At 53.6% G+C, this 212,610-nt stretch overlaps 4 protein-coding genes and 1 pseudogene across 8 annotated transcripts; 2 read left to right on the top strand and 3 right to left on the bottom strand.

Annotated features, from left to right (window-relative positions):
• Positions 1-66,938: 66,938 nt before the first annotated feature.
• Positions 66,939-79,932, bottom strand: LOC137154365 (WD repeat-containing protein 62-like; annotated as a pseudogene).
• Positions 79,933-83,469: 3,537 nt separating this feature from the next.
• Positions 83,470-108,944, bottom strand: LOC137154364 (uncharacterized). The gene is made up of 9 exons (XM_067549951.1): positions 108,781-108,944; positions 97,669-97,721; positions 96,593-96,678; positions 95,864-96,081; positions 93,861-93,973; positions 92,457-92,537; positions 91,912-92,000; positions 91,091-91,217; positions 83,470-84,619 (listed from the first exon to the last, which is right to left on the bottom strand). Exons 1-9 carry the CDS (start codon positions 108,942-108,944, stop codon positions 84,510-84,512), a joined length of 1,041 nt encoding a protein of 346 aa, XP_067406052.1. The 3' UTR covers positions 83,470-84,509.
• DDX54 (DEAD-box helicase 54) lies at positions 97,092-119,789 on the top strand. 2 transcript variants are annotated; one of them, XM_067550268.1, is made up of 20 exons: positions 97,092-97,281; positions 98,143-98,269; positions 98,702-98,772; positions 100,004-100,192; positions 100,828-100,877; positions 107,917-107,958; positions 108,839-108,934; positions 109,511-109,632; positions 110,155-110,216; positions 111,030-111,161; positions 111,987-112,197; positions 112,987-113,121; positions 114,653-114,874; positions 115,188-115,261; positions 115,668-115,853; positions 116,214-116,350; positions 116,444-116,557; positions 116,933-117,037; positions 117,482-117,579; positions 117,875-119,789. In XM_067550268.1, the coding sequence occupies exons 1-20, from the start codon at positions 97,189-97,191 to the stop codon at positions 118,114-118,116; spliced, it is 2,508 nt and encodes an 835-aa protein (XP_067406369.1). In that variant the 5' UTR covers positions 97,092-97,188; the 3' UTR covers positions 118,117-119,789. The 2 variants fall into 2 exon arrangements, with proteins under 2 accessions (XP_067406369.1, XP_067406368.1); XM_067550267.1 differs by having other exon boundaries at positions 98,140-98,269.
• Positions 119,790-122,591: 2,802 nt separating this feature from the next.
• LOC137154588 (coiled-coil domain-containing protein 42 like-2-like) lies at positions 122,592-135,960 on the bottom strand. Of its 4 annotated transcripts, none has more exons than XM_067550317.1 (7): positions 132,692-135,960; positions 128,683-128,788; positions 127,007-127,111; positions 126,135-126,335; positions 124,954-125,175; positions 123,116-123,274; positions 122,592-122,746 (listed from the first exon to the last, which is right to left on the bottom strand). In XM_067550317.1, exons 1-7 carry the CDS (start codon positions 132,748-132,750, stop codon positions 122,648-122,650), a joined length of 951 nt encoding a protein of 316 aa, XP_067406418.1. In that variant the 5' UTR covers positions 132,751-135,960; the 3' UTR covers positions 122,592-122,647. The 4 variants fall into 4 exon arrangements, with proteins under 4 accessions (XP_067406418.1, XP_067406419.1, XP_067406417.1 ...); XM_067550316.1 differs by lacking the exon at positions 122,592-122,746 and having other exon boundaries at positions 122,772-123,274; positions 132,692-134,194; positions 134,747-135,960; XM_067550318.1 differs by lacking the exon at positions 123,116-123,274.
• A 1,638-nt stretch (positions 135,961-137,598) lies between these two features.
• On the top strand, positions 137,599-208,071 carry RASAL1 (RAS protein activator like 1). Its single transcript, XM_067550266.1, has 21 exons — positions 137,599-138,082; positions 154,739-154,795; positions 156,780-156,893; positions 161,238-161,299; positions 161,949-162,078; positions 172,521-172,602; positions 174,995-175,144; positions 176,609-176,697; positions 177,419-177,536; positions 179,817-179,970; positions 182,707-182,771; positions 185,237-185,349; positions 189,457-189,649; positions 191,486-191,623; positions 196,644-196,788; positions 199,931-200,103; positions 200,577-200,714; positions 201,678-201,813; positions 202,438-202,558; positions 204,252-204,328; positions 205,723-208,071. The coding sequence occupies exons 1-21, from the start codon at positions 138,018-138,020 to the stop codon at positions 205,860-205,862; spliced, it is 2,460 nt and encodes an 819-aa protein (XP_067406367.1). The 5' UTR covers positions 137,599-138,017; the 3' UTR covers positions 205,863-208,071.
• The last annotated feature ends 4,539 nt before the right edge of the window (positions 208,072-212,610 follow it).

Raw genomic sequence — 212,610 nt, 5'->3', positions numbered from 1 at the left:
TTTGACCTAGTAGCCCAATCAAATCTAAACAATCTAATTTCAAATGGCAAACATGTTGAGAGAATTTCTCAGAGACAGGCTACAGACTGAGAGTCTGATTCTCCTCTCACTCATCCTGGTGTAAATCAGGAGTAACTCTACTGGAGTAAATGGAGCTGATTCTGACCATGAAGCAAATCAGAAGACCCACCCCTAAAGTCAGTATTTTCCATGCAGCCTTTTCTGCTATGTACATGGAAGAAGGAGACATGTTTTTAAAGTATAACTTGTTATTTTAAGTTATGGTTCTCTTTTGGATTTCTCTGGGGAAAAATAAGATCAACGTGTAATACATATTGCCTTGTTTGGAAATAGACACTCAGCAATGTTTAGTTGAACAGTGCTGAAGCTGCTGAGTTTCCAGATGATGTCTCTAAAATTGAGAGAACTCTGCCCACCAGCTTGAGCTTGATAACAAAGTCTGAATCTAGCCCTATTGGTTGAATGGTCTAGTAAATTGTAGGGGAAAGCTCTAATCTGATTTGGCCTCTGGCCTCTGGGGAATCACAGAAGGGAGGGGAAAAATAAAACCATGAAACTTTAAGAAGCTGTGTCAGAGATCCGTCATCAACTTATTTTATTGTATTTTTATCTCCAGAAGCCACAGGACTAGGTGAAGAGGCATTTCTCCATCATCTGTAGCTGTCCACCAGCAGGGTGAAGGAACCAATAACATCAGAAACTTCAGATAATTTCCACAGGCTGACAAAAGAGTTAGCGGAGCAGAGACAATCACCATCAACAGCCAACAATATTCAAGACGTGTCATAAAATTCACGAAGTTTGAAGGATTTTTAAGTATGTAACTTTTCTCCTTTTCAATGTCTGCCATCAGGGCTACATGCTAACGTGAACTATGCTAATATGCATATTTAACAGCGAAGTATTGGGTATAGGCAGTATGAGTGTGAATGAGTTTCACTGCGCCTGGTTGAATCCACATGACAATGGCTCCCAAATGAGTAGCTTGTAAGACATTTTAAAACTGCCTTAAATTAAATAATTTGCTGCCTTAGGGTGATAACATAGATTTGTAGATTAATAGATGATAATGCCAGAGGGGACCTTGAGATCATCTCACCTGACCTTATGCAAAATGCCAGCTATAGAATTTCACCCAGTTACCCTGTATTGAGCCCAACAATTTATGTTAGACTAAAGGATATCTTCCAGACAGTTATCCAGTCTTGATAAAAAGACATGAAGAGATAAAGAATCCAATCTCTCTTGGTAGTTTATTCAATGGTTACTCTCCCTCACTGTTAAAAATCTGCACCTTATTTTCTAAGGTGAAGTTGCTTGTTTTTATGTCCAGTCATTGGTTCTTGTTATACCTTTCTCTGCTAGATGAAAGAGCAAGAAGTAGCTGGTATTTTTGTCTTCTATACACCACAATGACTTAATGGCATCACAGAGACTTGGTGGAATAAATTTCCTGACTGGAATAATGATATAGAGGGGTATAGCTTGATCAGAAACGACAGGCAGGGGGAAAAAAGGAGGTTTTGCATTATATATCAAGAGCATATACACTTGTTCTGAGGTCCAGCAGGAGAGCAGAGGTTGATGGTCTCTGAGTAAAGCTAAAAGGTTATAAAAAACGCAAGGATGATGTCCTGGCCTACTAAACACCACCAAATCAGGAAGAGGAATTAGATGAGGCATTTCTAGAACAATTAACAAAAATGTCCAAACCACAAGACCTAATAGTAATGGGAGACTTTAATTACTCAGACTTCTTTGTAAAAGTAATATGACAAAATACAAAATATTTGGTATATTTTTGGAACATGCAGGGGAAAAGTGTTTTTTTTTTTCAGAAGGTGGAGGAAATAACCAGCGGGGAATCATTTTAGATTTGATCCAGGCTAAGAGGAAGGAATTGGTTGAGCATCTGAAGGCAATTTGAGTAAAAGTGATCATGAAATAATAAATGTAATGATTCTAAGGAAAGGAAGGAATGAAAACAGCAGAATAAGGACAATGAAATTTTTAAAAAAACAGACTAAGAAACCCAGAGAACTGACAAGTAAGGTCCCATGAGAAGAAAATCTAAGGGGAAAATGAGTTCATGAGAGCTGGCAGTTTCTCAAAGATACAATATTAAAGGCGCAACAGCAAACTATTCCTCTGTGAAGGAAAGATAGGAAGCATAGTAAGAGACCAATATGGTTCAAAGAGGAGAGCTTTAATGTCCTGAAAATAAAAAAGGAATCCCCAAAAGTGGAAACATAGACAGATTGCTAATGTACAAAGGGCACTAAGAAAAGGTTCTTTAATATGACGTTAGGAGCAAGAGAAGGATGAAGGAAAGAATAATGCATCTACTGAGTGGGAAAGGAAAGCCAATAAAGGGTAATATCAAGAAGGCTGAGGTATTTAATGCCAAATCAATCTAATTTCCTTGTTTGACAGGGTTGCTGACCTAGTGGATGGGGGAAGCTATAGATGTGATGTATTTTGAATGTTTCACATGATATTCTCATAAGCAAAATAGGGAAATGTGGTCTAGATGAAATTACTATAAGGTAGGTATAAAACTGAAAAACTTTACTCAAAGAGTCATTACCAATGGTTGCCATCAAGATGGGGGGATATATCTCGTGAGATCCTAAAGGGGTCTGCTCTCATCTAGTATTATTCAGTATTTTAATTAATGACTTGGTTAATAGAGTGGAGAGTATGCTTATAAAATTTGTGAATAACACCAAGCTGGGTGAGGTTTACAAGCACTTTGGAGGACAGGACTAGAATTCAAAGGGATGTTGAGAAGTTGAAGACTTGGTCTGAAATCAACAAGATGAAATTCGGTAAAGAAAAGTGAAAAGTAGTGCACTGAGGAATTTTAAAAAAGCACAACTATAAAATGGGAAACAACTGGCTATGTGGTGGAATTCCTGAAAAGAATCTGGGGCTTACAGTGGATCACAAATTGAATATGAATGAACAATGTGACACAATTGTGTAAAAGGCCAATGTTCTGGGATATCCTAGCAGGAGTATTATCTGTAAGATACGGGAGATGATTGTTCTGCTTTACTTGTCATTGTTGAGGCCTCAGCTGTAGTACGCTGTCAGTTTTGGGCACCACACTTTAAGAAAGATGTGGACAATGTGGGCAAAGATGAGTCCAGAAGAGAGCAACAAAAACAATATAAGGTTTAGAAAACTTGACCTATGAAGAAAATTTTTAAAACTGGGCATATTTAGTCTTGAGAAAAAAGACTGGAGGGTGGGGGACACCTGAAAACAGTCTTCAGATATGTTAAGAGGTGTTATAAAGAAGACAGAGATCAATTGTTCTCCATGTACAGTGAATATAGGACAGGAAGAAACTGGCTTAATTTGCAGACGAGGTGATATAGGTTAGATAGCAGGTGAAAGTTTCTATCTAGAGGGATAGTTAAGCACTGGAATATGATCTGAAGGGAGGCTCTGGAATTTCTGTCATTGGAGGTTTTATAAGAACAAGTTATACAAACATGTGTCAGGGATGATCTAGGTGTACTTGGTGCTCTCTCTGCTCAGGAGGATCGACTAACTAACCTTTCCATGTGTCTTCAAAGGTAATTAACCTCCTTATTCAAAGATATCCATTTGAAATGAATGTCTTAATAGCACTGAAAGAAAATAATTGTTTGCTTGACCACAGTTACTCCATTTTGTTGTTTTTTAGTGTTCTGCTTTCTGTTGAAATCACCCACCCCCTCCTCTCCAATATGTCTATGGTGCTTATCTCTGCCAAGGTCAGAGAGAAAGATTAACAGGAGAAATGAGGAGTCAGCTATAAGTAGTTTTTGCTTTCTCTTCAGTCTTGAGAAATAGACTAGACAATGTTGATAGATAAGTTGAAATCTTCTGCTCTTATCTTTTATGTTATGCATATGTTTATAGTTAGAAGAGGTAGAAAGTGTAACGTTAATAGCAATAATAATAATAATCTGAGTGTACCAATAAGCATTAAGAATTTATGCATATGTAATTTCTTTGTTTGTGTTTGTATAAATATGCAAGAGAGCATGCCTTCGGGGTCTCACACTGACCACTTGCTGGGAAGTGTCTGACCTCTGCAGAAATAAAACTTGGAGACTGCCCAACTACCTGCTTAGATCTCTTTTTTATCTGGTGCAGGGTAAACGAACCTCATTTGGAATCTTTTTCAAACAGCACTAACATCCTTCAAGAGTATAAGGACAGATTGGGCTGGCGGGAGGACTTGGAAAAGGGCTGAAATGGAGAAAAAAAGGAATGAAAGAAGACTTTCAAAGGTTTCCCTCCAAAAAAAGAATCTACGGTACACGGTAGAGACTGAAAATTGCTAGCTCAGTCAGTTCAATAGATGATGAACCCCACTGAAAATCCCAGCATCAATAATCTAGTGTGAGGCAGAATTAACACTTAACTGGAACCAGAGAAACAGAGACATCTCTGCATCTTCCTACGATTCTCTGAACATCTTCAGGTGTTGCCCTAGATGCCAGTGACAAGATCCCAGCTGCCATTCATCTGATGGAAGAGAAGCATGTCTATGGAGGCAATCTGAGAATACCCTTATAGTTTTAAGCCTAGTACAGTTGAAAAGAAATATCCACTTAACAAGGGAATTACTCTGTCAATAAGCTACTACACAATGTGAGCAATGGTGACAGAATCTGACGCTAAATGTCAGTATCCAACTTCTGTTGCAGTATCTTTCAGTTAAAATAAAATCCCATGTCCTCACATTCTTACTAAAACTTTACTCCTTCCTTCCTCAGAAAAACTCCCTTTGAGTTTACCTTTATAAGGACAGAGTATATTTTCTATAAAGGTAAAAGCTCACAAGTGGAACTCTTAAAATCTCACAGGAGAAGATATAATCATTGCAATAATAGAAATCTAGGGCTGGAAGAGACCTTGAGAAGTCATTTAGCTTATCCCCCAGCGTTGAGGCAGGACAAAATGAACCTAGAACATCCCTGACCGGTGCTTGTCCCATTGGTTTTTTAAAACCTTCTATGACAGGGATTCCGCAGCCTCCCTTGGAAGCCTGTCTCAGAGTTTAACAATCCACATAGTTAGAAAGATTTTCCTAATGTCTAGCCTCACTCTCCCTGGCTGCGGATTAAACCCTTTACTTCTTGTCCTGTCTTCAGTGGACATGGAGAACAATTAATCACACTTCTCTATAGAACAGCCCTTTACCTCACTGAAGGCTCCCAGGCTTCTTTTCTCAAGACTAAACATGCCCAGTTCTTTTAATTTTTCCTCATAGACCAGGTTTTCTAAACCTTTTATTTCTTTTCTTGCTGTCCTTGGGATTCTTTTCAATTTTTCCGCATTTTTTCTGAAGTACAGTGTGCCCTGGTTGCCAAGAAGGCTAATGGCATATTGGGCTGCATTAGTAGGAGCATTGCCAGCAGATAGAGGCAAGTGATCATTCCCCTCTATTCGTCACTGGTGAGGCCACATTTGGAGTATTGTGTCCAGTTTTGGGGCCCCATTACAGGAAGGATGTGGACAAATTGGAGAGAGTCTAGTGGAGGGCAACAAAAATGATTAGGAGTCTGGGGCACATGACTTATGAGGAGAGGCTAAGGGAACTGGGCTTGTTTAGTCTGCAAAAGAGAAGAGTGAGGGGCCCACTTGAGAGTGAACTTCAACTACCTGAAAGGGGGTTCCAGGGAAGATGGAGCTAGGTTGTTCTCAATGGTAGTAGATGACAGAACAAGGAGCAATGGTCTCAAGTTGCAGTAGGGGAGATCTAGGTTGGATATTAGGAAAACATTTTTCACTAGGAAGGTGGTGAAGCACTGGAATGGGTTACCTAGGGAGGTGGTGGAATCTCCATCCTTAGAGGTTTTTAAGGCACGGGTTGACAAAGCCCTGGCTGGGATGATTTAGTTGGGGTTGGTCCTGTTTGAGAAGGGGGTTGGATTAGATACTTCCTGAGGTCCCTTCCAACCCTCATCTTCTATGATTCTATGCCCCCATTCCACTCTATGGGATGGACTCTCTGAGCTGTTTAAATCTTCCACATTGTACTATGGCCACAAAGTCTTATGATATACACCCTTCCCCCCCACACAGAGAAGAAAATAGTGCATCAAGGGAGATGTAGTCCAGCCAGAGAGCACAGCCTACAGAAGAGAATGGGAGCAGAAGAAACCTGAACTGCAACCCCCTGAAACATTGCAGGTCCAGCCATAGCCACTTGACCCAAGGAGTATGCTGATAAAAATAATACTGAGAATAACATAACGACTGAGAATTTCAAAGGCCCCTAACGTCCCACTGAAAGTTAATTGGAGCTGAACATTTACTTTTATTATAGACCTTTCAGAATCTTAGCCAATGTCAAAAGTGTCCTTCTCTTGCATACAGCATTTCCACTGTAATCACCCGACCTCTGAAAAGATGTAGCTGAAATAGCAGAAGCCCATAGGTATGTGAAATCAACTAATAGAGCCAAGGAAAGATTTCCATGTGAGGAGAAATTGAAATGTGCAGGCCTGTTTAGTATAGAAAGGAGATTATTAAACGGGGGTATGACATAAAATAAACGTTACATAAAATAATGAATGATCTACACAAGGCAAACTGGATGCACTTTTTTACCATTTAATAGAATTCAGGGGAACAAGTAGTGAAATTGAAAGTAAACTGATATATAAAATAATAGAAAAGGAAATATTTCCTTACACAACTCATAATACACCTATTAAACCATTGCCCCAAAGTGGAATTGGCCAAGAACTCAGCTGGTTTCTAAAAAGCATGGTAGATTTATATGGCTGAGAAATTCCTCTGTTATGTTAAATAAGGTGCAAGTAAATACATAAGAGAGATAAACCCTCATGCTTCTAAGCATAAGGGGGGTTCTTCCAAAGCTGTCTGAGGGAGTTAGGTACCCAAATGTTGATGTTAAAGGGTTGTGAGTTCCTAACTCACTTAGGCTAAGCATCTCAACCTAAATGAATGAGGTGGAGATGATCATCTACCCCTTAGAGGCATATAATTGTTCACTTTGTATTCATCAATACAGGATTTCTTGCACTTTCCTCTGAGGCACCGTCTTGTGAGGCATCCTTTAGGATATTAAACTACGTGGACCGCTAGTCTGAAAGGTGTGACAATCATAGAATCATAGACTCATAGGGCTGTAAGGAACCTTGAGAGGTCATCTAGTCCAGTCCCCTGCATTCATGGCAGGACTAAGTAATATCTAGACCATCCCTGACAGGTGTTTGTCTAACCTGCTCTTAAAAATCTCCAATGATGGAGATTCCACAACCACCTTAGGAAATTTATTCCAGTGATTAACCATCCTGATAGTTAGGAAGTTTTTCCTAATGTCCAATCTAAACCTCCTTTGCTGCAGTTTAAGCCCATTGCTTCTTGTCCTGTCCTCAGAGGTTAAGAAGAACAATTTTTTCTCCCTCCTCCTTGTCACAACCTCTTACGTACTTGAAAGCTGTTCTCATGTCCCCTCTCTGTCTTCTCGTCTTCCGACTAAACAAACCCAGTTCTTTCAGTCTTGCCTCATAGGTCCTGTTTTCTAGACCTTCAATCACTTTTATTGCTCTTCTCTGGACTTTCTCCAATTTGTCCACATCTTTCCTGAAATGTGGTGCTCAGAACTGGACACAATACTCCAGTTGAGGCCTAAACAGCACTGAGTAGAGTGGAAGAATTACATCTTGTGTCTTACTTACAACACTCCTGCTAATACATCCCAGAATCATGTTTGCTTTTTTTTGCAACAGCATTACACTGTTGACATATATTTAACTTGTGGTCCACTATGACCCCCAGATCCCTTTTCGCAACACTCCTTCCTAGGCAGTCATTTCCCATTTTGTACATGTGCAACTGATTGCTCCTTTCTAAGTGGAGTACTTTGCATTTGTCCTTATTGAATTTCATCCTATTTACCTCAGACCAATTCTCCAGTGCGTCCCGATCATTCTGAATTATAATCCTATCTTCCAAGGCCCTTGCAACCTGTCCCAGCTTGGTATTGTCCGCAAACTTAATAAGTGTGCTCTCTATGCCATTATCTAAATAATTGGTGAAAATATTGAACAGAACAGGACCAAGAACTGATCCCTGCAGAACTCCACTCGTTATGCCCTGCCAGCATGACTGTGAACCATTGATAACTACTCTCTGGGAACAATTTTTCAACCAGTTTTGCACACACCTTATAGTAGCTCCATATAGGTTGTATTTCCCTAGTTTGTTTAAGAGAAGCTCATGTGGGACAATATCTAAAGCCTTACTAAAGTCAAGATATACCACATTACCGCCTCCCCCATCCACAAGGCTTGTTACCCTGTCAAAGAAAGCTATCAGGTTGGTTTGACGTGATTTGTTCTTGATAAATCCATGCTGACTGTTACTTATTACCTTAATTATCTTCTAGATGTTTGCAAATTGATTGCTTAATTATTTGCTCCATTATCTTTCCAGGTACAGAAATTAAGCTGATTGGTCTGTAATTCCCTGGGTTATCCTTATTTCCCTTTTTGTAGATGGGCAATATAGTTGCCCTTTTCCAGTTTTCTGGAATCTCTCCTGCCTTCCAAGACTTTTGAAAGATAATTGCTAGTGGCTCAGATATCTCCTCAGTCAGCTCCTTGAGTATTACAGCTACAAGCGATAAAATGTTTTCACAGATTTCCTGCCCTCAAACTAAAGAGGCAAAGATAAACGGGGCCCAAAATTAAGGGTTTGTAAAAATATGCTTTCAGAAACCAATAAAACCTTAAATTACGTTTTGTTCTAATGAAAATAGTTTAATAGATAAATCTTCACCTGCAGCATTTCCAAACTGAATATTACAGGAACATCTCCTGGTGGGGCTACTGCTGCTTTGGGGAGCCCCTTCTGTTGCTGCTCCCTTGGCTTTTGGGGACCCCACTAGCCTTCCTACCTCCCCTGGCCAGCCAGGGGGGAGTGGGTGTGTGGGGGACCTCCCTACCACCACCCCCACCGGCTACAGAAAGGCGCCTTTTCCTGGCTTGCTGTTTCCTCCTGCTATTGCTGCTGCCGTGAGCACCCCCCCTGCTGCCCCTCTACCCCCCTAATCCCTGTGCTTGGGGGTCCACCTGCCCTTCCCCTCTTTGCCTCCCCTTCCCTGTAGCTGCCTCTGCCATCCCCCCTTCCTTTCACTGCCCTTCCCCCCCATTGTTTGTTACCTGCTTTGTTTGCCTGTGTTGGTTTGTTTGCCCCACCTTCCTTGCTTTGGTCCCCTTCTGGTTTGTTTGTTTGTTCCCTGCCCTGCCCCTGAGTTGGTTTGTTCCCTGCCCCGTCTGGCTTCGGGGGTTGCCCCCGAGCCTCCCTAGCCCTGCTCCTGCCCCAATCGCCACCCGTTCCCTTGCCAGCAGCGGTTTCCCTATTGCCCCTTCTCCTCTGGCCCTTGTGCTCCTGCCCCCCCCAGTGCTCATGGCTTCCCTTTAATTGACCCCCCCGCCCCTTTGAGTTGGCCCCCCTGCACACTGCACTCCCCTCGGTTGATTTAGCCCCTGCCCTCCCGTGCAGCCAGAGGAGCCGGTTTCCATCTGCGGGCTGGTGAGTGCCTTGCCCCTGTACCCCTGCCTGGCTTAGGCCCCCTGTTCTCCCTTGTGCTGGTGCCTCCTCCCCTGCTTTCGGCCTAGCAGGGGAGAGCGGTTGTCGTGCCTTCCCTCTCCATCTCCCCCCCCCCCCCTCCCTTCCCTCTCTACCTCCTTCTTCCTTCTCCGCCCCTTCCCCCCCCACGGACCCGTCCCTACCCTCTCCCAAGAGGGCGGGTGTGCCTGGGGCAGGGACCCCCTCCCTGGATGCTCCCGCCCCTCCCCCTCGTCCCAACGCTTCGTCCCCATCCGTGGCGACCGGCCTCCCTGCCCCTACTGGGCCAACAGGCGTTGGTCCCGTGGCCCCGGCGGTTGCCACCTCTAGGGGGGACTCCAGGGACTCTGTCGTTGCCAGGGCTACCGCCCCCCCCGTCCGGGGGGCGCGCCCTCGGCCGGGAAGAAGGGCCAGGGGGAGAAGAAAGGAGCAAGAGCTCTGCCCAGACGGCACTGATGCTGCCCGTGTTGGGGCCCCATCCCTGCCCTGTTTTCCCCTCCCCCGCCGTCCCATCCACCAGCTCTGGAGGCGGTGCTGCTCCCAGGGCATATGCCCAGGTGGCCGCGGGCCCCCCGCTTGCTGCCTCATCACCTGCCCCGACCGCCGCCTCCAGCACCATCCCTGGCGGGCGGGGCCCCTTTCTCACCCTCACTAGAAAGCACGGGGTGCGGTGCCTCTTGGTGCCCACCTTGCCCCACAGGGAGACCTACGTGCAGGCGCCGGTGCAGGTGGTGGGGCCCGCAGCCGTGGTGGCGGCCTCGAAGATGTACGGGAAGGCGGTGTTCTTCCTGGCATCCAAGGCTGCCACCCAGGAGGCGGTGGAGATGGCCCCGTGGAGCCCCTGGAGGACCTGGGCGTATGGGTGGTCCTCTCGTCTGTCCCGCCCTTCCTCCCCAATGCCGCCCTTCTGCCTTTCCTTTCCGCCCTGGGGAATCCCCTCTCCATCATCAGCTGCTTCCCCTCGGCTGCAAGGACCCCGCCCTCTGCCACGTCCTCTCCTTCCACTGACAGATGCAGATGCAGGTGCAGCTGCCGCCTGCAGTGCGTGGCTGGGAGGTGCTCGAGGGGTCATTTCTGGTGCCCCATCAAGGGGCCCAGTACCGGGTCCATTACTCGACGGGGGAGGCCCGGTCTCCCTCCTGGAGTCCCTCCTCGAGGGGTCCCCGTCCGGCAGCCTTCCCATCCCCTTCCCCTCCAAACCCCCCGCGGGTGCCGAGGTCGCTGCTTCTTCGGCTCCCACGGGGGAGGACCTTGTGGTGGCAGGAGGCGACTTCTCCTCCCTTATGGAGGAGATTGAGGCCCTGGGCCTGACCCCGGCCTGCCTGGGGGGGCGGACGGCCCTCCCCACCCGGAGGACTCTGCTGAGGATGACCCTCAGACACCTCTCCCTCTCCCGTCCCAGGTTTCTGGCCCTGCTCCCATGCCCCGGGCCCCCCCACCGGGCCTCTGTCCAGCTGGCTGGCAACAGCACCCCTGTTGATGCCGCCGCAGCCCTTGAGGTGAAGGCTGGGGCCGCACGGCCAGGCCCCGGGCCTCCAGACGCCCCCTCCCCTGCTGAGGACCGACCACCCCTCCTCCCCGCTGAGGTTGCCAGCCCAGCTGCCCCTTGCTGAGGGCCCGGAGCCGCGGACGGTGCGGCTCCCGAGCCCAGCCCCATGGAAGTCACCCCCACCCCACCCGTTTTTCCAGCTCCCGGCCCCGATCAGGGGGCACCACACCCTGCTGGCCAGGTTGCCGTGGACCCCACACCCGAACTTGGCCCTAACCCCTCTCCCATTCCTTGCACTGACCCTTCCCTTGCCTCAGCCCCTCCCTCGCTCCCTGTTCCCCAATCCCTTCCAACTCCCACCCCCAAACACTCTTCTCCCCCCTCCACTACCTGTGTCTCTGCCGCCCCTGGAGTCGTCTCCTTTCCCCTTGAGGTCTCCCAGGGAGCGGCCTTTGTTTTCGCCTCTCCCAGTCCGCTCGGGGCTGCTGTCTTCCCTCTGCCACCGCCCCCAGCACCCGTCCCATCCGGCCACGGGGCAGCCGCAGGGGCCGGGCTGGAGGACGAGCCCCCCGAGGCGCTGCGTGAAGAGCTGCGCACCTTCCTCTGCGACACAGGTGGTGCCCGGAATCGGGTGCAGCTCACACTGCAGCACTGGGGGGACTTCCACCGCGTCCTCCGGGTTGTGAGGGCCACAATGAAGGAGGTGAAAGGGACCGGGTGGCAGGATGCCGCGGCCCAGCAGCGGGCCCGCAGCTTGCGTGACACCCTGATGGCCTTCGGGACTGGCCACGGGTTGCTGCAAAGCCCAGCAGGGCCCACCAGGGCTCCTGCCAGCGAGGATCCCCCCCAGCCTCCCTCCTCATATGTATCCAGTTTGCCACCTTAAACACCGGGGCTGCAGAACGGGTCTCCATAGGTGCCAGGTGCTCTCCTTCCTTCGGGAGGAGGGATACTCCGTGGCATTCCTGCAGGAGACCCATACAGACCCAGCTGCCAAGGCCAGCTGGTGGCTGGAATGGGGGGTCGAGATGCACCTGAGTCATCTCTCCGCCCGCGTGGGCGGAGTGGCCTCCATGTTCTCCCCCGACCTGCAGCCCGAGGTGCTGGGGGTCACCGAGGTTGTGCTGGGCCGCCTGCTGCACCTCCAGGTCCGCATGGAGGGGCTGGCGTTGAACCTGGTCAACGTCTATGCCCCGAATGCGGGCCCGAAGCGGATGCATTTCTTCCAGCAGGCGTCCGCCTTCCTCGGTACCCTGTATCCTCGCATGTGCCAGGCGCTGGGCGGGGAGTTTAACACCACCCTTGAGGAGCGGGACCGCACGGGGACCGAGCATTGCCAGGCCGCCGCAGACATCCTCCGGGAGATCGTAGACCATCACTCCCTGGTGGACGTCTGGCGCAACCACCACCTGGACGACGCAGTCACCTTCACCTTTGTCCGGGTGGGGGAAGACCCGTCGAGCCACTCCCGGTTGGACAGCATTTACATCTCCCGTCACCATCGCTTACGGGCCCACTCCTTCAGCGTATGGCCGGCCCCGTTCTCAGATCACCACCTGATGACCGTGACTGCCTCTCTCATGGCAGAGAGGCTGGGGACAGTCTACTGGCACTTTAACAGCCTGCTGGAGGATGTAGGCTTCCTGGCGTCCTTCCGGGAGTTCTGGCTGGCCTGGCGGGGGCAGAGGCGTGCCTTTCCTTCGGTGCAGCGCTGGTGGGACATAGGGAAGGTGCGCACCCGGCTCTTCCGCCACGACTACACTCGGGGGGCCAGCTGGCAGAGGGATGCGGGGATAGAGCAGCTGGATCGGGAGGTTTTAGCGCTGGAGAGGCGTCTGGCCGCCAGTCCCAAGGATCCGTCCCTCTGCGGAGTGTCCCGGGAGAAGCGGGAGGAGCTCCGGGCCCTCGAAGACCTTCAGGTTAGGGTTAGGGTTAGGGTTAGGGTTAGGGTTAGGGGGTTAGGGTTAGGGTTAGGGTTAGGGTTAGGGTTAGGGGGTTAGGGTTAGGGTTAGGGTTAGGGTTAGGGTTAGGGGGTTAGGGTTAGGGTTAGGGTTAGGGTTAGGGGGTTAGGGTTAGGGTTAGGGTTAGGGGGTTAGGGGGTTAGGGTTAGGCTTAGGGTTAGGGTTAGGGTTAGGGTTAGGGGTTAGGGTTAGGGTTAGGGTTAGGGTTAGGGTTAGGGGGTTAGGGGGTTAGGGTTAGGGTTAGGGGGTTAGGGTTAGGGTTAGGGTTAGGGGTTGGGGTTAGGGTTAGGGTTAGGGTTAGGGGTTAGGGTTAGGGGTTAGGGGTTAGGGTTAGGGTTAGGGTTAGGGTTGGGGTTAGGGGTTAGGGCTAAGGTTAGGGTTAGGGTTAGGGGTTAGGGTTAGGGTTAGGTCCCCCGGATTTGGAGGGTTAGGGTTTGGGTCTCGGTCCCCTGGGTTTGGAGGTTTAGGGTTTGGGCATCGTTCCACCGGGTTTTTGTTTGCAGGGTTACGGTTTGGGCCTCTGTGCCCCGGGTTTGTGTTTGCAGGGTTAGGGTTTGGGGCTCGGTGCCCCTGGTTTGCAGGGTTAGCGTTTGGGCCTCGGTTCCCCGGGTTTGGGTTTGCAGGGTTAGGGTTTGGGCCTCGGTCCCCCGGGTCTGGGTTTGCAGGGTTAGGGTTTTGGCCCCGGTCCCCAGGGTTTGGGTTTGCAGGGTTAGGGTTTGGGCCTCTATCCCCCGCTTTGGGTTTGCAGGGTTAGAGTTTGGGCCTCGGTCCCCCGGGTCTGGGTTTGCAGAGTTAGGGTTTGGTTTTCGGTCCCCCGGGTTTGCAGGGTTAGGGTTTGGGTCTCGGTCCCCTGGGTTTGGGTTTGCAGGGTTAGCATTTGGGCCTCGGACCCCCGGGTCTGGGTTTGCAGGGTTAGCATTTGGGCCTCGGACCCCCGGGTCTGGGTTTGCAGGGTTAGGGTTTGGTCCTCGGTACCCCGTTTTTGGGTTTGCAGGGTTAGGGTTTGGGCCTCGGTCCCCCGGGTTTGCAGGTTTAGCGTTTCGGCCTCGGTCCCCCGGGTTTGCAGGGTTAGCGTTTCGGCCTCGGTCCCCTGGGTTTGCAGGGTTAGCGTTTGGGTCTTGGTCCCCAGGGTTTGCAGTGTTAGGGTTTGGGTCTCGGTCCCCAGGGTTTGCAGGGTTAGGGTTTGGGTCTGGGTCCCCCTTTCTTTGGAGGGTTAGGGTTTGGGTCTCGTTCCCCTGGGTTTACAGAGTTTGGGTTTGGGGTTTGGTCCCCAAGGTTTGCAGGGTTAGGGTTTGGGCCTCGGTGCCTCAGCTTTCGGTTTCCTGGGTTAGGGTTTGGGCCTCAGTCCCCAGGGTTTGCAGGGTTAGGGTTTGGGCCTCTGTCCCCCGATATGGGTTTTCAGGGTAAGTGTTTGGGTCTCGGTCCCCCGGGTTTGCAGCGTTAGGGTTTGGGCCTCGGTTCCCCGGGTTTGTGTTTGCAGGGTTAGGGTTTGGGTCTCAGTCCCCAGGGTTTGCATGGTTAGGGTTTGGGTCTCGGTCTCCAGGGTTTGCAGGGTTAGGGTTTGGGTCTCGGTCTCCAGGGTTTCCAGGTTTAGGGTTTGGGCCTCGGTCCCCGGGTCTGGGTTTGCAGGGTTAGGGTTTGGGCCTCGGTCCCCCGGGTTTGCAGGTTTAGCGTTTAGGTCTCGGTCCCCTGGGTTTGGGTTTGCAGGGTTAGGGTTCGGGCCTCGGTCCCCTGGGTTTGGGTTTGCAGGGTTAGCATTTGGGCCTCGGACCCCCGGGTCTGGGTTTGCAGGGTTAGGGTTTGGTCCTCGGTACCCCGTTTTTGGGTTTGCAGGGTTAGGGTTTGGGCCTCGGTCCCCCGGGTTTGCAGGGTTAGCGTTTCGGCCTCGGTCCCCCGGGTTTGCAGGGTTAGCGTTTGGGCCTCGGTCCCCTGGGTTTGCAGGGTTAGCGTTTGGGTCTTGGTCCCCAGGGTTTGCAGTGTTAGGGTTTGGGTCTCGGTCCCCAGGGTTTGCAGGGTTAGGGTTTGGGTCTGGGTCCCCCTTTCTTTGGAGGGTTAGGGTTTGGGTCTCGTTCCCCTGGGTTTACAGAGTTTGGGTTTGGGGTTTGGTCCCCAAGGTTTGCAGGGTTAGGGTTTGGGCCTCGGTGCCTCAGCTTTCGGTTTCCTGGGTTAGGGTTTGGGCCTCAGTCCCCAGGGTTTGCAGGGTTAGGGTTTGGGCCTCTGTCCCCCGATATGGGTTTTCAGGGTAAGTGTTTGGGTCTCGGTCCCCCGGGTTTGCAGCGTTAGGGTTTGGGCCTTGGTTCCCCGGGTTTGTGTTTGCAGGGTTAGGGTTTGGGTCTCAGTCCCCAGGGTTTGCATGGTTAGGGTTTGGGTCTCGGTCTCCAGGGTTTCCAGGTTTAGGGTTTGGGCCTCGGTCCCCGGGTCTGGGTTTGCAGGGTTAGGGTTTGGGCCTCGGTCCCCCGCGTTTGCAGGTTTAGCGTTTCGGCCTTGGTCCCCCGGGTTTGCAGGGTTAGTTTTTGGGCCTCGGTCCCCAGGGTTTGCAGGGTTAGCGTTTGGGTCTCGGTCCCCCGGATTTGGAGGGTTAGGGTTTGGGTTACGGTCCCCAGGGTTTGCAGGGTTAGTGTTTGGGTCTGGGTCCCCCTTTCTTTGGAGGGTTAGGGTTTGGGCCTCGGTGCCCCGGATTTGGGTTTGCTGGGTTAGGGTTTGGGCCTCGGGGCCCCTGGTTTGGGTTTCCAGGGTTAGGGTTTGGGCCTTGGTTCCCCGTGTCTGGGTTTGCAGGGTTAGGATTTGGGCCTCGGACCCCCGGGTCTGGGTTTGCAGGGTTAGGGTTTGGGTATCGGACCCCCGGGTTTGGGTTTGCAGGGTTATGGTGTGGGCCTCGGTCCCCTGTGTTTGGGTTTGCAGGGATAGCATTTGGGCCTCGGACCCCCGGGTCTGGGTTTGCAGGGTTAGGGTTGGGCCTTGGTATCCTGAGTTTGGATTTGCAGGATTAGGGTTTGGGTCTCGGTCCTCTGGGTTTGGTTTTGCAGGGTTAGGGTTTGGGCCTCGGTCCCCCGGGTCTGGGTTTGCAGAGTTAGGGTTTGGTTTTCGGTCCCCCGGGTTTGCAGGGTTAGGGTTTGGGCCTCGGTCCCCTGGGTTTGGGTTTGCAGGGTTAGCATTTGGGCCTCGGACCCCCGGGTCTGGGTTTGCAGGGTTAGGGTTTGGTCCTCGGTACCCCGTTTTTGGGTTTGCAGGGTTAGGGTTTGGGGCTCGGTCCCCCGGGTTTGCAGGGTTAGCGTTTGGGCCTCGGTCCCCTGGGTTTGCAGGGTTAGCATTTGGGTCTTGGTCCCCAGGGTTTGCAGGGTTAGGGTTTGGGTCTCGGTCCCCAGGGTTTGCAGGGTTAGGGTTTGGGTCTCGGTCCCCCGGATTTGGAGGGTTAGGGTTTGGGTCTCGTTCCCCTGGGTTTACAGAGTTTGGGTTTGGGGTTTGGTCCCCAAGGTTTGCAGGGTTAGGGTTTGGGCCTCGGTGCCTCAGCTTTCGGTTTGCTGGGTTAGGGTTTGGGCCTTGGTTCCCCGGGTTTGGGTTTGCAGGGTTAGGGTTTGGGGCTCGGTCCCCCGGGTTTGCAGGGTTAGCGTTTGGGCCTCGGTTCCCCGGGTTTGGGTTTACAGGGTTAGGGTTTGGGCCTCGGTCCCCGGGTCTGGGTTTGCAGGGTTAGGGTTTGGGCCTCCGTCCCCCGCTTTGGGTTTGCAGGGTTAGAGTTTGGGCCTCCGTCCCCCGGGTCTGGGTTTGCAGGGTTAGGGTTTGGTTTTCGGTCCCCCGGGTTTGCTGGGTTAGGGTTTGGGCCTCGGTCCCTCGGGTCTTGGTTTGCAGGGTTAGGGTTTGGCTTTCGGTCCCCCGGGTTTGCAGGGTTGGGGTTTGCGTCTCGGTCCCCCGGGTTTGCAGGGTTGGGGTTTGGGTCTCGGTCCCCCGGGTTTGCAGGGTTAGCGTTTGGGTCTCGGTTCCCCGTGGCTGGGTTTGCAGGGTTAGGATTTAGGCCTCGGACCTCCGGGTCTGGGTTTTCAGGGTTAGGATTTGGGCCTCGGTCCCCCGCGTTTGGGTTTGCAGGGTTAGGGTTTGGGCCTCGTTCCCCCGGTTTTGGGTTGGCAGGATTAGGGTTTGGGTTTCGGTCCCCAGGGTTTGCAGGGTTAGGGTTTATGTCTCGGTCCCCCGGGTTTGGAGGGTTAGGGTTTGGGCCTCGGTCCCCCGGGTTTGGGTTTGCAGGGTTAGGGTTTGGGCCTCGGTTCCCCGGGTTTGCAGGGTAGCGTTTGGGCCTCGGTCCCCAGGGTTTCCTCGGTTAGCGTTTGGGCCTCGGTCCCCAAGGTTTGTAGGGTTAGCGTTTGGGTCTCGGTCCCCAGGGTTTGCAGGGTTAGGGTTTGGGCCTCGGTCCCCCGGGTCTGGGTTTGCAGGGTTAGGGTTTGGGCCTCGTTCCCCCGGTTTTGGGTTGGCAGGATTAGGGTTTGGGTTTCGGTCCCCAGGGTTTGCAGGGTTAGGGTTTATGTCTCGGTCCCCCGGGTTTGGAGGGTTAGGGTTTGGGCCTCGGTCCCCCGGGTTTGGGTTTGCAGGGTTAGGGTTTGGGCCTCGGTTCCCCGGGTTTGCAGGGTAGCGTTTGGGCCTCGGTCCCCAGGGTTTCCTCGGTTAGCGTTTGGGCCTCGGTCCCCAAGGTTTGTAGGGTTAGCGTTTGGGTCTCGGTCCCCAGGGTTTGCAGGGTTAGGGTTTGGGCCTCGGTCCCCCGGGTCTGGGTTTGCAGGGTTAGGGTTTGGGCCTCGTTCCCCCGGTTTTGGGTTGGCAGGATTAGGGTTTGGGTTTCGGTCCCCAGGGTTTGCAGGGTTAGGGTTTATGTCTCGGTCCCCCGGGTTTGGAGGGTTAGGGTTTGGGCCTCGGTCCCCGGGTCTGGGTTTGCAGGGTTAGGGTTTGGGCCTCGGTCCCCCGGGTTTGCAGGTTTAGCGTTTGGGTCTCGGTCCCCTGGGTTTGGGTTTGCAGGGTTAGGGTTCGGGCCTCGGTCCCCTGGGTTTTGGTTTGCAGGGTTAGCATTTGGGCCTCGGACCCCCGGGTCTGGGTTTGCAGGGTTAGGGTTTGGTCCTCGGTACCCCGTTTTTGGGTTTGCAGGGTTAGGGTTTGGGGCTCGGTCCCCCGGGTTTGCAGGTTTAGCGTTTCGGCCTCGGTCCCCCGGGTTTGCAGGGTTAGCGTTTCGGCCTCGGTCCCCCGGGTTTGCAGGGTTAGCGTTTGGGCCTCGGTCCCCTGGGTTTGCAGGGTTAGCGTTTGGGTCTTGGTCCCCAGGGTTTGCAGTGTTAGGGTTTGGGTCTCGGTCCCCAGGGTTTGCAGGGTTAGGGTTTGGGTCTGGGTCCCCCTTTCTTTGGAGGGTTAGGGTTTGGGTCTCGTTCCCCTGGGTTTACAGAGTTTGGGTTTGGGGTTTGGTCCCCAAGGTTTGCAGGGTTAGGGTTTGGGCCTCGGTGCCTCAGCTTTCGGTTTTCAGGGTAAGTGTTTGGGTCTCGGTCCCCCGGGTTTGCAGCGTTAGGGTTTGGGCCTCGGTTCCCCGGGTTTGTGTTTGCAGGGTTAGGGTTTGGGTCTCAGTCCCCAGGGTTTGCATGGTTAGGGTTTGGGTCTCGGTCTCCAGGGTTTGCAGGGTTAGGGTTTGGGTCTCGGTCTCCAGGGTTTCCAGGTTTAGGGTTTGGGCCTCGGTCCCCGGGTCTGGGTTTGCAGGGTTAGGGTTTGGGCCTCGGTCCCCGCGTTTGCAGGTTTAGCGTTTCGGCCTTGGTCCCCCGGGTTTGCAGGGTTAGTTTTTGGGACTCGGTCCCCAGGGTTTGCAGGGTTAGCGTTTGGGTCTCGGTCCCCCGGATTTGGAGGGTTAGGGTTTGGGTTTCGGTCCCCAGGGTTTGCAGGGTTAGTGTTTGGGTCTGGGTCCCCCTTTCTTTGGAGGGTTAGGGTTTGGGCCTCGGTGCCCCGGATTTGGGTTTGCTGGGTTAGGGTTTGGGCCTCGGGGCCCCTGGTTTGGGTTTCCAGGGTTAGGGTTTGGGCCTTGGTTCCCCGTGTCTGGGTTTGCAGGGTTAGGGTTGGGCCTCGGTATCCTGAGTTTGGATTTGCAGGATTAGGGTTTGGGTCTCGGTCCTCTGGGTTTGGTTTTGCAGGGTTAGGTTTTGGGCCTCGGTCCCCCGGGTCTGGGTTTGCAGAGTTAGGGTTTGGTTTTCGGTCCCCCGGGTTTGCAGGGTTAGGGTTTGGGCCTCGGTCCCCTGGGTTTGGGTTTGCAGGGTTAGGGTTCGGACCTCGGTCCCCTGGGTTTGGGTTTGCAGGGTTAGCATTTGGGCCTCGGACCCCCGGGTCTGGGTTTGCAGGGTTAGGGTTTGGTCCTCGGTACCCCGGGTCTGGGTTTGCAGAGTTAGGGTTTGGTTTTCGGTCCCCCGGGTTTGCAGGGTTAGGGTTTGGGCCTCGGTCCCCTGGGTTTGGGTTTGCAGGGTTAGGGTTCGGGCCTCGGTCCCCTGGGTTTGGGTTTGCAGGGTTAGCATTTGGGCCTCGGACCCCCAGGTCTGGGTTTGCAGGGTTAGGGTTTGGTCCTCGGTACCCCGTTTTTGGGTTTGCAGGGTTAGGGTTTGGGCCTCGGTCCCCGGGTTTGCAGGTTTAGCGTTTCGGCCTCGGTCCCCCGGGTTTGCAGGGTTAGCGTTTCGGCCTCGGTCCCCTGGGTTTGCAGGGTTAGCGTTTGGGTCTTGGTCCCCAGGGTTTGCAGTGTTAGGGTTTGGGTCTCGGTCCCCAGGGTTTGCAGGGTTAGGGTTTGGGTCTGGGTCCCCCTTTCTTTGGAGGGTTAGGGTTTGGGTCTCGTTCCCCTGGGTTTACAGAGTTTGGGTTTGGGGTTTGGTCCCCAAGGTTTGCAGGGTTAGGGTTTGGGCCTCGGTGCCTCAGCTTTCGGTTTCCTGGGTTAGGGTTTGGGCCTCAGTCGCCAGGGTTTGCAGGGTTAGGGTTTGGGCCTCTGTCCCCCGATATGGGTTTTCAGGGTAAGTGTTTGGGTCTCGGTCCCCCGGGTTTGCAGCGTTAGGGTTTGGGCCTCGGTTCCCCGGGTTTGTGTTTGCAGGGTTAGGGTTTGGGTCTCAGTCCCCAGGGTTTGCATGGTTAGGGTTTGGGTCTCGGTCTCCAGAGTTTGCAGGGTTAGGGTTTGGGTCTCGGTCTCCAGGGTTTCCAGGTTTAGGGTTTGGGCCTCGGTCCCCGGGTCTGGGTTTGCAGGGTTAGGGTTTGGGCCTCGGTCCCCCGGGTTTGCAGGTTTAGCGTTTAGGTCTCGGTCCCCTGGGTTTGGGTTTGCAGGGTTAGGGTTCGGGCCTCGGTCCCCTGGGTTTGGGTTTGCAGGGTTAGCATTTGGGCCTCGGACCCCCGGGTCTGGGTTTGCAGGGTTAGGGTTTGGTCCTCGGTACCCCGTTTTTGGGTTTGCAGGGTTAGGGTTTGGGCCTCGGTCCCCCGGGTTTGCAGGGTTAGCGTTTCGGCCTCGGTCCCCCGGGTTTGCAGGGTTAGCGTTTGGGCCTCGGTCCCCTGGGTTTGCAGGGTTAGCGTTTGGGTCTTGGTCCCCAGGGTTTGCAGTGTTAGGGTTTGGGTCTCGGTCCCCAGGGTTTGCAGGGTTAGGGTTTGGGTCTGGGTCCCCCTTTCTTTGGAGGGTTAGGGTTTGGGTCTCGTTCCCCTGGGTTTACAGAGTTTGGGTTTGGGGTTTGGTCCCCAAGGTTTGCAGGGTTAGGGTTTGGGCCTCGGTGCCTCAGCTTTCGGTTTCCTGGGTTAGGGTTTGGGCCTCAGTCCCCAGGGTTTGCAGGGTTAGGGTTTGGGCCTCTGTCCCCCGATATGGGTTTTCAGGGTAAGTGTTTGGGTCTCGGTCCCCCGGGTTTGCAGCGTTAGGGTTTGGGCCTTGGTTCCCCGGGTTTGTGTTTGCAGGGTTAGGGTTTGGGTCTCAGTCCCCAGGGTTTGCATGGTTAGGGTTTGGGTCTCGGTCTCCAGGGTTTCCAGGTTTAGGGTTTGGGCCTCGGTCCCCGGGTCTGGGTTTGCAGGGTTAGGGTTTGGGCCTCGGTCCCCCGCGTTTGCAGGTTTAGCGTTTCGGCCTTGGTCCCCCGGGTTTGCAGGGTTAGTTTTTGGGCCTCGGTCCCCAGGGTTTGCAGGGTTAGCGTTTGGGTCTCGGTCCCCCGGATTTGGAGGGTTAGGGTTTGGGTTACGGTCCCCAGGGTTTGCAGGGTTAGTGTTTGGGTCTGGGTCCCCCTTTCTTTGGAGGGTTAGGGTTTGGGCCTCGGTGCCCCGGATTTGGGTTTGCTGGGTTAGGGTTTGGGCCTCGGGGCCCCTGGTTTGGGTTTCCAGGGTTAGGGTTTGGGCCTTGGTTCCCCGTGTCTGGGTTTGCAGGGTTAGGATTTGGGCCTCGGACCCCCGGGTCTGGGTTTGCAGGGTTAGGGTTTGGGTATCGGACCCCCGGGTTTGGGTTTGCAGGGTTATGGTGTGGGCCTCGGTCCCCTGTGTTTGGGTTTGCAGGGATAGCATTTGGGCCTCGGACCCCCGGGTCTGGGTTTGCAGGGTTAGGGTTGGGCCTTGGTATCCTGAGTTTGGATTTGCAGGATTAGGGTTTGGGTCTCGGTCCTCTGGGTTTGGTTTTGCAGGGTTAGGGTTTGGGCCTCGGTCCCCCGGGTCTGGGTTTGCAGAGTTAGGGTTTGGTTTTCGGTCCCCCGGGTTTGCAGGGTTAGGGTTTGGGCCTCGGTCCCCTGGGTTTGGGTTTGCAGGGTTAGCATTTGGGCCTCGGACCCCCGGGTCTGGGTTTGCAGGGTTAGGGTTTGGTCCTCGGTACCCCGTTTTTGGGTTTGCAGGGTTAGGGTTTGGGGCTCGGTCCCCCGGGTTTGCAGGGTTAGCGTTTGGGCCTCGGTCCCCTGGGTTTGCAGGGTTAGCATTTGGGTCTTGGTCCCCAGGGTTTGCAGGGTTAGGGTTTGGGTCTCGTCCCCAGGGTTTGCAGGGTTAGGGTTTGGGTCTCGGTCCCCCGGATTTGGAGGGTTAGGGTTTGGGTCTCGTTCCCTGGGTTTACAGAGTTTGGGTTTGGGGTTTGGTCCCCAAGGTTTGCAGGGTTAGGGTTTGGGCCTCGGTGCCTCAGCTTTCGGTTTGCTGGGTTAGGGTTTGGGCCTTGGTGCCCCGGGTTTGGGTTTGCAGGGTTAGGGTTTGGGGCTCGGTCCCCCGGGTTTGCAGGGTTAGCGTTTGGGCCTCGGTTCCCCGGGTTTGGGTTTACAGGGTTAGGGTTTGGGCCTCGGTCCCCCGGGTCTGGGTTTGCAGGGTTAGGGTTTGGGCCTCCGTCCCCCGCTTTGAGTTTGCAGGGTTAGAGTTTGGGCCTCCGTCCCCCGGGTCTGGGTTTGCAGGGTTAGGGTTTGGTTTTCGGTCCCCCGGGTTTGCTGGGTTAGGGTTTGGGCCTCGGTCCCTCGGGTCTTGGTTTGCAGGGTTAGGGTTTGGCTTTCGGTCCCCCGGGTTTGCAGGGTTGGGGTTTGCGTCTCGGTCCCCCGGGTTTGCAGGGTTGGGGTTTGGGTCTCGGTCCCCCGGGTTTGCAGGGTTAGCGTTTGGGTCTCGGTTCCCCGTGGCTGGGTTTGCAGGGTTAGGATTTAGGCCTCGGACCTCCGGGTCTGGGTTTTCAGGGTTAGGATTTGGGCCTCGGTCCCCCGCGTTTGGGTTTGCAGGGTTAGGGTTTGGGCCTCGTTCCCCCGGTTTTGGGTTGGCAGGATTAGGGTTTGGGTTTCGGTCCCCAGGGTTTGCAGGGTTAGGGTTTATGTCTCGGTCCCCCGGGTTTGGAGGGTTAGGGTTTGGGCCTCGGTCCCCCGGGTTTGGGTTTGCAGGGTTAGGGTTTGGGCCTCGGTTCCCCGGGTTTGCAGGGTAGCGTTTGGGCCTCGGTCCCCAGGGTTTCCTCGGTTAGCGTTTGGGCCTCGGTCCCCAAGGTTTGTAGGGTTAGCGTTTGGGTCTCGGTCCCCAGGGTTTGCAGGGTTAGGGTTTGGGCCTCGGTCCCCGGGTCTGGGTTTGCAGGGTTAGGGTTTGGGCCTCGTTCCCCCGGTTTTGGGTTGGCAGGATTAGGGTTTGGGTTTCGGTCCCCAGGGTTTGCAGGGTTAGGGTTTATGTCTCGGTCCCCCGGGTTTGGAGGGTTAGGGTTTGGGCCTCGGTCCCCCGGGTTTGGGTTTGCAGGGTTAGGGTTTGGGCCTCGGTTCCCCGGGTTTGCAGGGTAGCGTTTGGGCCTCGGTCCCCAGGGTTTCCTCGGTTAGCGTTTGGGCCTCGGTCCCCAAGGTTTGTAGGGTTAGCGTTTGGGTCTCGGTCCCCAGGGTTTGCAGGGTTAGGGTTTGGGCCTCGGTCCCCCGGGTCTGGGTTTGCAGGGTTAGGGTTTGGGCCTCGTTCCCCCGGTTTTGGGTTGGCAGGATTAGGGTTTGGGTTTCGGTCCCCAGGGTTTGCAGGGTTAGGGTTTATGTCTCGGTCCCCCGGGTTTGGAGGGTTAGGGTTTGGGCCTCGGTCCCCGGGTCTGGGTTTGCAGGGTTAGGGTTTGGGCCTCGGTCCCCCGGGTTTGCAGGTTTAGCGTTTGGGTCTCGGTCCCCTGGGTTTGGGTTTGCAGGGTTAGGGTTCGGGCCTCGGTCCCCTGGGTTTTGGTTTGCAGGGTTAGCATTTGGGCCTCGGACCCCCGGGTCTGGGTTTGCAGGGTTAGGGTTTGGTCCTCGGTACCCCGTTTTTGGGTTTGCAGGGTTAGGGTTTGGGGCTCGGTCCCCCGGGTTTGCAGGTTTAGCGTTTCGGCCTCGGTCCCCCGGGTTTGCAGGGTTAGCGTTTCGGCCTCGGTCCCCCGGGTTTGCAGGGTTAGCGTTTGGGCCTCGGTCCCCTGGGTTTGCAGGGTTAGCGTTTGGGTCTTGGTCCCCAGGGTTTGCAGTGTTAGGGTTTGGGTCTCGGTCCCCAGGGTTTGCAGGGTTAGGGTTTGGGTCTGGGTCCCCCTTTCTTTGGAGGGTTAGGGTTTGGGTCTCGTTCCCCTGGGTTTACAGAGTTTGGGTTTGGGGTTTGGTCCCCAAGGTTTGCAGGGTTAGGGTTTGGGCCTCGGTGCCTCAGCTTTCGGTTTTCAGGGTAAGTGTTTGGGTCTCGGTCCCCCGGGTTTGCAGCGTTAGGGTTTGGGCCTCGGTTCCCCGGGTTTGGGTTTGCAGGGTTAGGGTTTGGGTCTCAGTCCCCAGGGTTTGCATGGTTAGGGTTTGGGTCTCGGTCTCCAGGGTTTGCAGGGTTAGGGTTTGGGTCTCGGTCTCCAGGGTTTCCAGGTTTAGGGTTTGGGCCTCGGTCCCCGGGTCTGGGTTTGCAGGGTTAGGGTTTGGGCCTCGGTCCCCCGGGTTTGCAGGTTTAGCGTTTAGGTCTCGGTCCCCTGGGTTTGGGTTTGCAGGGTTAGGGTTCGGGCCTCGGTCCCTGGGTTTGGGTTTGCAGGGTTAGCATTTGGGCCTCGGACCCCCGGGTCAGGGTTTGCAGGGTTAGGGTTTGAACCTCGGTTCCCCTGTTTTGGGTTTGCAGGGTTAGTGTTTGGGCCTCGGTCCCCCGGGTTTGCAGGGTTAGCGTTTCGGCCTCGGTCCCCGGGTTGCAGGGTTAGCGTTTGGGCCTCGGTCCCCTGGGTTTGCAGGGTTAGCGTTTGGGTCTTGGTCCCCAGGGTTTGCAGTGTTAGGGTTTGGGTCTCGGTCCCCAGGGTTTGCAGGGTTAGGGTTTGGGTCTGGGTCCCCCTTTCTTTGGAGGTTAGGGTTTGGGTCTCGTTCCCCTGGGTTTACAGAGTTTGGGTTTGGGGTTTGGTCCCCAAGGTTTGCAGGGTTAGGGTTTGGGCCTCGGTGCCTCAGCTTTCGGTTTCCTGGGTTAGGGTTTGGGCCTCAGTCCCCAGGGTTTGCAGGGTTAGGGTTTGGGCCTCTGTCCCCCGATATGGGTTTTCAGGGTAAGTGTTTGGGTCTCGGTCCCCCGGGTTTGCAGCGTTAGGGTTTGGGCCTTGGTTCCCCGGGTTTGTGTTTGCAGGGTTAGGGTTTGGGTCTCAGTCCCCAGGGTTTGCATGGTTAGGGTTTGGGTCTCGGTCTCCAGGGTTTCCAGGTTTAGGGTTTGGGCCTCGGTCCCGGGTCTGGGTTTGCAGGGTTAGGGTTTGGGCCTCGGTCCCCCGCGTTTGCAGGTTTAGCGTTTCGGCCTTGGTCCCCCGGGTTTGCAGGGTTAGTTTTGGGCCTCGGTCCCCAGGGTTTGCAGGGTTAGCGTTTGGGTCTCGGTCCCCCGGATTTGGAGGGTTAGGGTTTGGGTTACGGTCCCCAGGGTTTGCAGGGTTAGTGTTTGGGTCTGGGTCCCCCTTTCTTTGGAGGGTTAGGGTTTGGGCCTCGGTGCCCCGGATTTGGGTTTGCTGGGTTAGGGTTTGGGCCTCGGGGCCCCTGGTTTGGGTTTCCAGGGTTAGGGTTTGGGCCTTGGTTCCCCGTGTCTGGGTTTGCAGGGTTAGGATTTGGGCCTCGGACCCCCGGGTCTGGGTTTGCAGGGTTAGGGTTTGGGTATCGGACCCCGGGTTTGTGTTTGGAGGTTTATGGTGTGGGCGTGGGTCCCGTTTTTTTGGGTTTGCAGGGATAGCTTTTGGGCCTCGGACCCCCGGGTCTGGTTTTGCAGGGTTAGGGTTGGGCCTTGGTATCCTGAGTTTGGATTTGCAGGATTAGGGTTTGGGTCTCGGTCCTCTGGGTTTGGTTTTGCAGGGTTAGGGTTTGGGCCTCGGTCCCCCGGGTCTGGGTTTGCAGAGTTAGGGTTTGGTTTTCGGTCCCCGGGTTTGCAGGGTTAGGGTTTGGGCCTCGGTCCCCTGGGTTTGGGTTTGCAGGGTTAGCATTTGGGCCTCGGACCCCCGGGTCTGGGTTTGCAGGGTTAGGGTTTGGTCCTCGGTACCCCGTTTTGGGTTTGCAGGGTTAGGGTTGGGGGCTCGGTCCCCCGGGTTGGCAGGGTTAGCGTTTGGGCCTCGGTCCCCTGGGTTTGCAGGGTTAGCATTTGGGTCTTGGTCCCCAGGGTTTGCAGGGTTAGGGTTTGGGTCTCGGTCCCCAGGGTTTGCAGGGTTAGGGTTTGGGTCTCGGTCCCCCGGATTTGGAGGGTTAGGGTTTGGGTCTCGTTCCCCTGGGTTTACAGAGTTTGGGTTTGGGGTTTGGTCCCAAGGTTTGCAGGGTTAGGGTTTGGGCCTGGTGCCTCAGCTTTCGGTTTGCTGGGTTAGGGTTTGGGCCTTGGTGCCCCGGGTTTGGGTTTGCAGGGTTAGGGTTTGGGGCTCGGTCCCCGGGTTTGGGGTTAGCGTTTGGGCCTCGGTTCCCCGGGTTTGGGTTTACAGGGTTAGGGTTTGGGCCTCGGTCCCCGGGTCTGGGTTTGCAGGGTTAGGGTTTGGGCCTCCGTCCCCCGCTTTGAGTTTGCAGGGTTAGAGTTTGGGCCTCCGTCCCCCGGGTCTGGGTTTGCAGGGTTAGGGTTTGGTTTTCGGTCCCCCGGGTTTGCTGGGTTAGGGTTTGGGCCTCGGTCCCTCGGGTCTTGGTTTGCAGGGTTAGGGTTTGGCTTTCGGTCCCCCGGGTTTGCAGGGTTGGGGTTTGCGTCTCGGACCCCCGGGTTTGCAGGGTTGGGGTTTGGGTCTCGGTCCCCCGGGTTGCAGGGTTAGCGTTTGGGTCTCGGTTCCCCGTGGCTGGGTTTGCAGGGTTAGGATTTAGGCCTCGGACCTCCGGGTCTGGGTTTTCAGGGTTAGGATTTGGGCCTCGGTCCCCGCGTTTGGGTTTGCAGGGTTAGGGTTTGGGCCTCGTTCCCCCGGTTTTGGGTTGGCAGGATTAGGGTTTGGGTTTCGGTCCCCAGGGTTTGCAGGGTTAGGGTTTATGTCTCGGTCCCCCGGGTTTGGAGGGTTAGGGTTTGGGCCTCGGTCCCCCGGGTTTGGGTTTGCAGGGTTAGGGTTTGGGCCTCGGTTCCCCGGGTTTGCAGGGTAGCGTTTGGGCCTCGGTCCCAGGGTTTCCTCGGTTAGCGTTTGGGCCTCGGTCCCCAAGGTTTGTAGGGTTAGCGTTTGGGTCTCGGTCCCCAGGGTTTGCAGGGTTAGGGTTTGGGCCTCGGTCCCCCGGGTCTGGGTTTGCAGGGTTAGGGTTTGGGCCTCGTTCCCCCGGTTTTGGGTTGGCAGGATTAGGGTTTGGGTTTCGGTCCCCAGGGTTTGCAGGGTTAGGGTTTATGTCTCGGTCCCCCGGGTTTGGAGGGTTAGGGTTTGGGCGTCGGTACCCCGGGTTTCGGTTTGCAGGGTTAGTGTTTGGGCCTCGGTTCCCCGGGTCTGGGTTTTCAGGGTTAGGGTTTGGGCCTCGGTCCCCCGGGTTTACAGACTTAGCGTTTGGGTCTCGGTCCCCAAAGATTGCAGGGTTAGCGTTTGGGTCTCGGTCCCCAGGGTTTCTAGGGTTATGGTTTGGGCCTTGGTCTCCCGGGTCTGTGTTTGCAGGATTAGGGTTTGGGCCTCGGTCCCCCGTGTTTGGGTTTCCACGGTTAGGGTTTGTGCCTCGGTCCGCCGGGTTTGCAGTGTTAGGGTTTGGGTCTCGGTCCCCCGGGTTGGAGGGTTAGGGTTTGGGCCTCGGTCCCCGGGTCTGGGTTTGCAGGGTTAGGGTTTGGGCCTCGGTCCCCCGGGTTTGCAGGTTTAGCGTTTGGGTCTCGGTCCCCTGGGTTTGGGTTTGCAGGGTTAGGGTTCGGGCCTCGGTCCCCTGGGTTTTGGTTTGCAGGGTTAGCATTTGGGCCTCGGACCCCCGGGTCTGGGTTTGCAGGGTTAGGGTTTGGTCCTCGGTACCCCGTTTTTGGGTTTGCAGGGTTAGGGTTTGGGGCTCGGTCCCCCGGGTTTGCAGGTTTAGCGTTTCGGCCTCGGTCCCCCGGGTTTGCAGGGTTAGCGTTTCGGCCTCGGTCCCCCGGGTTTGCAGGGTTAGCGTTTGGGCCTCGGTCCCCTGGGTTTGCAGGGTTAGCGTTTGGGTCTTGGTCCCCAGGGTTTGCAGTGTTAGGGTTTGGGTCTCGGTCCCCAGGGTTTGCAGGGTTAGGGTTTGGGTCTGGGTCCCCCTTTCTTTGGAGGGTTAGGGTTTGGGTCTCGTTCCCCTGGGTTTACAGAGTTTGGGTTTGGGGTTTGGTCCCCAAGGTTTGCAGGGTTAGGGTTTGGGCCTCGGTGCCTCAGCTTTCGGTTTTCAGGGTAAGTGTTTGGGTCTCGGTCCCCCGGGTTGCAGCGTTAGGGTTTGGGCCTCGGTTCCCCGGGTTTGTGTTTGCAGGGTTAGGGTTTGGGTCTCAGTCCCCAGGGTTTGCATGGTTAGGGTTTGGGTCTCGGTCTCCAGGGTTTGCAGGGTTAGGGTTTGGGTCTCGGTCTCCAGGGTTTCCAGGTTTAGGGTTTGGGCCTCGGTCCCCGGGTCTGGGTTTGCAGGGTTAGGGTTTGGGCCTCGGTCCCCCGCGTTTGCAGGTTTAGCGTTTCGGCCTTGGTCCCCCGGGTTTGCAGGGTTAGTTTTTGGGCCTCGGTCCCCAGGGTTTGCAGGGTTAGCGTTTGGGTCTCGGTCCCCCGGATTTGGAGGGTTAGGGTTTGGGTTTCGGTCCCCAGGGTTTGCAGGGTTAGTGTTTGGGTCTGGGTCCCCCTTTCTTTGGAGGGTTAGGGTTTGGGCCTCGGTGCCCCGGATTTGGGTTTGCTGGGTTAGGGTTTGGGCCTCGGGGCCCCTGGTTTGGGTTTCCAGGGTTAGGGTTTGGGCCTTGGTTCCCCGTGTCTGGGTTTGCAGGGTTAGGGTTTGGGCCTCGGTCCCCTGGGTTTGGGTTTGCAGGGTTAGCATTTGGGCCTCGGACCCCCGGGTCTGGGTTTGCAGGGTTAGGGTTTGGTCCTCGGTACCCCGTTTTTGGGTTTGCAGGGTTTGGGCTTTGGGCTCGGTCCCCCGGGTTTGCAGTTTTAGCGTTTGGGCCTCGGTCCCCTGGGTTTGCAGGGTTAGCATTTGGGTCTTGGTCCCCAGGGTTTGCAGGGTTAGGGTTTGGGTCTCGGTCCCCAGGGTTTGCAGGGTTAGAGTTTGGGCCTCCGTCCCCCGGGTCTGGGTTTGCAGGGTTAGGGTTTGGTTTTCGGTCCCCCGGGTTTGCTGGGTTAGGGTTTGGGCCTCGGTCCCTCGGGTCTTGGTTTGCAGGGTTAGGGTTTGGCTTTCGGTCCCCCGGGTTTGCAGGGTTGGGGTTTGCGTCTCGGACCCCCGGGTTGGCAGGGTTGGGGTTTGGGTCTCGGTCCCCCGGGTTTGCAGGGTTAGCGTTTGGGTCTCGGTTCCCCGTGGCTGGGTTTGCAGGGTTAGGATTTGGGCCTCGGACCTCCGGGTCGGGTTTTCAGGGTTAGGATTTGGGCCTCGGTCCCCCGGTTTTGGGTTTGCAGGGTTAGGGTTTGGGCCTCGGTCCCCCGGGTTTGGGTTTGCAGGGTTAGGGTTTGGGCCTCGGACCCCCGGGTCTGGGTTTGCAGGGTTAGGGTTTGGGCCTCGTTCCCCCGGTTTTGGGTTGGCAGGATTAGGGTTTGGGTTTCGGTCCCCAGGGTTTGCAGGGTTAGGGTTTATGTCTCGGTCCCCCGGGTTTGGAGGGTTAGGGTTTGGGCCTCGTCCCCCGGGTTTGGGTGGGTTTGTAGGGTTAGGGTTTGGGCCTCGGTTCCCGGGTTTGCAGGGTAGTGTTTGGGCCTCGGTCCCCAGGGTTTCCTCGGTTAGCGTTTGGGCCTCGGTCCCCAAGGTTTGTAGGGTTAGCGTTTGGGTCTCGGTCCCCCGGGTTTGCAGGGTTAGCGTTTGGGTCTCGGTTCCCCGTGGCTGGGTTTGCAGGGTTAGGGTTTGGGCCTCGTTCCCCCGGTTTTGGGTTGGCAGGATTAGGGTTTGGGTTTCGGTCCCCAGGGTTTGCAGGGTTAGGGTTTATGTCTCGGTCCCCCGGGTTTGGAGGGTTAGGGTTTGGGCCTCGGTCCCCCGGGTTTGGGTTTGCAGGGTTAGGGTTTGGGCCTCGGTTCCCCGGGTTTGCAGGGTAGCGTTTGGGCCTCGGTCCCCAGGGTTTCCTCGGTTAGCGTTTGGGCCTCGGTCCCCAAGGTTTGTAGGGTTAGCGTTTGGGTCTCGGTCCCCAGGGTTTGCAGGGTTAGGGTTTGGGCCTCGGTCCCCCGGGTTTGGGTTTGCAGGGTTAGGGTTTGGGCCTCGGACCTCCGGGTCTGGGTTTGCAGGGTTAGGGTTTGGGTCTCGGTCCCCAGGGTTTGCAGGGTTAGCGTTTGGGTCTCGGTCCCCAGGGTTTGCGCGGTTGGGGTTTGGGTCTCGGTACCCAGGGTTTGCAGGGTTAGGGTTTGGGTCTCGGTCCCCGGATTTGGAGGGTTAGGGTTTGGGTCTCATTCCCCGGGGTTTGCAGAGTTAGGGTTTGGGTTTCGGTCCCCAAGGTTTGCAGGGTTAGGGTTTGGGCCTCGGTGCCTCAGGTTTGGGTTTGCAGGGTTAGGGTTTGGGCCTTGGTCCCCCGGGTTTGGGTTTGCAGGGTTAGGGTTTGGGCCTCGGTCCCCCGGGTTTGGGTTTGCAGGGTTAGGGTTTGGGCCTCGGTCCCCCGGGTCTGGGTTTGCAGGGTTAGGGTTTGGGCCTCTATCCCCCGCTTTGGGTTTGCAGGGTTAGGGTTTGGGCCTCGGTCCCTCGGGTCTTGGTTTGCAGGGTTAGGGTTTGGGTTTCGGTCCCCCGGTCCCCCGGTCCCCCGGGTTTGTAGGGTTGGGGTTTGGGCCTCGGTCCCCCGGGTTTGCAGGGTTAGCGTTTGGGTCTCGGTTCCCCGTGTCTGTGTTTGCAGGGTTAGGATTTGGGCCTCGGACCCTCGGGTCTGGGTTTGCAGGGTTAGGGTTTGGGCCTCGGTCCCCCGGGTCTGGGTTTGCAGGGTTAGGGTTTGGGTCTCGGTCCCCAGGGTTTGCAGGGTATGCGTTTGGGTCTCGGTCCCCCGGGTTTGGAGGGTTAGGGTTAGGGTTTCGGTCCCCAGGGTTTGCAGGGTTAGGGTTTAGGTCTCGGTCCCCCGGGTTTGGAGGGTTAGGGTTTGGGCCTCGTTCCCCCGGTTTGGGTTTGCAGGGTTAGGGTTTGGGCCTCGGTCCCCCGGGTTTCCAGGGTTAGCGTTTGTGCCTCGGTCCCCAGGGTTTCCAGGGTTAGCGTTTGGGCTTCGGTCCCCAGGGTTTGCAGGGTTAGTGTTTGGGCCTCGGTCCCCAGGGTTTGCAGGGTTAGCGTTTGGGTGTCGGTCCCCAGGGTTTGCAGGATTAGGGTTTGGGCCTCAGTCCCCCGGGTCTGGGTTTGCAGGGTTATTGTTTGGGCCTCGGTCCCCCGGGTTTGGGTTTGCAGGGTTAGGGTTTTGGCCCCGGTCCCCAGGGTTTGGGTTTGCAGGGTTAGGATTTGGGCCTCGGTCCCCCGGGTCTATGTGCAGGGTTAGTGTTTGGGCCTCGGTCCCCCGGTTTTTCAAGGTTAGCTTTTGGGCCTCGGTCCCCAGGTTTTGCAGGTTAAAAGACGAAAAACAAGGTGAATAGACAAGTAAACATGAAAAGAAAGCTAATAGACTAAAAATAAAGCAAATAGACCAAAAAACCGAAAAACATATCTAATCCACCAGAAACAACGAAAATGGAGCTTAAAATGCAAAAAACAAGGCGAAGAGACTAAGAATAAAACAGAGACTAAATCGAGAGAAAAAGCATTATAGACGAAGAAAATAGCAAAACGAGCTGAAAAAATGCCAAAACTAGTGGAATAGATGATAAGCATGCTTAACAGACCCAACTCTAACACCACGTCCCCTACCCATTGGAACGAAAACGAAGAGCAGGGACCCCTACCCGTAGAAACCCTAACCGTAGAACAAAGTACGATACCCATAGGAACCCTAAATTTAGGGAATGGAAACCTGCGCAGAGGAACCCTAAACCTATCTCCAAGTCCCTTACATAAAAGAACACTAAACCTTCTTCCAATTTCCCTACCCATTGGAACCCTGATCCCAGCTCCAAGTCCGCTACCCATAAGAACCGTAACCCTAACTCCAAGTCCTCTACCCATAGGAACCCTCACCCTAGCTCTAAGCTCTCTACCAAGAGTAACCCAAACTCATTTGTCAAGTCCTCTAAAGATAGGAACCCTAATGCTAGCTTGAAGTCCCTTACCCGTAGGAACCCTAACCCTATCTCAGAGTACCCTACCCAAAAAATCGTAACCTTAGCAGCAAGTCCCCTTCCCATAGGAACCTTAACACTAGCTCCAAATCCTCTATATATAGGAACCCTATCCCTAGCTCCAAGTCCCCTCCTCACGAAAGTCTAACTCGTGCTGAATCCCCTACCCATAAGAACACTAACCCTACCACCAACTCCACTACCCCTCAGGGCTGACAGATAGAACACCTATGGATGCCCATGATGTGTCAGGCAGCACTGTGGATGCTTCTGTGGAGGCTGACCGTGTGTTCAGTGGAGAGAGGGCACAGAGACGCGTTCATAGAGGGTTTACTCAACCCACTTCTAGATGGTTCAGTTCCAGACCCAACCTCAGGGCTGACAGTTAGAACCCCCATACACTCCCATGATGTGTCAGTCAGCACTCTGGAAGCTTCTGTGGAAGGTGAAAGTGTGTTCAATGGAGAGAGGGCACAGAGACGAGTTCATAGAGGGGTTACTCAACCCACTTCTGAATGGATCATTTCCTGACCCCCCCCCCCTTCCCCAGGGATGACAATTGGAACCCCCCATAGACAATCCTCCTGGGACTTGTTCAACCTGGGGCTTAGATTTTAGGAACAGACCCCTGGGGGTTGTGGGTGGAAATTGCCCTGCTTATGGGACTGGAAACACCCCTTGGACAGGGCTGGGGAAATTACCAGACTGCCAGTGCTGCAGCCTGAACCTATTAGCCAGAGGCTGCTATGAGATATGAAGGGGGCACCCACCAGTGACACTTAGGGGAGATGCCCCCTCCCCTCACATGCAGTGGCTGGCAATGATGAGAGTGTTGGGATTCCCACCAGGGAGCTGTTCCTGGACACTGCTCAGAGCTCCGTGTCTTATATCAGCCTCTGGCTAGTAGGTGTCTGAGGAATGAGAATAGCCTTCCCCCTCTGTCTGCTGGGAGGGATGAGGGGCTCTCTTTCTCCCCTCATCCTGATACATCCTGGCTGCTCTGCAGTGGGGTGCGGATAGGATTCTGCTGACTGTGAGCCCCCTCGAGCATCCATTGGATTGGCCCTGCTCCCCTGTGAATAGTGGGTTGGACTGGGGCAGCAGGTGCTGAGTGTTGGTTTCTTGCTCTTTCAGGGGCCAGTGACCTTCGCGGAGGTGGCTGTGTATTTCACCCGGGAAGAGTGGGCTCTGCTGGACCCTGCCCAGAGAGACCTCTACTGGGACGTCATGCGGGAGACCTATGAGAATGTGATCTCGCAGGGTAAGGATTCCTGTCCCTTGGTTATGAGAAGGGGAAATGAAGAGCTAGCGTTGGGAACAGAGCACGGGAGCAGTTTAGCACAGAGTCTAACATCTTCTGTTTGCTAAGGCAATACTTAGGTTTAGTTCTGGCATAAAGAACAGAAGTTGCCTACACTTGGCCAGTACTCAAGTGCTGAGCCTACTCCACGCAAACCGTCTCAGACTTGAAAATATTTCCACCCCTTATTCTCCCCCACACTGCCCACTGAGGATTACTTCTGAATTATAGCCTTCACTTACCTATCACTGAGCCCTGGAGACAATTGTCATGTATCCCAGCACAGTGCTGATAATCCCCATGGCAGAGCACGTCCTTGTGCACGTTTACTGACCCAACTTACACCACGCAGCATTGAAATGAGGCACACTTGGTCATTCAAGCTTCATATGCACTTCTCGTCATATCATAGCTCTGCCAAGCTGTTCCACCTCATCCCTCCACCATCCAATTACAGGCACAGTGCACAGCTGGAGTGCATGCGGATCAGTGCTGGTATTCCAAGCTGTCGAACACAACACACACAAGGGCAAGTTCTTAGTTTTTCCTCATAGGTAAAATAGTCATAGATTTAAAGGCCAGGAGTGACTATTAGGTCATTTAGTCGAACCTCTTTTACGGGCCATTGGAGGTGGATCTAGGAAACCTCCTTTACCACCTTTGGAGGTGGATCTAGGGAATACAAACTTCTGTAGAAGCACTTTGGTTTTGTCTCACATGAATGAATTCCTTCTGGACAACAACCTTTGTTCTTAGCTACTAGGAGAAACCACCAGATGTGTCAAATAGTGTACTGCCAGTAGACATGATAAATAATCCTGAGGCACCAGGACCTGACAAAAGGCTTGACCATATTTCCAGTCAAATGATGCAGTGTATAGCTCTGGGACGGAACTGCTGACTACATGCAGCGAAGTACTGCCTCAGTCTCTTCAGTGGTGATAAGGTTACATGGTGTAGAAATGTTTACTTGTTAATCAGGGTTGGGACTAAATGGCCTGAGTCTTGAACTCACCTGGAAACGGTTCAGAAACCAGTGCCTCGAACACAGCTGTGTTAGCTTTACTTTGACATGAGTGGTAAGACTGGGAGTGGAAGAATCAATACTACAAAAGCAATTTGCCACAGCACACCTGTCTATGTCGTGTGGACAGTGGGCACCTCGTGAGGTGTCTGAATATGAAGGTGCACAGACATACTGCACACTAACTGACGTGTGTGGACCCTGCTGGTATATGCTAAAATGTCCCTAGTATTTGTTAATGAGTACTGTTTCAACAGCACTACATTCACACACTAGGGAACTTTTAGTATGCATTTTATCAGGGTCCACACAGGCCAGTTGATGCACATCAGATTCCACGTTTCTCTGGTGTGCATTATGGCATCCTGTAGACAAGCCCCTTGCTATCTATTCCTACTGTTCAGCCATGCCCCCTTGAACTGGAATAAACTTTAAACATGAATGGGTGTGATTCAATAGCATTGTTTCAATAAAAGGATATTGATGCTCTGGCTAGACTGTTAGTAGGCTAGCTTGGTTGGTTTGTTATACCACTTAAATTTTTTCCGTTACAGAATGTTAGCGTTTTCAGATAACTTACACTAGTTAATCTCTGCAGGAAAATCTGTTAAAAATGGCTATTTAACTTCTAATAGCACAGTTCTAGACAGTGTAGTATAAAATTGAAAGAGCCCCGCTAAAATTTGTTGAGAGAAGAAGTGAATGTTACACTTAATGGATAGAAGAAAATCTCTGTCTTTCAATACAAATGAGGGTGAAGTAACTTTCAAACTTCTGCCCTGTTTTCTCAGCTGGCGTATTTTTGTTTGTCTGCGTGAAAATAATTTTATATTGAAGCACTGCAATGAGGCTTGGGTATAAGAAGAAAAAAGCCACTTGGAAAATTGCCAGGCTTTTTAGTCACCTGGAAAGAGCTACTTTGTTCTTTTTTTGGTAATCATAACTGTTACTGTCCCCAGCACACTGTAGGTGCAGTAAGTGCAAACTCAAATTTCAGCTTGAAACTTGAACCTCTCAATAGTTACCCTGTCTTTTTTTTAAACAAAACCAAACCAAAGCTTTAGTGTTCACATGTTTAAAATCCAATATTTAAGACAAAATTGCATTACGGAGGCATCAGTTGCAGTTCAAAAGTTACAGTTGAGTTGACTCTGGTACTTGAAGCAGGAAGTCAGCTGCTTAGGTACCGAGTACAACATATTGTACCACCATATTACAGCGTTTTAAGGATAAACTCAGAATTTCCTGAGGTTTTAGAAATAGCAAAGCTTCAGTTTTCCTATAAGAAATAGAGCACGCTAACACACGCTTTTGTTTATCCCAAATAATTCTGAGGGCATTACAGACACAGCATACTTAGGCTGATATTCTAGCTCAGTCTCATGCTGGCTTCACTTGCAGATTTTAAGGATTAGTAGTCATGTTCTACAGTTCTTCATGACTGAAAGCTTATCCTTGAGCAGGGACTGACAAATATTACCCTTCAGTGAGCTTTGGCTTACAAAATGGCTGCCTTCATAGTCTTAAATACAGGATTCCCTTCTTTCCTACTTTAGTGCACTCTCCATCACAATGGTCCCAACACGAATTGAGATCATGGAGCATGGTCATAAAATAGAACATTACCAATAAGTTAATGAAAATACTTTCTTCCAAAAAGATGACCACTTCTCGTTGTTTGAACGGCAGGAGTGAAGCCAAACTGCATTTAAGGCATGTGAGGGCCTGGCATAACTCCCCTGTAAGGATAACATCAGGAAACTTTATTTTAAAAAACCAATGTAAACTCAGGTTTATAACCACCGTGAAGCACTAAAGGTACTTGATTGTTGGTGGCTGTCACCACAGGACAGAAAAGAGTCTGTTAAAAATGCCTTATCTGCTTGAAATTAAACCATAACTCTGGATTTCCTGAGTTTGTAACAACTGATTTGGGGGCTAATTAGACTCTGCTAATTAGTACCTTTTGAGTACTGATGTGTGTTCACAGTCCAAACTCCATTTCAGTGTCATTCGTTGTCTGACTTTAGCAGTATTAAGCATTGCTTTTATCAAAGTTGGGAGGCTGACGTTTTGAAATCTTGTACAGCAGGGCTGTCCCACACCTTGTGTAAAGGGCAAGATTAGTTTTTCAGTTAGGGACATGGAGCACAAACGTATGGCCACTGTCCCCTCCGTTCCCAATGAAAGTTGCCTTGATGTCAGTGACAGGCTTTTACATAACTATTTGGGGTACAATACAGTGCCGTGATGCATAGTAAGTGTGAAGTTCTCATTACCTTACTTTTGCATTCAGTGTCGCATATTACTCCTCAGAACAATTGGCTTTTTTTCTTGCCCTTTTTCCTTTTCCTCATTCTTTGTTTTCTTTCTTGCAGCAACTCTCAGTTCCTCCCCTTTGTATCCAGTTTGTTTGCTAACATGAGCAATTAAACAATTGGGACAGAAATGTAGTGATTGGGCTTCAGGGCAGCCACTCACTCTCCGTGGGATGAGTAAGGATAACAATAGTTGATGTTCTGAGTCCAGACTTTGTGTGAGCTACAGATTTGACACCACAAGAGCTTGAATTAACATTGCTAATGTTCAGTCATTTTGAATACTCGTGCATGTTAAACCTTCCTTGTGAAATAGTATCAGGAAAAAGTAAGAGTAAGTCTTTGTGTAGAAGAGACATAGCAGATTGCATAAAATACATTACCATATTTTTGTTAACAGCTAGCAGCACCCTTAAGAGCCTAGATCCATTAGGAGTGCTTGCTTATTTTGAAACGTCATAACCATTGCTGACGCAGATACAGAACTTGAAAGTTGGTGCTGCTGGTGTACTGGATCGCAGATCTGACTTGAAGCCTTACATATTTGTCCTCAGTTTGATTTGATAACTTTAATACAGCTGTGCTCTGCCATTAACTTATAGGATGCTCGATTACTTTAAATAGCTGAAGCTCAGCTATTGACTGTACTGAAGTGTACATACAAGTGCCGAACATTGGAAAAAATCAAACTGCTGATACTTCCACTGTAAATGCTGCACTTAAAACTACTTTCAGTATTCTAGGTACAGTGACACAAGAAATTTGGCATGGCCCTTGAGGATGAGCTCTGTCTTAATTTCTAAAATTCCTTGTGCTTGGTCTCGAACACTAGATGAAGTTGCAAGTGTTGTAGAATTGTATTAATAAAAGCAGTAACCACCCAAGAAGTTAATTTGCAAAAGGATGGATTGGGACTAAGTGCTGCAGAAGAAAGAGGATGAGGGGTGAAAGGAGAACAGACTCTAGCTGAGGTAAGACATTAACAGTTGTAATTGGCTATGGCAGTGATTCTCACCCGTGGGCTGCAAGCGGCCCAATCTGCGACTGTGTGCTGCCCATGTGACATCCTGCGGGCTATACAGGTAGTGTGTGTGTGTGTGTGTGTGTGTGTGTGTGTGTATATTGTGTGGATGCAGCCCACATAGCATATAGAGAGCTGCATATGTGGCCCACCATGGTAAAAAGATTGAGAACCACTGGGCCATTGCCTTATAGGAGCATCCCTGAACACTAAAACAAGATAGGAGGTAGAGGAAAGAGTGTCTTTGTGGTGGGTGACAAAGATTCAATACCTGACTTTGCCACAGACTTATTGTGTGATATTGGATGTTGTCTATCCATACCTTGATGATCATCTGTCTGTTCAAGGGCCACTTTTACAGCAAAGTTGGCTCTACAGTATAGTATAGTGCAGCTGTGTTCCTTTTCCACCCATAAGGAGTTCAGTTAAAACTAAAAAAAAAAAAAAAATTAACTTTGACCCCATTGTAACCCACTTCATAGGGCTTCTCTGGGTGCCATAACAGCCAAAGTTTACCATCCCAGGTATAGATTTGACCCTAACAAACCACGCTTAAAAATACAAATAAGTCCAAAGACGGTCAAAAAATGGTCTAGTAATGCTAAGACATGTGGCAGCTTGCTACTTGGCATGTTGCATCACTAAGGTGCATTATATCATCACTGCTTCCAGGGATGGCACAAAACAAATGCAGTCTAGACAAGATAGCATCTGTCCTTTATTGGGTATTTGGTTAACACGGTGGAAGGACCCGTCCAAAGTATGTGCAGGAGTTCTCTTCACCCAACCTCCTGCCATCATGATAACTTCAGATAATTCTTCATGGGGTGGGAGCACATATAAGGGGGGGAACACCACTCAGGGCAAATGGTGTGCCCAGGACTTGCTTCCACATCAACTTCCTGGAATTAAGAGCAATCAAGAATGCCTGCATACACCTTATTCCCTTCCTTAGAAACCATTCTGTCATGGTCATGATAGACCACATAATCTTGTTTTTACATACCTCATCAAGCTAGGAGCGAGATGCTGTGCTGAGCATTTCTCTTGGTTGAATTAGTGAAGTGACAGAACTGATGTACAATGAGTCACATGCTCATCTCAGCCTTTTACCTTCCAGGTATACAAAACACCAGAGCCAGCTACCTGAGCAGGCACTTCTCCTAGGGTTGCAGGTGGGAGTGCTGCACTCAGACTAGGGTATGTTTTCCTAATCTGATTCTTGGAAGTGGACCTCTTTGCAACCGCTATGAACGGTATGAGAAATTTCGCTTGGGGTGCAGTGGGTGGAGGAAGGAGGTCATCAGTCTCTAGGAGGCAAATTTCTCCCATGTTGGACAAAGGGCCTACTCTTTGCATATCCATTGACTGCTGACCCTGAATATGCTGAACAAGATCAAGCAGGCCAAAGCCAGGGTTGTCCTAATGGCACAGTAGGCCAGTGGCACGGTCCGGCCGAGGCGGCGCGACGCTTCCTCGGGCCCAGGCTCTGAGGAAGGCCCCAGCACCTCCCTTAAGGGGGAATAATCAGTGCCTGTTCACTAGTCTTTAGCACTGGCCTCCGGGGAGGTGGGATGACAAGCCGTCTATGGCCTCCGGCCCTCAGGCAGGGAAGTAGTTTAATTGACGCAGAGGATAGCACTCCTTCCTGGGGTGGGTATGGAAGAGGGGGATGCAGGCCCACCTGTCTCCACTGTGTCCCAGCCCAGGACCCTATCAGTGGCACAGCCGTTGCCACTGAATCAGCAGGTCACAAGATGAGCCATCCAGAAGTGGGTCGAGTGACCCCTCTACGAACTCGTCTCAATGCCCTCTCCCCATTGAACACAGGTGGTGAGCAGCCGCCCTGCTGCAGGAGCAAGTGGTATTGGGCAGGTGGGTGTGACCTGTCCGTGCCCAGGGTACCCAACTGATAATGCAAAAGTCAGGGCAGGCTATAACAGGAGAGCAGGTTCTCCCAGCGCTGGTGAGTGGCACTGAAGCCAGGCTTCCCAACCAGCCACAAACTGCGCTTCTGAATCCCGACAGAAGCCAGTACACAAATGCACACAGCCCTCTTTAGTCCATTTCAGCTCCAGGCTCCCAAATCAGCACTAGGTCCAGTAAAGAGACCAGTTGTTTAAACTCTCTGCTCTTTACTAAAAAGAGGTTCCCTCTGACCCCAAGGGGTCAGCCACAGTACCAGTTCAATGTAAGTTTGGATCTTACCTAAAATACCACGCTGGCAGCCAATTCTTCAGTAACTAGAACTAAAGGTTTATTGTAAAAGAGAGAAATAAACCATGAGAAATGTTAAGATTAGAGCAATCACAGATATACAAATGATTAAAAGTCCATATACATCAGGTTTCTGGAAGAAATGTGGAGTTGCAGGCTTGTGCAGTTCCTGTGGTTCACATCCAGTACCTGGATGGGTTTAAGTCCTTCGGTTCAGCTGCAAGATGAATTGATCCAGAGGTAGGTGTGTGTCTGCAGCTGGACAGGAATATAGGCAAAATGGATCCTGTGGTTTGATCTTATAAACCCCACCCCTGGCCATGAGGCCTGTGGACAGTCACAAGACCCAAACTGGAGTCCAGAGTCACATGGGCTGATCCTGATGACTCTTCAGGTGTGCTTGGGCCCCTCCCATCTGTGAGTGTCTTGACGGGCCATTAAGCAGGCTATTGTCTTGCTGCCTCTGTCTGGGGTGTGTCCCAGCCAGCCCAAATTGACATACAGAAATATCTATACATCCATAACTTTAATTTTACATACAATACATGAACGCAAGTATTAGTATCTTACTCAGCACAATATATCCTTTCTAATGGTACCTGACATGATGTGTATCACACGCATTTTCATGACTCTGACATACTAATGTCAAACAATATAAATGCCCCGTGTAGCCAGGCGCTGTGGCCTTCCTCAGAGCCTGGGCCTGTGGAAGGGTCACGTGGCCCCTGCAGGCCCAGCCACCCGGAAGCAGAGGGGTGGAGCCAGGCCTAGGGCTGACAGTATAAAAGACAGACCCAGCAGCTCAGTGGAGAGAGAGCTGCTACCGGAGGCAGATGTGCCCTCCCGCCAGCTGCAGCCAAGGCCTGAACCAGACTGGGCCTCCGCCCCAAGCGAACATCCCAGCAGCAGAGGCCCGGGGACAGCCCAAGCAGCCAACCCCTAATAATTGGATAGGGCCTCCGGGCCCCCTAGACTGGCCTAAGCCTACAGGCCCCAAGGACTGGGCCAGGCCCCTGGACCCCAGTGACTGGACCGAGTCTCTTGAGTGTTGGGAGATCTCTCTTCCTCTTCACCACTCCCCCCCCAAAGGCCAGACCCGACCTGGAAGAGCTGCCTGAGGCCAAGCCATCCCCCGAGCCCTGTGACCTGGAGGAGCTGCCCCTCGCAGAGGAGATCCCTACCTTGCCCCCTGTGGATGAAGGAGGGACTGGCTGGTCTACCCTGGGCCATGTACCCCAGCGACCGAGGACCCAGCGGAAATAGGTACCTGGGGATATGGGGAGGAAGTGGTCCAGGGGTAGCCGTAACCGTGGGGAGCTGCCAAGCTGCAGTAGCAGGTGGCGTTGAGGAGGAGGTAGGGAGCTGCCAAGCTGCGGTAGCAGTTTTACCCTCTCTTCACATACCCACAGAGTTTGATGAGTTGAAGAAACAGAATGGGGAAACATGGACAGGAATATGTAGGTCAATGGCTGAGAGCGTTGCCCTAAAAAAGAATAAGAGTAAGAAGTGTAGAGTACTCCAAATCATGGCCATGGCGCTGAGATGGTTAAGGCAGCATGCTATTAAAGTATCAGAGCTAGCAACAAATACAATGAAAGAGTTAAATCAGATGACAAACGGCTGAACATCGGAAAACTTAGGCTCTGCTAGCAGCGCATCAAGCCGTTCAGACACATGATATGCTCGAGCAATTAAAACAGGAAAACCAACACCTAGAAACAGCTGTAGAAAACTTACAAAAAAGAGAAGTGCCGTCCCCCATAATAAATTTGAGGACAACAGCAGAGTATGAGGGGACAGACATGGAAAAAAGTGGCTTTAGCAAAACTAAAATCAGGAACTTGGGACCATTGGGATGGAGATATATGGAATGACCCAGACCAATTGCCACTCAAAGAACCGTATGCAGGGGCCACTGCACCGAAACCACCACCTTATGTTGAGAACCAGGTTTTGGTGACACCTACACCAAAACCTAGAACCATTCCTGTTAGAGCTGGAGAGCTAGGTGACTATACTGGCGAAAATGGGGAGGGCTACCGTGAAGTAGAATGTCCAAGGCTGGAACCAACTCCGTTTAAAAGAGCGTATGGACAGCTGGATCAGCAGACTGCTGAATTAGAAGGGGCGATAGATGCAATGCATCGTCGTTTAACAGGAGATTTTGATAAAAGCAAGAAGAGTAGGTATAGGACCCCAAGATACAATAGCTTCTGGGGGCATAGATAGCAAAGAGGGTCGACCTAGACCAAGCGGGCTGCCACCTCGCACAGGGGCACTGAAAATAAGGAGTTAACCGCTCTGGTAGGAGCTGTGGGATCCCCGCCAACAGACAGCTTCAATCGTTTCATGAGGTGGTTAAGTAAATGCTCTCAGCTAGTGCAAACTGTGGGAATAATGTTAAAGGAAGAGCCGCTACTATTCAAAACTCTGCTAGGCTCTTTGAGTGCACTCACTGTTGGATTTGATGACGGAATTGAGCAACTGATTAAACATGTAGTACAAAAACATTTTAAGTTACCATCACAATTTGCAACGCTGAGAGCAATAGGCAGAATACCAGGAGAAGCCCCAGCACTGTTAGCCGAAAGAATTCAGGCATATTTTGAGTTAACCGAGGATACATTAGATCAGCCAAGCTTAAAAGCGATCATCTTACAGGCATTCCCAACAGGAGTAGCTGAATGGATGAAAGCTTGGTGCAAAGAGGAGGGGGCACACATACCCATGCCAGAATGGTTAGACAATGTGAGGGAACTCCGGTAAGTGAATTACGAACACAGTTAGGGCAGAGGAGAACGGAAGGACCAGGGTATTTTCCCTGTGGTCGAGGCCGTGGTTGGAGAGGCCAAGGAACAGAGAAAAATAGAGAAATAAGAAGAGAAGGGGAATGGAAATCCACAGGACAATTAGTGCAGGAAAACCGAGAGTTAAAAGATGAAATTGATAAATTATAGGCACAGTTACAAGTATGTAAAATCAGTAATGAAAGCAGACAGGGAGATGAGGAAAAACAGCAAGGAACATCTGTTGCGTTCGTCTCTGGATTAAATGAGCCAGTGGACATGGAATATAAAGTATAGGCCAGCCCACCCCAAGACTCGGAATATATTTTTCAGCAACTCACGACTTTAGACGTCTGGGGGCGCCCCCATTTAGACATCTGAGTCGGGGACGGGCTTGTTAACTTTTTATTGGATACGGGGGCAGGGATCACTACAGTAAAAGACATGTACCAATATTATCCCGTCTTAGAGACAACATGCATACAGGGAATATCAGGAAAATCTCAAAATTATAAAGTTAAAGAATTACTCCTTCAGTTTGGAACACACACTATTCAAAAAAAATGTGCAATGGATGGAAATGAAAATTTAATTGGAGCAACTACAATTGGGCAATTAGAAATAATTATAGATTTCTCAAACGTGCATTTGGCAAACCCGCAATGTAACCACAGGGAGAGAAAATATTACTCTTGTCCCTATGGGGTTAGCCACGCAGACTGTTAAATCAATAAAGTCCAAAGATCCACCCACGGCATCCGTGGGTTGGGAGACCTGGTGGCTGGAACTGAAAAATGTATGGGCTAAAGATTCCTTAGATGCTGGAAAAATAGAAACGGAAGTCAAACTGGAGGGAGAAATCCCCCTTTACATTAAGCAAAATTAAAAAAATGAACCAAGGACCACCACATTGCAACCATCACCATACGATAAAAGCCAAGTTTTGGTAAAACTTAAATCAAAACCTAGACTGGGAGAAGTAAGTGCACAGGAGGAAAGAGTAGCAAACAATACTTTCACTGGATTGGTAAATCAGATAAAGGAAAAAATGGAACGGTTCACAGAGCACATTAGAGGACAGAAAATGCAACTTGATTGCAGGGAATAGATAGAAAAGAATTTCAAAGTGAAAAACTAGAGTAGGGAATTTAACATCTAAAATGAATGCATTAACACATGGAGTTGCCCAGAAACAGTTAACTACTGCAGGCAAGGGCACTCCTGCAATCCATTTGGCAAGCACAGAAAAGCAACAGACGCTGGGGGAACAAATTCAAGTTTTACAAAAGCGGGTAACAACCCCCACTCTCCTCTCAGAGCCAGGATAAAAACCAGGGGTGCGAGTTCCCAGCTGCTTTAACCCATGCCTCATTTAGAGCTAAAACCTTCTTCTTAAATATTTTTACATACCAGTTAAATTTTCCTTTATATCGTCTCTGTTTGCTAACATCTCTGTTGCTGCCTGTACTTTTAGATACCTAGATAGAGTTACTCTCTCTCGGCTCAAGTCTTCCTCCCTTTGGAGACTGCTTTTCTCCCACTCTCCCACCTCTGCTCACTTGTGTTCGCTCTTTGTTTTGTAAAAGAATTAAAGGATGTGGTTGTTGCAGAGGCCACCATTCCTAAAAAGATGAAGCAACTGAAAACCGAACAGAACAGAACAAAAACAGGTAAAAAACTTTACTTTCAGAGAGTTAGGAATGTTTCCAGGGAATGCCCAGGAACTCTTGAAAATACGGTTACCAGGCAACAGAAATTCCTGCTGCATTTCCAGTCCTAGCCACTCAATATTTAAAACATGGGCATTCCTTATTCCATATCATAAAGTTTTAAAATAAAGTGAGTGGTGGAGAGGAAGTTCATATCATGTTATTTATCAATTAATACAACAAATTTGATGGCTGGCTTGATGTGAATTTTTTTAATCAATTCTTATAAAAAATTTTAAACAAAAAAGGTAATAACTTACTTAAGTGTTTAATTCTTTGGTTTACCTGTTTATTTTCTAATACCTATTGCCTTAATAATTTAGCTCTTAATATCTTGTAAATTAACTGGCGCCATTTGTTTTTAATTGTAAATTTGTCCTGTATGTCATGTATGTTGTCCTGTGTTCTCTGTGTGTCATGTAATTTTTTTTGTTGCAACAAGTTAATTTTATACTTCTTTTAATATAAGTGGTACCACATTTTAATGTTAGGATTGGGGTATAACCATCATAATATCAATTTTTTAGCAAACTTCAAAAAGGCCTTATTTATAAATATATGTACATATATATTTTTGCCTCAATAAATAATGCAATTGCAAACAAAAATTTGGGGTTTTTTTTAAATTAGTTATAATTTTTTGTTCAAAGAAAAAATGTAAGGGGGAAATCTCAGCAGTAATGTAAAGGTAATATTGGCAAATATTGGTTTTTTGTTTGGGTGTTTATAAACTTGTTTTCTCCTTTATTAAATATTGAAATATAATAAGAATGTTATAGCAAAAATGATAAAATGTATAACAATATATATTATGTCTGGTTCTATTATGGGGATGTTGGAGCTAACCAAACAAACTAAACATTATAAAAGTTTAATACCCTCAAAGTATTTGCATAGACCTGACGTAACATTTAATTTAACTTATCTAATTTTAATTTTAATTGAATTTAAATTTCAATTTAACTTTTCTTTTATGCTATGTTGAAGGGCAGTAATGGTTATGACAATCGGTGCCTCTAAACAGTTAACAAAAGAGGAATTGGTATTACAATCACAGTAACTCTAAAAACCTTGGGTAAATATTCTGTTACTAACTCTTTTGCTCAAATAGAGACTATAAGCAAGAAGAGGCATAAGGTGGAAAAAGACCCAGACAGGAGTGAAAGGGTGAACTGCTGGAAGCACTGCCCTTAGGAATCAGCAGCTTTAAAAAAACAAAACAAAACAAAAAAAAAACCTCATTTGTATTGTTTTACAGGTTACAAACCCAAGCTTGATATGAGGACTATTGCTTGCAGTAGTACTAACCCAAGAAGTAATCGAGTTGTCGGACACCAAGAATTCGAACCTGATACACCTTGTGGTAAGGAATCTCTGAACAGAGATTTCTAACAACCCCCCTGACTGCAAGAAGACAAAGTCAGCCATATAAAACTGTTGTAAAACTGGTATGCCAATCAGAAGGAAGGCAACGAACAGGACACACCATCACAGTTTCACCATTTCTCATAAAGATGGCATGGGGATGGACTATAGCAGGAATAAGCCAGACTGAACATGTCAGTGTGGAGAAAGTTGATAAGAACCGGCAACAAATTGAAAAGACATTAACATTAACCAAAGACACAGAGGGGGAATATGCTTGTTGTTGGAAAATGGAGAAGGTTATTAACTGTGATCAAGTTGTTGTTCTTGCTGTTTCTTCCAGCACTAATTCCAGTTACATACATCAGATTGAGACACCACCAGTCTATCTTAGTCTCCAAGTCCCCACATACATGCAACCTATGGCAGTACTGTCAGCAGATACTATATGGTAGAAAAATGTCGGTTGGATATACGTACCCCTGAAGTTAAATGTTACTGGTATGACCATGCCAAAACAATGCCCTCCACAGTATAAAGATTGGTTTAATTTAGAATTGGAAATGCAAATACAATTTTGGAAAGGGTCACAAAATGCCTTATGGGAACAGCAAAGGAAAGAAAAAAGAAGAATAATTGCAGAAACTATACTGGGAGGCTCAGGTCTTGGCATGTCCATATGGAATTCAGCAGATATTGAAAATCTTAATTAAAAAAAAAAAAAAAAGTATTGAGGGAGTTAAAACAGGAGGACGTATCAGTAGCCTACTGTTGGACCCACATGCAATCACTATTGATAATATGCATCTTATAGCCCAAGGGTTTCAACATCTTAATGCAACTATACTTACAATAATTAATAGCATAGAACAAAATGATGCATCCCTGGCCATGGCTTGTGTGGCTTATGGAAATTGTGTGCTAGAAATAATTCAGCAAAGTCCATTACAACTAAAATTGCAGGAATGGCCACGATTACTAAGCCCACAACCAATTCTAAAACAAATACAGAAGCAAGGAGTGGACCACATCAATCCAGTATTTTTACAGTTTGCTAAATTTGATAGAGTAACAACTCGGGATCACGAGGATAGGAAAACCCTGAGCATCATGATGGCCATCCCAAGATGGATGCAGGCCCCAGTCAAGGTATATTACGCCAACAGTGTGGGAACATTGATAAACAGTACATATATACAATATTACCCTACTGTAAGATTGGTAACCGACACAGGTATAGAAATTAAACCAGGCCTGTTGTACCAAACATAATGGCTGGTGGCTCTGTGAATGTTATGCCACAATTGACACCAGCAACACCAAAAAAGGCTGGATCCAATTGGTACAAAAGGAATTGGTTACTGAAGTAGTGCGAATACATGATGTGGTATGTGCTTTGGGGTACTCCAATTTCACTATACATGGGTACTCGTGCCCTGGAAAGGAGACAGGATTCTGTGTGCCAATAACCAGCACTATCCAAATTGGAACTCATGCTTTTTGGTGCACTAGCAGTGTGAACACTCTCACTGAAATTGTTCCTCCTCCTGGACATATCCAAAGCTTATTAATTGAAATGTTCCCTCCAATAGAACATTTGAAATTAGATATATATAATTTGATGGCAAGAAGTAAGGATCTCTAATACCAATAGCCAATCTCATTCAACAACCGATCGATGAGATAGATAGTGTACAGAACGCATTACAAACACCTTGGTGGGCAATCCCAGAAGACATTACCCTACACCCAATAGTCCGAACACTCAGTGTATTATTGATGGTAATACAGGGATTAACAGGGATTGCTTTGATGGGCATGTGTTGCTATATGCGACACCAAACAAGAGCCGCCATCCTCCAAAATCATGTGGAAAGAGGTATGGAACTCGCTATCAACACTGCCGTAACAACACTAGCATATCAAATGCAATAAGGTTTGTCATCATATATGTGAGGCCCGGCGCTGTGCGCCCGGCTCACATGCATCCAAATGGCTGCTTGTTGAGTAGAACAATAGAATGTGTTGCAGCTGAGTGTAACGGATGAGAGATGTGTGAACGTCACCCTCTTAGCGCGCGTCTTCAGGTAAGTTTTGTTTCCTTGCATAGAGTTTAGCATAAATGGGGGAAATTAAGCAAATATCTTATTTAGACTAGCAAAGTAAGCCAGATGAGCAGCCTATCACCAAACCAATATGCTAAGTGCACCAAGAGAAGCCAATTGTTGGTTCCAACCACCAAGTGCCAGTCTAATTAGACCAAAATTCTAACCAACCAGTAACACCAAGCATTGGCTCGACTAAGGTCCACATCAGATAAAAGACAGTGTCCAACAGGTCAGGAGTGTGGTGTGTTCAGATGCAATTAGCACAGCAGAGGCTGATAGCCAACATATCCCCCTTCTCGACCCCTTGACTTCTGGACTTCGCCCGGAAGAGAAACAGCTTGAAGCAGAGCAGAACAGAGCGAGAGAATCAAAAACTCATTAAGACAGAATCAAAGATTGAGTAAGTATATTGCAATTGAGTATGGTGATTAGGTATTAGGCCTAGTAGGAGTGGCCTTCCTGAACAAAGGGCTCTTGGCCGAGCAGCATAGCCATTCGTGGAAGTAGGGAACCTCTGATATTTTTAGACAAGTAACAGAAGATTAGGTTAAGATTGCTTCAAGGGGAAAAGTCTTTCGCTCAGAGACTAGGGGAGACTGAAACATCCTGAGGACATGGTTAAAGGTTACCGTGAGGCTGGGGTTATGCGCAGGAAGCAGGCATAGCAGGCCTAAGACACGAGAAGCATAGTTAGGGACTGTTACTGGTCGCTGTTGAACACGGCAAGTGAGGTAACAGAGGACCAGCTATTGTAGCGGTCTCGCTTGGAGCCACGATCGGGGTACTGAGGTACTATCGGGGGACTCGCAACAATCAGACATATCATTCATATATATTCAATATATTTACTAGAGGTATATTTTATAATACAAAGTATCAGCACTATAACAACGGCGTGAACTACCGAACCCCACTAAATAAAAATGGTCTCGGACCTAACATTCCCAGGCCCACCATAAGGGACCAAAAACAACTGGGAATAAAATCTGTCCATCAGTCGTACAAGGGAATGTGCAGACTAAGGGACAAATGGGACATGAATGTATGGATAGCAGCAAAAGTGACCACATAAATGTTTAGCCCACTGGATTATCTTTAAGTCCATGCGTTATGCTTTTCTGGGACGATGGGTAAATATCCTCCCTGTAGGAAGGCGCTGTGGACACCCCCCCCCCCCGGAGACAGAGCCCGAGGGAGGACCCCAGCAACCGGCTCAGAGAGGGCAGCCCGGTGACACGTGGTGGAGAATGCAGGCAACCTACCTTGACGCATAGGGACCCTGTGAGTACTGACCCTCCAGCGACTAGCGGACCTCTATAGACCCAACCATGGAGGCAGAGAAGCTGATTACATGGTGGGCTGAAGCCCAACAGCAACAACAAGCTGCCCAGCTGCAACAGCAGCAGCAACTGTTGCAGACTCTGGACACACAACAGCAACAGCTAATCCGGCACCTGGGGGCCCAGCAGTAGGAATTTCAGAGGCAATTTGTGCAGCAGCTGGGTGGCCGCTCAGGGCCAACAACCCCGGGCCCTGAGGAAGCCCCGGGCCGGACCCGGACGGCAGCTGGGCCCCAGCCGAGCCTGACGAAGTTAGGGCTGGCCACTGACCCCGAGGCTTATCTGGTGACCGTCGAGCGCGTCGCAGCCACTGCTGGCTGGGACCCGACCCTTTGGGAGTCACTCCTCACCCCCTACTTTATGGGGGCTCCCCAGGTGGCCTATCGGGCCTTGGGGGACGAGGAGGCCCGGGACTACTCAACCGTAAAGGCCGCCATCCTGGACTCACTAGACATTTGCCCTGTGATGTTCTGCCGGCGGTTTTGGGAAAAGACGTACCCTCCTGGGGCCTGCCCATGGGCTGTAGCCCAAGAGCTCCGGGACACCGGTTGGCGTTGGCTCCAGCTGGATCAAAACACTGGCGGCCGTGGCAAAACAAGTGATACTCGAACAATTCATCCAGATCCTGCCAGCCCATGGGAGGACATGGGCACTGCAGCACCACCCCACTACCTTGGCCGGGGCCATCCGCTTGATGGAGGACTTTCTGGCCGCCGAAAGGCCCATCAGGCCCGCACAGGCCATTGCTGGACAAGGCGGGTCGGCGGGACCCGCACCACGACCTCAGAATCACCCGACCCCAAGGGAGCTCAGGCCCGGGTAGTAATCGGACCCCGACAAGGGCCACCTACGGGCCCACCAGTGAGACGCGGCCCCGAGATCCTGCCGGACGAAGCAGCCCCCGCCCAGGACCCAGGGGCCCAGGCCCCTGCTTTGCTTGTGGCCAGCTGGGGCACCTCTGACGGCAGTGTCCGGCCCTGTTGTGCACATATGGCACCGTCTATGCTAGCAAGGGGCAGGCCTGGAGCTGCTCCGGCCCCGCCGTGACAATCACCGTTGGACTCGCTGGATGACAGCACAAGGCCTTACTAGACTCAGGGTGCGGGCAGACCTTGGTCCTGCGGGGTCTTGTCCCGGAGGACGGGAGGACCCTAGGAAAGGTGGGCCTCCGCTGTATCCACAGGGACCTCAAATTTTATCCAACCTTGGCAGTCCCCCTGACGGTTCGGTCAGAGACCCGAGTTCTGACAGTGGGCTTGGTCCCCCCAGCTACCATACCCAGTGATCCTCGGCTGGGACTGGCCAAACCTGGCTGGAATCCTCCAGCGGACTGACCAGACCTTGACCCCGGGGAGAGAGCCCCAGAGGACCAAGACCCACCGGGGGACCAGGACCCATGGGAAGCCCCCTCTGACCCAGCCCCGCAGATGGAGGATCCCGAGAGCCAGGCTCCGCCGACCGAGGGGGATGGCCCCAACCCTGATGGGGCCCTGGCCGATTTTTGCCGGGACCAACGAGAGGACCCCACCCTCAGCCGGGCCTATGAGCATCTAGCCGCTGTGGATGGGGTGGTGATCGACCCCCAACGGACTGCGCAGTGGCCCCGCTTTGAGCTCAAAAGGGACTGGCTCTACCACCTAGAATGGGACCCCCAGACTCAGGAGTCCCACACCCAACTCGTGGTTCCCCAGCTGCACCGGAGGGTGGTCATGAAACTGCCCCATGACATCGCAGCTGCCGGCCACCTTGGCACGGATAAGACCCTCACCAGAGTTCTCTCCCAGTTCTATTGGCCAGGAGTGCACCGAGAAAGCCGTGACTATTGCGCCTCCTGTCCAGAGTGCCAACGGATGGCCCCTGCCGGCATTCCACATGCGTCCCTGGTACTCCTCCTGGTGGTTGGGAACCCATTTGATCGACTGGCCATAGACTTGCTTGGACCACTAGAAAGAAATGTGGCCGGTTTCCAGTACCTTCTCGTCATGGTGGACTATGCAACCCATTTCCCTGAGGCCATACCCCTAAAGAACGCCACCGCCCGCACAGTGGCAGGCGAGCTAGTTAAGGTGTTCGCTCGGGTCAGCCTACCCCAGGAGTTACTGACGGACCAAGGCACCAACTTCACCTCGTGGCTAATGAGGAAAGTTTGTACTATCCTCAGGATTAAACAACTCCGGACCTCGGTGTACCACCCGCAAATGGATGGCCTCATTGAGCGCTTCAAATCGGACCCTGAAGCATATGTTACAGAAATTCCCTCCGGAGGAACTGCGGCAATGGGACCAGTTAATCCCGCCCTTGCTCCTGGCCATCCGGGACGTCCTGCAGGCCTCCACACAATTCTTGCCCTTCGAGTTGCTGTACTGACGGCAACCCCAGGGGATCCTAGACCTGATGAGGGAACAATGGGAGCAGGCTTCCTCTCCCTCAAAGGGGGTGCTCCAGTACGTCCTCAAGCTACAAGACCGCCTGTGGCGGGCAGGGACCCTGGCTCAGGACCATCTGCAGACTGCCCAAAAGACCCAGGCCTGGACCTACAACCAGGGCACCAGGGCCCGTTCCTTCGAACCCAGGGATCGGGTCTTGGTATTACTACCATCGAACGAATCCAAGCTCTGGGCTAAATGGCAGAGACCATATGAGGTCCTGTGTCCAGTGGGGCCTGTGAATTACGAAATGCGCCAGCCTGACTGAAGGAGGAAGAGCCAAATTTACCACGTGAACCTGCTGAAACCCTGGCAGGAGCGGGAGGGTTATCAATCAACCCCCACCCCACAGACCCCAAATTGGGCCCAGGGATCCCTGACCCAGAAGAAGGGGGGACACCCCAGGTCGGAGAGGGCTTGATGGACATCCAGCAGCGGCAAGCCTGGCACCTCATTGACTCTTTCACTGCCACTTTCACCACGGACCCCAAGGAAACCACCAAAGTCTATCATGTGATAGACACTCCACTGGAGGAGGTAGTGTGAACAGGTGCCCGCTCACCACTCCGCCACTTACAAGCGGCCGTAGAGGAGGAAGTCCACCAGGCCATGCTACAAGTGGGCGTAATCAAGCCCTCAACAAGCAAATGGGGAAGCCCAGTCGTGCTCGTTCCCAAGCCCGATGGATCACGTTGATTCTGTATCAACTTTCGAAGGGTTAACATCTCAACATTCGATGCCTACCCCATTACCCTGCTGTGGAAACGGAGAGAAAAACTCTGATAGGTTCGGTTTGGGATACAGGGGGTTAAGCGAGACAGTGATGATTCTAGGGGTTTGCTTAACCAATAAACCCTTTATTTTATAATAAACAATTCTATCCTTATAATAAACAGTTCTATTCCTACAATAAACAGTTTCACAGCAAGCAATTGCACAGCAAACAGTGATAGCAAAGGGCAGGAGAACTCCGTGCACGAAAGGACAAAATGTGCCACCCAAGACTTTAGCGTTTTGTGATCTCTCTTGGATCAACGCATGGCTGCCAGCATGGGACACTAGGGTGCCCGGTTTTGGAGTTCCCCAAAGAAGTTACAAGACAAACACAACAGAAAACAGTTAATCCATACTCACAAACATTATATACAGGTATACTATGCTGGCCAAATTCAGTTGCCGTTTGCTTTAGATACTGCAGACGGGAGAGAGCCACTGTGAGTGATCAGTTCACAGTGAAGCGGGCTAGTGAAGATGCGTCAGCCCGCCGAGCCGACAAGACCAAGAGATACAGGGGTGCCGGGTAGATTCAATTCCTCTCTGCCTTCTGCTACCTGGGTTTGAATTTTTATAGTTCTATCTTCGAGTGATTGCTCATATCCATTCCAATGTAGGTGTGTGCACGCCCAGTGCACAGATTCCCGGAACCTTTTTCCCTAGCAAGCCCCGCAGGGCCAGCTCAGGCGCCCCTGGAGTGCCGCGCTCATATCGCGGTATAAAGGGCGCTGCTGGCCCCACGGGTCCCCAGTTCCTTCTTTCCGCCTGTGACGGTTACTGGAACTATCGCCTCTTGCTGTGTGCAAGTAGCTCATACCCTAGCTGTTGTTACTGTTCCTTGGAGTTTAGTGTTGAGTAGTTGTGTTAGTGTTAGATAGTTAGTTAGAGATAAGTACCCCGGAGGGTTTTTTTTTCTTGGAGTCATGCTGGGCTCTTCAGGCTTTAAAAACTGTGACTTGTGTGCTAAAGCCTTCCCGGTCAGCGACCCACACGACCGTTGCCTCCGGTGCCTTGGTGAACAACACCGACGAGACAAGTGCCGAATTTGTAAGTCCTTTAAGCCTCAGACTCAAAAAGAAAGAGACGCGAGGCTGAAGGCGATTTTAATGGAGTCAGCGCTCCGACCAGCGTCCGAGCCTTCTCGGTCACCGTCGGCACCGAGTGTGTCGTCGGTGCGGAGCGCCCCCCCACCGGCACCGTCCTCGGCACCGGTGCAGGCTTCGAAGGGGCCGAAGAAGACGGCACGGCCCCTGGCCGCACCTAAAGACTCCTCCCGGCTACCGCAGAGCAGAGGGAGTAAGGAGACACCCCAGCCATGGGCCGTGGAGATCACTCCGGCCCCGGTGTCTCCACGTGGGTTGCCTCCCCCGACTCCTGGGGGTGGGGGAGTGCACCTGCAAGGGCCGTCGACGCCGGAGGCATTTACCGCGGCACGAGCCCTCATGGCCATGCCTACGCCTCCGTCCCCCCCTCGGCCGAGGGACAAGGGACCTGCGTCTCGAGGCAAACCCGCGCTGGGTGGTCCCGGTGGTTGGAGACGTTCTCAATCCAGGTCTCCATCCAGACGGTCACGGAGGGTGGAGAGCGTTGGCTCCCCTCCGAGCTCCGACTCTATGTCGTCGAGCGACTCGGCACCGCGGCACCGTGGGCGGTCCCGAGTCCATCGCCGAAGCCGCCGTCGGTCCAGCTCCGACCCTGCCGCATTTCGGGCTCGCGGACTCCGGTACGGAGCCCGTCCCGGCACCGATCCAGGTCACTGTCCGTTACACCAAGGGACAGTAGCCCACGTCCAGCGGCACCGGTAGCCCGAGAGCCCCTGTCCGTGCTGGCCCCGGACATTACGTCGACGCCAATGGACCCGGCACCGATGGGCCCGGCACTGATGGCTGGGAGGACTGAGTCTCCTCAGCATCGCCGCCGTCGGCACCGCTCATGCTCCTGAGGGGGTAAGCGGCACCGCAAGTCATCTCGCCGCAGGGGCAGGTCCTCCACCTCGTCGTCTTCCCCGGTCTCCTCTTATCGCCAGTACTGCAGACGTCGGCACCGGTCTACATCATCCTCATCATCTGGCCGTTCTCCACGTCGACGGAGCAAGCGGCGCATGGGAAGCTCGGGAGACAAAAGAGCCGCGAGACAGCAGCCACCCCCCTTGCAAGCCCCTGGTTGGAACCAGGTGCCTTGGCAGTGGCCATATTGGGGACCCTGGAATGCTCCTATGCCCCAGGGTTCAATATCTACGCAGTCAGCAGCGGCCCCTCCACTGCCCCCACTCCCCAAGGCTCAAGGGCAGGTCTCGGAGGAGGATTCTGACCCAGGGGAGGGACCCTCCACAGGACCCTTACCCCCATCCTCCTCCTCATCACCTGATGATGCGGCGGCCAGAGATCACAGGGCTCCCCTGTTCGATTTCTGTGCCCACCAGGACCTTTTGAAAAGGGCAGCTGAGAACTTGGGCATGGAGTTCAAACTCATGTCCGAGGAGGAGGACCCTCTCTTTGGGTTCTGTTGGGCCATCACGGGCAACCCTGCCGGTTCATGACAGGGTCATGAAGATCGCCAGGAATCTCTGGCAGACCCCTTCCTCTCTACCTTCCACATCCAAGGGGGTGGAGAGGAAATACTACGTTCCCAAAGAACCTTTCGAGTTTCTCTATAACCACCCCGCGCCAAGCTCTTTGGTGGTCGATGCAGCCAATCAAAGAGACCGCCAGGGGAACCAGGGGAATACTCCCAAGGACAAGGAAGGCCGAAAGCTAGACTTGTTTGGGAGGAAGATCTACTCTACTGCAGCACTGCAGTTTAGAGTAGCAAACCACCAGGCCCTCTTGGGCAAGTACAACCTAAACTTATGGGCCTCTATGCAAAGGTTTGCAAATACATTACCTCCTGACCAAGCGGCGGATTTCGCCATGGTACTCCAGGAGGGGGATGCGGTAGCAACCGCTGCACTGCAGTCTGCTAGCGATGCGGCGGACACCGCTAGTAGGGCAATGGCCTCTACAGTCGTTATGCGCCGCTGCTCTTGGCTGCAGGCGTCTGGCCTATCCCAGGAGGTTCAACAGGCCATACAAGACCTGCCTTTCGATGGCTTAGGTCTCTTTTCAGAAAAGACAGACGACAAGTTGCATGCACTTAAGGACTCTCGGGCTACCCTGAAGTCTCTCGGGTTGTATACCCTCCAGGCCTCAAGACGGCAGTCCAGGCCACAAGCCCAGAGGCAACCGCCGCCCCCGCCTAGGCAGGCTCCTCGACCCGCCCAGCAGAGGAGAGGTCGCGAGCGCTACAGTGGTCCCAGCAGAGGAGGCCGGCAAGGGTCCTCTGAGGGGGGCCAACAAGGGCCTTCTAAAGGGGGTAATGTTAATAAACTTTTTTGACCCTGTGCAGGAGGGTAGTACTCTTCCTTCTCCCCGGGATCTCAATCGACCATTTGCAGACAGGCTCCGCCCCTTCCTTACGGAATGGGAAGCCATTACTACGGACCGGTGGGTCCTAGAGATGATTGCCAAGGGGTATACCCTCCAACTCACGGCCTTCCCCCCCGACGCTCCTCCTAGGATGTCCCCCATCGGGGACCCTGCCCACGTTCAACTCCTGATGCAGGAGATTGAGTCGCTCCTGACGTTGGGGGCGGTGGAGGAAGTCCCAGTGGCCGAGGAAGGTCGGGGCTTTTACTCTAGATATTTTTTAATCCCCAAGGCGAAAGGAGGCCTTAGGCCCATTCTGGACCTACGTCGTCTGAATAAGTATATCAGACGTATTAAGTTCCGTATGGTTTCCCTCGCCATGATTATTCCAGTCCTGGACTCGCGGGATTGGTATGCTGCCCTAGACTTGAAGGACGCATACTTCCACATCTCCATATTGCCTGCCCACAGGAGGTTCTTAAGGTTTATGGTAGCTGGGCGACACTACCAGTTTCGGGCCTTACCTTTTGGGCTTTCCTCAGTACCCAGAGTTTTTACTAAATGCATGGCTGTGGTGGTAGCCCACCTGCGCCGCAGCGGAGTTCAAATCTTCCCTTACTTAGATGATTGGCTAATCAGGGGAAAATCGAGAACTCATGTGAGAAATAGCTTGCTCCTCACCCGCGAGACATGCACCAGACTTGGGTTACTTATTAATGAGCAAAAGTCCACACTCACTCCAGTACAATGTATAGAGTTTATTGGAGCTACGTTGGATGCGATACAGGCCAGAGCCTTCCTCCCTCAGACGAGGTTTGAGGCAATGGGGGCTATTATATCCAGTCTCCACCGGTCTCCCACGACGACAGCCAGGCATTGCCTGCAGCTGTTGGGACATATGGCAGCTTCTACGTATGTAGTGAAGCTGGCCCGCCTGAGGCTTAGACCTCTCCAGGCGTGGTTAGCTTCGGTGTATGTACCGAACAGACATTCTCTAACTAGAGTGGTCATGGTTCCCCCACAGGTGCTGTCATCTCTCAATTGGTGGAGGGACCCGAGGGAAGTGATGATGGGCATTCCGTTCAGAGAGTTTACCCCATCTGTGACGCTCATCACAGATGCATCCGATATGGGATGGGGAGCCCACATCTGTCACAACCGGGGCACCCAGGGGCTTTGGTCACCGGAGGAGAGAGCTCTGCACATCAATGTACGCGAGCTCAGAGCGATCCAGTTGGCTTGCAAGGCCTTCCTTCAGTTCCTGAAGGGCAGGGTGGTCCAAGTCCTCACGGACAATACGGCAGCTATGTTCTATGTGAACAGGCGGGGGGGGGGCACGTTCCTCGGCTCTCTGCCAGGAAGCTATCCGGCTGTGGGATTTCGCGGTGAGGCACGATTTTCACTTATCTGCCTCTCACCTCCCTGGGGTCCGGAACAGCGAGGCGGACCACCTCAGCAGATCATTCTCACTCCGCCACGAATGGTCCTTACACCAGGACATAGTGACTTTAATCTTCCAAAGGTGGGGTGTTCCCCGTCTAGACCTGTTCGCTTCAGCCTGGAACAGGAAATGCCTGAGGTTTTGCTCACTCAGGGGTCGCGAGCCGGGCTCACTGTCCGATGCCTTCTTGATAGACTGGACAGGGGACCTGATGTACGCATTCCCCCCCATCCCGCTCCTGCCCCAAGTCCTTCTCAAGATCAAGAGGGACAGGGCAAACATCATCCTGATCGCCCCAGCGTGGCCGAGACAGCATTGGTACAGCATGCTGCTCGACCGCTCCATCACCGAGCCGATTCCGCTACCCAGACGATGCGACCTGATCTCCCAGGACCACGGGAGATTGTTGCACCCCGACCTGGACTCCCTCCACCTCACTGCCTGGAGACTCTGTGGCTGACGGAGGGAGAGAGGGCCTGTTCCATACAGGTTCAACAGGTCCTTCTGGGCAGCAGGAAACCATCCACGCAAGTAACGTATAGAGCTAAGTGGAGGAGGTTCTCGGGGTGGGCAGAATCAAGAGGGTTACATCCGAGCTTCTCACCCATACAGGCTATCTTAGAGTACCTGCTGCAGCTTAAGCTGCAGGGCCTGGCCCTGGCTTCCCTCAAGGTACACCTGGCAGCCATTTCGGCTTTCCACCAGCCAATGGAGGGGCAGTCCCTGTTCTCTCACCCCATGTCGGTTAGGTTCCTTAAGGGGGTGGAGAGGACTTTCCCTCAGGTACGGGACCCAGTGCCACCCTGGGACCTCAACTTGGTCCTTAACATGCTAATGGGTCACCCCTTTGAGCCCATGGCCACATGCTCCCTTCTCCTTTTATCGTGGAAGGTAGCCTTCCTGGTGGCCATCACCTCGGCCAGGAGGGTCTCCGACCTAAGGGCGTTGACCTCGGAGCCCCCCTACACAGTTTTTTACAAGGATAAGGTCCGGCTGAGACCTCACCCGGCTTTTATGCCTAAGGTGGTGTCTCAGTTCCACTGTAATCAGGACATTTTCCTTCCTGTGTTCTTTCCAAAACCCCACGGTTCGGAGGAGGAAAGGAGGGGACATTCGCTGGATGTCAGGCGAGCCTTGGCCTACTATATCGAGCAGACCAAGCCCGTTCGGAAGTCGACACAGCTGTGCGTGGCTGTGGCTGACAGGATGAAAGGCTCCCCTGTCTCCACCCAGCGAATCTCCAACTGGATTACTGCCTGTATCAGAGCATGTTACGAGCAGGCAGGGGTGCCCCTTCCAGGTGCGGTAAGAGCACACTCTACTAGGGCCCAGGCCTCTTCCGCAGCCTTCCTGGAGCGGGTTCCCCTGCAGGACATCTGCAGAGCAGCGACCTGGTCATCGGTCCATACGTTCACGTCGCACTACGCCACCGTGCAGCAGGCCAGGGAGGATGCGGGGTTCGGCAAAGCCATGCTGTCAAGAGCAGGTCACCCATAACTCCTACCCACCTCCAAGGTATGGCTAATTAATCACCTATATTGGAATGCACATGAGCAATCACTCGAAGATAGAAAACAAGGTTACTTACCAGTAACTGTTGTTCTTCGAGATGTGTTGCTCATATCCACTCCAAACCCACCCCCGTCCCCACTGTCGGAGTCGGCAGAAAGAAGGAACTGGGGACCCGCGGGGCCAGCAGCGCCCTTTATACCGCGATATGAGCGCGGCCCTCCAGGGGGCGCCTGAGCTGGCCCTGCGAGGCTTGCTAGGGAAAAAAGTTCCGGGAATCTGTGCACGGGCGCGCACACACCTATATTGGAATGGATATGAGCAACACATCTGGAAGAACAACAGTTACTGGTAAGTAACCTTGTTTTTCCCCTGGTCAGCAGAGGCTAAGCCCCATTGGTTGCTATTTGCTGCATGACCTTCTAAGGTCATGGCTCAGAGTTTAGCCAACCAGGTGCTCCTGATTTCCCGGGCAGGTATGAACCAGCCAACCAGGTGATTACAATTATCCTGGGCAGTTGCTGACCATGCACCAGCAGGTGGGGTCACTTCATTTCCTTAAAAGGAGACAGGTACATGCAGCTTGTGCTGCTGAGTCAACCCTCCCCAGGCTGCCTCTTTATCCACGTGGGGGGGGGCAGTGCATGTGGTGCTGCAGACGCCACTATGCAATTCAGTCTCCACACCTGCATTGAGGAGCTGCTGGATGGGCTTGGGGAGGCACGTTACTTTTCCACCCTGGATCTCACAAAGGGATATTGGCAGATCCCCCTGGATGCTCGCTCCCGGGAGAAAACGGCCTTCACCACCCCCAGCGGTCTTCATCAGTTCGTGTGTACGCCGTTTGGCCTGCACGGAGCCCCCGCAACCTTCCAACGCCTCATGGACCAGCTCCTGGCACCCCACTTACACTACGCCACTGCCTATCTTGTCATTTACAACCGGGAGTGAGATGACCATCTCGACCAGGTGGCGGTGGTGTTGCGGATGCTCCGAGATGCAGGGCTCACAGCCAACCCTCGAAAGTGCCCCATTGGCTGGCGAGAAACAAACTTATCTGGGGTACACTTTGGGCCACGGGACCCTTTGGCCCCTGATCGGCCAAGTACAGGCTCTGCAAGAGTACCCATGACCAGCCACCAAGAAGCAGGTACGGCAGTTTCTGGGGCTGGCAGGGTACTATCGCCGGTTTGTCCCGAGCTTCGCCACGCTTGCTGCCCTGCTGATGGACACCTTGCGAAAGGACCAGCCCCTCCACGGTCAGTGGACTCCAGAGCGAGCCCAGGCATTCCGGACTCTGCAGAAAGCCCTCTGCCAAGAGGGCCTGTCCTGTACAGCCCAGACTTCAGCCGGCCCTTCGTAGTCTAGAAGGATGCCTCGGCTATTTGACTAGGGGCTGTGTTGACCCAGGTCCTCGATGGAGAGAAACACCCGATTCTCTACCTCAGCCATAGGCTGTTTCCCCGTGAGGAATGATATGCAACGTTGGAGAAGGAAGCGCTGGCCGTAAAGTGGGCCCTGGAGGCATTACGGTACTACCTCCTAGGAAGTCCCTTTACTGTCATCACCGACCACGCACCCCCTCCGCTGGCTCCAGACTATGAAGGACACCAATGCCCGGATCATGTGGTGGTACCTTGCCCTACAGCCGTTTGCTTTTACCATCCAGCCCCATGCAGGGCGCAACCATGCAAATGCTGACACCCTGTCCCGGATTGAGGGAGAGCGGCCCGCCGGCCCCGGAGCCGGACTTAAGGGCGGGGGGGGGGGGGGGGGGGGGTAGGAAGGCACTGTGGCCTCCCCCGAAGACAGAGCCCAGGGGAGGGTGCGAGCAGCCAGAATGGACCCAATCAGGCCCAGCAGCTAGGTCTGCCTGGCAAAAAGGGAACCGGGTTGGGATAGGACCGCTCAGCCAGCCCAATTGGCAGCAGCAGGGTGGAGCCTCCACAGGAAGAGGCAGTATAAAAGTCCAGCCCCAGAGCTCAGTCAGGGAGAGACTGCCGCCAGAGACAGACGTGCTGCCCCGCCGGCAGAGGCCTAGGCCAGAGCAGAGCCGCCAACCAACCCCGGCCCCACCCAGGCCTGGGGATTGGATAGGGCCTTCCCAGAGCTGGACCAGGCAACCCAGCCAGAGAGCCTGGGCCGAGGTATCCAGACCACGGCAGTGGACCGAGTCACCGGAGCCCTGGGACTGGCCAGAGGCCCCACAGCAACCCAGGTGGAGGATACCCCCTGAGGTAGGACAGGAGCTGCCAGAAGCCAGGCCCCTCCCTGCGCCAAATGACCTAGAAGAGCTCCCCGCATTACCGCACGTAGATTAGGTACTACGGGCCAACCCCAGCCGGAATACCCCTGCAATCCCCATGAGACAGGTACTGGGGCCAGCAGGGAGGAAGTACCCCAGGGACAGCCATAGCTTGTGGCTGAGTCTGAGGCCTAGTTGGTGTGTTTTGGTAGGAGCCCTGCCGATACAGTAGCAACCGCTTTTGCCACTGCTAGGGCCCTGGGCTGGGATGCAGTTGAGATGGGTGGGCCTGAGTCTCCCTCCCTTCCCCCTTTTCCTAGCCCCCCCCTCCCCCCCCGAAGAAAGCCTCCTGCTCCAGAGAGAGCAAACCCACTGCTGACTTGCTCGTTCGCCCTGCCTGAGGGCCGGACCGCTAGACTGCTTGCTCGCTGAGAGCAAGTTATTTCCTCGGTGTAGGAAGCTGCTGTGGCCTCTCCCAGAGGCAGAGCCCGAGGGAGGACCCAGCAACCAGGCCAGAGGGCAGCCCGGTGACCCTCCCCCCTCAAAAAAAAAAAAAAAACCACCCACACACACCACGAACAAGCGGGGGAATGTAGTAAGTATAAAGATCTGTCAAAAGGCCTGTAAAAACAGGCTAAGGCCGAAGTGGAAAAAGCCAAGCTAAGTGAAATTGGCACAGGAAAATGCTGATACTGTAAGTATATAGACTGCCAAAATATTACTAAAATGCAAATTATGTAGCAGGTATCACTGAGATATCCAAGAGCTGGGACAGCATCTACACAGGGACACATGCACGCAGCCTACACGGCTAGACATCGGAGACCAGCACACCATACCAGCGCTTGATGGATGGACTCCTGGCACCCCACATACGCTACGCCATGGCCTACCTCGACCATGTGGTGGTCTATAGTCGACACTGGGAGGAGCACCTGAATGAAGTGGCTGCTGTCCTGACGCTACGGGAGGCCGGGTTAACAGTGAACCCCCCAAAATGTCATATGGGGTGGCAGGAGACCACATACCAGGGTACATGGTGGGTTGGGGGACCCTACGCCCCTTGATCAGGAAGGTACAGGCGCTCTGAGAATACCCCCTGCCTACAATCAAGAGACAATTCCTGGGGTTGACCGGTTACTATCGGCAGTTCATACCCTGCTATGCTACCCTCGCCGTGCCACTAACAGACCTGCTCCGGAAGGATGAGCCGGTCCACGTCTGGTGGACCCCGATATGTGACCGAGCCTTCAACATCCTGAAGGACATGCTGTGCCACAAGCCCGTCCTTTACAGCCCTGATTTTAACCGCATCTTCCTGGTGCAGTCCGATGCCTCGGCCGCAGGACTGGGGGCCCTGCTCGCCCAAGACATCGACAGGGAGGAACACCCCATACTGTATATTAGTTGCAAGCTCTTCCCCCGGGAGCAAAAGTACGCGACCATTGAGAAGGAGGCACTAGCAGTCAAATGGACCCTGGAGGCCCTCCGGTATTACCTCCTCAGCAGGCTGTTCCTGGTAATCACGGACCACGCCATCTGTGCTGGACCCACCAGATGAAGGAAATGAATGCGAGGATCATGTGCTGGTACTTTGCCCTGCAACCCTTCACCGTCCAACATTGGTCCAGTAAGGACTACGCAAATGCAGACACGTTGTCCTGCTTAGGGGAAGAGGCACAGGCGAGCCCCGGAGACCGGGAGCTGGACTTGAGGGGGGAGGTGTAGCCAAGTGTAGCCAGGTGCGGCGGTGGCGAGGAGGGGAAAGATCCGCCAAGCTGCAGTAGCAGCCGGCGGCAGCGAGGAGGAGGCCTGCCCAAGCAGTCCACCACCTGGGACCTGGAGGAAGGCCTGCCCTAGCCGCCTGGGGCCTAGAGGGAAGCCTGTCTGAGCAGTCCACCACCTGGGACCTGGAGAACCTGCCGGCGCTACCCACTGCCTGGGGGCCGGAGGACTTGGAGGAACTACCGTCCGCTGAAGAGCCCATGCAGTTTCTGGAGCTGCCGCCAGTTGATGGGGAAGGCCTCATAGGACTCCTGCACCCCTCCAAACCCAGCAACCCAGATGAAAGCGATATAGCTCAGGTATTTTAAGTATAAGACAGGAGGCTGGAGCCCTGCTGACCCAGTGATGGGTCACCCTGTCACTGACTGGGCCCTGGGCTGGGATGCAGTGGAGAGGGGTGGGCCTGCATCCCCCTCCCCTCACCCTGAGCTAGGGTGGATAGCAGCTACCGCTGGGATCTACCCCACCTTGCCTGCCCTGCTCTGCTTAAGGGTTGGCCCCAGACCACTGCTCACCCTGCTATGGGCTTGAGCTTTTTTGTGAGCTTCCCCCGGCCTTCCCAAGCCGACGACCCCTATACTATTCACTTCCCCGGTGTCGTGGAAAAGAATCACACTGCTACATTTTAGAGTTGGATCGGGTGCAGCTTTAATTGTGACACACACAATCACATAACCATAGCTATGGGGAACACTATAGCCAGGGGGAAAACCCAGGTGGCTATAGGGAAGTCAAGAAGCATGTCTGGATGCTGGGCAAATGTACTTCACCTGGCTACCAGATACAAAAGACTTATATAGGGGCTGCTTAGGTTCATTTACATGTTGATCGTATAGTGGAATTTGATTAACAGTTTATACTTAACAGGAAAGACAATCACAATGCACAGTGGGGCACCCCAGATGCCCTCCCAGGAACGCCCAATGAGTCACTTGATTATACAATCAGGTTTTCAGGGATCCTGGTTAACTCCCGAAGATGGGTGGTGACACAATACCTGTTCAAATGCTAATTTGTATGGAGTGAGTTTCTATGGGGCCAGTAAGACAAAGGGGGCAGGTACTGGTACTTATCAAAACAGGTGAAGTCTGTTCAGACTTCAATTAAGGCTCATAACAGAGACTTGCCTCTTGGGTGTGGTTCAAAGACCTCTTGTGGGATTTTAACATCTTTATCTTAATTTCAGTTGAGGCATTCTATTAATGGTTTAGCCTGGGGCTTCTATTTCAGTTTCAGGCTACAACTTCAGGCCAGGCCTTCTATGACCAGTTTCAGACCAGGCATTCTATTAATCAATTTTATGATTAATTCTTTGATTCCACACCGGCTAAAGACTAGAGTCGGCTGGCCCTCGGCCCTGCCAGAGGGCCAGGTCATAGCCTACCGCTCGCTCTAGCTACGGATCAAGCCCACGTGCAGTTCCCTACCTGGCCCGGCCAAAAGGCCAGGCCATAGACTGCTGCTCGTCCTACCGAGGGATTGAGCCTACCTTGAAGCGTGCATACCGACCACCCCCCCCGCCCCCACAAGGGCTAAGTGAGAGACTGCCTCCTCACCCCATCAGAGGCCTTGAGACTACTTCCCAGCGCAGGCCCGTCCCCGGCAGGGGGCCAGACTCCAGACAGATAGGCTGCCCTAACCATAGAGACTACTCCCCAGAGCTGTGGGTAGCCGGGATGGGTGGCCTCCCTCTGAGTGTGACCCACAGGGAGAGCCCCCGGCGCTGCCCCCTACAAGGGGGCACATTACACTTCCTTAACGCAGTCTGTTGCAGCTTCGCTTTGCTCCTCTGTTCACTGCTCTATCTTCAAGGCAACACTACCTCCAAAGTAGTGGCAGATCTTGACTGAGCCTTGTGAGGGTGGTAAGTGTTCCCATTTCATAGATCTGGACACTGCTGTACAGGAAAGTAAAAAACAGTTTACCAGTCTTGTTCTTTCATCACTAAATCCCTCTTTCAAAAAAGCCATGTCTTATCTGAACTGATAATGTGCATTGGAACTGCTCCTACAGGCAGGAATAAGATACCCAGGAACTCTAGGCTCTTCAGATCATTGTAAAACCTCTGAACATGTTAAATCAAATTAAAGCTATTAGGTATCTAGCTTTTATTTTAAAGTTGGAAATAACTGGTTTTGAGTCAGACAAACGTGTGTGAAAGAGATGACTGCTAAGAGCGAGGTACTGAACTAGTATGCCCTCATCCCTTTCCAGCCAACAGCACTCACTTTCAACTGTGCTGTCTTCCAATGTCCCAGGAAGAGAGAGATTCTCATTTCCACCACTACAGTTTTCCCTCCCTCAACACACTTAAGGGCTCATCTGCCAGGCTTTAACTGGGGTAAGCCACATGTGAATTTGGCCCCATTATTCTAAGGCTGTGTGTAGCGGTTAAAAAACAAAACCGCCACAGTGCTTGCATTACTGTAAATATTCCTCTGAAACATAGGTCTAGTGCTGCTTTCCACATTCCTGACTCATATGGTGTTATCTGATGAACAGGTCAGAGAAGATCCTGGAGGTAAACAGGATCTGTGATCCTCAAACTCAGGATAAATCTACATATTTCCACAACATAAAACGGAGGTGGGGGGGGGGGCCCCCAAACGGAGAGAGGAGAGATGCACATTAGAATATAAACTAAGAACAAGGTGGGAAACCAAGAGCTTAAGTGACAGCAGAAGTTTCTCCCATTATCCTCTTAAATCTTGAGAGATTTTCATCATCATGTGGCGTTTTTACTAGGTGAAACTGACAAATAAAAAGGAGAACTGGAAACCTTTGTCCAAATGGGGTGGGGTTGTGTGTTTCTTTTAATAGAATTCCCCTAACTCAGGTAAATGGGTTCTATTAGCCTCTTTTTTGTGCCTAGAGGTCCCAATCCCCATGCTTTCAGGCACAGTCTTTACCCAAAGCAGCTTACGATCGAAGTACAAGATTACAACAGGTGGATACAACAGACAGAGAAGCACAATGGAACAAGTGTAACCAACATGAGTCAGGGTGATCTGCTGTCTCACCGTCCCTCTCCACTGCCTTGTCAAAGAGCTCCCTCCACACCTGATCCTTTGTCACAGCCCCAGGTGGGAGAGGACAGCCTTTGTATTAGTTCCTATTCTAGAGGAACTGATGAGCCATTTCTGGGTTGGTGAAATTTAACGGGTAGGTGTTCTACCCCCTACAAAATAATTAGCCTGAAAATAAGTGCCCAAGTTTGCTTTGCATTTAGGAATCAGCTATTTCCCATCGCTCGACATCTCAGGGCTGGACGCTGTCAACACGAAGCCTAGGTATAAACACAATACAGGTGTATTTGTGAAATGTCACTGGACCGCTGCAGCAACTATTAAAGCACAAGTCACTTGTGTAGCTGATGTGGTAAAAAGGGACAAAAGACAGACAACTTCGATCACAGTTGTGGGGGCTATTAAAGCAGAGCTACTGGAGCTGATTAGAGCAGATTCTGATGTTCAACAGAAAACAGAACTAAAGATTAAGTCTGCTGTTCCCCATTCTTTGTTCTACCTCAAGCTACAGTACTATAAAGCAGCTTGATAATACGGTCTGGCTAGAGGAAAGCCTTTATTAACGAGTTACTATTCGGCTAAGGAAATAGAAAAGGTGGGGTTTTTTTACTATTCTCCTAAGTGGGTGAAGCTAGTAAAGAAGCTTATAAGTCATAGGAATGGCCATACTGGGTCAGACCAATGGTCTATCCTGTCTGACAAGTCATTTCTATTCCCCATCACAAGCCCTGTTTCATGGCGATACTCTCCATAATCCCTTTGGAAATCATAAGCAGTGCTCCTACTGATGACTAAAGATAATAGCCCTAAGGCGAGATCCTTCCCATCAGGACTAAGCACTACCAAGCGCCCGGATTTTGAGCCCAAAGGTTCTGACCTTTGTGCTGCGCAGCCACTATACCCTCCCCAATGGGGACAAAATGCAATCTATTTCTAGCACATCAACTGCATCTTACCTCAATGTTCCATACAAAGGAACTATCGAAGAGGTCTGACCGCACTTTGTTGGCTCTCTTGTGTGAGCAAAGACCACAGTATATACATCTGGGATGTTAAAGACACAAAGTTGGCAATTGCATTGGTTGAAGGCTAAGGCAATGGTGTCTGGGTAAACAAAATCCAGTCATCTTAAGAAAGAGAAAGAAGAATTATTATTTAGTTGCATTGAAAGACAACATAAAATGCAAGCTAAAAGCATGGTGTATACACACCACATCTGAAATTCACTAATCTTCCAGCCTACCAAACATCTGAAACCCAGATAGATTTTAAGAGCATGTGCCTCATCTCAAGTGTCCACAGTAGGTGCAATTCAAGATTTAATGGTGCATAATATTATTCTTGGGTTTTTACCCTTTTCCATCCAGAGATTTCACAGATACAGAAGTCTATAAGTCTACAAAAGTCCTGGATACAGCCCAATAGACTGTTTTGATAATGCACAGCTCTGAAAAGCCACTTAGCTGTGGAAAATAGTCATGCCAGTTAATTGCTCTGAAAGAAAATCAAGTTTAATGATACCTACCCCATCTGTAAAGTGCGTTTTGAGATCTTCAGATTAAAAGCTTGATACAAGAGCTAAGTTTTGGGGTTTTTTTTTTTTTTATTTTTTTTTTTATTAAAACAGGCAAAGAAGCTGTCAAAACCTTACAATGTTACATGCAAAGTATGAGGCTTTATGTTCTTCAAAGCTCTTTCAGAAATTCATTTTAATGGTATTAATATTGGATAACAGACCTCTGAAAGATGCCCGATTTCAGGTCAGTTTAATCGTACATATCCATTTTCTTCTGTTCTTAAATGCAAGATGGAAACACACAAGCTTTCAGGATCAAGTTTTCAGAAATGCTTATCTCCCATTCATAATAAGGGTCACTGGGCAATTCTGAAAATCTGGCCTTTGATATTTAGCCACTATCTTTAAAAGCTGCATCAAGTATTTAAGATCTACAAAGAAAGCCACTTTTTCCTTCAAGCCAAATCAAACTCTATTTCACGTCAAAGCTTTGTACCTTGGTTCAAACTCTTTGGCTACAACACCCCCCAAACAGTGAGGTTTTGGTAAATCAGTGAGAATGCACGTTGTGGGAATGAAAGATCCTCATGGCTCCATTTGCACAGCCACAAAAAATGAACTCTTCACTAACACAGATGCAATTTGCTAGCGATACCTGACGGAAAAAGTCCACATGCATAGTTATTTTTTTTATAATAGAGAAGGTATTTCTAGAGAATTATTACAGCAACATATGATGGGAGCATAGGTCTCTGAAACAAAAACAGAACTGTTCTACAGTAATTAGATAAAAAGGCCTTTTACTTTCAGATCAATCCATTTCTCCAGCATTCTCCTCGTTAAACTGACAGAAGTCCAGAATAAGGAACATGGAAAGTGTTGCCCAACATTTTCCCTTGCTCGCATGCTACACCACAAAAAAAAAAAAAAAGAGGTTATTGTGAAGTTCTCCCAGAAGTCCAGAGTGAGCAACCAATGGAACAGTCTCTTTAATCTGTAATTAACACAATAGTTACATTACTGAGGATCCAAAGAAGGACACACAATATCCCTATGAGATAAGCAAGTTCCTCCTTTTTACAGATGGGAAACAGGATTGTCACATATACTGATTCATGTTTTCTGGAATCCTGCAAGTATGCAATAGCTCTGTCAAAGAACTGAAACATCCTGGCAAATAGGTTTTAAACATTTAGCAATTTCTTGCCCCCTCATCCTTGTGCTCTGTTGTGAAGGTGATTTTTGAAGACTACTGCCAGAAAGCTAGATTCAAAACACACCCAGAACTGCCTGGCCGTAGGTCACTCCTGAATCAGGACAGGAAGTTAGGATATGACAGACTTTGAATGTAGGACATGAAAAGTCTTACTGCTCTTTGGCTCCACCCACCAAAAAGAATCTCAGTCTGCTGCAGTGACAGACATGGGACAAACATCTCTTCACTTGTCTGACTATCCTGAGCCCCTTTTTCAAAAGCTCATTTACTCCCACATCCAACTGGTACAGCATACAAGAAAGATTTACCTTAGCTTCCCTCAATACATCCAAGAACCAGAATTTAACATGGCGGTGGCCAACAGTAACAAAGTAGCTGTCCTCAGAGAAGGATATTGCCGTAACCTTTGATTTGATGCTACTAGCATATCTTTCTGTAAAGAGACCAAAATGAACACCCAATAATTTGTACATGACAGATACAGAGCACAAAAGACATGGAAGTTCAGACTAATTTCCAGTTCTACTACAAGGCCAATTTGGACATCTCCCAACATCATCCTCATTATCATAACTTAGTAATTCATATGAACATGGACATGAAATACAATTTAGCACAGTTCATCTGCCAGAAAAGATTGTTTTTCTAACTATTTGGACAAGGTGTTTTTGTGAAACGATGATTCTCCTGAGTGCAAGAGTGCTGGAAACTCCCTAGAAGTGGAGGGGGGGGAGGGGGCCCATCAAGGTCTTGTTCCTGCCCCCCACTGGCTCCTCTCCACCCCCCTCTCCTCATCACTGTTGGAAAAAGATTCCAAGTGAGGATCGTTACCCTGCACCGATAAGAGACCCACACAGGATTTCAGTCAGGACTGTCTTCAACAGACTGTGTTCTGCAGAAGGTCAATTCCCAAGCCCTGAACAAAGGATTACAGTTTTATACCTTATTGCTACTTAAACATTCATGACAAGTCCATACATATCCCCCTTACAAGGGCCTAAACCTATTCCCTCATTCACTATTGGTCTATATTATCTCTATTTCTACTTAGAAAGGTATACATTATTCATAAGGTGTTTTTGCTGATGCTTTACAGTTAGCTACCTCTTATCTATCAAGGCTACATAGCTTTCTTAATCTGGCCGAGGCTTATCCCCTTCTGCATTCCTCTCCTTCTGCATTCCAGCAAGCTTTCCATGATCCTTGCACAGAGTGGAATGGCCTGGCCTGTCTCTAAAAACAAAGGGGCTAGCTAAAATAGAGTAACTGTGGTCAAGCAACTAAAAAAAAAAAAAAAGTCAGCTTACATCACTCACCTTTCATGCAGATAAAAAGTGATGGGGCCATAGCCCTCTGCCTCCCCCCCATTCCCATCCCGCCAGGGGTGCTGGGAGAAGGAAAAAAGTGTTCTGACTTCTTGAAAAATTCTAATTCTTCCTTCACTCTCCACCCACATCTCCTCAAACTCAAAGGCAGCTTGACCGAGAAGCGCCATGTATATACGACTGAGCTGGTTTAATCCTTCACTGGATTCCTCTTTTGGGGGGCAAACATACTACAGAAGTCCTTTAGGATATGGATGTGATCCTGCAGGCATTATAATGTATTACTTTCCAAGCGCCACACAAATATGTGATCTACATCTGCTCAAGATGACAGCCCTAGGTACTCATATTATAATGAGTGTGACAGGTAATAGAGTGAGGAGGAGAGAAAAGAGTGTGATTAGAGTGTTAATCTGGAAGCTGGAGGCAGGATAGACAAGCAAGTGAAGAGGACAGATCAGATAACAGGCACAGACAAAGCCAGAAGGGACTATTGCGATAATCTAGTCTGACCTTCTGTCTAACACAGGCGATAGGAACCAACTCGGAGAAATTCTGTTTGAACTAGAGCACCTCTTTTAGGGGGGAAAGATCCATTCCTGATTCCAAAGTTTCCAGTGATGGAGAATCTACTACAACCCTTGGTAAGTTGTTTCTAATGGTTAATTATGCTCTCTGTTAAAGCGCACATTTTTAGTCATCAGTAAGAGGGAGGCAGGATATTCTCAGCAAAGTCTTCAGCTCTGAAACTTGCCCTTGATCCAAGAATGCTAGAGTTCCATAATCTTGTAGGTACATAGCAAAGTTCAACTATTCTCCCTGAGTGAGATTGGTGTTATGGTTTGAATGAGAGAGGGCACTTTGATTGCATTAGTTATCATACAGATTATATTTTATTGTAAATGCATCAGTAAATTCATTGCTTTTCAGTGAGAAATGATAGAGGCTATTTGTCTCTTACCTTCCAGTCCCACATATTGACAATCATGTCATGCTGATTGCCTGCTGATACAATATACTTCATGTTGGGAGAAAAAGCCACACAAGCTACTCCATGTTTATGGCCATGCAGTTCAAATACTTGTGTCTTCTCCTCAACGTCCCACACTCGTACAGCTGGTCTGTGTCCATTCTGCAAGAGTCGTTTGCCTACAGGTGGTCATTTGAATCTTCTACAAAAAACCCAGGAATTGCCATCCCAGATCAGACCAATGGTCCATCTAGTCTAGTATCCTAGTGCAGCCAATTCACAGTTCAGCCACTTGAAACAGTAAAGATGAGCATTTAGTCTGTAGTTCAATTCCAAATTAATACTATCTGATCAACTGGCCAGAACTGAACCAATTGTGGCAAGGTGAGCCTGTTTGGTCCTGCGCTCCCTACGGCTATGCTGATGGTGTGGCTGGGTGGGAGCAGGGGGCGGGGCCTGGTCCCACTCTCTACCCCAGGCCCCGACCCTGTGAGGAGTAGCCTCAAACAGCTTAGTCCAGGGGCTACCACCTTCCCTGGGTCACTCATCTGTAGCTCCCCCCCCGGCTTGTGGTCCCCCTTCAGGCTCTTTGGGGCCAGTGCTCTCTGGTCTTGCCTGGACAGGCTCCTTACCTCCCGTGGCTGGGTGCTCTCACCACACCCACACTAGCTCCTCCACCGGCTCCACACCTTGCAACAGCTCTGCTCCACTCTGCTCCTCCACTCAACTCCCTCAGCTGCACCCATCTGCCTGACAGGGAGGCTTTTAACTGCTGGGGCAAGCTCCTTGATTGGACTCAGCTGGCCTATAGCTTTATTTTGATTAAGTTTGTATTTTGCTATATTTGTATTTATTGCTAGAATTGACTTTGTTGTTTTTGTATTAATTAAACATTTATAATTTATATTTTTTATTGTTATGGTTATATATGGGTTTTTTTTTTTTTATAATATATAGGTATATTTAAATAATACAAATTATTATTACATGTATTTTTAGTATTTTGGAGCTTGAGGGTTTTTTTAAATGTTATTGTGAATAAAAGTATTTTTGGTTAGGCATAATTGGCTGCCCGCCAGAGGGAGGTGGTGGAGGAGGTGGGGGTACCCCTTGCTGGTATGATGAGCTGTATGGAGCTGGCATGGCAGTGTAGGCATTAGCTTTTGAAGCTGGGCGAGTTGGACAATTTTGCTTAAAATGTTTTGGCAGTTTGCACTAAAAACATACTGGCGTTTTTTTTGTATTTGCAGCTTGTTTTTTTCCCCTCTTCCTCTTGCTTTGCTTTTGTTTTTGTTTTTAAGGAAATTTTTTTTTTTGGGGGGGGGGGGGGGGGTCAACATTGCATTTTGCATGGTTACAGCTAACAGCGTGAGCTTATTTTGTTTTTGTTTTTTTTTTTTTTTTTTTTTTTATTTTTTGTTTTTTAAACACATGTGGCAATTTTTTTTATTTTTGTTATGCTTTTTTGTTTTATTTTAGACAAGATTTGTGAAAATAATTTTGTATATTATTAGCTGACTGATTTATAAATGCTGCAGCAATAGTTTTACAATCCTTTGCATCATTAGGGTTAAGCTGGGCATATTGAGTTGCTTTTTTATAAAGCCGCACATAAAAGGCATTTGGGTTTTTATTAGGGGCTTGAATAATTTTATGGAATTTTTTTTAATTTATGGGTTTTTGTTTTATTTTTTTTATAGTTTTAAATAATGTTTTATGAGTATGGACAAATAAATTCCAGTTGGCATTATTATTATAATTTTATTTAGGGTTTGTTTTTGGCTAATTGGCATTGTTTGTATTGTTGTTTTTTTTTAAGCTTAATAGTTTTATTTACAATAGTTGTTTGCTTGTTAGCGGTAAATAAGGCTTTTATTAATTGTTTTATGTTTGTTTAGGACGGATTATGTGTTAGGACAATAGTTTGGAATTTTTTGATAATTGTAACAGGGTCTTGCCGAAAGGAGGGGGTGGTTTTTTTGCTAAATAATTAGATTTTTAGGGGAAAAAGGGGTGTGTACTTTTAGAGAGCGCTGTGTGTGCCCATCGGGTATATATTGCAGGCGCAATGGGGCAACGGTGGCGGTGGTGGTGGTGGTGGTGTGCTTTTTAGATTTTTTAGCTTTGAATTTGTATTTTGTGCGGGTATAGCTGGGGCTTGGCAGTGGAGGGGAGTTATTTTTTTTATTATTATTTTTTTTTTTTTTTTTTTTTTTTTAATTTTTATTGATATTGCTGCAGCTGCTGTCGTTTTTATTTAAATCTCGCTTTTTTTTTTACGGCCGCTTTCCTTGCCTAAGTTTTTACACTTGTTTGTTTGAAGCAGAGCGGAGACAAAAAGGGAGGGGGTGGCTGTCCCTCCTGCGGCAGGTCTGCTATTTTGTGAGGCAGAGGTTGGTTGAACTATAGCTGGTAGGGAGGCATTAGGGGGTAAAAGGGGATACAAAGGCTTAGGTGGTTTTTCTTGTCGGCTTTTTAATAACAAAGAGCTTGGAATATAAGGGTGGAGTTTTTTTTTTTTACTGCAGGCATTGTTGTTACAGGGCAAGCTCCAGTAGAGAGATGTGTCCAGCAATACTAATAATTTATTTGCTTTGGGGCTTTTTTTTTTAGCTTATGTCTTAGTTGTTGTAGCTTGCAATAATTAAAGGTACCATAGGTGGGCCAAATTTGGGCATCCTTGTAGTAATATTTTTGCTATTTTATATTTAGTTTTAGGACTCGAGTTTTTTTTATTTTTTTTAGTATTGGTAAATTATTTGCAGCTCATGCTGCTAACATTGTTTTTAAGGGACTGTTTTTGGGGATTTTACTTTTTTTGAGCTTTATTTTTTGTTTACAACACTATTACTCTACACATACACACAAACTACACACACTTTGTGTCAACACAGCCTCGGCTTTTGTTTTTTTAAGGACAGGTCAGTGAACTTGATTTGAGCCCTTATCCTAGTACTTAAACTAGCACTTATTTTTTTTGTTTATATTTTGTGGATGACCTGTGCACAGAACAATTGGGGATGCGCTTATCTTTTTAAAAAAAAAAAAACACACACCTCCGGAGGATTTTGCAAAAACAAAGTGACAGAATAAAATAAGCTATGGTCTCTTTGCAGGAAAAGAAAACACCACATAGCGTTTCTGGCCTTAGAACTAGCTGGACTGCCTGCAGATAGGTCAGCCTGTGTGCCCAGTATCCAGAGAGACCAGAGAGGGACCCAATAATTGGTCCTAGACAAAACAGATAGAAAAACTGAGGAGATTCCATGCACAAAAAACCTTGTGCCACCCAAAACTTCCGCGCTTAATAGCCCTTAGGCCCAGCGCATGGCCACTGTCAAGGACAGTGCTAGGGTGCCCGTTTTGGAATTTCCTAAGAAAACCTGACAGACAACAAAAAACATACAGGTACCTGAATCCCTTGGAGACTGTGAGACTGCAAAGGGTCTCAACTGCTTTACAGCCTTTTTTTGAGTTCCAAACCCAGTCCAAAAGCCCTCTGGGTGAACTCACCCTATTGCCGGCTGAGGCGTTGGCTGGCACTGGACCTTAGGGTTGGTTTGCAAGGCTGTCCCATCTGGGTCGCCAGAATTGTTGGAAAAATATTTTAAATGAGGTTTATTTTGCACTAGATAAAAAAAAAAAAAAAAAAAAAAAAAAGATCTAAGCAGGTATTTGGGCAGTTTTTAAGTTTTATTTTTGTAGAGGTTGGACACTTTTTAACAAGTGGTCAGTGTGAGACTTCGAAGGCATGCTCTCTTGCATATTTATACAAATACAAATAAAAAAAAGCATGCCTTCAAAATCTCACACTAACCACTTATTAAAAAATATCCAACCTCTACAAAAATAAAACTTAAAAACTGCCCAAATACCTGCTTAAATCTCTTTTTTATCTAATACAAAATAAACAAACCTCATTTAAAATATTTTTCCAACACCTGACAGGGAGGCTTTTAACTGCTGGGGCAAGCTCCTTGATTGGACTCAGCTGGCCTAATTGGCCTAGAGTAGCCCCAGCTGGATCACCCAGGGAACAGGGATTTGCTAAGCCTGGGACTGATATATATGCCTTCCAGCACCCTCCTATAGCTGTCAGGGCTGGCCCCCTCACACAATGTACTAAGGCTGAAAAGCTGGCATCAAAACAGATGGCACTAAGTGGTCATTCCTTCTAGTCTTATTATGGCAGTTTTTTCAGGCATACAGGCATTTGCCTTGATTGAGAAATCAGATATCCTATTCCAAGTGTACACACCATAATACATCAGCTGAGCTCATCTCAACAGTAACAAATTTTCCATCAGGTGAGAGAAAGAGCACTCAACATTTTCCTGAAAGAAAGATATAGCTTTTGTTTTCCCTCAGATAAAGTTCAGACAGCGCTCATTACAATGAACATTATGTTAAGGAAAAAAGGTTTTAAAGTTATGCAGCATAGGGTTATTCAAAACTCCATGTACAGTAGCTTATCTACTTAGACCATAAGCTCTTTGGGGCAGGGACTGTCTTGTTCTGTGTTTGTAGAGCACCTGCCACAATGGGGTTCTGGTCCATCACAAGGGCAACTAGGTTCTCCTATAATATTATCTTCCCAATCCCATTTAGCCAAGCCAACAACAGCCGTGCACAGTACCAGCAGTTACACTTCGCTCAGCTCAGAGTCACGTTCTTTTCCCAGCAACCCAAATCCCCAAAAATCAAGTCTGGAATAAAGATTACTCTCCACCTAGATAGTGTTAGGTAAGGATTTACAATACCTGGAGGTATTCAAGATGTGTCTTTGTCTAGTCTTGCTGGGATTTAAAACTACAACCACACACCTGAAAAGAGAGCGAGAGATTTACATTAATAAAGGTTTCACCTGGTATGTGGGATGGTGGGATGTTAAGAGGATGGCAATCTTCAGAGTTTGGAAGACTTCCCAGAAAAGCAGAAGTGTTGCAGAGAAAAGCACATCCTTTTTATAATTTAAGAATTCTGGCTCATTACAACTGAAAATCGATAGTCTTTTTGTTCTGTGTTTATACAGCTCGCACAAGGGGGTTCTGGGCCATGACTGGGGAAGCTACATGCCACAGCAGTACAAATAAATAATTGGTAAAATAGATAAGAATGTTTCTTAAAAATTCTTAACATGACTGATTCTTTCCCTCTATTTCAGTTGGACCCCATAAAGCAAGCAAAATATTAAGAAGTTTGTGTTTAAAAAATTCAAATTTTGTTCTGAATAATCCCTCAAGCATTTTTTTTAAATTGGCTATAATCTATCAATTCTCTAACTGAACAAGCAAGTTTTTAACCGTGCTGTTATAACTTTCAGTGGGTTAGCTACTGATGAATCAGGTCCCTTAATTTGCTTACTGTTCTATGTTTACAGCACACAAAGTTACATAAAACAAATAGTCTTGGTGGAAGGTTGCAGGACAACACGACTTGTTGGAAGGTTGCAGGACAACACGACTGTTTCTCAAATCTGAAAGACAGAAGAACCCTCAACTCAAAAACCGAAAGAGAAATCAAGCTGCTCCCTAAGGCAGCAAGGCACATCTCACCCCATCTTGCTTTATGACGGCTCTTTTCAGAATGACAGACTGCATGGTTTGCTACAGACCCTCCTACTCTGCAACCCAAACCAAGAAACCACCTACATTCTTCACATGAAAACTTGCAATTCCAACATAGTCCTCAATACCCTACGCTTAACACCTTTCATAAAGCAAGCCAGCCCAACTGGTAACAATTATACCCAGTAGTGTCATGCAGGAATCAGAGGTCTCTTGTTCGGTCACCTTCTTGGCTCTCAGCACCAAGGACTGAGTCTGACCCTGAAAGTGGTAAGGTCAATAAGAGGAAAAAAAACTGTTTGCTGATTGGGCCGCACATTGGACAACCACTGCATTAGCCTCTGCTTATGTAAAGCCTACCTGAGTGACCACGGGCTGTAAGATGGGGCCTCAAAGTTATAGCGAAACAACATTACTGCATACACACAGTTGGCAAGACAACCAGGTCCTGTATCCATTTTTTCCTCTGTAAATTGCAGTGGTTTCTATAATCATGCAGGTAGACACAACAGAAACTTACACTTACTAAATGTGAAAAAGTGTGACGCAATAGCATATCCTACAGGGTATCTGCCCGGTGTTTGGGTCACAAACTAAGCCACTACTGATTTGGGTAGTTATTCCAAACACTTTCAAGCATAACCTGCCCCCAAAAGAGGGGAAACAACGTTAAAGTTTACTGCAATCAGAACTATGTAAGAGCTAAATTATAAACACCCAATTATTAGATTCTTGAAGCAGTTCCAGCAACGTGGAAGGCAATATTTCCCACATCAGGAAGAGGGAACCAATGAAAATTCAAGCAAACAATGAGGCACAATATATAGGCTTAACATTGAACTTTATTTACAAATGGAAACATTGTTTAATAGCCCAAATCATAAGAGACTATATGTCCAAGCTTTAAAACGGTGGCTGGAAATGATTTTTCCCTATACTTTGATCTCTGGTTTTGGAAGTAAGTATCAGACTGTCTATACTAGTCTATGCTGGCATATTTCCTTAAGGTAGATGCAGCCTACACTGACAGAAGGACTTTTTCTGCCCGTGTAGGAGCATCACCTTCCCTATAGACGTAGCACTCTTCAGTCAGCTTGGCCATGTCTACACAGAAGGTTTGTCAGCATACTTGTGTTGGTGGGTTTTTCCCCACACCCTTGACCAACATAGCTATGACGCTGTAAGTTTTATGTGCAGGGTCTATCAAGCCCCTCCCCCCCATTACCATAGTATCTGAACATCTCAATCTTTAAGCATTTATCCTCAACACCCCTGTGAGGTAGGTAGGGCAGCATTATATCCCCATTTTATAGATGAGGAACTGAGGCACAGGCTCATGTCTTCAAAAGGTATTTAAGTGCCCAACTCCCATTGAGAACCTTTGAGGATCTGAGCCAGAGCGTCAAAGGCCTGGTCTACACTTAAAAATTAGATTGACCTAGCCACGTCACTCAGAGCAGTGAAAAATCTCCTCTCCTGAGTGTTGAAGTTCGGGCGACCTAACCAGCAGTGTAGCTACAGCTAGCTCACTGGAAGAGCTCTAGAACCTAGCCACTACCTCTCGGAAAAATGGATTAACTAAACTGATGGAAAAGTATGTAGGAAGTATTTGCATGACACTGTTACAGCAGCACAGCTGTAGGCACACACCATAGCTGTGCCGCTGTAGCACAGACATGGCCTAAGTGACTTGCTCAAGGTCATACTGAAAATCTATGGCACCGCAGGAAGACCATAGGAATACAGCTCTCTGCAAAGGCTTAGAGGTCAGTGATACAAACTGCTTGAAGGGGAAACAGAATTGTGACTGCAGGTTTTGGTAGTTTAAATGTTTTATTCAAAGGTTCCAAACTGTTACTTTTGAAAGGATGCTGTCAGAATAAGTTTGGTTTTGTTTTTAAAATGTAGGCTTTGTAGCAATCAATCAGTTTCCATGATTTTCAAAATACTGTATAAGATGTTTAATAAAATTAACAGTTCCTGCAGTGCTTCTAACCCATACGCTGAAGCGGTTCACTGGGACATGAGACCCTGAATGAGCTATAACAAGAAAAACAGACCAATCCAAAAAAAAAGATTAGAATGTCACTGTAAAAAGACGTTTATGTCAAGACAACAAACTAGCTGCAAAATCCTAGTGGAGACAAGGCTCTGTGGTTTTTATTTCAGCATAGCTAGTTGAGATCATAGCTAGTTGAGGGAATAGTTTTAGCCTTATGATAACTAACACATGAGATATCCCAAGGCAAAAGCAGTGAAGATAAGTGTTTTAATTTTACCATGAGATCAGGCTGACCTCAGCAAATCGACCTCGCAGTAAAACTGAGGTCTCTTGTCTTCACTGTGCTTTTACATCTGAGTAACTCACACATTAGTTACTCCCAAGCAAAAGACACACCTGTTTCGGCAGTGAACATAGGGACTATAAAGCTGACCTCGTTGAGATAAAAAAACTCCCCATGGCATGTCTCCACTAGGATTTTACATCAAGGTAGCTACCTGGCTGCGGGAGTTGAAGACAGTGAAGAGAAATCCCCAAAGTGCAAGACGCAAACAAACAGTCCGACTGGCACGACAGACTGTACGAGCCCTGCTGCAGCAGCCAGGGAGTATTTGTAACTCGGATGTGCCTAACCCTCACCGAGCGCCCTGCTGTCACGGAGACCCACCCCCTCCTCAAACACACGGACAGCCGCACCCCCATTCCGCAAAGTAGTTCGACGCACCAGGACCCACAGTCCATGCTAGGAGCTAGGGGCTGCGTTCTCCAGCCAAGGGGGGCTGAGAGGGAAACCCACAGGAGGGTCTCAAGTCACTGTCCCCCTGACCCAAAAGACATTCCCCCGCCCCCACTTAGTCCAACCTCCCACCTTGCCCCACAAGTGTCCCAGGCCCAACTCCCCAAGCCCCGCCCCTCATGTCACCTCACCCCCCATGCTGTCCACACAAGCCCCGCCCCGCCCCGCCCCGCTTGTCCATCCCCGTGTTTCCCCTCAGCCCCGGGTCCCGCCCCTCTCGCGGATCGTTCGAGCCCCCAAGCCCTGCCCTCCACTGCCTCAGTCTCCCGCCCTGTCATCATCAGCCCAGCCCTGCCCTGCCCTGCCCTCACCGCATCCTCCGGCCGCTGCTGCCTCGAGCGACTCCTCCGGCTAAAGAGCGGAGGCGAGCTGGCGCCGGACCCCCGCTTTGGGTGTAAAAGCCGCCGCCGCCGCCAGACCCCGCCATAGCTGCAGGATCCACTGCCCGGGCCAGGTCTCTCAGGCGACGCCGCCTCAGCAACCGCGTCTCTGGCTGTAGCCGCATGAGCGGCCACTCCGAACTTCGCGCTAAAAAACGGCTCCACCGCCCCCATTGGCCGCCGTGCACGCCCATCATCTCCGCTCGTAGCCAATGGCGGCAGCTCTTCCATAAAATCCCGCCCCCATAGTGCCTCACTAGATGATGAGTACACCCATCACATCCATGCTCAGCCAATAGTTGCGGCGTTACCTTAAAATCCCGCCCCCATCTCCTCCACTAGGGACCGGCACCGGAAAGGCCTGTAGGATGAAGGTTCGAATCCCAGCCTGCCCCAATGCCTTAATTATTTTTAAAAAAATAGTAAATTAACACCAATATTAGAAGCCATTAAACAATTAGTCTGGGAGGAGAAAACTGGAGCACAATTGGCTAAGCCTTCTCCATACAGACACTGCCATTGAAACCAATGATTTTTCTGCACCATGAGGGGCCTCTTGGAACATGCCTAATATTTACACCCCAGGAGGCAAAGGATTAATATAAGGGGGGCAGGGGAGGGCATATGTTTCATAGTTTCTTTATGCTGCTGAGCTGATTGCACACGGTAGTGGTTCCTTGCAGCCCTCTATTTTTCCACACATGCAGAAATGGCACTGTGCATGCCCTTTCCCCACTCAACGGGGTCCTGCATTTTCTCCCCTATGGTAGGGGCTTTGTGCATGCCTCCTATTTCCCCCAGCCTCTTCCCTAGTTAGGCAATTTAAGAACAGCAATACCGGTTCACACCATTGGTAAATTTAGCCCAGTATCCTGTCTTCCAACATGGGCCAGTGCCAGGTGCTTTAGAGGGAACGAATGAAACAGGCCATCATCGAGTGATCCATCCCGTCATTCACTCCCAATTTCTGGCAGTCAGAGAGTAGGGACACCCGGAATGTGGTTTTGCATCCCTGATTATCTTGGCTATTAGCCATTGATGGCCCTATTCTCTCACTCATCTAGTTCTTTTTTTAACCCAATTATAGATTTGTCCTTCACAACTTCCCCTGGAAAGGAGTTCCACAGGTTGACTGTGCATTGTGTGAAGAAATACTTCCTTGTGTTTGTTTTAAACCTGTTGCCTATTAATTTAACTGAGTGACCCCTTGGTCTTGCGTTCTGTGAAGGGGTAAACAACACTTTCTTATTCACATTCTCCACACCAGTAACAAATTTATAGACCTCTATCATATCCCCTCTTAGTCATCTCTTTTCCCAGCTGAAAAAAGTCTATCCTTGTTGTCATGCTGGGTAGATGGGGAGGAGAGTGTTTGTTATATTGTTTGACATCAGTGTGTCAAAATCATAATAATTCATGTGAGATATACGATGTCAGGTACTATTAGAAAGGTTATAATGTGCTAAGTCAGATGATGATTCTTATGTTCATGTGTAATATGTGAAATGGAAGTTATAGATATATTTGAGATATCTGTATTTCAAATTGTGCTGCCTGGGCAACACCCCAGATAGGATGGCGGCAGAACAATAGCCTGCTTAATGGCCCATTAAGACACTCAGAGATGCAAGGGGCCCAGGAAGAAACTAAAGGCATATCTGAAGAGTTACCAGGATTGGCTCATGTGACTCTGGACTCCATTTTAGTTCTTGTAACATTCCACAAGGGCACATGGCCAGGGACAGAGGGTATATAAGATCAAACCACAGAAACCATTTTGTCTACTATCCTGAGCTTCAGCCACCTACTTACCTCTGGATCAAGTCATCTGCAACTGAAGCTGTGTAACAAAGGACTGAGACCCATCCAGGTACTGGATATATACCAGAGGGGACTATACAAGCTTGCAACTCCACATCTCTTCTAGAAACCTGATGTATATGGACTTTCAATCATTTGTATGTATCTGATTTGCTTTGACCCTTTAACATTTCTCTCATGGTTTATTTCTTTCTTTTTACAATAAACCTTTAGTTTTAGTTACTAAAGGGTTGGCTGGCAGCGTGGTATTTTAGGTAAGATTCAAACTCATATTGAACTGGTACTGTGGCTGACCCCTTGTGGTCAGAGGGAACTTTTTTAGTAAAGAGCATAGAGTTTAAATAACTGGTCTCTTTACTGGACCTAGTGCTGATTTGGGAGCCAGAAGCTGTAATGCAGTAAAGGTGGGCTGTGTGTATTTGTGTACTGGCTTCTGTGGGGATTCAGAAGCGCAGTTTGTGGCTGGTTGGGAAGTCTGGCTTCAGTGCCACCCACCGGTGCTGGGAGACTCTGCTCTCCTTTTACAGCCTGCCCTGACCTTGGCATTATCAGGTGGCTGCCCTGGGCACAGGACGTGTCACACTTGTATGGAATTTACCTCCCAGACATAAAGATGACATTTAGGGTGTTGTCAGCATGCTAAATTCTATTGAGAAGATGAGCAGAGATGAGGTAGGGTATTACCACTTGTCTGATCAATAGACAGTTGCAGTGGTGCTTAGTGGCACTTGAATAATTTTTATAAGGGGCGTGCTGAAAGCCCTTGAACTATCAACTATGATGGAAACCACTTCAAGCCAGGAAACCACTTCAAGCCAGGACCAGGAGGCGCTGCCACTCCCTGTACTCCTAGTTCTATCAGCCCTGTTGTTACCTGAAGCTGCGACTGTGCTAACCAGATGGTGGGAACATGATATGTCCACTACCCTCCTCCCCGATTATGCCCATCCTATGACAGCTCTGCACTGAATTATCTGCCTAGTGGATGGTGGATCAGGTGACCAGGCTGTGACATATCTGGGGGATGTATCTGTGTCAATTTATGAATTCCTTTTTGGTTGTGTGGATGCCACGTTATATTTCAGCCTCTCTTCTGAATGCAATGGACTTGGAGCTTTCACTGTTGTAGTAGGTGCTTTGTGGAGAAACTACATCTGGGAACCTGTGACAGAGCAATCAAGTACCATCAGCATTGAATGGTTCTACCTCAGTGGAACGACAGGTTTGCTGCCAGCATTGACTTTGAGCCGCTCTCAGCCCAGAACCCTACTGGAAGGGTTGGTGCCTGGTAATTCTGCAGAAGGGTGGGGGCAAAAAAGAAGCTGTTTTTAAAAAAGATGAATCCTGTCTAAGGGTATATCTACACTGCAAGCACAGGTGTGATTGCAGTACATGTAGACATACCCATAGATCTGTAACAGGGAAACCAGAGCTCCCACAGTCAGGACGACTCAGCAGGGTGGGGGGAAAACGGGGCGGGAAGAGGTAGAATCTATGAAGTACTTAGGTGCTGCCACACTCAGCCTAAGAGTGGAATTGCGAATGTTGTGCTTTCAGCCAGCCTGGCTGGCTACACTAGTATCAGTGTAGCTGTGGTCCCCATGGTACATTACAACTGTGGCTTTTTCTATAGAATCAGAGGTAACAGGACTGCAGTGGCCTGCACTGCCTGGAAATCTTGCTCAAAGACCAATGCAGAAATGCTGTATAAGGACCTGTTCCAGTCTCCTGAGGACATGATACAATGAATGGCCACAGCCCATCTTTCAAGATGTTACTGTGCCTTCACAAATGGTGCATTATTGTATATAGCACTTGCTGAAGGAAATGCTGGTGGTGAGGAGTGTTAAATTCTATGTAAAATAATGACAATTCAGCATAGACATTAAATAGAACTACTGCAAAATGCATCCATTTTTATGGATCCTACTGCAGCAACAATGCAAGTTTCTTTTAAGAATAATATAATCATTTGCAACAACAATGCAAGCTATGGCAAATTTTGAGCATGGAACTAGGCAATATAAACTGTGCCTCAACAATCCAAATGTATCAGACAATCATTCATTTGGAAAATGGAGCATTTTGGTGGCTTGTTTTTATAACCTTCCGAGTGGTAGCTGAGAGAGCATATTATAACGGGATGGTGATTTTATTTTAGTGGAGCATCTATGCTATATCTCAGAGTAACCGTTCCCATGTTAACAGGTTATGTTGTTTTCTAAATGGGTAATGGTGACAGAGTTTTCATGAATTTTCATTCATGAAAGAATCAAGGAGAAATGTTAGACAAACAGGCTGCCTCCAAGTTAAAAGTGATTTTTGTTAATAAAAGCTATCTTCCATTTTGACCATTGGGATTATTTAAAATCAAGGGCTTATCTGTGAATAAAGAATTTCTTATGTGAAGGTGAGGGTCACTATAATTTGAAATATTTTAAAATTCAGAGTGCTCGTTTTTCAAAATAAGGAGAGGAAACGAGGCTGTTACATCCAAGTTCCAAAAGGTTACATGTTGCACCAGAGAAACAAACATCACTGCTACAAAAATCACTGTTGCAACAGAGAAATAAAGTGCACATCTAAAATCAGCATAAAGGATTCATTTTGATAACATTCTCAAGATTTTAAACTTTCTTTGTATTTTAAAGAAGAATTTTGTTTGATCAATTTTGTAATTTCCTCTCTTAGTTATAAATAAAGGTCCGATCTGAGTTGGGGTCTCTAGGTCCTACTGTACTATAATTTCCCTTCTCTTTATTCTGTCCTATCCTTGTACATTCTGTTTCTTTTGGAATTTCCAGCAAATCCTTAAACATATTCTAGCGAAAGCTCAACCTGCTAACAGCGTATTCATTGAGAGAGTAAAGCAAGATGATAAAAGTGCAGCGTGTTCCCTGTGCTGCTTACAATCGGTGTGATGTCAAGTTTTATTCCTCCTCAACAGGTGGCTTCAAAATGTAGTCATGCAAGAGGGTAGTAAAGAATAAAAACAGCTCCATGCGGGCCGCCAGACCTTCTCCTGGGCAAGCTTGTTTCCCTATGGCAGAGAAAAGCATCAGGGTGGTCAGTAATATGTACACTCTATAGCTTGTCAGTTTTTTCCTGTTATTCACACAGGTCTTTAACAGAGACAGACCTTCTGCTGGTGTAAATCAGTGTGGATCCACTGACCTCAGTGGAGCTGTGCTGATTTATACCATATGAGCAGCTGACCCAATTCACTCCAATGGAGCTATGCAGATTTACACCAGCTGGCATTCTGGTCCATGGCTTCAAACACAAGAGAGACAAAACTCTATAAAAATAAGAAAAGTGTCTGTAAAACCACAAATTTTGGCCAACGGACTGAGAGAAAAAGATACGGGCCAGAGCCTGGGACAATTTTTAGCTCTCCCCCTCCTCCCCCCCCCCCCTTTTTTTTTTTTGGATTGACTAGGTTTCAAGTAGATGGCACCTCTTAAATTATGTTGTTTTTTAATTGCTGTAAAATTCCTGGGCCCTGATTCTCCGAGACTCCATGCCTGTGCTTGGTCTATGGACAAGTCTGGGTATAAGGGGGAACGTAAGGAAGCTTTAGGCCATCTGTACACTCCCCATTATCCAGAGACACATAGGGGTCTTCTCTGGGCCCTCCAATATCAATTACAAAAGACTCAGAGGCCCTGTGCATGGGGGAGATTCTTAAGGGGCTGTTTGCTCCTGCTGTAAGGCCCCTTTATGCTGCCAGAGCAGGGCAAAAGGGTTTTAGCTTATCTAAGCATCAGCTCTCTGAAGTGTTGGCCAGGTGCTGAAAGAGGGCAGGCTTCGCCAAAGCCTGAGTGACTAAGACCATAGCCACACTAAAAAATTAAGTCAACCTAACTTATGTCGGCATACAGCTACCACAGTAATTCCATCGCTTTCGTGTGTTTACATTTTGCTTCTGGTGTTGGCAGTGCACGTCCTCACCAGAAGCATTTATATTGATTGTACTGTCAGCGTCAAGACATTGTGGGAAGGCTCCTGAAAGCCACTAACAGTCGACATGAGCAACACATTGTCTTCACTGATGCTGTGGTGACCTAACTCTATTAAGGCCTGGTTCACACTGGGGACTTAGTTCGATTTAAAGTCCCTTAATTTGAATTAATTACTCCTGCATTTACACTGGCGCCACTGTTAATTCGAATTAAGGTGCCTGTAAAATCGAATTAATAAGACCATCTCTGCAAATGGCGTAGCACCAAATTCGAATTTGTTAATGCGAATTAGTGTCAGTGAGAACATAATGGAGCTTCATTCGAATTAATTGCCCTCCGGAATGTATCCCATTATGCCCCATTTTCACCTCTCTGGCCAATCGCTCTGTGGTCACAATAGCAGGTAAAGTCCCCTCCCCTCAAGCTCCGGGAAGATTTGAATTTTCATTTCCTGTGCTTGCTGCCAGCGTGGAGAGAGGTTTGCACTGTTCTCAGCATGGCTACTGTAAGGCCCAAACACACTCCAGCATGGACTCGACCAGAGATCTTAGACCTCATCGGGCTATGGAGCAAGGAGTCAGTTCTGGCTCAGGTCAGAGCCAGCAGAAGGATTCTGGACATTTATGGGAAGATATCCCAGAGCATGCTGGAGGAGGGACACAGGACAGCACTAATGATCCCGGGGAAGGCACATCTGGTGAATTTCTTTCTTTCTTTCTCCACGCCCCCCGCTTTTCCTATCTGTGAGGGTTTGGAATGCAAGCAGAGATTCTACCTCCCACCCACCCTCAGTTCATGTCTGTGTGGGTTTGTGATGCCTTCCGATAGCCCCTACCGCACCAGGCGGTCTGCAGTAGCTCGCTGTAAGGGTTTGGAATGCAACCACAGAGAGAAAGTCACTTGCTACATTTTATCAAGGAATAATTATGGAAACTGAAACATATGTTCTTCCTCAATACACAAATTGAGGCAACATTGTATCAAGCCATCATTGTTGACATTGATACATATGTATTTTCTTCCTAACTTTAAAAACTGTGGCTACATTTTATCAAGGCATCATTATTTGAAACTGTTACATATGTATCTTGTTCTTCACTAATCTAGCTGTTGCTATCTTGTTATTTTTCTTTCATTCTGTAGACACTTCGCCAGTGGCCTGACCATTAAGCAGTGCTGCTGACCGACTGTCTCAGATTAGGAAAAGGAAAAAACTAAACAAAGATGACGTTTTTGGAGCTCATGAGCGCCTTGGCAGCCGCAGAGACAGATCAAGGAGCGTGGAGGATGACCTTGTCCAAGAACATGGGCCAAATGCAGGAACATGATCGCAGCACCATGCAGGAGATGTTGAGACTACTGCGGGACCAAGCAAACTTGCTTCGGCTTATTGTGGACAGAATCCCAATGCTGCACTCCCCCTCCCACATCTCAAACAGGTCTTGGAGGAGACTGTCCAGTATGCGGCACCTGCTCTCCTCTACCCTGGTGGAGGGGAGGAGAAAGCTGCGGTGGCCACGCTGACAGTGGCCAGCAAGCTAACACCCTACCCCGGGAGCCAGTGGAGGAACCTCCCCACCCCTTCACTCAAGACATGACTGTTCAAAAATACATTTTTGCATCTTTCCAAAACGTTTCTTTATTAAATAAAATCTTGTTCATGAGGGAATTGTCCGGCACAGATCTCGAAGGGCAGTGGGGGGTGTGGGTATCAACAAAGGCAAACAACATACAGGAACTGAAATCAGTCCTGCATCAAAGGCAAGCAATATACTGGGGGGTAGGGGGATGAGAAAGGGCAAGCAACATACAGGGGGGTGGGTGGTTGGTGGGGGATAATCAAAGGGAAACAACATACAGGAACAGAAATCCCTCATGCATCGCTCATTGCCTGCAGCAATCGGGAATTGTTCTGCTGGATGTCATGAAGCAGGGCAGCCTCGGTGGCATAGATCTAGTATCTGCTTCACCTTCTTGCTCTATTTCTCAAGTACTCCATGATAAGTCGTGATGTATTTGTCACGATCACAATTACAGTGCAGAGTAGAGCTGGCTCCATGTCTCTGAAGCAATGGCAATCGCAGGGAGCAAAAAAACGGCATGAAAATCCTTTTCCTGTTTGGGTGGGGGGAAAGGGTGGGGGAAGCAGAGATGCATCATGGGATGATGACACTTGTCCCAACAGCCTCCATGGCTAGTTGCACTGTGGGATAGCTACCCACATTGCACTGCTTTCTAATTCAAATTAAGGCTGGCCATTGTGAACACAAGAGACCAGCGCAAACAGCATAGTGTGAACATGCTGCTGCTGCTGCAATTTCTTTAAATTGGCTGCTGAAAGTCGAATTAAGCTAATTCAAATTAGTGCTGCAGTGTGAACATGGCCTATATTGACCTTGATTCTATGCTGCTTGTGGAGGTGGAGTTATTACGTCGGTGGGAGTGAAATTTAACTGTAGACACTTCCATAGTTTGGTCAATGTAAGCATTGACCTACCTCTGTTCTGTAGACCAGGCCTTAGGAAAACACAAATCTAACTGAAAGTCACTTGGAGGCGGAGTGAAGTAGGAAAATCACTTGGGCAACAAAGGTGAGGTTATACTACAGGCTTCTGCCCGTCAGGGAACTGCACCTCTTCACATCCTGGACCAACAGAGCAGGGTCAACAGTCCTAGAAAAAGTGGAAACGAGGTCAAATTACAAAGGATGAATATAAACAAACCACACACACATGTAGCAACAAAGCTAGAAAAGCCAACACAGAAAATGAGATTCAATTAGCTAGAGGCATTCAGGGTAACAAGAAAACATTCTACAAAGACATTAGAAGCAAGAGGAAGACCAAGGACAGGGTAGGCCCTTATTCAATGGGGGCGGGGGAACAATAACGGTGAATGTGGAAATGGTGCTAAATGACTTTTTTGTTTCAGTTTTCAACAAAAAGGTTGGTAGCAATTGGATTTCTAACACAGTGAATGCCAGTGAAAAATGAGATAAGATATGAGGCCAAAATAGGGAAAGAACAAGCTATTTAGACAAGTTAGATGTCTTCAAGTCACCAGGGCCTGATCAAATACATCCTAAAATACTGAAGGAGCCAATTAGCTATCTGCGCTATTAGCGATTACCTCTGAAAAGTAATGGAAGATGGGAGAGATTCCAGAGGACTGGAAAAGAGCAAATATCATATCAATCTATAAAAAGGGAAAAAAGGACAACCCAGGGAATTACAGACCAGTTATTTGAACTTCAGTACCCAGAAAGATAATGGAGCAAATAATTAAGCAATCAATTTGCAAACACCTAGAAGAAAATAAGGTGGTAAGTAAGAGTCAGCATGGATTCGTGAAGAACAATTGTGTCAAACCAACCTGATATCTTTCTTTGACAGGGTAACAAGACTTACTGATAGGTGGAAAGTGGTATATCTTGACTTTAATAAAGCTTTTTTTAATCTCACCTGACCTCATAAACAAACTAGGAAAATTCATCCTAGATGGAGCTACATAAGGGGAGTGCATAACTGGTTGGAAAACCGTTCCCAGATATCAGTGATTTGCAGTCAAGTTGGAAAGGCATATTGAGTGGGGTCCCGCAGGGATCAATTTTGGGTCCAGTTCTGTTCAGTATCTTCACCAATGATTTCAATAATGGCATAGAGAGTGTACACTTATAAAGTCGGCGGATGATACCAAGCTGAGAGGGGTTGCAAGTGCTATGGAGGATAGAATTAAAATCCAAAATGATCAGGACAAACTGGAGAAATGGTCTGAAACAGGCTGAAATTCAAGAAGAACAAATGCAAAGTACTCCACCTGGAAGGAACAATCAGTTGCACAAATACAAAATGGGAAATGACTCCCTAGGAAAAAGTACCGGCACTACACAAAGAGATCTGGGCATCTTCAACAAAGAGTATGTCTGAATTCTAAGGCCCAGAACACTGGTCCTTGACCAATAAGTAACCCTATGCAAGAATTTTATCTATTATATTATATTTTAACCATGTTGGGTTCCTTCATGTCTATACCATAATGGATATTTATTGAAACCATCTCCTTAACATACATATTTATTACATCCTGACATAAGCATATATAGACTTGGGAAACTAACAAGGGATGATTGTTACAGTAGATGTTTCCTGTTGGATAATCAACAGGGAAGGATGATTGCGCGGTAAGAAGGAACCACTGAGAGATTTTATCGTGAAGAATTGTTAGTCCTTCCAGCTGTAACTAATCATGCCTTCACATATAAATCAGACAAACTGAGAATGTATGGAAATGACATCACAACATATGTTTCTGGGAGAATATTCTTGGTAACAAGGTTTCCTTTATCCAAAACCCTATGTAATGATACTGATCTGTGAATTAAGCTGAGGGAATGAAAACTGCATGTCCCTTCCAGATCCAAGAGAGGCATAGATCCAGCTCTTAGTCTGACAACAAAGTGTGGTAATGTATTTATTACTTTCTGTATTCTGTATAGTGCTATACTAATCTCTGATTGTCAAAAGAACAGGCTCAATTGGAATTATTTAAATTAAGATTTTCAATCTTGAGTCGTTAACTCAGACACGCAACAGCTGCCTCATGCCTTTCACCACATGCACAGTGCCTAAACAAACCTCTGACAAGCAGGAAATGAAGAGCTGAAGTCCACAACAGCTCTGCAACAAGTCCCTAAACCCAGAGATGGCAATAGCCACTGGGAACACTTCCAAAAGGGTGCTGCAAAGGTAAAGAGACTATCAAGGGAAGTGGAGGATTCTCCATCTCCTGAAGTCCTTCAGGCAAGACTGGGTGCCTTTCTGGAAGACGATTGAGTCAAAAACAAGGTATTCAGCTCAACCCAGCAGTAACTGGATGAAATTTTATGTCCCGTAAAGGAGGTTCGACTAGATGACCTAATAGTTACTCCTGGCCTTTAAATCTATGACTCTATTTTACCTATGAGAAAAAACTAAGAACTTGCCCTTGTGTGTGTTGTGTTCGACAGCTTGGAATACCAGCACTGATCCGCATGCACTCCAGCTGTGCACTGTGCCTGTAATTGGATGGTGGAGGGATGCGGTGGAACAGCTTGGCAGAGCTATGATATGACGAGAAGTGCATATGAAACTTGAATGACCAAGTGTGCCTCATTTCAATGCTGCGTGGTGTAAGTTGGGTCAGTAAACGTGCACAAGGACGTGCTCTGCCATGGGGATTAGCAGCACTGTGCTGGGATACATGACAATTGTCTCCAGGGCTCAGTGATAGGTAAGTGAAGGCTATAATTCAGAAGTAATCCTCAGTGGGCAGTGTGGGGGAGAATAAGGGGTGGAAATATTTTCAAGTCTGAGACGGTTTGTGTGGAGTAGGCTCAGCACTTGAGTACTGGCCAAGTGTAGGCAACTTCTGTTCCTTATGCCAGAACTAAACCTAAGTATTGCCTTAGCAAACAGAAGATGTTAGACTCTGTGCTAAACTGCTCCCGTGCTCTGTTCCCAACGCTAGCTCTTCATTTCCCCTTCTCATAACCAAGGGACAGGAATCCTTACCCTGCGAGATCACATTCTCATAGGTCTCCCGCATGACGTCCCAGTAGAGGTCTCTCTGGGCAGGGTCCAGCAGAGCCCACTCTTCCCGGGTGAAATACACAGCCACCTCCGCGAAGGTCACTGGCCCCTGAAAGAGCAAGAAACCAACGCTCAGCACCTGCTGCCCCAGTCCAACCCACTATTCACAGGGGAGCAGGGCCAATCCAATGGATGCTCGAGGGGGCTCACAGTCAGCAGAATCCCATCCGCACCCCACTGCAGAGCAGCCAGGATGTATCAGGATGAGGGGAGAAAGAGAGCCCCTCATCCCTCCCAGCAGACAGAGGGGGGAAGGCTATTCTCATTCCTCAGACACCTACTAGCCAGAGGCTGATATAAGACACGGAGCTCTGAGCAGTGTCCAGGAACAGCTCCCTGGTGGGAATCCCAACACTCTCATCATTGCCAGCCGCTGCATGTGAGGGGCGTGGGCATCTCCCCTAAGTGTCACTGGTGGGTGCCCCCTTCATATCTCATAGCAGCCTCTGGCTAATAGGTTCAGGCGGCAGCACTGGCAGTCTGGTAATTTCCCCAGCCCTGTCCAAGGGGTGTTTCCAGTCCCATAAGTAGGGCAATTTCCACCCACAACCCCCAGGGGTCTGTTCCTAGAATCTAAGCCCCAGGTTGAACAAGTCCCAGAAGGATTGTCACACCTTGTCCCCCTCCTTTTCCTGCCCCCTCCCACATCCAGACTCAACTCCCCAGAAGCTCCCACCTTCTATCTCTTTACTGCCCCTCTCAGTCCAGAGGGAACCCACTAGCAACTCTCTCATAATCCCTACCTGAGCCAGCTTCATTGCACCCATTTCCCTTCTCTGTCCCCTGGGAGCCTGGGACAATCTGGAGTGAAACATGGATGTTATTCTTCCACCTGTCAGGGTATGAAGGGTGATTGGAGAGGTTTCACAGCCAACTTTAGTTAATGTAACATCACCTTTCCCCCAGGCCCTTTCCCTGCAGAGAAATGCTCTAGGCTCTCATACTGGCAAAACATTAAGTCACTTTATTGCAGTGCAGACCTAACCCTTCCCACTGTGAGCCTTTAAAACCTGACACAGTCCCCAAGGGCAGCACGTTTCCCCAGCAGGCTGGGATCTAGCTAGAGGTAGGGATTGGACAAAATCTGCCCAGTCCTGAGACAGTAACTGGATCTGAGCAGGTCTGGGAGCTTGTGACCTCTCTCCCCACTTCTTTCTCCTCAGTTTCTCTCTCCCCTCCCTCTGGCTGAGGGACTTCCTTACTGTCCATTCATGGAGGCCTTCCCTAGCTACAAGTGCTAATGTCATTTTGGAGCCAATCTTTGTGCTTCACCCTCATCTCTACTCACCACTGACGGGGTTCAGGCTGTCTGCTTGCAATACACACATAGCAATGGAAGGGTCACTGTGCACAGCTGCAAGCTGGGATTCTGAGGGACAGAAAAGCTTTTTGAAATGTGGGTTTTATGGGAATGAATTGTTCCTTGACTCAGTCCAGATCTGGTCTAACTGCTAACTGCTCATTCCATATAGGTCCATATACAAAATAGTAGGTCCATATACAAAATAATGCCCTCTTCCCATTTCTAGCCAATAGGGATAGAAGAAAATGAATGCTCTAGTCGGCTGTTTCTCAAGCAGTGGTTTGCAACCCCAAGTGACTCATGACAGGCAATAAGATGGGTCTTGAGAGATCAGTTTTGTTATGATCTAAAGCAAAGGAAGTCACATTCTCTCCCTTCCTGACACTTTTATCCTTCAAGGTCACTATTCTCTGTCAGCCACTTGAAACACACACATCGGAGTCATAAAGGCTCATCCTTGATACACGTTTCGTTCCTTCTTTCACAGTAAATGTAAGGGGATCGCCCCCAAAAAGCTGACTTCAAATAAGGAGTCACCAATGTGAAAAGTGTGAGATACACTGACACGCTCGATATCAGCTCCCTTCTCGTTCACAATGATCCGAAATACACACTAGTGCTCTCTTCCCCTTCATAGCCAGCCTGTACACAGGATCCCAGCCCTGTTTCTCCTTCATGGTCAGTCTCTACTCAGGCTACCACTGGGATCCAACCCCATCCTCACTCCTGAGGCTCTGCTGTCCCCATGTGGCCATGTTCAGTCACTCATTAAAGCTGTCAGACTAATCAGTGTATGGATGTTTCATTCTTGTCTCACCCATTTCACACTATTTTGGATGTTGTTCCTTTTCCCAAAGGAAACATGCCCCTGAGAGCAGGATTCGCTCTGAATCCTCATCAGACGTCACAGCAGCAGTGAATCGGTCTGTCACAGGCCCACCCTGCTTCGCAGTGTTCCACCACTACCAGCCACACACGGGGGTTGGAGGCCGTGATCCCGTCGCTAACATGATTGTTGGTCTGAAATCCCCCCATGGCCCGTCAGAGACAGGCACGTGCCTGCGTCGCTCCCCAGCTCCAGGTACAAAGTCTCTAGGGAAGGAGAGGACAAGAGGTGAGAATTCAGGCCTTTGCACTCATGGGGTTGTTCCTACTGATTATGAATGTAGCTGCTGTTAACTCTGAGATGGTAACACAGACTGAGGCCGATGACGCAGTTGCTGCAGACAGAGCCAGCCTCACTGAGGTACTCCCATGGGGAAGGGCGACTCACTGAGCTGGGCTGTGAAATGGGGCTCAGGCTCTGTGACATCACTAGAGCTCCTGACTGTTCCCCAGGGTGAGGGTCGTTCTAGCTACAGGAGACACCAACCCGAGACGCCAATTCACCTTTGGATCCCAGCAGCGCCTCCTGCAGGATGGCACTTTTCAGAGAGAAATCACCGAGTCTCTTCTCCAGCTCCATAAACACCAGCTCTGGCTTCTCCAGTGTCCTGTCCTCCCTGCTAGGGAAAGGAGGAGGGGTGAGAAATGGGTCTGATCCCCAACCCCTAGCCTAAGGTGATCACGGTTATGATGAGTCACCTGCATTCAGCCCTGTGTGCTCCATGGGCCCAGACAGATGGGACATGAGGAAAGGAGACATGTCCAGGAGCTTTCTCTGGGCCACTGTGGTTCTCTGGGGTGCTGAGCCATCCCCGACGCTGGGTTACTCCAATAATAAGGGGCACTGGCACCGGGAACACGGGGAAGGCAAGGAGTCATGGACCAAAGAGTGGGCATCTCACATTCTCACTGTGGACCCAGACAGAGCTCAGATGTTCATCAAGGAATGACCTGGGCCCTTCAATGCCAAAAGCCCTGAGCCCTTCAGCTGAAGCCATAACCCTGGGGGGGCCCAATCCATTTGGTGGAAAGGGCCGTATTCCACTTTCTGTTACGCTCAGTGAGCCAGGGTGTCAATTTAGGGCTCCGTACAGTGCTATGCATAGCAGGACAGCCACTGCTCTCAGTGGGACACCCAGGCACAGATACCAAGGGGAGAGGCTGCCCTTCAAGGAAATAATAAATACAAGTAACTAAAAGTTTAAGTCCTTTATTGTCAGAATCAGTGTCACTCAGTGGGAAAACAGCCCACTCCTGGACCCGCCACCTCCTGCTATTTCTACTCTTTGTTTGCCTTTGTTCCACCCTCTCTCCATTCCTCTCCCTCTTCATTGTCTTTGTGTATCTCCTCTGCTCTTCCCTCCCTACAGAAACTCTCTATTCCCACCCCGCAAGGGCTACACTCCCCCTCTTCCCATTCCACCTGCTCAAGGGATCAGCCACGGAACGCTGAATGTTGACATTAAAGTCTCATCGTTTCAGCTGATGCACCAGTGGGCTGAGCAGAGGACAGGGGAGTTCACAGCTCTCGGAGCCATGGCTTCAGGCCATTGGCAGACTCGGAAAGACAACAATGTCTCCGTCCACGTTTGGGAGGGTTTCTTCGCAGCCCTGAGACCTAGAAACTTCTTCTAAAATTGAAAGCTGAGATTCTGCGCACTGTGAATATGTGATGTGGCCACACAAGTACCTGACAGGCCAGGACTGGCCCATCTGTCTGACAGCCCTAGTGTGACCTCACTAGCTGTCAAAGAGTAACAGACTCTTTCGCTTGCTGAGGCAGCTGCTAGGGGATACGTAATCACAGACACCAAGCCAGCGTGTCACACTCCTTTGGCCGGGACAAGTTCCATACGTAGTGCAGTTTCCAAGCATAAATGGGCATGAGGGGCAGTGAAATGGAGCCAGGAACTTACCTTCCCCCAGTGCTTCCAGCACCCTGGAGAGGGAGAGAAAGAAGAGGCAAGTCGGGGATGTCTCAGTCTGGGGAGGCCTCCTGCTCTGCAGGGCAGCTCCCTCAGAAGTCTTGGGAGTTTGGGGAATTTCAGACACTCAGATTCATATTCAGAGAGCTGCCAAACCCCCCTCACAAGGAATCCCTGCTTGGCTGGCACTATCGGGGAAAGTTTCTGCCCAGGCACTTTACAGGAAGAAAATATTTAGCTGCCTAGGGAGTGAAATTCCCACTAACGCTGAGAGACCCACAAGGTCCCGCTCTGTTAAACCATTAACCTGGGGTGATGTGGGGTCTCAGGCTTGGTTTGGGACCTCGGGATGGCAGGGAGGGGATGTCAAGCTCCAGCCATTTACAGGGCATTTCCTGTGTGACCTTGGCAGGGCTCTGCCCCTCCTTTGCTTTACTTTCCCCATTGGTAAAATAGGGATGTTGCCCTGACCCTAACCCTCGCCCCTCCTTTGTAAAGGGTTTAGGTTTTTGGAGGGTTAGGGCTGATATTCAGTATTTCTATAGGAGAGTATTAGCATTGCAATAACATGGTCTGACCTACAGGGATCGGCTCAGCAGCTGCTGCCCCTTCTGTCCTGCCATCTCACTGAGCAGGGAAATCTCCCGACACAGTTTGGAGAGGCCCTCATCCCTTCTCTTGACAATGGCTCTCTCCAGCTCTTCCAGCCAGGACAGAAGGAGCTGCTCCTGCTTCTCCAGAAAACCCCACAGTTCCTTCCACTCCCAGATGATCTTCTGTCTCTCGGCTTCTGTCTGTTTCTGTAATCACAGGGAGAGGGCAGATCGGTAATGGGGGAAAATCATAAATGTGCCTCCTGGCAGATGGGGGAACTGTTTACCAGGTCACAGGATCTCTGGCAGTCAGGGATGGGAAGTTAGTTTCGGCCAGGAAGGGTGGAGGGATCATGGCAGGGGTGAGCTGTACCTCACTAACAGGAGGGACTTTTCTCCCCAAAACTTCATCAAACTGCCCTGGGCCCAACTCCCCGGGCCACATTTTGTCTCCTTCCTCCCCATTGCCTCGGTGCTACAAAGGAAGGCTGGTCACTCTAATGTCCACACAGCCGGGCCGGGTCTCTGGCTAGCACACAGACTGACGCTCCGGCACAGCAGCCTTTTGCACCCTAAGGACATCATGTTACCTGTCCGTGTCTGACCCTGCGCTCTCCCGGGGCGCCAGTGGCGATGGTTTCCTGGCTGCACTAAATCTGTCACTCAGGGCACTCTGATCCCGGGCAAAGCGGAGGGGCAGCGGGCTCTGGGCACCTACCAGCAGCTCCTCGCTTTGCGGCTCCTCTTTGGCTTTGGCTGCTTCTCTCTCTTTCCGCAGAGGGGCCGGATGCTCTGGTGGAGCTCCTGGAAGAAGCAGGGCAGCGGGTTACAAACTGGTGCACAAGGCCTCCAGCGGACAGATGTCAGAGCGGCACATCGAACTCCGCCCGGCGCTGGAGAGGTAACGGTCTCCGGAGCAGACGTACCGCAGCCCGTCCGTCATCCGTACAGCCAGCGGCTCACACGGACATCCCCCAGCGCACGCGGGGCTCAGGCTGCGCACAGGGACAGCCCGGCTGGCAGAGCCCGGAGCGGGGCGCACAGTGGCGGGGTGTCAGAGCTCTCCCCAGCCGGCGGGCTCCACCTTCGCTGCGCTTCCAGCGCTGGACCCGCCCTTCAGAGCCGCGCGGCGGCATCTTCCTCCCTCCTTCCCGGCCCCGCCCCCGGAGGTGGCGCTGCGCGGCTCGGGCCGCCCGGTCCTGGGGTGGTGGGCGGAGCCACATGGCGCTCGGACACGTGACGGGCCAGTGACGTAGTGGGTCGCGTGGGACCGGGCAGGCCTGTGCCCGGCGCTGCCGCGTGCCCGACCCGGCCATGGCTCCACGGCGCCGCCGGCACCTGCCGGGCCGCGACCCGCAGCAGGGCGAGCTCTGCCTGGGGCTCGCGGAGGGGAGCGCGGAGCGGCCGGTGAGCTGAGCCGAGCTGAGCCGGGCCGGGCCGGGCCGGTGCCCGCATGATCGCGCCCGGCCTCTCGGCTGCGGCCGCCCTGGGAGGAGGCGCCGGGCTGGCGGCGGGAGGGTGTCCCCGGCCTGCGGTGCGAGCGCGGCCGGCCGGAGCGGGGCAGCGGCGGCTCCGGTTGAGGACGCGGCGCTGTGGCTCTGGCTCTGGCTGTGCTAGCCAGGCCGGCCGCGGCCTTCCCCGTGGAGTCAGCTCGCAGGGGCAGGCGTGTAACGGGCCGATCCGCAGTCCCTGGGCCATTGCATTCCCTCCCCTCCCCTCCCGGTCCGGCTCCCGGCAGCTCCTCCCCAGGGCGAGCCTGACTTGTGGGGGAAGGTGATAACGAAGATTACAAACCATCCGCTGCTTTGCTGAGCACTAAGGCTTGGATCCAAATCCCCCCGGCGGCTCTGGGTCAGGCCTTAAGGGCAGACAATGCCTGTCTCAAGATGACTCCGATTATAAATGCTTTGGGGCAGGGGGGCTTTTATCCCCTGAGCAGAGTGCCAGCCACAGTGGGGTGCTGCCAGGACTGGGTCACCTGCAGCACAAATAATAAGTTCACGTTCAAAGGCTAGAGATGGTGAGGACAAGGCATTTAGCATGCTATGCAGGGAACCAGCTGTCCTTGGCTGGGGGCTGGTCTCCCAAGGTAGGACTAGAAGCCTCCTTTCTAGAGAGTTCTCAAATCAGATTGGACAAAGAGTGGAAAATAGGCTGTAAGGACCAGTTCTGCTCTGATTGGGCTGGATGATCTAAGAGCTCTCTTCCATCTATCCCTGACCTGAAATGATGTTTTTTGCCTGTGTTCCTTTTCCCCCTCATCAGCAGACATCCAGTAAGATCCTACCAGCCTTTCCAGCACCTGATTACTCCTCTGACATGGAGCCAGACACTAGAGAGATGGTACGAGCACAGAACAAAAAGAAGATGAAATCTGGGGGCTTCCAGTCTATGGGTGAGTGAAATGAGTTGTCACAAATCTGAGGGCAGAAATTGTGTTTTGATTAATATGGGGTGCTCAAACTTTGCTCAGCTCATGGCCACAACAAAGCCTGAGTGCCAGGCAGTGGAGTACTTTGTAAGTGCACTCAGAAGAAATCACAGGTACTAGCATGCATTGAGACCTGTGCTTAGATCAAAATTGGGGTTCTTTTTATTTGCCTTCTGGAATTTGAACTTTTTAAGTCATGTTTTTTAGCTTTTTATCTGCAACTTTTAGGACAAGAAACTTTTTAAATGAAAGTTGAGGTTATTCTCTAATCACATGACTCCAGAAGCTGCGGTTTTAAGTAAAATAAACATTGTGAGGCTTGTAGTAAAAGAGTTGGCAACACTGAATCATCCAAGGGCCATTTAATATCTTGATTATATTTGTCTTCTCTTGTAGGCTTAAGTTATCCTGTATTCAAAGGGGTCATGAAGAAAGGCTACAAAGTGCCTACGCCCATCCAGCGAAGGGTAATGGATAGGCTCTTGTTGCATCCATTGTAACTTTTATGGGGTGTATGTTTGGGAGGGGAGGTCTCAGTAGCTAACCAGGGGTCAGTCCTGGGGCCGGTTTTGTTCAACATCTTTATTAATGATCTGGAGGATGGGGTAGATTGCACCCTCAGCAAGTTTGCGGACGACACTAAGCTGGGGGGAGTGGTAGATACCCTGGAGGGTAGGGATAGGATACAGAGTGACCTAAACAAACTGGAGGATTGGGCCAAAAGAAATCTAATGAGGTTCAACAAGGACAAGTGTAGAGTCCTCCACTTAGGAAGGAAGAATCCCATGCACAGCTATAGACTGGGGACCGACGAGCTGGGCAGCAGCTCTGCAGAAAAGGACCTGGGGGTAACGGTGGATAAAAAGCTGGATATGAGTCAGCAGTGTGCCCTGGTTGTCAAGAAGGCTAATGGCATATTGGGCTGCATTAGGAGGGGCATTGCCAGCAGGTCACGGGAAGTGATTATTCCCCTCTATTCGGCATTGGTGAGGCCGCATTTAGAATATTGTGTCCAGTTTTGGGCTCCCCACTACAAAAAGGATGTGGACAAGTTGGAGAGAGTGCAGCGGAGGGCAACCAAAATGATTAGGGGCTGGAGCACAGGACTTATGAGGAGAGGCTGAGGGAACTGGGCTTGTTTAGTCTGCAAAAGAGAAGAGTGAGGGGGATTTGATAGCGGCCTTTAACTACCTGAAAGGGGGTTCCAGGGAGGATGGGGCTAGGCTGTTCTCGGTGGTGGCAGATGACCGAACAAGGAGCAACGGTCTCAAGTTGCAGGGCGGGAGGTCTAAGTTGGACATTAGGAAAAAGTTTTTTACTAGGAGGGTGATGAAGCACTGGAATGGGTTACCTAGGGAGGTGGTGGAATCTCCATCCTTAGAGGTTTTTAAGGTGAGGCTTGACAAAGCCCTGGTTGGGATGATATAGCTGAGGTTAGTCCTGCTTTGAGCAGGGATTTGGACTAGATGACCTCCTGAGGTCCCTTCCAACTCTAATATTCTATGATTCTAATTTCTGCAATGCTTTGTGGGATAGAAGTGGTGAATCGGAGAGGTGAATCTTACTGTGTGCTGACTAGTCTTGGCCAGTTCTGGCATGTGGATTTCACAAGATCCAGTGTTAGCAAAGGTTACCCAGCACCCCTGCAATTGTGATTCCTCCAGATGGATTAGAGTGGCATCACTTGTTGTCTTGCAGACCATCCCTGTGATCCTGGACGGGAAAGACGTGGTGGCCATGGCAAGGACTGGCAGTGGGAAGACAGCTTGTTTCCTCATCCCCATGTTTGAGAAGCTGAAGGCACACAGCGCCCAGATGGGGGCACGAGCCCTCATCCTCTCGCCAACCCGGGAGCTTGCCTTACAGACTATGAAATTCACAAAGGAGGTATGGAGTAGGAAAAGCAGCATCAGCTGATCAAGGAGTCACAGGGACTGGAGTAGCTGGGAGCTCACAGATGGGACTTGAGAGCATGGTACATGGAGCTTGTGGTGATATGGAGAGGCAATATAGTTCAGTAATTGTTAAGGGACAATTTCTTGCATGACATAACTAGCCTGTGGAACTCATTGCCACAAGACATCATTGAAGCAAAGAATGTAGCAGGGTTCCAGAAAAATCTGGATGTTTATATGTACTCCTGTGGTTTAGCTCACAAGGACAGCCTTCAAACAGAGCTATGGTCTATTTGGGTACTTTCCGTAATGCTGCAAGTTAAATAGGTAGCAGCAGCCACTGCACCCCTGTGCAATGATGGCTGGGTCCGTCTGGGTTCTGCTGCTCCCAAGGAGAGCCCCCGCATCAGTGGTATTGTGGGATTAAACCAGACAGAGGCAGGTTGTACAAAGGAAGAAGCAGCCTAATCCAAAGTCTTAGAAGGAGTGTGTTCATCCCTCCTGAGACAGCCGTGCTTCAGGTAATTGAAGTGAAGAGTCCCATGGATGGGGATGGGGAGAGGGGGAAGTGAGAAGTTGGAGGCGAGATCAGGATTGACACTAGATTGGGTGTTTCTTGTCCTGCAGCTGGGGAAGTTCACAGGCCTGAAGACTGCATTGATTCTGGGAGGAGACAGGTAAGCCGATTTCAGTCTAACAAACAGCAATTCCTCTGCCCCCAAAGCGCTGGCAACTGCAGCTGGTTGAAAACAGGAATACTTGGGAACATTTATCAAATGTATTTTTCCTAAAATGGGTCAGTTTCAAGAGGAGCATCAATGGGTTCTGTTACTTCTACATGAATTCTTTAAAAAGTGTATTGGTCCCTTTCAGCATATCCCCTGCATTGGGACCTAGTCCCAGCATTCAACCCAGCTACTTGAATATACGTGTGCACGCAGTGGGTCAGTGGTTACATAAGTTGTCAGGTGTTGGCTGCATGTGTATGTTCGTTCAGTGTGCTGCTCCCATTCTGTGCAGGTAGTGGACACAACAGACCTTGATCAAGCTGCCCCAAAAAATCCACAGACCCAGATTCAGTAGCGAAGGCACCAGGCCAGGTTTATTGTCGACGAAGTACAGTAAAAAGCGCCCTATACTTGCTACAAGTACACTTAATACATGTATATCCGTGACACTGGACACCACTCAGTGAATGGGCGGGATCTTCCATTCCCCCTAGGCTGTCCAAAGACACTCCCTTTGAGATCCTCTGATGCCATTTGTTGCCACCCTGTGATGTGGTTAATCACCACCCTTTACCTTGTACAAGGTGATTAATGTATGTACATGCTCGATCAAAAACTGGCATCCTGATGAGGGGTCGACATGTTCTCCTTATCTTTGGAGAGTGTGTTTGTACCATACTTGATATTGGGGGTTCTGGTATCACCTGTCCGCAATGTGCGTGTGTGAGTGTCCTGTGCCTGGTGCTCAGGAATGGGTGTTTGCCAGATTCTGTCAAGCAGACTCCCAGCCTGACTCTAGCTAACTCAGCTTTATAGCAGCAGGGCCTGGCTACTATAGTTCAGGCTTCATAGCGGGCCTGTTATACTAGGCCTCATCTCTCAGGCTCTCTCTTTCTGCTACATTCCTCCACCTTTTGTCTTTTTATGGAAAGGATGTTTACCCATCATCCCGGAAAAGCATAATGCATGGACTAAAGGTGACCCAGTGGGCTAAACACTGTTATATGGCCACCTTTTTTACCATCCACACATTTATGCCTCGTCTGTCCTTTGGTCTACACATTCCCACGTACAACTGATGGACAGATTTTATTTTCAATTATTTCTAGTCCCTTGTGGTGCGCCTGGGAATGTTAGGCCCGGAACTGTGATTGAGGAATGTAATTTTATGATTGAGCCTTGGGGGCACTCCCAAATAATTAGTATTAGAATACTATAGGTACGGTGTGTATATATGCGTGTGTGTATATGTGTAGTACGTATGTGTACATATGATACCATCTTGTATTTAATCGTTACAATCCTTTTCCAATCTGTTATTGTAGTCTGGCCCTTCACTGTGGTACTGCAGATAGCGGGTTTGAAATACTGGGATAGGTATTATTAAAGTGTGTCCCACAGTGCTATGTATATAAGAAATGAAACAAATTTGGAGTAGTGACATTACAAATGAGACTTTTATATATAAATTTCTTGTGTTTAGTTACTACACAATACTGTTCATCCATGTTATGAGTTACCTTTACTGTTGGTTGTCACCCTCTGGTAAGCTTTGCTGGGCAGGAAATCGGGACAACTGTTCCATTGGTTGCATTGCTCTGTGAGACACCAGTAGTTGATGTAGATTCAGTTGTTTGTTATAGATGCTGTCTTCCAGATAGCCTACTGAATGGCCAGTAACCGATTTATTATTATGTGTCAGAATTCAGTAGTGGTACCCAGACACTGAACAGATGACATGTATCTCACTTAGGGTGCAGTGTCACTGACCCCAGACTGTGACTAGTACCAACAGGGGATTGGTTTACACAATTTGTAGTTCTTAAGTAATTTAATAATTGCTTTACCAATTTGTTTTTTCCGTGCCTTCATGTTGTTTGCTGCCAGGGAGGATGGAGCTAGGCTGTTCTCAGTGGTGGTAGATGACAGAACAAGGAGCAATGTTCTCAAGTTGCAGTGGGGGAGGTCTAGGTTGGATATTAGGAAAAAGTTTTTCACTAGGAGGGTGGTGAAGCACTGAAATGGGTTACCTAGGGAGGTGGTGGAATCTCCATCCTTAGAGGTTTTTAATCTGACAAAGCCCTGGCTGGGATGATTTAGCTGAGGTTAGTCCTGCTTTGAGCAGGGGGTTGGACTAGATACCTCCTGAGGTCCCTTCCCACTCTGATTCTGTGATTAGTTTGTTTCCTGTGTGTTGGTGAAACAGTTTAGCAATATTATGCACATTGTAAATGGTGCATAGCAATAATACAGCTGTTTTTAAATAGTAGCCAAATTCAAATTAAATGACAGTTCAACCTGGTGCAGCGGGTGGTTTTTAGCTGATTTGCCAATTTAATTGTCCATATATGATAGAATAAGGTGTAGTTGACCAGTTTGTTGTTCATAAAGCACTTCATTTTTCTTTTCTTGATGCACAGGGGTTTCTTCATTGCGTACTGATATCTTCTGATGTGTTTGGGGTGTGATATCTTCTGGTGCCTTTGGTCTGTGGGATGCAACCTTGAACAGCTTAAGTTAGTTAACATAATAACACTACATTTCTCTTGTTTCCAATCACTAAAACTTATTACACAGATTAACTTAGTTTGTTACAATGTAATAGGGACCAAGTCTTTTATAACTCAAGCTTTACTTTGAAATTGTATAGACATTTATTTTCACTTGAGGTACATTACTAATATTTTATACTAAATATAATGCTTAACTGCTAAAATAGATGTTCACAATCGTCTATGTGAATGTGTACTGCTGTCCCCTGCTGAGTATTCTGCTTTATTAAAAAGAGTTAGTAACAGCATTTTTCCCCAAGCTTTTTAGAGTTAATTTGCTTGTAATACCAACCCCACTTTTGTTAAAGTTTGTTCTTCTAAACAGTTAATAAACACTACTTTCCTTTAACAAAACAAACTAAAAGAGTATAAAAATTAAACCAAAATGAATTTTAAATACAGGTCTATGCAAATACTTTGAGGGTATTAAACTTTTATAACACTTAATAGTACTTGGGGAGACAAAGTAGGAAACCTGTTGAAATTGGTTAGCTTTAACATTTTGCATATATAGCACTTTTGCTATAATATTCTTAAAACTATATTTCAATATTTAGTAAAGATGCAAACAAGTTTATAAAAACCCAAACAAGCAATTGACATTTTGCTAATATTATCTTTGCATTACTGTTGAGATTTGCCCTTACCTTTTTTCCTTTGAATAAAAAAACTGATTAATAAAAAAATTGTTTTGTTTGCAATTGCATTATTTGTTGAGGCAAAAATATATCTACCTATGTTTATAAATGAGGCCTTTTCGAGATTCACACACCAAAAAAAATTGGTGGTATGATGGTTACACCCCAACCATAATATTAAAATAGTGTGCTTCCACTTATATTTAAAAAAAAAAAAAAAAAAAGTGTAAAATTGACATTTGCTGCTACAACAACAACAAAAAGTCATGTAACACACAAGTCATAGAACACAGGACAAAATACGTGACGTACAAAACAAACGTACAATTAAAGATGAATGGCACAAATTATATTTATAACTATACAAGAAAAAGTATTAAAAGCTTAGTAGTCAAAGCAATGTAGTTTTAAAACAGTTTAGCATTTAAATAAGCAACTAATTACCTTTTTATTTAAAAATTATAATAATTTTGTAATCAATTCTTATTTGCCAAATTTGTTGTATTAATTAGTAACTTAAGGCATTTTGTATTACTTTATATTACTTTATTTTAAAACGTTGTTCTTTGGAAATAAGGAAAGCCCATGTTTGAAATAGTAGTAGTTGGGATTAGAAGCTGTCTGCATTTCTATTGCTTGCAACCATATCTTCAGAAAAGTTAGGAATATTTCCAGCTGCTGCATTACGGAAGGGATAAAATAATTAAGTCGCTGGATTTATTTAAAGTAAAGTTTTTACCTTGTTTTATCTTTGTTTTTATTCTGTTTTGTTTTCAGTTGCTTAGTCTTTTTTTTAAGCAAAGGAGGCTTCTGCAATAACACTGACTTTTAACTTTTTAAAACAAAGAGTGAGCATAAGTGGGGTGGGAGGGTAAAGAGCAACCTAGGAAAGGCGGAAGACCTGAGCCAAGAAAGAGATTAACTCTTTCAAGTTGTACAGGCAGCAGTGAGTTTAGCAAACTGAGAGAGGATGTTAAGGAAAACTTAAGCAATATGTAAAAATATTTGAGAAAGAAGGTTATATCATTGGCTCTGAGTGAGGAGTGTTCCCAGGGGTTAAAGCAGTTGGGAACCCACACTCCTGGTCTTTATCCTGGCTCTGAGAGGAGAGTGGAGGTCATTCCTTGCTTTTGTAAAAGCAGAATTTGTTCCCCCAGTGTCTGTTGCTTTTGTTTGCATGCCAAATGGATTGCAGGAGTGCCCTTGCCTGCTGTAGTTAACCATTTCTGGGCATCTACATGTGTTAATGTATCAATTCTATGTGTTAAGCCACTCACTCTTGATTTTTTTACTTTGAAATTCTTTTCTATTCACTTCCCTGTGATTAAGTTGCAGCTCCTGTCTTCTTACGTGCTCTGTGAACTGTTCTGTTTTTTCCTTCATCTGATTTACCCATCCAGTGAAAGTATTGTTTGCTGTTTCTCCCTCCTGTGCACTTACTTCTCCTGTTCTGACAGGCACCAGTCTAGGACTCGGTTTAGGTTTTACCGAAATGTGGCACACATTATACGTTGCGGAGCCCTCTGTTTCATATTTTAAATTTTGCTCAGGCCACCTTTTTCCTGTTCTGGAGCTTGCCGTTGACCACAAATATTTATAACAGGGGGACAGCACGTCTTTTTTGCAGATTTTTTACAGCTGTTTCCAATGTTTTATTCTGTTTCTGTGCTTGCTGTACTGTATGTCTATGGACTGTTTGTTGCGCTGCTAAGAGAGCGGGAGCATTCCTGGGCTCTGCTACTTCTCTAACCCTTTGTTTCTGTTAGTTGCCCTGCCAGTTTTGTGGCGTGTTGTGTACATTGTTTAATATTATTTTGTAAGGCTCCATTGTGTGTCCATGCCTTACAGATTCATTCTATGTTTCTTCCCCGCTATCTTTTTAAAATTTATATGGACCTTCTTTGCTGGCAATCCAGCACGTCCATACATCATGAAACTGTGTGGGGAGTTGCAGGAAAGAGTTAGGGTGATAACCCACCTTGTAGTTTTCTGCCATTTTAGATGGCGATTCCTACAGGGGTCAGCTTGCTTATGTACCAGATCAGCGGTTGGGGTCACCAGTGTAGTCAGGTATTGGCTGCATGTGTATGTTGGTTCTGTGTGCTGCTCCCACTCTGCGCAGATAGAGGACACAACGGACCTTGATTGAACTGCCCAATAAATCCAGACGCAGATTCAGTAGCGAAGGCACCTGGCCAGGTTTATTGTTGACGAAGCATGGTAAAAAGCTCTTTATATGTGCTACAAATACACTTACTACACGTGTGCCCATGACCATGGACACAGCTCAGTAAATGGCGGGACCGTCCATTCCCCCTTGGCTGTCCAAAGACACTCCCTTTGAGATCCTCTTTTATACACTGCTACCAATAAGTTACATATTGCCCTTCTGGTGGGGTTAGTTGCCACCCTCTGACATGGTTATGGTTAATCACCACCTTGTACATACTAGCTCCATCAGAACATGTCTATCCGTCCCCCTGTCATCTTGACCTTTTGGAGCAGTCAGCGTGCTCTCGTTCTCTTTGGGGAATGTCTTTGTACCATACGTGACAGCGGGGTTCTCATACCACCTGTCTGGAATGTGCTTGTCTGATGGAGTCCCACAGGAACCGTGTCTGGAACCACTCGGGGTGAAGCCAGACAGGACTGGAGTGGAGTAGGTCTCCCCTCAGGGCCCCTCTGGCTTCAGAATGTTTGGCATGCCATGAGTTTCCCGCAGTTAGTCCCCCTGGATGGGGCGTCTGGGGAGCCCTCACATGCCCCCAAAGGGGCCAGGCACCCCGCCTTGCAGTCAGAAGGATTCACAGCCAGCGTGGAAATCAGAAGGGTTTATTAGCTCTCAGGATCACAGCACAGAACAGAACTTTTTTAACAGATGAATCAGAAAGTTACAGCAACAACCGTCTGAGGAAGTTCCATAGCCCCATGCTTGGGCTCTGCTCCTGGGGATCCCCCACAGGGGTCTGGCCCTTTCCACCACCAGCCTCAGACATGCCCCTTGGCCCTCCCCAGTCTTTTGTCTCTTTCCTGGGCAACGTGGTCACCTCTTCTTGTCTCTACCTGTTGCAGCCTGTCACAACCGGTTGGCGCAAGGAGGGTCCCTGGCCATTGTCTGTGCCCATGCAGCTAGAGGAAGGCCCACCTGCCCTCTGGTGGTCTTTGCAATGATACGCATCCTAGTCCCATCCCCAAGTACATGAGGGAAAACTGAGGCGCATGCAGCCTATTCTGAGATGACATTAAGAATATCCCCACTTTGTCACGTCTTGCGTGAGTGTCCGTGCCTACTGCTCAGGAATGGGTGTTTGCCAGTTTCTGTCAACTTACAAGCAGGTTCACAGCCTGACTCCTGCTAACTCTGCTTTATAATAGCAGGGCCTGACTACTTTAGCTCAGGCCTCATACCCGGCCTGTTATATTATGCCACATGTCTCACGCCCTTATTGCAACATACGGGCACGCAGGCAGCGGGACAGTGCGCGTCGGGCTCAGGAAGGGTTGCAGAAGCATGGTACGTGCTCTTGCTCTTTGGGGCAGATGGAGGACCCCATTGGGCAGCTTGCTGCTCTCTGGCCAGCTTGTTCCTTTAGAGCGATTCCTGGGAAGCTGGGCTCCAGGCTCAGCACGCTCAGGCCTCAGCATGAGGTGCTTGGCATAATGCATGTGGCCCAGTGATCAGCCTTGGAGCTCCCTGCTGGGCTGGATGGAGCCCCATGCTGTCTCTAGGGCTGTGGTATGCCCCCTCTCTCCCGCTGGTCATTATTACCACCGCCTCAGACTCTCTTTCTCCCCTAGGATGGAAGACCAGTTTGCAGCTCTGCATGAGAACCCAGACATGTGAGTCCTAATGCTGAGGGGCCGGGACTGTGTCCTCCAGATGTAGGAGGCATGTCGTAGCATGGGGTGAGGCTCATGGGTGGGTTTTTTCCCCTTCCTTTGGAGCATTGAGAAGGCCATTAAGACCCAGAAGACACCTCCCGCCCAGTCCATCTTCTAGAACTGCCAGGATATTTGCTCATCCCTGTTGCTTTGTTCCCTTTTGTAACTGACCTGGAGTTTGTGATTGGGAGAGTCCTGTTAGGGTGTCATGACTTTCCTTTCCCATGCCCCAGGCAGGGTTTCCCAACAGCATAGGCTCACCGGTTTTATTTGTATTTTGGGAGTACGTAGGAGCCCTCATCAAAGATCAGGCTAGGCACTGTATGCACAATAACAAGCTCTTAGGTGCTGCATGCAGTGGTCTGATTCGGTGCTCCCGGTGTGAATGGGGCGTGACGCCACTGGACCTGACAGAGTCACAGCCTGAAAACCCTGTGCTGAGTAGAATCAGGCCCAGAGACTCCATGTGCTTCAGTGAGCATCAAGAATAGCATCCGTTGGGGGCTGCCTGCTACTCAGTGCCTCTTAAGAGCATCTTCCCATGTGTACTTCTGGGGGGGCAGCCCAGACAGGAGATGGATCTGTCATCTGAATCCCCCTCTTGCCTTGGCAGATGTGGGCTGAGGAGGGAAGAGGGAAGGCGGCAGGGGAGTTGGTTGGAGAGAGCTGGCTTGTGTCCTGTTTTCACCACAGTGATGTCCTATGGTAAGAGACCCCTGCAGCTTTTACAGCTCCGTCTCTCTCCACTGGGACAAGCGGGTATTTGGGTGTGGGTAGCACCGTGTCGCTCGCATGGAGTTGTGCCTGCTGTGCTCATTGGGCATGTCTGTCATTCCAGAATCATCGGCACCCCCGGGCGCCTGATGCACGTGGCTGTGGAAATGAACCTGAAGCTGCACGGCGTGGAGTATGTGGTGTTTGATGAAGCTGACAGGTCGGTTCATGACGTTGCAGTAGCCGAGATTTCACCGTGGGGCATTCGTCAGCCTCTCTGTTCCCAGGGGCTCCCTCCATCAGCCAGGCGTGACCGCTGCACCATAAGAGAGCAGATGGGCATTGGTGCCATGGCTGCGTCCCATGGACACGTGTCGGGAGGGAGCGTGATTTCCCAGTGCCGCAGATGGGAGAGCGCTCGGCTATGGCAGGCGCCTAGCGCCTGATGAGTGAGTCGTGCAGCCAGTGGGGAAACAGCGACTAAGCCAAGGATTTGGGGAGACAACAACTAGTGCAGTGATGCTCTTTCTAGTTGGCTGATGCTGGGTTCGATCTTCACTTGCAGGCCCAGTGCAGTGCTGGCATGTGCCATTCTAGGGGCAGGGGGAAGAGGAGGTCCCAGGTGTTGGATTTAAGGGCTTGTCCAGGGAGGAAGTAGCTTGTCCCTGTGTATCAGGGTGTGCAGTCCCCATGCAAACACTCCAGTGCTTTTGTGGGTGTGAGTGGCATGGCGGGTGCCAGCTGTGGGGGTGGGGGCGTTGTGTGGCTGCTGACCTTTGTGGTGTTGGCCCTTTAGGCTGTTTGAGATGGGGTTTGCGGAGCAGCTGCAGGAGATCCTTGCCCGGCTCCCCGAGAGCCGCCAGACTGTGCTGTTCTCTGCCACGCTCCCCAAGCTGCTTGTGGAGTTTGCTCGAGCCGGTAAGGAATATCCCGCAAAGAGCCCCACAGGGGAGATGGGAGCTGCCCGGGGGGAGGGGGGGTAAATGAAGAGGGGTACCAGGCTGAATGGCAGGTAAGCGAAGAGTAGTTTTACCTGTGCTGATCTGCCCTTTTGAGGGAGGGCAAGGGTTACCCACCTGCTGATGCCCCCTTGGCCCCAGGCCAGGTGGATCCCTGCTACTTGTGTCCCACCCACTTCTTTCCTCTTCAGTTCAGGGAACCTCGCCCAGTGAATTTTAGTGCCTGTGAAAACAGGTGGCTAATTAAAATCGGGCACGGTGCAGGCAGGGCTCCAGCTCTTCTCCTTCCGCTCCCGCGGCAACCCCATTCCTGCAGTGCCGCTGCTGGGCCAGTCCAACGTGCCTTTCAGAAGCTGGGGTGGCCCTGCCATAGGTGTCTAACAATGCGTCTGCTTCTTTGGCCTCTTCTATCCAGTGTGAACTCAGGCGCCCCAGCCCCCTTGCCCTGGGAATCACGTTCTCCTCCCTCTCGCCCGCACAGGTCTCACTGAGCCGGTCTTGATCCGGCTGGATGTGGAGACCAAGCTCAGTGAGCAGCTCAAGGTGAGATGGGTGTGCTTGGGATCTACAAGGCAATTGAGTTTGGAGGGCTGGGGTGGGGGAGATCCCTTGGAGGAGACCATGGGACCGTCTCTTGGTTCTGCACAGCACCTAGTACCATGGGGTCCTGGTCTCCTGGGCAATACAAATCAGAACTCCCCAGCACCAGGAACCTATTTGTCTGAGCTCATCCCAGCAGAGAGCTAGAACTCCCAAGGACGCTGCTGTTGGCTAGCGTTGCCGAAGGAGGTGGAGGCCCAGCAGAATGGCCCGTCCTCCCCAGCCACTGCTGGGAGCCCCAGCGTGCAAGCCCCTGCCTTTCTCTGGCCTGCTGCGTTGCACAGCTGCAGGCAGCATCCAGCCCCTCCTAGTGACCGACACTTGGGTGGGTGACGTGAGCCCAGTCCCACCAGCCGCCTCGGTGAAGTGTGACCCTGATGGCATCAGTTGCTGTTGGTGCCTGCAGCGATCTCGCCCGTAGGCAGGATGACGGAGAACCTGTGCCTGGGGGAGGCAGATGGGGGTGGTTCCCCAAGGCTCTAGGGAACCAGTTTGGATGGAGGGCAGGGGAAACCTAGCTGGGTGCTTTCCAGGCAAACGGCGGGGGCTGGGCTGCAGCACAGGGCTCTGTGATTTCACTGGTGGCATCTAGAAGCCTCAGTGATGGAGCAGGACACGGTGGAGCGAGGTGCTGGGCAGGCGGCTCCAGCCAGGCCCTCCTCACGTGATGAGGAAGCACAGCCTGCGTGTTAGCCCCCTGTCCTGGCTTGTGTAGCTCCCTGCGGGGCTCCGACCTCACCCTCTCTCCGCCGGCAGCTAGCCTTCCTCCACGTGCGTGCGGACGACAAGCCGGCTGTGCTGCTGCACCTGCTGAGGAGCGTGGTGAGGCCTCAGGACCAGACAGTCGTCTTCGTGGCCACCAAGCACCACACAGAGTACCTCAAGGAGGCAAGTCGGGTCTGCGGAGCGAGAGCCAGCGCACCATGGGCCCGATGCTGGCTGTGCCGTGAAGGGGGCTGGGGCTGGGCCAGGCCTGGTGGACCCGTGCAGAGAGATCTGGCAGCTGGATGGGAATACATGCAGTTCTTGCACCCAGGCAAAAGGGGGAGCTCTCACCGCACCCAGGAGGAGAAGGGGGACCTGCTGGGGGGCTGTTTCCCCGAGGCAAGGGGGAGGGCAGCTGTGGTCCCTCCCCTTACTTGAACCCCTGGTGGCTGCTGCAGGCCTCTGGCTGAGCAGCTGTCTAAGCAGCATGCAGCATGGTTGGGTGCTGGGGGCCCTCCTGCCCTGTGCATGCACTGGATGGCGGGGAGAGCATGGGGGGCTAGTTCTCTGTGGGCGGGCCGAGGCGAGCCCACGTTTCCTTCCCAAGAAGGGCCGCTGCCTGAGCTTCCCCTGAACGATGCCGGTAGCCAGTGGATGCCAGGGTGCTCCCTGTAGCCAGAGCGAGCCTGCTGTGAGGGGGAGCCAGAGGCTGGTGCTGGGCTGCCAGGCGAAGGCAGGGCATTGCCGATGGACGTGACAGCTCTCCTGGCGGGGTCAGCGAGGATCTAGCTGCTGCTCTTTGGCCAGCCTAGTCCATGGCAGGGATGCTGCTGCGGGGAGGGGGAGGGGGTATTGCAGTCGATCCTGACACCACTAGATGGAATCTATCCTGCCTTCTGCTCTGAGGCGTGGCTCTGCCTTATGTTGGGGTTCCCTGGGTCTTTGGGGTGGTTCTCCCCTGCTGGGCGCCAGGTGCTGACCTCTGATCCACCCTCCCCCTCCCTCCAGTTGCTGACAGCGCAGGGCGTGAACTGCACCCATATCTACAGCTCCCTGGACCAGGCGGCCCGGAAAATCAACATCGCCAAGTTCGTGCATGGCAAATGTGCGGTGCTGCTCGTTACCGACGTGGCTGCCCGTGGCATCGACATCCCCATGTTGGACAACGTCATCAACTACAGCTTCCCTGCCAAGGCCAAGCTGTTCCTGCATCGCGTTGGTGGGTCGCTGGGGCTGGCTGGGCTGCAGAAGGGGCTGGGTGCTAGGGCCCAGCTGTCCATCCTGGCTGAGCAGCTGCTTCCTCCCATCCTGGTCACGGCATCACCAGGCCGGTAAACACCATGGAGGAGGGGAACCTCACTGCCCCTAAATACCTTCCCCACTGCCTGCTTGAATGGGCCCTGCGTAGCAGCCATTGCTGCAGGGTGCTCCAGAGTCCATCGGGTGTCACGAACACCTGTCCCAGCCTGGACTTCCCGCTGCTGGATGTGTCTGGGCTGCAGCCCTCATCCCAGCTCTGCTGGGCTGTCAGGGGCTCGGCGGGGCTGTGCCCAGCGGAGTACATTGGGGGAACCCAGCATTTCGGGGAGGGCCACAGTAAAGTCTCCGATCTCAGTCTGGGGGGCAAGGCTCAGGTAGCCAGCTAGGCCAGGCTTGGCGGGGGGGGGGGCGTGTGCCGTGTGGGGGCCGTTCTGGAAGCCCTGAGAACATGGAGCATATGCTGAGATTCACCCTCTGCAGCAGGCAGGGCAAGATGAGATCACAGTGCCCTTGCCCAGCCCTCCCCTGGGTGAGCACCGGGGGTGGCAGCGCAGTCCTGGCTCGGAGCAGGGTCCAAGATTGGCATCTTGCCTCTGGTCCCCTGAGTAGTTCCCCTGCCCCTGACCAGAACAGGCACCTCAGCCAACCCCCACGTCCGTGGCTGTGGTTCCTAAGAGACGTGCCACGGGCCAGGGCCCAGCAGCCCCGCAGTTAACACAGGGCTATGGTGCCTGGCTTTCCCTCCCAGGCCGTGTGGCCCGCGCTGGTCGCAGTGGCACTGCCTACTCCTTGGTGGCGCCGGAGGAGACCCCCTACGTCTTTGACTTGCATCTGTTCCTGGGACGTCCACTCACCCTTGCCAGCCCCCACGAGAAGCCCTCAGGTAAGGTCTGTCTGGGCACCGGCCCCTCGTCCCCAGGGGTACAGAGCTGGAGGGGGTGTCTTGCACTTGCCATTCCTGCTGTGGCTGGGCCTTGCGCGGGGAGAGCCACGTTGTGGTTATGGTGAGGATGTGGCCAGCCTCACAGGAGGCCTGGGTCTGATGGGGCCACATCTTGCTCCCCGGCTTGGGGGTGGCTGGGGCAGCATGCCCAGCTGTGGGCTGAGGGCACACCTTGTCTCTTCCAGGCCCAGAAGTCTGTGATTCAGGGGGGCTCAGGGCTGGTTAACACGGGGGTGACGGGGAGATCCTGGGGGCCCTGGCAGAGACGCTGCATGGCAGTGATAGTGACTCGCGCTGCCGGAGGCCCTGTGATACACCACCCTGGCGCAGCACAGCCGTGTGCACGCTGTCACCAGGGCTTCGCTCTCTGCAACCCTGAGCAGTGCTGACATCTGGTAGCCCCAGGCCTCAGCATGGCTTAGGGTCCTGTTAAGGTCCCTTCTGCACCATGCAGTGAATCCTTACAACTGCCATCCCACCGGAGCCTCCCTCCCCATCCGGCCTCTCTGAGGTCACATTGGGATCCCTTTGTGCCTCCCGCGCACCGGCTGGTGGCCATGCGCTACGCTGCAGGCAGTCGGGCTCAGGCTGCGTCTGCTCTAGAGCAGCTCGTCAGAGGCAGAGTGGGGAGCGAAGCTTGAGGCTGGTGCCGCGTTGGAGTGGGGAGCATGGGCAGCGGATGCTGTGGGTGGAGGCAGGGTGCGGGCTAGAGATCAGCTGTGGATGTCTTTAAAGATACCGATCGCTCCCCCCTCCTTAGCCTGTGCTGCCCCTTGCCTGCCCCCTGTGGCCAGCACCCATTGCAGACTGCTGCTGTAAAGGCCACTCTGCAGGTCCCATGGGGACTCATAGACTGTAAGGTCAGAAGGGACCAATATGATGATCTAGTCTGACCTCCTGCACATCGCAGGCCACAGAACCTCCCCCACCCACTCCTGGGACAGACCCTGACCTACGACTGAGTCACTGCAGTCCTCAAATCATGGTTTAAAGACTTCAAGGTACAGAGAATCCACCAGCAAGTGAGCGTGCCCCATGCTGCAGAGGAAGGCGAAAAACCTCCAGGGCCTTTGCCAATCTGCCCTGGGGGAAAATTCTTTCCTGGCCGCAGATACGGCGATCAGCTAAACCCTGAGCATGTGCGCAAGACTCACCAGGCAGATACCCAGAAAGAATTCTCTGTAGTAACTCAGAACCCGCCATCTAACATCCCTGCACAGGCCGTTGGCATATCTACCACCAGGAGTCAAAGATCAGCCAATTGCCAGGCTGGGCTGTGCCATCCGACCATCCCCTCCATAAATGTATCCAGCTCAGTCTTGAAGCCAGCTAGGTTTTTTGTCCCCACTGCTCCCCTTGGGAGGCTGTTCCAGAACTTCACTCCCCCGATGGTTAGAAACCTGGATTGGGCTGAGGTTATGGGACCCCTGGGGAGAAGCTGTGGGTCCCAACCCCTTCTGTCCCATTGCAGACAGGGACGGGGTGTTTGGCAGAGTCCCCCAGAGCGTTGTTGACGATGAGGAGTGCCTGCTGCTCACTGACCACGAGAGCTCGTTGGACCTGCAGAGCCTGCGCCGGGTGTCGGAGAACGCGCACAAGCAGTACCTGAAGTCCCGGCCTGGCCCCTCGCCCGAGTCAGTCAAGAGAGTGAAGGAGCTGGACTTCTCCCTGCTGGGCATCCACCCGCTCTTCAGTGAGTGCCCTTCCAGGGATGGCGGGAGCTGCAGGTTCCACCCACGGCTGGGCTCGTGCAGCGGGGCCCTTTGGGTGAGCCCCGGGCAGGAGCTGCTCCCCCAGCCAGGGCTCCTCAAGCGTTGCCTACAGCACCCCATGCTGAGGGATATTGGGCCTGGAACAGCTGAGAGCTTTCTGCCTTCGGCCAGGGCTACTTTAGCCCCGTGGTATTTCCTGCAGGGACTGGGAGCTTGCTTCTGTGTGTTGTGTCCTGGGCCGTGCGCACTCACCACTCTGTCCCTTTCCTCCCTCTCTGGGCTCCTGGCTCCAAGGTTCCTGCTTTGAGGAGGATGAGTTGGAGAGACTGAAGTTCGTGGACAGCATTAAAACCTACAGATCCAAAGCAGTGAGTCCGAGCCGTGATCTGCCACTGGGCCCCTGCTTCTGTTTGGGGGAGGGAGGCTCACACGGAGGCTGGCAGCAGCATGGCCTCGGGTCAGAGCAAGGCGGCTGGCCGGGAGCGCTCCACCAGGTGCGGTGACCCAACTGCCGAGTCTTGTCCATCCGCCCCGTCAGCCCAGAGACTCAGGCTGGGGGGTGGGTAGCATCAACCCTCGCAGCACCTCTCAGGCTCTGGGAAGATCCCTCCCACTGCCTGCAGCAGGGCTGCTGGGCCAGCTCCCTGACTGTGTTACTGGTGCTGAATGACAGCCAGGTCCAGCTCCGAGCCCAGCTGACCCCTTCGCTGCCCTCCAGGGATAGCAGGGGGGTTCCTGGGCAAGCAGCACTCATGGTGCCATCTCTTGGCCCAGACCATCTTCGAGATCAATGCCACCAACAAGACCCTGGCCAGCGACGTGATGCGAGCCAAGCGGAGTCGTGACTGCAGCCTCATCGACAAGTACCAGAGGGGGCAGCAGGAGAGACGGGCTGTGGCTGCGCTGAGAGGCCAGGGCCCAGCAGCCCCCGGCCCTGAGGAGGAGGAAGCAAACCTCCAGGTATGCACTTGGAGGACATGGGTATTGCCAGCTTCCCCACCCACGTCCAGGCCAGGGCCTGCTTGGGAACTCTGGGAAGCAGCGTGCCTGGCCGGCCCCGAGCCCTGCCCGGGGGAGTGTCACCTGCGGCTGGGGGCATCAAAGGGTTGGTTCATGTCCTGGTGCAGCGTGGGACTGGTGCGATGGTGCCAGAGGCAGGGAGCAATTTGCATCCTGGGTGGCATTGCACAGCAGCATGGGTGGGGTGGGCATCTGCCTCCGAGGCCCCAGCTGGGTAAGCTGGCTCTGTGACTCCTGCCTGGAAAGGAGGGCAGGGGTTGGCTGTGCACCCGGCCCCTCTGTCTGACCCACATGTCCCAGGAGGTGTTCTCCGCCGTGGTGGGCAGGAAGCGGGGCCGTGCAGGAGGGGCCGTCGGAAAGAGGACGCAGCATGAGACGCAGCAGGACAAGGAGTTCTACATCCCCTACCGGCCCAAGGACTTAGAGAGCGAACAGGGGTGAGTTCCTTTGGCAAGTCACCCAGTGGCGGGATCCCCTGCTTCTCCCGGCTCCCCAAGCCCCTCTGAGCTCTGCCTTTCCCCCGTGTCCAGGCTGAGCGTGGGCAGCAAAGGGAGCACCTTTGAGCAGCAGGCTTCTGGCGCCGTGCTCGACCTCCTGGGGGACGAGACCCACGACATGAGCAAGAACAAGCAGCTGCTCAAGTGGTAAGTGCCTGAGCTGTCGGGGCAGCAGCGCTCCTGAGAGGCAAGGCTCCTACTGTGGCGGGGGCCCTGGGGACGGCTGCCCTCACAGCGCACTCCCCACCTGGCATGGGCCCTTTGATCCCCAGCAAGCAGTGCCAGGCAGGGGACTTGGCCCTGTCACCCTCCTTGCTCAGTTGAGGGACTATGGGGGTGAGTGCCACAGTGCCCACAGACGATGGGATGCTCCCCACCCCCTAGCTGGATGGCTTGCTCCCCGGGACTCAGGGAGAGCGCTCCGTGTTCCGGGGGGGTTGATCTAACCCAGCATGGTGCAGATGAGCTCCCATCCCCCTCCCTGCAACGCCATTCCACCCACTGACCTGCCCCCTGCTCCAGGGACCGCAAGAGGAAGCGGTTTGTGGGGAAAACCGGCCAGGAGGACAAGAAGAAAATCTGCACGGAGAGTGGCAGGTACATCAGCAACTCCTACAAGAGCAACCTGTATCCTTCTTGCCTAGAGAGAGGCGGCTAGGCTGGGGCGCCCCCAACGTGCCAGGGCACCAGATCTGCACAGGGCCAGGGCAGGGCAGGGAGTGACATGTATCCAGCCATGCCCAAAGGTCTCTCCTGCGCTTGACTCCAGCCCATCCCCCTGACCGCAGGGTACCGCAGAGCTGGCAGGGAGCGGCTGGTCCCAGCAGCAAGGGACTGGGCGCCTCTGTGTCTGCACCAGAGGGGCAGAGGCAATTCTGGTTTGCAATAGCGGGGTGGGGCAGCTGCCCTGCATCTCCCCCTGCTGGCCATTGCGGAGCTTCCTCCGCAACACCTTGAAGAGGGGCCACGAGCTTGAAGGGGGGACTTGCTGGGGGGAGGCTGGAATGAAGGCGAGGGGAGAAGTTGCGGGGGGCTCGGACCCCCCGTCGTTCCCTTAACTCGCTGCCCCAGCTACGAGAAGTGGAAGAAGAAATACAAAATCGAGGAGCGGGACTCAGAGGAGGAGGGGGGCAGCGAGCCGAGAGGCGGGAAGCAGCGCGGGGGCAGAGGTGAGTGCTTGGTGGTGGGGGTGGGGGGCACAGGCCAAATATAACTACCCTTTGCAGACATCAGTGCTTGGGGGGCCAGGCAGGGGGGCTGAGATGCAGGATCGCGGCAGCCTCGCGCATGCCCTGTTGGGAATGTGCTGCATGGAGGGCCGCTCCCACTCTGGGACCTCCCCCTAGAGTCTATTCCACGTGGCGTCTGCCCCCTGGGCTGGGCTCTGTAGCTCAGTCCCTGACCGGCCTGGCACCAGGACTCAATGCACATGGGGAGATCCCAAGTAACTCATTCCCCCCGCAGGAGGCAGGCGGCTGGCCCCCTCCCCGGGGAAGCACGGCCCCCAGCAGGGGAAGGTGCACTCGGAGCTGAAGAGCAAGCAGCAGATCCTGAAGCAGAGGAAGAGGGTGGCCAAGCAGAACTTTCTGCAGAAGGGCGGCCTGAAACGGCTGAAAGCCAAGAACCGGCAGCGGGGGCAGGAGCTGCGCAGGACAGCCTTCGGCCGGGGCGCCACCAAGAAGGGCAAAATGAGGAAGAGGATGTAAGGGATGGACCCCGGGGGGCAGCCCCAGGCCTGACCCAAGGAAGGGGCCGATTCCGAGCCATCGCTCCCTTCCGGGGTGGTGAACTGCCCCCTCAGTCGCGTGCCCTGTGCAGACTGGGCTGGGGAAAGAAATGTTCAGTGATGTCATGGTTGGTTTTCAGTTTCTATTGGATGTTTCTCGAATGCAGGGTGGGAGAGGGAGAGGCTGGCCCCGGCCAGGGCTGCATGTGAGCAGGGGAAGGATGTGATGGCCTGTCACTCTGTTCTATACTGCCTGAAACTTCCTTGACACACTGCGCGAGGTTGCTTTGAAAAGCAGTTTCTGATCACAGCTCCCCACCCACCCACCCGCCCGCCTTCTATGGGCTGCAGCAACTCTTGCTGCTCCTTGATTTCATTTGTTTCTGCAGAGCCACTCTGCAGACAGTGTAAGCTAGACCATGCATGAATTTGACCTCAAACCCCCTTGTGAAGAAAGGTAACAGCAGAGAAGGTTTCAGGGAAGATCACGCGCTTCCTACACCCGGCTCCAGTTGGGGTTTATGAAATAGCAGTAAAGCTCCGAGTGCATTACAAAGGAGGTCAGTATTGTCCCCATTTTACAGATGGGGAAACTGAGACACTAAGGGGAGTGATTTGCCCAAAGTCACCCGGCAGGCCAGTGGCAGAGCCAGGAATAGAGCCCAGTCTGAGTCCCAATCCTGTGCCCTGTCTCATCAGTGTTGTCCAGCTGTATTCACCTTGTCATTCCATTTCTCTGCCTGTATCCAGTCAGATTTGTAGTCTCAGGTCCCCTGCCTCTTCAGTTATGTGAGCCCTGCTGGCAGCAGTAGACGTGTGAAGTGCCATCTGAGCTCCGTGTGGGCTGTCACACACCGTCCCTTCCCAAACATGGCAGTTGTGTGGGAGGTGAAGCTCCCAGAAAGAGAAGCTAATTCTAGATCAACAGATCAAAAAACACCTGCCAGCAAATCCACCTTTTAATAAAGAGCCCACACACATGCGCTCTACAGTGAAGCAGTGGGGTGTTTTTCTCTAAGATACCATCTGTGCAAGCGCCTCTGCTCCTGGCGCATATGAAGATAGATGTTGCAAAAGGAAGAAAGGGGCAATGGGCAGCAAAAACAGCCAGCACAAACAAATCCTGCTGCAATCCAGTGTCCCCTAGACCAGAGCAGGCTGCACGAGGCAGCATGTGCAGTGAGACATTCATTTGCCTGACATCTTAAAAGCTGCTTGAGGCCCATCACCTGTTCTCTCCTGGTCAGTGCTGGGGGCAACATGCACGGTGGGGAAATTTTGAGCATAGTTTGACTTGCTTTTAAGAAGTGTTCTTACCTTTTTTCAGCTTAAATTGAACTAAGCTTTCTATCAAAAGTCAATGTAAATAAGGACCCAGAGTTTTTTATAACTCTATCAATAAACTATTTTATATTGGCTTTCAACCTCTCTGCTGTATGTGCAATCCAGACACAACCTCCAGCAGGCTAAGGGGACAGCTGGCTGGAAAAACTGACCAAGGCTAGTTTGTTGGGCCCAGTTGCAAATGCACAGTTTGGCTGTTGGAGCCTTGTTTTGCGAAATCAAGGAGGTGACAGTGAGGCAGATGAAGAAGTGTTGTTTCTAGACTGGGTCAGGCAGCTGCTGCTTTAACCCCTGCATTGCCCCGGCATAGAGCAGCTCTGTACAGCATGAAGTATTTGCCCCAGGGGGGCTGGCATTCTGCATGGGTGCTGATGTTACAGAAGAAGGTTGGAAGTCTCCAGATCTCGGGGGGTTAATGGTTCATCAGTTGGCAGAGGTGATGGCTGGAAATACCTGAAGATCACAGAGATGCCTGTCCCATGCCCTTCAAGCGTCTGCTCAGCCCCTCACAGGCGACAATGTCCTGCTGCTTGGGGCTGGCTGGGGATTGTGTCTGTAGGAGGGAGCGCCGCATGGGCCGAAGCTGCAGGTGGTGTGCCTCCAGGGGCAGCAGGAGAGGGAGCTGTCCAGAGGCCTGGTTGATGTTGGCCTAAGGCCCCAGTCCAGCTGCCCTGGAGCCTGGACCAGACACACGGATGACGTATTGCAGGGGAAGCGGCCAAAAGCTCTGCCCTGCCACGTGCAGGCAAGCGTAGCTGGCTTAGCCCTTTCTACCATACAAAGAAGTGTTAAACCAGCTGGGCTAGGTTCTTTTTGTGAGAGCGCAGGGCTAGGGTAAGGCCCAGACTTTAGTAGCAGCTACACAAAGAGCGTTATCGGGCCACAGGCAGGATCCACACAAGGTAGAAGAGGCTGTAACCCAGGGGCAGGGTGTGTCACGAGTCCCTCTCTGTGCCTGATCCATGAGTCCTGCAGCCCCAGCGAGAGACCCTTGGCCCATTAGTTTGCTGTGTAGCCCCTGCTGCATTCTGCACCCGAGGTTCCCGGTTCAGGCAGGAGATGGTGGCCATCACACGGGCATGGCTGCGTCATTTTTCTAATGCAGGCTTTGTCCATGGTGGATTTTGAGGGCACTTCCCACCCTTCCAGTAGCACCCGGGTGGTGCTGGCAGGTGGGGCTCAGTCACAGCCTGCAGCCCAGCTGAGTGGCAGCTTGTGTAATGCTACGAGCCTTCCCAAAAATGGCTGGTGCCCACAGGGCCGCAGCCCAGGCTCGGTGCGCTCTGCAGGGCCGTGCTCCCTGTGCTGCATGGGGTAAGCTGAGGCTGGAAGTGAAGGGTTTCTAACCATCAGAGGAGGGAGGTTCTGAAACAGCCCCCAGAGGAGCAGGGAGGCAAACAATTGCCCTGGCTTGAAGCTGGCACTCAGGAAGTTGTGAATGGGCTGAGAGGTGCAGCTGCAGCACTAGCAGGGCCTGGGCTCCGTGCTCCAGGCCCTCCCTTCCAGCCCCGGGGTAACATGGGGAAAGGTGGCAGCTCACAGCCCTGGCTGACAGGACAGTCCAGCAGGTGCTGTCAAACAAGGGGATAGCCAGGAGCCATGCCCCAGGCTGAGCTCCTGCCCCGTGTCCCTCAGCCTCAGCAGCTCTGGGCGTGGGGCTGGAGGAAGGAGCGGGGAGGTGTTAAATTCAGGCATGACATCCCAGCATCTCCCTGCCAGCCGGGCCAGCCTGGAAAGCAGCTGGTGGGTGGTACCTCCAGGAGCAAAGGTCACCTCAGGCATTTAATGGGTCATTTGTGAGGGGTCTGCCCAGCTCTCCAGTGCTTCCCTCTGCCCCTGCACCTGTTGGCCCAGCTAATGCTGATCATGGTGGTCCTTGGCCAGAATGGCCAAGGCGTGTCTGCTGAGCCTGGCAGATGTAAGCAGGGGCTGCATGCGCTCTCCCCTGCCCAGCTAGAGCCGGGGGCGGGGGCCAGCCTGTATTTGCAGGAGCACCCCCCGTTTAGATGCTCAGCATGATGGCAGTGCTTTGCCCACCTGACTGCAGGGGCTGGCGTTGGGTCACACACCATCTCAGTGTTAAATGCAGGGGTGATGAACCGTCCTTCCCCCTATTGTATGAGCAAAGGCAGCAGATCTGTGCTTCCTGGCCTGAGGGAAGGGTCACTAGCTTCTGAACCAAGCCGGCCAAGCAAGGGGCGTGGATGCCAGAGCAGAGCCCTGTGAAGGGGGAATGGAGGGTGGGGGACAGGTATTTCTGCCTGGATGGGTGGGCTCTGCCTGAGTCCCAGGCATGATTTAAACCCCCCCACCTCGTCAGAGAGAGCTCATTAAGATTCTATTAGGAGTCTTTTGTGAAGTGCTCTCTGGCGCCGAACTCATCTGCTGTAGGGCGGCGCTGAGCGCTCCTGCTCCTGGCCAACTTCCGCCCTGGGCTCATCTCCTAAGAGCTGAGATCGCAGAGAGAGACTCAGAGCTGGGTGGAACCTCCCGAGAGCAATGCAGAGCGGTCACAGTGGAGCAGCAGGTGATGGGGTGGAGCGGAGGGGCCGGCAGCGTGGCTGGCAGGCGCCTGGCCAGCAGAACAGCAGGCACTGCGGCCCGTGGAAGGGCGCGCAGGGCACTGATGACAGGCAGCAGGGCAAGCAACGTGCCTTTGGCTCTCCCTTCCCCAGCCCCCGTGAGAGGTGAATTCACTCACATGCATGCCTGAACTGCGGGGCATCGCTGCGCACGGACCCCTACTGAACGGGTGTGGTGGAGAAAGGAGAGAGGCAAAGGGAGACTGGCCGGCATACTGGGCTGGGGATTTGGCTCATGGTTCTATGTTTATGACGAGAAGGGAAGTAGCACCTCTCGGAGCCCCCCAGGGGGTGGTGTACAATTTCCCAGGTGAGGGGGGGTGGGGCTCAGACTGGTTTTGTGCTGTATTGGTGAGAAGAACCCCTAGATGTTGAACCTGGCCCACGTGGCAGAGGGTTACACAGCCAGGGCAGGTGGAGGTGGGGTGCCCGGAGCCGGCTGCTGGCCTGCTGCTTCAGGCAGATTTCGTAAGACAAGGTGCAATCTGCATTCAGCAGGTGAGGGAAGGCGGGTGCGAGAGATCAAGCCAACCCCAGCAGCAAACTCAGGGCAGAGGTGGTGCAGGCGGGAGGACGGCGAGTGGCTTAGCTGGCGGCCGCAGGCGAGGACTGCATGGCAGGTGCGGGCTCCTCTTTGCGGACGTCGGCGAGGATGTCAGCCAGGTCAAGCAGGCAGAGCTGGACCTGATGGAGACAGAGCGGTCGCTTTAGAAAATAACTTTACCTGGATCCAGCCAGTGCCATCCTGAAAACACAACAAGCCTTGAAAGGAGAAAGCTCAGCTCCTGTAGGGAATAGCGTGGCCCACTCCCTGTAGTAGGCCTGGGCACAGAGCAGCTCACCGCTCTGCTAGGCCTGGCCCGTCCCAGGGGCACTGCAGAGAGCGGAGCAGCAGTACTGGCTACTCCTGCGCCCGTCTCTCCCAGGGGGAGGGGCTGGGCAGGATGGTGCAGAAGCACCTGGCTGCAGGCTGGGCTCTGGAGTGAGCATCTGGCGTGCAGGGCTGGGGCAAGCCGAGTGGCAGTGCGAAGAGCGGGCAGCTGAATCGCTGACCGTGTCGAGCTGGGTTTCCGTGTCCTCCAGGGGGACGGCCACCTGCAGCTTCATGTGCTTCGTGGCCAGCTGGAAGAGGTTGAGGGTGGCCATCTTGATCTGCCCCAGCTGCAGGGTTTTCTTGGCGGCCGTGTTCTGGATCTCAGTCCATTTGGACTCCTGCAGCGAGGGTGGAGCAGAGGGTTATGGAGCCTTGAATCAGGCCCAGTGTCCGCCCTGCCCCCTGCCGCGCGTCCTCCCTACAGCACCGGAGGAGATCTGTCAGCGCCCTCGCTGGAGCCGTGCTACGTCTCTTGTGCTACCGGGGCATGGCTCAGGTGCCCCCTGCCCTCCTCGTCAGTACCCGGCCCGTACCGGGCCGCTAATGAGCCACCCGCACAACCAATTCAGTGATGAATCCTGGTCATGGGCCACTTGAAGCACGCTTCCCCTAGCCAGAGAAGAGCTGCCCCTGGCAATCTCCACACCCCAGGCCTGGGTTAAGGTAACACAGCCCAGCAATATATCAATATTTCTTCCCCTCGGCTTCCTCCCACATCACAGTCTTTGAGCAGTTGCTCCATCACCAGCACTGCTGCGTCATGTTCCTCTTAGCTCCCTCGGCCCATGGGGCTCCTGCCTTGATCCCTCGTGGCAATTGGGAGCCAAGCCTCAGCCCGCCCCTGGGAGGCAGGGATGGAGTACCCCCACTGCCCGGAGGGCAGGAGTGGTGCAGCCTGCTCAGGCAGGCAGTGGAGCAATGGTGGAGTTGAGAGTAGAACCGCAGCATCCTGGCTCCGAGTTGGCTGAGCCCAGCTGTCCACTTGTGTGCCAGTCCCACGGCGCCCTGCAGCAGCACCCCCCACAGACCCCCAGCTGTGAGAGCACAGCTTCTCACCGGGGGCTGCCCACGCACATGCTCTGTCCTCTTGGCAGACCTGAGTTCAAATCCTCCCAGGGGGCCCAGCTGCCCTCATTCTGGGGCACTCCTGGGTGCAGCTCAAGCCCTACGCAACCCCAGGGCCATGTCTGGTGCGTGACGGAGACTCACCTTGTGCCCTGTCTCGTGGGCAGCGGGGGCTACTCCAGCTCGCAGGCTCCGTGTTTGTCCCTAGGCCGGGGTCACAGAGGGCCTGCCCAGAATAGGCTCTTGCTGCTAGAAGCTAGGCTGGCAGTCTGCAGTGCACTCTGCCCGCCCCCCACCCAGGCTCCTGAGCGGGGAGTGGATTCGATGGATGTTGCATCTTCCGGGCTCAGGCCTGGGCCTAGCAGAAGCGCTAGCTAGTGCGTTACAGCCACGCAGAGTCGGGCTGCCCCATCCCTGAGCTCCCCACGTGCTGCCCCCGTCCCTCCCCCCCCACCCTGCTGGCAGGGGCACACCAGCAGCCTGCTCACGGGAGCAGAAGTCACCCACAGTCTGCGTGGGCGAGGCTGGCACTATCCCAGCAGCAATCGGGCCCAGCCTACTCAGCCCGAGGACTCACATATGTTCTTGTAGGGAAAGTGAGGGGGGAGGGCAGAGCCATTCTGGCTGGACTCCCAGCCCTGCCGTGCGGCAGTGAGCGAGCGCCCGGCTGGGGAGGGATGCAGCCAATCCCCCCCCAGCTCAGGGAGGGTCCATGGGGATGGCTGGTGTCCCTCCAGCAGCAGGGCCCATTCTGGAGGAGGTGTGGGAGGGTCACTGGGGCCATTGGAGGGCCACAAACAACCCCCTGTGACTTGGCCACACATCCCCCCCAAGGCCAAAGGAGCCCCTAGGGAACTGCCCCTTGCCCCAGCTTCCCAAGGCCAGTGGAGCAACGTGGTTCCCCCCCTCCCTCCGCCCCGGCGTGCTGGATGGCCACAGACTGCCCACCTACCCACTGGTGCACCTTGGCCCGGGCCTGCTCCAGCTGGGCCTGCAGCACAGCCAGCTGGTTGTTGAGCTGCAGGATCTCATTGCTGCTCTGCTCCAGGTACTGCTGGAGCTGGACGCGCTCCTCCTCCATCACCTCCCGGCTCCCCAGCGCCCGCTGCACCAGTGCCTCCTGCGTGCCAGCCAGCGTCCGAAAGCGGTCAATCAGCGCCTGGATTTCCTGGAACTGAGTGGGGAGGGGAGAGTGGGGGAGGAGGGGACAGGAGACCAAGGGTGAGGGGTGCTCATTCAGGACAGATGTACAGGCTGCGGCCCCACCAGTGGCTTAAGAGAGGAGTCATGCAGGATTGTAACTAGCAGGACTGTCCCACTGTTACACTGAGGGCATCTCTACTGCGGGTTAGGGGCCTTCTCCACGCTGTGACCCTTTCCTTCACTCGCAAGGGGGCAGACTGGCTACCAGCAGCCTGCTCCCACCCCCCCAAGGCCTCTCCTGCAGCAGCATCTCCTGTGCACCTGGCACTGGAATCTGAGCCAAAATGTGCTGCCTACCACTGAGCTCCATCCCTGCCAGGGGCCCCTCCCCATCGAGCAGCTTACCCAGTGGATGGGAGGAGCTGAGAGCTCTAGGCACTCCCCTGGGGGGAGCATGGCTGTTCCAGCACCTGTTGTCCCAGGGGAGGCCTCCCCATCCATGCAAGATGCTCCTGCAGGAATCCAGGCCATGGCTGTGAGCCCAGGGCACGGGGAGCAGGAAGACCCCCGCTGCATCGCAGGGGGAGGAGGGAAGGGTTGGGGTGTTTCAGCACAACCCCCCCCAACGGAGGGGTGAGAAGACTTGAGGGAGGTGGGGGGGCTGCTACGGCTGAGAGGACGAGGCGGTTGTGGTGACGGCTGCTGGGAGGTCAGGGTGGTTCAGCAACGGGCAGGGCAGTGGGGGGTGGCTCGGGAACCGGGGAGGGGAAATGCCAGCACTTCTCCAGGGACTGCGCACGGGCGAGGACTGTCAGGCTGCTTTTCAGTGCAGGGCCCTGGGAAGGTCAGCAGCTGGGAAAGGGGCAGTGCAGGTCTGAGGAGCGGGGGGTTGGGTAAGGTCCTTAGCCTGGAGGTGTCCAGAGATAGGAGCAGTGCCCCCTGCTTCCCCACTGACCCCCCCCAGCAACTCCCTGCAGGGCCCGCCCTCACCTGCTCCGTCTTCTCCATCACGCCCTGGAGGTAGCGCTGGAAGATGGCATGGGCTTCCAGGTGCCGTTGCAGCCTGTCCCTCTCCTGGCGCAGCTGGGCTATCTCCTGGCGCAGCCGCACGGCCTCTCTGTCCTTCTGCACCATCTGCTCCCGCTGCTCACTCGCCTTGTGCAGTGCCCGGCTCCGCTTGGAGTCATTCTCCTGCCACCCACAACACAGGGAACTGGGTAACGCCAAAGGGTGCCCACCACGCACAGCCCACGTTTGATGTGTGACACTTGCCACACCAGAGGGCCCCGTGCTACCAGGGCTACTGCCATGAGGAGCTCAGAAAATCTCAGACTCTAAGGTCAGAAGGGACCAATCTGATCATCTAACCTGCCCTCCTGCACAACGCAGACCACAGAACCTCCCCCACCCACTCCTGGGACAGACCCTGACCTACGACTGAGTTACTGCAGTCCTCAAATCATGGGTACAGAGAATCCACCAGCAACCTTCTACTCACATGCTGCTGGAGAAGCTGCTTCTTTAGCTCTATCTGTCGGAGCGGCTGCTTTCGGCGGTAAGGAGTCCCTGGTTCAATCCCCCTGATAACAGGCACTGTCGGCCTGTCTGTTAGGGGATCAGAAATGGGCATCTGGATCCAGATACCCCTCGAGTCTGGAACCAAAGTGTGTGGCTGAGAGCAGAGCCCCAACTGGCTTCTTGTAGCTGCAGCCTCTGTCGCTGAGGTTAGCAGTGGTGCCTGGATGTGCCGAGGGATTTAGACCCAGTGGAAGTGGATCTGACCCACCCCTGCTCTGCAGCACAGCCCATCCCCAACCCCAACCTGCAGGCCCCCCTCCGGGATCTGCAGCTGGGGCGTGTACCTTCAGGAACTTATCAAATTTAAGAATGGCCTCCTTGAGCTGTCCCTCCTTGTGCTGCAGTTCCTCCCGGCGCTGCTGCAGGCTCTCCATCTTCATCTGGAACTCCTGCAGGAGGCCAGGACAAGGCCAGTCAGGCCAGGCCAGGAAATCTTTCCTGAGCCTTCACCAGCAGAGGTCAAGGACCCTCTGAGAACCTGGGTGTGGGAGAGGGGGCTCAGTATTTGGGAACAGGGGGCTTCAAGGTTGCATTCCCACAGCGCTGGAGCAGCAGCAGGTCTACCTAACACTGAGTGCTCTGTAGAGCAAGGGTAACACACTGCCAGAATGTGGGTCTCGGTGTCTCCTTCTAGTGGCTAGTCACATTTCAGGATACAAGCCTACTACTGCTACCAACTGAGGGAGTTACCCTTCAGCACCAGCAGCAGAGACACATGCTTTTAGCACTGTAGGCCCAGGTTCCTGCTCTCAGCCCAAGTGGCAGCAGTTATACAGAACCAAGGTCCTCCCTGGCATTCTCAATCCCTCTGTGGCTCCATGTCCAAGGGACTGACCAGCGTTACAAGTGCTGCATGCATTGTCCCTGTCCCTCGCAGTCACCGAGGCACTGAATATCACGCCGCTAGCTTGCGGCATCCATGGGAATTAGGCACCTAAAGACTTTTGAGTCTTAGAAGTAACGATTCATATTGTGGTACTGCCTAGTGGGCCAGCACCCCATTGCCGGGCACTGCGTATCCACAGAACAACATACACACTTTTTCTTGGCCTGCAGCACAGAGCATCTCTGGGCGTACGAGGGGTGTGTGTATGGGGGGGAAACAGAGTGAGGGGCCCCTATGAGTCAGAGCATGTTTGAGAACACACCTCCCTGTTAAACAACATGCGAGGCTCCATCCAAAACACTTACTGAGACACTTGAGCTAACACTGAGGGTCCAATGATGGCCACTGCTGGTGCAGAAGCCGTCCCCTCTGCAGAACTGCCATCTCACTAATGTACCTGCCAACTCTTAAATCTCATCTTAGTCCCTCTCCCCTGTCACTGCTCGGCCATCACATTCACTAGAGCTCCACGGTGCAATTCTCTAAACGGATCACTGTATTGTTCTCTGCTCTTTAATTCTGGAACGATTATCATGTTGCCAAAGCATTTTGTGCTGTTCTCTCTCTCTCTCTCTTGCTAGGTACATATTTGGCCACACCGTAACATAACGGATTATTAGGCACTTGGCCTCCAAGTAAGCCGCGGTGCTTTACAATCTGCAGCAACAGTTCCACAGCTAAACTTTTCTGGTTTGAGCCAAAACCTTTCAGTTATTTGAATTTTCACTGAGCAATTGCAATTTTCCATGGGCGAGGAGACGGGGGAAGCTTTTTTCCAACCGCTCCAGCCTGGTGACTTTGGTGTCTAGAAAGCAGGAATTTTCTCTGCTGACTGCGTTATGCCTCTCCCCTCCTGCCCTTCAGCCCTCCAGAACTGACCAGCGCCTCCTGGGCCTGCAGCCCGTTACAAGAACATCAAGGACTTGCTTTCCATTCTCAGCCTCCTTCGGGACTCCGGTGCCCCCCACACTCCTCTCCCGTGGAAGTGAGGGCCCAGTGACCCCACCATTTAGGAATCATGAACCGCAAGTTAACAAGACCAGTCCCGGCAAGGCCCCGTGCAGCTGGCTTGACCTGTTTCTGGGCCAGCAGGGCTTGCTCCACCTCTGCCAGCTCCCTCCTCTTCTCCAGCAGGCGGGTGGCAGGGGACAGGTAGTCGTCTTCTCTTTCCGGCATTTTCCTGCAGGGGAGGAACAAATGGTAACGTGGCAGCACTGCACTCGTCCCTGGTGCGGTGGAACTCTGCTAACAACTCTGCAGCCTCCCTGGCACCTGGGATGCCGGAAGGGTATGCCCGATGGGGTACAGAATCCATTGAGATACAAGGGCACCAGGCTTGTTCTTAACGCAAAAGCCACATATTTACTTGGAGCCCCTGACATGGGCTGGGCCATTGCAGCTCCATAAACCAGCACTTCTCCTCGTGCTCACTACCCTGCACTCCAGATGTAAAGCTTTCATGTCAAAGGATGCACCGTCAACAGGCAACCTGGGCTGGAACTGGGGGAACACAGAGCCATGTGCTCTGCTGAGGGGAACCCAAGACCACCAGAGCCCGAGTGTATAGCCAAAGCCCTCTGAGAGACGGCAAAGCCAGCGAGCTCATAGAGCCCAGCTGAACACACAGGATCATACTTTGAACCTCTGCTCTTGAGTGGGCGGAGCTTGTTTGTGGGCGGAGTCTGAATGAGTACTAGTTTTTCCCCACCAGTTCCCTCCCTGATCAATCCCAGAGGACAAGCTTAAAGTGGCTTCCAATCCAAAGCCTGTCTGGTCCCGACACAGAGATTGTGGTTTTACAAGCACAGGTTTCTCATTTGTTTTAAACTCTTTTTTTCTCCCCATGTAACTGTCTGAGTGAATGTGACTCCTTAGCTGACTGTGCAGGCCAATAGCAAGCTCAACTGGCCCCAGAGCAACAAATTGAAAACAAAAGAGGCGAGCTCTTCCCTCGAATCTCTTCGTTTGTCACAGGGTAACTGGCCTGGTAAGAAGGAATAGGTCCAGGAAGGAGCAGTAGCTGAGAGCTAATGCAGAAAGCAAACAGGTGAGAGCAGGAAAAGTCTGCTGAGTAGATGGCTCCTTCGGAGACTCCCTGGGAAAGGGGGAGAACCAGAGCACGCCAAGCCCAGATTTTGGAGGGGGCTTCCCATGGGCAAGGGGCGGACTTGCAGGCAAAGGGGCCTAGGAAGTGGAGGGATAATGGGAACCCTCTTGCAAGAACCTGAAGGCTGCAGGAACAATGTTGCAAGCAGCACAAAGAATTTCCGGGGGGGGCTGGGCAGGAGATCTGCTGTATTTTAACTTTTTATGCTCTGGGGGGTAAGAGAATTATCCGACTTCGAGATCTGCTGGAGGCTGAAATTGTATGAAATTATGCCAGGCTATAGAGTTTGTATCAGCCTCTGAAAGGGATAACAGTCTTTTCCTGGGCAGGGAAGGTAACCATCGGTCTGATCTGCAGTGGAGAAGATGGGCAACTCAGCTGGTGCTGGGCACTGTTGGGGAAACTGAGGTAGGACTTTTCTGGTGCATCATGGCCAGCCACAGAAGAGTGCCCTGGCAGGACAAGCACTGATACACAGTTAAAGTCCTTTTAGGTTTTATTTATAGCAAAGGAGATCAGACAGAGGGTGATTACTAAGTTGATGGTGTCACTTTAAAAAAGAAAGGTCTCTAGCAAAGATAGCAAAGAATGTGAACCAATGTGGTGCCGTCTTCCTGAGTCTGCAGGCAGCCTGAAATAATAGCTCTGAGGCATGTAAACTGATCCCACTCCTTGTTATCTGGGTATTAACTCTGGTAACTAACAACAACCTACATGTCAAGATTACTAACAACTTTACATCTGATCAAAATGTGTGTTACAGGTCCCCTTCTACGTCCAATCCACAGGGGATAGGAGTCTATTACTGCTTTTAGCACGGAGGTCCCTGGTTCAGTCTCTGGGGTACTGACCAAGATCGTGGCTGTCACAAAAGCATGCACATACACACAAAAAAGAGGAGCAATCCCAGTCCAATGCTCCCCACAAAATAATGTGGGTGGCTCTACAGACAGGCAGAGCTTAGGAGAGTTCTGTCACTTACATTCCTCCAGGCTCACCCGCCTGCCACCCACTTCAGTGGGAGCAGCCTCAGGTGCTGTAAAGCTGCAAGAACCCAACCAGGGTGCCCATCTGTGGTGGGCAAGAGTTTAGAAATCACAAGTCACTCCTGGTGTCTGCTTCTCCATGTTTTACAGCATTCCCTCTGTGTTAAAAGCCTGCTCTCCACACTGGAGATGGCCATCTCAGTAAGTGACGTTTAAAAATTGTGCCGATTGGGTAACAGGTTAGAAGGTGAAGATAATCAGTAAATACGTAAATCAGGATTTGTTTGCTTTTCCTCTTGTTCCCATGCACAGAAAACTGGCAGCTATGCACTCTGCTGAGTCCCAATACAGAACCGATTCAACTCAGTGAGACTTGATTGGCTAGACAAATGCAGCCAAACTGGAGGAAAAAAACAAACCCATCAGAGCTGGGTACCACCCACAAAGAACAGAGTTACACCGTGTTTGGGGTTTGAGTGTCTCTCTATTTGTCTTTACTAAACTCACATGGGTTTGGGGGGATCTTGTTACAACACAGCTGCCTGTGATGCTGTAGTTTGGACTGGCACTGGCTCAGAGGGATCCTCTAGTCTGATTTCCTGTGTAACGCAGGGCAGAGAATTTTGCCCAGTTACCCCTACTCTGATCCACTAACTTGTCTGCCTAAAGCATAACTTCCTAAAAGGCTTCCACTCTGGAGATGGAGAATCCACCACTTCCCTTGGTAGTTTGTTCCAATGGCCAATCATCCTCCTTGCTAAAAACATGTCTGTCTTCTAACTTACATTTGTCTGGCCTCAGCTTCCAGCCACTGGTTCCCATTCAGCCTTTTCCTGCTAGACTGAAGAGTCCTTTAGTGCCCGTATTTGCTCCCTGCAAAGGTCCTTAAACACTAATTAACTCCCCTCCCCATCTTCTTTGGCACTTGAGCTCTTGAAATCTTTCTCTGAAAGGCATTTTCTCCTGGCCGCAAACCCTTTTGGTGGCTCTCTTCTGCATCCCTCCTATTTTCCAACACGTGGACACCCCAACTGGAGGCAGTATTCCAGTGTCGGTCTCATGAGAGTGACCTGGGCTTTAGCTGTGATCTGCCTACTAACTTTAGTATATTTCTTAAAGCCCCAGCTGCTGCAGTCATGAGATCACATGGGATCCGGATTTGATTTGATTTTTTTAAAGTAAGTTCCTAGCCATTATGGAGGCTGAGAAAAGCTTGACAACATAAAGCAAGTGGATCCTAAAGGCTCAGACACCAAAAGCAAATAGGAAGAGCCCAACATTCATTGGCTTAAAAATCATGACACTTGTTTTAAATGATCGCATGATTGTTGCAACCTGACTCCTGGTTTTTGCATGCTGGAGGTTGGTAATGTTGCTGCTAACGCAGAAGAAGCAGCGTGAGTGGGCAGGACACCAGACAATATGGGTTCAGTCTAGATTCTGCCAGTCACTTGCAGCATGACTGGGGTAAGTCCCTTCCCTGATCTAGGCCTTAGGTTACCAAGCTGTAAAACAAGGGCCGTGATACCCACCTCCTTGAATTAAACCAAAGTTTGTAATATTGAAACCCTCCACAGGGCAGAATCTGCTTGCCCTGCACAGTTCTGCTGGGCACCCTGTGGAGGGCTGGCAGAACTCCAGCCCTGATCAGCAAGCAGACTGAGAACAGGCATTTTCTACCGTGATTCACTCCAGGAAGCATCTGTTAAGTGTTTTCTTGCTGGCACAAAACCCAAGAATTAGCCATGCCTCCAGCTACCCAAATAAGTACACCCCTGCTATTAGCAGCAGCAGGAAGGCTCGTCCCCTGAGGGCCTGAGCCAAAAGCAGCCCATACCATGCTCCTCGCACACAGAGCGGAGATCCTGTTTTCATCCCTCTCTGCAGAGGGCCTGGCTATACAAATATGAATAATAATGAGCGTTATGCAGCTCCGCAGACCCCCACAGAAGCAGCCACCTGCAGGGGGGCAGGGGAGGATCTTACTCACGGCAGCAGCAGCTTGTCCCGGAAAGCCGCCTGCAGATATTCTTCCAGGTCGAAAGCCATCGTGGCCCAGCTCCGACCAAGACCCGCGGTTCAGGGAATGGGGACCCCAGGGGCCCCGCTTCTGTCCCAGTGCCTGCAAAGGGGCCCGGCTGGGAGCTGCGCCCGCCCGTTGCTAAGGAGACGGACAGCACAACGTTCTGTTGCCATGGTCACGCTTTCGGAATCCCGGAGCCCTTTCAAGTTCCCTCTGCACGCCCGGCGGCAGGAGAGTGCAGAGAACAGCCAGTCTAGAGCCGGGTGGGTGGAGCCGGGCGCCCGCCCCGATTTCTCTGCGGGAGGGAGGCAGCCAGGGCCTGTTAACGAATCTCTCCCCTCTCCTCTTTTCTGCCCCGTCTGCATGAGCGCCTCCGCACCTGCCTGGTTTAACGGCCTGCAGCTGCAGGGCCCTGTGAATGGCTTCCCTCCCCTCCCCGGGACACGTCCCCCCCTCCCCAGCGTGTCCCCCGTGGGCAGAGCTGTGGGTAAACATCGGAACGAGTGGGAGGTACACAGAGGCCCCGATCCTACCATCGGATCTGTAGCCAGAGCCTTGTGACGTTCATGGGGCGCTGCTCTGTCCTTGAAATATGAGCCCATTTATCTGGCCCTCACAACTCGCAATCTTCCATGTGCACCCCTGTGAGGTAGGGCGGGGGGCTGTTCTCTCCGGGGTACAGCTCCCACAAGGAATCTGTGGTGGAGCAGGGAACTGAAGCTGACTCTCAGCAGAGTGCCCCAACCACTGGGCCAACCTTCCTGGAGCAAACGAACAAGACTGGCTCACCGTTGGCTGTGCTATTTATTATTAATTAGTAGTAGTACTATACTATAGTAGTATAGTGTATAGCGCATCATCATGGACCAGGGCCCCATTAGTGACTCATCGCAGGTCTATAGCTGCATTCCAGAGCCCTCCCTGGTCCATCTTAAAAAGAGAGTGCTCTTAGCCAGTTGCTTTTTAAAGACCTATTGCTGCACCTGGAGAATGTTTGTTTGACTTAGAACACATTCTGCCTATATATTGTCACATGTTAAGGAATCCTCATCCCTTGTTCTTTATTACATGGGACACTTGCATGCAAAAATCTTTATCTGCATTGATCATTCCGTGTCCCCTCCTGACGGGGTCATTTCAGTCAAAAAGACACTTTCCACTTAAAAATTGCATTTCTTTCACTTTGTTTACTTGGTGCATTTGAACCAGCATTTTCAAAACTGCCCACAAATTCAAAGGTCTCAGTTTTGGGGCACTCAACCTGATTCAATCTGTCTGATTTTTCAGACATTCTGAGCATCCAGAGCTCCTATTGAGTTCTGTTGCAGTTGTGGAAGCTCAGGTCTAGATCTCATAACTGCCAAAAAGGGTGCCAGGAATGGGTAGTCACTTTTGAAAATCTGGCCTTTGTGTATAATGACCTGGGCTGTTTTGCTATTCTTGGTTTCATCTCGCTTCTGTGTCCTTCACCTAGAAAAAGGGGAAGAAATAAAAAAAAAAACTATCGTAAACAGAAAACGGATTTATAAAGGCACAAAAATTGGCGGGGGGAGATCCAGTGCAATGAAACAATTAACTTTTTTTTTTAATTTAACTAGATTTCAAGTGGATGGTGTCCCTGTAACTGCAGTGGGGATAACTGTCAGCACAAGTAGAACATTCTGGGTCCACTTCCAAAACCTGCCTCTGGGAGCTGCCTGCTATGGATAGGGGCTGAAGAAGGAGTAAAGACTAGATCATCAAAGTTATTTAAGTGCCTAACAATTGATTTCACCTACATACCTTTGAGAATTAGAGCCTAATTGACTCCAGGTTAGATTCATCTGGGAATTTGGCCCTGTGACTTTAGGAAAGGAATATACAGAGGGAGGGAATGAACTAAGAAACAAACCATTCTGTTTCATGCTGGGGTCCTTAATTATAATTCATCACAGTGTTAACTGCAGTGAGCCTGCCCTCATCTCCATAAAATGCATTCTGGAAGAACTGCTTCTTTAAAAGAAAGATTGGTCAGTTTCTCACATGGCACCAGCTGCCCATTCATAGACTTTCCTCTCTTTTGTTCTTTGTCCCTGCTGGTGCAAGATAGCTGTGTGTAAATAGTTTTAATCTCTTCATAACCCGATTGTTGTAGTCACACAGTGCATACCAATCTAAGGTACAATAATACCATACATTACTCCATGATAGTGAGCTGAAATGTGGTAAATGCTGTTGCGACATCACTGGGGGCTGGGCTGCCGCCTGTCAGAAAATACATCCATGGCTGACTACCAGGAATTCAGTAGGGAGACAAACAAGTTCTGTGCATTTAGTCCATACACAAAGAATAGTCATGTATTTTTAATCTAAATAATGTCTGTAGGGAGAGAGAGCACAGTGTGTGCATCTCCCACAGGAACTCTAGACTGCTGTCTCCAAAGACAGAGTTCTTAGTAATTTCAAAGTGCAGAACACAGAACACCAAAGTATTGCAAGTTCACAGCTTTACCCACTGCAGTACAAGGGCCCAATCCTGAAACTCTTACTCAATAGTCAAACAAGTACTACTGAGGCAGAAATGTCTGTGGGCCTGATCCCTGCCATCAGGCTGCAGCCAAGCTTGTGCGGAGTGGCTCTCAGTGGAGCCATGCTGTCAGGGTGGGATAGGGTCCTCAGAGTGAAAGAAGGCAAGCCCTTCAGCAGGACCCATCCCCATAGATTCTGGTGATGTGTGGAGACAGGGGTGCTGCATCTCGAATGCCCCGCGCGACAGGGAAGACACAGGATGGACTCAGCTGTTAGGAATACATAGAGGAGGGAGGTGCTTGTTGAGCCTGCTGGAGACACACAGACCCTGTGGTTCTCTCTGGCTCCCGGATGGTGCTGCTTGGTGTCTCCAGGCGTGGTTTCCTGCAGTCCTGTCCTGGGTCACAGCAGCAGAGACGGGGCCTGGGAATAGCGAGCAGCCTCCACAGCTTTGCAGCCTCCACAGGCCCTTCTCCCTTGAGGAGAAACTCTGCCAGTTTAGCTCCGTAGGGTTTCCTGCTCCATGGGAAGGGATGATCTGTCTGTAGAAATCGGCAACAGTGAAACCGATGGGACAGAGGAGTGGGGGTTTGTCCAGCTCTTCTAGTATTTATGAAGGCTCCCCAAGCCTTGGCCCGGGGCTCTTTAAGCAGAGTTTGCCCGGCAGACAGGATGGATATGAACTTCTGTCAGGCTGATACCTCCCTGGGGGAGTTGGGTTTCTGAGCACTGTTGTAATTTGCCACTGTGACCCTTGGCCCTGTATTAATTTGGGGGCTATTGGAGCCAGTGGGAGCCTTTCCATTGCCTTCAATGGACTTTTGGATCAAGCCCTTGAGACAGTACTTTTAGAAGTTGCCTATTCACCCAGCTTCTATTCCCAGGCTTCCCGCACACGCTGTAACTAACGTCCCCTCGGTTTTGATGACCTCATGTGGGGGCAGGAAGAATTCAAGAGATAAAAACCACCTTGAGATGCAGGGTTGATTCTCTCCCCCAGTCTGCTGCACCCCAGCATCACTTCATGACTCCAGTGCAGTTACTCCCACTTTCCCCACTGGGAAAGCTGGCACTGAATCAGGCTGGCGTCACAGCTCCAACCCGCAGCAGATGGCAGAGCTGGGATGTTGCTGGTAGAGGAGCTGTTCTGGTAGATTTATGAGACTATCAGGTGCAGAGGCAGAGCATGTGGCAGTGAGAGATGCAGAAGTACTGGGATGGTGCACACCAAGCAGGGTAATAGCCCTCAAGCTCCCACATACACACATCCCTGGACGTCCTCCATCATTACGGCAAATCTCTGCTGATCGAAGGCCATCCAGATGGATTTTTATCTAGGTTTTGAAGACAGTCTGGCTTCATGTTCCCTCACTGATGAGCTTATCACACCACCAAAGCTTATGGTCCCCACATGGTCGCTGACGATGTAGCAGTATTCTTTAGTAAACAGCCCGGGCTTTCTCCCTCCTGGCCAAATTCCATCCTCAGCAGCACACCTGGTTAACGCAGGAGGAACTTTGCTGGGATGACTCCCGTATAACTGGAGGCAGGCACTGGCCCCTTTTTCTTGCACAGAGGATGATTTGTGAATAAGGTCTGAACTGGAGACCAGGTTCTGTTCCCAGTTCTCCCACTGTGCTGATGGGTGACTTTGGGCCTCAGTTTCCTCATCTATAAAATGGGGATACTGATACCGCACAGGAGAGCTGTGGGACTTTGTTAGTGTTTATAAAGCAACTTGAGATCCTTGAGTGGAAGGTAAGATGATGTGGCACAGAGTTATTCAGTGCCCAGTGCAGTGGTGCCCAGGGAGACCCAGGAGGGAAGTGCTACTGAAACTGCTGCACAGTATTCTGCTTTTCCAGGCTGGGGAGGTAGTTCGCATTTTGTGAATCCCTTTGAAGGACAATGAGTACAGTCTCTGGCTGCCAGCACCCAGGCACCCAGAGAAAATGCTGGCAAGCATAGCTCCAGTCTATACAGCAAACTGCAGCCCTGGGAGTGGGCAGAGAGAGGCAGGCGTGCAGTGCTGCTGCCAACCTGGCCTTGTCACGTTAACCCGTGCGGGATGGCCCGGCCTTCGCCGTACAGCCCCGCTTCTACTCCGCGAGCCAAGCCCTGCCTGTGAACGTCAGACACCAGGGGAGAGGCTCCTTCGCAGGCCAGTGCTGCTCGAGGGCACGTTCGTTCGCTGAAGCTCGCGCGGGAGGGTACAGCGAGGCAGAGCTGGTGCCCCCCGCCCCGCTCCCCGTTGGCTGGGAGAGGAGCATTTCCCCCCCGCGGCCGCCAGGAGGCGGAGGAGCGCCACGCTGCCGCCTTCCGCCCGCGTCGGGGGTGTAGCTCTCGCCGGGCAACCTGTGGCTGCAGACACGATGCTGTCGCTGCCGGAGCTTTTCCTCTGATCCTCCGGCTGCAGCGCCCGGCCGCCGGGCTAGGTGCAGGAGCACGAGGCGGGGGGCAGCAGAGGCAGCCCGGGAGCTTTGACCCGAACCTGACACAGCGACGGGGCGGGGCGGGGCGGGGCGGTTTCACCTGCCTGGCTTTGCACCGGGCGAGACCCGTTTCCACGGGAGACTTCATCGTTTGGAGCCGGCAGCTGCGCGGGTCGGAGCCAGGCTGAAGCGGAGCGGAGCGCCCCAGGCAGAGCTCCGCCAAACTCCTGCCGCGGGGTTGTCTGCGCCGCCCGGCCGCGCTGGGCAGGGGGTCGGGGCCGAGCGGAGCGGAGCGGACTGACGACCCGCCCGCGCTGCCAGCAGAGCCAAGCTCGGGGCGGCGCCGGGCCGGGATGGCCAGGAACACGTCCCTGCATTTCCGAGTGGTGGAAGGGAGGGACCTGCCTGCCAAGGACGTGTGAGTTGCTCGCATCGCCGGGCCCCGGCTCCGGGCCAGCTGTGGCGGGGCCCCCGCTGTAGACCGCGCTGGGGACCGAGCCCAGCATCGGGGCCCGGCTGCTCAGCCTCGGTGCATCTGCCACTGCCGGCACCTGTGCTGCTGGGGGAGGGAGGCGGCCCCAAGAGGCTTACATTGGGCAGTAAAGTAGCCCCAGCTCCGCCCTGACGGGGCCTGGGTGCTGCCTGGACTCCAGCGCCAGGCCGGTAACTCCCGCAGCCGCCCGCTGCCCAGGGCTGCGGCCGTTCTCCTGTTAGCTTGTGGAGAGCCGGCCTGCGGGGTCAGGGCCTCCCCCTTCGTGCACTTCGGCCTGGAGGGTCCCCGGAGTGCCCAGGCTGCCCTCAGCCCAGGGAGAGGAGCGGAGGAAAGGTACCGAGTGGCAATGGGCAGGAGCAAGACTGGAGCCAGCCCACGTTGGAGGGACCAGGCATGGCCCAGTGATTCCCGGCTGGCTTGGCCACTCTCCTGTTCTTTGGTTAGTTGTGGCGGGGGAAGGAGAGTTCAGAACCACTCCCCCAAATCTAAAGGTTGCCATTTGACCCCTCCCTGATTTGAACTTTGCAACTGGCCCCCAGTGACTAACGGGGAGACCCTGAGCCCTCGGCCTGCAAGGGCCCGTGTGTCGAAACCAGCTCTGCATTTGGCAACTGGTCCCATCTCTAGGCATGTGTTGCTGCAGCCTGCCGCTGATGTAAGGCCACCGCCTCCTGCTGTGAGATTTGGAGCAGGACTGGGTGCGGGACGGGAAAACATGAATTGGGCCCATTAGAGTCCAGCTGCCTCTGTGGGGAGCTCGAGTTACTGCTGTCACTTCTCTGGGTCCTGTTATTCTGATTGATATCAATCAATAAATAATGGGCTTGCAGCTGGCAGGCGTCAGCATTGTGATGTGGCACTACCCTGGTGCACTCAGATCCCAGCCCAGGGGGCAGGAGGCGGGCTGCTTCCCCATGCCTTTGCCTGATGCCTGGCTCCCGCGCTTCACCTTTGGTGTGCAGAGGTTGCTGGGATGGTGTTGGCAATAGGCTGTGACGTCTAGTGATAAGAGTGAGGAGGCAGGGATGTGGGATTCTGAGGTTCTACTCTCAGCACTGCTACTGGGTCATTCTGCTTGGTCACTGCCCCTCTCTGTGCCTCAGTTTCTCTATATGTAAAAGAGGGGGAATGAGGCTGCCCTACAGCCCACGGAGGCTGCAAGTATGAATTAATGAATGTGTGCAAAGCCTGGAATATTGGAGCTTCTTGGCTGGAAGGCAGCAGAGAAAGATCTAGTGCCACATGCACTGTTTGCATTTGCCCTCACCCCGAAGCAGATCATCCTGACACTTTCCACTGCAGAGCTCTCGTTTCCTAACTCAGCCACAGAAACGCCTTCAGACCTGGACTTTGGCATGAAGTCTCAAGGCAACTGTGAGCATAAAAGTGATGCAGCTCCACTGGTGTAAATCAGGTCTTCAGTGCGTGAGCTCTTTTTACCAAGCAGTTTATCCAATGATTAAAACCCAGATAGTTCTTAGGGCTGGGCCTGTCCCTGGTAGGAGAATGAGCAAGCCCCCTAGTCTCTATCTCGCTGTCAATTGCACTGAATGTCTTTTGTGGTCTCATTGTCCTCTGCATGGGCCTTTATTCCCATGTAAATCGGGGTAAATGTGCTGCCAAATCACAACTCTCCACCTGCATGTGGGGCTCAAGTTTTCATCTGCTTTCTCACAAAAGCCTGGAGGCAGGGGAGCCGGTTCGCTGCTGTTTGCAAGGCAAGCTGTGGGCTTGTCTACACTTGAAACGCGACAGTGGCACAGCTGTGCTGCTGTGGTAGTGCTTCCGTGTAGACACTAGCATTCTCCCATGGCTGTAGTAAATCCAGCTGCCAGAGAGGCGAGAGCTAGATGAGTGGAAGAACTTTTCCCTCGAGCTAGCACTGTCTATACAGGGGCTTAGACTGGCTTAATTATGTCTCTTGGGTGGATTTTTCACACCCATAGCGACATAGCTGGGTTGATTGAATTTTCTAGATCAGCTCAGCTAACCAACAGTGCACTTATTCCCCTCTTGTTTACACTCCATAAATCGGGAGCTACATCCCTGGAATCTGAGGGCCTGATTCTCCATTTCCTAGTGGGTGTTTACACCAGTGGGAAGGCAGCAGAGTGGGTGCAGAAAGCCATCATTTGGATTTGGGAGCAATTCTGATTTTGTCAACGGTCGTGATACTTAATGTTTGGGGGGGGGGGGGGGGGGGGGGAGGGTTCTTCATGCCCCAACTTCTGGAGTCACGTGAAAATCACAGCTTTCATTTCAAAAGAAAAATCAGTTTCTAGCATTCATGGTAGTGGAGAAAAGCTGGCAGACTGACAGCTCAGAAACAGAAAGCAACTTAGAAGCACACCCCTCCCCCCAGTGCCTGGGGGTTATTTATTTATTCTCATGATTTTTGGATGCTTGGAGCTGAGCATATTGCATCACACGTTCACTTTGCAGGGTTCCAAATATCCGGCCCCGGGACAGCGCAAGGATGAAGCAGGTGCCAGGCAGTGAAACTGGTTGAGAAGAGAACTGGGCACAGTGGCATTACCAACCCTACCTGTCTATCTGAGGTCTGGGCTATCCTTAAAACTGAGATTGGCATAGGGCTGGTCTGCACTAGAAAATGAGATCCACCCAGCTACGTTGCTTTGGGGTGTGACAAATCCACTGAGCGTGGTAGGTGAGCTGACCTCCGTCCCCGTGTAGACAGTGCAGTGCTAGGTCAGGGAAGGTCCTGCCTCTCAAGGAGGTGTTACCTCGGCCTTCGGGAGAAGTCCTTGTGTAGGCACAGGTACCAGTGTCTACGCTGACGTACTGCAGCAGTGGCACTAGAGTGTTTCAAGTATGGACAAGGCTGGAGGTGCTCGGCTTGTGAAATCCCCAGTGATGCAGTTATGCCAAACTAGCCCCTAATGTAGACGCTAGCCGGCAGAATGCCACCCCCTTCAGGGATGCAGCGTTCCTACAGGGTTGAGAAACCCCTTCTGTTGCCGTAGGGGACATCTGCACTAGCAGCTCCGTGCGGCGTAGCTACAGCGCCATAGCTAAACTGCTGCAGTCCCCACAGTGCAGACAGACCTGGGGGGTTTTATCCTGCTGCCCGCCACTGTAGTATCTGAACGTTTTCCACATCAACTCATGGCAATAGCCACGCCCCTTACTGGACTGCGTGGTTTCTCTGCCCCTTTTCCCTGCAGGAGGTCACAACTCTGCTGGCGGGAGGGTTTGGGTGTGTTAGGCTTACATGTTTCACACTGTTTTTCTTGATTTATTGGTAGTGGCTTGATAGGAGGGAATATCAACGCTGGGCTGGGGGGCAGGGAGCGGGGTCGGTGTTGGGGATTTATTGGGTAGGAGGGTGAGGAAGTGGGAATCTGCCGTAACGTTTTTCTGGCCCCAGTGTGTGCCTCAGTTTCCACTAATGTTTCCTTGGCTGTCTGGCTGAGTGTGGGAGGGTTCTCTTTGTTCTCACAGCACGCTCAGGCCTGGTCTACACTAGAAACTACAAGTACAGAATTCTTCTCTCGACTTCGCTACTGCCGCGGGGGGAGGTGATCCCTTTGGTTGCCATAGGCAGGGTCCACATGTAAAATGCTACAGCTGAGACACAGGGCTGAGTGGTGCCTGAATGGGTCATTAAAAGAAGTGTGGTGGGAGCTGAGCCCAGGTCAATGGAAAATCTGAGAAAACAATGGAAAAGCCCCTCACCAGGACATTGCCACCTAGCAACCAACAAGCCAGGGGATGGTTCCCCCCCCCCGCAGGGAAGCTGAGCAAAGACCCCAGCTGGAGAACAAAGTCCTGAGGTGGGGAGAAGAGTTGGCTGCTGGAGGGAGTCGGGAGCCCTCTCACCTCGGAGCTGGCGGAGGTCCGGCTGAGAGAGAGACAGAGCTTGGACAATGCGGTTCACTGCGGCGTGGCTGGCTGCTGGGCTACCCGGACCGCGCTGTGCTTTAGCCTTCACTTGCTGCGCGGAGCGAAGGTCCTTCCAGGCTGGGTTCCAGTCGAGTAATAAACGCGCCTGTTTGGCCAGCGCTCTGAGTGCCGCTGCAAGTGCCTGGTGACTCTGAGGTGCGGAGTGGCCCACTCCCTGTCCCAGCTGGACTCGCTGAGCAGAGCTCGTGGTGCGCAGCAGTGGGGCTGAGCCCCTACGCTTCAGCCCAAGTAGATGGGGAGGCCACGTGGCCAGAGGCCAGAGGGAGACGCCTTGGGGGTCTGTCTGGCCCGCTGAGGGTTCCTCTTAGCTGTTCCAGTGTGGGGATGTAGCCCCATCCTATGGCTCCTGGAGCTGGGGGGGCAGTGTTGGCAGTTGACTGGATAGAAAGGGGGCGAGTGATGAGAGTTCCTTTCTAACGGTGGAAAGGCCTCTTTGAAAAGGAAGGATTGGCAGCTTTGGGGATTTTTCTGACCTCTGGACGCTTGCTCCATAGCCAGCTCCCCTCAGCTGACAGTGCTGTGGCCCCAGATCTCCCAGGCATCCCCCAGGCTCTTGGTCGAGTGTCCCAGCGAAGCACAGCCCAGTGCGTCCTGGCTCTGAATTCCAGCCGCAGCGCAGCTGGGGCTGAACAGCTCGATCCATTCACCTCCGCATTTAGCAAACCGAGAAACCTGCGTCTCCTCCCACTTGCACCAGTGTGAACCTGGAGCAACTCCCTGGAGCTCAGCAGAGATTTTACTGCACTGTGAAACTGACGTCTGAGCAGAATCCAGCCCCAGCTAATGACAAATTAGGACCTACATTTTCCATACAGGATAAGTAAATTCAGAATTCCTAACCATTTTAGGCAGAAGACAGTTAAATGCCAACACATCTGCCTTACCTCTGCCCGAAAATAAAATCCCTGTCCAGAGGAATGGGTTTACCACGCAAACAGTACTTCAGAGCTCAGTAAAAGGGACATCAGTTCAGTCAATACATAGTCGTGATATTTATTTGTACATGTGAATTGCTTCTGTATGTAGACACACACCGTTTTACTGCTGCTCTGGTGTAGATCAATGAACTGCAAAGGTACATCAAGTATAGCTGACTCCGAGTAAACCAGTTAACTATTATGCAAATAGGCTCTATTTACTGTCCAGTAGGACTTTCTCCTGCAAGGAGCGCTGTCCCAAAATCCTGGGATTGCCTTAACAATCATGAGATTTTAAAAAGAGTAAATCTGGAGATCTTTTTATTTGTCTTCTGGTGTGGGGACTGTAAAGGTCCCCTGGCATGGGTGGGGCCAGTGGCCCTCTCTTGCCATCAATCTCCAAGGGAGGCCACACCTCCCTGTGCCTGTGCCCTGGGGGGTTCTTTCAAAAAGGGGGGAAGTTTCTAGCCCTCAGTAGGGTGAACAAACAGCCCAAAGCCCTGGCAGCAGGGCGCAGTCTCTGGCCCTTAGCGGGCGATCATCGCGAGGTCGGGGTAGGAAGAGGGGAGGGGACGCAGGCCCACCCGACTCCCCTGCGTCCCAGCCCAGGCCCTGGCAGTGCCGGGTTGTCCTGTCAGAGGGTCAGGGGGGCTCCAGCCGAGACACACTGACCAGCTATAGGCCATAATGCAGCCGGGTGGGTGCCTGGCTTCCCTGGGCTCCTTCCTTCCCCCCTTTCCCTAGAGTACCTGGTCCCTCAAGTCGCTCCCCATCTCCTCGGGACACTGTGCCCGAGGGAAGTTCCAGAAACCTTCAGCCTCGTCGCTCGACGGCAGGTCCAGGAACTCTTCAGAGCTGTCCGTAGAGAGCAGCTGCTCTGGCTTGCAGGGGGCGGGCAGCTCCTCCAGGTAGCACAGCCCTGGGGTCTCCTGCGGCTTGCCGGACTCAGGTAGCTCCAGCAGGTCCTCAGGGCCCCAAGCAGTTGGCAGCTCTGGCAGCCTCTCCTCAGGGTACCGGTCGGGTGCAAGCCCAGGCCCCGGCACCAAGGGAGAGACGTCCTTCTCCCTCGGATGTCTTTTTCCCACTGAGGTGGAAGGCCGGCCTTTTATGCTTCCTGTCCCACCTTTCTGCTTCCGGTCAGGTGGGGGTGTACTTCTGGGCTCTGCCCCCCAGAGGTGGTTTGGCTCTCCCTCACTGTCAGTCTCCGAGGGATGCCACACCTCCTGGCTACAGGGACCCATTTTCAAGCTTTTCTCTGAGTATGAGAGCGAGAAAAGTATCGCTTTAAAAAAGCAAGCTGCGTGTCCCACATCACGTGACTCAAGAAGCTGGAGATTTCCAGAAAAACATCCAATATCATGAAACTGACAATAAAATTAGGAGGGCTGGCAACTCCATGGCTCTGTGGTAAAGTCAAGGACCTCCCCAGGGTCACAAGGTATGCCCACACATGGATTATTGCAGGATCATACCTTATATTTCACAGCCTTGTGGATACCAAGGCCAGAAGACACCACTGTGATCATCCAGCCTGACCTCCTGTGTGCACAGGCCATAGAACTTCTCCCAGATAATTCCTGTCTGAACTACAGCAGATCTTGTAGAAAAACCTCAAACTTGATTTAAGAATTGCCAGTGTTGCAGAATCCACCACAACCTTTGGTAAATTGGTCCAGTGGTTTAATAGCCTCAGTGTTTGCCCTCAGCAATACACCTTAGTTGCATTGTAAGTTAACGTTAAACAGCTCTGAAACAAGATTAGGACAAAAGCAAGCGCTCTTCCTCCCACACAAGAAAGACTTGGGTCAGAGTTAAGGGGAGTGGCCTATAATGAAATTGACAACTGTCTAAAGTTAGTATGAATTCTGAGCTGGATTGTGCAACATGGAAACATGGCTGCTTAGGTTGCGTAAATGACCTGGTCCTTCAACAGCCTTCACTTGCCTTGTCAGGGGAGCTCCTCGCTGACTACACTTCACCTCCTAACGGAGGCCAGCTGTCCCAAGGCTGCTTAGTTTCTCCTTTTGTGGAATTTTGAAACTCCACTGGCAAGGTGAATCCTGAGGAAGATGCAGGCCCCTCTGATCCACACAGTATCCCTGTGCACAGCAAAGACACCAACTGTCGGGAATATATGAACAAATCGAACCCCTGGGGTTAATCTGAGCCAGCGAGTTCCACTGAGATTAATGAAGCTACACTGACTTATAGCAGCTGAGGATCTAACCCTTTAACTTGAGAGGATCTTGCCCTGGCTGCTGCTGTTTATTCCCTGTGCAGGCCTGGTTCTGAGAAGGCTGCCATCCTGCGGGCAGCGGGAGCTGGGTAGAGGAGGCTCTGAAGCCAGCTACATGCACCATCTGTGGCTGGCAAATTGGGTATCTGAGCCGGGCCTGGCAATAGGGGAGCAGCCAGGTATTTAAATGTGCTCTTTTTAAGCATGTTCTCCCCAGCTACTGGGCCTCTGATGCTCAGTGTCCTTCCGCCCTGGTTTAGTCACCCCAGCACGGGGAAGGAAAGCGTTTGGAGCTGCCCTGAAGCTGCTTTCATCACATACTTCTCCAGGCACTGATGGATCCCGTCACTTTCTGGGACCAGCTGTGCCTGCAAGGCCCCAACCCTGCGATTTGATCTGTCTGACTGACCCCGGGGCCTGTCTGGAGCCTCACTGATCTCCGCGGCATAAGAGCCAACGAAGTGGATCAGGTTGCAGGATCGGGGCCTTAGTTCTCCCTGGGGGACCGGGTGGAGACTGCTCAGTTTCAAGAGCAAATCGGAGATTCCATTGTATTATTGCGGATCTTGCAGCCCTCCCCTGACAGCTGGTGGGGCTATGTCCAGATTTCATGGCGCTTCCTTTTGGCAAAGATGGGGAGACAATGGAGCATTTGATTAGACAGTGTTTAACAATGCCACTGAGGAGCCGAGCCCTTTGTGACAGCTTGGTTCCCAGGAATGGCTCACTAAAACCACCAGAACCATTCAGAGTGGTCTCAGAGCTTAGAGAATGACCCATCTCCCTCTCCCAACTCCCCTTTGGCTCAGTGCTAAAAACACGGTTTTCTGTTACTGGAGTAAAAGGAGTAATGGAAAAGCTAAGGCCATGTGTGCCCTTACAAGCTTACAGCAGCACAGCTGTGTTGATAGAGCTGTCCCACTGTAAGAGCGCGTGTGCAGAAAGTCTGGTTAAAAGGGGACCTGACAGTGCACTGCTGACGGGACACTAAAAATCTGGTTACCAAGGTAGGGGGAGGCGCCAGGTCATCAACCCATGCCAGCCACGGGCATAGTCTGGGGGGGGGGGGGGCATTGCCCCCTCCATTGTTCCCCTACCCCGATTTCTGTGAGCGTTGAGCAGAGTGGGGGGCGGGGGTGTGGAGCGGGCTCACTCCAGGACACTGCTTCCTGGGTCCTAGTGTCCGTCCACATCCTCTTCTCCGTGGTCTGGGTCCTGTTTCTGTACAAGGGTCAGCGCCTGTGTGGGGGCAGGGCAAGGAGATGGGGTGGGGAGAAGAGGCAGTGGGGAAGGAAGGGGGATTGGATGAGATGGGGGAGTGGGATGGGGCAGAGGACAGTGTGGCGAGGAAGGGGGTAGAGGAATGGGGCCGGGGGAAGAGACGGGAATAGGGTAGGTCTGCACCCTTCTGGGTTTTACCCGGACAGTCTGGTTTTTGGTTTCTGTGTCCAGGTGCCATTTAGGGTTGCCAAATGTCTGGTTTTCGGGATCTGGCAACCCTAATGGCACCTGAACCAAAAGTTCAGTTACCACGGGGTGAGGGCAGGTGCCGGCTCAGCCAGAGCCGCCTCCTACCTGCAGGTAGGCTGAGGGCTCCTTGGGACAATCCAGTAAGTGGGAGGGCAGAGGGGGAGAGAAGCGAGCGATGGGGGAGGTTTTTTTGGGGGGAGGGAGCGGAGCAGGGCAGGCCTGAGGGAAGAGGCGGAGCAGCGGGTGGGGCCTCAGGGTTCTCATTACCAGCATTTAGAAAGATGGCAACCCTATGTAGCTGTGTTATACCAATGGGTGAGAGCTCCCACATCGACATCATAAAACCAGTTGTCAGCAGGAGAGCATCTCCTCCCGACACAGAGCTGTGCACACGAATGCTTGTGCCAGCAAAATCCATGTTGCTCGAGGGGGTGTTTTTTTCACACCTCTGAGTGACAAAAGTTTTGCTGATATAAGTGCTAGTGTAGACATGGCCTGAAATATATAGTCTGGTTCAAACAGGGTTGATTTGTGGGACGTTGTCTAGCCTGTGTTATACAGATGGCCTTTTGGCATTGGAAATCACAAATGTCATCAGCATGGCAGCGATACAGGCCAGCCACGAGAAGGAAACGAAGACACTTTCTCCTAGGGTGGGTGACATAGGCCTGATCTACACTTAAATATTAGATCGACTTAGCTACAGTGCTCTGGGCTGAGAAAAATTTCACATCTTTGTGCCATAGTTAGGGTGATCTAACCAGTGATGTAGACATGGCTAGCTACTGCTTCTCAGGGCTGGTCTATGCTGAGATTACATCCGCATAGAATTATAGGAGATGAGGGTTGGACAGGACCTCAGGAGGTATCTAGTCCAACCCCCTGCTCAGAGCAGGACTAACCTCAGCTAAACCATCCCAGCCAGGGCTTTGTCAAGCCACACCTACAAAACCTCTAAGGATGGAGATTCCACCACCTCCCGAAGTAGCCCATTCCAGTGCTTCACCACCTAATATCCAACCTAGACCTCCCCCACAGCAACTCGAGACCATTGCTCCTTGTTCTGTCATCTGCCACCACTGAGAACAGCCTAGCCCCATCTTCCCTGAACCCCCTTTCAGGTAGTTAAAGGCTGCTACCAAATCCTCCCTCATTCTTCTCTTCTGCCGACTAAACAAGCCTAGTTCCCTCAGCCTCTCCTCATAAGTCGTGCTTCAGCCCCCTAATCATTTTTGTTACCCTCCGCTGGACTCTCTCCAACTTGTCCACATCCTTTTTGTAGTGGGGGGCCCAAAATTGGACACAATACTCCAAATGTGGCCTCACCAGTGCAGAATAGAGGGGAATAATCACTTCCCGCGATCTGCTGGCAATGCTCCTACTAATGCAGCCCAATATGCCGTTAGCCTTCTTGGCAACCAGGGCACACTGCTGACTCATATCCAGCTTCTTATCCACTGTTCTCCCAGGTCCTTTTCTGCAGAACTGCTGCTTAGCCCGTCGGTCCCCAGCCTGTAGCAGTGCATGGGATTCTTCCATCTAAGTGCTGGACTCTGCACTTGTCCTTGTTGAACCTCATTAGATTTCTTTTGGTCCAATCCTCCAATTTGTCCAGGTCACTCTGTATCCTATCCCTGCCCTCCAGTGTATCTACCACTCCCCCCAGCTTAGTGTCATCTGCAGACTGGCTGAGGGTGCAATCTACCCCATCCTCCAGATCATTAATGAAGATGTTGAACAAAACTTCTGCATCCCCGACCTCTGGGACATTCCGTTTGTTACCGGCTGCTAACTAGACATCGAGCCGTTGATCACAACCTCTCTCTCGGGGTAAAATCCAGAGTCCTGAGAGATGTAGTTAAGCCAACCTAACCCCAGTGTAGAAAGTGCTCGGTCAGCGTAAGAGTTCTTCCATCTACCTATGGGGGCGGTGGTTTACCCCACAGTGACGGGAAAACCCCTCCCGTCGCTATAGTAAGTGCTGTCTACACCACAGCTCATGGCGGTGTAACTTACGTCACTCAGGTGCAAATAAGCCATGTAAGTTACACTGACCTAAGTGCCGGTGTGGACAGCGCTGTCGGCTCGAGAGCTTCTCCTGCTAACATAGCTGCACCGCTCACGGAGGTGGTTTTATTATGACGGGTGAGCTCTCTCCTGTCGGTGTACAGTGTCCACCAGCCGCGCTACAGCAGTGCTTCTTGTATAGAACAGCCCGAGGTGTGCACACTGAAGAGTAGCGATCGCTGCTGCTCGTGGCTTCAGGCTCCTTTTGGGGCGACTCCCTTCTCTCTCTTGCTGGGTTGTAGTTTTTCAGCTTCAGCACTGCGGTTGCTCAGGGGACCGCTCGGCCCATGGTGCCAGGAAAGGAATGGCCCAGGCTGGTGTGACACTTCCAACATGTCATGGTGACACTGGGCAAGTCGTGGCATCGTGGGAGGTGGGTTGCTACAGACACCCCGTGAGCCAGTTCAATGGCATGGACTGTTGTCTCTGGATTTGCCCTTTAATGGGAGCTTTGCATGCAGTAGCCTTAGGAGGAGAGATGCCCTTTGAGGGGATAAAGCAGCCCTGAATCCGGTTAAGGTTATTGCGGTGTCTACGCACAGAGGAAGGGGAGACTAGAGCAAGGATTAATGCTGTCTGCTCCTTTTAATAACAACAAGCTTAGCAGGGCCTCGTTCATCCACGGCACTGTACATTCTAGAACCACGGACATGCAGCCATCTCTGGGGTGTGTGGCAGCTGCCAGGGCATAACAGGACATAGGGTGTGTCTACAGTGCAAACCAAAAAGGGGGAAGGGTGTTCAGGCCTATAGGGGAGTCTGGGGTTGAACTAGAGCTGCTAACCCAAGGTCAAAGCCAGTTTGTTGTGTCTCCACTGCTCTTTTTAACCGGAGTTCACTTTATTTATTTTTCTCCAGTGTAGACATAGTGGGGAGGGGAAGTTTTGCCAAGGCACCCTCACTCTTGTAAAAAGTGCTGTGGGAATTTCCAGATGCACTCAGACATTGTCCCATCTTAGCCCATCTCACTGACTCAGGGCTATACAGAGTCCTTTGGAAAACTGCCTGCTGTGCTCAGGGAGAATCTGGAACTCAGTACTCCCTCTCCTACCTGGGAAGGACAAAGAGCTGGCATTGCCTTACCTAGGACCTGAACTAGTGCTACCAAAGCATCTTAGCTTATACAGCCAGCACTGAGTAGATTCCTCAGTACAGAAATCTCAGCCGTAAGCCACTGAGTGTTGTGGGCGCCCCTTGCACACATCTAATGGGGCTGGGAATCCGCTCCCGAGGGTGCTGAGAACAAGGAGCTATGGCTGGACTGGAATGACTTGGACAGACTTGTTTGCACTGGTTAATGGTCTGTAGTACTTTGGTGGCTGAGCTGAATGCAGAGGCTGCTCCCCTATTTGGAGAGCTCACAAGTAGGCTTATTTTCACAGCCAGTCCAGATGTGAGACAGGCTCTGCAGGCAGCTGGTTCAAATCCCACCCTCTGATGTTGGCTTGGACTCGTTAATGATACTGCTGCTCCTGTTAGGAGTCTGGCTCTTCAGAGGGCAACGTTTCCATGGCCTGTGGGTCTTTCTTTGGGAAAAGCACAGGACTAATTCGACCCAGTTTTTTTATTCCTTCCGTTAAAGACATACCTCCACTGATACCATGCCTTTAATCCCAAAGAACGCCCAGTCCCTTAAACTGACGGACCACCTACGCTGGCTCCACTACACCCACGTCTGGAATGCAGCCACCCCTGGGGTGAAGTGGGGATGCTGTCTGGCAGCACAACAGATTCGTCGCATGTTATTAATTTAGGTTTATATTTTTACTGTGCTTGTGCAGAGGGCAGAGGGGTGAGGAATCCTGCAGAGGGGGGTTGGCTCTGTTGGCAGTCCAACCTGGAATTGTCTAGGAGAACAAGCCCCTGCGCCCCAGTCTCTGGGGTTAATGTAACCCACATCCCTCACTGTGGCCCTTCGTCCCCCTCTAGAGGTGGTGCAATGGCCCTGCAGGGCTGCTGCTGGGTGGAGGGAGCAGAGCAGCAGGAGGGAGGGCAAGATTTCTCTGTGGAAAAGATGGCTCAGTATCTGCAGTGTTATGTGAGGATGTAGGGACCTGCAGGACCCAGCCCTGCCTCAGAGGGTGCGGTCATTCCTTTCTTCCTGTCTTCATTCTCCCTCTTGTCCCGCTGCTGCAGGACACAATCCCTGCTTGTTGGCCGCTCGGTGCCTGGAAGTGTATGGCCTTTGCTATGTATCCATGACCCTTCCACAGACTTTTCCCTTGGCAGGCGACCACTGGCCATTGAGTTCAGTGCCAGGTACCCAGCAGTCTGGAAATCCCAGCAAACCACAGCCCTCCCAGCCTAGCACAAACTCAGCCAGCTTCGACTCCGTGCCCTGGCCTGCTGTGCTCCATCAGATTTACCTTCTTACCTGGGAGTGCAGCCCAGAGCCAGCCTAGCCCTCAACCTGAACTCCTGGCCTCCCATCCCTGCTAGCTGCATCTTCCTGCCTGACTCAAAGCAGGGAGCCATGCTGGGACCCTCCAGGAGCCATGCTAGAAAAGGAACCACCTGTAGCTGGTTGTCACTAATTCTGTAGGGAAATATTCCCCAGCAGTGATTAGCTAAGGCTGGAGTTTATCCCTTGCCGCTGGGGTCCGGCAAGAGTCTCTGCGGAGCAGCCATGTATGAGATCCCTGATGCACAGTCAGGGCAGGGCAGGGCTGTGACTCCCCGCTGTGCCTGGGGGTCTTGCCCCAACTGATTCTCCAGGAATGGGGGACCACTGTCTAACCCCCAAACGTTCTTCCTCCTCCCCACACCGCACACCCGCTACAAAATGATGTCCATTTCGAGATCCAAGTTTTGTATCCAATCCTGATTCCAGCCAGGCCCAGCAGCTCCCAAGCACCATGCAGAAAGCAGTTCCTCTGGGATTCCTGTTTTAGTCTGCGGCCCAAAGAGTCTGGGAAGCAGCTGCACTGAAACCTGTGGAGCGCTGACCCCAGTGAATATGATGCTCCTTTTGCACCCTTCCATATGCAAGCTGTGGTCCCTTCTTCTGTGCTGCTCCCTGCCCACCCCAACACACCTGGCACCACACTTTCTGCTCAGATGCCTCCTGAAGTGTTGCTTCTCCTTAGAATAGAATCCTAGAACCATAGGGTGAGATGGGACCGCAAGGGTCAGCGAGTCTAACCCCGGCCAAGATGCAGGATTTATTGTGTCTAAGCCATCCAAGACGGGTGATATCCAGCCTCCTCTTGAAAACCTCTAGTGAAGGCGCTTCCATGACCGCCCTGTGCTCTCTGTTCCATTGCCCTGCTGTTCTTACAGTTAGGAAGTTTTTCCTGAGATTTAATCTAAACCTGCCGTGCTGTAGTTTGAACCCATGGCCTCTTGTCCTGCCCTCCGTGGCAAGAGAGAACAACTTTTCTCCATCTTTTTTACAGCAGCCTTTCAAGTATTTGAAGACCACTATCCTGTGCCTCCTTAAGCTCCTCACTTCCAAACTAAACATACCAGTTCCTTCAGCCTTTGCTCACATGGCTGCATTCCATCCCTTTGATCACCTTTGTCACTTGCCCTGGATCCTTTCTAGTTTCTCTACATCCTTTCTATACACTGGTGACCAAAATCGGACACAGTACTCCGGCTGAGGGCTAACCGTGCCAAGCAGAGCCATACTATCATCTCCCGGGACTCGCAGGATGTGCCTCTGTTCATGCAACCCAAAATTGCATTTGGTTTTTTGCAACAGCATCGCCCTGCTAACCCATGCTGAGGCTGTGATCCACCACAGCTCCCAGATCCTTCTCAGGAGTGCTGCCGCCAAGCCAGTTATCCCCCATCCTGTGTTTGTGTGTAGCGCCCCTCTCCTCCGTTACCTTCTTTAGTGCAATCTGCTCATAGGGTTTGATGAACAGGCCTGGCTTCTTATGGATCCCACTACCCACTCAGCAGGGTGTATCTGCTTTATTTTTCCCCCCTCGCTCCTTCCTGGCAGGGTCACCAGGGAAGCTTGGGAAGAAAACGCTAACACAGGATGACTCTGACTTACTTGCCAGATCGTTGGAGACTCCCAAGGAATAACACAAACACACACAATCGATTCCACCCAGCCGTTCTATTAAACAGGAGATAAAGATGACACAACAGGGTAAAACACGATCCTTAGCATCACCAGTCACATGACCCGATGTAGCAATTGTAAAATCAGTGTCCCGCTGGTACGTACTTTGTTGGGGCCCTTGGTGACCTGTGCTCACATCTCTTCTGGGCAGTGGGTTAGCAGTGTGGCTGGCTGGGTTCAGCACAGCCCGAAGGCTCACAATTGGGATAAGGTGGCCAGTCCCTCTGCAGCAGGTGATCAAAATCCCCAAACCCTCACTCCCTGGCTTGCGGACGCCGTGCAGGGAGTAGGGGTCCCCCAAACAATGTCCCTGACTACCTAACAGCAGCCGCTGCACTCTCCCACTCTGGGACCGATCCAGGGTCAGAGATGACTCTGGACTCCTCAGTCACTGCAGAGGGGCTGGTCTCTGTGGGCAGGGCCCCTCTTCACGCAGGCATCAGGCTGCGTCTGGTCCCAGGATTCCCCTCAGTGCCAAGGGGTGCAGGGCTCCAGGTGCAGATTACAAAACTGCCCCGCAAATCCAGACGTCCGTCTCCCGCCCCAGCGCCCGGCACATGACAGCAGGCCGCGGCCCTAGGCTGGCAGCCGGAGCAGAGCTTGCCGTGCGGGGACTCAGCAGTGTGCCCTATGGTTCTATGACTCTCCCTGCTAGGGAGCGGGGGTAACTCAGCCTGCGCGGGAACTTTTCCCACCAGCGCTCTACAAACTGGGAGACACTTTGGAGTGGGAGGGGCTCACGCTGAGGGATCTGGCTTTCCGGTCCCCAGGGGCCAGTTCTCGGGGTAACCCTGCATGCAGGCCTCGGCTCACCAGCTCCCACGCAGCCAGTCCTGCTCCTTTCCCCCCAACTCCAGACTGCCCCCAAATGGCCTCTCCCTCTGCCCAGCTCCCTGCGAGGGGCACCTCCACCCCTATTGGCTGCCAGGCAGACTCTGGGTCTGCCTTGACTCCCCCTCCCTGAGCTACCAGCATCCAGAGCCCCCGGATCGAGGGAATCTCCTGGGGGCTCCATGTGCATTTGGTTTTTCTTCGGCAGCATCTTACATTTGTCTTGGCTGAATTTCATTGTGCTGGGTATAGCCCAGTTCTCCAGTTTCTCAAGATCCTTCTGAATTGTAGTGTCTTGCGATGCAGATATCAATGAGCGAGTCTTCAGAGACACCTGCCAGGTAGCTCCACCCTTTGGCTTTCCCAAGGCTCCCAACACTGTCTGCCCCGCTGGTTTGCAAGCTCCTGGGGACAGGGACTGTGCCTTCCCCTCAGGGCTGCACTGTCTGCAGTAGCGGGAGTGGCGGTGCTTGGCAGCGCTGCTTTCTCCGGCCTGCCTGGTGCCAGAGGACAGGAGGAGCAGGGGCAGCGTGGGTGCCTGGTTACAGCAGTTGGGCCATGCAATGTATGCGGGGGGCAGTGGGGATGGGGAGCCCAGGCCTGCCTGCTCTGTGATTTCACTGGGGCCAGGCCAGGCCAGTTGGGAGCTGTGCTGATTCAGTGCATTGCCTCTTACGGAGCCCCAGCAGACCATCAGTCCTTAAAGGACCAGGGCACGGGTCAGCCTAACCCCAATGTTCCCTTGACCCCATGCCCCGGTCAGGCCCCTGATGAAAGAGGCAGCGGTGCCCTTCCTCAGAGTGAAGCCCAGGGGTTCCTGGGATCTCGGTGCTGTGATGGACTGTGCCGTCCCCTCGCCAAGGCCTGTGCCATGCTCTCTTATGCCTGCTGCAGGGTGCTGCGCGCCTGCTCCCAGCTAGAGCCACCCCCTGCCCTAGCTGCCTTCTTCAAATGCTCTGCAAAGAGGGCTGTCCCTGTGGAGTCCTGCCTGAGACGCTCTGTCGCAGATCCCAAAGCCTGGTTAATACCAGTCTGACTGTGTGTCTTGTTTTCCTCCCAAGGTCTGGCACCAGTGACCCCTACTGCATTGTCAAAGTTGACAACGAGGTGGTAGCCAGGTGAGTGTGCCCAGTTGGGGGCCCTGGGGATGGGACGGGACAGAACAGCACGATCAGGGAGGGTTCAGTGCCGGGGGACATGGCTCAATGCTGTCCAGAACCAAGCTCTGGTCTCTGCTCACTCAGCTGTCTCTGCAGCCATTGATTTCCTGGGGTGTCTGCAGAGCCCGGCTCCGTTAGGGGAGGGAGCTGTGGTCCCAGTTCGTTTCTTCCCTCCCTGCTGTTTTGGAAGTCCTGGGGCTGAGGGCAGGGTTAGGGTTGATCTTCTCCTGCCATGTCAAGCATTGACCTGCACCGCCCTGGGAGCACGTCGGCTGGGTGTCTGGCGTGGTGCCCGAGAAGGGCTGAGTGAGATGCAGGAGCAAAAACTGACACTGTGCTGCAGCTCTGCGGATCGGTTGCAACCCAGCCCTCAAAGGGGAAGTGAAGGACACCTGGACTAGGGAGGGAAGCATGGCGGGGGGATAAGGCCTGGGCTGGGACCAGCACTCTGCAGAGCTGGGTTCTAGCCCCAGTCTGTTGCTGACTCACTGGGCAAGTTATTTAGGACAGATTTCACATTTCAGGTGCTGAGGTGCGCATTTCAGGTGCACACTTCAGGTGCCGAGTACAAGTCGGTTAATCTCTCTGAGCCAAATTAATCCTGGCTGTGTTTTCATTAACCACAGCAGATGGGTTTGACCCTCTGTGCCTCAGTTTCCCCATCTGTAAAATGGGGATAATGATGCTTCTCTGCTGCATGGGGACTGCAGAGGGCTGACTGGCTTATGACTGCATGGCACATTGATGCTGCAAATTATTGGAGAGGCGCTAAACTCTGTTATTTCACTCACTTTCATTGGGCTGTGAGCCATCCGCAGCATGCAGCTTGCTGGCTCCTCCCTTCCCCCCAGTAGGACTGAGAGCAATGGGGGGGACACTGACGTGAGCCAGTGCTGCGGCATCAGGGCCTTGCCGTCAGCGGTCAGGCCCTGATGCTCCTGGCTCTCCTCAGAGCATTGCGCTGGAGAACGTTACCGATGTTCAGGTGGGTCGAAGCAAGGAAACCATTAACCGGGGCAGAGGGCGCATAGACCCTGGCACTGGGGTGGCAACGGGTATTTCACAGCTTCCTCTAGCCCACACTTGCCCACCAGCACCGGAGCGAAGCCCCAGGTCTGAAGGTCCCAAAGGGTGTGCGCTGCCTGCAGTGTGCGCCTCAGGCCAGCAGCCTGCTGTGGAGTCGTCCCCGGGAAAAGGGGGCTCTGAGATACACCCCACACGGAGCCCGTGGTGGGACTACCAGAGCTGGGGTGTGCTTGAGCCATGCCTTACGTGGGGTGGGGGCCTGATCTCTGGCAAATGTGGCAGGGCAGCCTTTGGGCATGTGTGTCGGGGATGTTTGTGTGCGCCTGGTGCTGTACACGTTGGCAATGGCTGGGTGCGTGTGCTCGTGCACTGGTATTTGTGTGGCTGGGTGTGCAAGTGGGGATGGTTTGCGGCTGGGGCTGTGTGTTGGCGGTCGCTGTGTGTGCGCTGGTGACATTTACATGCCTCTGGCTCTGTGTGTGCGTGCGTGTGGGCTGGCTGTAGTTCTTTGCATCAGTGGCCATTGCATGTCTCTGGCAAGGTGGATGGGTGCCTCTGTGCACTTGGTGGCGTCCATGTGCGTGGCACATGCTCTGGCTTCTTGGAGCTGTGGGGTCCAGATGGCATCTCTGATAGTCTAGGGTGATCTCTCAATCCCTGAGCCTGACCTAAGCCTCCCGCTCTCCTTCCAACGCCATTGGGATAAAGCAGCTAAGTAAATCTGCCCCAGAGCCACCTCCAAAAGATAAGGACTGAGCCTGCAGTTCCCACAGTGAGGGCTGGGCCCACCAGCTGTGATCCTTCTCCCAGCCCCTCTCCAGATGCTGGCTCAGCTTCTGCACACCTGCCCACCTCTAGCAGGGCATGCTCCCGGCTGCTGGCACTGAATTTGCCCACCCCCGTGCTCTGCTTGCAGGACTGCTACCGTGTGGAAGAACCTGAATCCCTTCTGGGGTGAGGAGTACACCCTGCACCTGCCCATGGGCTTCCACAGCCTGGCCTTCTATGTGCTGGATGAGGACACCATCGGGTAAGAGGCACGGAGGGTGGCGGAAGGGACTGCTTCTGGGCCGAGAGGGGCCCCTGCTCTGGCTGCGGCTCAGAGCACTAACGAAGGGCAGTGGTTCTTACTGAGCGAGGGGCTGCCTGGAACAATGGATCTGCCCCTGGGCTCTGGTGCCACAAGCTGGCACGTCCCCTCTCTGGGGCTGTCCCCCCCGCCAGCCATGCTGACTCAGCAGCAAACAGGCAGCAGGATTGTTAGAGTATTTACTTTCCCTAATTCCCTGGCAATTCCCCTCCCCCATCCCCACACTACCCTAGGGCTCCTCCACAGTCTGCCCGGCCGTGGCCTGGGTGGTGTCTGTGCGACAGTTCAAGACCCACCGCTGCTGTCCCCACCCCCACAATCAAGTGAAACTTGCTGGCAAAATGCATGTAGAGTAGTGTCCCCCTCCCGTGAACAATATGCATGGAGGGTAATAGCCTGCTACTGCTGCCAGCTATGAGAGCTGTTCCGTTAATTCAAGCAACAGAGGTCTGTGCCACGATTCAAACCCTGCTGAGAATTCATGAACAAAAAAGAACTAGATAAGTTCATGGATAGGTTCATCCATGGCTCGTATCCAGGACAGGCAGGGGTTGCGGTTTGCCAGAGGCTGGGAATGGGCGAGGGGATGGATCACTCGATGATGACCTGGTCTGTTCATTCCCTCTGTAGCACCTGGCATCGCCCACTGTCAGCAGACAGGATACTGGGCTAGACGGACCATGGTCTGACCTAGTGTGGCCGTTCGTATGTTCTTACCACACCCACTGAGGACTGTGCTGTGAGAACCCCACATAGATGTGGGAGGCAGGTGGGAGATGGGGCTGACAGCATGGGGGGCAGCTCATGGGACAGGGCATGGATCATGTCCAGAGGTGTTCTCAGAGCTGATGTGAGGGCAGAGCACCAAGGGTTTGAGACAGGTGGGTGGGTTTGTGTCCCACGGTGGATGGCTCTCTCCAGAGGTTAATACTTCTCTGAAGGGCTGGCCTAGTTTCCATTTAGCGTGACCAGATAACAAGTGTGAAAAACCATAGAATCATAGAGTTGGAAGGGATCTCAGGAGGTATCCAGTCCAACCCCCTGCTCAAAGCAGGACTAACCTCAGCTATATCATCCCAGCCAGGGCTTTGTCAAGCCACAGCTTAAAAACCTCTAAAGATGGAGATTCCACCACCTCCCTAGGTAGCCCATTCCAGTGCTTCACCACCCGCCTAGTGAAAAACTTTCTCCTAATGTCCAACCTAGACCTCTCCAACTGCAACTTGAGACCATTGCTCCTTGTTCTGTCATCTGCCACCACTGAGAACAGCCTAGCCCCATCCTCCCTGGAACCCCCTTTCAGGTAGTTAAAGGCTGCTATCAAATCCCCCCTCACTCTTCTCTTCTGCCGACTAAACAAGCCTAGTTCCTTCAGCCTTTCCTCATAAGTCTTGTGCTCCAGTCCCCTAATCATTTTTGTTGCCCTCCGCTGGACTCTCTCCAACTTCTCCACATCCTTTTTGTAGTGGGGGGCCCAAAACTGGATACAATACTCCAAAAGCTTCCTCACCAATGCCGAATAGGGGGGAATAATCACTTCCCGCGACCTGCTGGCAATGCTCCTACTAATCTCATCTCCAGCTTCTTATCCACTGTAACCCCCAGGTCCTTTTCTGCAGAACTGCTGCCTAGCTCGTCGGTCCCCAGTCTGTAGCTGCACATGGGATTCATCCGTCCTAAGTGGAGGACTCTGCACTTGTCCTTGTTGAACCTCATCAGATTTCTTTTGGCTCAATCCTCCAATTTGTCTAGGTCACTCTGTATCCTACCCCTACCTTCCAGGGTATCTACCACTCCCCCCACTCATCTGCAAACTTGCTGAGGGTGCAATCTACCCCATCCTCCAGATCATTAATGAAGATGTTGAACAAAACCGGCCCCAGGACTGACCCCTGGGGCACTCTGCTTGTGACCAGTGGCCAGCTAGACATGGAGCCATTGATCACTACTCGTTGAGCCCTATGCTCTAGCCCAGTGTTTCTCAATTGGTGTTCCCAGGGTTCTGCAATCAGCTGTTCTCCGCGCCACCGCAATCAGCTGTCCTCCGCGCCACCGAAAAAGGGAAGATGTCCCGGATTTTTCGGCGGAGGGTATCGAGTGTAATTTAATTGAGAAACGCTGACCCAGTTGTTTGTACATAATTTGCTTATTTCAACTTTTTTTTTGGCCCCATATGTAAAAATACTGTTAAGAGTTTGGGGGGTTCTGCAATTATTTATCGAGTTCAAAAGGGCTCCGTGGCCAAATTTAATTGAGAAACACTGCTCTAGCCAGTTCTCTATCCATTTTATAGTCCATTCATCCAACCCGTACTTCTTTGACTTGCTGATAAGAATACTGTGTGAGACCATATCAAAAGCTTTGCTAAAGTCAAGGTATATCACCCGCTTGCCCCACATCCACAGAGCCAGTCACCTCATCATAGAAAGCAATCAGGTTGGTCAGGCATGACTTTCCCTTGGTGAATCCATGTTGACTGTTCCTGATCACCTTCCTCTCTTCCAAGTGCCTTAAAATGGATTCCTTGAGGACCTGCTCCATGATTTTTCCAGGGATTGAGGTGAGGCTGACTGGTCTGTAGTTCCCTGGATCCTCTTTCCTCCCTTTCTTGAAGATGGGCACGATATTTGCCTTTTTCCAATCATCAGGACAGGGGATGGGGGGAATAGGCACCCACAGACCTGCCAACAGAGGGCGATTGCCCAGGGGCCCAGCGATTTTAAAGGGGCCCGGGCCATGGGCAGCAGAGTGAAAGCTTCCCCTCAGGGAGGCTAGCTCCCCATCCCACCTCTTCCACCCATGCCCCCACACACCGTGCACCCCTGCTCTGCCCCAGGCCCTGCCCCCACCCGCTCGCCCCTGCGTCCCTCCCCACCAGCCCACCTCCCTGCTCAGCCCCCCTTATCTCTTCCATACACCCCTTTCCCCGCTTGGCCCACCGCAGCCATGTCCCCTCTACCCGCTCATGCCCCCCACTGTCGCTCACTGCATGCGTCTCTCCTCTCCTCCCCCACTCCACCCCCCCCCCCCCACCACAGGTCACTGCATCCCTCCTGCCCCACTCAGCCCCTCCAGCTGCCACGTGCCACCTGGGGGACGGGGGAGTGTGGAATAAAGGAGGGGGACCAAGCAATGGCGGGGAGGGACGTGGCCAAGCCGGGAGGGGGCGGGGCCTGGGGCAGAGCAGGGCGGGGTCACGGGCAGAAGGGTGGGACGGGACTGTTCTGCCCTGGGGCCCAGAATTCCTGCTGCTGGGCCTGGGCCCCCGAATATTGGGAGTGTCCTTATACAAACAGGTCACCTGATCACCCTACTTCTTCCTGCCCTTCCCTGGCATTCACCGATCCGTCGCCACCCAGCCTTGCCCACCGTCTCCTTGAGCCTCTGTCCCTTTGGGAAGCCTCCCAGTTTGACAGGCTGGTTTCCAGTGAAAATCTGGAAGCTGCCAGCTTCCGCAGCGTGTGGGCGGAGTCGTCCCGGTCTCACAGCCCAGCCAGAAAGTCCTGGCAGGAGTCCAGCAGCAGAACCGGGGCCTTTGCCGCAAGGGAGGTAGTGTGGGCCGTGTTGCCTACAGCAGGCAGGGCTGTGGGGGAGCAGTGTGGTCCTGCCATGGGCAATGCTGGGGGTGGATCTGGAAATGCTACTTGATGTGATCACTTCATTACAGCTCCCTTGGTAAAAGGAAGTCCCCTCCCCCCATGCCCCAGGGGTAGGGAGAAGACAGCGCTTTGGAGGGTGCTAAGGGAGCATTCGTTGTGGCCTGGGGAAATGCCACCTGCCATTTCCTGGCGGACAGCCCGTTAGACACACAGGGGTGCTCTTTGCTCCTGTACCTCCATGGCTGGAGAGGCTGAGGGATTTGGTGAAAGGAGCAATTAACTCCAGGGTGTCCATAGCAAGGGTGGGAGGTAATTCACCAAGCTGGGCCTCTGAACTTCTGGCTGGCTGGGACAGGGCTCTCCTCAGGGACTGGGTGTGGGAGAAGCCACTGAAGAGGAATTCTCTGTCTCCCACGGCTGCTCTTTCCAAGCCTTTGTGGACAAGGCCCAGGATTGGGACTCAGGAGATGTGGCCCCTCCGATGCGCCAGCGCCGGGTGTAACGAGCGCAGCAGACAGACAGTCGGTGTCTCTGGTGAAGCTGCAGAGCGAAGCACGGAGGGAACGAATCTCTCACTGGGAGGTTGGGGTGATGTGAGGAAGCCGGTGGCGGTGGATTAGCCCCCGGATAACTGGCAGTTAATTCCAGGCACTCTTTGCCCATACTGGGCTCTCTTTCCTTGCAGGCATGATGACGTCATTGGCAAAGTATCGCTCAGTAAAGAATGGATTTCGTCTCACCCGCGAGGTAGGCGCTGGGGAGGCTCCTCAGGCCGTGTAGGGAGCAGTGGTGCTGGACAAGCCGGTGACTGGGTGGGTCACAGCGGACATGCAGGCAGCAGGCACCAAACTGGCAACTTATGAGCCATTCCTGGAATCTGAGCCTCCACTGGTCAGCGGGGCTCCCCTGTGGGCTGCCAGTCAGCTGATCGGCTGGGCTCCCCTGCCTCTGGCCAGCCAGAGAGCTGACTGGCGGACACAGGGGAGCCCCGGGGAACAGCTGATTGGCAGCCGGCCCCCACCCCCGTCTCAAAGGCTATGAGCTGCAGAGAGCGGCTTCCCCGCTTTTGAGAGCTGTGGATTCGCAGGGCTCCCATGATGAGAGAATCTCCGCTTGCCTTCTAAAACCACCGAGGGTTTCTAGCTTCTGTGGTGGGGAGAAGGCTGCAAGCCTGGCTTGAGGGCTCCCGGGGGGCTGAGGAAGAGAACCCCTCTATTGTGCTGCCTATCTCATGATTGTCCAGCCAATCTCCTGACTGGTGCAGCGGGGAGGGGCTGGCCGTGCTGCAGATAACACGGCTAGGGTCTGTGGCATGGCACGGGGGGTGCAGGGATCGCACATGTGGCGGCACCCCAAGGTGGGCAGGAACTAGCGTTGGACTCCTCTGCCATTGCAGGGATTGACAGCTGGATCAGCCTGACACGTGTGGACCCTGACGCAGAGGTGCAGGGAGAGATCTGCCTGGAGCTGCAGGTGCTGGAGGAGCCGCAGCGGAGGGTGCTGCACTGCCATGTGATGGAGGCCAGGTAGGAGGAGATGGCTCCTGTCTCTCCCGCCCTCCTCTCTATCTTCCTCCATCGCCGTCTTCCTCCTTTCCCTCCCCCCCACCCCGGGAGCCCCAGCGAAGAGCCTCCTTTCCAGGTGCCTGAGACCAGCCCAGCCCATCCGGGCCCTCCGGGCAGGAGACGTGGTGGGGCTGGCAGCTCCTGGGGCCCAGGCTGGGAGCCGGGGATCAGATGACAATGGGTTGCCGAGCTCTGTGCCTGCTTCAGTTCCTTTCCTCGATTCCCCCTGCTCTGGGTCGGGGGAGCCACCCCACAGAGACTTCTGCCATCCTCACTGAACCTGGGGCCAGGCAGCCTGGCCTGGCCTGGCCTGGCGAGGAGTCCAGCAAAGCCCAGGCTACTGTGACTCCTCGTGGCCTCGGGCTGCGGTGCGACGTTAGCGCGTCTGTCTCTCTGGTGTCCGTCACCCAGGCAGCTGGGCCTTTTGCCTGCCTGGATGCCACGGCAATGGCTGTGGCACAAGTGCAGAGCGATGGATCCCCCGTGTGTGTGTGTGTGGGGGGACCCGTTCCGAGGTTCTCCCGGACCACCCGGCAGTCAGGCGGGGCTAGGCAGGCAGCTGGGCACTGGCAGGCACGTCTCACCTTTAGGGGGGAGGTTGTGAGAGCTGGGGCTCGGGATGGGAGGTGTGTCCGACACCCATCTGCCACTGAGCTACCAGGTGAGCTGTCTGACCAATGGCCACAGGGACTCAGCCTCTCCTTCCTTGCTCACGTCCCCCTTCTCACACACATGCTCCCTGCCTGCCTCTCAGATGTGGCACGGGGCCAGTGGAGGCTGCTGCACTGGGACTGACTGGAGAAAATGGGGGGTCCGGCAGGATCCAGCTCAAACTTAGCAGCATCACCTCCTTCCCCATGGTGCATCTCGTGTGTACTGCAGCTACTGACCTCGGCCCTGTTCAACCCTCATTCACCACAGTGGAATAATTGGGGTTGAAATTCCTTTCCTTCTTCATCCAGCTGGTACAATTCCTAGAGCAAGAGTGAAGAACTCAGGGTCCTTTTTAGCCCCTGCTTCCTATCTGCTGACAAATATTTATATTCCAGTAGCCCTTAAAGACCCCAGGCAAGATCAGGACCCCTCTGTGGAGGGCACTGGATATACCCAGAGTGAAAGACATCCCTCCCAAAGAGCTCACCATCTAAGGACAAAGGAGAGATGGTTATCCCCACTTTACAGGTGGGGAAACTGAGACACAGAGCTATTAAGTGATGTGCCCAAGGTCACACAAAATCTGTGGCAGAGCAGGAATTGAACTCAGGGTTCATTAATCCCAGTCCACAAGACTGTCCTTCCTCAAGCATTGAAGACATGCATCGAGAAGAACCAGGTGCCCAACCAGAAATGAAGAGCAGAGTTTTATTTATGTTGTTTAAATCTCTCTCATTCTTGCTGTTCTTGCCTGAGCTGTGCTCTTCGGGAAGCGGTGCTGGGACATATCAGGGCCCTGCCTGGGGTGAAGAGATGAGATGTGCGGGAGAGAAACAAGTCAGTTTCATAAATGTTAAAGAGGAACAAGACCCTCCCCCCCTCCCGCTCCCAGCATGAACTGATTAGACCTCAAGAAAGGGGGGCAGTGCCAGTGCGTTGCATGGGCAGGAGTTACGCGAGCTCCCCCAGCACTGCTGTGCCAGTGCCCTGGTATCGCTTGCACCTCCCAGCCCCTTGCCCTTGCTTTGAGGAAATCTTCTCTGCGCCTGCCAGGGCTCAGCTCCCTGACTCCCCCGGCCTTGGCAAGACGTGCACTGCCAGCACGGGCTCTGCCATCCCTCCGCAGGTCAGCGACGCACACCAGCCCCGAGCCGCCGAGTGCCACCTGGCGTGTCCAGCAGCTGTTCCAGCGAGCACGCTCCGTGTTCACAGACTTGCTGGTCCCAAGGCCCAGTGCACAGCTGAGGTCCCAGCTCTGCTCGGCGCTCGGTGCCTGGCTGTATTACAGGTGAGAAGAAGCGAAAGGCTGGCTGCAGGGAGTGCAGAGTTCATACGATTGCACCTTGAAGCAACTTGAACCAAAGGTTCCATACGCTGTAAACTCTTGACGTAACTAACTCGCTCCGTTCCTCGGTGCGCTCAGCTAGGGATGGCTGGGATCTTTCTTTCCTGAGACAAGTCGCACTGCCAACTGGTTTTCATGGTGAAAGGTTCAGGCCCCCCAAGATACGCCAACAACCCATTATCAGTACCGTCACCAGGACAGCCCCTGCTGGGTGGTTTTCCTGTGTGCTGCTTTCTTGTAGACGTGTGCAAGCTCATGAGTAGGACCTGGCTCCATGTGCAAATAGACCTACAGTGTGAAGCAGACAATGCACAATCTGCAGACAGGGAGACAAATGGCTCTTACCCACTGCCTGAAAGGAACCTCTCCTGTTGACCTGCAATGATTGTGATGACCCATAGAGACCTCACATGCTGCCCTTTGATGAACTGGCATGCCCACACTCTGACCCCAGCGGGTCCCTGGAAAATCCCATGCATCACTCGTGCCCTCTGCCTGCTGGGCACACCTACCCCCTACATTGACACAGTAGGGTCAGCCACTGGCTAATCCGCATGTGTTGTCTCAGAACCCTCTTGCCTTAACAGTGCATCTGACACTGCATTTTCTTTGCCCTTGATCTGTACAATTTCCGTATCGTGTTCTCTGAGTGCTGTACTCCAGCGCAGCAGGCGGGAGCTGGTACATTTTGTTCTGTGTAGGCAAACCAGGGTGTTAGGGCCCTGAACTTCCTATTAAACAGGTGAGGCCTCAACTGCTTGACTGCACACACAATTGCATTCCATGCCTTTCTGTGCCAGAGTAATTTGGGGGGGGGAGGGGGGTGTCATTTCTTTACCTAGGAAAGCAATAGGGTGTTTTTTATTGCCTTCACCTGCTCGCATTCATACTGCTCCCAGGCGTGTGTGAGATGCGTCTGTGCACAGGTCAAACCCCTTGTCAAAATCAGATCAGCCTCAAGAGGTTTTTCTGACAGATTTTTCTTTACCTCACCAAAGCCTTTCTGACAGGCGGCCATCCACACCACTTTTGTTGGACTCCTGGGATAGTGCACACAACGACACTCCTGGGATAGTGCACACAACGACACTGAGCCCCCACAAACCTGCAGTAGCAATTAGCCGAGCCTGTCAGAGCTGAACTTGCGTATGCATTCGGTGTGCAGGCCGGTTAACAATGGATTCCACTGTCAAGGAATCCAGGCAAATCCGGCCCCCTCCTACCCAGTGACCTGAATGAGGGACTTTGGCTGTCCCCGTTTGACTCTTTGGGTATCTCTTCACTGCTGGTGGCAAATTCGCTGCCGTCAGATCGATCCGGAAGTTGCCTCAATAAAACCACCCCCTCAAGTGGCGAAGTGCTGCATCGCCGGGAACCCATTTCCCATCGGCGCAGCACGGCGAAGACGCCACATAGAAGAGGAGTTACGAGGTTGACAGGAGTGACGCAAGCCATACTGTGTAGCTTGCGTAACTCCCATCGACTGCTGCCGAATTTCCAGGTAAGTGTAAACCTGGCCTGAGATCTGCACCTTCAGAGCAATTCCCAAGTGGTTTTTGTGGCCCTGCCGGGAATTGCTAAAGGCTGCAATATTCTCAATGTCAGTCCCAGGTAGAGTGACCAGATGTCCCGATTTGATAGGGACAGTCACAATACTCGGGGCTTTTTCTTATATGGGCTCCTATTACCCCCCACCCCCATCCCGATTTTTCCCACTTGCTGTCTGGTCACCCTAGCCCCAGCACAGCCATGTAACCAAGCCAATACCCACTTAACAAGCCTCAAAAAGTGGCCATTGCATTAATTAACCCAAAGGGCAACATTTTGAACTCAAAAAGTTCCGAATCAGTAATGAAGCTGGATGTTTTTTCTCTGAATCATTGTCCCCAGGGATCCACCAACATCCCTTTGTTAAATCCAGGGGGCTCCAGAACTTGGCCCTGCCTAAAGCATCTAACATGTAATCAGTATGGGGATGGGGTATGCATCAGGAACCGTGACAGTGTTAAGCTTCCTGTAATCAACATATAAACCCTTATGGCCCTTTTCTTTTTGGGGACTGTAACAACGTAAGCCCAGGGAATGTTTGATCCTGTAATTATTCCAAGTGAGCATGCTAGATAGTGCCTTACGAATGTGCTCCTGCATTTTAGCAGTTGTTTGGAGTGCTCTGCCGAGTGCACGTTGTGGTTCTGCAGTGTTAATCTTATGGACCGTTTTGAGAGTCAAGCCTGGCCTCTGGACAACTCCTGGCGAAGTCTTTGCAGCACAGCCAGAATCTCTGCCTTTCCAGTCCAGGTTAACCCTTCACATATCAAACCAAGATGAGGGGCTGTCTTAGAGCCTCCTTCTGCACAGCAGATTGGGTCACGACTGTGAAATGCATTTAACTTGTTTCTATGCACAGTCTGTGGTGGGGACCTCTGTGCATTGTAGGTAACGTTATTAACCCTTTCTCCCACCTCAACAGACCCCTCCCATGAGATCTGCATTTCCTACTTTTGTACAGGGTATATCACCTGTTCCAGATCTCCGACATCCAATGTTCAATCAGGGGGTTTGCGATCAGATCCTTCCTTCTCAGCTGCCTGGCTTGTTGTGAGGTTTTGCTGCACCATCCCCAACATAGACTTTAAATCTTCCCTAAATCTTTGCACGTATTCAGCCACTGGTCCCCTCTCTGCTTCAGTGCCATCCCCCCAGGCGTCTGAGATCTTGGGTGTCTCTGACCTTTCTCCCCTACAGGAGGTCAAATAGGGTGAATCCTGTGGGTCCTTGGGGCACCTCCACCCAAGCAAACAACAGACATCCCAGGCACTGGCCCTCCTCTTGACATACATTTTTAGCATAGATTTTAGGGTCTGTTGAGGGGTAAATTTCAGCCCCACATCCCCTCCATAGCTCACTAACATGACATGACGTCTGGCCCAGGAGCTGATAGGACCTTTTCTGGAAAGCTGCTCCTGCTGACTACAGAGAACAATGCCATAGCAACTGTTTCAGCTTCCAAATTCAGCAGAGACATTCCTTCCGGGTACCTGGGGGCACAATCCACCACGACTCATAGACAGCTTTTTCCTCTCTGGGTTGGGCTGGCCAATGGCCCTATGAGCTCCATGGCAACCCTGAAAAATGTTTCTTTGATCATTGGTGAAGGGTGTCCGGGAGCCTGGCCGTGCCCCGACAGAAGGCACATCCTTTACTGGGCCAAGAGATGTTTTTCTTTAACCTTCCCCATGTCCCCACGTGACCAGCAACAGGGCCGTTTCTGGGCTAATAGTACTAGCTCCCTCCACGCTTTGTGACATGATCAGTTTCTGGAGGGCTCCTCAGGACTTCTGCTCCCCTCCCTCCCCCCGGGGCTTCTCTCGACCTCTGTCCGTCTTCTCTAAAGGACTCCCCCCCAGACTCTCTTTCTGGGGCATTCCTGAGGACTCCCTTGCATCTGCTTTCTGTTCTGCAGCAAGCTCCATTTGGCTTTTGCTTGCCCTGGCCCTTGTCGAGGTCAGAGGGGGACTTCCAGGGCCCAAGCAGAATTTTTCTGGGCCCAGGACAAACTTGTCACACGGGCCCCCTCCCACACACATCCCACAATCCCTCATCCCAGACATACAATCTCATAAGCTATGAAACATTTTTTCCTCATGGTAATGGGGGTTGCAACCTGGGCCGGGCCCCCCCAGGATCTCCAGGCCCCGGTAAGTGTACCCTTCCCCCCCCATGTGGGGCCCTAGTGACTCCTTATCTCCTGGAGAACATATTGCTGCTGTTAAGAGTGCATGCCCGTCCAGTTCCCCAGCTGTTCCAGTGCTGGCAACCTGCACCCAGGTCTGCTGGTGCCCCTCAGCCCTGCCCTGCCGCACCCCCACTACCCCAAATGGTGGGGATGCCTGCTGAGCAAAATGTTCTTGTCATGCGGTTGGATGTTCACTGCCCCCCCAGCTGAGATGTGCCCCCCACCCCATCATGTCACTCTTTGAAACAGGGCAGGATTTGACGCCCAGGGGAAATGACCAGTGTCCTTAGCTTGCTGCAGCACAAGTCACTGCAAACACAGTGATGGCTAAAGTGACTCGGTAGCTTTATGCCCCAGTTCCGGGCCCCTCTCCTTTTTGTTAACAGCCTAGTGGTTAGAGCTCCGTGCCCAGCCACACTCCCCTTCCATATAGTGCTAAGGCTCCCATCAGCATATTAATAGCATAATAGCTCTTATAGAACGCTTAGCTTAAGTCTCAAAGTGCTTTGCAAAGGAGGTCAGGATCATTATCCCTGTTTTATAGGTGGAGAAACTGAGGCACAGAGTGGGGCAGTGACTTGGCCAAGGTTACACAGGAATTGAATGCACGGACTCACCTCCCTCCCCTTCCTCTCTGCAAAGTTTAGGGCATGCATCGCGGAGAGCCGTGTGCCCCACCAGGGATGGGGAGGAAAGAGTGAAGGGTTTGTTTGGGGTTTGTTAATGTCATTTAAACTCTCAATGGAATGCCATTAGCACTGGGAAGCTGGCGAGAAGTCCTCGCCCAGAAGTGGTGCTGGGAAGATTTGCGGGGGGTGACAAGATGAGGTGTTGGGGAGAGAAGCAAACAGTTTCATAAAGGAATGACACGTCCCCCCCCCCTCGTCCCCATCCCTCTGCCAGCAGGAGCCAGGTTAGAGCTCCGGAAAGGGAGAGGTGAGCGTGCAGAGCGTGGGCAGGCGTTACGCAAGCTTCCCCTACACAGCGATGCTGGTGCCCTCGTCCTGCCCTTCAGCCCTGGCCCTGCTATTCCAGTCCTGGGCTTCCCACACAGCTGGCTCTGCGATGCCGCTCATCCCAACCCACAGCCACGTGCTCTGCTAGTCTTGGGCTTCCCACACAGCTCTACCAGGCTGCCCCCTGCTCTTCCAATCCTGGGCTCCCCACACACCAGGCTTTCTCGTGCCCCGTAACTTCAGCTTTCCCTCCCCTCCCCACCGCCCGCTATTCTAGTCCAATTCCCTATTGTTCCAATGCTGGGAATCTCAGCACAGCTCCGCTCAACCCTGGCCTGCAGGAGCCCTTGCTACTCCGTAACGAGGCTTGGAAGAATACAATTTTTATTGGTAAACGTCAGAAAAAACATCCATTTCCCCATACACAGACCCCGCCCACCCTCCATGTCACGTCAGTCTGAAATACAATCAGAGAAGTGTTGGGCTGGAAGGGACCTCGAGGGGTCTTCTAGTCCAGTCCCCCTAAATATTATCTAGACCCTCCCTGACAGGTGTCTGTTTAACCAGCTCTTAAAACCTCCAGCGACGGAGATTCCACAACCTCCCTAGGCAATTTGTTCCAGTGTTTACCTGCCCTGACAGTTAGGAAGCTTTTCCTGGTATCCAGCCTAATATCCTGATATATCCAACCTAAACCTCCCCTGCCGCAAAAAGCCCATTGCTTCTTCTCCTATTCGCAGAAATTATAGAGAACAATTTTTCACCCTCCTTGTAACAACCATTTATGTACATGAAAACTGTTGTCATGTCCCCCCTCAGACTTCTCTTCTCCAGACTAAACAAACCCCATTTTTTCAATCTTCCCTCACAGGTCAGGTTTTCTAGCCCTTTCATCATTTCTGTTGCTCTTCTCTGGACTTTCTCCAATTTGTCCACATCTTTCCTGAAATGTGGCACCAGAGCTGGACACAACACTCCAGCTGAGGACTTAGCAGCACGGAGTAGCCTGGGAGAATTACTTCTCGTGTCTTGCTTCCAGCACCCTGCTAATACAGCCCCCAATGACATTCACTAGTGTTGACTCGTGTTTAGCGTGTGCTCCACTATGACCCCGGATCCCTTTCCGCAGTGCTCCTCCTAGGCAGGCATTGCCCATTTTGTATGTGAGCAACTGACTGTTCCTTCCCAAGTGGAGCACGTTGCATTTCTCCTTATTGAATTTCATCCCATCGACTTCAGACCATTTCTCCAGTTTGTGCAGATCATTTTGGATTTTAATCCCATCCTCCAAAGCACTTGCCACCCCTCCCAGCTTGAATCGTCCACAAACTTTCTGAGTGTTCTCTCTATGCCATTATCTAAATCACTGATGAAGACACTGAACAGAACCGGATCCAGAACTGATCCCTGCAGGACCCCACTTGATATGCCCTTCCAGCTCGACTGATAACTATTCTGGGAATGGTTTTCCAGCCAGTTATGCACCCCCCTTACAGCAGCTCCATCTAGGTTGTATTTCCCTAGTTTGTTTATGAGAAGGTCATGCCAGACAGTACCAAAAACCTTACTAAAGTCAAGATATAGCACATCTACCTCTTCCCCCAGCCACAAGACTTGTTACCCTGTCAAAGAAAGCTAGCAGCTTGGTTTGACATGATTTGGTCTTGACAAATGCATGCTGACTGTTGCTTATCACCTTATCATCTATCTTTTTGTAAATTGAGTGCTTAATTATTTGCTCCATTATCTTTCTGCAGGATTTGCCCCCAGGAGTCCCAATGGCCAGTGTCCTTAACCTGCTGCAGCACAGACCTTGTCAAACAGTCACTGCTAAAGTGACTCAGTAGCTTTAGACCCGAGCTCCAAGTCCCTCTCCTTTTTGGTGACAGACTTGTGATTCCTTGTAGTCAGCTCCCAGCCACGCTCCCCTCATGTGTCGTGCTAAGACTCCCTTCCAGAGTGTTAATAATGCCTAGCTCTCAGCTAGTGCTCCTCTTAGCTCTCAAAGCACTTTACAAAGGAGGGCAGTATCATTGTCCGAGTTTTACAGGTGGGGAAACTGAGGCACAGAGCGGTGAAGTCACGCGTCACCAGTGGCAGAGCCAGGAACAGAACCCAGGATTCCTGAGTTCTGGCTCTCACCATGTGGAGCTAGGTGCAGGATGGGGTTCCCTCCATGGGGACATAAGCGTGCAGTCACGTGGCTTAGCTACAGTGATGGCGAAGGGAGTGCAGGGGGCCGGCCCCGTTGTATGTGAGCCAGCCAGCCAGGAGGCTTGGCAAAGAGCAGCATGATGCAGAGAAAGCATCCTGCTATCCTAGCAACCAGCACAGGCTCCTAGGCAACAGCGTGGCCATGGAGAGGGGTCGAGCTGTGGAGAGGAGGTGAGCCAATGGGGCAGGCTCCATCTTCCAAGCATCCCTCTGCAGAGGGGCAGGAGGGAGGGGATTGGGTCAGTCTCCTCCTGCTTGTGGGGCAGGAGAGCTCCATGGCAGTTCTCCAGGGAACTGTATGCTACCTCCAGGAGGCAGGCTGTCCCCAGTGGCCTGGCATTCCCAGGACCCAAGGAGGGCTGGCCGGGGGCCCTACTGGCTAGTGATGAAAGCACCAGGCAGGGCTCCGCATGGGGCTGTGGGGCTGTGCGTCTCCTGGGGGTTGGGACTGGAACGTGTGTCCCCTGGCCTGCCCCAGCCCTGGGGCAGTGTCCCCCCCATCGGAGCAGGGGAGGAGGCGATGCTATTGATGCTGGAGAGTAGCCATGGCAACAGAAAGTGTTGGCTAAGGGACCTAAAGCAGGGGGAGGGGAGACAGAGGGGTTGGGGGGAGGACACAGGGCGGGAGGGAAGGCGACTTGGGGGCACAGTGAGAGAGCTCTGAGGAGTGGGCTGGATTCCCCTTAAAGGGCATGTTCCTTTCCCTTCCCCGTCACCTGCAGCTTTCACCCGCTGCTCCCTGGGCTTGGGCAGGGGAGACAGTGGGGGGGGGGAGCGCTGGCTCTCCTGGCCTTTGCCTTCCCCCGGAGGGATCCCCACGCTTTCCGCTCTCACCTCCATCTCTAGCTGGTAAGTCACTCTCTGGAACGAGCCCCTGCCAGGCTGTTCTGGGGCTGCTCTGACTCCCCGGTGCTTTCCACGAGCTCCTTTGGTTTTCTCTGCGTCTCTTCATCCCACCCTGCAGAGCGGAAGGTGAGATGCAAGGGTGGGCGCAGCCCTGCAGGTTTCGGGTCCTCAGCATAGCCCCGCTCTCACCTGCCGGGGCCCACTCCAGCTTGTGCCCCTGAGTGGGAGGTGATCTCCCGGTGCAAAGCCAGCCTGCGCGCCAACTCGCTGGTGTCCTGCATGCTGAGGAGAGGGCCCGTACTGTGCCACTATCCAGGCCGGGGAACAGATCATACAGCGCGTGGCACTGAGGACCTGGGAGAAAGGGTGCTTTACAGACAAAAGCCTCCCCTACCAGTGCCTCGTGGTTTAACCCCCTTGCAGTGGGTTTTGGTTTTCCTGTGTCCTTGCTGTTGTTTGTCTTGTGTTAGTGCCTCGATCCCTGACCCCGCCCCATTGTGCCGGGTGCTGTACAAACACAGAACAGAGACAGGCTTACAATGCCAGTCCGAGCCAGCCCGTAGGGCACCCCCAAATATGCCATGCCTCTGCCCTATCCCCCAGCCTTCCAGAAACCCACCCCCATCCTCCTCCTGTTGTCCTCTTCCCCCAGAGACCTGGCCCCGCGAGACATCTCCGGCACCTCAGACCCCTTTGTGCGAGTGTCCTGTGACGGCCACACCTTGGAGACGGCTGTGAGTAGAAAGGTCACATGGGGCAGCGTGCTCTCTGGCCTGGCTGTATAGGGGAGGGGGCAGGGCTCCTATTAGTTGCAGTGCTAGAAGCACGAGCAGGAGGGCAGACAGACCCCACTGTCAAGGGTTTGCATTGTGCGCTAGTGATAGCTGAGAGTGGGGGCAGAAAGCCTGTCAGTGCCTGTCCATCTCCCCCCATCCCTGGAGTGCGGGAACCCGAACCCATCCGCCAGCCATGAAGGGAACAGGCCATGTGTGACATGGCTGGGATGGGCCCTTGGAGCAGAGAATGGGATACTCCGCAGCAGCCCTCCCTGCACGCAGCAAGGGTGAGGAACCAGCCCCCCGCCCCCTCAGCTGACACCTGGCGGGGAAGAGTCCTGGGGCCGGTTTTGTTCAACATCTTCATTAATGATCTGGAGGATGGGGTAGATTGCACCCTCAGCAAGTCTGCAGATGACACTAAGCTGGGGGGAGTGGTAGATACCCTGGAAGGTAGGGATGAGATACAGAGTGACCTAAACAAACTGGAGGATTGGGCCAAAAGAAATCTGATGAGGTTCAACAAAGACAAGTGCAGAGTCCTGCACTTAGGACGGAAGAATCCCATGCACAGCTACAGACTGGGGACCGACCAGCTAGGCAGCAGTTCTGCAGAAAAGGACCTGGGGGTAACAGTGGATGAGAAGCTGGAGATGAGTCAGCAATGTGCCCTGGTTGTCAAGAAGGCTAATAGCATATTGGGCTGCATTAGTAGGAGCATTGCCAGCAGATCATGGGAAGTGATTATTCCCCTCTATTCTGCACTGGTGAGGCCACATTTAGAATATTGTGTCCAGTTTTGGGCCCCCCACTACAAAAAGGATGTGGACAAGTTGGAGAGAGTACAGCGGAGGACAACAAAAATGATTAGGGGGCTGGAGCACAAGACTTATGAGGAGAAGCTGAGGGGACTGGGCTTGTTCAGTCGGCAGAAGAGAAGAACAAGGGGGGATTTGATAGCAGCCTTGAACTACCTGAAAGGGGGTTCCAGGGAGGATGGGGCTAGGCTGTTCTCAGTGGTGGCAGATGACAGAACAAGGAGCAACGGTCTCAAGTTGCAGTGGGGGAGGTCTAGGTTGGACATTAGGAGAAAGTTTTTCCCTAGGCGGGTGGTGAAGCACTGGAATGGGTTACCTAGGGAGGTGGTGGAATCTCCATCCTTAGAGGTTTTTAAGCTGAGGCTTGACAAAGCCCAGGCTGGGCTGATTTAGCTGAGGTTAGTCCTGCTTTGAGCAGGGGGTTGGACTAGATGGCCCCTTCCAACTCTAATCTTCTGTGATTCTAAGAGCTGGTTTCCCTGATGTGTCCATAGGGCAGGTGAGATGCCAGGCACTGTGGCCTTTAGCTGCATTAGGCACTGTAGGGCTGGGAGCCAGGGGCACCCTTGTGGTCTTGTTCCATCCTTTGCCTCGCAATGCAGTGGCCAGGACATTTCCACACATAACTGCGTGTCCCAGAGCGCTGCTCAGACACTGTGGGTTGAGCCATTACTGAAGAAAGCTGCAGTTTCTGGCTCTCCTCTTGCGTGTGCTGCTGCAGCAGGGTTGCAGTGTAGCTGGTTAAGTGCCCGTTTCACGCCAGCCGAGTGTTTAGCAAACAGCCTTTGGTTTTGTTCCCAACATTGCTCTTGGCTTCTGCATCCCTTCCCCTCTCTCCTCCCTGCCACGATGGGGCAAGGAAGCAGGGCTCCCTGGGTGGCCCCCGAGCCTCATCCAATCCTGGCACCCCTGGTGGAAAGAGTTGTGCTGGGCAACCCTTTCCCACCTCCCCCAGCTCGGTGGGTACTGGCATGGCAGATAATTGCTCTGTTGCAGGGGAAATGCTAACACCATGGCGTGTGGCTGTGGCACCAAGACGCAATCCGCTCAGGGCTCTGCGACGCGTGGTACCCAGCCTGCTGCCTTGGTGATACTTCCAGGTGGTGTCCTGCCCTTGCTCCACTTTACAACCCCCTTTGGTATCAGTGCCCCGATGCCACGGTGATGGACACAGCATAAATGCCAAGGGAGACATGAGCTTTGAACAGGGAGATGAGCCAGGCCAGCTAGCCTAGCAGTGTCTGTCCTCAGCTGTGCTCTCCCTGGGGCATCTTGCCCTGCAGGTGGGATGGAGCTGGATCCTGGTGAGGTGCTGTGGATTGGAAGGGGCTCAGCATGCCGCAGGATTGGGTTCACTGGTCGCTGCTGGACAAAAATGGTCCCCGTCTGATGAGACACTGGCAACAGCCCCAAGCTGCTTCCTATGCCAGGTGTCCTGTCTCCCAGCCACACACCTGCAATGCTGCACCAAACCTGCCCAGCCTGGCTCCCGGTCCTCTGAGGTGCCACTCTCTCTCTCTCTCTCCCTGCAGATCATTAAGAAGACTCGTTTCCCGCACTGGGCTGAGGTGCTGGACTTTGACCTGGAGGAGGGGGCGTCTGGGAAGGAGGCCAAGGGATCCCTGGTGCACGTGGAGGTGTGGGACTGGGACATGGTGGGGAAGAATGACTTCCTGGGACAGGTGAGCAGCTCGCCCATGCCCAGCATGGGAGCTGGCGGCTCAGATCTGGTTTGGGGGTGAAGAGGCTCTGGAGGGGGAGAAGGCCAACGGCACACTGGCCTGGAGCCTCAAATCTCCTGCTGACGTGCAAGGAGAAGAGGGGCATGGTTTGGGACGAGGGACACAACTGGGAGACAGCTGGCCGATGGCCCCCCAGGCTGGTTTCTGTTACTCTGTTGCTGTGCTCGTGGCGGGAGATGCACTCCCTGTATTCTGCCTGGCCTGTTGTGTCAATTAGCGTTGTCCCAGGGTGGCTCTGACTCATGCTTTGCTTTGCATGCCCTATCCCATGGGCTCTGCGACTAGCTGGAGTGCAGTCCTGGCTACTGCTCTGCCCTGTGCCTGGGGGCTGAGAACAGGGCTGGGGTAGGTCACTGAGAGCACTTCTACCCCAGCACTGCCCATGCACTGTTTAGTCTGCCAGAGTGGCACAAGGGGACACAAGCCCAAGGAGAAGAGGACAGAGGGAGAGGAAAATGCTCCCGACTCATGGAGGGCAAAGGGCACAGCTGGGAGAAGTCTGCAGGGTGCGTAAGGCTGGGTCCTGCCATCAGCCAGAACGAGCCGGAGCTGCCCCAAGTCAGGGCTGTTCTGTCTGCAAAGGGCAGCAGAACCTGTCTGATTGCTACTCCCGCGGGTGTGTCCGCTCAGCCAGGCTTGCGAGAGCAGCGGCAGGCCAGGCCAGTGGGGCGGGAGGTTTAACCGCTTTGTGAAAGGAAAAGATTTTCCAGCTGTTGTCTGTGTGCGTGTTTGCGTGTGTGGGTGCAAGTGCCCCCTCCCCTCTCCAGTGACTGGCCCACAGAGAGTCTAAGGATCTATTACAGCTGCCAGCTGCGGGTGTGTAAGTGCCGTGTAGACAGACCCTGCGGGGCATGGAGCAGTGGGCTGATGGCAGCCGAGTTTTCTAGGTATCTTGAGCAGCTCGGCAAGGGAAGCTCTTTAAAATCACCCCTGCCTGCTGGAAAGCCTGGGGCAGGTGGGGATCCCCTGGCCTGGCCCTACAGTGTATCTTGCTCGGGTCTTGGTGCCTGCAGCCCCGGGGCTCTGCAGAGCCGGAGTTCCTTTGCAAGGGGACCTGGCTGCCTGAGCAGCTGAACAAGGCCTTTCCCTTGGGAGTCCCTGGTTGGTGCTGCAGGGCAGGAGGAGGATGGATTTCATTCAGCATCCTGCTCCCGTGCCTGCAGCACGAGCTCGGCTCCGCACAGGGTCCTGGGGCAGAGCCAGTGGTGAAGCTGGAAGCACTCTGAGAGTCTGGCAGGGAACAGCCTGGGGCTGAACCAAACTGGCAGCTAATGTGAGGGCTGGAGTTTGCCCGGCTATCGCCCGGGGCTGGGGACAATAGGCAGAGGCTCCCCCGACACTGCACTGCTGCCCCCTGCTGTCAGCTTCTGTCCCCTTACTGTCCTTCTCTTGTGTCCCACACAGGTTGAGTTCTCTCTGGACACCCTTCAGATGTCCCCTGCCAAAGGCTGGTTCAGGCTCCTGCCCTTCCCCACCACTGAGGAGGATGCAGGGTAAACAGTGAGCCTTGAACTAGGGGGCCGTCGTTAATACGGCTTCTGTTCCCAGCTGTAGGATGGGCGCGTGGGTGAATGGTCACAGCAAGGATCTGGAGTTCAGGACTCCTGGGTTCTGTTCCCAGCTCTGTTACTGACTGATACGCTCATCGAGGGCAAGTCAGGCCCCTGCTCTGTGCCTCAGTTTCCCCAACTGCAAACTGGGGTTTAATGATGCCACCCTTCCTCAAGGGCGGTTGGGAAGGTTTTGTTCCTCCCGCAGGTCACCCCATCCTGCCTTAAAATAGGAGCTTGAAAGGTTTGGACGGACAACTGGAAAGGTTGCCGGATGTTGTGGCCGCCAGCGTGACTCACCGCTGCAGAGGAGTGGCGGAATGGGACTATGTTTCTGCACTGGTGGAAGCGCACCAGTGCCAGGGGCTGTGCTGAGGCAGGCACTGAGCCAAGGGATGGCTGAGTCTTGCCCAGTGCCATGGGGTGGAAGGAAAAGGGAGCAGCAGAGGGGAAGAGGTTAAGGACACAGGGGCCAAGGCTCAGCTTGGGATTCTGGGCCCTGGTTTCTGTTGCAGCCTTTTGGTCCTGGCTGTAGATTCTGGTTGCAGTGCTGCAGGACTGAGCTGGCTAGAGCCGGGTTGCACATACCAGCTCCCATGGGTGCTGGTTCCCACTCACTCCACGCACGCTTGCCCATGCGGGTGGGGTCTCGGTGTCGTTGCAGAGGGAAGCTGGGGGCTCTGCGGCTGAAAGTCCGACTGGCTGAGGACAGGATCCTGCCCTCCATGTACTACCAGCCCCTGACTGAGCTCCTGGTGGAATCCATCCTGTGCCCTGCCGAGGTGGGTACCCCACGTCCTAGCATGGCCACTTCCACGCCACGCGTGGACAGCACAAGCGAGGAGGAGGATGGGGGGAGAATGGCAGGGATGGGATGGGGCAGATGCACTTCATCCCCTGGGCCTTGCGGCGTCCGGCTGGAGCCAGCCACATGTGGGCCCTGCCTGCGGGGCCCTGTCCCTTGTCATCCCTGGGGAGCCATGGTAGTGCTGAGCCACCCCCCCAGTGCTGCCCTTGGACCATCGCCCCAGATGCTCTGCAGGAGCAGGAGAGCTGCCGACCGGCATGTTCAGCTGTATAAAGATTACATCAGAGACAGCAATCCCCCAGCCTCTGCATGTGCGGGCACGCGGACGTGTGGATGTGTGCGTGCGCAGGCGGATGTGTGTGTGCATGTGTGTGCAGGCGGACGTGTGTGTGCATGCGTGTGCATGCGGACGTGTGTATGTGTGTGTGTGCATGCGTGTGCATGCGGACGGGTGTGTGTGTGTGTGTGCATGCGGACGTGTGTATGTGTGTGTGTGCATGCGGAGGGGTGTGTGTGTGTGTGTGCAAGCGGAGGGCTGTGTGTGTGTGTGTGCGCGCACGCAAAGTGCAGAAGTCTCAGTGCTTTGAAGCTGCAGTGGCGGACAGCGAAGGCCTTGCCTGTATCTCTGGTCCCAGGCCGTGTGTTGCTGCCTCTTGCGCCCTGTACATGCAGCTGGGTGCCACAGGGCATCTCCTTTTGGGACTGGCAGGGCCTGTTGGGAGCTGGGGTTTGTCAGGGTAAGTGAGGGAGTCAGGGCCAGGATCGGTTCCTGTGAGCCTTTGCCATGGCTTGGCTATATTAGGACAGCAGCACACACGGTGCACACACATGGTACACACACACACAGTGCACACACACAGTACACACACACACAGTGCACACACACAGTGCACACACACGGTACACACACACGGTGCACACACGGCAGGCAGGCAGTGATAGTGGGAGGTTCTATTGCCCATGGCGGTGAGTCCTAGCCACCCTGCTTTGCCAGTCGTGGGGTTGCCCCCAGCCACGATCTGATTTCGATGGCCCCGTCCATGCCCTGCTGGCCCCGCTTATGGAGTCACGACCCCACTGTGGGGCTGGAGCCGTGTCACAAGGCAGCAGCTCATCGGTGACAGGAAGCCCAGGGGGCTGGCTGGGCTGCGGCTGCGGCTGATAGCCAAGTGGCTGTGAGCTCGGGGGCCAGAGGCGTAGGGGCTCCCGGCACTGGGCCTGCTCTGCTGGCAGGTGCCAGCCCATGGTGGGTGGCTCTGTGGCCGCGCCAGCTGCTGGGTAAAGCAGGCGGCTCCTGGGGCGCTGCGAGCCCTGGCCCAGTGACAGGCAAGCCCAGCGCAGCCGCAGGCAGTGCAGTGCAGGGATCTCAGGGCTCCTCAAGCCACTGCCCTGTGGCTCCTGCCAGCAACAGGCCGGCCTTGCCCAGCTTCCAGCCCGGCTCCGGGGCTGCCTACGGCCCAGCAGCTCCCAGGCGGTCGGGTGCCCTCGCCCGGCCACGACGCTGGGTGACGGAGCCCGATGCTGGCTTGATGCTGGCTGCCCAGAAGCCAGTAGGACCCCGGGGGACATACCTCCTGGGCTGTCCGGCCAGGGGGCGAGGTGCACCCTTTGTCCTGCCAAGCCAGGATAGCATCGCTGGGGGCAGGAGGCAGTTTCGGGAGGGGCATGTGGCAACCAGCAGCAAGTGGGCGCTCGCTCGCCCCAGGGGAAGGGGAGAAGGGAGGGTGCCAGGAGCAGGAGGAGCTGTAGGTAGGGCCCTGTCCAGGGCTTGAGGCGAGGGGCTGGCTCTGCTGCAGAGGGGCAGGTTGCTGGGGACGAGGGGCTAAGCCTGTGGCCACAGGATGGGTCTGGCCTGTCAGCTTCCAGTCCCGCTGCACCCCGCCCTGCCTGACAGAGACAGACCCTCCTGGGCAGTGGGGTAGAGGAGGTCCTGGGGGTGCTGGGGGAAGAGAGGCTCCCTCTGTATGGGTTAGAGGGGTGTGGGTGATGCAGAGGGGGGCCCCTCTCGGTGTGGGGCAGAGGGGGCTCGGTAGGTGGGGGTGCTACGGAGCCCGTCTCGGTGTGGGGCAGAGGGGGCTCGGTAGGTGGGGGTGCTAAGGAGCCCGTCTCGGTGTGGGGCAGAGAGGGCTCGGTAGGTGGGGGTGCTAAGGAGCCCGTCTCGGTGTGGGGCAGAGGGGGCTCTGCCGGTGGGGGACAGTGGGGAGGAGCGGCTGCGTGTGGTCCCAGACAGCGATGCTGCCCTGCTGTGCTGCAGGAGGAGGACGTCAGCCCGCTGGCCTTGCTGGAGGAGATCAGCTCGGTGGAGAGTCGGCAGGACGTGGCCACCAAGCTGGTGAAGATCTTCCTGGGACAGGGCCTGGCGGTGCCCTTCCTGGACTACCTCACCCTGCGGGAGGTGACCAAGACCAGTAAGTGCCGCGCCACCAGCCTTGGAGCAAGCCCAGCGCCTGCCCCAGGGCTGCTCATTACTGGCAGAGCTGGCGTGTCAGCCCCAGCCGGGGCAGCTCCCAAAGTGATCTGGGGCACACCCCTGCTTGCCTGGCGTTTGGGGGGAGGGGCACCCCTTGAGCCCTTTCCACACCATGCCTAGCACCCAGGTACCAGTGAGTATCGATACCTAGGTACCTCTGAGACTCCTCCCAGGCAGCATTGGCACCTGTGGCCCTGGCACCAGCCGGTGTCGGGACCTGCCTGCATGCCACTGCCCTGGGCACTCGCCTCACCCCTCCCTTGCAATCACGAGCAAAGCCCTGGCTGAGCCCGTCCTCCGACAGTGAGGCAAGTGCCTGGGTTCAGACTGAGCTCGGGAAGAACTCCCCACCCGCTGCATGCCACGGGCTGGGCCTGCTGCCCCGTCTCCCTCTCTGGATCTCCAGCTGCAGCCACGTGGCTGGGGGGGGAGGGGACATGACTAGCGACCAAGTTCTCCTGCCCCCTTCCAACCGTTCCAGGCTACAAGCAGCCCGTGCTGCAAACAGGGAGCCAGAACTCGCTGACAGGCTCCACTCAGCACCGTAGCTTCCCTCTTTTGGTCCTAGCGCATACGGTTGTGTTTCCATGGAAACCCCCGGCTGTCTGGTTTGGAGGCGGTGGTGGCAGGAGAATGGGCCATGGGCCATAAACACGCTGATCAAATCTGGTTTCTGACACTTGGCAACATTTGGGAGCTGAAAACGGGGAGGTTGGGACAGCAGCGTAGCGGACAGGTCTCCCCATTGACACCCACTGCGGCCAGGAGCACAACGAATCAGTACCTGGCAACAAACCTGGGCGTGTCTCCTCCCCACTCATTAGGAGCAGCTGGTGTGAGTCAAGTGTGGTAGAAGGCACCATGGGATGCAGTGTGGCCTAGTGGACAGAGCACTGGACTGGGAGTCAGGAGACCAGGAGTCTGTTCCTGACCCTGCCACTGACCTACTGGGTGCCCTTGGGCAAGTCACTTCCCCTCTCTGTGCCTCAGTTTCCCTTCCCACCCTTTGTCTGTCTTGTCTGTTTACACTGGGACACAGGGACTCTCTCATTCTGTCTGTGCAGCACCTAGCACAAATAGCTCCGTCAGGGCCTTTAGGCCCCACCATAAAACAAAAAAGAATGATGCTGAAATAACCCCCAGGCATTTGAAATCTGGTTCCGCGTGTAATGGCTGTCCTGGGTTTAGACTGGACTCTTTGCAGGGTTGTGATCTAGATTGGAATTGTGTGTCTGGCTCCCCTGTCACTTTGTGAACATTCGTAGGGGAAAATCTGCAGCGTCCTGTGCCCCTAGCAGCAGGGAGCCCGGCACCCATGGCCATAGGTACAGGGAGCATCGGTACCTGTGGCCTGGGTAGCAGTAGGTATTAGCGCCGAGGTACCCATGGCTGGATACCAGTGGAGATCAATGTCGACGAGACCCACGGCTCTAGTCCCGGTGCTATTGCTGCCACCAGGCCTAGGATAGAAATTACCCAAGGGCTGCACTTCTCGTCATGCCTGGGGTATGCTGCTGGCTGCCTGCCTGGACCGAAGGCAGAAGCGATCAGTCTGGGCTTGGCCCAGGTCCAGCACCAGCGTAGCGAATTGTTTTGCATCTGGCCAGGACCAGCTCTGTGGCAGGGAGAGAGGCAGAGGCCGTTCAGAGAAACACCCAGGGTGGGAATGGACTAGCTTCACGGCCCAATTTTCAGTCACTCCTTTCCTGTGCTTGCGGCAGGGCTACAGGGCTGGGGGAAGGAGGCTTTATGCTCCCTTTCAGCTCCATGTGTTACAGCGCCTGCCCAGCTCAGTGCAGCTCAAAGCAGTCTTGAGACAGCTCTAACTCGCCAGCTTCCCCTGGCAGCCATAGTGCTGTCCATGCTGGTCACACCCCTCTGCCTAGCCCCAGGGAGGCCATGTAGGTAATGCAGGGGAGTTCTCGGGCTTCCCTCCCACTTCACGGGCCTCTTTACACTGCCAGAGTGGAGTCTGGGGCCTTAGTGTGACTGCGGACAAGGCCCTGGGCCCTGCCATCCGAGGTGAGAACCACAGCAGGGGGCTTGTCGCCATGTCTATCCCCTCGCCTCCTGCTCACTTTCCCGGGCATTGCCGCCTTGCATGTGAGATGGCGCCATCTCCTCTGGGATCCTCATCCGTGCCTCCCCTGCTGCAGCCCTCAGACTTATGTCCCTACCCCCCGAGGCTGGCCCTCTTGACTCCAGACCCCTTCCTGCACTTGCAGAGAATGGCCTCTCTGGTTCCCTGCCGCCTTCAAGCCATTCAGCTGGCTCCCCATTTGTTTCAGGATCCAGCATTTGTCTCTCCAGTCCCTCTGCTCCTCACAGCCACAGCCTCTCGTCTGTCTCTGCTGGTGTGAGCGCCTTCTCCCCCGCAGCTCCTGCACCTCCAGCAGCTGTGTGGCTCCACCCCCTCTTTTACACAGTCTCCCCTGGAGCCCCATCTGCTCTTCGCTGCTGACACCCCTCAGTCCCGCTGTCCCTCTGCTGCTGGCCATAGGGCTGACGGCTCTGAGTCACCGGACAACGTCTTTGCACGTAGCCCCTTGCTGGGTCTGGCGGGTGCTGCGTACCCTGCAGTGCACTGTGGGCTGCAGGCTGTGTGAAAGGCACTGTGGAAATGCCATGTGACATGGGTTCCAGCCGGGTTATAATCCATTTTCTTTGCTTCCAGCTGATCCGAACACGCTCTTCCGCTCCAACTCCCTGGCCTCCAAATCCATGGAGCAGTTTATGAAGGTGAGTGCGGCGAAAGCATCGCCGTGAATTCTGGGAAATCCAATGTTAGCAGCTCTGATCTGTGCCATACCACAGCATGCTAAGGGCCCCTCTACACCTCCTCCGGAGCATGTCCTTCCCAAGTCCCTGGGAAACATTAACAGGGGGAAAAGTGACATGCTAGCCTACAGCTGGCAGCCAGCACCTCCTGGCTATTTCAGATTCCAATGGTAGTGGCCTCAGGCAAATCTCTCTGTGTCCTTACCTGTGGTGGAAGTGGTGGATGCAGGGAGCTGCTTGTCTGCTAATATTCATCTGCCAGGGATGTGGTGAGGATTAACTGATGTTTGCAAAGTGCCTGGCCATGAGAAGAGCCCCAGAAGGGCTAAGACACAGCACTGTGCACACTGGTGCTTGTGTCTCGGTGGGGTGGCTTATTCACCCCCCTGAGCGACAGAAGTTATGCCAACATAAGCTGTAGTGTAGACATAGTCTTGGAAACTGCTTTCTTAATTGTCAGTAGCATTGATGGGTATAAACTTCTCCCCGGGCTCCATCCTGAGTGGCTCTGCAGCGCTTTGAAAATACAAAGCACGACCAAGGCTAATGGGAACACACACGTGATGTGGCAGGACGCTGTGTCCAGCAGAGGGAGGGCCGGGCACACGCAGCATCAGCAGAGACCCCCTAGATAGTCTGTATGTCACAGGCCACCATCAGCCCCACACACTGCACCCGACAGCCAAAAGGAGACCAAAGCATTACAGCCACAGGCAGAGAGCAGGAAGGACTGAGACACCCCAGGCCCCAGACCCCCGCAGTGGCAAGGAATTGCTGAAGTGAGATACACCCAGAGAATGCTGCCAAGTGACCCAGGAAGGGCTGCCGAGGAAGGTGAAACCTTGAAGGTCCTGGCCGGCCTGACTTGCACACACTGTAGCTCTGTCATCCCTGCTAAGATCCCCGAGGCAACGAACACGTGTTGTCTCCTGCTGTGAAACCCTGGTGGGGTTTTACCATGCGGTGAGCGAGGCAGGCCACCCCTGGCGGGGGAAGAGTGCTGATCTCCGATGAGCACTGCAGGGGCTTTGTCTCCACTAGGGTTTCATGGCGAGTCGCCATCGCATCAGTCATCTCGCTGGAAAGCCCCTCTCTGGCAGGGGGCCAGAGCCGTTCTCTCCTTGCCTCCTGCCTCATAGCCCCGCAGGAGAGCTTTCCTGCCCTAGCATCTCTGCTTCTTTGGGCTGCTTGTGCCCTGCAGCCCCTTTAGGGTGACCAGATGTCCCGATTTTATAGGGACAGTCCCGATATTTGGGGCTTTTTCTTATATGGGCGCCTACTACCCCCCATCACACTCGATGTCTGGTCACCCTACTCCCCTGGCAACCCGCTCTCTCCACCAGAGGGTGGCAAACACCGTCCTTACAGCTGCAAGAGGGGCCACTGGAGAGTGATAGGAGGCTTCAGCAACCCCCTGGGAGGCAGGTCAAACCTGGGCTTGTCCCTTGGGTGGCAGCCCCTGTAATGAGTGATGTGCCTCCTCCTGGCCTCTCCTGTCCGTATTGTTCATCCTTTCTACCGCGCAAGAAGAGCTCGCGGAGCGTTCTCTGAAAACATCTGCTGAGCGTGCAGCAGCAGCCACACGAGCCAGTCGAATGTCAGGAGCCACTAGGAAAGGGACAGCTAACAAGACAGGAAATATCAGAGAGCCACGATAGAAACCCATGGTACGCCCACCCCTTGCATCCTGTGAGCAGTTCTGGTCGCCCCATCTCAAAGGGGTACGTTAGAATTGGAAAAGGTACAGAAAGGGCAACAAAACCAATTCGGGGCATGGAACAGCTTCCATCTGAGGAAAAGAGAGGAGGGACTGTTCATCTTAGAAGAGAAACGACTAAGGGGATGTGATCGAGGTCTGTAAAATCATGACTGGTGGGGAGAAGTGAATAGGGAAGTGTTATTTCCTCTGACACGTAAGACAAGAACCAGGGATGAAATGAATAGGCAGGAAGTTTAAAACAAACACAAGGAAGTTCTTCACACAGCGCACAGTCAGCCTGTGGAACTCACTGCCACGGGGTGTTGTGAAAGGCAAATGTCTAACTGGATTCATAAAAGACTGAGATACGTTCATGGAGGTTAGGCCCATCACTGGCTATTAGTCAAGAAGGTCAGGGATGCAAGCCCCTGCTCCTGTCCCTAAACCTCTGCCTGCCAGAAGCTGGGCGTGGAGGACAGGATGAAAGTCCTGCTCTGTTCACCCCTTCCTCAGTATCTGGTATGGCCACTGTCAGAGACAGGACACTGGGCTAGATGGACCATTGGTCTGACCCCCATGGCCGTTCTCATCATTTCTTTCTTTCTTCATCTCTGTTCCTTCCCTTTATCCTCCTCTCTTTCCCGATCTTCCTCTTTGTTTCTCCCATTCTCTCTCATCCCCTTCCCACTCCGCTCCATCATCCACCCCTTCTCCACGGTCTCTGCAGGTGGTTGGGATGCCCTATCTCCATGAGGTCCTGAAGCCCATCATAAACCGGATCTTTGAGGAGAAGAAGTATGTTGAGCTGGATCCATGTAAGATAGAGCTGAACCGGACCAGGTGAGCAGCGGGGATCCATACTAGGGCCTGCTGGGATACATCTGGAGTGACTCCAGTGGCTGTAGTGGAGTGGGTCCATATCCACGTTGCCATAGCTGCGACCAGGATCTGCCCATAGCACCATCTGTTCAGGGGGAAACTCCTCATGTCACAAACCAAGAGTCATTTGCAGCTGCTTTTCCAGAGCAAGAACTAGCTGCTCCGAAAGACGCCCCAGTGCATGCTGCCCCAAAGAGCACTGACCTCCCGGGAGAGGCAAATCTCACACATCGAAGGGGTCGGTCCAGATGAGGAAATGGACTGGCCCAGTCCCACCCAGTGAGGTGCCAGCCAGCGCTGGGAGCCTTGGGATGCTGAGCGCATCCTGCCTGTCGAACGACATGATCTCTTGACTGAGCTGCACTGACTGGGTGCAGCACCAAGGCGGCCTTGGAACGACACGGGAGCTGGCAACGCCTCACTGCAATGCCGGTGACCTCTAGTGTGTACGCCACACTCGGTGAGCAGCCGGATGCCAGGGCAGGCTGGAGGGAAGGGGAGCTTTACAGTTCGTTCTGGGTTGGGATTCGTGTTAGCAGAAAGCCCTTTGCCCCCCGTGCTGAGATGGGAGCACAGTGGGCTGAGGCTGTGGCATGTGCCCTCCTTTAGCATCTCACCTCTACCTGCTGCACAGCCTCTCTTGTCCTACACACATTCCCACTCCTGGGGCCTGCCCAGCAGCAACTCAGCCGTAGGAATGCAAAGCAGACAGCTGTTCAGAGCTATCAAGGGGAGCCCCTCCGAGTCTCTGCTGTGATCGGTGCAGTGATGGGGCCTGGTGTGCGGGATGGGGGCACGCTGCAGCAGGTTGGGGTAACCAGCTGGGCTGCACTGCCATGGCTGTGTGGCTGGACGAGGCACCATGGTTGCTGCAGGCCGGGGGTTCCTGCCATGGTCTCACGGGAATTATGGACCTCAGAGAGCAGAGCAAAGGGGCTCGGGATGGTGGCTGTGCTGGAACGTGCGTCTCAGTTCAAAGGACCCAGGAGCTGGGGAGAGAACTGGGGAAGTAGATGCCTAGGAGCTGCTTGTGGTGTGGTCAGAGGGGGCCGTGTGTAGCTGAGAGGCGAGCACAGGGGCGAGCGGAGTCGCTGACTAGTGCCTGGGTGAGGCGCGTTCCAGTTAGAAATGGCAAATCAGGAAAACAGCGACACATGGAAGCCGGTGTAATTCACGGTTCGTTTTCCCACTTAACGGCGCTAATTAAAGCAGAGAAAAGTGAGTCTGAGAAGTGATGCATGCCTCTAAAAATAACCCCGGTGCATGAGCATGGCCCAGACCAGACACACCAGCAGGGAATTGTGATGCACTCCTGAGCTGCAAATTCGAGGTCACCTCCCTCCCCCTCTTCTGCCGCCACGCTGGGATGGGGACGAGGAAGGATTAAAACGTGTCCTCCAGTGCCTGTGGCATGATCTCCCCTTCTCCCAGAGCCGTCCAGGTAACTCCAGGCAGACCAGAGCAGCTTCTTCCCCTGAGCCCTGGCTGCGGTAGTTCAGCCTTTCTTCAGGGGAGGCTGCTCTGATCAGACTTCACCAGTGCTTGCTGCATGTGTTGCCTTGTCCTGGGAAGACAAGGGGCTGGGTTCTGCCCTGCCTTTCTTCCCTCCATGGGCTGCCGGCTCAGCCCTTCCCATCTCAGCGGCTGCCTGGAGCCTGTGTGAAATGAGCAGGCCAGTCTCAGCCCAGCCATTAGAGGGCAGTAGCGCTAGTCAGCTCCTCAGAGGGCCCAAGGATCAAATGAGCCGTGGACAGGGTATCCCCCCCAGGGCTTGCCCTGCACCTGCCCCTGCTGCACCTGCTCTGGGGTAAACTGAGGGCTCTGCTTTCCAGCGCCATCCGTCCAGCACTGAACTGACTCAGCACCTGTGTGGGGAGCCTGCCAGGGGCCAGCCAGTGGCACAAGCAGCTGGGTCTCTGGAGAGCTGAGCGAGCTCCTTTCTCACGGTGCCACCTCTCCCCTGGCCCAGGGCCCCCTGCGGTGTGCGGCCCCTGGTCCTGGGAGAGGCCCAGGGCGAAGGATTGCACCCCTTCCTGGGGCAGAGTGCAGAGCAGCAGTCGAACACACCTTGACTGGGGACGGGGATCGGCCAGCTGAGCGCCTGTCTGCAGACTGGAGGCTCATCAGGGGATGGTCTCTTGATACAAATGGCTCCCCAGCCCTGTCCTCAGCCTGTTTGCCAGGGGAGGTCTCGCCCAGCCCCCATGGTCCCGGGGGAGGGGTGCTGGTGTGGGGATTTGGGTCTATTATGCACTAGTGAGGTAGAAGTAAAGCCGTGCCCTGCCCAGGACCAGAGCCGGCTGGAAGGCCAGTGGCAGTGGGGTCCCTTGGGTGGCCTGCAGGAGGTCAGAGCCTGTGTGGGGAGCAGCTGCTAATTCTGACTAGCCAAGTGCAGCTGTGTGAGCAATTCTCCCCCAGCAAGGGGCACAGGCGGGTCTGCAGATTAGTCATTGCCAAGGCGTCAGCAGGTGTTCTCTGCCCGGGGGGGCCTGGCCTCCACCGGGGAACGGAGCCGCTGAGTCCAGCAGCGTCTCGCTGCAGTGAGCCAGTGAGACCTACAGCTTCCCCATCCCCGCTGGCCTCCCTGGCTCCAAGCCTGGAGCCATCACGCTTGGCTTTGCCGGGCACCCCATGCTGGCCTGGACACACTGGGGGCTTCTGGAGCTCCACCAGCACCGAGCAGCCCAGTCCTCCTCCCAGGGGCCTTCCCAGGAGAGAGAGCTCATGCTGGTTGCTAAGCAACTCCATCTTGGGGCGTGGCACTCTGTGGAGGGCAAGAGCCCTCCAGGACTGGGGCACAAGGACTGTCTCATCAGGGCGTTTCCCCGCTGCGGGGATTCGGCAGCTCGGCACCGTTCTGTGCACGCTCCGCGGGGATGTGGGTTTAGGGGGCTCAGGAGCAGGGCCCCGAGGGCATCCAGGGAACGTCGGCAGTGACATCAGTACAACGGACTTCAAAGCCACAGGTGCAAGGCACGTGCCAAGGTCAGTCCTGCCTTGTGCCAGTGGACAGGAGCCCAGAGACACGGTGGAGCTTGGTGTGGGCCAGGCGCAAGGCAGCTCCGGCTGAGTGAGCTGTGCTGCTGCTGCTGGTAGCCCCAGCTGAGCCAGGGACCCCAATGGACACAGCAAGAGGCAGTCCCTGCCCCCTAGACAAGACAGAGGATTGCCCCAGCTTACCCATGGGGACCAGATGCCCAAGGAGATGCACTGATTTGCCCAAAGTCACACAGGAGATCTGGGGCTGGTTGCTGACTCTGGCTCCCAGCCCAGTGCCTTTCTCCCTTTTGCAGGGCCAAACGTGCTTCTGATGGTTCATGTGCCAGCCCGGTAGGAGACGCTAGCTGCAAATTCTTCTGGGGAAAGGAATTGCTGGCGGTCCCTACTTCGATCTCTCAGAATGGGCCGTGAAGATGAGTCAGGCCCAGCTGAGCCCTTTGCTTTTGAAGCCAGGATTTGCAGCGCCCAGCTTCGCTCTAAGCAGAGGTCACTGTGACCAGGATTGCAGTGCGCACGTCGCAGGGGCTGGGATTGGCTCTGGGAGCTCTCAGAGCTGCTGCATAATTGAACCTGGCCACTATACCAGGGCCGGGTGTGCTTTGTGTGCACACAACCCCCTTCCCAGAGCCGTGGGCTCCAGAAGCCTAAGGTTTGCTTTGTTAAAGACAAGCCTGAATTTCAGAGGTGCTGAGCACCCCGCCCCCCATCCGCTAGAGCGAGCAGCGAGCGCTCAGCACCGCTGGAAAGGCGTGTGAGTTTCTAGCGCTTATGGCTGCAAGGAAACCTTGGCATCAAATAAATGGGAGCCCCTGCAGGAACCACATCAACAGTTCAGTCTGCAAAATCCTCCATTTCAAAGCAATGGCCCTGAAACGGACACTGCAGCCTTTCCGCTTGCTGCAGTAGTTTGCCACCTGGCCATATACGGATACCTGGCACATGCCAGGGCTGCAGGGGGCAGCTTTGATCATATGCCAACAAAAGCAGCGAGGCACAAGAGACAGACTGCCTGGCAAAGGCTCCTGGGGGGTTGGTAATGAACGTGCGTTGCTCTGGGTCTGTCTGCAGGAGGATCTCCTTCAAGGGCTCCCTGTCCGAGGCCCAGGTGCGGGAGAGCAGCCGGGAGCTCCTGAAAGGCTACCTGAGTGACATCCTGGAGTCCATCGTCGGCTCAGTGGAGCAGTGTCCCCCGATCATGAGGGTGGCCTTCAAGCAGCTGCACAAGCGGGTGGAGGCGCAGTTTCCGCAAGCAGAGCATGAGGTCAGGCAGGGGCAGGGGGTGAAGGGGGAGGGGGTCGTGAGGGAGGTTTCATCTGTGGGCAAACAAGGGCCCTGCCACAAACCAGCACGGCTTGGAGAATTCCTTGGGAAGGACTCTTTGCCCTCTAACCTTTCACTCTCACAACACACTGGCCAGGCGTCTCGCTGTCCTCCGCTAGTGGCCGGGCCACGTCAGTGCATAGGCTGTAGCTCAAACATGCCTGTGCTTAGGTGCTAGAGTCCAGGCTTCAGTCCCATTAAGGATCCAACTGGGGGGTTGTTATCCTGGAATCTCAGAGCACTTCAGCAGTGACGTTAGCCTCACAATCTTCCCGGACAAGCAGGTGAAGTGACTTGCTCAAGGTCAAAGAGCAATTCAGTGGCAGAGCAGGGAATGAACCCAGGAGTCCTGTCTGCCAGAACTCGGCTGTAACTCCTGTTCATGGTCTGGTGCCTTTCTCACCGGCACCTCCCAGCTGTGCTCCTGCCTGGCCCAGCCCTCCTTCAGCCGTCCATCTGATGGGATCGCAGCACGAGAGAGCAGTCGACCTGTTGCTGTCCTGTCCCCATGCTCCAGCCAGGCTGCTCAGCAGGGTTTTTTCAGTCCACTTGGACCTGAGGGATGGTTGCTGCGGCTGGAGTTGGGCCTGGGGGAGGGGGGGGGAAGGATACCCAGGGACCAGCAGGAATTTGAAGAACCCACCCAGGCCCTCCCGACTGGAGACAAGTGTCCATGCAGCAGCTCTGATTTGTGGGCTTGCTGTGCCATGCAGCTAGCGGGCCTTGCTCTCTGCATTAAGCCATGCAATTACCTCTGCCTTGGAGAAAGCCGCCTGAGGAGCCAGGGAGCTGCGGCGCTTTCTTTGGCTACAGTTAGCTGGCCCTGGATGCAGACGGGGGCTGCAAAGACTGCGCACGAGGCCGTGGGGAAGAAAGGATGTGGGCCTGGGTGATGCCTTTCTGGCAGGGGCAGCTCAGCATGCCGTGAGCAATGCGCTCCCATGGCTTTCCACGGCCAATGGCGCTGTATCTCAGCAGTGCAGCCCTCTCGCAGTCCACGGGAAGTCACAGTCCACTGCTTGTGACATCACAGGAGCCAGCTGTGAGGTCATAGGCAGAGGGTCATGACCTGACCCAGGGAAATCAGGAGGGGGAGCAAGTGAAATCTTGAGTGGCAAAGATTCTGTTTCTGTGCAAAAGGCCCAGCTAATAACCCCTGGGGGGAGCTGCTGAGGTAACAGATGTGCCGGGGAGAATTTCTCCAAGGAGGATGTTTCTTTTTCAGGGTTTTTCCCCTTTTACTGGAGGGGGGGAGGCGGTCTTTATGATTGTGATGCATGTGACTGTGATGTCTGGTGTACTGTCCCTAAAAATGTATGCAAGTGCTGCCTTGTGTGCAAAGAAAACAGGACAGCCCAGTGGTTAGGGCAGTAGTGTGGCACTTGGGAGACCTGGTCAAATCCCTGCTCTGCCACAGACTTCTTGTGTGACCAATGGCAAGTCACTTATCCTCTCTGGGCTTCAGTTCCCATCTGTCCAAGGGGATAACAGTCTGGCCCTGCCTCCCAGGGTCTTGTGAGGATACACGCATTGCAGATGCTATAGCAATGGGGGCCATATTACATACACTGGATAGATCTTGTTCTCCCACATATTTCCGAGGAGATGCACACACCATGCTCTCTCAAGGATACTTGACTTATGTTCTTTGTTGTTTTCCTAAATCTAAACCAAAGTCCAGCTTAGCCTGCAAGCCAGCGGTAGGACTTTGCGTGTGGAATGAGGTTTCAGGTGGTGGCTGCTGATGCTGGCGGTTGAATTTCTGACCCTCCCTTAGGATGTGAAGTACATCGCCATCAGTGGGTTCTTGTTCCTCCGCTTCTTCGCTCCTGCCATCTTGACGCCAAAGCTGTTCAACCTCCGCGACCAGCATGCCGACACCCGGACCAGTCGCACACTTTTACTGCTGGCCAAGGTACCCAGCAGGGGGGAGGGGGAACCTCCTGCTTTGTGCTGGGTTTTCGTCCTCTTTGACTGTTTGTCTGATGCCTGCGTGGCACTGCTGTAATGTGTGTCGGGTAATGTGTAATGTGTGCCTTGGCTAGCACCCCCTCCCAGGGGAGAAATCCCCAGAGGGCAACAGAAGCCCAAATCTTGTTGGCTGCTCTGACACAGCCTTGCTGTCTGTGGAGCTAGGCCAGTCTGGAAGATCTGGCCTGGAGTCCCTTGCGTCAGGATGTGATGATAGTGCAGTGTAAAGAGCTCTTTAATGTGGCCAAGAAAGGAGAACAGGACCAACCGCTGCAGCAGACTCCCCAGGACAGCGGTGCATCCTCCAGCTCGGGGGGTCCTCGAACACAGCCAGATACAAGTGACTGGGCTCAGCACAGGGGGAGTTAGGGGCAGTTGAGAGGCCTGTGATCTACACAAGGTCAGACTCAATCGAACGATCCTTCTGGCCTTCAATTCCATGGATCTGTTAAAAGAGGAACCGCGTGCGTCACATCCAACCATCAAACCTGACACTGCAGAACAAATGGAGCAAATCATCAAACAAGCAATGTGCAAACACCTAGAGATAATAAGGTGATGATAAGCAACAGTCAGCATGCATTTGTCAAGACCAAATCATGTCAAACCAAGCTGCTAGCTTTCTTTGACAGGGTAACAAGCCTTGTGGCTGGGGGAAGAGGTAGATGTGCTATATCTTGACTTTAGTAAGGTTTTTGGTACTGTCTGCCATGACCTTCTCATAAACAAACTAGGGAAATACAACCTAGATGGAGCTGCTGTAAGGGGGTGCATAACTGGCTGGAAAACCATTCCCAGAACAGTTCCAGAGGGGTAGCCGTGTTAGTCTGTATACAGCAAAGACAACGAGAGTTCTGTGGCACTTTAAAGACTAACAGATTTACTATTTGGAGACATAAGCTGTCGAGAGGCTAGCTCTCTTCCTCAGATGCAGTAATACAGAAATAGGTAACACTTGGATGATACCTCTGTGTTACCTATTGTTGTATTACTGCATCTGAAGAAGGGAGCTAGCCTCTCGAAAGCTTATGTCTCCAAATAGTAAATCTGTTAGTCTTTAAAGTGCCACAGAACTCTCGTTGCCATTCCCAGAATAGTTATCAGTCGAGCTGGAAGGGCGTATCAAGTGGGGTCCTGCAGGGATCAGTTCTGGATCCGGTTCTGTTCAGTGTCTTCATCAGTGATTTAGATAATGGCATAGAGAGAACACTCAGAAAGTTTGAGGACGATTCCAAGCTGGGAGGGGTGGCAAGTGCTTTGGAGGATGGGATTAAAATCCAAAATGATCTGCACAAACTGGAGAAATGGTCTGAAGTTGATGGGATGAAATTCAATAAGGAGAAATGCAACGTGCTCCACTTGGGAAGGAACAATCAGTTGCTCACATACAAAATGGGCAATGCCTGCCTAGGAGGAGCACTGCGGAAAGGGATCCGGGGTCATAGTGGAGCACACGCTAAACACGAGTCAACACTAGTGAATGTCATTGGGGGCTGTATTAGCAGGGTGCTGAAGCAAGACACGAGAAGTAATTCTCCCAGGCTACTCTGTGCTGCTAAATCCTCAGCTGGAGTGTTGTGTCCAGCTCTGGTGCCACATTTCAGGAAAGATGTGGACAAATTGGAGAAAGTCCAGAGAAGAGCAACAGAAATTTTAAGGCACTTGGAAGAGAGAAAGGTGATCAGGAACAGTCAACACGGATTCACCAAGGGAAAGTCATGCCTCACCAACCTGATTGCTTTCTATGATGAGGTGACTGGCTCTGTGGATGTAGGGAAGGCGGTGGATGTGATACACCTTGACTTTAGCAAAGCTTTTGATACTGTCTCTCACAGTATTCTTATCAGCAAGTTAAGGAAGTATGGGTTGGATGAATGGACTATAAAATGGATAGAGAACTGGCTAGAGCATAGGGCTCAACGAGTAGTGATCAATGGCTCCATGTCTAGCTGGCAACCGGTCACAAGCGGAGTTCCCCAGGGGTCGGTCCTGGGTCCAGTTTTGTTCAACATCTTTATTAATGATCTGGAGGATGGGGTAGATTGCACCCTCAGCAAGTTTGCGGACGACACTAAGCTGGGGGGAGTGGTAGATACCCTGGAGGGTAGGGATAGGATACAGAGTGACCTAAACAAACTGGAGGATTGGGCCAAAAGAAATCTAATGAGGTTCAACAAAGATAAGTGCAGAGTGCTCCACTTAGGAAGGAAGAATCCCATGCACAGCTATAGACTGGGGACCAACGAGCTGGGCAGCAGCTCTGCAGAAAAGGACCTGGGGGTAACAGTGGATAAAAAGCTGGATACGAGTCAGCAGTGTGCCCTGGTTGTCAAGAAGGCTTATAGCATATTGGGCTGCATTAGGAGGGGCATTGCCAGCAGGTCACGGGAAGTGATTATTCCCCTCTATTCGGCGTTGGTGAGGCCGCATTTAGAATATTGTGTCCAGTTTTGGGCCCCCCACTACAAAAAGGATGTGGACAAGTTAGAGAGAGTCCAGTGGAGGGCAACCAAAATGATTAGGGGGCTGGAGCACATGACTTATGAGGAGAGGCTGAGGGAACTGGGCTTGTTTAGTCTGCAAAAGAGAAGAGTGAGGGGGGATTTGATAGTGGCCTTTAACTACCTGAAAGGGGGTTCCAGGGAGGATGGGGCTAGGCTGTTCTCTGTGGTGGCAGATGACAGAACAAGGAGCAACGGTCTCAAGTTGCAGGGCGGGAGGTCTAGGTTGGACATTAGGAAAAAGTTTTTTACTAGGAGGGTGGTGAAGCACTGGAATGGGTTACCTAGGGAGGTGGTGGAATCTCCATCCTTAGAGGTTTTTAAGCTGAGGCTTGACAAAGCCCTGGCTGGGATGATATAGCTGAGGTTGGTCCTGCTTTGAGTAGGGGGTTGGACTAGATACCTCCTGAGGTCCCTTCCAACTCTAATATTCTATGATTCTAAATGATGAAAGGTCTAGAAAACCTGACCTGTGAGGGAAGATTGAAAAAAACAGGGTTTGTTTAGTCTGGAGAAGAGAAGGCTGAGGGGGGACATGACAGTTTTCAAATACATAAAAGGTTGTTACAAGGAGGAGGGAGAAACATTGTTCTTGCTAACTTCTGAGGACAGGGCAAGAAGAAATGGGCTTAAATTGCAGCAGGGCGCTTTAACTTGGACAGTGGGAAAAACTTCCTCATTGTCCGAGTGGTTACGCAGAGGAATAAATTCCACACCCTCCCTGGCAATCTCCATCACTGGAGCAGCTTAGACCAACACCTGTCAGGGATGGGGGCCAAACGTACTGACCCGCCAAAGCCTCCCTCCCTGCTGGGCAGAATCCGCTAGCCCCACCACCCTGCCGCTGGGCAGAAGCGCCGAGCCCCCCACCCATCTGGTAGGCAGTGGGGAAGTGGGGGCTCAAGGGGCTCCGCGAGCTGAACTTGGTGAAAGAGCGGCTCATGCGCTACAGTTCGGCTACCCCGGATTTAGATACTAATCAGTCCTGCAGTGAGTGCAGGGGACAGGACTGGGTGCCCCGCGAGGTCCCTGCGGTTGGGTACGTCTGGGAAATGACTGCCATATATAATCCATCGACCGGGTGGAGCTAAAGGCCTGGTCCGGTGCCCATTCCAAGCAAAGGAATGACTGCGGTGGCCACTGGACCCGTTATCAAATGAGCATTGCTCCGGTGCTGGCCCCAACCAGTGCGGGGGCGGAGCGGGTAGTGCACCCTTGGCTGGGGCTGCCTGTTGTGTGCTGCCCGAGCAGCGCACCTGTGGGACAGGCCTGCGGGCGGATTGTTTGCACAGGTGCAGCGATTCGTTGGGGGGAGGGGGGAGGAGGTGATTTCTTGGTGGAAGGTGTTTTACATCTTTGGGGCAGCCCCTCAGCCATTAAAATCACTGCAGTGGTGTTGGGCTGGGCCCCCCTGCCCAGGGGCTGACCTGTTGTTTTTAGTCACTGCATCAAGGTGGAAGAAAGACGCGCTGTGTTTGGGGGCCCCCTGCAATCTGGGGCGCGCCCCACTCTGTGGGCTGTAGAAACCGCAGTGCTCAGCCCAGGGTAGTGACGCCCAGCTGGGCTGGCCTGGAGCTGAGCCGCCAACCTGCACAGTGGGCTGGGTGAGCTCCTGTGCACCTCCAGGGTCTCCCTGCCACCCCGCCCTCCAGGAGCCCGCGCAGTATGAACCCCGCCCCCAGCCAGCTCCTTTCACACTCAGAGCCGCTCCGGGGCTGGCATCCCGCTGTCTGCTGATCGTGGCAGGGCAAGGGGCAGGGCCAGAGAGGCCCACTGTGACCGTCTGTCTTGCCCAGGCCATAGGACTTCCCCGTCGTGATCCCGAGAGCATCCCCCCCAATACAAACCTTGCCGGTGACAGAGAACCCGTTGTTCCCAGGGTCAGCTACCCCAGGGCTGGGAGTTCCAGAGAATGAAGGAAGGGGCAGTGGGCTGGGGGGAGATGTAGGGCAGGACGAGGGAGTGGGGGAGGAGGGAAGAAGAGGGGCCACTCTGCTCTCTCTCCCCCTCCTCCAGGCTGCCCAGACTCTCCCTGCCCCCACCCAAGCCCTCCCCTGCACCCTTTTCCTTTGGCCCTGGGAGCTGCTCACTCTGCGGCTGGGGGTCAGCGGGAGGCTGGGTGCGGTGGCTGAACACCTCCCCCGATTTTCCACCTCTAAGACAGCGCAGGCAGTTGGTGCTGCTCCTCTGTATTGCCAGGCACGTTCCAGGCTGGTCCCTCTCCCAAGGGGCTTAGAACCACAGCAGGCAATATACAGGCAAAGGGGAGGCAGCATCGATGGTGTCTGATCATCTCCGTTCCTTGTAGCCATGGCCTGGTTTTCCCAGGGACGCTCGTGGCCCAGGATCATACTGACTCGGTCCAACGAAGGGTCCAAGCCCCCTCCTCCAGCCGGACAAACCCCTGCGGGGTCTCGAGCCAGGCTGCGCTGTGACCCCCCTCACCACTCCTCTCCCCGGCAGGCGGTGCAGAGCATCGGCAACCTGGGCCTGCAGCTGGGGCACGGCAAGGAGCAGTGGATGGCCCCGCTGCACCCCTTCATCCTCCCCAGCATCGCCCGCGTGAAGGATTTCCTGGACAAGCTCATCGACGTGGACAGCGAGACTGGTGAGGTCCCTGGTGTGCCCGGGGGCTCTCTGGGCTCAGGTTGCCCCTTTCCTGCCCTTGGCTTGCTGCCCTGAAACCTCTTCCGGGCACAGGGACGGTGCCTGGGTGCCACCGGCGTGCGAAGGGAGAGGCCCGTCTCAGGGGTGGGGAAGTCATGCTGCAATGTGCTGACTTCAGCACCTGAAGCAGCATCTCGCCCACAGCTGGGCGACTGGGTGCACAGGAGCCTGCCTGCAGCACCCCTGGGAGCAAACGGGTCTCACCCGGCCATCTGCCTTTGCCACCCCAGCCTCCGAACTTCCATGGACTCAGTGGGAGTTAGGAGCCTAAATACCTTGGTGGATCTGGGCCCAACAGAATCCTCTGCCCCAGCCGCTCTGCCAGCTGAGCTGTGCGTCTCTAGTCAGTCCCATGGCAGCGTTTCTGCTCTCTGAGCCGACAACACGTTTAATAGCGGAAGCTCGGCCAGCCATGTGTTTTCTGGAAGCCTGGATGCGAGGGGGCTGGAGGAGGGCAAAGAGGCAGCTGTCTCTCGCGTGTGACTGGCCCAGCCCCAGCAGGGTCCCCAGCTGGTCGTCAGGCCCCTCACATCCCTCTGGTCCTGCCAAACCTTGGAAGGGTTCAGAACTTCCTAGGCGGGGTCTGCACCCCACACCCAGCTCCACGCCTTCGCACTCCAGCACTATGGCTCCCTGCTGTGCCCCACCCCTGCGCTTCAGTGCGGATCAGGGGATCCCCCATCTCCAGCCGGCGGGAAGGGGAGGGGGTCCGGGCTGCCGGGGAGCAAGGTGTGGGAGTGGGCGATGTGTCCAGTGCGGCCGTGGCGGGGATCCACTCCCCCGCTCAGTGCGTGACAGCTGCATGGCATAGCTGCCCAAGTGGGTGCGTCTGCCGGGCTCACTCCAGCGTGTCAGGGGAAGAGCGGGGAGGTTTGAGCAGAGCTGTGGGGAGGGTCCCAGAGGCTGCCCAGGACAGAGGAGGAGCGGGAAGCCTGCTAGCAGCAGTCCGGTCTCTGGCAGGGGAGGAGCACATGCAGGGCACTGGCTTGGGAGAGTCCCTCTCTCAGATCCCACGGCCCGGGCCGGAGCTCGGTCCCTTGCTGTCCGCTTGCCACCCAGCCACTGCCCTGTGACTGGAGGAGCTGCTGGGCTGTCCTGGGCGTGTCGCCCAGACTCTCCCACCCTAGGGTGAGGAGCTCGGTCTTGGCATTCCATCCGCACGCTGCCAACACTGGGCCCTCGCCCCGCTCTTCCCTGCCCTGGCATCCCTTCGCTGCTGCCTGGAGGAGCCGCCTTGCCCTGCAGGAAGGGGGGCTGGTTTCCACTGAGTCTGTGCCAGGCAGACCTGGGCTGTCAGTGGCAAAGGGCTTGGGCCGAGAGGTGCTGTGCACCTGGGGTGGATGTCAGTGGGGTGGGGACAGGGCGCTAGAAGGACAGCAGTGTGAGGAACAGATTCAGGATGAAATGAACATGGAGGCTGCTCTGCTGATCCCAGGAGACCAGCTGCTTCCTTCTGAGATCACCTGCATTTCTACACCTCATGCAGTACCCCCGTCCCCGCTATGCCAGTCCTTTGGGCCCTGCCCGTGCTCCAAACAGCTCCTGTGCCATGGGCCCTGCACACAACACACGCGTAGAGCACGGGCTGGTCTTGCAGTGGGACGGACCCAAGCACGGGCTAGCCAGAGTCCAAACTTCACTCCAACAGCAGAGCCCCCGTGGCACAGCTAAGCACAGCTCAGTCCCGTCTCTGCACGGACATCCTACCCATGGAGGGTGCTCTTGGGCTGTGCCCAGGTCTCAACACCATGGCTGGCCGTGGCACGGATGGTGCAGGCCAGGGAGTTGTGAGAGCGTCAGGCAGGGATTGTGGGCAGGAAAGGCTCACCCTTTCCTGATCTCATGATTTCCAGGAAGGCCCACAGCCGGCTGGTGCAGCACACCTGGGCCTGATCCCAAACACACCGGTCAGGGAGTCACTGATCTTTGGGGGGCCCATGTCCCATGCTCTCTAACGAGTCAGAATGCAGCTGCGCCCCCAGCTCTCAGTGCCCCATCCCAGCCTGCGCCCCCAGCTCCCACTGCCCCGTCCCAGCCTGCGCCCCCAGCTCGCCGCGGTGAGCTCCAGTCCAAGGCAGTGCCAGAGCTGCCTTTGGTCCTCTCAGTTCAGCAGCATCCCCCTGCCTGAGCCAGTGATTGCGAGGCTGGAGTGTTTCCTAGGCTGCTGCACATTCACCGTGTGCCTCTTTTAGCCATGGGGGAGCAGGTTAGGCTGAGCCTGGAAGCACCCCCACTGCTCTGAGCCCAGTGCCACCTGGGCTGGAGAAGTGTGGACAAGTCATGCGTTTGTGCCGCCAAACTCGCCTGCGATCAGTTCCCAGGCTAGCCAGCCCAGTCCCAAAGGCCCAGGAGGTTGGAAGGGACCGGGCAAGAGGTGAGATGGGCACCACATTCCCTGTCTCTGGCATGGCCCTGCCCATCACTGCGTGTGAACCGTGGGCAGAAACGATCAGTAATTAAAACGCAGAGGTTTCTGGAGAGCCCTGTGTGCAGGGCTGGGATCAGGTGGAAAATGGCGCCCCCTCTGGGCCACGCTGGGCCAGCTCACTGTGTTTTCTTTGGCCATGGGGAGGATAGGCTGCTCCTGCCAGGGGGGATTCCCTGAGAATTGTGGATCTGAACGATTCTTGGTGTGCCGCCCCCCAGCCCATCATGCCAGGGCAGCCCGTACTCCAGCCCCACGGCTGCTGGCACTCCAGACCTGCGCTCGTTGGTGTACATGATGGACTGCAGAAATCTGGGGCTGGGAGTGCTGTGGGACAGATCACTCAGCCCCCTGGGAAGGGGTGGGGCTGGGCGGCAGCTCATCTCCCTGTGCTTGGCCAGGGATCGCTCTCCTCCGGGATGGGCAGGGCACTCAGCCTCCCTACTCACTGACCCTGGGGGGAGCCCGGCTGTGCCATGGGCCTGGGGTGGGAGTGCAATGCAGGCCCCATGTTGGTTCAACCCACCAGAGCTCACCTCTCCCGGGTCCAGGGGAATCATTGCCAGCCACGGCCTGGCCTGCTGTGGGCGCTGGTGTTTCCACAAGGCAGCGCTGGAGGGCAGATGTATGGGGTAACCCTGCTCTCTTCTCCCCACAGCAGGCGAGGCCCAGCCCCGGACTCTCTTCCACCCCTCGGTCACCATCAAGGAGGGCTACCTGCACAAGCACAAGGCCGAGGGCCTCCACCTCCTCCCCCGCTTCACCTTCAAGAAACGCTACTTCTGGCTGAGCAGCGAGACCCTCACCTACTCCAAGTCCCCCGAGTGGCAGGTGTGTTCCCCCGCGCCCTCAAGAACGACGGGACCCAGAGGCAGCCAAGGCATGGACAGAGGCTCTGCTGTGGGGCTGTGCCGGTGCCCCTCAATCCCTGCCTTCCCCCCTCCCGCTATACCAGCCCTGAGCTCCCCCTTCCCCAGCTCTACCAGCACCCTCAATCCCAGCCTGGCCCCTGCTATCCCAGGCCTGGACTAACCCCAATTCTGATGGTGCCCCTCAATCCCCATTTCCCCACCTCCACTGATTCGCCTGAACCCTGCCGTTGTGACTCGAATCCACACCAAGGATTCCCCTCACACCTAGCCCAGGCTGCTTGTGCTGGGCGGTGGTTGCTGAGCCGGGGCTGTTGACGGTGGAAGGGTTTGAAAGCAGGGAGGTGAGACTGGGGGCGAGTCTCAGCGCAGACCCTTCCGCGAGGGGCTCGTGTTTTCACTCAGCTCGGGGCGGGCACTGTCTTGTCCACGCAGGTTCGCTCCTCCATCCCCATCCAGCAGATCTGCGCCGTGGAGAGGGTGGACGAAAATGCCTTCCAGCAGCCACACATGATGCAGATCATAACGCAGGTCAACGAGGGGCAACTGCACACCATGTACATCCAGTGCAAGGTGAGTCCTGCCGGTCACCAGTCTGCTGTGCTGCGCGCTGTGCGTCCCCACTGTGGCAGAGCTGCAGAGGACAGGCCTCTGCCCGGGCTCCTAGCCGGGGGCCCAAATGCCGGGGGCTCCAGGACTTTCCCCAGGGCAGCAGCTTTGCACGGTCCCAGTGTGGCCTGGGTCTCTTTGGTGCCATCCAGCCCTTGGCTGCCCCTCGCTCTTTACTACAGCGAGGTCTCTGGGCAGGTGCTGGCCTTGGGTGTCTGGTAGTTCCAGGCCTCTGGCGCCGGCCTGCCTGCCAATCCCTCCTGTGCCAGAGCCCTTGGTCCACCCTGTGTGAGGGGCAAGTCCTGGCATCTCCCCACAGACACCCCTCGATCTCGTCAGCACGCTGCTATTGCAAAGCAAAGAGCCGCAGGCCCCAGCATGCGGTTAAACCAAGCTGCGATCCTGGAGCAGGGACTGGGGCACTTAGCAAAGGTGCTGCAGAGCGAGTGCTGCTCTGGGGACCCACCAGTGTCAGGGGAGAGACGGGCTCTAGCTCCGATCACACTAGATGCCAAAGGAACCCCCAGGAATGCAGCTGTGCACAGGGTTCAGGTTATGGGACATCCAGGCTGAGCCCCCAAAGAGCTGTGTATCCTGGGGCCTGGATCCAGGGGATTCGGGGGCCTTTGTGGAGAACTGAGGGGAGGGCCAAGTTAGGTCCTGGTGTTCACACCAGACCTGCCTCAATCTGCCACTGGCTTCACAGTGAAAATCTGAATGAGCCCCATCCAATCCATGGCTCACCCAGCAGTCTGTGCTGAGGCACAGATGGGGAAACTGAGGCACCGAAAGGGGCGGGACTTGCCCAAGGTCACCCAGCCAGGACTAGAACCCAGGGGGTCTGGGTTGTATCCCTGGGGTGCTATGGGCTAGGGAGGGGATGTGGCGCCATGCCCGCCTGGCTGAGACTCCCCCTGTCCCCAGCAGAACGTGAATGAGCTGAACCAGTGGCTGTCAGCCATCCGCAAGGCCAGCATCTGCAACGAGCGAATGCTGCCCTCTTGCCACCCGGGTGCCTTCCGGGGCAACCGCTGGACCTGCTGCCTGCAGCCCGACCGCACAGGTAACCCGCCCCTGCCAGCTACAGAGCCTCTGCAAACTCAGCCTGCTGTGCTTTGGCAGGGAAAGGGGCTTCTTAGACCCAGAGACCCCTTTATGCTCCTGCTTCTCAGCATGGGGGAAGGAAGGGCTGGACAGGGGTCGGGGGATCTGGGCATCCCCCCTTCCCTTAGGGCACCTAGCTCTTACCTAGCACGTTCCAGCCCTGCAGCTCAAAGCACTGCATGCAGGAGTCTCCAGCATTACCCCAGTGTACAGATGGGGAAAATGAGGCACGGAGAAAGGAAATTACTTGCCCACGGGCCAGTGGCAGGGCTGGGCATAGAACCCATGTCGCCTAAGTGCCAGCTGAGTGCTCTACCCACTAGATCACACTGCCACGGCCCCTGCCAGCCCCAGCGCCTGGTGGCAGAGCCGTGGTGGGCTCTGGAGGGGTCCCGGCCAGTCCCGGCTGGCTGGGGTGGGTCTCCCTCCCCCATGGCCTTAGGAGCGATGTGGGGGCTGACCGGATAGTCAGGACCCACCGCTGCGCGATAGACCCTGCCAGGCGGGCCCCTGGCCTGCCCGTGCCTGGCGTTCCTCGGACCGGACCGGACCGGACCGGACCGTCCTTCCTGTCTTCCTTCAGTGCGCGGCTGCAGCCGGACTCACTGTGCCGTGACCCTGGGGGACTGGAGTGACCCGCTCGACCCGGACGCTGAGACCCAGATGGTTTACGGGCAGCTGCTGCTGGCGCGAGACAAGCTCAGGTCAGCGCGCGGCGGGCAGAGCGGAGGGGCGGGGCCTGGCCAGCAGTGGGGGCGGGGCGACCCTGCGGCTGGGGGCGGAGCCTGGGTGCCGGGCTGTTGGTTTTGTAGCGCTCGGGCCTCGGAGCGTTTCCGCGGGTTCGAAACCTGCTCCCGGGACCCCCGCGCAGGGGCCGCTCGTGTCCGGGCCGGGCAGGGGCCGCGGCTGGTTTCTACCCCCGGGCCCCGAGCGGGGCTGGAATCAGACCCCCGCAGTGCTGGTGCCTGAGCGCCGGGCTGCTCGTTGCCGGCACGTTCTCCTGCCCGGCCCGGCCCTCCCGCCGCGCCGCGCCGAGCCGAGCCGAGCCGGGAGAGGGGACCCGCAGCCCTGGGAGGAGGCGTTGGCGGCGGCAGCGTTGATCTTAGCCCGGTGACCGCCGCCCGCCCGTGAAACGCCCCCCCCACCCCGCCCCGCCCCATGCCGCGCTCCCAGGGGCGGCGGGCGGCCCCCGACTAGGGCCTGGAGCGCGGCCCCTGGCTCCGGTGATGCCCCGGAGCTGTGCCCGCCTGGCCTGCGGAGAGGCGCGGAGGACGGCCCTGCCCTGGCCAGCCGCTGGGGAGGTTGTGTGTCTTCCTCCCCTGCAGCCTGTTCTCCTTGGACGGGGGGATCCCCTGCACCCCACGCGCCTCCTGGGGCCCCTCCCCAGCTGTGCCCCTCCCTCGGGCTGGGGAAGGAGTTTGCCCCTATCCAGGGCTGCAGGGACGTTGCCCTGGCCCCAGTGCTGCCAGTCTGCCTGGGCAAAGGGAGCCTGGGCAAAGGGGGCAATCAGTACAACCCCTGGGGGAGCAGCTTCCGTCTCATCCAGCCCCATAAAGGGCCCCCTGCGGCTACACCAAAAGGCAGGAGAGCCAGCCAGAGAACTGGCCCCTGCCTGGATTGTGGGGGTTCCTGGGTACCCCACTCTAGTAATCTGAGCTCTGGGGACTTCGTAACACCACAGGGGAGACGTGAGAAGGAGGCGTCCCAATGCCTTGGTAAGCTGGGCGTTTGCTGCACCAAGCACCCCTTCTCACCTGCTAGGAGGTAACCCCAACATGAGAGCCCACAGAGACCTCAACTAGATTGCCCTCACAGCTATATGGACCAGAAGGGAGCTGTACAGGCCCAGGGGAGGAGGGGGGGCTGTATACACTGGGGGCTAGCCCTTGTGAATGGGGCCATATGGATCAAGACCAGAATCCCCCTGCGCATGGGGCTGTACAAACCAGGGCTGGGTGGCAATATAGACTGGGGCCCGGAGGGCCTTATGCGTGGGGCTGTATGGATCAGAAGTGTGGGGGGTCTCCCTTGCACGTAGGGCTGTACAAACTAGAGTCAAGGCATGGGAGGAGTATGGACCAGGGCGGGGGGCCCTTGTGCATGGGGCTGTACAAATGGGGGGGGGTGTATGGATCATTATAAGGGGGTGTAAAGACCAGGGTGGGGGGTCCTTGGGCGGGGGGCTGTACAGACTAGGGCAGGGGTGGGGCTCCCTTGCACATGGGGCTGTACAGAGCAGGGCCGGGGGGGCGTATGGACCAAGGCAGGGCAGGGCTCCCTTGCATACGGGGTTGTACAGAGCAGGTCTGGGGGGGCATACGAATCGGGGCGGGGCCCCTGTGCGCATGGGGCTGTAATGACAGACAGTAGGAGTTCTGGTGTCCCCTCTCTCCACAGGGAGAAGTACATTGAGTGCTCGGATGCCGGGCTGGCGCTGGAGCAGGAGAGGCAGCAGGGCACTCGTGCCCAGGGAGGTACAGAGCCCCCTCCCCACTGGACCCCGCAGGATGGCCGCAGAGTGGCAATGGGCCTGTGGCAGGAAAGAGAACTAGTGCAGGGGCCGCTCTAGGCAGCCAGCAGGATCTTCAACCTCCATGAGAGCCCCCAGATTTTCCTCCTAGCTCCTGCCCCCCTGGGAAGCCAGTTGGCTGGTGCGGTGTTAGCCGCTGGGCCTGGAGATTCCAGCCCTGCCCTGCCTCTGGGCAGGAGCCCTAACCACTAGGCTGGCTGGGGCCAGGGCACCTAACCCCCACTCCTCGCAAAGCACTGACCGCCAGCTCAGCTGGGAGTCGCTCCCCCGGAGCCCCTGCACCGCCGTCACTGGCTGTGGCCTGGGCAGAGGGCCCTGTGGCCGGCCTAGTGACCAGTCTCTGCCAGCCCTGGGGCCTCGGCGTGCCTCCCTACTGAACGCCAGCCCGTCTCCCTCCTCCCCGGCTGCTCCGGACTGGCACTGGCTGCAGTCCCTGGGCAGGCGGGACGGGCTAGCCCTCGCCTACAGCCCTAGCCCTCGCCTGTTGTCCCTTCTGCTACTCACGCCCCTGGGGAAACCAGCGCCTAGAGTGGACAGGTGCCCCCCCAACCCCATTCTCTGGAGGCGGCAGCTCTGCACTGTGAGGGTGACAGCTCTGCGCTGCAGTGGGGGGGGTCGGAGTGACAGCTGTGCAGTGGGGGGTCGGGGTGGCAGCTGCGCTGCAGTGGGGGGGAGTGACAGCTGTGCAGTGGGGGGGGTCGGGGTGGCAGCTCTGCGCTGCAGTGGGGGGGGGGGGTCGGGGTGGCAGCTCTGCGCTGCAGTGTGGGGGGGTGACAGCTCTGCGCTGCAGTGGGGTGGTCGGGGTGACAGCTCTGCGCTGCAGTGGCGGTCGGGGCGAGTGAGGGGGGGTTGCTGCTCTGGGCCAAGGCCTGAGACTTGGTGTGCTGGGGCTGGCACCCTCTCACTGCTTCTCTGATTGGGGGTTCCCCCTGGCTCCCCCCCACATGCTGCCTCCCAGCCCGCCCAGTGACCCATGTCGCAGCCCAGGAGCACTGGCAGGGACTCCCCGCAAAGCTGCGCCTGCCGCCTGCGGAGAGTGGCTGAGCATTGCCGGGTGCTGCCGTCCTTGCCAGCCTCTCTGACCCTGGCACATCCCTCTGCAGGCTGCCAGCCCTGCCTCAGCTGGCAGGGCTACTGCCAGCCCCGGAGCTCTGTGCCCCAGGGCCTCGCCTGGCCGGCGGGGAGTGAGCCTGGCGGCTAGCTGGGCCGTGGGGAAGAGCAGCAGGCGGGTTCTTCCTGGCCCGGCTGGCCCTGCTCTGCGGGACCCGCTCACATGCCTGTGAGCACTCCGGGCTGGCCGCACCCTCCTTCACCGCATTCCTCCCCTCTCTCCTGCAGAGCAACGCTGCTCCCGCCAGGACCGCCGGATGGCCGCTGCTGCCCGCCTGCTGGACGTCATCCAGGACCTGGAGCGCGCCCACAGCGCCTTCGAACGCCGGGAGGAGGAGGAGGCGGCCAATGACTCTCACCATCCCTGAGCAGCCTCCTCCCCGTGCCCCGCCCCGCCCCGCCCCTCCCCAGCGCCTCCTTTGGACTGTGCCCACCCCAACCGTGGCGCACACGAGCAGGCCCCGGTGCTTGGAGACGTTCTGCCCGCCCGTCAGGCTGTAGGCCACAGGTGATAGGACCACAGCAAGAGAAGACACTGGTCAGAGGTGTCCTAGCGTGTCCTGCTCTTCTGCCTCCTCAGTGATCAGAGGGCGCTCCAGAAACCCACCGTGCAACCAGACCCTCAACAGCACTGGCCAGCCTCCGGTGGGACAGGACAGGCCAGGCCAGGACAGGCCAGGCCAGGGAGCCAGGATGCACAGCCTCCAGCGCCAGCTGTGCCCCCTTCCCGGTGTCAAGCAGGCCCTTTCTGCGCCCCTCCAGCCACACGTGTGGGCAGCCCAGTGCCTGCTGGGCTGGTGTCCCAGCCTGCCCCGGCCCCTGGAGACGATTCACCCCCTTCTCTGTGCCATTGTCACATCACATTGCAGCCTTCATGGCCACTGGGCGAGGGCAGCGCGTCTGTGTCTGGAACTGAGGAAGGGCCTCCAGGGAGGCCCAGCCATGATCCTCTGGACAAGAGCCGAGGGGCCCAGTGAAACAGCGTGTGGGCCGGCCCGCAGCAGAACGCCATCCAGCCTGCATGCCAACCTCCACCAGCCCATCTCTCTCCCCCAGTTCCACCTGCGTGGGCTGTAGGCAGCGGCTCTCCCCAGCAGCCCCTTGGGACAGAAAATCCAAGCCCTGGCATCAGAGGGGTTCAATTCCCCCATCTCCCCAGGGGTCGATGGCTTGTCTCCAGAGCGTAGTGGGTGAGGAGCCCACCAGAGCCGTGCTTGGAGGCGGGACCCTGGGCCCTGCATCTAGTGGGTGCTCCTTTAAATCGCTGCCCTGACTCTATCCTGTGTGCAGAGCGGCTCTCCCCATGGCCTGCCCCCTGGCGCAGGGCTGAGCGTGTAACCCGGACTGGCTTCTCTTTGCTTGTGCCAAAGTCCTGCTCAGCAGCCTAGAGCACCCACCCCAGGGATGTCCCGCCCAGCTCACCTGCGTGCAGGAGAAACCGACATCAGGCCAAGCAGTTCCTGAACCCCCAGCGTGGGAGCAGGAGCAAGTCCCTGCAGGGGGCAATAGGCTGGAACTGGAGCAGCCTGGACCAACAGCCAGATCCTGGAGCAAAGTGAAGTGTGCTGGGGCTGATGGCTGAAATGTGAGCACCTGATGAATGTGAGACTGAGCGAGCGAGCGAGCCCACCAAGGGGCTGGGAGCAGCGAGATTCCCCCTCTCCATGCAAAGCCCTGACCAAGCGGCCATCTCAGCTCGCTGCACACGCACATGTGCCACTGGGCACAGCTGGTGCCAAACGGCCAGGCTGTGGTTGTCAAGGCAGGAGGCAGATGTGGCTCAGAGCAGCGCAAGGGTGGGGAGGCAATGGGGCTTTTGAGTGAACCCAGTTGTATTTGCACACACACTCTAGCTAGTGTGCATTTCTGTGTGTGTCAGACACACACACTGGTGAAAGGACTGTCGTGCAGTTGTAACGTGAAGCCCTCAGCAGCACCTGAAGTAAGCAGGCCGGGCACCCTCTGCAGGGGGTTTTATGGCAGTCTTCAGTTACATGGGCACGTACAGTGTTTGCCCAGGACCCTGGGCTGTGCTCCCTGAATGAGCAGCGAGGCAATGGTTTGTTTTCTCCTCATTGCTCAGTGTGCAGGCCCAGCCGTTCTTTACTGCACGCCCATTCAAGCCCTGCGCTGGAGACAGAATAGTTTCTTCATGGGCTTTTTTATGGCACTCATTGCCATGGTAGCTGAGTGTGTCCCAAGCATTAATTTCAGCCAAATGGGGATTGTTTTCCCTGTTTTCCAGACGGCAGATGGAGGCACATGGACTAAAGTCAAAGGTAGCCACTAATTTTAGGTACCCAATTTGAGATGCCTCTGACCTAATTTTTCCAAATACTGTGATTCACACTTTATATGTTCAAAGCAGTGCAGCAAATCATCTCGTGGCAAAAACAGTATGTGCCCATGTTATGAAATGTGTGTGTGTGATACGTACACACAGGGCCAAATTAGGGTTGCACAGGCATCCGTAATTCTGGCATTTCCTAACTTTTGAGCCCAATCTTAATGATGTTGTAACGAAGTGCTGTGTGGAATTTCCTAACTTTTTAATAAAGCAAACTTCAAAACCAGAAATCCCATCATGGCTCAGCATGGTTGGAACCTTTAAATCCAACCAGAGACCTCTGCCATTTGCCTAACTGTTAGCAGTAGTAGGTTGTTATCCTCTGTGGGCCAGCACTCCAGGGGGATGGGACAATTTGCCAGTGGCTTTTACAGCTATTTGCTGACGGGAGAAGGATGAGATTCAGGAATCGGGGCCTATCCCATGCTCTGAGAAGGGATGTTGTGGTGGGCACAGACCGTGTGTGAGCAGTTCTGCCCTTCCCCTCCAACCTCTCTCCCTGTCTCAGACTTGTGTCTTCCACACCTCTGACTCCTTGTCCCATTCTCCATGCCTAGCCAGTCCCCGTCTCCACTCAGGCTTCTTGTCCCACTCCCAGTTTCCTTGCCCAGCAACTCCCAGTCTCACCCCTCTGGACTCGCTGTCCCGCTCAGTCACCCCACAGCTCCATTTCCAGTCTCCTTCCCCAGCCAGTCACAGCCTTTGCTCCACCCCACCTGTCCTGCTCTGCCAGCCTCCTCCCCCCAGGCTCCTGTCCCAAGGCTACTCCCTGCCACCCCTTCCCTGCTCTCACCCGTGTCCCCTCTGCATTCAAGTCAGGCAGCTTCCTTCTCCCTCGGCTTGGGCCCAGCAGTGGCCAGTGCAGCTGCTCAGATCTGGACCCAGCGTGGCCTACAGCAGCCCCCAGCTGCAAGTGCCAGCAAAGCCCTGCCCAGCTTGGCCGGCACCGTGCCCGCGAATGGAGTCCTTGGGGAAGTGAGCTGTAAGAATCCTCTACTGAGCAGGTGCAAATTGCAGTTTTTCAATGACTTCTTAGCCAAATTAGGGTGGGTTTTCCTGGGACTGGCAAAAAGGACGTCCCCAGCAGCAAAGGCAGCCCCCTGCCTAATTTCAGGTCCCTGCCCCAAGCGGGATGCTGCAGCTGCACAGACACAAAGCAATGTATTCCTCCCTGGCTCTGTGCTCAGCAACGGCTCAGCAGTTTTGGCTGAACTTGTCCAGCAATATTCAGCCTGAGGCACAGCCGGGTGGGAAATTACAGCCCCTCGCATAGAGGCTGGCAAAGTCCGAAGCACCTGAAAACCCGGTCTTGTGTCATGCAGCCAGTGCTGTCAGCCCCACCTAGCCTAGCGCACGGAAGCTGGGTCTGCGGGTGGAGACCCACCGGTGCCTCGGGGCAGCTTTTGCCTGGCGTGGTTTGAACCTGTTTCTGACCAGGTGATGTGCTGGGTTCACATCACGCCTGGGCCGGCCTTGTTCATTCATCTCAGCCGCGCCCAGCTTGGCCCTGTCTCCTCAGCACGGGCAGTGCTAGCCCTACAGCTGGGAAGGAGCTCGCCCCCAACTGGTGACGCTGCAGAGCACGTCGTCTGCCTCGCCTCTGGGGCCATGTGGGAAGCCCCCATGACTGCACAGGAACCGGGTCTGAGGAAGCTCCCGGAGAGGGCTGGGATGGGGAAAAGGGTTGTTAGCCAGGGCCGTGTTCAAGGGCCGTACACATGTTTGGCTCCCCTTCCATGAGGGCTTTCAGGAAGGGCCTCGGCAGGGGACTCCAGGGTGGGGCACAGCCCAGAGGACAGCAGCAGAGCGGGGCAGGCTCCGGCAAGGCCCTGCCTATGCAGCACCTCGCAAGGGTTGACTCACTGGGGGCACCTCAGCAAGCGGCTGCCATGGGCCCAGAGACAAACCTACTACTGCCCCTGCCGAGCCAAGCCATGCGAGGGCTTGGCGAAGGGCCCGGCTCTCCAGCGGCTGGGAACGTGGTGAGACGCACTACGGCCAAGGCGGAGCTGACTCGATCTGCATACAGGAGCGTCGGCGCTGGGTTTGCCAAACATGCCAGGTTCCCATTCCCCTGCGGCGAGTCCCTTGTCTGTACACTGGCTCGCAGCGCGGCTGAGGGGAGAGCTGCATGCTGAGGGCACCGGAGGAGGGGGCATTTATTTGCCCAGGTGTCGGGAGGGGAGGGACTCAAGCCTGTTCAGTTGTTTGCCAAGAGCGGCGCTAGACACACTGACCCCAACAGTCACTAAAAGGGAGCAGCCATTGCTGAGCGTGAGGGGCGGGAACAGGATGGTGAAAACTTCTGGAGCCCCCCTTTGAGATGCTGAAGCTCTGCCATGCTGTGGGGGAAGCGGGGTGGTGACTTGCCGGAACCGGGACAGGGACAGGTTGGCAAGGACTGGGCAGAGGCTGTGTCCAGGAGCAGAGCTGGATTAACGCTCCTGGGGCCCCTCCACCACGCTTCAGAAACGGGGATTTAAAATGCCATCGTCCTACCCCCCCCCTGAGCTGCTGCCCCCCCATTCCCAAGAGACTCTCCTGTGCTCTGCACTCCCCCTTCCCCAGCGCTGCCCCATTCAGAGAGCAGCTCAGTGTCCCCGTGCCCTGGGCTGCCCCCTCCATGGGACCCCCGAGCCCGCCCCCTGCTCAGGTCACAGGGGATCCCCCAGGCTTTCCCGCGCACTGTCCTGGGGGCTTTGCATTGCCACTGCCCTGCAGAGCGGTTCCACCCACGCCCACCCCCCACTGCCAGTGGCCGTGGCCAGCACGGCCCGTGCGCAGCCAGTGGGGACGCGCAGTAGCTGTGTGGCAGCCCAGGCAGGTGTCGGGCCGGGCACCACAGGGCTGCTGTTGCCCAGGGGCTCGGCGCCGAGCTGGACGGGCGGCTGCAGCTGCCCACTGGTGCTGCGGCTCCAGGCAGGGAAGGTTCCGCAACCGGCTGCCCCACGCGCTGCGAGTTGGACTGGTGGCAGCCGGCACCAGGCTCCCCTCTCCGCCCACAGTCCTGCTGGGACCCCCTTAGCCTGAGGCCCTGGGCTGCAGCCCCTAAAGCCCTTGAGTTAATCCGGCCCTGTCCACGAGAGCCGGGCATGGAACCAAGCGTCTCACTGGTCCTCTGCTGGCTGCTAGGAGCTGGGACAGCCACGGCAAGTGTCTCATCCCCCTCAGCGCGGGGCCACACCCCGCCACCACGGCCATGCTTCTCTAGCTCACGCGGCAGAGGGCTGGGGGGTGGTTCCAGCCCTGCCACTGACCAGGGGGTGCCACTAGGACGGAGTTTGGGCTTTGTTTGGTTTTTTTCAAAAAGTGAGGAAAGTACACCCAGCAAGTTGTTAAACGTGCAAAGTCAACCACGCAACTGTGAGGAAAGAGCAGTGTTAAGGCTGTGTGTGCAACCTTAATTCAGCCTCCTTCTGCATGGCGTTGTGAGAGGGGCTTTAATTACATGAGCACATGCTATTGTTTTCACAGGCCCCCCCCCTGCCGCACTGAAGGCCCGGGCTGGCCCCGCAAGGGGAGGAATCAGCGTTGCTAGAGAGATGACTGGTGTCTGCCCGGCCCATGCCTTAGTTGTGTGGTGAAGGAGGCAGCACTTGCAGGAAGCAAAAGGGCTTCATGAGCAAGGCAGCTGACTGCTGCCTCAGAGAACTGGCTTCTACCCCGCCTCTGCCACAGCATGCCTGTGTGATGCTGGGCAAGTCACCTAAACCAGACTTCCCATAGGTGTTCACTAAGTGCTGGCGCCTCAGTTCGGGGGTGTCTGCCTTAGGCCCTGCAGGCTGATTCGCAGCCATGCTGAGCACGCACAGCTGAAAGTGCCGGCGGGGGGGCTGGGCTTTGAACACAGCGCTCTGGATTGCTAAGAACTATGAAAAATCAGTTCCTCGGTGTCACAAATTAGGCATCCAAAATGAGTGCTGCCATCTGACTGTAATCGCTCAGTCACCCATCGATAAAATGGGGCTAATAGCAGCCCTCACCTCCCTCGGGGGTGTGTGACGAATGAGCCAGGCACTAATGGGTGTGACTCGCTCAACAGTCTAATGCTGAATGCCCAGCAGGACTTGAGTGACTGGCTCTGAGCAGGGGGCACTGGGAACTCGTCTCTCTAGGCTAGCGCCAGACCAGAGCCCACAGCGGCCCTGTCAAGCTGGGCTTGGGGCCTGTTGTTCACTGTGTCTGTGCAGACGTCATTTGCTGTGCTTCACCATTGAGAGCTGTGCCGAGTAACCACCAAAATCAGTCGGGGCTACCTGCTTGGCGCTCCCTCGCTCTGGGGGGGTTGCTCGCTCTGGGGCGCTCGCTCCTGTCCCCACCCTGCCTTGCTTGGGTCCCACAGCCCCGAGTCTCTGAAGGAAGCATCAGAGAAATGCTTGGAGATGAGGCAAATTAAGCGGCAGGCTGCATGGCCCAGCGTGGTGTCAGCCGGTGCCCCAGCCGGGCCAGCGCCGTGCGCGTGTGCTCTTTGCCACCTCCTCCCAGTGCACCAGGCCGAGGCTGGCCAGGGCGCAGACACTGCACGGTGGCGCGGGGGGAGCTGAGTTCTCCTCCCGGGTCACTGGGTGACTTTGTGCAAGGTGGGACCGAACTTCAGCACCAGAGAACTGGCTCACTCGCTCTGGGTGGAATGGCCTGGCCCCTCAGAAAGTGGTTATTGGGAGCCCCTGCTCTGGCCCCCACCCCTAGCAGGGGTCCTGCCTGCGTTTGCCAGCTGACAGGCACCGGGCATCACCGGGGCAACCAGGATCGGCACTGCCTGGATCCTA

This window comes from Emydura macquarii, unplaced genomic scaffold (assembly GCF_026122565.2).
Source record: "Emydura macquarii macquarii isolate MOO-44397 ecotype Brisbane River unplaced genomic scaffold, CSIRO-AGI_Emac_v2 contig_1254, whole genome shotgun sequence".
Taxonomy (NCBI): domain Eukaryota; kingdom Metazoa; phylum Chordata; order Testudines; family Chelidae; genus Emydura; species Emydura macquarii.
The sequence above is the reverse complement of the archived record's forward strand: the minus strand, read 5'-3'. Positions and strand labels throughout refer to the sequence as shown.

Excerpts from the sequence above, each read along its gene's own strand:
- DDX54 (XM_067550267.1), top strand. The coding sequence starts at position 97,189 with ATGGCTCCACGGCGCCGCCGGCACCTGCCGGGCCGCGACCCGCAGCAG. Across the intron at positions 100,878-107,916 it reads TTGATTCTGGGAGGAGACAG|GATGGAAGACCAGTTTGCAG; the intron begins GTAAGCCGATTT and ends TTTCTCCCCTAG. Across the intron at positions 115,854-116,213 it reads AGGAGGAAGCAAACCTCCAG|GAGGTGTTCTCCGCCGTGGT; the intron begins GTATGCACTTGG and ends CACATGTCCCAG.
- LOC137154364 (XM_067549951.1), bottom strand. The coding sequence starts at position 108,944 with ATGAACCGACCTGTCAGCTTCATCAAACACCACATACTCCACGCCGTG. Across the intron at positions 97,722-108,780 it reads AACTCCATGCGAGCGACACG|AGCCGCCGGGGGGATTTGGA; the intron begins GTGCTACCCACA and ends GGCCTGACCCAG. Across the intron at positions 93,974-95,863 it reads CAGCTGCTGAGCCGATCCCT|GGAGGACAGGACACTGGAGA; the intron begins GTAGGTCAGACC and ends TTTCCCTAGCAG.
- LOC137154588 (XM_067550319.1), bottom strand. The coding sequence starts at position 132,750 with ATGGCTTTCGACCTGGAAGAATATCTGCAGGCGGCTTTCCGGGACAAG. Across the intron at positions 126,336-127,006 it reads AATTTGATAAGTTCCTGAAG|GAGAATGACTCCAAGCGGAG; the intron begins GTACACGCCCCA and ends TGTGGGTGGCAG. Across the intron at positions 125,176-126,134 it reads TGATGGAGAAGACGGAGCAG|TTCCAGGAAATCCAGGCGCT; the intron begins GTGAGGGCGGGC and ends CTCCCCACTCAG.
- RASAL1 (XM_067550266.1), top strand. The coding sequence starts at position 138,018 with ATGGCCAGGAACACGTCCCTGCATTTCCGAGTGGTGGAAGGGAGGGAC. Across the intron at positions 154,796-156,779 it reads GACAACGAGGTGGTAGCCAG|GACTGCTACCGTGTGGAAGA; the intron begins GTGAGTGTGCCC and ends CTCTGCTTGCAG. Across the intron at positions 204,329-205,722 it reads GGGCACTCGTGCCCAGGGAG|AGCAACGCTGCTCCCGCCAG; the intron begins GTACAGAGCCCC and ends TCTCTCCTGCAG.